Source organism: Dipodomys merriami, unplaced genomic scaffold (genome assembly GCF_024711535.1).
Source record: "Dipodomys merriami isolate MVZ:Mamm:240054 unplaced genomic scaffold, mDipMer1.0.p SCAF_2, whole genome shotgun sequence".
Classification (NCBI taxonomy): Eukaryota; Metazoa; Chordata; class Mammalia; order Rodentia; family Heteromyidae; genus Dipodomys; species Dipodomys merriami.
Genome location: NW_027203381.1, coordinates 6,644,122 through 6,932,479, shown reverse-complemented (window position 1 = coordinate 6,932,479; position 288,358 = coordinate 6,644,122). Strand labels below are relative to the sequence as shown.

At 36.5% G+C, this 288,358-nt stretch overlaps 1 protein-coding gene across 3 annotated transcripts; it reads left to right on the top strand.

Moving 5' to 3' along the window:
• The first annotated feature begins 106,238 nt into the window (after positions 1-106,238).
• Cdh7 (cadherin 7) lies at positions 106,239-215,436 on the top strand. Of its 3 annotated transcripts, none has more exons than XM_070028986.1 (12): positions 106,239-106,642; positions 118,910-119,317; positions 159,290-159,584; positions 161,618-161,737; positions 171,455-171,622; positions 174,481-174,668; positions 187,148-187,401; positions 197,749-197,885; positions 199,223-199,344; positions 199,997-200,114; positions 202,770-203,021; positions 213,175-215,436. In XM_070028986.1, the coding sequence occupies exons 1-12, from the start codon at positions 106,556-106,558 to the stop codon at positions 213,666-213,668; spliced, it is 2,643 nt and encodes an 880-aa protein (XP_069885087.1). In that variant the 5' UTR covers positions 106,239-106,555; the 3' UTR covers positions 213,669-215,436. The 3 variants fall into 3 exon arrangements, with proteins under 3 accessions (XP_069885087.1, XP_069885090.1, XP_069885088.1); XM_070028989.1 differs by lacking the exon at positions 106,239-106,642 and adding an exon at positions 107,594-107,641; XM_070028987.1 differs by lacking the exon at positions 106,239-106,642 and adding an exon at positions 108,407-108,483.
• The last annotated feature ends 72,922 nt before the right edge of the window (positions 215,437-288,358 follow it).

Genomic DNA, 288,358 nt, shown 5'->3' with positions numbered 1-288,358 from the left:
GTTATGGTATGGTGTGTGTGTGTGTGTGTGTGTGTGTGTGTGTGTGTGTGTGTGTGTGTGTGTGTGTGTGTGTGTGTGTGTGTGTGTTGATTGATCTATTTATCCATTCTAGGGCTGTTTCCATAATTTAGCTATTGTAAATAGTCCTGTAATATCATGGTGTGCTGGTGTCTTTCTGCTCTCTTTCATGCAGAACAGTTGGACACTCAAACATCTAGCAGTGTTTATCACTGGATCATAGAGTAAGTCTATGTTTAGCTTTGTGAGGCATCTCAATTCTGATTACCAACGTGGTTTGCTTTGTGTAAGCATGTGTTACGTGATTGGCAGTTACATCCTCCCACTGTGATATTATTTGGAGGTAGCATCTTTGGAAATTAATAATGTTTAAATTTGTTTATAAAGGTAGAAGCAGAAGAGAAAGAGATGCATGTATTCACAAGAATTTACTACACGAAGGCTATAAGAAGACATGAAGGGAAGGCAGGCATCTGTAGAGCAAGAGTGAGAGTATCCCTGCCAAGACTGATGTCCCATGGATCTGAGACTTGCTGGCCACAACTTACCAGGCTGTGAGGGAGGAAACATCTACTATTTAAATGAGTGTATAGAATTCTGTTATCCTATGCTGATCTAAGACAAGCTGCTACAACTAAGTTTTTTGTTTAAATTAGGTTTACTATACATGAAGCATTGTTGGGTGTCATTTTTTAAATCATTTAACTGCTATAGATTCTTCCATTTCAAATGACAATGATTACGAACATAGTGTCATTAATTCTTAGTATGTTTGTGTTGTTGTTTATTCAGGCTGTTTGGCTTCTTTCTTCTCCTTTCTGCTTTTTCCTATCAGAAGTACATCTAATATTCAAAATAAATTACATTTTGAAAAACAGAGGCAGATATTCTAGAATATGCAATGCACATTATCTTTTGATACTATGTAGTACCCCTTTAAACATAGTACAAACTATACATGAATTCTTCAATTTTCTTCTTATTCTTCTATAGAATTGTTTACTTATCTATAAGCTTTAACCAGATATAGCTATAAACCATTATATATAGTTTCCTTGAAACATACATTTTTAATAATTTTCCTTATATATAGAATCTAATCCATATAATCTTCTCTTTTGTTAAAGAATTTATTACGTACTTTACTGAACAATAGTAAAGAAATCTATTTTGTACAAAGTACTATTTTTTCTTTATGTTAAAGTTTTGTTTTTCCATCCCAGGGCTTTAACGCTGGGCCTGTGTCACTGAGCTTTGGTACCTAAGGTTAGGGCTCCACCATTTGAGCCACAGATCCATTTTTGGCTTTCTGTATTAAATGAAAGATAAGAGTATCACAGATTTTCCTGCCTGGGCTGGCTTTGAACCATGAACCATGAGATATTAGTCTTATGAGTAACTAGGATTACAAGCATGAACCACTAGCACCAGGCTCAATGAATGCTTTTTTCTAGATGTGAAATTCAACATCAACAAACATTTCATTCAATATATTAAATATTCACTTCAGTTTTTTCTTACCTGTGCAGCTTTTGATGGGAAATCTTATAGAATTCACTTATATTCTTCACTCTTAATTAACATTCCTCACTCTGCTCAGTTTCATTCAATTCTCCTGCCTTTGCTTTTCCTGCAGTATGAATATGATATGCCTCGTTGTTCATCTCTTCAGTTCTGTGCTTGACATATACATTGTTTAATTATCTTAGTACTTAAGGGTTCAAGAAGAGTTGCTCAGTATTTATTCCTTTTGTTCTTGTTGCTAGAATCAGAGTGGCTACATCTAAACTCTTATGCCATAGGATATTTTCTTTAAATAGCCAGAAAGATGAGGACTGGAGCTGTGTTCAGGTCTCCCAGGCCCCAGAGCTTCTTCACAGAGAAGGGGCATGCCACAAATGAAGTGATCCCTGTAACTCCATAACTGACACTTTAACTTGATATTTTTAAATCACAGAATAGTATGCTCTTTGAAACAGCTTGTTATGATATGAGCACACATAAAAAAATTGAAATGTATCCAGGTGTTGGTAGATTATTTTGTAATCCTAGCTACTCAGGAGGACGAAATCTGAGGATTGAAGCTAGTCTGGACTGGAAACTCCATGAAACCTTTGCATCCAATTAACCACTAGAAAGTCAGAAGTGGATCTATGATTCAAGTGGTAGAATGCTAGCCTTGAGCCAAATAGCTCAGGTCCTGAGTTCAAGCCCCAGAACCAGCAAAATAACAAATAAATACATAAATATGACACTATTCTGAAATAAAACTGCAGTTTTAAAACATTCTTCTGAAATAAAAAGTGCAATTTTGTAAATAAAATTTCCATAAAAGCAATTTAAACCAATATTGCATACTTACACACTTAGGAAAGATCTTCAGTGTTTAGTTTTCAAGAATTCTTTCATGTGGTATGGTTTAGTGTATGGCAAAGACAGTGTTTACTTTCTTCCATATGCTAAGCAACTTGTATTATAAAATTATTAAAATTCTATAATACTAAATACTAATAATATTAATAGCCATGATTCAAGTCTCTATACTAATCCAATTTCTTTTGCCTCCATACTATGTAAAAAATGTCATCTGTTTGCCTGACTTAGCTAAATATAAGCCTTGGGAATTTTACAAATACCTATTCAGATACATGAATTGTGAGCTTTGAAGATACAATTTAATAAACTTTAATTGAAAACAATAGCATTATCCTAAATGGTTTGTCTATTGTTTTCCTTGACAACTTACAAAATGCTACAGATATGCCTGCGATTTTATATGGCCACTCACATATTCAAAGTGAGAGATAAAATATGGAATTCGTACCCCTCCTCCTCTTCCTTTGTGTCTTCTTCCTTCTCCTTTTAGATTTTCTGCAAATTCCAGGGCTGGAACTCAGTGTCCACACTTTTTCTCAGTTGTTTTTCAGTGAGTCATTGGTGTCTGACTATCTGCATCATTTTATGTACTGTATCATATACTGGAAAATAAATCTTCACGCTATATGTATTCAGTGTGATGTGTAAGTTAGAAAGTAAAAACAGAATCAGAAATTGATGAGAAATTTTTTTCCAAATTGTATTGCAAATTATCCACACAATACCAGGGCTTAGTTTTGCTAAAATGATAGTTTTATCTAATTAAGATATCAGAGTTTGCTCAAAAATAACCAACTGCTAATTAGGTGATTTTCTTCCTTTATGGAACTACACTAAGCTGTGATTTTCATTTTGTTCACTAACATGTTCAATGCTAGAAGAAATTTCAAACCAAAGAAATTTCCAATTGCTAAAACCATTTCACCATGAGGCACTCTTTAATCTGATTTGGAAGTATGCAGGATCTAATGTTAAAACTATGAAATACATACTGTGTGTGCTATTTAGAGCAAAACTGTGGGCTGAAAAAAATGACCAAAATATGAGGGAAAAAAGTGGTTATTTTAATTTTGTATGCTTAAGGACTTTTGTGGCTTTTCTCTATTTTTATTTTTGCCAATGGCAGTCTATCTCTTGTTCCATGACCATTTTAGACATGAAAGAAATCTTTCAGGGTTTTCTCTATCGCAAATCTCTTGATAAAGGCAAGAAAACAAAGAGGAAAATCAAAATATGCCCCCTTTCCACAGAATGAAAAGGAAAAGGAAATGTACAGTCCTATCTCTATTCTCACTTGTTCATTCCTTTGGAAAAAGTTATAGTCATCGCTCCTCAGCACCAAGAACACAGATATTCTCTCCATCTCTTTACTTTCAAAATAGAAACTGAATTTCCTAATGCAGAAGAAAAAGAAAAGATATTTTAATATATCTCATTGTTTATGTAACTTTTTGGCAATATTCTGGATGTCTTCCATAGCAGGACTGTATTCTCTATGAGCATTCACTTCAATGGAAAGCAGTACAAGGTGCGCTTACAGTTGTATCCCCACTTCCCTAGGAAAGAATTTGAGAATTGTGTACATGTTTGTTGGTTATCACACGGATGTGCTATAACATTCTGTAGCTTGTTATTGATTGTAAGTCATGTCAAATGGGGATAATTTCATCGTGGTAGTTATACTTCCTTCAGGGCTTATGAAAGAAATCCTCAACAAGGTAAAACAGGAATCTTAGAGCAGTTATCTTTTCGGTGACTGAAGTTCATTGGAATTTTAAGGAAAAGGGACTCCAGACATGGTGAATCTTTCCTGCATTCTTAGGTATTCTGAGACACATTGAGGAAGTTCACCCAGTGAGACCACTGGGACAAATGGTGAGATCATCAACTCCTCCACGAGCTGGGCATAGCAATTCAAGCCTGCTATTCCAGCTATTGTTATTATTATTCAAAGCATAATTCAGGTTATCAATCAACTTAATGACAAACATGTATTTGAAGGGCAAATTAATCCTTCCTGATAAGTGTATGTGCACTTTTTTTTGAGGCCAGGCTGTTAAGAGGTATTTAGGTTATAGATTAACATTTTAATATCAAACTCAAAGAGTCAATTATAGGTGGATCAAAGTATTTAGAGCTATACAAGCACAGACCTTTCTTCAAAAATAATCTTTATTTTGTTTTCAGCTATGATGGGAGCTGAAGGAGTTAAAAGTAAGTAAAAAAAACATTGAAACGTGGTTTGCAATACTGATTTTCACTCTCTTGAGGATGCCCATAGGCACTAGCCTACTGGGATGAGTGTTTATGAGATTGCCTTTCTGAGCATTGTTGAGGAAAGATAAGCCACGGTCAACAGAGCTTGCTGTGGAACAGAACAACAGCATGGCACCTGCCCAGACATCAGGTGTGTCTGCAGTCACATGACCACACTCTAAGCTTCTTGTGGTGAGGCTGCTGGTCCAGATGCTTAACAGACAAAAAGAAGAAAGAAAGAAATGGCAGCCCAGCAATTTATTCTGTCAAACATTTGCTCTATGAAAATGTGCTGAAGTTCTCAGGTGGCTTTCAGTCAACTTGACAAAGAAAAAGGAAATACACCCAAGTGAATCTGTAGGAATGAGGAGGAGCAAAAAAAAAGTAAAAAGAAAAACCTACATTCTATTTTCTGCCTCATCTCCTAACACAGCTGAGTGGGAAGCGTGTGTTCTTACATTCCTACTGGCCTATCCTCCTCTAATATCTAAGGACAAAGTAACTTCTATATGCACAAATTATACAATGTGGGGGAATAGAAAGATTCTGTCAGATACAAAGTGACAGGAACTAAATAATTCAGAGACTAGTGCCTTTTCTTTCCTCTCCTTGTAAAGTGGTTTTGGCATGTGATTGATAGATATTGTGTTAAAACCAGGATGAAAAGTTCCAGTTAAAAACTTCAATGTAAACTCTTATCTCCCTCTTCATACCCCAAATGTCACACAAGTAAAAGCGATGAAGTCTCAAGGTTATCCTGGCTCACGGTACTGAACGCCATGGCCTTCAAGGCGCCTGTGGCTGAATACTCTAGGAATTGCCATAAGTCCCTTGTAGAAATCTGTGTGAAGGCTGAAGCCATGGCTTTCAATTTCAATATTTTCAAGCCATTTGCGTTTTCTCTGTAGACTTGTTAATGTTGTAACCCTGGCCTCGGATTGAAACGGCTAAGATTAGAAATACTGTATCAAACACATAGTGATTTATTTGGTTTCAGTTTTTGTATTACTTAAAATTTCACTTTATATTTTAAAAACATCCATTTTCCTCGTTACACAAAATCACATATTAAGTGTGCCCAGAAAACAATACTAATGAATAAATTGACCTGTTGATATGGAATTAATGTAGTGTTCTAATTTCAATGTCCCTTTTAGTAGATAATACTGATAAAAGAGCCAAGAAAATGTTAACCTGCAGAAACTATAACCAAGTACTTTTTTCATTACTTGGTCTTTGAGAATGAAGGACAGAATGACATTGAACAGAAGCATTACAGTCATGACTTACTCAACTGCACCCCTTGGTACGATTACTAAATAATAACAATGTATAAACACATGAAACAAATAAATAAAGACATAACACAAATCATATCCAGAACATAACAGATCTTGACTATCGTTACACATATTTACATTCTTATTTTGCATAAAATAATTACTACAAGCCAGGTGCTGGGGATCACGCCTATAATCCTAGCTATTCAGGAGGCTGAGATCTGAGGATCATGGTTCAAAGCCAGCCTGGGCAGGAAAGTCAACGAGACTTTTATCTCCAATAAACCACTAGAAACTGGAAGTGGCGCTGTGGCTCAAACAGTAGAGTGCTCGCCTTGAACTGAAGAGCTGAGGAATAACACCCAAGCCCAGAGTTCAAGCCCCATGACTGACAAAAAAATAATAATAATTACTACAAAAACTGTTAAATGTTTGTTACCATTAATGGCTTTCACGCTAGGTAGAGTAGAAGGTATTGAGAAAAAAATATTGTTGGGTTTTACGATGAATGTGGGTGGGTATTTTTTTTCCAATTGGTCCTTTATATAAACATTATCATCTTCTTGATCACTTTTTTGCCATAAAAGCTTTGACTAATACAATATTTCTTTGTGTTTTCCTTCTACCAATTACTGTCTATCAAATTGTAACTATTTCTCAATATTTGCTGATGATTCAGTACTAAATTAATGAGTAAATATCAAATATATTATTTAAACAACATTCTCAATAGGACATTAGTTTATAGAAAGGCTTGAGGAAATTCATAAATGTGTCTGTTTACTGCCTTGGCATTGTTTTCTGGCTGGCATAGTCTTGCCAAAGGTTTTTTTCTGTTATGAGATATGAGGGACAAGATCCTTGCACCTCTGTTACTGCTTCATACCCTCACCGACTCTTTCTGAGTTTTTTCTTTCTCCTGAAGTTCTGGGATGTAACTATCGTAGCTACACATTGTCCTGACATACATCAGGTGCTGACAATACTAGATTTGATGCATTCTCCCACACCTGAATTGCCCAATATACCATGGTTCAGAGATAAAATTGAGCTATTAGGGCTCTTTGAACATATCCATCCAGAATATTTTTAATTATGCACGAAACTTGATTGTGTGCTTTTTTTGTATTTTCCCTTCCTTTATGTCCTCAAACCTTTTTCATCCTCATCTCTAGGGCCCACACCCCTAGCAATGTTTTGATAGCTCAGAAACTTTCACATCAGGCACACTTTTTTATGGTACCAAGATAAAACATTTTTAGTGGAAAGATTTACCTTAGAAACAATAGGATCAGGATAAAATTTTGGAACATCCCAAGAAATAATAAGACAGCATGCACATAAATAAATCCTATCTTCAGAATTGCTGGTGCTTCAGCTGTGACTTATTATGATAAAAGAAAGACGACCTGTGATCTGTAAAAGGGAATGATTTTTCCTTCCAGACCAATATCTAGAGTGGATGTAAGACCTAGAACTAGGGGGAAAAATCTCAAGACATGCTGTGGGAAAATAAACATACACACACACTGTGTGTGTGTGTGTGTGTGTGTGTGTGTGTGTGTGCGCGCGCGTGTGTGTGCATGTGCATGTATAAGCGTGTGTGTGGTAACATGCATGTATTATAATATATGTTATCTAAATTGTCTTTACCTATTGCCTAGTATTAGATAATGGGAAGAAACTGAAGCTGAGTAGAATTATATTAATTAATAAGGGATAGTTCCACAAAATTTTTAAATAAGTTTTTTATTGTGAAAATACTGTACAGAAGGGTTACAAATATATGAGCAAGGTAATGAGTACATTTCTAATCAAGCATTTTTGCTTCCTCCTTTGTTTTTCCCCTACCATCCGTGCCTTCCCATCTCCACGACTATACTCCCCCCTCCGGCTGCCAAAGTTGTAAAGTTCGTTTTTTGACATAGCGTCTTGTACATCTCATTGTTGTAATGGGTCCACCTGTATTCTTATTTAAACAATTTGTTTTTTCCCTTCCCCTCCCCAAATTATAGCATCACCAAATACAGTGAAAACAGGCATTATACCATGGGAGAGGGACATGGAAAGCAACAAAAAAACTCACGTGGTACCTTACAAATATGTTAGAAACAATAGCAATAGCAAGAAAGAAATTACCACATGTGTCCTTTTCTTGAGGTTCATTTCGCCTAACATCATCTTATATGACCATTTCTACTTGTCTCAGACATATACTAGTTATTATAAATAAGGGAAACCACGGGACCTATGTTTCTTTGGGCCTGGCCTACTTCACTTAATATGATTTTTTCCAAATCTTTCTATTTCCTAACAAATGGGGCAATGCCATTCTTTCTGATGGAGGCATAGAATTCCATTGTGTATATATATACTTAATAAATAAGTAGGCTAATGACTTACAGAGAAACTTCTCTGAAGAGGAAAGAAGGATGGCCAATAGACACATGAAGAAATGTTCAACCTCTCTAGCCATAAAAGAAATATTCCCAAAACCTGATTAAACATTCTGGCAAAGATAGAAATGATCAGTTCTATTGATCTAAAGCACTAGTGTGTTGAATTTTGAATATGAAGATGGCCTTCAGAGAATTAAGTGATGATAGAGAATCTTCTTGTTCAGAAATAGAGACAAAGTCTCAATCCATAAAAATATGTGAATCAACTTACCTAATAGCTGGGATATTGCTCATGATTTATGGGAGAGCATATGATTTTTCTTAGTATGAAAGCAGAATGAAATGCCCAGATAAGAATGTTATAAAATTATTCAAGGAGCTATGTGGTGATATCTTAGTATCTTAGTAAAGTAAAAATCTTAGTAAAAATAGCATATTTGTAAAGATACTATTATAAATAAAAGAGCTTCTAATGGAATTGGCTTATATAAATTGGAATAATACTCATCAGGGATGTCACAAGTTGATCCTAGCACTTTCTACAAACAAAGTGAATATAATTACTCCAATGGATATAACCAACTGGACATAAATACTTTTTAAACTATCAACTGCCATTAGATCAGTTACCATAGTGGGCTAAAGAGATGAGCAGCCACTAACGGTGGCCTCTATCCATGTAATCAGCACAAATAATTGAGTTTTAAAACTCCTAGCAACACCAGTACAAAGTATTGAACTGCTTCTAAGTTTCCAGGCTTGAAGTTGGTTCATGTGTCCACAATGCATCAACTGAGGGTGACACAGGGCCTTTTGAAAGTGATCTCACACAATGTCCTAAGCATATCTGGCCACCAATCCCTTGAGTATGTCACGCAGCTCCTACAGCCTTGTGCACTGAAAGAAGTTTGGGATTTTGAAGACATTTTGATACAATGCTTGAAATGCAATCCAGGCTGGCCAAACAGCATCAGAGTCCTCAAATAAGGGAGTGTAGAGATTAAGAAATGAATCATGTGTTCCAAATCCATCTCAAAGTGACACAGTCATTGTATGGGACCTAGCTGTGTTTATGAATGTACTTTTCCATTAACTGAATTTAATGGAATAGACCTAGCAGCTGGAAAAAGTTCCATATTGTTTCTCTCACCTGTAAAATTAGGGCCATTATTGCAGAAGTGGAAAACTGGATGTTCTCAAGAAACAGCCCACATCATACTCCCATCCAGGTGTTCAAATCAAAAGGAATATCTCATCTGAGGAGAAATTTGAAAAATTAATGCCAGCATCAAATATTTGAAATATGTAGGAGTGGGAGGCTCCAATATTTCCTTTTAATCTTTCAATTCACAGGCTTCAGATCATCTTTTTTTTGAAGATAGTGACTGATAGGTGGTCACTCTTAATGAATCTGATTTTCAATCTCTAGCTGCTGTCAGGAGCCACTGGAATTCAGCCTTGAAACTTGAGGTTCAATGGCTGACCTTGGTATAAGCTCTTGATCTTGAAAAGGAGACTTTTCCAGTTGTATTTAAAAGGACTTAGTCAAGTCACAAAGTATACTTGTGACTCTATCAATATTCCTGTCTTCTATTGTCGATAGTCTGTATAGGTTCCAATCATTTTGCCCCTCCTTGTATATCACCTATTTCAATACACTTGAATATCTTTTTCTGCCCCATTTTGTTGTAAAGATTTTCTTCAACAGAGATCATACAGTGCAGGATGGTAAGGAAACCTTCTCTGAGAAGGTGGTATTTCAATTGATACAGAAATGATATGAAGAAATGACAGCACATCTGGAACATCGGTGGTGATAGTCAAGGTGGAGGAGAAAGTAGATATTCTATAACCAAGACTTGACTTGCTTTCTGGTAGCAGGAGCAAAGACCCAATGAAGCAAAAGCTGGCTGAGAAGTGACTATGAGATGTGATGTAAACCGTCAATGAAGACAGATGTGGAGCACAGGCATGGCCATATCCAAGGACCATGTCTTTTCTAGTAATCTCTCAAAAGTGATTTTCACCAAGACAATGGCATAATCAGATCTCTCCACAAAAGATCTCTCTGAATCTCGGGTGACAAAAGGAGGAGAGGAAGAATGCAGGCACACAGAACATTGAGCAAGTTATTCTGTGATAGCTCTGGAGGAATGATAGCACAGTATGAGATTTGGACAGGAGAACATGGTCAGATTGGGCTCTAATATAGGGATAAATGTGATAAAAATTATTAAAGATAGTATGTACAACAGGAAATGGTCTAAGTAATGATTATCTTTTGACATAGGAAGTTGAAAAAGTAGTAAAGAAAGATTAGAGAGACAGCACTCTTTTGAGAAAAGGAGTAGAGTATTGCAAGTATTATTTGGATAATTTCCATCAAAGATGCCCATTTAATATTCAAGTGGAAACTCCAGTTAGAAGTCCTCTGTGGTTTAGAAATCCCTGAGGGATCATGGTGTGTCTATGAATATGATTTCCTTGACTCCAGGATTTTCCAACATTTGGAAGAGAGTTTGTATTTAGAGATAGGCAGTAAATGACACAATGGGCCACAATGAAAACAAACCATTGAAGCAGATTACCAAGATTTTAGGATTTTATTTATTAGGATAACATGAATATCAATATTAAATGTGTAACCTGTATGGCATTAGTTCCACAAATAAATTGTGCATGTGTTAAAAAATCCCTGGTAAACATTTATATGATTTACATCTCCTCTAAGTCAAATATTTATTCTATTTTTCTACCAAACTTGACCTTTTATTCCTTTGATTTCTTCATAAATGAAAAACAGACATATTTGGGCATTAATGGCTCCTCAAGTCAAGATACTTTAAATTACTCTGAGTATATGAAGTGAACAATGGAAATTTTCAGAATCAATCCAAAGAAAGATAAACATTTCTGGTAACAGATGTTATGTCTCCAATTATTTAACATTTCTGAAATTTGCACAGTCAAAATTATTTCCTTGTATAAATAAAGCACATCACTGTGAATTGATTATCTTATAAAGATGTCACAGAAAATGTTCTTCCTTTAAAAATATTAACAAATATTAGCTAATAATTCACTCTCATGATTTAGAATATTTATAAGAATAAGCTGTAAATATGTTTTGGAAAACATTCACTTACATCAAATTGTCAATAATGTACATGTAGGCTATCATGATTGACAGTCATTCTGATATGTTTACTTTTTCATCCATCCAAATTGTATAGGAGAAATGAATAGAGAGAAATCACAGCCTTCATGAGGTTTAAAATAATGTAACAGAGTAACTGTCTAACCTGCTGCACTAAGTCTTACGTTGCCTGTGTACTGTCTATCAGGAGTCTTCCATATCAGCTTACGATCCAGAAATGCTTGATAGAAATTCTGAGTTCTGCAATGTACTGTTTATACCTTCTCAGAGAAAGCCTAAGTGAATGTGACAGTTCATAGTAATAATTAACCTTGCTGTGAACCAGTAATGAAGGGATGTCTCCTGTATGGGGAACTTACGGGAAGCATGCCTCCTCATGCTCACTGATCCTTCTCATTCTTCATGCCCTAAGCTGACATTGTTTAAGCTCATGGTGATTTCTTGTCAGAGCTAAAAATTTAAATCATTAGGTTGAACATTACTGTCTTTACACCCAGTATAATTTGCAAGCATTTTTTTGTTGTATATTTTACCTCCCAAGGAGGGGTGTGTGAAATACAAAAAGAACAACAACAAAAACCCAAGTTTTACAATTCTGTGCATAAAACTATTTGGCTGATTTCTGAAATGTGTTGGTAAAGTGAAAGCACATGTGTGCTTTGCTTGCGGTCTTTCAAAATGTTAGAGTGATACCTATTTTCATAGGCATCAATGTATGTATTGGCAAAGCTAAACTTCATGCATCACAGGAAGTCACAGAAAGGGATGAAAAGGAAAACTTGGTCTGATTGTCAATGGCTCTCTTTATAATAGTAAAGAAGATGATTAAACACAGGATTTCTTAAGTGAAGAAGAATTGTTTCATTGTGAATATTTGATATAAGCCTATTGCAAGGTAAAACTTGATTAAACTTATGAACAATAAATTTTTGTCAATGATCTTGAGATACTAAACAGCCACAAATATGACTAATAATATCATCCATTTCTTCTGAAAACCCATTAGAACCAAAATACTACCACACATTGATTTATTGATACATTTAGTATTTATATGTCCAGCCCAGCCTATGAAACTACAAAATTTATTTTGTTTCTAACAAGTAGAATTGCTATATTTTGTAAAAATAAAGGAAAAAGAGAAAAAAAAAAAGAAGGTAAATTTGAAATTCAAATAAGATTTTGTTTATTGTAGGCACGATTCATGGCATGTTTTGGGACAACTTTTATAAAGTTATTTCCTTTTTAGGTAGAGTATTTATTTTCTTTAAAAAGTTCCAAATTAATGTGGATTTTTAAATTTTTAAATGTTTACTTCATAGAAGTATATACATACATACATACATATTAAACATACATATTTTACATGCATAATATAACATATGTGCTATATTCTTTTTTTGTCAGTCATGGGGCTTGAACTCTGGGCTTGGGTGCTATCACTGCACTCTTCAGTTCAAGGCTGAGCACTCTACCACTTGAGCCACAGCTCCACTTCTGGCTTTCTAGTGGTTTATTGGAGATAAGAGTCTCATGGAGTTTCCTGCACGGGCTGGCTTTGAATCCTGATCCTCAGATCTCAGCCTCCTGAGTAGCTAGGATGACAGGCGTGAAGCACTGGCTACCCGCATGTGCTATATTATATATAACATATATGCTTGTATTAATACTTTAGTACTCTCTCCTATTATCACATCCCACATTCCTACTAATTCCCCAAAAGAAAGTCTGATGGCAGAAAACTAACTTGATCAATTTGTATGATTTTGTAATAAGGTATCAAATTTTTGGAGAATTTTTTAATATGCTACTAAATGATTGAGAATATTTGCAAAATAATGTATCTGTTTTCTTTTTTATTGTGAAAATACTGTACAGAGGGGTTACAATTAGATGGGAAAGATAATGAGTACATTTCTTATCAAGCACTGTAGCCTCCTCCTTTGTTTCCCCTCTCCATCCCTTCCCAGCCTTCCGACCCCCCCCATCCCTTCCCCCCACCAAAGTTGTAAAGTTCGTTTTCTACATGACAATTTGTACTTCTCATTGTTGCAACAGGTCCACCTGTATCCTTATTTAAACGACTTGTTTTTTCCCTTCCCCTCCACAAATTATACCAACATCATATACAGTGAAAGCAGGGGTTATACTGTGGGGGAGGGACATACAAAGCAACAAAGAAATAATCTTATAAATGCATTAGAAACAAATGCATGAAAGAAAAAAAATTTGAATACATATCTTAGGGTTTGTATCTGTTTTCTTAAAGAGACTTGTTTGTAATTCTCTTTTTCTGTTTGTTCAGAAAAAGTCCTTCCTTTTATTCATTGAAGGAATATTAGTATTAATTTTTCCTTACGCTTGTGGTAAAATTATGTGAGAAACCTATAGGATCCAGGGCTTTTAAATTTTTTATGGAGGGAACTCAATCATTTTCTCAGTTCATTGCTTGCTATAGACCTATTTAGATCATTTTTTGTTCAATTTTGGCTGATCTTATGCATCTATGTTAATCTATTTCTTATAGATTTTTCCAGTTTATTTATATAAGTTTTAGTATATTCTCACATGATCTCTTGGATTTCATTTTTATTTGCTGTAAGGGGGATCTACTTTTATATCTCTAAATTGAATAGGGCAAGATTTTTTCCTCTAACTTTTACTAAGATTGGCATAGAACGTATTAACTTCACTTATATTTTCAAAGAACAATATTTCAACTCTTATTCTCTTATATTTTATTTTCTTTTTAAATAAGTTTTTTTTTATTGTGAAAATACTGTAGAGAGGGGTTACAGTTACATGAGCAAGGTAATGAGTACATTTCTTATCCAGCATTGTTGCCTCCTCCTTTTTTGTTTCCCTACCATCCCATCCCTCCCACCTTCTCAACTACACACCCCACACCCACCTCCCCCACAAATTGTAAAGTTCGTTTTTAGACATAGCATCTTGTACATCTTATTGTTGCAATAGGTCAATCTGTATCCCCATTTAAAAAAAATAGGAATACAGGTTGACCCATAGGGATATCATCTCAAAGTTTTAGGTATTTCAGACACTTTGTTGCATGGTTATTTATCTTTTGAGGTGTCATCTTACTTAGAATGTTTATTTTGTGTTCTTAAATTGAGGTTTTGCTCATGAGCATTGAATTTGTTTTAGAAGGCTCTTTCTTAAAGTGTTTTTCTTGACTTGTTCTCTGTGTTCTGGATGACCGTAGTGGCAATGTTCCCATACCATTCTCACCACTGACCTGAAAGAAAGCTTAGCAACAACAAATTCACCAATTCAATACGAATGAAGATACTTGCATAAAATAAGATGCCTTTGGCATCATGAGTTATAAAATCAGTTATGCTCAATGTGCATTCAAGTAGCAATCTTACATTGTACACTAGAGGGTACGGTGTAGGAATTAACAATGAGGTCATAAAAATAAATACATTGAAGGAGGAAATATAAGAGAAGGTCACTGAGCAGAAAATGAGTGAAATCTGAAGGACACAGGAAAAAAAAATACTAATGAGTAGAAATACAGTTTGATTACATGGGGAAGGGATATAAGAGCTATAAAGACTATAAATGAGAAGTAGATGAAAACACGAGTAGACAAAGAAAAAGGACACAGTGATCGCAGGTAAAACAAAAAAGGAATTCCAAGAAAATATTGTTGAAGTCAGCCTTTATTCCTTGGTGAGGCTTCTCTGATAGAGTGGAAGCCCGGTCGAGTCCTCGGTGTCTGTCTGAAATTCCCCTTGTGTCCCCGTGGTTCTGGATTGACAGAATCTACTCCTCCATGATCAGACGAGCTGTGGACTCTGGGCAGATGTTTGGGTGAGATACAGCATGGCCTCTGTACCATTAGCAACTCCCAAGGTTTGGACAACTCCCCTGCATCTGGGTGGGGTTGGCCTGGGCATGGGTGGGAGATGAGGTCTCTAAGTATAACCGCAGTGTCCTGTCCGCAAGTACTCTTCCATTTTCGAAGCCTTTGTTTCCCCCTTCTAGGGGAACTCGGTCGGTGGTGAAGAGTCTCTGGTTCCGTGTGTCATTTGGAGACTAAAGGGAGAATATCTCCTGTCACTATTGCAGGTATAAACACTGCTGGCTTAAGTCGTATGTTTTGGAGTTAGTCATCCAGTGGGTTGTTCCTGTGTCCTTCCTGGTGTGGAGGCAGAGATTCAGATGCTGAGCAAAAGTCTGTCCCCATCCATATTCAGTGTGTTCAGTGTTGGCCTCAGCTGGCATGTGATCCTCCCATTTTGGGCGTACTTCCTTGTCTTGAGGTAGACACTCAGATGATGTTAATTGGCTTTGTCCAACCAGGAATCCACTTGGGTTGGGATGTAGTGGGCGTAGGTTGGTTACTCAGCACACTTATCCAGAGGTTTTCTCAAGGGTAACAGTTATTCATGCCTGCATGCTAGGCTGGGCTGGGCTGGCTGCAGCCCTCAGGCCAACACTGGTTATAGGGGTAGATGGCCGGTGTCACTCAAGTTCTGATCCTAGGCTGCAAAGGAGAGCCTTTGATTATAGCATTTCAGGAAATATTTTCCCGGTGATAAGTATTTCAATACCCACACTGGTCTGGCTTGTACAGTGGACCTGGGGACTGAGGCTGATTAAAACTCACTAATAGTCTGGATAGTGCATGGCTACCTGCAACCAACCCTTCCCTGCTATTATTCTTTTTTTAGAATGTCCACACAGGTGGCCCTTGCTGCAGTAGAACAAAGTATTTTTTTTTAATAATAAAGGCTTTGATCTAGGCTGGTCATAGGGACATGAGATAGAGCACATTTCTCCAAGCGATTTCTGCCCCTCTTGTCTTTAAGAGTTCACTATATTATTTTTATTTTCTCTTACCATTTGTCCTTCTATTGGTGCCCTTCTAGCTTACCGCTGCACCCATCTCTCCTTATAGCCCCACACCTGAAAGTTAATTTCCAGTTCATTGTCACAGGAGAGTGGTACTTGCCAACAATCTGTTCTTGAAAATCTCCCTGGAAGTTCCTTATTTTGTCTTGCAACATCACCAATAGGGCTTAAGGCTGCCTAGAAAGAAATAAAAATTAAAATAAACTAGAAAATGTAAACTCTGGAAATTAAGCAACACTTAAGTACACATATTTGGTAGCCAGGGCTTTCTAGTAAAAGTAAATATACAAAGAGTAACATTGTGGTGAACAGCAAGTGACTGAAGGAGGTTTAGGAAGCTGATAGGAAAGGGAGAGTAGGTCGAGGTATAGAAAGGAAAGTAAGGGCCACATTTTATGTTCTTTTATTCTTATTTATTATTGCTACTATTATTATATTTAAGTAGTTTACAAAGGAGTTACCCATTCAGCAAAGTAGTTTATGAATAAAATCCATCTTGATCAATATCACCCCTTTCACCATCCCCCCTTATCCATTCCTTCCCTCATTCTTAATTTTGTAGGCTATGCATTGAATTTTATGACTGTATTATCCCCTCCCCTTCCTATCTTCATTCATCTTGACAAGATGTAGGAGGACAAAGTGACTCCTGTCTCCTATTCAGGCCATAGAAGTTAGACTAATGATTCTGTTGTATATCTGACATTAGCAGGCATTTTGATGTATAGTTTATAAAATCTTTGACTTCCATTTCCCTGGCTGTGCTTCTGTCTTTCAGTCCAGAGCCTGTGAACTGAGGAACCAAGACCTCTGTGCAGTCAGCAGTGGGAATTTGAAACTTAGGAAGCCACGTGAGTGAACTTGGATGAAACTGTCTTCCATTAAGACTTCAAATGACTGGAGTTCAACTGTAGCACTCAATGACCCTCAGCTGCAGCCTTGACCCACAGAGGCGACCAAGGGTAATAAATGTGTTTTCTTTCAATGTTCTGGATATCATGTTAATTAGTTTCACTGAATTTAGATAATAGATCTCTGATACCGTTGTTTTAAAGTTTATAACTGGAAGAGTAGGAAGCCACTGATATAAAGTAACTGATTCAGATTCCAGGATTTTAACTGCAGTGTGAAAAACTTATATGGAAAGAGGAACTGCCAGGATGGATACAGATACCTATCAGGAGAAAATGACAGAAGTGTAGGTGAAAATGGAACTTGATTTATCGACTTAATGGTGTTAAAGATGAAAAAAGAGGAAGCAATCATATATCTAAGCTGAAATCGTCAGGATAGAATGACTTGGAAAATGAAGGGATCAAGTCCAGGTTACTTCTGGCAAGTGAAGCTAGTGTTGTTTACTGAGAATCTGGAAGGCACCAGAGGTTGGAGTCAGCTAGCTTCTTGTAGCACTGTTAACAGTGACGTTCACACCACATCAATGATGCAGGGACATAGATATTCTTCACTACTGTTGCTCCATGAGCAGATCTCCTCACACATGCATTTGGTCAATGTTGGCATGTCATACATACCAGAGATCTCTCAGGGGACATCGCTCCTGGTTGCAGTACTCAAATCCGAACTGACAACAATACTGTAGATTCATGTCACCAATTCAAGACATGGCAGTCTTACAATTTATTATTTTTTTAATTGGACTATCCAGGTAATTATTGTCTTACTAAGCAAACCTATGCCATCTAAAAATGAGAAATAAGATAGTGTAAGCATCCTGACAAAATTCAGAGAAGAATTATATATATGCATATATATATATATATGTATCTCCACATGCTTTCTATGTAATTGTTTCCCATCTTTATTTTTTTCCAACTATGATCATTCTGTATATATTTTAGGGATTGATTGTTCTTCACTAACTGCCTTTTACCGCTGAAATAAATAATTAAAAATAAATATTTTCACTCTTTTGTAGTAATGTTTTGTATGGTAGCACATAAAAATAAATTTCGTGTTCCTTGTAGTAGGAAAAAATATGTTCATCACAATACATATATATTAAACGAGCATTTCTGGTAGCTGTAAAAATAAAAAAAAGCTATATATATTCTATATAGAAATTTCATGAACAAGTTTTTATTATTTAAAACATCTGATGTTGCTTCTAGGATACAAATTCATTACTGTGATCAGGGGACTGTTACCATCTGAAGAGTAATTTAAATGTTCTGCAATGAAACATTTGCTTGATGAGGCGGGTGACGTTATATTTCATGAATTATGTCAGTCAGTCCCCCTCCTGCAGTAAGTTTGTAAGTTTGTCACACGTGCTTCCATGTGAAGCAAACTTTAGAAACCAAGTTAAAAAAAAAAATCTAAGGGAGTACCGGGAAGATGGCGGAGGAGAAGCTGGATGGCTAAAGAAGCTCTCGAATAGAAAGCAGTTTTAGTGTTCCAGTGAACAGTCCTAGGCCAGAGAATTTCACCAAGTGTGCCAACCCAGTACAGAGAGCTAGACCAGAGAGGGAAAATCCAGGCAAGGAGACAGATCTGAGCACTTGCCGGTAGCCATGGCTGCGTCTGTAGCTGCCATACCTACAACATAGAGAGTTCAGGACAAAGGCACCAGACGCAGCTGGCCAGCAGATTCTACTCAACACCAGCAAGAACTGACAAGGAGCAGACATCTTCATCCTACAGATTGCAGACCAGAGATTACCCAGGAACCAAGACACCAGCAGGAGTGGAACCCTGACACCCTCACTACTTCTCAGGGAGCAGAGGAGGGAAGGCCATCCCTTTGCCCTCCCCCCACTACCGGAGATCTCCATCTTTGATACTGACAAAGGCCTGGCTGAGCTATTAGCTCCAACTCAGGTCTTGGGAGAAAAGAAAAGAGTCATTTAGCAGGTCACAGGAACCTGACCTGACCTGCCAGGCTCAACTCCACCCAGGAAAAAATCACCCAGCCCAGGCAGAGGAAAAGTCTGCTTCCTAGGACTGGCTTTCATCACTGGGTAAACAGAGCCAGAAGCTGTCCCTTCCTACAACAGCCTAGACAATCAATTGAAATTCAGTAAACATAAACCCTGAGAAAGGCTCCAGGCTGGGCTCTGTGAGTGTCTCAGAAGCTAGCCCCTCAGGGAAAAGCTACTGTTTGCTGAAAGGCCTCAATTCTACCCAGAACCTAGCCTCATCACAGCATCTCCAAACTAGAGGAAAAAGCCATGTCCCTCTTTTATGATCCTCAAAGCAAATTTCCCTCCCACTGAACTAGCCTGGGAGGAGGATCACAAAATCCTGGGTAAGCAGAGCATTTTTCTGCCTGCTCAAACAAACTGACTTAAGTAACTAATCAAGACACAGGAAAACCAGACACCACAAGCAGACCAGAGACTCCACTAAGAGACTAGTTATGGACACAAGGGAGATACAGGATTTTCCCATTCCCCGCCCCCCCTCCAAAAAAATTAAAGGATTTTTTGTACCTTTTTTAAATTTTTGTAATTTTTTTGTATTTTTGGGGGGGAGGGGTCCGGTCGTGGGGCCTGAACTCTGGGCCTGGGCGCTGTCCCTCAGCTCTTCAGCTCAAGGCTAGCGCTCTACCACTTGAGCCACAGTGCCACTTCCGGCTTTTTTCTTTTTGCTTATGTGGTGCTGAGGAATCGATCCCAGGGCCTCAGGCATGCAAGGCAAGCGCTCTACCACTGAGCCACCTTCCCAGCCAATTTTTGTAATTTTTAATTTAAAAAATTGTTTTCTATTTTTTTCTTTTCTTTCTCGTATAATTATTATTTTAGGCGTATACCTGTGTGTTCTTTTTTTAAATCTCTACTCACCTTTTGATCCTTTTTTCTTTCTTACTTTCTTTCTCATTCTTTTACTTTTTCTTCTCTTTGTTCTTTTTTGCGTGACATAATTGCTGTTCTGCTCATCCTCAGATATACCCATTGTCGATTATTAGACCTTACCCCACATTGTGTGCACACTTAATCCAGAAATTTATTACTCAATTCAAAAACTCTTAGACTTAAATTACTTAATAGCAGTATTACCACTTTATACCCATATAATATTTTAAACATTTTTATGTTTTAGTTTTTCATGTCTCCTTTCTATCCCTCCACTCCGTTCATTCCATCCCCATTCTTATCTGAATTTAATTCTTTGAACTTGCATAATTTTTAAGTGCTTCACTTTAAATTTAAAATTTTTGTTTTTCTATTTATTCTTCTCTTTTTTTTCTTCTTTTTTTTTCTCTCTCTGCTATAATTCTGTCCAATCCATTTCCCTCTTTGAGATTAGGACTTGGTTAATTTCACTGTCCCTTTACCTTTCTACATCCCTCTAATCCTATTGTTCCCCACATTCTCCCTAAACCTAATAATGTCTGGTTTGCGAAATTCTTCTTTGCTGTTGTTAGGCCATTTAAATATAATTGTTTGATTCTGAATAGATTGTATCTCTTGAACTAGATTGTATCTTCAGATTTTGACTGTGCAACTACAGACTTTGGTTGATGCTTCCCTTAAAATAGTGTTCTAGCACAAAACTGGTGTTACTTTCATCCTAAATGGGCAGAGTAAGCCAGAAAAACACAAGAAAAATGGCAAGTCCGAGTATCTCAACTCCCACTCATAATAATCAGGGGACAGAAGAGATAATGAATAATCCAGAGGAGAGTTCCCAAAAAGCTCTACAAACACTACAGGTAAACATGGTAAATGAAAAGAGTGAAAGCCTGCAAAGGTCTCAGTGTGAGTGTGATAGGGAGAGAGATGAGGCAAACCAAAGATCAGTATAGGAATCTCATGAGCGTGAGGAAGCTACTCAAAGATTGGTACAGGAATTGCATGAGCAGATTGAGAACACTCAAAGAGAAATAAAGGAATGGCGTGAGCAGGCTGAGATCAGTCAAAGACATAGACAGGAATTGTGGGAGCTGGCTGAGAACAGACAAGTAGGAAGTCAGGAATGGTGTGAGAAGGCTGAGAACACTCAAAGAGAACTACAGGAATTGTGTGAACGGGAGGAAGCTAATGAAAGAGTAATACAGGAATTGAAAGAGCAGGATGAGAATAGACAAAGATTAATAGAGGCATTCATGAAATCCACAAACAGAGTGCTGAAAGAAGTCAGGGAGACCACAAAGGGAATGCTGAATGGAGCCCACCAGAAGGAATGGCAATCCAAGGAAACTATAACCAATCAACTAAGTGATTTGAGAATAAACACTGAACACCAAATTAAGGAAGTAAAAAAGTTCATACAGATCTACAACAATGCTCCAACAAAGAATTTGAAGCCATCAAAGCCGAACAATTAGAAGGAAAAGAAATAAAAAACAAAGTAGAAAGTCTTGACAATAGGTTAGACCATGCAGAAGATCAAATCTCGGGGACTGAAGACAGCCTAGATATTATAGAGAAAGAACATACAACCATCCAAGACAAATCGAAGGAATATGATAGAGCTATACAAAACTTGGAAGACACCATCAGAAGGCCTAATCTGAGGATAATGGGTGTAGAGGAGCACCTAGAAACAGAAGTTAATGGTCTAGGAAATTTGTTTAACAGGATTCTAGCAAAGAATTTCCCAAACATGCAAAAAGATAGGCCTATTCAGATACAAGAAGCCTTTAGAATACCAAATAGACCAGACCAGAATAGGACATCCCACCGTCACATTATAATCCACACAGGATCAATTCAGACCAAGGAAAAGATCCTTAAAGCTGTCAAGGAGAAAAGATCAATCACCTATAAAGGGAAACCAATTAAAATCTCCTCAGATTTCTCAACAGAGACAATCAAAGCAAGAAGAGCCTGGAATGATGTATGCCATGCCTTAAAGACAAACAACTATCAACCAAGAATACTGTACCCAGCTAAACTCTCCTTCATAACTGAAGGCCAAATAAAAATCTTCCATAGGAAAGAAAAATTGAAACAATATATCTCGACCAAATCAGCCCTACAAAACATTCTTAAAGATGTCCTACACATAGAAAACCAACATAAAGGCCAAAAAACCACACCCAAACTGAGAATCCAAGAACCATAGGAAGAACCCAGCTGCTGCAGCCCCCAGAAGGTAGATAAAATGTCAGTAATTCCCAAAAAATCTCTCAGTCCTATCTCTCACCATTAATGGACTTAACTCTCCAATTAAGAGACATAGACTGTCTAGTTGGATTAAAAAGCAAGATCCTTCTATGTGCTGCCTTCAGGAGTCACATCTTGCCCATAAAACCAAACACATTTTCAATGTGAAAGGCTGGAACAAAATCTACCAAGCAAATGTCCCCCATAAACAGGTGGGAATTGCAATCCTAATATCAGATAAAATAGACCTCAAATTTAAATTCATGAGAAGAGATAAAGGTCACTACATACTAGATAAGGGGTCTCTCCTTCAGGAGGATATTACAATTCTAAGTAGCTATTCACCAAACAACAGAGCACCCAAATTTATCCAAGAAACACTACTCTCCTCAAATCCCACATAGATCCAAAGACATTAATAGTTGGGGATTTTAACATACCACTTCCCCCACTAGATAGATCAACTCGGCAAAAACTCAACAGAGAAACCGGGGATCTAAACAACTGCATAGATCAACTAGATTTAACAGACATCTACCGACTATTTCACCCAGCAGCAGCAGATAACACGTTTTTCTCAGCAGCACATGGATCATTTTCCAAAATATACCACATTTTAGGTCACAAAGCAAACTTGTCCGAATTCAGAAACACTAAAGTTATGCCTTGCATTCTCTCAGACCACAAGGGAATAAAATTAGAACACCAAAAGCCACCAAAGAAAGTCCTGTAACACCAGTGGCTGAACAACACACTGTTGAACCACCAGTGGGCCATGGAAGAGATTTGAAACAAAATTAAAGTGTTCATGATATTCAACAAAAATGAACGCACAGCTCTTCAGGGACAAAGCAAAGAGAGTACTTAGAGGCAAGTTTACAACTGAGTTCCTACATCAACAAATTGGAGAGATCTGAAACCAACAATTTAATAAGGCATCTGAGCGTCCTTGAAAAAGAGCAGCAAGATAAACCCCAATGCAGGAGATGGAAAGAAATAATCAACATTAAATCAGAATTAAAAGAATTAGAATCCCAAAAAACCAGAAAGAATCAACAAAACAAAGAGTTGGTTCTTTGAAAAAATTAACAAAATAGACAGACCCTTAGCAAATCTTATCAGAAAAAGAAGAGAACACACCCAAAGAAATAAACTCAGAGATGAGAATGGAAACATCACCACAGAAACCACAAAGATTCAGAACATTATAAGGGAATACTTCTCAAACCTTTATGCTAATAAGTTTGAGAACTTGGCAGAAATGGACCTTTTCCTAGCAAATGTCGACATGTTGAAATTAAACCAAGATTAGTTAAACCATCTTAACAGGCCCATATTAAGCACTGAAATAGAAACAGCAATAAGAGACATCCATCTAAGAAAAGCCCAGGACCAGATGGTTTTACAGTAGAATTCTACAAGGCCTTCAAAGCAGAGTTCACACCAATACTCCTTCAACTCTTCAATGAAATTGAAAGAGAAAGTTCACTAGTATACTCATTCTATGAAGCCATAATAACCCTCATCCCCAAACCAGGCAGTGACTCATCAAAGAAAGAGAACTATAGACCCATTTCTTTGATGAACATTGCTGCAAAACTTCTCAACAAAATTTTGGCCAATCGACTTCAACAATCCATCCAAAAAATCATGCGATCAAACAGGATTCATTTCAGGAATGCAAAGCTGGTTCAATATATGCAAATCAATATAATTCATCACATCAACAAGAGCAAGGATAAGAACCACATGTTTATCACAATAGATGCAGAAAAAACATTTGACAAGTTCCAACGCCCCTTTATGATGAAGGTACTGGAAAAAAATAGGAATCCAGGGAACATTCCTCAATACAATAAAATCTGTATATGACAAACCTACAGCCAGCATTATACTTAATGGTGAAAAACTAAAGCCATTTCCTCTTAACTCAGGAATGAGACAAGGATGTCCACTCTCTCTACTTCTTTTCAATTTGGTATTAGAATGCCTAGCTACAGCAATAAGACAAGATGCAAATATAAAAGGGATCCAAATAGGGAAAGAAGAAATAAAACTTTCCCTCTTGCAGATGACATGATCTTGTATTTAAAGAATCCCACAGATTCCATTCCCAAATTACTCAAGCTGATTCAAAACTTTGGCAAAGTAGCAGGGTATAAAATTAACCCCCTAAAATCAATGGTTTTTCTGTATGCCAACAATAAGAAATGCGTGGCTGAAATCAGGAAAGCAACTCCATTTGTAATAGCCTCACAAAAAATAAAATACCTAGGAATTAACTTAACCAAAGAAGTGAAGGACCGCTATGATGAAAACTATAAAAACGAGAAAAGGAAATCAAAACAGAACTTAGAAAGTGGCAAAACCTCCCAGGCTCCTGGATTGGAAAGATCAACATAGTGAAAATGGCAATATTTCCCAAGGCTATCTACAAATTCAATGTGATACCTGTCAATATTCCAACCTCATTCTTCAAGGAAATAGAAGAGGCAATCCAAAAATTCATATGGAATAATAAAAGACCCCGAATAGCAAAAATGATTCTCAACAGAAAGAACAGTGCTGGAGGAATACCAATACCAAATTTCAAACTCTACTACAAAGCCATAGTAATCAAAACAGCTTGGTACTGGAACAGGAACAGACCTCAGGACCAATGAAATAGAATTGAAAACCCAGAAATGAACCTAAAGACCTACAGCCATCTAATCTTTGATAAGGGAGCTAAATAATAGAATGGAAGAAAGACAGCCTCTTCAGTAAATGGTGCTGGCAAAATTGGTTAACTACTTGTAGAAAACTGAAGCTAGATCCTTATATATCACCCTGTACCAGAATCAACTCCAAATGGATCAAAGACCTTGGTGTCAAAGCAGACACCCTGAAAACATTACAGGATGGAATAGGAGAAACCCTAGGTCTCCTTGGCACAGGCTGAAATTTTCTTAACAGAGACCCGGAAACACAACAAATCAAAGAAAGGTTGGACAAATGGGATTGCATGAAATTGCAGAGCTTCTGCATGGCAAAGGACATAGCTAGTAAGATCAATAGAAAGCCCACAGATTGGGAGAAGATCTTCTACAATGGTCAAGGGTCTCATATCTAAAATATACCTGGAAATAAAAAAATTAAATCCCCCAAAGACAAATCTTCAAGAAACAGCTGTCCAATAAATAAGTGGGCTAAAGTCTTACAGAGAAACTTCTCTGAAGAAGAAAGAAGGATGGCCAATAGACACATGAAGAAATGCTCAACCTATCTAGCCATAAAACAAATGCAAATCAAAACAACATTAAGATTAGAATGGCTATAATCAAGACCTCTAAGGACAACAGGTGCTGGAGGGGATGTGGACAGAAGGGAACCTTGCTGACTTGCTGGTGGGAGTGTAAACTTGTTCAACTACTTTGGAAAGCAGTATGGAGGTTGCTCAAAAGACTCCACATAGAGCTCCCCTGTGACCCAGCAATCCCACTTTTGGACAGTTACACAAATGATCACAAACAAGACCACACTAAAGCTACCAGCATGACTATGTTTATTGCAGCATTATTTATCATAGCTAACATATGGATCCAACCCAAATGCCCCTCAGTAGATGAATGGATCAAGAAAATGTGGTATATATACACAATGGAATTCTATGACTCCATCAGAAAGAATGACATTGCCCTATTTGTTAGTAAATGGACAGACTTGGAAAAAATTATATTAAGTGAAGTAAGCCAGGCCCAAAGAAAGACGGGTCCCATGGTTTCTCTTTTTTGCAATAACTGGTATATGTCTGAGACAAACAGAAAAGGTAAGATAAGTTGATGTTAGGGGAATGAACCCCAAGATAAGTATTCAAATGTTTTTTTCTTTCATGCGATTGTTTCTAACATATTTATAAGATGATTTCTTTGTTGCTTTGTATGTCCCTCCCCCATGGTATATAACCCCTGCTTTCACTGTATTTGATGTTGGTATCATTTGTGGAGGGAAAGGGCAAAAACAAATCGTTTAACTATAGATACGGGTGGACCCATTGCAACAATGAGATGTTATGTCGAAAAATTAACTTTACAACTTTGGTGGGGGGAGGGGGATCAGGTAGGGTGAGGTGGGGGGAATATGGGAAGGGATGGGAAGGGGAAACAAAGGAAGAAGCAACAATGCCTGATAAGAAATGCACTTGTTATCTTTTCCATGTAATTGTAACTCCTCTGTATGGTATTCGCAAAAACAAAACAACAACAACAACAAAAACAATCTGAGGCAGTAGGTCTTCATTATTACTAGCCTGTTATTATTTTAAAATATACTATTTAAATATTATATCTTTAATGAATACTTCATTAGAATATATGCTATGTATCTTCTCACCAGTGTCCTCTCTATGAGTTTAGAAAATGAGCAGAGACTCTGCTGTGACATTCTTTCCATCTGTTTTAGTCGTATTTTTATGGCTGGGGTAGAATATCTGAAATAAGCAATTTTATGTAGGAAAGATGTCTTTGAGTCCATGTTACAGATCTGAATGGTAAATGGGCTAGCCAAGCAAATACCACGAAAGGCCTGGTGTGAGCTGCATGGTTATAGGTGCCTTGTCTGTCATAGACCTCAGCTCTCTGGAAATTCTAGTGCCAAAGAAAAGTCCAAATGGAGACCAGGAATCATGAAATCTGACATTAGCAATGACAAATGAAATCCTCCCACCTAAAAAAAATAACAGTTTGTTTCTGAAAAAGAAAAAACTCAAATTCTTAAGTCTACCCTAAACTTTATAGAAATATAAAAGATGATACTCTTCATATATGTGTCTAAATGACGTAGGCCATATGTGGATATGTGTGTAAATGATGGAGCAAGTCTGTTACAATAAAGCAAACTTTGTAGATTTGTTCACTCAACACATACTGCTTGGGTGATGTCTGATTGTGAAAAACATTGTAGGGCACGAATGTGACTGATGAAGGAAGCAACAATAAAGCTACCATATAATTTGTGACAGAGGTCGATAAAAAACAACTCCTGAAGTTCTTTAAATTAAATATTCCTTTGTGTGAAGAAACTTGAAGCAAGGTCTCATGAATTCACAATATTGTGTAAGCTACACTGATCAGTTCATTTTTGGCATGTTCTAGGACCCAAAGGAGATGAAGAACAAATATAAACAACTTAGTTTTGACATCCAGATTATAGCTGTTCATGGGAGATTACCCAGCATAAAGCCCCAAGGTATCAACCACAAATGGAACCAAGAGCACCATGATTTCAGTGAAGATGTCTATGGGAAAAAGAAGCTGCTATTTTTTTCTGATAGCCTTTGCTCTCTGCTATCTATAACTTTATTCATAAAGAATAGACATGTAAGCCAGGCACTGGTGACCCACACCTGTAATCCTAGCTACTCAGGAGGCTGAGATCTGAGGATCACAGTTCAAAGCCAGCCCAGGCAGGAAACTCTGTGAGATTCTTATCTCCAATAAACGACTAAAAATCTGAAAGTGGCTCAAGCAGTAGAGCGCTCGCCTTGAACTGAAGAGCGCAGGGACAATGCCCAGGTCCAGAGTTCAAGCTCCATGATTGACCAAAAAGAAAAAAAAGAATAGAAATGTAGCATCCTGTAATTTTTAAAAGCAACTACCAACACTTGAATATAACACTGCAATGCTAGTTTTATATAATTATTTCACATACTACCAAGACATATACTTTCTCATACAGATGGTCATTAAAATAAGCTAGTTTTCAGACTACCATTACAATGACTAATTGACAAAAGCATTTCAAATATTAGAAACAAACCTGTTTGTAGAGGCTAAAAATAGTTATTGTTACAAAAACCTATGTAGCTATTTGAACTTGATATAGCCAAACTGTAGTAACCTTATTTACTTTACAAAATCACAATGCTCAGTCTTACAGGTTCTGAGTCAAGAACAGTCAGGGTTAAATCTCTTTAAGCAATAGATTTTATTATAAAATAGGAACAAGATAATCAATTTTCTATGATTGGAATCAGATCCTCAATAAGACATTCATTATGCATGTGATCTACTCATATGGTCCACAAAAACACAGGACTGAGGAACAAAAAGATTTTTGAGGCCAAAATATTTCCACATTAGGAATGTGAATTGGTAGGTGGGAAAATCTCAGTCAGCCAAAACTTATTTTATATAATATTACCTTGCATGCCAGAAATGACTCATACCAAGAAGTTTCCTAAAACTTCTTAACTTAATCTTTTCCCATCAAACATATTGATGTTGCAGGGAATATTAAAATTGTCTATCAGCTATCTATGTATAACTTATAGTGAATTTTGTAAAAATACATATAATCCTCAAATTATGAGATGTATATATAACTAGCGTATGAGACAAAAACGTATATATAAATATATATATATATTCTCTGGAGCAGTGCAAAAGTTATTCCTTGAGGTACTTTTACTTCTTTTCATAAGTTATTCCCTATGTTCTCAAAGGAAATGAAGTTGACTGTATTATGAGCCAAACCTGTGTGCCAGTTCAGAATAATTTCCTTCTCTAGACCCTTTAAAATTTACTGTGGTGGAACTTGACCACATCTATCTAGGATGTAAAGGAAGTGAGTTGAACTTGTCTTGGTGAAATTCAGGGAAGAGCCATCAATTCAAAAACTTGTTATTGATACTTAGGCACTAAGGTATAGCTCAGAAATGTGCTTTCTTTAGATATAAAAGGTTTTTGTGGAATTCATAGTGCTTATTGGCAACCAGAGTTCAAGTGGGGAAACACAAATAACAGAGAATAGAGAGAATCCAAACCAAGAATTGGCTAACACAAAAGTGGTTGCTCTGTAGACTGGCCCAAGGTCTTAAGTCAGAAAATTAGACAGGAAGTAAGGATCCTGGGCAGAAAGGATCCAGCACAGATCTGGTCCACCCAGAGTCTATGCTCATTCTCTCCACACAAAAGATAAGTGATCACTAAATACAGCACCCATAACCATGCAGGGGTAATGTACTTGTGTGTAATTTTCAGGATAAATATGAAATTGCTAAATCGAATATTTATTCAGTTTCCAGGTTGATTTTCAGTAAAAAAATGACTATACTAAAAACAATTCTCCAGGAGGAGAATTATGTCTGGTAAAACAATTATTTTTTTCCATTTTTGGAAATTATGGAGCCATAAGGCCCAAAAACACTTCAATTTGACTTCTATAGAATTTAGGAACCATAAGGATTACTGTGGTTGTCTGAAAGTCTATTCTATTGGCATTATACATAGAGGAATCAGAGGATGCTTTTCTTTTCTTAAAACAACAATTTTTAAAATTACTTAAGAAATTTAGCCACTGCAGTACAAGAAGCAAAGGTCAGCAAAGTGGAGATAAATGTGACCAGCCTTTCGTAAGTGTTACCATCTTCATATGTGTGAATGTGTGTGTGTGCATTCACATGTACACATGTACAAAGCCACATGACCTGAGGCTTGAACTCAGGACCTGGATGTTATCCGTGACTTTTCCTACACAAGGTTAGTGTTCTACCACTTGATCCAGAGCTCCATTTCCATTTCCTTTAATTTTTTTCTGGTTAATTGCTACTAAGTGTCTCTCAGAATTTCCTGCCTGGGATGGTTTTGAACTGAGATTCTCAGCTCTCAGCCTTCTGAATAGCTGGGCTTACAGGTGTGAGTCCCTAGTAGCCCATTTTAAGTGTTACCTGTGGTAAAACAGTGTCTATAAAAGACAAGCATGGAACATACCCTCTGAATAGTTAGTGTCTGCAGCCATTACCCAATCTCCCATTCTGCTGCCCTTACCTTCATCTTCTATTTTACTAACAAATGTAGCAAAACAAGGCCTAGAAAATGTTGCCGCTTCCCTCTTCTATTTTCTATATTTATAAGAAGCTTTCACGAGCAAGTAGAAGCAGATGGTAATTTTTTTTTCCTCAAGGATAGACCAAAATGCATAAAATTTCAGTCTATGATGCTAATTTTTCAGGTATATGAGCCTTAGTTGACAGTATTCATTGTTATTATCATATTCCCAGGTCTCTGCTTTTTCCATTACTGAAAGCAATGAAGATTCAGCCTTAAACATTACCTTAGTCTTTCTTTGAAGAAAAATGCATTAGAAGAGATTCTAGGAAATAGATATGCTAATTCGTAAAGAAATACCCTTTCCCCTTCTTAATTTCATTTCTGGTTTTGATAGCTATATGTCTATTCTATTATTGGTTAAAAATACTATCAAAGTTTATCTTGCAAAAATCTTTAAATATAAACAATCTTTGTAACAGATTTTTAAACCTACTTGAACTTAACTATATTCAGTATCAATGAAGATAGTAATCAATGAACAACACAGTCACCCTTTGTAAACCTCATCGTGATATATTTTGTCCTGAATTTCTTGAATGGATTTCTTGAATGTTTTTGTACTCATCTGTTATCAACCAAGTAGTTATTTACCTGCACCCTTATCATTATCATATATTAGGAGATCAGCAATAATGATAATCTTTGGTTTGTAGGAAGATTAGACATATGATTTGCATGTCCGGGTAATCATCAAGAAGAACAAGCAAATGGAATGACAACAACTAAAAGGCCCACAGAAAAATCTTTGCAGCAGGCGCTGGTAGCTCATACCTGTAATCCTAGCTACTCAGGAGTCTGAGATCTGAGGATCGCGGTTCAAAGCCAGCCCAGGCAGGAAAGTCTGTGAGACTCTTATCTCCAATAAACAAGTAGAAAACTAGAATTGGCAAGTGGCTCAAGTGGTAGAGCACTAGCTTTGAGCTGAAGAGCTCAGGGACAGCGCCCAGGCTCAGAGTTCAAGCCCCATGACTGACCAAAAAAAAAAAACAAAAAACTTTGCACTTCTTTTTGGAAATACATGTGGTACAGTTATTTGGCCTATGGAAATTCTCATTTAAATTCATCTGATCTACCTCATTTCTCTCCTGAGGAAAAAGGAGCCATATACCATGCTTTCAATCATTACCTATGACACACAAAATGTGTGATTGTAATGAAACATAGTGGTCCATGCTTACAGCTACTCTAGAGTTCCAAACAAGAGGATACTCAGCCTGAGACTGTAAAAGAAGCCTAGAAAATGCAACAAAACCACATCTTTAAATAAATAGACATATAAATAAATAAACCAGAGAAACATCATTTCTCTTATTTTATTTATTTCTCTTATTGAACTTTTAATTGTATTTCTATCATTTCAATTGTTTAATTTCAAATATCATACCATTCAGAGGTTTTTATTGTTACATGCTTCAAAGTTCTATGACGTCTAAAATGTTGAGCTAAGCTCATTTATACTTCTATATAGTGTCAAATGATCCTTATATCGGAAATTAGACTAAGTTAATTTCAAACCTCTGTTGTTCTTTGTCATCCTCAATAGATAGGTTCCAATTTTTTCAGAAGTTTGTATATATAACACACAGAATTTAGTTGACATGACTGGGAAGTGTGGGAAAACACAACTTCATGAAGGAACAAGGCGTATGAACAATAAGCAAAACAGCCCAGTAGAAACAGAGTTGCAAGAATGCCATATGAAAATTGGAGTGTGAATGACAGACTTGCACCATTCTTAATATGAACCAGGAAATAAAATTCAGGATTAAAAAATGAATTAGATAAGAGAAAGTCCTCCAAGAATGAGGAGATGCAAGACTAAGAAGATTATGAAAAATAGTACAGACCAAAGAACTAGGAGGAAGCCTAAGAAATAGCTATGTTTGAAAGCCACACCAAAAAATTTAAAAAAGGGTATGCATGTCAAAGCCAGGAGTTAGAGAAGACATTTTAACACTGAATATCAGATTTTAAAAGTGGAGGTGATTCTTGACAAGAACTGTTTAGACGCTGCAATTGGAAAGGTTTTTGTTGTTGTTGTTGTTGTTGTTGGTTGGTTGGTTGGTTGGATGGGGCACTCTGGTCCTGAGCACTGTTCCTGCACTCTTCAGCTAAAGGCAAGCACTCTACCACTTGAGCCTCAGCACCACTTCTGGTTTTCTAGTTTATTGGAGATAAGAGTCTCACGGAGTTTCCTACCCAGGCTGGCTTTGAACCATGATTTGCAGATCTCAGCCTCCTGAGTAGCTAGGATTATCGGTGTGAGCCACTGGAACCCTGCAATTGGAAAGTTTTTAAGAATGAAAATCAGCCATGATGCTATTCCATGGCATTTCATTTCGAAGTCAACATATGTTTACAATCATAGAAATAAGATCTAAAGTGAATTCTGACAGTTCTAGAAATGGGAGAGGAGTTGCAGGAGTCCATTCTGTGGGTAGTGAAGGGATTAGAATTAAGTTGATAGGAATTCTGGTGTTTGCTAGAAGCACTGAGGGTTCAGCCCAATTTTAAGGACCAAGCATTGATTTCTTCAGCATGATTTCAGAGAAGTGCTAAGATATTGTTGTCTTGGAAGCTTGTGGAGTTTGTGCTCTGTTCCTTTCCCCAGGGAAAGCTAAGCCATCAAATGGGAATAAGGCATTTAAACATTACAGAAGAGGATATTCATAGAAGAGGAGACACCATGGGAATGTCTTCTAGCCAGAGGTGCATCTGAAGAAGCAAGTGAACCATGTGCTTGCAAGGGAATATCAAAGAGAGACTTGACAATAAGGAGATTCTTGATTAAGACCAGTCAGCCAGTGAACCAACTTTGTGTCTAACAGGTTGGTTTCAAGCAAAGATGCAATGTAGGTGACTAAACAAGCTACTGACTAAACAAGGTCACAGCAAGAGAAGTGGGAGATATCTGAAAAGTGGGGTTGTGTCTCATAAGAACCAGACATTAAACTGCAGGGAAAGAAGCAGGAAATGAAGGGATCAAAGTGAAAGAATCCATTTGTAAATCCTAAATGATGGTAATATCTGAACTCAAGTGATATTAAAACTGAGACAAATGTCCAGGATGGAATCTACGGGTGATTGAAGATGATATTATAAAATGAGATACTAGAGGAGTTGTAGTTTCTGATAATGACAAGATCCAAGCTATGACCTGGGTTGAGAGATTACACTTCAGTGTAAGAAAAAATTTCTAAACAAAAGGAACTTAGAGGCTTAATTGTCCCCAGGATTTTGAACTCTACCATAAGGTGGTAAATCTCAGCTAATAGTATTTTTTGAGGTTCCTCACTGATCTTTTATTTATTTATTTTTAATTTTTTATTGTGAAAATAGCATACAGAGGGGTTAACATTAAATAGGCAGAATTCATATGTAAAGTTCAATGTGTTCATATATAAAATTGAATGTGTTACATTAAGATAACCTAAACATTTGAATTAGTAAACAAAGTAGATGCTGATCATAGTTAAAAAGTGCTACAGTCATTTTTACATGTTAACTTATGAGAGTTATTTACTGTCCTGATAATTATTGAAACATTATCTCTGGATTTTGCTAAGAATGTTTGCAGAACAGGAAACTGGTGGAAAAATCCCCCTGACCAGTGTTCTTGATTCGGCATTGTGCAATTCCTTGGGATCCTGGATAGAAGAAAAAGGAGAGAAAACTTGGATTCCTGATATCTTGTGTCTGATAATCTTGAGCTAAAATCTCGATATTCCCTGGCTCTAAAGATGGCAGATGGCAGACTGTGTCAGTTCTCAACATCTAGGATCACAGGAGCCAACCATTTATAATTTATAATATCTTCTTTGCAATATCGTTCTACAAGGATGCTATATAATGCTGTCTATATTACATCCTCCCTAAAAAAATCCTAACATTTTGTAAAACCTCCAGTAAGTAATGCAGCTTTACTTTCTGGAATTATCTGAAGCCATATACAGTAGGGAAAAAATTAAAAGATTTAATATTTTATACAATCACTCATAGGAACTGAAGGACTAGAGCACTTGCAGAGTTCTGTAATATACCTGTAATGTGAGTATTATGCCCTTTACTTCTTGTTGATAAGTGGAGTCATAGAGAAATAAAATGGTTATTTAACATAAACTAACCCAATATGTGCTTAGGATCATATAAAATGGATGCTTGCAAATGAATTTCAACAAATGAAAACAAGAGTTTTTTATTTTACTTTTTGCCGTTCTATTTTTTCTGACTTTCCCCCTTTTGTCACTGTTTTTGATTTCTGTACCTTTTATCTTTTACATACATTTATCTGATTGGACACAGCTTGGGGGAGGGAAGTCAGGAAGGAAAATACTAGGAGAAACTGAGGGAGGGGATGATACTGTTCAAAGAAAGGTACTAAGCACCTGACATGTAACTAACACCTCTGTACATCATCTTTACAATTAAAACGGGGAAATAAATAGAGTCAGTGGAAAGACTGGTGTTTAGTGCCCATCCAGCTGACTGTAGGAACTCCACAGCCAGTAAAAAGTGTCTACTGATAAAGTGTTCTCAGACTATTATTCTCACTATGTGTTTTTCTCTTTAAATTTTTATTGCTTTTTTTTTTTTAGATTCATTCCATCCTTCCAAGTGCTATCCTTTATTTGCCTGTCCTTACAGGAAATTGTTGCATAGGATATATTATCAATTATGAAGGTGATGGATTGCTGAATTCCTTTCCAAAGAGCAGTTTCAGCAAGCTGTCAAGTACAGCATTTCTCAAGAAAGCACAAAGGTCGTGATTTGTCACCAAACAGACCTAACAAGGCCTCTCATTTCACCACAGATACAATGGCATGCCAGGTCTCTCCACAGGTTGCGTCTGCATAATTAGATTGAGATAAAATATTGACATTACAGATGAGGTTCCTTTGCCCAGGATTTTAATGCCTTGCTTTGGAGACTAAGCAACTTGTGCCCAGAGATGGGAAAACTGGAAAGCAGGCTTTCTTCAACCGCATTGAAGAATCATTCAAAAAGAATATGACAGGGATAGGGCAAACATTATAAAATCTGTTTATTTAAAAATGTAATAAGGAAAGAGGTGGTCAGGACATGAACAACTGAATAGAAAATGTAAGAGCCCCAGTATTTTTTTTTGCATGACTCTGTATTTATTGTTTCCTACTTATGAATTTCTTCCTAGGATATTTTATATGTCTTTTGTTCAGATATAATAGTTAATTCATGTTTTTTTTTTTTTTGGCGGGGGGAGTTCTCACCTGATGTCACCTAGGATAGTATTCAATTTCTCCCATTGAGCTCCACTGAAAAGCTACAGTCAATTCCCTTTTATTATGAGAATTAATAAATATATTTTCTTTGCTTTCCTGCCAAACTCCATTTAAAGAAGGGATCTAACAGATAGATACCACTGAGAATTACATTTAGAGGCTCCTGAAATTTGATGTCAAAAATCTGAATCTATTTTGGTTTGCTGATAGTTTATAACGCAATTTTTAAAACAATAATTGACAGATGTAGCTCTTTTCCAACAGAAAAAAAATCCTGTACGTATTTTTAAAATATCATTTAGCAAATCAACTCCTATTTGAATCATAATTCTTTTGTGGAAATCCCAAAAGTCTTTTTGAAAATATCTCATCTAGTTTAAAGCAAAAGTGAAGTTTTGCACATTTACATTTTCTAACTGAATTCTTCTTGGTTTTCAGTATGTTCAGTTAAGCCTGAAAAATAGGAAAAACAAGTGCGGATACAGTTATGTGGACACTGAAGCTTGTATCTATTCAAGGATGATATAATTATCTTAATAAAAAGAGAATAGAAATTATAAATGTGAATGCAGTATAAAATGAGCAGTAATGCATATTGTAAAATTCTAAAGCATCATAGTAAGACTGAATGCTAGAAATATTATGAAGTGCATAAAATTCATAAAACATATTTGTATTAACTAGCTATCTGCCAGGTTTTATGACACTTACTCTATCAAATATGCCAGCTATTTTTGAGTCCTTCTGATTTGACAAGATGAATTTATTTATTTAATATGCAAGACTGGGGTTAAACTCAGGGCCTTGGTTTACACTCAGAGAGCTTAAAACTCATGTAGCATTGAACTTGGTTTTGTATTTTGTGCTATCTTTCTTCATATCATTATTTTATGTGACAATGGCAAGAAATTTAAATATTTTCCAACATGTTTATATGATTCACTTCACTTCATTAACTAGACTAGGCAAGAACACAAAGTTATTCATTACTTGTATTCAAAATTTATCTTTCCTTTACATGAGTTACTGCTTTGGTGTGATCTGAAATCATTTGTCATTATAATTAACATCTGAGTGTCAGAATTTTTTCAATTTATTATTGTACAGCTTTGAGACTCCATTAATTGTGTCTACAGTTTCAATCAGATCTTTACAAAATAAACTTAATGTTCATATGTATTTTCATTTTAGGAGTTTTTAGTTCCTAATGTTATTTGTAAATTTCTGCAGCTGAAGTTTCCAGTTTGTAGGTTTACCTGCCTAATATCCATCCTATAATAGTGATGTCCATTCAATTCCAAAATAAGAACAGTATAGGAGAGCAAAACCATAGTGGAGAGAGACAGCAATCTTAACTGTTTCTCAGTTGAAATATGGAATTTTTAATAAATTCATATGACCATTTGAATACACATATCACTGAAGATACTGAAAAGGGGGTAAGGGGGAAATGTAGTTGTAGAGATGGGAGGGAAGAAATGGTAGGGGAAAAACAAACGAGGAGGCAACAATGCTTGATAAGAAATGTACTCATTACCTTGCTCATGTGATTGTAACTGCTCTGTACAGTATTTTCACAATAAAAAACTTACTTAAAGAAAACCTGAAATTTTATTACTTCTAAGGCATGTCTGTTTCAGATAAAAGCAAAACCAGAATCTCCCCCAGAAACTGTGTTTGATGGACAGGTATACACTTTCTTTGTTAATATCCAGGGAAGATAAGAAACTCATTATTTTTCATCTTAAATGCTTTATAAACAAATTAGATGGAAACTTCCCTGTAACTATTAAAAATAATTCTCCTTTCTTAAAATAGGCTTAAGATTGTCTTGCAACTTGTATGTTGAAAATATACACAGCATGAAGAGCAATAAACCATATTTAACTAAGCTAGAAAAAAATTTAGAGTAGATTATAAACCACTTTCACTTGTTTTCTATTCTCAAAGCCCTGTATGAAATATATGTGACTGAATAGAAATGAATATATAAATGCATGCATGGCTACAAGAAAACTGAAGACTGCAAATCCAAGATTTTACAAGAAATGATTAAGCAGACAACACAGACAAAAGAAAATATTCTCCAAGTTAAGAAAATTGTAATGAGAAACATGGTATCTGTCTGTACATCTATGATTAATTCTTCGTGAAATGGTGTTTTCTGATTCAAGAAGGAAAATGGTACAGAGCATTGTACATTGAATGGCAGAGGGACTCCATCCTGGGGAAGGGTAATCAGAACAAGAACCAGGACTAATCTGTTATCAAAAGACTGCTTAACTACCTAACGAGAGACTAAACCTTACCAGTGTCATTAGTAAAGTGAGGAATCTCAACAGAACGAGGATTTATGTATTTCCAGTGTCTGTGTTTCTTTTCTTTTATATGAGCACACATAATTTATGAGCATCTTGTCAAATTACTTTTCAACTAAATGTGCTATTTGCATCTTCCTATTCGGTCTTGAAGACAAGGTCATGATCACTTTTAAACTGTAATTTCCTGTGTAGATTGAATTTTTTTCTATGTGGTTTCTTCTCTCCAAAATATATGTATATGCCACCACATTTGCCTTGGGCATGCTAGAAAACTGAGCTGTCACCAGACTTTTTATATGTTATTGTTATTATTAATAATAATTACAATAGTGTCTTATTCACTTTGACTTACCTTGTCTCTCTTACTATTCTGCCTTTGACCCATGATTAGCTTGGATTACAGGTAGATAGTATGATGCCTGGCTATAGTCATGGCTCTCTAAACTGTGTATATGTGTGCCTATAGGTCCTCTTATAGTCAGGAAGGGTCTGGATTTCAGACAGAATCCTTCTCTGTCTCTATCATACTCTAATGTCTCAGAGACGGAAGAAATAAAGAAAAGGAAAAATTAAAAACATACTTGTCTTATATATAGCACATCAAAACAATTTCTTCATGTGTGATCTAACTGCTTCAGTGGTTATTGTAAGAGGACGCTTTTGGTAACTAGTGACAAGATAAAACTAAACATAGGAGCAACAGTCAGTTTAGTCTAGAAAACAACAACAGACTAGCTACAAAATTCACACATTTATATGATTGCTTTTATCAAGTTTGATTCTTAGAGTGTGAGATAAAACACATGTAAAAATCAACAAAGACCAATAGGAATATACAAGTGCAGGCCACATTGGTAATTTTATATATTTTAGTAACCATTTTGAAACTCAGTAGAAAGGAGAAAGAAAAGGTAAAGAGGAAAGAGAAGTTAAAGGCAGATTCTATTAATCCAGTTATCAAAATCATATAATTCTAATATGTAACTAATATAAAATATTTTGTACTTCTGTCATGCTAAATAATTTAATACTAGTGTATGTTTTATACATATTTTAGTTCAGATTAGTCTCACATTATTTTTTCAACAGACCACAGCTAGCCTTATCAGAGAATAGGTCTAGGTAAATACTGAGTATGAAATAGCTTTGCTTTCAAATGAAAAAAAAAGTAGTCTAGAGGAAACTGAGTACAAAAACAACACAGTTGTTGAATAGATATACCATGAACCAGTTGGGTGAGCACAAGGAAAGGGTTAGGGTTGATTCGGGTTGAGAACAAATTCAATGTGATTAAGTGGAATAAGACATCTGAAAGAATACGAGGACTGCACAAAATACGACATGGAATGAAGATATCCGTGCCACACAATGCAATGAAGCAGCAAAGGTGGTCTGACATCCTGACCGCCAGTGCTGTGGACAGATCTAACCACCAAAGACTTAACCAAAGTGATGGACCCTTAGAGCAATACAGGAGCCCAGCAGAGCCCGGACAGAGACTTGGAGACCAGGATACACAAAGTAGAAGATTTTAACAGCAAAGTAAAATGATTAATCTCTTAAAGCAGTTATATTATTCCCTTGAAACTGTGGGCACTAGAGATGCACCAGGATATTGATCTCAAAGAGGAAGGGAGGGTGATTAGCCAGAAGACAAAAAGTAACAGAAGGAAATGGAATGGAATATGGGCAGTAAAGGCAAATGGAAGAGCCGAGCACCCTGGTGCATTAAATCAGCTCAACCAGAGGTTGTGACTCTTCAATCACACATTAATAAGGGATTTGTCTGGGATTTTGTGAAGGAGAGTTTCTCCTCGAGAGAATTGGCACTGACACAGTACCCAAATCTTCTAACTTAAGATAGTTCTTCCCAAGGGCAGAAGTAACTCTTGGATAATAGCTTTTAGATAGCCAAGATGAACTGCTCCAGTCTAGGAAGCTCTAGCAAGCCACTCTTCCTCAGAATTCACAGTGTATTTATAACCTTTGATGTCACCTTTTATATTACTAACTTCAACAAGTACCTCTACAGAGGCAAAGCAAGAAGGTAATGAAGGCTGGGCTGAGTCTGGGGTCTCTGAAGAGTTTAGAAATGAGCCTTGGTTTTTAAAACTCTGTGACCAGAAAGGAGGAAAATCAGCATTTATAGGGAACATTTTATTTATTTTTCCTATAGAACTGTAACGTTTGCACAACCTTCAACAATGCTCCAGATCTCACTGGTATTCAGTATTGATTTAAGAAACACTGTTAATTTTAGCCATTGGCCAGATAGGCTATGTATTTTTGGAGAAACAAACTTGATGAAAAAATAATCATCTCTCTCAACAAGAGGCTACCATTTAACTTAGAAACGATTACAGAGTATAAAGGAGCATTAGCAGGTTCTCCTGCTTGGTGGATGTGTGGTTAGTGGATATAAAGCATTGTCTGAATCAAGGTACAGCCAACTCTTGAGTATCAAAGTTTGCAAAGTTCAGAGAACCATCACAGAAAAGCCATGTGATGCGTGGATACAGTGAAACCACCTAACATTCCTTCAGCTACCTCCCATACAGGCATCTCAGAATCCAAGCATTCACAACTGCTATAAACTACAAGAGTCGTTCTCAGACATGGCTGCATATTAAAATCAGCTACAATACTAAGAAGACCTTTGCCCAGCTCCAAACCCAGAATTTCTGCGTTTGTGTGCAGAGGGCTGTGGCTATCTGGACACCACTATGTTTTACAGGTTCCCAGTGGGTCTAAGAAGGAGGTAAGTTTGAGCATCCGTACCCCAGAACTTTTGGGAAACTCGCAAATAGTCATGAATTCAAAACATGGCTTCTTCTGTCTCCTCCATGACTACACAAAGGGCGACACATGGAAGACAGTTGGGGGAAGATCTCCATGCAATTATGTAAGAAAGAAAATTGTACAGTCTTCACCATGGACAGATCAAACACCATCCTATAGATTCTGGCTTGGTTGGGAAATTTCTGATTATCGAGTGATACATTATTGCTGGAGGCAGGCTAGGATGATAAGACATGAACAGTTGTTAGAGCCAGCAATGAGGGATTTGGGGGTAAATTGAACAATGTTGTTTTTTGAACTGGATTCCACATAGACAGAGCAGGTAGCCCAGATAGAAGACATCCCTGTATTTGAACATTGGACAAGGTCAAAAGGACACAATTAACTCCAAGGAAAACCATTCATTCCAAACCTGATATTCAAATTCAGACAATATGAACCCTGCAGTACTCTGTACTTTGAATGAGATTATATGTATGCCATAGACACTCACACCATGCTCTTTTTAAAAAGAGAGTTTTGAATGTTCCTTCCTAAGTTCTACTGTATGGGGACTTGAAACATGAGCAAAATAAGAATCATTATTATTGTATAAGTGAACAGGTTTGAATAAGTACAGTCTCTCCATTAGGGGTGTACTCATTTGGCTAATAGTTTCCTCAGATAGTCTCACACTATAATTTTGTGTACTATTTTTTAGTACATAATGTCTTAAAATATTCCCAGATGCCTTACAAGTTTCCCAATTTACATTGTCTTTATACAACTCTAACCAGAAGAGTTGTAAAAATAAAGGCCCTCTTGATTTTCTATCTATTTAGTATTTTCATACCACAGCATAAATGAAGGCTAGGGGTCTGGTTTTAACAAACAGTGTGTGCGTCATAACTTGTCATTACTTGCCTGTGGTTAGAAATCAAATGTGGTTAGAAATGGCAGACTTAGAGTTCTTTGCCTTTGTTAACCGGCATAAAGTGTGCTCCAAGAAGACAAATGACAGGATTACATTTTGGTTATTAAACCGGGGTTTATTATGCTGTTCAACAAAAGTCCGTTTAATAGCATTTTCATTATATTTAAATCATATCCAGAGTTACACATTTAAAAAGTAAATGAAGTGTTACTCCTGTAGAGAATTACTCCTGTGTGAATTCAGGCAAAGTAAGAATAGTATATTATTCTTAATAGAAAATCACAAATACATATTTGAGCTATAAATACATGTACAGATGAATGATATGCTTTCCACGAGTATTGTACAATGAAGTCAAAGGTAGTTAAGGCAAAGAAGTCATACAGAACTTAAAAACATTCTGGAGGAATGTGAGGGACATGGTGTTCAGTTTCCACAGTTCTTATTCAGTCTATTCCCTACACTTGCTCCTTGTACTGCAGGAATTCCGGATTGTGTGGTACTTGTTGCTCACAAACTGAGTCATATTGTTTGTTATGGTTTCATTAAGAGATATAGTCCATTTCATTGTCACAGATAGTTTCGTGTGTGTGTGTGTGTGTGTGTGTGTGTGTGTGTGTGTTGTGCATGCACACATAAGAACATATGTAAAGTATTTGTGCTCTAATTACTTGCCATTATCCACTGAATTAAATAAAAATATATTTCCATGAAACTGTCTCCTAACTAGTGTAGGACAGAGACAGTTTAATGTAAAAAATCAAAGGTAATCAAAGAGAAAATTAATGATATTTGTTTTAATGTCTCAATCACATAAATCATTCTATGTATCAGCAAAAGATGCAGAGGAAATGTAAGACTGATATATATATATATATATACATATATATGTTTAGTTATGATTGAAAGCAATGCTAAATTTATGAATAACACATTTTTTCAGCTTAAAAACATCACTGTTATTTATAATTACAGCCAAGGACTTAGGAAACCATTTCTATTTGTATAGTTCTGCTTCCCCACAGAGTAGGCTGCTTTTTACCATCATTGCAATTCTAGTTGGAGCTGCAACAGCATATCTGTAGGTACACTTAAAATCATAAATGGTTTGATACCTTGAAATTTTTCATTCGCGCTTTCTGCTCTAGACCCATAAACTTCTATTTATGTATAATGTAGAAGAAATTAGATCAGGTCAAATAGAAGTAAAGGTGTTGACCAGCAAGTAAACAGAAAAACAATTGAAAACATGACCCCAACATTGCTCTTTCCATCAGCCTGGCCTCTGGCACTGGCTGTTCACAACTGTGATGCAACAGTTCTGAAAATATGTTTCCAGAATGAGCCTCTCAGAAAGCTCATTGTATTCTTTTATTTTCAAAACAACTACTGTTGTGCTGGGTATCATCTATATTGTGTTAAACACATCGATGTTTGAAAGCATTATAATATGGATGTGACATTTTTCAGTATTATCAAAAACCATTAAAATTCAGTTGAGCTTTTAAGTTAAAAGTTAAAAGCAGTTAAAATACTTGACAAACAAATCATGCAAATAATCTTGGGAGCATGCTAAGTTTTAGTTTTGGAAAAAACTGGATGAATTAAATAATATGTATATATATGTTGATGAAGTCTGAATTTTTAAGCATTAGTAATCACTATTAATCATAATATTTTTAATCAATTTTAATCATAATAATTTAAATATTATTTTGGCATTATCATTATTTTTTACTATTTATTGTTCCATTTTCTGTGAAAAAAGATGGGAATAATTTAAAGAAATATAAACAACTATTACCTCAAATTAACAATTCTTTAAAGCTAAGTAGAAGTATATATTAACAATAAATTCTAGAATTTTAACAAAAAGCCTGGAAATTTTTGGCAGTCAAATTTGTTTTAAAGTAATCTTACTAATATTTGATTTTAATATTAGTATGAAATTTATTTCTAAGGTGATTTATACCAGAAACTTTAAAGGCTTCTTCAGAATTAAAAAAATAATATGATCATATAAAAATATATTCATGTTATCATTCATACTATAAAGCAAAAATAATATATTATTTGCTGTATTATCAAGTTATGAATTTTATATGGGGGTTGGTGCACAACAATAAAGTCTACTTTTTATATCTAGGCATAATTGATTCTTGATATATTTTTGTAGAAAACCTCTCCATAGAAAAGAAAATATTACCTTAATATTCACTGATTCTCTCTGATTAGTTTTATGACACTATCATTGCATTCTGTATTATATAATACTGTCAAATTTTGATGTCTTGTTTACAAGATCTAAAAGACAACATACTAACTCTCAGTGGAGCATTAATTTATCAACATATTTTATGAAAACTTAAAACATATTATCTAAAAGATATAGCACTATATGAATATAAAGTGATGGCAATTACCAAAATGATACTGTATGTAACATTGTCTACTACAGTGAATAATTTGTGTCCTTGTACATATAACATTTGAATTGTAAGTGCATATATGTTTTTGATTGTCTACTTTAAAACTAAAGAATCTCTCCATTGAATCAGACCAGCAATCTTGACTTTTCCTCTGCCCCAATTTATTGGGATGGAACAAATGTGGTATTTTAAAACTTTGGCCAATATATTTAGTCCACCAAGAATAAATACATTATTTGTATAAGGTAAGCCTAATTCCCTAGCTTTGTGAAAATGTTAATTGTCTTTATAAAATGCCTAAATTCATAGAGCATAATTTATGTGCTTGGAACATCCAGTCAAATAAAAATTTAGTTTTCTTATTATTTATCTGTAATGTTACTGTTCTAATAAATGAATACCTAATAAATAGAAGGTAATAGTTTATGATATTTTACTTATCATTGTTTATCCAGTCTAGGATGTGGCATCTGGCTTGGAATTTATTCTGCATGCTTTGGAAAGAGGGAAAGATGGAATACAAATCAAGTAATTTGGAAAATCAGCTGAAATTTTCCATGGGAAACTGTTCAAGCTGTCAGTCTACCCCAGAACTTTTTCATTAGAACATCTCAGCATTCAGGAATTGTCATTTTGCCTGGGATCTGTGGTTGATTCCCATTGTTCATGTTTTACAAAAGTCCTTTTGCAATGCTATTAGATAATTCTTCTCATGACATTTGTGATTTCTCCTACAATGCCAGCTGTCTTCATGTATTATATTTCTTTTTCTCTTGGTTCATGATATTTTTCTTTATGTTTCAGTAATAGGAAAGGTTAAAAGATACATGTCTGGAAAAAATGCTCTAATTAGAAGTTATGTAGACAGGAGATATTATGTAAAAATACTAATAATATGTATATCTTTTACCTTATTTTAATATATAAGTCCTAGATTTTTTCCTTCATGCTTTGTTTAATTTCTTTATTTCCCAGCATTAGGAAATCTATGCATTAATTTTTAAAATTAATTTGCTTTTCAAAAATTGACCATATGTGGTCTTCAATTCTTATCTACTTATTGTCCAAATTAGTTACCCTGGAATTTAAAAATACCTAATATTTTTGAGAAAGATAGTTTCATTTCTTGCTAGTGTTACTATAGAATACTTAACAGTGTATATTTTAAAGTGAATGTTTCACTATCCATATCTATAGATGTCTTACCTATAGATAGGTATAGGTATGTATGCATATATACAATATGTATAGACATAAATATACATTGTAAATGATTGGGACCACCACTGCCTTGTATGGTGACAATATAGTTTTGTTTGTAAGAAGAGGACACTGAAGACTAGTTATAGGAAATTTTCAAGTACACAGTGTGGAATTACTAATTAAATGCACTGGGCTGCAGAGTCAATCTCTTAAAGTTACTCGTCTTGTGTAACTGAACCTTTGTGCCTTCAATCCATCTTTGTTCCTGGCTGCAAGTGAAGATAATTTTAATTTTAATAGGTTCATCATGGTTTTTCAGGAACTTTCATAATCAACTTGTGCTTTACTTCTTTCTGACCATAAACCCTAACCTCCTGAACAGTATTCATTTTACAAAAGTTGTGACTGTGGATGCTTTCCTTTTCTACTGTAAGTAAATCTTCTACAATCACACTGCTTCTGAAGAACTGAGGAGCCTTTCTTTGAGATACATCATGTAATGAGACTGGACGCTTGTCTCTGTCTCTGTGGGAAGTAGGTGACTGTTATAAACAAGAAATAGTTGACAGGGTCTGGGAAGGTGGCTTGCCTTGCATGCATGAGGCCCAGGGTTCGATTTCTCAGCACCACATAAGCAGAAAAAGCCTGGAAGTGGTGCTGTGGCTCAAGTGGTAGAGTGCTAGCCTTGAGCTGAAGAGATGAGGGACAGCGCCCAGGCCCAGAGTTCAGGCCTCACAACCAACAATAAAAAACAAAAATAAAAAAGACAGATACAGGTGGTCTAATCATTTTCACCATTCTAGTGTGATCTTTTAGTCTATAGAAACATACTATTTTTAAAACCTGTTATTGTAAAAACTATGATTTATAGATTACATTTCTTGAAGCCAAACGTAATGAATGACTGAAAAGGCAAAGGAAAAATTTAAAAGGAAAAAGGAGAGAAGAGGGGTGGATTCTAATATGATTTTTCATAGGATAATGTAGAAATAAGGTAGTTCATTAAATGATGAGGACCAATTTAATGTGAGCATAGCCTTGTAAGGTGACAAACTGTGTCCTGTTGGACTCGGAGGTGGGGCATGTGAGGAACCATGCTAAAACTTGTGCAAAAAAAAAACACATTTTATCGAGCTTTAATCAGAAATGACATTAACAATGTACTTCCTCTTTTTATGTCCTTCCCCTTCCCTCCTCCTCCTCCCTTGCCACACACATAATCAGCTCCAGGTCAAGATTTTCTAGTCACTACATGAGTAAATGTAGACAAATCACGTATGCCCACCCATACCTAATTTATTACATTAGGTAAAGAGGGTGATATACATCTATCTCTTGAGCCCCCTCAAGTTCTAAAATTAAAATATAATATGATGATATGATGAGCGTGATTGATGGAAAGATGGTCATGTAATGGAGAAGTAGGAATTTTGAGCTAGAAATTTAGTTACATGCCTGCTAGGGTTTCAGCCATGTTTATGGTAGATTTCCCTCAGATTTAAGAAGTGTCCTTCTGCTGTATGTTGCTGAGGATATATATGATTATGAATATAATAAGTTTCAGTAAATAAAATTTTTCATCTTAGGGTTAATTTATACTTCTAGTATAACAAGATATAATGTTTCCTAATGTCTAGTTTATTCCATATTCTAACTGGGGTAAACTCTATGTGATCATCATTTTAAGGTGCATTTTCTTGGCTTTGGTTTAATATTCATTTTACAATTTGTATATTCAAGTAAATTCAAGAGATCAAAATACAATGGTTCTTCTACTGTGCTTTATACAAGCTTTATAAAAGTTTTATATTGTAAATAGTAAATGTGTATGCATGTGTGCCTTCAGAATAATTTCCAACATGGTGATAATGTGTTTTTTGAAGGCTCATATCACCTATTTGTTTTCTCTATACTATTGAAGTGGTTTATTGGGTTTATAACAGTTTTAATGGTTCTAAGTGCATTACAGCTTTTTAAATTTATTTTTGAGTCATTGTTCCTAAGTATTGTGTTTAATAAGCTATTTGTGGTGAACTCTCTGTTTCAAGTTTTTATCACCTAAAGTATAAAGGTACTTCTAGAATGCATTCGTAGATCTAAATAATTTCTATGCCTATATGTATGTGTTTGTGTGATTATTCATTCATGTCTTTTTAACATGAATTTTGTTAATGCTTTATAAGTTATTTAACAGTTTGTTCATTTCCATCATTTTACAGACTTTAAAAATAACTGAATTTTCCCAATGGAACAACAACCATTAGTAAAGTAGATGTGAATTGGAGACTATACATATTCACAGTATTCAACTTTGCATATTGACTTTGTCATTAGTCTGAAAGAGCCTTGTCATCTGGGACTAACAGAGGTCCCTTGGCTTCTATAATAGGGTTACAGCTTGTTGTGTGTCTCTCCAACTCCTTCTCCTGGTGAGGAGGTAATTTCTGGTGATATCCCCTATTTCCTGACAAGCATAATTTGTATGGAAAAGCTAGATCTTATTTTTCACACAAGACTTAGCATACATTTTCAATTTACAAAATACTTTGTGTTGCTCTGACTACTGGTGAGATGACCCTTGACTTTCCAATGTAGCAAAATATTTTAATATTAATTTGTATTTATTCACATTACTAAGATTTTCTTGGGACACATTTAGTGTTATAGATATAAGACAGAATAGATAAGATCAGAGTGACTTTAATACAGAATTCGCTGGAATTTAATCATGGAAATTAAATTCCAAGAATAAATGTAATTACAGATTCGAAAATAGCCTCTGTCAATCTTATGGACATTAAGAACAAGGGATAACAAAACAAAATTTCTGTAGATGCGAAATATTTTTTAAAAATAAAAAAGTGTAGATTCAAACACACATGGAATTTGAGTACCTATGATGAAGAAATAGCATTATTGTGGCATAAACTATTCTTTGAAATCTCTAGCAGTATAATTGTAGAGTTATTAACTATAAAATGTGTTTTCCTGCAGTGTGCAACACTCACATATCCACAAAAGATGTAAATAATGGCACATTGGAAGGGTTGAATGAATGCGTGGTCCCTTAGAGGTTTATTTTCTTGAAAAGATGCTTTTCTGGCATGGTCTTGACTACAGGTTCCTAACACAATTCCCACCATCAGTATTTGAAATCACACTGACAATGCAGGGTGAATAAAGTGCCTTTTCTCTTGTAACAAATATGAAGTTAGCTCAACTTCAGCATAGCTGTGCTGTGCACATGCATTATAGAACATAGGCCTAATTGCTTCTGTGTTTCAGCCCTCCAAGCAGTGCAGATGTTCTGCAAATGGTTTAGTGCTTGTATTCAGAAAGAAAACCGTTGTGGTAAATTTTGCAAGGGTTTCTTTGTTGTTGTTTCCTTTTTGTATTTGCCCCAAACTTTTGTAAAATTGTTGCTAGTTACAGTGGAAGTTCATTATCTTAAACAAAAAACTTGGAGCTACACACAGAACAATCAGTATTAGCTCCGCAATTTGATGAAACATATTATTGTCATCCACAGAAAATGAATATTCATCAGGTATATCGCCAATAAAGCAAAAATAATTATATTTATTTACATGAAACGTCCTTAGTAACCATTTACTATGTTCATAGTTTGTGTTTATTTTGTGTCAAGAACAAAGATGAATTCAGAAAAACACTTGAGGGTAGGGATCTCAGAACAGGGGAAGGGGTGACATTGTTCTAATTACATTTAACAATATGCACTATACTCATAACCCAACTTATGGAATTGTAACCTCTTTGTATAACTACTTAATAATACCATATTTAAATGGTATGTAATCATCCCAAATACCTCCAGTGGACAAATGGATCAAGAAAATGTTGTATATATACAGAATGGAATTTTGCCATTAGAAGAAATGGAACAATCTGGGAATAAAATTAAGTGAAGTTGTCAGTCAGGCCTAGAGAGACAAAGGATGCATCTTTCCCCTATATGTGGAAACTAGATTTAGCATATAAACTTATAAGCAAATACATTGGGCAGTATGGAAATGTATGCATACATTTTAACTAAAATATGACATGTACAAGGGAGAATGCAAGTAGTGTAATTCCTTAGGTAAAGTCAAAGTTCAACAAAACAAGCACCAGGAAACTGTCACTCAAAGGGTTGGGGTGGGGGTCTAGGGGAAAAAGTTAGACACACAAGGGGAAGAGGAGGAGAAAGCAGTCAAGAATTCAAGGTATAACCTATAAAATTAAAAAGAGTGAAGGATGGGATGGGGGTGGGAGGGTGGATGAGAATCGTGCAAGAGTGACACTAATCACGCGGCACTGTATTGGTAAACTGCTTTGTTAAATGCCAACTCTTTTGTACAACTACTTAGAGACAATAAAAATAACATGCTATGAATAATAAATAGCACAAATGATTATTTGAAAAATTAGTCACTAATTTCTCATATTTGCAAATGTCTGATCCATGTGGCTTAGATATCTAAATCTTAATAATGTATAAGAACTTCCATTATAGGAAAGCAGAGGATAGATCAATCTTGGCCACATGAATTTGTCAGAGAATGTGCATTTATTGTTTATTGTTGTGGTAACAAATTGCCACAATTTTAGAGTTTTAAAACCATACAAATGCATTATTTTACAAATCTGTAAGTGAAATGTTTTCCAAATCAGTATAGGAAGGCTTCTGTGGCCCATCCAGCGGCTTGAGGAAGAATCTGTCACATTGTCTTTCTGGATTCTAGGAAAAGTTTCTTCTCTATTTTCAAAGTCAGAGGCATAGCAGCTTTGAATCACTTTCATACGCTTTCTCTGTTCCCTCCTTTCCCCTTTGTACACATTGTATGTCCTGTGTATTCACTTCTTTATGAAGCTCTTTGTGATTGGACTGAACACATTCACCTAACCTACATTTATCTCTCCATCAGCATGAGGCTTAAGTTAATTATGTCAATAACATCTCTTTAGCCATGTTTCATGGGTTGAATATTACCTCTGGAGACATATTCCTTGGAAACTCAGAGTATGATCTTATTCAAAATGAAGAGCTTTAAAGATGATGTCAAGGTCCCAGGAAGAAATCATTATGAATTAAAATGGACCAAAATCTAATGAGGCCTATACTTGTAAGAGAAAGCAATGATTAGGCACTAATTCACAGCAGGAGACATGAATGGCTCTCCCTCAGAGCCTTCAGAAGGAAATGATCCTGTCAAAACTTGATTTCACATGGTGGCCTTCATAAATATGGAGAATACAGTTTTGTTCTTTTTTAGCCAACCAGAACTTTGATTTGCAGTCTAAACAGGTGTTCCACCACTAAAGTTACGCTCTCAGTACCACTTCTATTTGAACAGGGAGTTAAATGTACCAAAAACAGAGTTGGATATTCTATTCACAATTACACTTTATCAATGATTTTTCTGCCAATTTTAATGATAATTGTACCATTATTATGGTGTTGTACAGAAGGTTTATCATTTCCTAAGTCAGGTAATGAGTACAATTATTTTATAATATGTGCATTGAGCTTTTCTATTCTTTATATAAATATTATTTTCTATTCAATAGAAGAGTTGGTGTGATTTCAAATGAATAGAACAAACAGATGCATCTTTAAAAATGGGTTGAATGTGAAATGTTCAAAATCAATAATAACAAAGCAATATCCTTGGTAGAAATACTTAAACACTGATTTATTCAGTTTGATGACATTTCACAACAGGAGGTTCCAAACTGAATGTGCATCTTTTCACAACCACCAGTTAGGTGCTCTGTGAAGTTTTACAAATAATGATGGAAACTTGGATTTTCTTGTGCCTTCATGTCTGCAGACTCTTTGAGCAGTAATATCAAAGCACAGGAAAAAGAGGAAGGCTTTGCAGAAAATGCAAGTAAAGCAGACAGATATTTGAGTGTAGTCATACAGGTTTCACAGACAGAGGGCATAAGGACTAAGTATTTTATGCATATGACTATCATTTCTTCCTGCTTTAAATTCCTTCTCAGACAAGAAACATATTACAAAGATCTGTTTAGATTCCGTTTCTAGTTACCTGATTAAGAGAACATATGGGATATTATGACTCATGGAGCTTAATTGAATTGCAATAGGCTCATCATTTCTCAGAAATGCTATTACATTTTCATTAAGCAGTAATATATAACAGCCAAGAGCATGAGAGAAGTGTTCTGATACCACTTTATGTTGTCTACGTTTCAAATAATACAACATTTTGCAAGTAGAGGTCATCATGAGTTTGAAGAGTAAATTTGTACAATACTGGAGTATTTTTGAACTGCTAGAAAGATGGATGTTGAGATAAATTTGATCATGCTATGATTTTAGAGATGATTACTAGAAATATAGAACTTTTAATATGTTCTACACCATCAATGGTCATTGCAGTGATTTCATTAAAAGTCACAAGAATTAAATATAGTGCCAAGAACATCATTAGACCACTCTAGCCATTAATGTTTTGACATGTTCATGAAATACTGAACTTACTAGGTACCCATAAAATAAAGTAGCACATGATAATTGATGCTAAATATGCTCTTGAAGCTGCATTGTTATTCTAATACCTGATGGCATAATTTTCCTTGATTGAAATAAAGTGTTTCTAATTACATACCAATTTCTTAAAAGCACATCTCAAGGTATGCATCTTTTAAACTAATGAAAGTAATCAGCAAAAAAGCTTATCCACGCTTAACTAATATACTTATTAATAAGTTCAAAGTAGGTGTGAATAATACACAAACCTATTTCTTTTCTGAAATGCAGAGCAAGAAATGTGAATTTATACAAAATTTAAATTGTGTAGAATTACTTTTTGAGGCCCATATTTTTTCTTTATAGAAGAATTAATTGAACAAAGGTTTTTTTAAATAAGTTTTTTATTGTGAAAATAGCATACACAGGAGTTACAATGAGTACATTGTAAGGAGCAAAGAAATGAACACATTTCTTATCAAGCATGGTTGCCTCCTCCTTTGTTTCCCCTTACCATCCTTGCCCATCCCTCCCCCAACCCCTACCAGCCAATGTTGTAAAGTTCATTTTTTCACATAAGGTCTTGAACATCTCATTGATGCAATGGGTCCACCTGTGTCCCTATTTAAACAATTTGTTTTTCCCCTTCCCCTCCACAAATTATACCAACATCAAATACAGTGAAAACAGGAGTTATAATGTGGGGGAGGGACATACAAATCCATAAAGAAATCATCTTATAAATATGTTTGAAACAAGAGCAAGAAAGAAAAACAATTTGAGCTCTTATCTTGGGGCTCACCTAACATCACCTTGGAGTTTTGCTGTGAGATTTTTCAACGGGGATACACTGAGGTTTGATCAAATGCGCCACATCCATCACCTCTTGGCAATTCTTGTCCACAGATCACTCCTCAGCAGTGGGTGTTCATTCATATACATACACATACATCGAATGTTACCTTATATTTTTTAGAATATTTTCCTAAAACAAGATCTTAGCTAGCTAGCTCTATTTTATTTATTTATTTATTTATTTATTTATTTATTTATTTATTTATTTATTTATTTATTTATTTATTTATGTCATGGGGCTTGAACTCTGGGCCTGGGCACTGTCCCTCAGCTCTTCAGCTCCAGGCTAGTGCTCTTCCACATGAGTGACAGCACCACTTTTGTTTTTCTGGTTTATTGGAGATAAGAGTCCACAGACTTTCCTGCCTGGTCTGGCTTTGAAAGGCAATCCTCAGATCTCAACCTTGTGAGTAGCTAGGTTTACAAGTGTGAGTCACCAACGCCTGCTTATTTTTAATTTTTTTAACAAACATCCATATTTCCATATTGAGTACACCGTTTATTTGTCCTGAATCCTCTCCAATGTTTGCTGTTTTCTTGATAATTGTTATTCTGACTGGAGTGAAGAATCTCCACGTCATGTTGGATTTTATTTGCTTTATGAATATAAATATTCAACAGTTCTTTATGCACTTATCTTTTATTTTACTTCATATTTTGAGAATTTTCCTATCAATTAGGGAGATTATTTATCATTTGTTGTTCATTTTGAGGTGTTTTCATATTCTGGATATTCGTTCTTTGCTGAATAGCTTGTAATCTTTTTCTTCTACTGGGGGGGGGGGTTGGATCTTCACCTTGATTATTCGCTATGCAGAAGTTTTTAATTCAGTGCAGCCATTTGTCCATTCTTGTTCTTATTTCCTGACCAACTAGAATCTTATTCAGAAAACCATTGCTTATTCCTGATTTTTCTATTGTATTTTATTTTCTCCTTGTAGTCGTTTTACAGTTTGAAGTCTTAGACTGAATATTTTAAAATAGTTTGAGATGTATGGGTCTAGTTTAAACCCTTAATATATGAATGTTAGACTTTGTAAACTATTTGTTACAGAGTCTATTATTTTACCAACTTACTTTTTTGACTTCTTAGTCAAAAATCAGTTGTCTCTAGCTTGGAGAATTTATTTCTTATTCTATACTTTGCTTCATTCTTGCTTGTCTTTTTTTAGTGTTATTATTTTTTAAGGCACTGCCATTTTGTCAAGGAAAATTTTGGAAAGTTTGGAGAAATAGATGTGTGGATACAACAATGTCCATGAAGAAGCAAAGGGGAAATTGAGAAGAACTGAAGAAAGGAAAGTGAATGATAGCTTAGTTAACATGAAACATTACAAAGAAATCCACAGTGGTGGCTCACCATATGCCCTTGTGTCACAGACCAACTCTCAGGCTGATCAGGTGAAATACACTGCTTCCTGCCTTTTCTGCCTCCAGTCTTAGTTCTGTTCCTCTCATTGTTTTGATAATTTTATCTGTTACAAGCAGTATCCACAATACATGAACTAATGCAACTTCTTGAGATTTCCATGCTAGGCCAACTGAACAAAAAATCTAGAAGCATTTTCATACATACATACATATATATATATATATACATGTATATGTGTGTGTGTGTATATATATATATATATATATATATATATATATATATTGATTCTCTTCTTTTTAATGCCTTTCTTTTTTAACTTAGGGTACCTTTCAGAAGATGCCATGTACACTAAAAGCTACAATTCTAACCCAAACAACAACGGACACTTCTTCAATCATTCGTGTTCATCAGTTTGCATTCAAAGAAATCAAACTGTTCCAAAGGCAAATAGAATATGTGATCATTGACAGTGTCCAATTCCTGTCTCTCACCCCTGCCTAGACAACGTGGAGATATCAATGAACATTACTAAAGAGTAGTGTATTCGTATGTTTTCAATCAATACATTTTAAGAAAAGTGTAACAAGCAATTTAAAAATAAAATATTTCATTTAATATGTTCAGTATGAACATGGGACATATTGCAAAACTCTCTCCTTTCTTTGTATCTCTCTTTTCCTTGCTTTATATCTCAGTCCAAAATGACAATAAGATACCTAGTCTTAGAAAAGTGTAGCTATAAGTTTAGGTATTCCTGCTGACTTCAAAGGACTGATTTGCTATTCCAGTTTCTACAATTCTTTTGTCTTTCTCATTATTTCCAACCTTATCTCTGCTCTGTGTTTTCCAATTCAATACTTCTTACAAGAATTTGCACTGTTTTCCCTAAACTCCTTGGTCTTTCTAAGTCTGTGACTTGAAATTTCTATGACATGTCATTCAGTCATGTTTTGTTGTGTTCTTATTTGAAGCTACCACAATTCTATTGGAGTTCTTCTCTCTCCCGAAGTGCTAGCAGTTCTGTCCTTGTATATTTTATCCTCTCCCTTTTACTTGATTATTTGCATACTCACAATTTATCTGCATGAATTATTTGTAAGCTGAATCAGAGAGATCATTCTTGTGACATTTTCATTTTAGTAATATTTCAGATGTCCTCACACCTACATTTCCACCATTCATCCATCTCTGCATAATTTTAAACATTTTCCTTCTTTTGTATTGTTTTATTAGTTTATTAGTGTGGTCATAAGAGCCCCTGAACTTGAATGACTTAAGCAGTAGATACTTTTTTGCTCATACCTCTCCGGGATGCAAGGCTGCTGGTAAAGTTTGCATGCTTGCCCCCTCCAGAGAGTCAGGGAGGATAATCCCTTCCCAGCCTTCCTCCTCTTTGGCTTCAAGAGCATTGTTCTTCCTGCTTCTTCAGCTGGTTTAGTTTCTGTGGTTTGCTTCTCTTAGTGTCTGTGTTCTACTTTTTTTCCTCTTTAGGATTCATCCAAGCCCAGTTGTAGATCACCCTAATGAATTTAACTTTAATTTAATCTCCTTCCTGAAGACTTTAAAAAAAAGTTTCATCTTGTGATGCTTAGGGTTAAGTACTCTTATACCAATTATATGGGAGACAAAATTCAACCCATATACTACTATCCCTTAAATCATGTAGAATAGAATACACAAATTATATACAATATACAAAAGTAGACAAAGTCTAAGAGACAAAATTCAGCCTATATACTGCTCCTTAGATCACGTAGAATAGAATAGTTCATAATAACATGGATGAGGAATAAAATTAATTGCTTAACTTGTTTAAGGGCAAAAATTGGTCTAATGGTTAATTAAGACCATTATATTCAACCTACAAAGTCTACAACAGTTAAAAAATTATACAGTATACTTAAAAATAATTTCTGTATCTCACAGATTTCTCTTTCTGTTTAGTTGGAAGCCATGAGAAATATATAGAATAGAATCAGATTTATATATTTATTCTTAAACAAAATGCCTTCCTAGGATTCTGCCTTTAGCAAATTATTGCTGAGCAGTGGTTCTGCTAGCACTGAAAAAAATTAATCTATTTCTGCTATATTCAATTGCAAAGGAGAAAAATTTCATTCCTGAATAAGCTTACTTGAAAAGAATTCCATCACTTTTAATAGTCTTATTGTTCAGCATTTTTTACTACAAAGAATTAATCTGGACTGAATAAACCACATGTGAAGATTTTTTATGATACTTCCTATTTTCACTTATGGTTAGAGTTGCAAACATATAAGAAAATACATGGTGCTTTAAAATAATTGCCTACCTTCTGATATACAGAGAAAACAACAAAGTATTTTTTAACTCACAGGAATATCTTATACGTGTTAATTACTTTACATATTTTCTCTCTCTGATTAGAAAATAAAATAATATTAGATCCTTTAACTAAGAATGAATCATTTTAATAGATCCATGAGAATAGTTTTAATTTATGTAAAATTAGCAGAAAAATTATATTTGCTTAAAACAACCATTTAAACTTTGTTATAAATCTGCTATTTTTCAAATTTTATAAACCATAAATATAAAGTAACTGACACAAAAATTAGAGAATCATAAAATTTCAGGAAGGTGGAAAATTGAGAAATCATTTATTTTAACCAACATTTTTTATCAAAAGAAGAATGCAAGCTTTATGGAAGTTTGACTCCTAGGTCTTCAACAAGCTAGAGGTGTATGTGACATAAACAAAGAAAATAACATAATTATAACTCCTAGGAAATTGTAAACTATGCATTAGAAAGGTATAACTGCATGAAAAATAAATAAAACAATTCTAATCATAGAAAGATGTCACATAATTAAGCTTTTTCTAATATTCTTTCAATTTATATGAGCACAAATGACAATCATGAACAACAATTTTCCTGAACATAACTAAATCTGATTATTAAGTGTGGCAGTGACAGGTATTAACACAGTAAAGAATATTTTTCATAAGTGACTTAGTTATTAAAGAGTAAAAGATTTCATCGTGTGCTTCATTCTTTCATTTTAATATATTGGTTCATCTGGCCATAATAAACAATTAGAATGATGGTATCTGTCAGGTGTGGAAGACAACATTCAGTCAGGTAGTCAACACCCAGCCCATCAACCTGCTCATGACAAGGTTTGATGTAGGTGACATAAAACTGAACTATTTGTCTTCTTAAAGAATGCTTTCCTATGGGTTATTACAAATTACTTTACTTCTTAAAGAATGCTTTCCTATGGGTTATTACAAATTACTTTACTTCCTCAAAAAATGCTTTCAGAATCTCTAAAATAATCTCTATCTGTCCACTTGACTCATTTTTTTGAAAATTTCCCCAAACTTGATGAAGTCCTTGTTCATGCAAAGGAAATAGTTCAATGGTAAAGCCCACAGTAGGCTGATGGAATCCTATCTCAGCTTGCCCAATGAGAAGCTTCAGTCTTACACTTCTGTTTGTACCTTACTATTCCATGGAATCTTCATGCCTATTTTTAAAGAGTACAATAAACACAAAGTCCTAAGATCAAAGTGATGTGGGGGGGGGGGGGGTAGGGAGGGTGTGCGCCAGTCCTGGGGCTTGAACTCAGGACTTTGGCTTTCCTGAGATTTATTGCTCAAGATGAGCAATCTACCCCTTGAGCCACAGCTCTAGTTATGACTTTTGTTGGAGGAGGGGTGTAGTTGATTGGAGATCAGAGTCTCTTTAACTTTCCTGCTTGGGATGACTTTGAACCATCATCCTCAAATCTCATCCTCCTGAGTAGCTATGATTACAGACTTGAGCCCTCGATGCCCTGCCAGCTTTGTGTAACATTTTGAAATACTAGTGAACAGAAGCTTAGGAAGTGAGAGTGTGAATGGACACATCTAGGATCTTCTTAAAGTCACCTGCAATGCAACTGCCTCTGGAGACAGAAGGGAGGAATAAAAAGGGACAGAACCAAGAGGTGGTGTGGACGGCACTTCACTGCATTTCACTGGAAGTTGGGCTGGCTTAGGAGGTTTAAGCATCTGTGTTGGTGTCACTTGAATAAGGGACATGAGGTGGCTTATGTAGAAGTGACACTTCCATGAGCATTCCTCGCTTTGTCCTCCATTTGCTTTCATTGTTATTATCAAGGTGATGGTGTACATAGGGGTTACACTTATATAGGTCAGGTAAAGCATATATTTCTTTTTGAGCAATGTCAGCCCTTGTCTCGCTCTCTCCCAGTTTTTTCCCTCTTATCCTCATTCCTTTTTTTTTTCAAAATATTTTCTTATTGTACAGCTGTACAGAGGGGTTACAGTAACATGAGTAACGTAATGAGTACATTTCCTATGGAGCATTGTTACCTCCTTCTTTGTTTGTCCCCTACCATCCCTTCCCTCTCCACCTACCCTACCATCCTTTCCCTCTCCACCTCTCCAATCCCTCCCTAACCTCCCCCCTAAAGTTGTAAAGTTGGTCTTCAGCATAGTGTCTTATAAATTTCATTGTCCTCATTCTTAATGGTAGAAATTGGCTACAATTCTTGAAGTCAGAGGCTTACAGCTTCTGGCTACAAAAAGGAATTTGCAAGGTAAATGTTCTAATCATCTAATTTAACAAAGTAGCACCATTTTGGAAATAAATGGAACTTCTACATTTTCTGATAATATTTGAAAGTTAAAAAAAGTGCAGGATGTATTGGAACTTTAAGTGTATAAAAATACTCAGCTTGATCTGGAATAGAGATTAAAAAAGATAAAAGTTAAATCTAAGCTTTTTCCATATCACTCTGATGCCTCCAGGGTCTTTTCAATAAATGGCGAAAGTACACTGTCTATTTAGCATTCAAATACTAAAGGCCAAGAAATAAAGGAGGTTATTTAACTTTGAGGGAACTTACAATGCAAGAAGAAAAAGAATCTGACAAATAGCATTCTTTGATTATAGGCAATCCTTCTAAGATCTATTTGTTTATTGTAAGGTTGCTGACTGATGTGATTCAACTGTGCCTCAACCTCCCTGACCAATGAAGACCTGGGGGTGCTGATGAATGAAGACAATACAGGATACAGGGGCTGGGAAGGTGGCTCAGTGGTAGAGCGCTTGCCTTACATGCATGGGCCCTGGGTTCGATTCCTCAGCACCACATAAGCAGAAAATAAAAGCCAGAAGTGGCGCTGTGGCTCAAGTGGTAGAGCACTAGCCTGGAGCTGAAGAGCTGAGGGACAGCGCCCAGGCCCAGAGTTCAGGCCCTACAACCGGACCAAAAAAAAAAAAAGGATCCAGAAGGCAGCCAGGTTTGAAAACAGGAAAGTATCACTGCAAAAATCAGAGAATGAGAGAAACTGTTTTTTGTTTTCTTTTTGCCATTTTGTTTCTGTTTTCCAAGGTGTTTGTAATCTGTCTGATCACCTCATTCTTATATAATTAAATACATGGTAGATCTTCCAGACAGATGAGGAGTTTGTGATAATGCAGGCCTTAATCCTACTGCATTCATTTATCTGCTTATCATTGATCAGAGGAATCAATCTAAGCAGCAATAGAATGCCAAAAAAAATTGTTTGACATTTTAGGGTATGTAAAAGAAAAAAAAAAGGTCTGGCTAATACGAATATATATAATCTTGCTTTGAACATATGCATCACACTGACACTCTGCACCAACAGGTCAGTCTTGAGCATCAGGAGTCTTGCGCTGCTGGCAAGGTACAGCCCAGCTTGTTTCTTTCTTGAGTGTGGAGTGGAAGAGCGTGCAGCACTGGGACCCGGCTCCTTCCCTGGAGTGTACATTCCCTTTCCACACATCGCATGCCCACTCTGGCCAGAATCTCTCATCCTCTTCCTCGTCAACACTTCATTCTGACTGGTTCTCTTTGATGAAAAGGAGCTTGATGGAGGTACATGATTTCTTTTGTCCAGGTAAAAATGTCAATAGTGTACACTCACAGATGACATTGTTCTTTGCAGTCTGGTTGAACCCAGACTCAGGCTTGCTAGGCAAGACCTGTAGTACTTTAGCTAGCTCCCTTGCTAACGTTGCCCCAGCTAGACTCCACCTGCCTTGGCCCCTCTAGTGCATGGGGGTGGCCACCTCCGCATTTGCACAGTCTGAATTCAAAATGACATGTTACAAAGGGTTTTCATTGTATTATTTGTGGCTCTCACTCTCTCTGCCTCTCCTTCTTTATTTCTTCTTCTCCTTCCTCCTCCTCCTCCTCTTCTTCTTCTTTGGTTTCATTCCTTTTTGTCCCTGTTTTTAGATTTCTGTGCCCTTTCTTGTATATAGGTTTATCTGGTTGGGGGAGGGAAGGGGAAGCACAGAAATGGTTAGACAAAGGGTGAACTAACGCAGCAGTGATAGTCACTAGACACTATGTTGGAAATGAACTGTACAACTTGGGGGAGGGGAGAAAAGGGAGAAAATGAGGGAGGGGGTGACACTGTTCAAAAAGACATATACACATTACCTGACTTATGTTACCATAACCACCCTGTACTTCATGTTTACAATAAGAATATGACGTCATAGCATACATTTCTTGTAGTTCACAAACGTAAGAATCTGTACTGTATGGTATGTATAATCTTATTCTCTTTATCCAGAAATGAAAAGAAGAAAGTAAATAATTGAATGAAATTCATTCATTGGTTAAGTAATTATGGGTTTTGCTTTAAAATTACTCAGTGAATTTTTTATATTGGTATTTTAATGTGTTTTAAGATACATGAAGAAATTTGTAATTTTGTATGGAGTTGAAAGTCCTCATTTCTTTATACAATTAAGTAAATGTGTATAAATTCCTACCAACTAAAAATTCATTTTCTAATTGTTATTGCATTTATAAACTGCTTTTTTTGTTTTTTTTTTGTTTTTTTTTTTTTTTTTTTTTTTGTCAGTTGTGAGAATTGAACTCTGGACCTGGGCACTGTCCCTGAGCAATCCATCTTAAGGATAGCGCTCTACTACTTGAACCACAGTGCCACTTCCAGTTTTCTGGTGGTTAACTGGAGATAAGAGTCTCACAGTCTTTCCTGCCAGGTCTGGCTTTGAACCATGATCCTCAGATCTCAGCCTCCTAGTAGCTAGGAAGACAGGTGTGAACCACTGATGCCAGGCTATAAACAATTTTAAGTGCTTTTTTAAATGGCAACTCTTTGTACAACTACTTAAAGACAGAAAGGAGGAGGAGGAGGTAGGAAGAAGGAGCAGGAAGAGAAGGAGAAGGAGGAGGAGGAGGAGAGTTGATTAGATTCTGATAATAATCACTGAACTAGCATGTGATCAGGAGGTAAATAACAGACATTAGAAGAAAATATTATTTATCATAACTGGATTTGTTTTATTTAGGGGAAAAACGTTCATTAGAAAAGAAAATCCAATCCTTCATTCAAAAATCTCTGTATCTGTCAACAAATAGAAATGAAATTGCTGGTCTGCATCCTTACTTAGTATGAAGGGTGTGTTGTGTTCATATAAACTGGAATTAGAGCCATGTTTGTCTTGGTCTGATTTGCCGTATGTGCTATTTTTTAAAATTTTATTTGCAAAAGCAGAAAAGTGAAGTGTATTGATCTCAGGGGGAGGGGGAGAGTTTTGTTTTTAATCTGGCATAGATGAACACCTCGACCTGTATGTCTGACAGGAGACTGAGCAGAATTGTTATAAAAAAAAAAGTAAGATATTATCAAGGTTAGCGTGATTAAATGCCTATACTGTGCTGACATAGCTTTCATTTAAGTGCACAGAATAAATGAAGAAATCTCTTCTGCAGCTCCGATTCAGCTGGGCTTTTATTTGATCATCTTGTTGCCTGTAATAAACCAGGGCTTATTCAAATGAGTGAGCTAGCTCTTCTCTTTTGAAAGCTGAATTAGGCGTCGTTTTAATGTCGTTTTAACAGGGGGTGTGATCACGAGGATTTCAGTGAGACTGCACTCCCTCCATTGCTGGGAGAAATCCGGTGCCAGCTGAGGACATGGAGAAGGGAGAGCTGGCGAACTTGGCTCAGGAACAGTCATCACTCTTCTTGAAATGAGCAGTGGTACTTGGCATTATACAGTAAAAATCATTTCTGATATTAGCTCCAGTTTTATATCTCACAAAGGAACACTGTTACTCAACGCAGCCATACAAACTGGTTGACTTTGACCAAGTGACTCCTTTATCAGACCTTAGCCATCATGGCTGTCATCCATGCTACATCTTTTCTGATGACTTCTAGTAGGATGTAAAGGATATATATGTAAGTGCCAGCACCATAGTTCACTCTCTTGGACTTTTATACAGATCCCTTACTTAGAGTTTCCTGGTGCTTTTAACGCTAAACATCTCATAAATCATCAAGGTTGATAAATCAATGATAAAAAGAAGTTAATAATATAGGCCCTTCCAGTGGGGTTCTATTTTCTCTCCTCTGCATTCAGTTGTAGGTAAGCAATCATCTACTTTCACCCTGAAACCTACAAAGCTAAGTCAACTGTGCACCTTGCTTGGTGTGTCTCTTCTCTGTTAGCTAGGAGATCAGATTGTGATTATAGCAGAACCCAGAGGCCAAAGGCTCTCATATTGCTTCGGGACAAGGTGAATGTTTGAGCCTCTTGATCATCAGATTCTTGTCTTGGACTTGCTTATCAAGAACATCCTTGTCCTCCTATTAATGGGATTGTTGCAGTTCTTCCTTCCTAGTTAATTTGGTGGGTCAAAAGAGTTCAGAACGTTGATTTCTAAATACATAATCCTCTGATGTCACTTTGTAGTTAATACATTTACCAAAGAAACATGACATTTGCTGTTGTTTTTAGAATGATGCATATTTGTCTCTGGTAGGTGATACTGCTGTACCTTATTCCAGAAAATTAGCTTTACCTTGTGTAAGTCATCTCCTAGAGAATAGAAACAAATTTTAAACAGTATCCTTTCCCAACACAGACACTTCAATGTCAGGTCAATGTATCCATGTTCTAGAAGTACTATCCAGTCTTTTGCCATGGGTTCTAAGTTTGTAAACAGTACGTTTTGTTAACAGCCTTGCTTGTATACCCTAAGTTTTGTGAATCAGATCTTTAAACCACATATGCGGCACGTGATACCTTCTGAACCACAAAAGGCCTTTCAAACATGTTTCCTTCTTAGAGCTAAAAATTCTGAGGTGTAGTTACCACTGTTAAGTCTTGAAGTTTCTGTAGCATTTTATCAGCTTCCCTGGAGTATAAGCCTAGCCCTCAACATACTTTCCAATAGATGTTTGTTCACTTGAATAATAGGATGTTTGTCATGGATCTGGTGAACCAATATTCTTAGAAATGTGCAAAGGACAAAGAAAAGCAAAGCCTCTACAGCACTAAAAATGTGGATCTTGTCTGTTACAGATAATGCAAACTGCTTTGATTCTTATCTGTGAAGAAAGGAAATAATTAACCAGATCAAAGACTGACAAATGCTGGAGACTTTTTTGCATCTGATGTATCAATTATGCTACATTGGCAGGACAGATAAAATTGGGGCTACTATTGCTTCTGTTTGTGAGGGTTAAGTATTATTTGCCTGTATCATTCTGTATTCTCTAGGGACCACTTTTGTAAATGAAATAGAGACAGAAGTGCTATGACCCTCAATGGAGATGTTTAGCTCTTTAATTTTTGAGGATTGTACTAATATCTGCCCTTCTTACAATGCCATGGGGTTTTTAGTGTTTCTTTGTGTTTATTTATTTTTTTTTTTGGTTTTGACGTGGGAGGAGAGAATGTAATTTTCAGATATTTTGACAGCATTTTTCCATTAAAATAGACAAAAATAGTCTATCTGTAATGGGACCGAATAAACTTATTTTGATTAAAGCCATTCTTTTTGTTGATTTTTTATGAATATTCTGGTAGTCCAGTGTGATGCATTCAAGACTTCTGGATGAATAGCTAGGAGTAAAAGCAAAACAGAATTGTATTTGCAAGTGTTTAAGAATAACACCACTATGTTTACAAAATGCTATCATTTGCATTCTCATTAAGTGTTTGAACAAAATACACTTATCAGTATGCATGCTTCTGTTCTGCCCCAACGTGACTCAGAAATGTCAAAATGTAGTATGCGATCTTCTGCTCCTGTGGGGAGTGGGGCAAAGCTTCACATGTCTCAAGCTTGTTTCTCCTCCTTGCTCGTTGGCCTTGCCTGTCTCCAGTGAAACTTCCTTGGGATCATTTGTTCCTAAGAGAGAGGGCTGGTCATGGGACTTTTTTCCTGTTTTTTCCCTTGTTATTCTCACAAAGGAAAGAGACATACTTCTCTTAAGGCATCTGCTGTATCTTAGTGAATTTAGGAACAATTCTCAATGGTATTTGGCCGCTCTTTCATCCTAAGTACCAATTGCCCATTTTCCTCTCTCCAGTAGATGCGGAGGAGTTGAGGATGCATGCATTATTTCAGCTCTTCTATGTTTACTATGAAAATGGAAGCTGGCCATCTTCAGGCTGCGGGAGATGATGCTGTCTTCCCCATTGCAAAGGAGGCCTCTAGCTTTCATATCGTGATATGCATTCATGATTCACCATCATGAATTACTCAGTACTTCCTTTTTTTAAATAAGTCTTAAAAATCAATGTGATGATGGTGGTGGTGGTGGTGGTGGTGGTGGTGGTAATGATCATGATCATGATGATGATGGTGGTGGTGGTGGTGGTGGTGGTGGTGGTGGTAATGATCATGATGATGATGATGATGGTGGTGGTGGTGGTGGTGATGATGATGATGATGATGATGATGATGATGATGATGATGGTGGTGGTGGTGGTGATGATGATTATGATTATAAGGAGGAGGATTATGATTATGATTATGATTATAAGGAGACCCTTGGTCTCAGCCTTCTGAGTACCTAGGATTCTTACAGGTGACACCCTGCTCAGTTTGACATTTTTTTTTCTATTTTGGTGCTGGTCCTAGGGCTTGAATTCATGGTCTGTGCACTGTCCCTGAGTTTTTCTTTTCTTTTGTTTTCTTTTATTTTCTGTTTGTTTTTTTAAAAAAAAAAAAAGACTAGCACTTTACTACTTGAGCCACAGCTTTACTTCTGACTTGTTGGTGTTTTTATTTTATTTTATTGAAAAGATCCTGTACAGGAGTTTACAGTTACATGAGTAGGTAATGAGTGACTTTCTTGTTGAACATTGGTACCCGCTCCTTTGTTTTTCTCTTTGTTGTGTTTCTGTGTGGAGATAAGCATCACATGGACTTCTCTGCCCAGCTGACATCAAACCGTGATCCTCAGAATTACAGGCATGAGCCACCAGTGCCTGACTTAATTTGACATTCTTAAACAAGTTGTTACTCTGTGACTCTCAAGTTGCGTTGATACTGAATCTTGTAGAATGTCCTTCACCAGAATTCTATTCAAGTGGAATACTGGCAGGAATTTTAGCTACTACATTGGTATAATACAAAATATGCTACTACACTCTTCCTATTGTACCTATTAGGTATGATAGTGGCTGGCAGGACTCCTGTGCAGTTAGTGATTTATTCTCTAAACCCCAACTTAGAATTTGTAACTGACACTTCCTGGCCCCACCTGTCCGAGCATGGAACGTACTTGTAGATAAATTCTAAGACACAAGATTGTACATAGGACCTTTGCTGATTAATGCTCTTAGAACCTACATCTGGAAGGATACATGGAAGGCAGAAATGGGCAACAGTAAAAAGCTGACCTACAGATAGCATGCAAATGACACTTCATTCAGCTTCATCCTCAATACAAAGCTGATTATGTCATTCAGACTTGTCCCTAAATGAACTTTCATATTATCATGTCAAGCAATCAATGACTATTGTAGGAAGGAAGCAAAATTGCTTTCAGGACCTTAGCTTGATCTAAAGGAAGTCATCATTGAGAAGAGCTGTGAACTGCGACCAGCTGAAACTCCCAGCTGTTCAGAGGAATGCAGGAGGCATGAAGAAATCTGGACATTAAATTAGAATTATACTTTGTTTAGCATATCTTCATTGGCTAGGTATGTATGTTCTCTTCCTCTGAATGTCTTTCTCTATGTCTATGTCTGTCTCTCCTTCTCTGTGTGTCTGCATGTACATGTGTGTTCATGTGTGTTTGTGCATATGTGTGGCCTCTCTGTATGTGTGTACATCTGTGTGTGTGTGTGTGTGTGTGTGTGTGTGTGTGTGTGTGTGTGTGTGTGTGTGTGTGTGTGTGTACTGGGGCTTCATCTCAGGGTTTCACGCTTTTGCTTGGTTTTATCTCAATTCTGGGACTTTATCACTTGAGATATACTTGTATTTCCCATTTTTTTAAACTAGTTAATTGAAGATAAGAGTCTCATAGACTTTTCTGCACAGGCTGGCTTTGAACAACAATCCTCAGATCTCAGCCCCCTGAATAGTTAAGTTTACTAAATGAGTTTTTAATAATATTAATTGCTCATTTGTTTATGTAGATGAGTCTATTTATCTACCTAGCATCTTTCATCTTTCTATTCCAGCTAGTTCTTACGATATGCCAAAGGTAGATAGACTGACAGAATCTATCTATCTTCTTCTTGTGCCAAGGTTTATCTCCTTACCTTCTGGTTTATAAGAAGTACTGTTTTGAAGTAACAATAATTATTTTTGCTCATGATTCTTTGATTCCTTAGCCTCTTTCTAGTTCAACTAGTACTATAGGAAAAGTATTTCTCTCCTGTATCAAAGGTTCTGAGTTCAGTTGGGCACAAGAGCTCACACTCGTGATTTCAGTTTCTTAAGAGGCAAAGATGGAAGGGTCGTGGTTTATGACTCAAGGCCAGCCCAGACTAAACGTAAACTGACCCCAGTGCTACCCTAAGAATAAACGATTTCAGCAAGGTGCTGGTCAGTCATGTCTGTAATCCATACCCACTCAGGAGGCTGAGATTTGAGAATTTTGGTTCAAATCAGCCAGGGAAAGGAAGTCCCTGAGAATCCTATTTCAAAAAAAATGCAAAAAAGCAGGAAGTGGAGCCGTGGCTCAAGGAATAGAGTGCTAATGTTGACCAAAAGAAGCTCAGGAACAGTGCTCAGGCCCTGGATCAAGTTCCAGGGCAGGCATAATTAAAAAGAAAAAGTAAACCAATAGTTTCAGGTTTAGGTTCATATTTTAGAAACATCTCAAGGGTCCTGTCTGTTCTCTGTTTCAGGTAGGGTGTCCTAGTGACCCTTTGCATAATAATCTCATCGTTCCAAATGTAAGAGAGGGTAAGCCCTAAAGTGTAAACATTTGAGTCCCATTTGCCATTTTACATTACATGTCAAGGTGACTTTTGACTTATCACAGAAAAAACATACAAACTCACATTACAGTATGTATAACAATGAGAAACATAATGCAGCTCTTTTACATCCTCTTCCTCTACTTACCTAAAGTAAAAAAGTGAAAAATACACAAGCACCTTTTTTAACTATTTGATTCACAGATACATTATTCCATCAAATAGCTAAATACACATCTTTTGTTTTGTGTACTTGCCATTCACCAAGAATGGAACAGAACCAGTAGTACAGACAGTCACAGTTAGAATATTTTCTTATTATGTCCTTCTGATAGAATTTGACAAATTGTTCTTTTGTAAATTTTCAATAAAACAATCAAAGCAGGCTTGTTCTGTTACAAGAATAGCATTTTGCAAGAACAACTTAACAAGTAAGTTCTGTTATTTCATCCTGAGGATACATAATAGTGAATCACTATTTAGTCAGTTAGTGTCTAGGATCACATTTTATCAGAGATGTACAATACATGTGTGTCACTAAATTATTCCTTTTAATTCAAGCAATAAAAACTTCTCTCTTTAGGATATTTAATAACACATGGATGCCTTTTTTCTATGTCAATACCCCAATGAATGTTTATTATTTTTCACTTACTGTTTTCAAAACAATGAATTGGTCCCTGATTGCTTCCCAGTTGATCACTGTCTTATATTTAGAATAAATTAAAGCATTTCAATGTATTAAAATTAGTCAAAATATAGAAATGTTCAAGATAAGAAATCACTATGGAGCAGAGCAGACCTTGAACTGGCAGTCTGTCCTCTAGATAAATTTTCTCTCATGTGGGTTTTCTCTCATTTGTGGATGTTAACAGAATATTAAAAAAAAAAACAAAAGCAAGGCCAGGAAAATAGAAGGGGGACCACAAGGGATGGAACAGACAAGGATATCTAGGCAGAGAAAAGTGAGCAAATAAAAAGAAATTAATATAATCATTTGTACATTTATACCCTTACTATGTACAATGCTATGTACAATATCATTCCTATTACTATGTGCCATGTGCAATTTTATTCCTATTGTACAATTACTATGTATTCCTGTGTACAACTACTATGTAGACTAACCTACTTGTATTCTAACCTACTTGTAAAACTTTTTATGCCTTTTTGATTAGTTCTTATAATGTTATCTCCTAGGTACTTTCCTCATCTGTTTATATAATTTTCAATGTTTGGGTTTTTTTTTAAGTTGACACTGAATCAACATTATATGGACCTTCAATCAGCAACAGCACCATTCTTTGCTTCTTGTGATTATTTTATATATTTCATGAGTAGCGTCTAGAAAACCACGTACAGGTATTCTTCCTCCAGCAGGAGCCATTTTGACAGGGTTTAATCAGTGCCACAGTACACCTCACTGTTGTTTCCAGGGCATCAGCTGTGCAGGGAGGTCAAGAAGAGGCCACACCTGGAGGCTGGAGACCCCTGGCTACCTCAGTTCCACAGCCCAGCTTAAAAGTGATGATGGCCTAGAAACAGATGCAAAGAGAACCGGGCACCTCACGTATGAGACACTGAAGAACGGTGATGCCTGGCTAAGTGAAAGTCTGGGAGGAAGTGGGTGAGATGTGGCTTGAGAGCTAGGCTCCAGGCAGCGAAGGTGCCATCCCAGAACAAGGTCAGATGAACAACGAGGCCTTAGAGAAGTTCAACTTGAACCTACTTAGATTAGAAGCTGATGAGAAAAGTGCGACTTATTTATGTGAGGGGTATGGTTAATTTAATCTATAAATTACTTAAAACGACCCAGAAGAGCAAGAAAAGGAAACATAGAGTGTTCAAGAACGCTAGAGCTTATAACATGAACAGAAAAAATGCAGGAAAACCCAATTTGAAAGGATAGCACCTTTCATTCTGCACTATTTGGATCGGTCAAATAATTTGAAAACTTTCACATAACTATGGTTAAGACCTCAGGGCTATTGCATTTTCTAAGACTCAGCAGAAGGACTTAGAAAGTTCAAGTTAATACATTTAAGGTAACACAACCAGAAACTCAACAGATATAATTTTAGCCAGGGTAATTTTCTTCCTCAATCTCAAATGTTACCATGTAATAGAAAAGGAAAAGGAAAACAAGTGAACCAAAATCTGAGTTAAAATAGTAATTGGTACTTATTGATTCCCATGTTGGTTAGAATTTTCTAAATTTGAATTCACTAGTAGGACACAGGGAAGATATTTCATGATAAATAGTATAATGATTCATATGTAAGAGCACTGAAAGGAGACTTCAAGACATACCTTTTAAGTGAAGAATTTGTGGCTGTAACTTTTAATGACAACTTTATTGAGTTTCTACCAATTTTCCTTTAAGCCACAGAAGATGACAGGGAAATGCTAAATCTCATCTGAACGCAGAAAAAGCTTTCATATATTGTAATAACCTGAAAAGAAGTACAAAACCTATGGGGCAGGGTTGAGAATTACAATTGGCAGCTGACAAGAGCGTTGCCAATTGGAGCAGATGGTATGGATCTGCTTTGGTTTTCTGCCACAACTTCCCCCTGGTGAGAGACCGAATCGGTGCCAACAGCTAGGATAGTTGGGAAATTCTCTCCTGTTCTCATAAATAGGAGATTTTGAGAAGCTCACAGTATATGACTGCTTTCCTGTTGCTATACTGCTGTCAAGAATCTTCTCAAATCCATAACTTTAGATTTTTTTTCTTTAAGATGCAAATGGCTTTTGATACGTTGCACACTGCAAGATATTCCCCAACCCTATTTCATTTTAGCTGAGCTCCTGGATCAGAGCTACCAAAGCATACAGGATCTTTGCTTGTTTGTTTATTGAGATCATTCTACTTCAATCAGAGAGAGTTCTATTGCATAAATACTTCCCTGTGGCATAAAATGATGAAAAGAACTCTATTATTAAACTAACATGTAAAAAAATTAAGTGGGGTTCATTTGTCTTTATATTTCTTTCTCCTAAACAAACTGATCTTTGAACCTGTTGGTTTGGGAAAAAATCCATCTATAAAGTGATTTATGATAAGATGGTCTCATCTCATGAGCTTGAATCACACAAAACTGGGCCTAGCTGGGCACCGGTGACTCACACCTGTCATCCTAGCTACTCAGGAGGCTGAGATCTGAGGATCACGGTTCGAAGTAAGCCCGGGCATGCAAGTCCATGAGACTCTCATCTCTAATATAAACCACTTGAAAACTGTAAGTGGCACTGTGGCTCAAGTGGTAGAGCTCTATCCTTGAACTGAATAGCTGAGGGACAGCGCCCACGTCCAGAGTTCAAGCCCCACAACTAACAAACACAAAAACAAAACAAAACTGGGCCAGTCTGTTGCTCGTATATGGCAGCATGCTGCTCCAGTGTGGGTGCCAAAATGAGCAAGCAAGGCACGGCAGACACGGAGAAACCACGTTTGTGGTATAGCATTCTCTTTCTAGACTCAATGACATCTCTTTGGCATGAGTCTTCAGAGGAATGGGGAAAAGCAGTACAGAACAATGAGTAAAGGGAAGAGCAACTTTTAAGATTTAGAGAAAGATTTTTGTTCCAAGTGTGAATTCTCTAAATTCACCAACTCCAAACTCTCCTTTAGGCACAAGATGAAGGTCTCCTATCTCGGCTTTCCTCCCAGTGCCTCTGCTCTGGGGGTCCACATCACTGAGACTTCTAATCCCAGATTTTCTCCATTCGTCCCTCAGCCTCCACGGAGACTTTCTATTCAGAACAGAATCCAGGGTTTTTTCCACCAATGCGGCCTTGGGAATATTCTTCCATTTTCCAATCTAGTTCATCTTAATCCTAGCCACTTTACTGGACTATGCGAAATAGCGACCATCAAATGAGAATACATTGCGTTTTCTATAACTGGCCCTACACAACATAAATCACAGTTCCAGCCCAGTATTTTGCTGATAATATTGGAGATAGAGAATGGATTTAGCTGCCCAGGCCAGCTTCAAAAGATATTCTTCAAATCCCAGTTACCACAGGAGCTGGTGTCACAGCTGTGCTGGCACCTGACTTGATTATCGTTCTACAGGAAAAGATTGTTGAAGAAAAGATATTCAATAGGAATGACACCAAACCTCTGAGTGTTTGTACATTTTAGAGGGTGACTGTCAATTGCTATGGTTGATGTTACTGACATCAAGTTTGCAGAGACTCATGAAACTAGCTCTGCATTGCTCAACAAGTCAGCCTCGTTGAATACGCCTCTTCTCTTCATGTGACTGTCAAATATCTTCAGATCCAAATATGTTTGGATCCAAAGAGCTGAGAAACATCTGCTGATAATTACATCCGTGTAGAAGTGAAGAATGCAGTTGTGGTTCAGATGAAGAGAATTACGTTTTAGATGCGCTTAATAAAAGGGAAGTTCCAAAAACGCAGCTAGTGAGAAAATTAAGAGAAAATTTAGCATATGTTCTTCAAAGTTCAACTAAAAATTGTTTAGCAACTTCTAGTCTTTCATCACAAATACAGTGTTAGAAAATAATGCAGGTGGGTGCTGGGAAGGTGGCTTAGTGGAAGAGTGCTTGCCTTGCATGCATGAGGCCCTGGGTTCGATTCCTCAGCACCACATAAGTAGAAAAAGCCAGAAGTGATGCTGTGGCTCAAGTGGTAGAGTGCTAGCCTTAAGCTGATGAGCTGAGGCCCAGAATTCAGGTCCCATGACCAGAAAAAAAAGGAAGAAAATAATGCCGGTGCTCTTAAAAATGAGGAAAATCTTAGAGACATTCAGAATTTCAGAAAGACTGGTAGGTTCTGTTAAGAAGGAATTTTGGACTTGAAGGAAGTGATAGATTGCTCTTTATTAAGAAAGGGAGGCCGTGCGATGTAACTTCAGATGTGCAAACCCTGAAATGCATAAACAATTACAGTTGAAATCACACTTGTTTCTTGTACAGTCCGTAGTGTAATCTTGGTGTGAAAATGCCCATTATCTTTATAGTTATATTATTATCTTTATACTTATGTCAGATTTCTCTGCAAACACTGAATTGTTTAAATTAAATGAAACTCTGGCAGCCACATAAATGTGACCCTAAAATTATGAAGCAATTTAAATTCTTTAATGAAAACTTTGCAAACTTGAAATAAACAAAAAAGATAAATCATAGCTGCAGTCTACAAAGTGATTTAAAGAGAACCAAGTATCTATAAAGAAGCTTTTTAAAATTAAAATGATAAAGAAGCTAGATAAGCTTTTAATCTCTTCTCTTACATGATTTTACTTAATCAGAAATTTAAATTATATTTTAAGTTGAATTTTATACATTTTATACATTTTTAGGCACATTTGACATTTTCATTCATCTATTGAGATTGTTTTTGCCATTCTAACATTTCTATTAAAACAGAAATGGACACCTACTCATAATTTAAATCCAAGATATTTGAAAATTGGGGAAAAAGGAAGTTCTAATTCTACCCTGATAAAGATTGAATTTCAGATATGCAGCTAATTGACAGGGTGTAGTATGAATTCGTGACATAAGAATTAAGAAGTTCCCTTGGCCTTGAAATCTTAGAAAGAAGGAGAAGAGCCATCTGGTTAAGAGAAGATTGCTTTTTATCCATCCGTTAAATGTTTGTAAGCAATGTACAAAAATCTAAAAAAAAAAAGGGTCTGTGCTTCTTAAAGTAAATGTCATTTATAAAATCAAATATAAATATTCACAAATGCAAAGTGTGGTGTATATAATGCCGAAATTGTTTTCTGAGTAAGACTTCCATCAAGCAAGAGAATTGTTGAGAGAAAAGCAAAATCCAAAATGAAGAAACAATTAATTGTCTAGCACACAATGTGCCAAAGGAGGGGTTACCAATTTAAATATTGTCTTTTATCATTGCTACAGAAATATTTTAGTTATACAATTATGCTAAAATCATGTGAGTATTAGAAATTCTTGGAGATATTTTAATTGATGTCTTTTGGGGGCAAAATGTTTTCTTAAATACAGCATAAACTGATCTATTTGTAACTGAACTGAACTTGATTATTTACTCACTGAAATCAAAAATTTTTTTTCAGAACATAAATATTTATTAAGTGATTTGAGTACATGGAAATTTCACTGTAATTCCTACCCAGAGATTTGACAGTATGTATTATCTAGCAATTTATTTCTAATGTTTGTTTACTTTTCATGATGTATCATTTTCCAAAGTATTTTCATGACATTAATATTGCTAAAATTATACATTTACACTATTATATACATAATAGACATTATGCTTAAGCATACTTTACACATTCACATAATGCATTACATACAATATTTATAGCATACAATATATTAAAACCTATAGAATGTCATAAACATTCATATTTTAATAGTGTCCAATCTGCATATCTATAACTATTTTCCTGTATCTTTTTTCTTGATAAATTATTCTTTAATCATGCAGGTTTAGTTACTGGTTGTAAAATGCTTTTAGTCCCTTAGTCAACTTAATCCTGTTTTTTTAGTTCACACATGCACAATCCTTTTTGTAAGATCCTTTGCATATATAAAGATAATTAATGACATATGCTGACGTCAACACCGAAAGCCAAGTGTCTTGCAACTGGACAGATGCTTTAAGAAGACACTGGTGGAAACGTTCAGCTAATTGTATGGTTTGTGCTAAGTAGAATCACAGTCTGAAATGAATACTCCCATGTCAACTGGAAGAAGCTGAGACTGTTTTCTGGTGAACTCAGCTAAAATAGTTAACTCCAACTCTTTCACTTATCAATTCCTTCTTTTCTCTTAATGAGTTAGACATTTGAGGTGTGATTATAGATGTATAAGATGATGTAAGGACTTTGAAGAATAGGATTTAAAACACATAAGTCTGGATATACATGAGGTCATGTTTACTGTACTTTTAAAGATTTTTTTAAATTAATTGTAATTACGCTGCATATAATTAATGCCTGTCACTTTGTAGAAATCACCAAACATTTATTTATCATTTCTGAAGTCATGGTGAGGTGAAGTGTTTTGAATAAAGGTCTTAGTAAACCCTTTGAATGCAATATGTAAATGAGATAACTTGACTGTATTTCAGTTCTCTGTAGCTATAATATGCATGGCTCTAAAATAGTTGGTATATACAAAACACATATACAATGAATGCATGCACAAATTATTAAAACTTGAGACTTCTATGAGTGGATATATCTCAAATTGGGACAACATATTTAGAAATTGGGTTTAAATATAAAATATTTGTTTATGGACTAAAAATTTATTATATTCTAAAATTTTTGTCAAAGAGAATAACTTTGATCAAGTCACCTACTTTTTACTTCACAGGAAAGATCTTTCTGGCTGTTTTATGTACCACAGAATTTTCCTTTATCTCCATAACAGAGAGTTTAAGAGCAATTTTATGAATTGGTGCTAAAAAGAAACTGGTCATTTCCAAAATGAATGAAGCGGCGTGTAAAAAGTATCATATTGCAAGATGGTTTATTCCTAACTTTGCTTAATTCCAAGGAATTTTTTTATTGTGTATTTTGTTTTATTGTGAAAATACCATACAGAGGGGTTACAATGACATGGGCAAGATAACAAGTACATTTCTTATCAAGCATTGTTGCTTCCTCCTTTGTTTCCCCTTCCCATCTCTTCCCATACCCCCACTCCTCCTACCCGATCCTCCCCCCGCCCTCCACCCAAGTTGTAATGTTCGTTTTTCAACATAACGACTTGAACATCTCATTGTTGCAATGGGTCCAGAGTTGCTGGTTTCGGAGACTGATACACTAGTTCATTGCACATATCCTTTCGAAGTATGGGAAGTTTATAATGGTTCCATAAGTCCCCATACCATCCAAGTGTTCTCAGGCATTGGGCTTAATGTAATTCTAGTGGGCAGAAGTGTTGGCCAAAAGTGTGCATCTAAGTGTCTAACGGTGCCTTAGTCAGAATCACCCCTTTCTATCATTTCCCCTCATTCCCTCCTTTCCCTCCCAACAGACATAACTCATGTCTTCCACATCTTTTATCTCCTATGTAGTTGAGTATTCTTGTTTTATCTGTCCCCTCCTCCCTTTTCATCCATCCATCCCCCTTTCCACACTACCCCATTTCAGCTTCCTGACTTTCATTTTGTTAAATTGTTGATCAAGAGGCTGACTCGATGGAGAGTCATTCTTGCATACACTATACTTTAGTCAACCGAGTCTTGTATTTGGGTTTAGGGCTCTGTGTGTGTTTGTATGGAAGGCTGTATTTCGGTTGTAAGATTCATATATGAGAGAAAGAGGGGGAGGAGGAAGGGATGAGGGGGAGAGGTTATGGGAGGGGGAGGAGAAAGTGCTGCAGGAGCAAAAGCTACACTAAACAGAAAAGAAAACAGGATGGAGTGGCGATCTCGTTGACACAGTATTTGGAGAGAAGTAGAAAGATATTGAATGACGTTTTAAAAAATAAGCAAATATTTGCTTATATTGTTCCCAGGGTTTTGCCCCAATTGCCTTAATTGGTATGTGGTTTCTGCAATGATATTCCTGCTCCTGTTTGACTTCTTGGTGGAAATGGATGAGTGAAAGTACAGGAATGGGCCGCAGATGCTAGTCGGTGGGAGGCCTCAGATCCCAAGTGGCTGGGCTCAGCGCTACCCAAGACTCACAGACCCTGATCTAATGTTTGCTTCCTTCTATAGCGAGTTGACCTTGAATGTTTACAGATGAACACACACCCACCAGTTCAAGTTCATTGTTCTGTTTGGCTAGAGAGCTTTCCCTCCAGAAACTTGAAAGACTTCAATTCCAAATATAATTTTTAAATGTTAACTATTTTTAAACTACATTTGCTTGGTACAAAATGATAGTAGATTTGGGGGGAATTATGCTAATGTTTTATATAATAAATTTATTTAGGGAGAAATGCAAGTATGCGTGTTTATGTAACAAAAAAGAAAAAAATCAATTAAATATATACTGCATTGTTAGACACAAAGTTGAGATTTTTTTCACTGCTATTTACAAGTTGGGTACTCAGCTAAAATGTTTTCATGAGCTTTCAATGAATACAATCAATTAATATGATTAATCAATTTTTAGAAATACATCTGAAGAAAATCCCTACTAGAAAAATACCTGCCAAGTTAATTCATTCATTCATATTTTGTCAGAAGCATTATTCTAGCAATTGGGTTGCATTTATTAACAAATTTAGTAAAATATTTGTAAGGTGGAATTAAAATCACACTTGTAAAAGAAAGCTGAAAGATAATGGTATCACCTAAATAGAAAATGATTTTTATGTCCACAAAGCTCAAGATTACCCACATGATTTAAATATTGGCTCAGCCCTTAAGTCATTTAGAAGAGGGCTTTAATATTTAAAACAAACCAAAAAAATTTTATATACTAAAAATATCAAGGAAGGACTTAAAGTTTTGGTATAAAATATAACATTTTAATATTGATCACAATTTGTGATATTTGAAGATCATGAAGTATCCAATAGATTTGAGAAGATGTAGAATAAAATGATTACCTAATTTTCCTCCTAAATAGATGGTGATTATGGTTAACCATTGAAATCTAGAGAAAAAAAGGCATAAAATAATTCAATATTTGGAAAATCATTGATTTAATAAATAATATACAGTTAATAGCCTAAGCTTTGCATTAATGTTTTACCTATTTAACAGCATGCAAGTAAATAAAAAACAAATTTATTTTAAATAGAAAATTTATTTGGCAATATTTAAATTTCCAAGCCGGGCACCGGTGGCTCACACCTGTAATCCTAGCTACTCAGGAGGCTGAGATCTGAGGATCACGGTTCAAAGCCAGCCCTGGCAGGAAAGTCTGTGAGACTCCTATCTCCAATAAACCACTAGAAAACTGGAAGTGGCGCTGAAGCTCAAGCAGTAGAGCGTTTGCCTTGAGCTGAAAAAGCGCAGGGATAGCGCCCAGGCCCAGAGTTCAAGCCCCACAACTGACAAAATAAATAAAAATAAATAAATAAATTTCCATCATATTAATAATTCAGTAAAGTTGACTATATAATAATGAGGTGATATTGAAAATGGGCATGGCATTATATATAATAGATAATAAACTATGAAAGTATACTTCAGGACAAATTCAGTTTTAAAACCTGAGAGTATAAAATGATAAGGCAATTAGCACTGTAGATTCTGTTCTCAGAAAATTTCTGAGTGCCTGAGGTTTTCTACTTTTTCTATATTTTTTTGCAAATTAAGCATATTGTTATAAAATCTATGGCATGAAACATACCCTTGTAATGATAAATTGTGATAACAAGAGTTTGGGTTGTACCTTGTGGTGAAGTGCTCTCCGTTTGAAACACACTGGCATAATTTTAGAATTTTTAAGCCTAATTTCCATGGAAACCACAAACAAGGATTTCTAATGCTCATGGTGATGGTGGCGAATGTACGATTTCGCTTTCCTTTTATGAAAATAGAATAATGAGATTCATTAAAACTGTATAAGAAGATGGCAGGGGAACAAATGAGGAGTATTTGGAGGGAATATGATCAAAGGACATTCATTATACAGAAATATTCCCAATCAAACTCCTATAAGAAATAGAAATGTAAAGTTGAAAAAGACACAAAAGAAAATGCATGAAGGAAATTCAACTCATAAGAAGACAGGCGATGACAGCCACAAGTGGGAGGGAGGGGGATACTGGAAGGCAAGCAGAAGAAAATTATAAGCCCAGTTAATTTCTGAGTTGCCTGTGATGGTGGAATTCTCTAATCCCAGTACCCGGGAAGTCAAGGCAGGAGACTTGCAAGGTTGAAGTCAACTGCACACTAAGAATTAAATTTAAAAAAGAAAAATGATTAATTTTGCAGTTTTTAAAAGCAATGAATAGATATTAAAATACCCACCTTCAAATTAGACTACAGAGCCCTAGTCATGAAAACAGTATGGTACTGGAACAAAAATAATCATATAGACCAGAGAAGTGGAAGACCCCGCAATTAATCCTCATAACTCCAGCCATTTTCCTGACACATGAAAGGTCCTGAGTTCAGATTCCAGTGTTGCCAAAAAAATAAGATAAAATAAATAAAAGGTTAGCCTGATTCATTGTGATGTGCACAAAAATATTTACACAATACACAGATATCAAACAAAATCAATTTTAATGCTTTCACTCACCAAAATACAAGCACATAAAACAATAATATCAACAAAGCAGTAAATCAGAAATTTCATGCCAGAGCAATAGGAAAATTTTGATTTATTGATACATGATAACAAGTGATTTCAATAAGCATATATATATATATATATATATATATATATATATATATATATATATATATATATATATACCATTCATCTATTGAGGGGCATCTGGGTTGGTTCCATATTTTAGCTATGGTAAATAATGCTGCAATTATCATGGATGTGCTGGTAGCTTTAGTATGGCGTCGTTTGTGATCATTTAGGTAAATGCCCAAAAGTGGCATTGCTGGGTCATAGGGGATCTCTATGTTTAGTATTTTGAGGAACCTCCACACTACTTTCCAGAGTGGTTGAACCAGTTTACATACCCAACAACAGTAGCAGTGTAGTAATAGTGTAGTAGTGTTCTCTGTTGGCCACATCCCACTAGCAACAGTTATTGTTTGTTTTCTTGATAATGGCCATTCTAACTGGGGTGAGGTGGACTCTATGTTATTTTGATTTGCATTTCATTTATAGACAGTGATGTTGAACTTTTCTTCATGTGTCTATTGGCTGTTCTTATTTCCTGTCTAGATAAGCCTCTTTTTAACTCTTTAGCGCACCTATTAATGGGGTTGGTTATTTGAGGACTTTGTATTGGGAGGCTTAATTTTTCAGCTCTCTCTCTCTCTCTCTCTCTCTCTCTCTCTCTCTATATATATATATATATATATATATATATATATATATATATATATATATATATATATAAATTGTTTTATTGTTCTTTGTGGGGCTTGAACTCTGGGCTTGGGCACTATCCCTGAGCTCTTCAGCTCAAGGAGAGCACTCTACCGCTGGAGCCACAGAGCCACTTCCAGTTTCCTAGTGGTTTATTGGAGATAAGACTCTCAGGAACTTTCCTGCCTGGGCTGGCTTTGAACTGTGATCCTCAGATCCAGCCTCCTGAGTAGTGAGGATTACAGGTGTGAGCCACCGGTGCCTTGCTCTAGGTATATTTTTGATATGATGCCCTTTTCTGTTATATGGGTAGTGAAGATCTCCTCCCAATCTCTGGGCTTTCTACTGATTTTGCTAGCTATGTCCTTTGCCATGAAGAAGCTCTGCAGTTTAATGTGATACCATTTATCAAGTTGTTCTTTGATTTGTTGTATTTCTGTATCTTTCTTTAAGAAGTTTTGACTTGTGCCAAGAAGCCCTAGCATATCCCGTCTCTTCCTGTGATATTTTCAAGGTATCTGCTTTTACGTCAATGTCTTTGATCTATTTGGATCCAAGGCTGGCTTTCTTCCATCTGATAATTTTGCATATATGACCATATAAAATGACGCTAATTGAAATGAACTCCAAGATATGGAAACAAGAGGGTTTTTTTTTATCTTTTCATGCACTATGTGAAGTTATTTTTTATTTTTCATTTTTGCCCTTTGGCTTATCCTCTGTTGTCACTGTTTTGTTTATTATTTTGGTACCCTGTGTTATGTATATGCACTTACCTGATTTGGGAAAGAGAAGGGGAGTCACAAGATGGTGAGACAAAGGACAAAGGATGAACCAATGCAACAACTGGGTGGAGGGAAGTTGGAGGAGGGAGAAACTAGGGAAGAGGTAGCAAAGCTTGACAAGAAATGTACTCATTAACTTACGCATGTAACTGTAACCCCTGTGACATCCCCCATACAGTAAAATTAAAGCAAATAAAAAGTAATTAACAGTTATTTTCATTTAATATTTAATATTTCCACTTCATATTCATTTTGCAGATTAAGTAAAACCAAAAATGACTTTCATAAAATTCTGAGTTGACAATGATCCTTCAGTGTATTAATAAAATAAGCTTGTGTATGATTAAGACATTTATAGTAAATAATGAACTCCTGGGGACACAATATTTTGTGTAAAACAATATCTTTGTGCACAAAAGATTTAGCAACATGTGCCTTGGTTTTATACCGCAGTCATCTAATATCTACCTTAAGAAGAAAGAGTGTCATTCTCATGTTTGCCTATGCATTTAGTTTGCTAAGATATGTTGACTTTTTGAGAGCTATAAATAAAATGCCATGTTACAAATGTATGGAGTCAGAAAATAATGTTCTCAAAGAGCCTTTTCAAACACTGAAAACCCAAGAGACAGCTTGTGGGTTTTTTTGAGAACTAAGTCACCAAAGTGGTATCACTTATAAATACATGGACTCTAGCTAGAGGAACGGCTTGTTTGCCAGGGCTCATAGGAGTGATGCGTTTCTCCAACACATTCACTGCCATGCCTATTTATGGACACATCCTTCTCTCCTGTTTCCCTGCATCCCTTTGATTCCTGCACCTCGCATTCCCTTGTCTGTGTTCTGTGTCACCTGAGGCCAGCAGCCCTCATCGGATGCCAGAATGTGTGTTCCAGGCAAACCAAGGCACGAGCCATGGTAACACAAATCAATCTCTTCAAAAAATATTCAGATCATTACTTAAAGAAATGGAGAAAACACTGAAAATTCTGTTTACTGCTATCGCTTCTTGTTAAGTCTTGGACATAGCAAAAGCACTCATTCTGTAGAGGACTCGGCAAAGCTAGCAAGTGAGAAACTGCCATTCATTCATTCATTCATTCACACGAGCTCCTGAGTGTCAGAGAACTGGGTATCAGCGGCCCCTCTGCAGCTCACTCTTGATGCTCAAGAAGTCGAGTCCTTCCTTTGTGTTCCTCTTCGGTTGATTTTAATTGCTGACTTCCCCCCCCCCCAATGGAACCTTCTATTCTTCTACTAATACTGGTAGTTAGAATCTGAAAATAAATTGATAAAATCCATCTACGTATTTGTTTTCCTAGTCAAGATACTATCATGGGAACAAGAAAATACAAGTCCTCTCAAAATAAGAAAGAAAAATCTCTGTCGTTACCCATCAAACCATCTTGCAGTATGATTTTTTTTTAACAGAAAGCCTTAATTCCTGACTGGGATGAGGCTGGGCTGGGGGAGTATCACCGCAGGTTACTTATTGTTTACTTCCCTGTGGCTTTATACTGACTTTCATATTAGGTGTCTGAATATATGAACATATATGCCTGCATGCCAGAAACTCCAGAAGAATGGTTTAGGACGTGTAGAACACAGATACACATTTTTTGGACTTAGAATTTTGTGGAGATTTTTACCTATGCCAGTTTCTCTACTTTAGACAAGTATGGCTATTTCTCCCTCTTACGGTAGTGTATGAGCAAGGAAAATGAATTCTATATAACAACTCATACTTTAAATGGATAAAAACTGACATTAAGTCACTATCACAAACTCAAGCCGTTCACGCCGGGTGGAAACGTACACATTTGCCCAGGTTTTCGCTTCATTGTCTCTTTCCTCTTGAGTTCACCAACCCAGTGTCACACCCTCCCTGGGCGCCTCGTCTTCCTTCTGATACTGGAGAGACAGCCACAGTTGACTTTGCGGTCTTCCTGCACCAGGGAGCAGGTGGCCGCCCCGAAGCTGCTGGCAATCTGAGCATTTGCACCCAGCTCAGGGCAGATGGCAGCATGATCGCTGCAGACAATAGCCGCATGTACCAACGTGAGCCACAGGGACAGCTTCTGCCCTTGTGTATGGAGTACAAATCTAAGCCAGGGAGGGTTTATTTTACTCAGGGGAACAGTGGCTATTCATGAGACTGCCACTGGGTGGGGCCAAAGAGCACACTTCAAAGGAGACCGGGAACCCCATTGGCAAGTATCCATAAAGATTAGGAACAAGTTTGTGGGGGAACTTTTCTGAAGACCAAGCTGAAGGTCGAGTTGAAACGCTAAGATCTGAGTTTCGTATTATCTACCCATCTCTGTAATATGTTAGCAATTGCATATGCTTTTCTATATATTAAGGGAATTTCTTGTCTCTTTTTGTCTGTCTCTGTCTATACCTCTGTCTCTGTCTCTGTCTGTCTCTCTGTCTCTGTCTCTGTCTCGCTCTCTCTCTCTCCCTCCCCCCTCACACACACACAGAGCCTAAGAACTAAACACAATTATTCATTTGAAAAATAATGAATATGAACAGTGGTGATCAGCTGCAATCCCAGCACTTCAGGGGCTGAGGAAAAAGACTCAGGAGTTCAAGGCCTGTTTGGGATTCAAAGTAAGACCCTGACTCAAAAAGAACAAGAAAACAAAAGGTAAAATACCAAATTATTGTAATTTATAATACCATTTTTTCCTCTCCAACAGTTCTTATCAACTGGGCATTTTTTGTCTTTCTGAGCATGTATGTTATAATTTTGCTTCAGTGTGGCAATTTAAAAAAATGATAGTTTATCACATTTTTCTTCTTAGTTCTATTGCTTTGTGATTGTTGTAGTTACACTCATCAAACTCCATATTCATATGCAGCAGCATAATTGTGGTCGTTTGGTGTCTATAATCACTGACAGAGAATGAGTGGGAATTAGCCTTTTGCTGGAGAGCTTAAAGAGGGAAAGAGCAAACGTTCGTGTTTAAAAACAGACAAACCATTTTCTACCTCCAGATTTCTTGCAGAATTTATGCCTCGTCTGATTTTCCTTAGAATGGGAAAAGTGCTGCTATCTATGAAGAATGTAAATCAGTACATTATATAGATATTATACTCAAGAGGAATAAACACTTTTTAAGTGACTTGGAGCCTGAGAGTTGAACTGTAGCGATAAAATTCATACCTTTAGATTTCAATGATTTATAAACACGAGGCTTCTTTTATAAGTGTTTGTATAACATGTGGAAGCAATGCCAAAGAGAATAATACTATAAATACATCAGTGTTGAGTTGAAATTAAAACATTTAATGGTATTTCTAGATTGTTTTCCTTTGTCAAAGAAACATGATTCTCCTTTACTTATGAAGAGAGTGGTGTAGGTGTATTGGCACAAACAATGCTAAAAAAGAACCAGAGCCAATGTTGAATGATACTTTTCTTTTCCTTTTCAATTTTGCTTCTCATTTGTCTGTTGCCAGGAAGATCATTTATAGCCAAGACATCTCCTTAGTGTTTATCATCAACTTTAAGATGAAGTATTTCAAAAAAAAAAAAAAACACTTTTCCTTCTTTTTGGTTTTGGATAGTAGAGTGGCTCATGCACACAAAACACTCAGCTTTGCTGTATACAATCCCATTTTGTGAGGTTATTAGAAATGGTTGGGAAAGAGCTGAAAACTGTCTTCAGTAGTAAAATGGGCTGTGTTCAATGTTGCCACTAATGCGACATTCCTAAAGCAACATATGAACATGCCCGCGGTTCTGTTTTATTTGTAAATGATGATACATCCATGAGCAAAGATGTTGTAATTATAAACTGTGAGCGTGAGGGCCCTCCTGACGGGCAGTGGAGGTGAGAGGAGCACCAAGAGATATGGACCGAGGCTCCAAGGAAAGAGCCAGGGCAGCAGGGGTGACGGTGAGAGGGATGCCAGCCAATGGCGATGCTCATGCATTGTAGTGTTAATGCCAATAGGACTGTTGAAGCACAAACCCCATCGTCTATCAAGATATAACCATGTCTAATTCTTTTATTTCAATACTTATAGTTTGGAAATGGAGGGTTTTATTTTGTTTTACTTTGATTTTATTTTTTTTTGCAATGTATAGCAGCAAAAGCAAATTTACGGTGGCTCACGCCTGTAATCCTAGCTACTCAGGAGGCTGAGATCTGAGGGTCGCGGTTCAAAGCCAGCCCAGGCAGGAGAGACCGTGAGACTCCTATCTCCAATAAACCACCAGAAAACCGGAAGTGGCGCTGTAGCTCAAGTGGTAGAGCGCTCGCCTTGAGCTGAAGAGCTGAGGGACAGTGCCCAGGCCCAGAGTTCAAGCCCCACGACCGACAAAAAAAAAAAAAAAAAAAAAAAAAAAAGCAAATTTACCCAGGATGCCATGAACTGAATGGCTGAATGGGAAGGGGAGCCATGATTTATTCATTAGAACTATGAAATGAAAAGTCAGGGGACGACGAGAGTTGCTGGGCTTGCTCACTGCTATACAGTTTACTAAGTGCCTTCCTCCAAGTGCTGGACGGCGAGGAAAATGAAGGAGCTGCAACCCCTGCTCTTTATTCCTGTGGTACAGATCACTGAATAGATAATTATAATAATTATCATAATCATGTGCTTGAGAAAACAAACAGGCTCATGTGGAAAATCAGTTCCATGCTTTACAATCATACCAGCTCACCTAGAAAATGGATTAAAAGTAAATATAGATAGATGGCAGGTAGATAGGCAGATAAACAGATCTGTTGAGTAAAGGTACATACATATCTAGTGGACAATTTAGATAAGGATATACAAATTTTTCTATCTCTCTTGGCTCCTCATGTTACTACCAGTATATACACAGGGTCACTTGGGTCATTATTTGAGGAAATAAAGGGGACTGAGGCCATGTTGTGTCCCAGCATGGGGCTGTGGGAGTGAAATCGCCAGGTATTCACGAGGCAATGAGTGATGACGGAATGTGCTCTGCGCTTGAAGGTACCTGGCCTGGGTTCCAGTCGCTAACGGACTGAAAGGTCTTGGTGTCTGTCCTTTAGCCTCTTAGAAGCTTATTTTCTCCACTTGCAAAATGAGTGTAGTGAACTGTAAGACGTATTAGTGGATCACCAGTGCGAAATGTTATGGTTCCATGAGTCTGATTACACTCAAAAAGGTGAAGACTTGGGTGATTCTGAGCTTCTTTCTGAATGGATTAAAAGAAACACAGTGATGGATTGGTCATTATTATTATTATTAATCATTCATTTGCATGACTGGGATTTGAACTCATGGTGTCCTACTTTCTACTTCGTCTTATATTCTATCACTTGAGTAATGCCTCCAGCCTTTTTTTGCTTTCATTTCTTTTTCCAAAATGGTTTATCACTTTTCTGGGTCAACATGTGACTGAAATCCAATTATCTCTCTTTATTGTATTGTGGAGGTATAAACCTACACTGACTTTAAGGTCTTGCTAAATTTTTCCACATTGTGACACTGAACCACAAATCTGTTACCTCCTATCCCAAATAGCTGAGACAGAACACAGACAGCAATAGGATTTCTAGAACTACAAACATAATTTTTTTTCCCCAAAATTCATCTCAATCAGTGCATTCTCATGGATGACTTTTTGAATATTTGATGGAGAAATGTTGGCCCTAGAAGCATTTATATACTAAAATATATATCACTTTATTATAATTTAATATAGTTCCCTCATTTTCTTTTTCTTGGCTTGCATATTCTCTTTGTAAAGTATTCATATTATCTTTATGTAGTTATACAAAGGAGTTGCCATTTAACGAAGCTGTTTATGACATCAATATACCTTCATCAACATCACCTCTTTCAACAGTTGCACTCACCCTCTCAGCCCAAGTCTTCCCTCATTTTATTTTGTAAGATCTGTGTTTTCCTTTTACCATTTAATAAAGAAGTTTATGAATACAATGCATCTTGATCTGTGTCACTACCTTCAATGTTTTTACTACCTTCTACCCACTTCTTCCCTCATTTTTCTTAATTTTGTGGAATATACACTGAACCCTTACTGCATTCTTCCCCCTTCCTCCTTGAATTAATCTCCCTTTCTCTCTTTGGCTCTACCCTCGCTCTTACAAGTAACCATTCCCTGATGCTTATTGAACTTGCCTTAAAGTCCATTACACTTCAGTTAATTCATTTGTAACCACTTGCATAACACCTAGTGTGTTTACTTATAGATTTATAAGTACATTCTAACTACCACAAATGAGGGAAAACATACAACTTTTGTTTCTCTAAGTCTGGCTTACTTTGCTTAATATAATTTTTTCCATGTCTTTCCATTTCCTTACAAATTGTACAATATCATTCTTCCTAATAGGTGGCTAGAATTCCTGATCCATTGAGACTGGTTCTGTTTCTTGGTTAGGTAAACAATGCTTCAATGAACATGGTTGTGGTGGTGGCTTTAGTGTGGCCTTGTTTGTGTTCTATTGGATAAATGCCCAGAAGTTTAATTGGTGAGTAATAGGGTAGTTGTGTGTATAGTTTTGTGGCTTTCAAAAGTGGTTGAGCAAGTTTACATACCACCAATGTTGTATCAGAGGTTCCCTGTGGCAGCATCCTCCCCAGAATTTGTTTTGGTTTGTGTTTTTGATGATGGCTATTCTCAACTGCAGTGAGGTGGAATGTCAGTGTTGATTGGTTTGACATTCCTTTGTGGTCAGTGACTTTGAACATACCATCGTGTGTATTTCTCATCTCCTTAATTTTTTCTTTTTTCTAATCTTTCTCCTTTATTTTTTTCTAATTTTTCCAAAGACCAAGTCATGCTACATAGCCACGCTAGTCTCCAACTCTTGATCTTCCTCCCTTCATCTCCTATGTGCTGGGATTACAGGTGTGCACTGCCATACCAAGCTCTCACTTATTTTCTGTGAAGATGTACTACTGACAATATGTAATTATTGTGAATTTAGTATCTGTCAATTCCATTTCGAATACTAAATAACCATTATGAAATACCCTTGATGAGAGAAATCATTGAATATTTTGGCATATTTCCTATTGGCACAAAATTAGACTCATTATTGACTAGACATCTTTTGTTGTGGAGGTTGGAGAAACAAGGTTTCACATTGCTACAATATTTTTCCCTCTCCCTCCCCCTCTCCATAACAACATGTAAGCATTTCTGTGCTTACCAGGATTGGAATAGTTTGTTATATCTTATATAATCCCATATTGCTTAGAAGCATATAGCATATAGCAAACAATAAAATGAAAATGCAAAACTAATATTGCTACCTCACTAAACTGTCTGATAATCTGCAGAGGTAACATTCGCTATCCACACACACACACACTGTGGACAGCTGCTTGTCAAAACATGGAGCTGAGAAGACACCATCACAATCTTTAGGACATCTTGTTTCTTGTTGGCAAACTTTGGAGAGGCATCAAGCATTAGGCCCAAGCTCTGTGGAATTGCACTGAGAGAGACAATTCTTACAAGGATGATCAGAGAATGCTTAACTACACAAATAACATTTGAAGAGGAGCTTGAAGGTTGAATGGGCATTAATATTGTAGGAGAATAAACAATGTAAGCAAAGTTAATTGGCATAAAAAATTGTCTATGCTCAGAATAATAAATACCTAATCCGAGGTGTACTTCCTGCCAGAGCTGAAAACCATCCTGTGGGCAGAACGTGGATGCAGTCCTAAGGAATGCCGGTTTGACTTCCTCGGTGATAAAGGGACACTGAAGTTTTGAGGGGAAGGCACAGAGGGACTCAACTAGTTCAGGAGAATGATAGTTGGAAATGTAAAAGATAAATGTGAGGGAAGGCAAGACACCTATGCAAGGAGTAAGGCTAATTTGGATCTTCCTTCAAAGTCTAACAATGGGATGACAACACAAGACTATAGCTAAGTACTAATTGCAAAAGTGAGGGAGACAGGAAAGGAGAACGTGACATTTGCTGTCAATGAGAAAGGACTAAGGAAGATCAAAGGGGATAAGGTGATGTAAGAGGCTCCCTGGGCTGGTGATACCAGGAGCAATGGAAGGCAAGTTCAGTCTGCTGGCAAATTGTTAGAGTAGATAATGAACTCACTGGGAATACTAGTAATACACTTTTCTCACAATAAGAATCATCAATGTTAGGAGAAATGGATACTATTTGTGGATATCAGCTGTCATGATGGTACAACAATGTCTGAGTTCGGAAGTGCTTCAAAAGTCCATCTTGGTTTTGGAAGAAGTAATTGAATCCTGGAGGTATCAAGATCAAAGTAAACTTCATCTGTAGACAGAAAAATGTTGCCAAAAGAAAGCTATAATTTTTAAAGTGTCTCATGTCTATGCCATGTCAATTCAATCCAGCTGTTTATACCACCCAGTGTGGGTGAAGATACAGTTTCATGTGATACGGTTCACAAAAGAGATGCACAATAGAGCACATTTATATGTATATCTCAGATCAGTGCTAAGAAGGCACTTGTTCCTACATAGTCTTAGGACAATCATCTCTCCTAAAATCTTTCCTATTACTAAATGCCTATAGTGTTTTCCTATGATTTTTGTCTTGTTCAAGATATATGCACTCATTAATAAAGTTGCTCCTACATGACAGCCTAATTCTAATATACGGTAAAAGTAAGTTACTGTAATCATTGAGGTGTTGTGTGTGTGTGTGCTGGTCATGTTTTATTTGTCCTTTTCCTTCAAACAGGATAACCAAAGAAACAATAGAAAGATAAAATAGATGGAACCAACTCTAAGACTGTGCTGTCCCATGCTGCATTTAACCTAGTTTATCATGCTTCCCTCGGGGATGAGGAATAATAGATCATTCAGCAAAAACAACGAATGTCTACTGTGTACAACTGGGAAACTACAATAATGATGTACCTTAATTACTTCCATGCACAAATCTAATGTTACAGGCTTTAAAAAATAAACACAATCAAGGCTTCTAGGAACAGTTTATAATAAACTAATTCCTAAATTTTCTTTGTAGCTAGATCAAGCACCTCCAAAATACAAATTCCTATACACAGTGAGTACTTACTTCAAGGAACAGGTAGTAGTGGTGAAGCAGGTGGCCGCTGTCGGATGAGCTGACCTCGTGGGTTCAGCTAGGTAGGCAACAAACCAGAGTCCAGGTGGACAAAGTGTAGTTGCAAATAAAGGTTTTGAACGAGTTGGTGTTTATGATTAAATACAGAAAATAGGTTGATTTGTTAAAATAAGCAAGAAGACCTGATCCACCATTTTGCCAGCTGACAATTACAGTGCCATGTTTCCCCTCAGCATTCTCACACTGCTGTGGCTGGAGTCTGGAGGAGAAAGCAGGACATTACCAGTGGCTCCACAGCTCACTTGAAGAATCCACTAGCTAGAGGGAAATAGAATGGACAATGGGTCTCTGATAAGATAGAAACTTGGGTACAATAAATAGCATAATAAACAAGCAAACAAACAAGCAAAAACACCTGATTCATATTCCCAGAGGAATGAAGAAAGAAAAGTTGGAAAGAAACTTGAAAGCACTAGTGAATAATAAGCCATGTGGCTAGATGCTTGGGAGCCTGCTTTAGCCTGATGTTTTTATACATTTAAATCACATAACTCACAAAGCGCCTTGTGACTTCATGCTCACTGAGTATCAGCCTGATGGCAGGGCGGCTGTCCACGTGACATGCCTGCAGGTGGAGTGTCTGTTTCCCTCTCCAATTAGATTGCTCATTATAAATTGATAAACCGGTGTGCATTGTTCTTTTGGAGCCAGTCTTGCTCGAGACCACTCCTGCTTCTGCTCCGTTGATAAATCAGGTCTCTAAGCTTCCTAGACTTTGAGCCAACCCTTGAACTATGATGAATCTGCAGGTGCCATTCTATGACACTTTTTGGGAGATGGATAGAATTTCTTCCTTCCAGGCTTCCAACATCTCATTGATTGCAGCTTTTATGAATTACGTCACAGTAATTGCCACCATTGGCAGAGTGAAGGTCAGGAGGAGATAAAGTACACGGAGGGTGTGTTTGGCTCAGTACTGTCATCCTGCCAAGGTGAGCTTATAATTCAGAGTTCAATACCAGATCATATTGGTGAGAGAAATGCACAGCTCACAAAATTTGAGAGCAGGAGGTATAACCAACACGGTCCCTGGGAAGCTAGGGAGTAGTCACTCTATCCATAACCCAGAGGATGGGCCTGCCTTCACACTGGCCTGGGGTTTCCCTGATGGTCCTTTTATAAATCTAGGAAGAGCCAGAAGCACCACAGGTCCTGTTTCTCCTCAGTCAGGTAAGTGCAGATGTTCCTGGAAATGATGGCAGAGCTCCCTGGGGTACTCAGGACACCCGCTGCTGTTTGGGGCGAACATATATATATATATATATATATATATATATATATATATATATATATATATATATATATATATATAATGATTGGTTACCTGAGATGTGTTTTTTTATCTTGTCAGCAGTTGCTGTGAATTATTTAAGGATGTGTACCATGCATTATTCTCTGTACTATTTACATTTTCTTACCTTCATTTGATAATCTTTTTAAGAGAACCATTTTTATAAAATTCTTTCAAGCTGGGCACTGGTGGCTCACGCCTGTCATTCTAGCTACTCAGGAGGCTGAGATCTGAGGATTTTGGTTCAGAGCCAGCTGGGGCAGGAAAGTGGAAAATCTCTGAGACTCTTCTCCAAGTAACCACCAGAAAGCCGGAAGTGGAGCTGTGGCTCCAAGTGGAAGAGCACTAACCTGAGCAAACAAGCTCGGGGATAGGGCCCAAGGCCTGAATTCAAGCCCCATGACTGACAAAAAGAAAAAGGAAAAATCTTCCAGACTTGATAGATCTTGCAATAAAGACTACAATCAGAAGCCCATAAACCCAAAGCAGACAGAAATACTGTGCTGGTGAGCATCACCAGTACTGACATCCGTGGTGGAGGGGAAGTTATACGTGGAATGTAATAGTTTCATATGAATCCCCATATAAATGTGGGTGTGCTCGCATCATCGGGGTCGCTGCTTCCTGCCGCGTTGTTTCTCGCCTGGCTTCTCTTTCTCTCCTGACTGTTCTTTGCTGAGTTTTATTACTGATGTCCCGGTGGCATGCAAAGTGAGATGTTGGGCCCAGGTTTCATTTGCTGAGAGAATCCCTCGGGAACCCTTTCCAGAAGGAGACAGCTGCTATAAATCTTGTGAAACTAAACGGTATATTTCAAGTGTCTGAAAATTAAAACATACACAAGTGAGGGAATAAAGAAAAAAAAAACAAGCATTCTAAACTCAAGAACGAATTCCCCTGGCTTAAAATCACCTCCCAGTTTGAAGCTGCTTTCAGCTGCAGTATCAGTATCTGTGTAAGGTGGACCAAGAGAGGCTGTTACAAAGAGGTGGCATTACCCACAGGAGTTAAATCCAGGGAGTGAGAAGTGGTCTGTAAGCCATCTTGGCTTGAATTATACATAACATTTCCTTCTGAATGGGGAAGGTGTTGTCTTCCAATCTATTGTCAGACAAGTTAATCATATTTAAAGGGTAGCATGGTCTAGTGGATACAATATGTATAACTTTGCCTACCACATGATTATTTTTGTTGCTGTGTATGTCCCTCCCCCATGGTATAACCCCTGTTCTCATGGTATTTGATATTGGTATAATTTGGGGAGGAGAAGGGAAAAAACAAAATGTTTTAACAGGGATACAGGTGGACCCATTGCAACAATGAGATGTACAAGTCCTTATGTTGAAAAATGAACTTTACAATTTAGGTGGGGGGTTGGGAGGGAGTGTAGTTGTGGAGATGGGAGGGAAGGGATGGCAGGGGGGAAACAAAGGCAACAATGCTTGATAAGAAATGTACTCATTACCTTGCTCATGTAACTGTAACCCTTCCTCTGCACAGTATCCTCCAATAAAAAAATTTATATAAAATAAAGAAACAAACAAAAGATCGTGTGTGCGTGTGTGTGTGTGTGTGTGTGTGTGTGTGTGTGTGTGTGTGTGTGTACCATTCCTGGGGCTCAAACTCAGGGCTGGGGTACTGTTCCTAAGCTATTTCACTCTGGGCTGTTTTTCTACCACTTGTGCCACAGATCCACTTCCAGCTTTTTGGTGTTAACTTGAGGTAAGAATCTCACAGACTTTCCTAAACAGGCTTACAACTCTAATGCTCAAATCTCAGCCTCCTGACCAGCTAGGATTACAGGTGTGAGCCACCAGCACACAGCAGGTACAGGATTTTTAAATGATAAAAATAAATTCATGAGGGGCTGGGAAGGTGGCTCAGTGGTAGAGTGCTTGTCTTGCATGCATGAGGCCCTGGCTTCAATTCCTTAGCACCCCATAAGCAGAAAAAGCCTGAAGTGGTGCTGTGGCTCAAGTGGTAGAGTGCTAGCCTCGAGCTGAAGAGCTGAGAGACAGCACACAGGCCCAGAGTTCAGGCGCCACAACTGACAAAAATAAATAAATAAATAAATAAAAAAGCAAAAACTTTGGTTACACCATGGGGTTGCTATTTGCCATATAACACTTCCACATATAATCTAGTCAGAAGTCAGAAAGAGGGACCAGGATGAATGAGCGACTTCCAGTCAGAAGAATGAAGAGGTAAGAGATTCATTTATGTACAGTTTCATTTGAGGAAATGCAAATGCAAAATGCATATCCAGTAGCACATTCTTCTACACACTTTTATTTCAATTTCTCCAGGGTACTAACAATGCATAAGCTGCTCTAAAGAAATTATTGCTAGGACTTTTTTTTCTGTGTATAGAAATCACTTCTAGCTTGGAATGACAAAAGAATGGAATCAAATCTTGAAGTGATGGCATTTGTGGAGTGTACACCACACAGCCGAGATTCCCAAAGACCTCTCCCTATGTGACATCATATGTAGGTGGATGGCACAAGCCTATAATTGTCTCCATTATGCTAATGAGAAAACTGATGACCGATGAGTTTCTCAAATGAATATTGCTAGTAGATGGTATCACCCGAATCCTTAGTGGAGAAATCAGTTTTCAAAATCATCACCTTTGTAGGCACACTAAATACATGAAGGTACGGAGAACTGCTACATCATTACGGCATGTCAGCCTTCGTGTTGAACATTAACTAATATTCATGAGTGCAGGAATGCTATATAAAACATTCTAGGTATTGCGACTTAATATGCTTTGTATTAAGTTTAGGTGCTGAAATTTTAAAAGAAGTAGTTTCACTTAGAGTATTGAGAGCTCCTGGCCATTCCTTTTTGCCTTTGTGTTTTTAGATTCTGAGTTCTTTATGGAGGTTTTGTAGGGTATTCATTGACTCCTCCACTGCTTTTCCCCTCCCAGTCCCTTCTCTTCTTCGTCCATCTAAACGTCTCCTCTTGGTCCCACCCTACCTCTTGCAAGTACCTTATTTCTTGGCACTTATGTTGCTGGGCTTTAACTTTTTTCCCCAAGGAATTATCCTGAGTTCTCCCTTGAATCTACCATATTTTAGTTAATACATTTTTAACCACTGGCAAGGCATCCAGCCTGTTTATGTGTATAGATTTTTAGGTTCATCACAGCTTCCATATGCAACCTTATTCTCTCTGGGCAGAAATTATTTAACTTCATATATTTTTTTTCAAACAAGCTGCTTTGTAAATGGCAACTTCTTTGGACAAGTAAATATATGTGTGTGTGTGTGTGTGTGTGTGTGTGTGTGTGTGTGTGTGTACATATATATATATATATATATATATATTTAAATGCAAGCCATAGAAAGGGAGAAAATATTTGCAAACCTATTTGTAAGAAATCTGCAAACACTTGGATCACTTAATCACAAAAAGTTACATGTGGTAGCTTAAAACAAGAAATGGGAGACTATTTGGAAAGGGAAATGGTTGGTGCGGGCTGTGATGATTGAGAATCCAGAGTCATTTGTCCTTGGAGTGTGAAGGAGATAGTAAGCAGGCCCTGGATATCCCAGGCACTTCAGTGAGCGAGGCCGGCAGAGGCTCTGCCATATCTCCCATGTAATCTCACTGCAATTCTGGATGTGGGCTTTGCAGACTCTCAGTGCAGGGAGCATCAGAAAATGGAGGAGTACAGAGCTTGTACAAAGCGTCCTGTCCACATCACACCCGTGGATATGGATGCCCAGTTCAAATATGTCTGAAAAACACATTCTATTCAGAGAAACATCAATATCAATGTAGAGATGCCAGTTTTAATCACTTAGGCAATATGCACATTTCTTTAAATAGATTACTAAGGAATAATAAAAACCAGTAAGAATTGGAATTGATAATCAGGCAATTCTTCTTTTCCCTCCCACACTTTGGGAGTTCTGTGCAAACTCAAGAATTTCTAACTGAATCGTTGGACATTGCATGAAAGTAAAGGTCATATTCTTTCCATTGGTACTGGGAACTCTTTGTGGGAATGATAGGGGTTATTTACCACTCTGGAACGGACAGAGGGTAGATCTAGTGTGGTAGCCAGTGCCAGATGTCTCACTAAGAGGAATAACCCTCCCTTCACACACTTAATTTCACAATCCCAGGCCCCAGGGGCGACTGTCTCCGGACCCATCTGGAGAACAGCTTCTGCCCCATGCATGAAGATTGATCATTGGTGCAACTCTACCCCAGCCAGCATACCAGAACTGCAGATGCTCGCATTCCTCTTGTGAAGGGATAATTATCTGCAGGATTCTTTTCTCTCACTCACATCCCGTTGCTTAGAGTTACATGGGTTAAACATTTTGCAAACCTTGAAGTATTATTCTAAAACAAAACAAAAACAACAGGTTTAATACACTGTTCTTTTTTAGTAGCTACAGGGCAGTTTTCTTTGATAAACTATTACACCCCCAACAGGTGGATGCTGTCTCAAAAATAAAATCATCAGTTCCATCCTCCTGTGCCAAATATCTGGTTGTTTCCCATGATAAGTAACAGTCCCAAACAACTTACCTCAAATAAATTTCACTGTAATTTTCATTGTGTCTCCATCCACCCTCTTGATTGTAATATTGCACATCAATACACTGAATTTATGTTTGTAAGGTGCTATTCATAGCAGTGTTAGCAGTGTAATTAACTTCCAAACGGAGATATTATGCTCTATCATCATTATTAATGTGTATGTATTTTGCAGAGCTACTTCTACTTGTATCTTGTGTGGATAAATTCCAAAGTCAATATGAACTCTACCATATGCATGAATGACCTCTAGACATAGAACACTTTTTAGAATGTACTACTAGCAAAGAAGCACATTGAAAAATATTTAAATATCCCATCATGCAAAGAGCTACATATAGCAAAAATAAAAGTGGCATATAGATAGAGATTTCATCTCTAAAGACTAGAGATAATTGATGACATCATCCTTGTAGAAACCTTGGGGCCATACTTCATTCAGTAGCCATGGAACTGAGGTAAAGCTCAGGTTTTGCTTAATAAAATAAAGTCCAATTGAGATACCTTTGACAAAACTATTTCCCCGTTGTTATCGACACATATATTGTGTGCTTAATGAGACTTGGAAAAAATGTGCAATAAATAGAAAATGTATACATATATATTTATAGTGTCATTATACTCAGTGGGGTATCACTTAAACAAAATTTATTTGTCTGTTGGGATCCATGCTCTGTAAGACTTTACTAAGCCATAATCACACTGACAAGAAATGTCAGGGGCAGCAGTTTTACATATACATAGGACAAATCATCACTATGCAGAACTGAGATACATGGGTTTCTGGGAATCATTTTCCTGAACTTTAACACCATGGTGATGGGTAGAGACTGAACACTACAAGATGGATGCTCTTTTCTTAAGAAATATAATACCATTAAAGAAGAGAAGGAACCTCGCCTGAATTTCAATAATATTCCCAATATTCTTATCCAATAAAGTATCCGGAGTGTTTTATCTTAATCGTCAATATGAGGTTGTTAAGTCAGGAGTGTTTACACGTCTTCATTTAATCCTATCAAAAGACCTGATTGGAAAACAAAAATGTCATATAAGTGAACTTGTATTACTTCCCATTTAATTCCTTTTTGTTACTATTTGGACACAGGTTTTCTACCATTTTGCTTTTGATATAAGTCTGAATTGCTTGTTTTAAACTTCTCATGCAGGTCTATGCTGATATCAAGAGACACTGTATCAGGCTTTGCCTAACTCTCACTGATGAAAACAACTTCCTGCTAAGTGGATATTTTCTCTTCTTTCCCGCCAGGCTTTCTCTATGTGCCCTCTGCACCTAAACAGTTATATATGGAGAATCCAATGAGAGTTATTTAGGAAGATACCAACCTACAAGGCATTTGGTAGTTAAGTGTAACTTAATAAATGTCAAGTCCTGAAATTTTAGTTATTTATATAACTATCTTGTAGTTTCTGATATCATTAGGGCCTACTTTTCAATAAGGCCATTTCTTAATATTGAGTGTATCAAATCTAATCCTATGGTCTATTGTAGGCAGCCCCAGTGGGTCTGTTCTAAGCTTTTTACCTTTCTTCAAAGTGAATGGAAGCTATACTTACGCCCTGCTGGTGGCTTGAATCACCTCAATTTGTTCTGGCAATCAGAGGCAGCTGCTTCATGAGAAAGTCCTGAGGACCACTGAACATGACATTAGGACTGACCTCAAGCCGAACGTAAAATCGTCAGCCCTTTCTGCCAGGCCAGCAGAGCATGTGCAAACAGATTTGTTGAAGTGTAAAATGGTCCAGTGATTTAAAGCAAAGCTTGGTCTCTCATTCTTCCCTCCCCCAACCATTCCCTTCTTTTCTTTCTTGGTTTTCTTCCTTTAAAAATGAAACAGGATATAACATAGGCTGGAATCATCTTAACAATATCTGTTGGCTTTCACAAGGACCATGGCTGAGGACAGTAACTTTTCAAAAAGGGGCTGACGTCTTTTTGAAACAGGTGAAGGAAATGATCTCCACTAAAGGGAGTAGGGTCATGTGGACTCACAAACACTTGAGTTTTTTTGAGAATTATATCAAAATACACACACACACACACACACTAAAAGGTTTTTTTTCTCCTTTTTTAAAATTTCTGATGAAACATCAAAAAATAAGTCCCCAATTAGTGTTCAGTGGACTTAATTGCAAAAAAATTACATATCACTTACATTTCCTTGTAGTGTATAGATCTCAGACTCAGTGTATCAGTGTGTGGTGGGCAAAGGAATTTATGCCCAACGGTTTTTCGTATCTGTTATTATGACCTTTCTCACTCAAATAACTTATTTTTAGTATGCTCAGATTAAAATCAAGTATTAGCATCTTTCTAGGAATTTTTTCCACATTTTAAAACAAAATTTCTCCTGGAATGTGTTCTGTTTATTTTACCCTGTTCATGTATTTATATTTATATTGAATTATCTTTTTGGATTTTTTGCATGGTGGGTGTATTATATGAGTAGTTTTCCATTTCAATCCTTGTATTTTCTCATGTAAATAAGAAAATATGTGGCTTATGTATGTGATTTCTTACTCTCTTTGTTTCTTTTTTTGTTTTGGTTTTTCTCCCCAGAGCTGAAGACAGAACTCAAGACCTTGCAAGGCAAGTTCTCTTCCACTGCACTAAATCCCAGCCCCATCTTTGTGTCTTAAAAGGATACCAATAAAAAAAAATTTTTAATACCCATGTACTTATTGATTATAGGAAAGAGATTTCTGTTCACCTACACATCACAGACAATTTCCACTCATTAGAATAAGAATATATAATTGTTTTCATAGTTAAATGGACAGCACAGGACATCTTTAGTAGTTGTTTATTTCTGTATCTTACCTTTAACATTTGGTATACTGACACGCCTGTCACTGTTCAACATTTAATGCAAACTCCCAATCCAATATGGAGTGAATAAACTTTCTGGAGAATTAATTAGAAAATTATAAATAGATTTATGTGTAAATCTATAGGGAAAAGATTGTATGATAAAGAATAACAGCCATCTTATAAGACATCATAGAACAACATTGCTATGAAATAACCAGTGTGCATACTTATTTACAGTAATTGTTTAATGCTGAGGTGGAAACAACTTGGTATTTTGTACAAAAAGAGGCTGACTTAGTACTCAGTATGGATTCTGAAACCAAATGACTCTATTGGTGTAACATATTTTTCTTTTTAGTTCTTCAAAATATACTGAAGAGACTCTTTCCATTCATATTCTCCTAAGAATAAGGATTGTGATTTACCTTAGGATTTAAATAAAATGTTAAAGCATAATGAATCACGTCTATAGAATGATCATGTATCTAATTTTTCAATTATAAATTCACAGTAGAATAAGCCATGAAATATAACATTAAAATGAGGAAGTATATAATTACATTCCTATTCCAAACTTTAGAACAGTTAGGAAATGTAAACAAAAGGTCTCCTTAGTATTTAAAATGCAAAATATACATATAATCTTCAAATAGTGAGATCTGGATATGTTGGTCTGTGGGAATGTTGGTTTGTTGATTCCCATCTGCTCATTTGAAATTTGTCATGAGATTAGGAATCAATCCCTTTACCTTTCTGAATTTTAGTTTAATCACTGATAATATGAGATCATGCTTAAATGTCTTCAAAGATGTATTATATAGGTCATTCCATGTATAAGGTCCAGAGCCCAATTATCTACCATGTCTGTGCCTCCCTGGTAATTTACTTGCTTAATGAGGCTCTTTACTTCTATTCACAATTATATACAGAAGGAAATCTGTACATGACACCCTAGCATATGCTTCTGTAGATGATAAATGTGAAAAGTATTAACTAAATAAACATGCCATAATGATTATTAATTTCCACCAAAACCTATTCTCACACAAACACAGAAATAAGTTGGGATGTATTCATATCATACTTTGCTTTGTTCATAAGGTCTGTGTGTGTGTGAATGTGTGTGTGTGTGTGTGTGTGTGTGTTGTTTCTAGTATATGAAAACTAAAACTTTCATTATCCCTCAATTTTGGGTTTCAGAGTAACATTCTGCAATCTAGGTGTGGTGTCAAAGAAGATGCCTGTGATGTTTCCTTTCAGTTGTTCAGATTTAAGAGTGGAAGGTGGATTTACTTTGCAATTTTCAGAGATAATGACTGCTTCAGAATTCACCCTTGTGTGTGAAGTAGTTCAAGTTCATAAAAAAGACTACCTTCCTTCATCAAGATGAGTGTTTTCTAGGAAAGTACTGTTTCAATATTTTATTAAGCACACTTGCCTTCCCAAAGTTCACCTTCAAAGGAACGGACGCATTTCATCAAAGCCTTCTTTCTAAGGTGTCTAGCTTCCTCTCACATTTTTCCCGTCTGGATTTTCCTTTTAAATATGAGGTTAGCCTCCAAGTCTCATACCCCAGAGCTCTGCACTCTTCTGGCTCCATCTGGCTGTTGGAAGGAGGGTCATTACTCCGCACACACTCGATGTGTGCTAGGAGAGAACCAAATATAATTGAGTGGCACCAACTATAAACCGTGTGGGACCCAGGCCAAGCCAACTCCATGCCGAGACCAGTCAAGTTAGGGCTGCTGAAGAAAAAAACACAGTTAGGTGGAGAAGAATTAGGGGAACCCCTGCCCCAGATACAAATACAAGTGGAACCAATGGAGCATGCATGCAGCCTCCTCATTCTATGCACAAGAGGAGGAGTTGTAGAGGAGAACCTCATTTCATCTACACAAAAATCCCTTCAATCCTTTTTCTTCTTGAATATGAAATTTTTCAATTATTTCCCTGATTTTCTTCTTCCTCGTCCTTTTCTATACTTGTCTCAAGATATACATGAAATACCTGTCATAATGAGTTATGCTATTAGGACACTTCCAAAGCATGCATATCTACTTATTCCAAATGCTGCCTGATAATCTCACATTCAGTGTAATTTTATAATTCTTTCTATGTACTCCGCACATGCAAGCACTTCTCAGGGTCCTGGAAGCTTCCTGTGTAACTACTGTGATTTCTGTCATTATAGCAGATATATAGCACACACACACACACACACACACACACACACACACACACACGCACACACATGCACACACATGTGCATGCGCACACACACACTTAATGAGCACTTGCTACATAAGATGTATTATCATAAAACTATCATGTTTTCCCAAAAGATAAAGTCCTCTGGATTATGACAGAGTCCTATATAGTACCATATGCAGAAGAAATTTGCATTATGTTCTTTCTCAGGTTTTTATAGAGCAACTGTAATCCAAGAAGCAAAATAGGCCTTGCTTTATTATTTCTGATAACTTTGATTTGAGCTGCTTTAAAAAAAAATTGTGTTCTATATATTCTGAGTTGAGAGAGATACGACTGCCTATCATTAGTATCATTTTCTAGTTACATAAGTAAGTACCCTCTTGGCATTAGATACTAAGTCCAAATGAAATGTTTATCCATTTGAGTTTGTTAAAAATGTCGAGAAATTTGGCTTGTAACAGCAGAAATTAAATTCTACTTTTAGACTATGACCAATGACCCTCAATATCTTAAAATGGTATTCACAAGCCCAAAGAAGAAACCAGGGATAAATGGATAAATTGAAATAATAAGAAATACTTCATTTGCTGTAAGTAGCACTGAAACATATCCCTCACCTCTGCTTTCTAACTCAACCTGAGTTTTATTCTTTAATTTTTTTCATTTTATTCTTGTTTCTTTATTTCCTTTCCTTCTTTTTGGTTCTGCCACTGGGTTGTAAATTCAGGAACTTGTTTATTTGCTTGGCTTTATTCCTCAAAGCTGATGCTCTACACTGGTTAATTGGAGGTAAGAACCTCATAGACATTTCTGTCCAGGCTGGTTTGGAAATGAGATACTTAGATCTCAACCTCCTGAGTATCTAGAATTACAGGCATGAGCCACTAGTGCCCAGACTTGTTTTACTCCTGTTGGATATATTTAAGGGTCTCAGATTAATCAAACATTAACTGCATCTTTGCATTACAGGCTGAAATTTTCAGAAAGTTTATCCCTGAGGACTTTTATTTTTCTCATTCTTGACTACAGAGTTTAGTACGCTCTTAATGACGGAGGTTCAGTAAAGGCAAATTAACCTTCTACTTGCAGGAGGAAGTTCCTCAAAGTAACTTTCAGGAAAATATTTCTCTGACTTTATTAGACCTCATGAAACATCCTTGCATCTTCAAACACTCCGGCAGTGTCTAAGCAGGTTATTTGTTCTCGCCATGTTTTCAAGATGTGTTATTTCAGGAGTGATAACTCTGAGAGGATTATTTTCTTCTTTTTACAGAGGTTGAGTTTTAGGATAATGAAAGAGGAACTCTTGAGGACATCAAGTGAGGCAAAACTGTATTAGCTCACATTTTTTATTCTTGTTTAGTATTCTAGGAGAGATCATGTTCACCAGTGAGATGCTCCCGAGATTACATTCTGTGATGCTACAATGATAGTTCTGTGCGGGCAATATTTAAATTTCTTGTATTTTTTGAATACATGCATAAGATTTAAAAAAATTACCAATATCACAGTGATAGTTTTGGCCAAACTTTTTCTTAACTGGGTTTCTGCAACATGCTAAACACTTCTTTTTCATTTTTCATCCAAAGCAGAATTAAGGTTGATAGGGATTTCAGCTTAGTGTGTGTGTGTGTGTGTGTGTGTGTGTGTGTGTGTGTGTGTGTGTGTGTGTGTGTTATGTTTGTCTGTCTGTCCTGGGTTTGTTTGATTTCCAGGCCTCTACTCACCAGGCCTTATTCCGTCGCTCCGCTTTTTGTTTTTGTTTTGTTTTCAGCTCTACCACTTGAGCCACACCTTTATGTGCAGCTTTTTGCTGAATAATTGGAAATAAGAGTAGTCCAGACCGGGCTCCAGTGGCTCATGCCTGTAATCCTAGCTACTCAGGAGGCTGAGATTCAAAACCAGCCCAGGCAGGAAAGTCTGTGAGACTCTTATCTCCAAATAACCATCAGAAAACCAGAAGTGGCGCTGTGGCTCCAGTGGTAAAGCTCTAGCCTTGAGCTGAAGAGCTGAGGGACAGTGCCCAGTCCGACAGCGCCCTGGCCAAGTTCAAGCCCCACAACTGACAAAAAAGAAAAAAAATGTCCAGGCTGGGTTTGAATCTCCATGTTCTCCTATCTCAGTCTTACAAATAGTGATATGATTCAACAAGTTCCAGGCTTGTATGCCTTCCTCTATTATAAATCTGATCCTCATGTCCCCCTGTAAAAACTTAGTGGAAACCCATTGTCCATCTCAAGGATTTTAAACCCTTTGTCTTCAACAAGGCTTTTTATCCCTTTAATGTGCTCCCACACTTGGCATTGCTTATCACCTGGTGTGAAATATACATCCTATACACACATGTATATGTATATATGCATATATATACATCCTATACACACATGTAAATGTATATATGCATATATATACATCCTAATACACACATATATGTATATATGCACATATATACATCCTATACACACATATATGTATATATGCATATATACATATATATATATATATATATTTGTACAAAAGATTAGAAGAGTCCTGAAGATACAGCTTTCATCTCATGTATTCTTACATTTCCATCCCCTCATCTAGAATTCCTGCAGGAGAGTTCAGAAAAAATGCTTAGTAAACTACTGAATGACTATACAAGCTAAGATCTCTAATTCTAAATCTTGTACTTTCTAGGAAGGAAAAATATTTTATTACATGAAAAAAAGAAAGCATATAGGCATGCCAGAAAATTCATAAATATTATATAATAAAATATATGTTATTATGAATTATATTTTATGAATGATATGAATAATGACATATGAACATGTTAAAAGAGATAGTCAAAATAAAACATAAATGGCCTAATTTTTAAATAACTTGCCTTATGGAAGGGATTTTTACCTTTATTCACTTCTAAGTTCTTCTCCAATATTTCTTCAGAATTTTTTAACTTATTTTTCAATGACAATAGCTTTCTGTCTTCAGCTCTCAGATATACCAATTGTGTCATTTAGTTATTACCAATGAAATCAATGTTAACGTAAACTAATACATCTTCTTCTTTGGATCAAATCTACTTAGGAAATGCAACATCTATGGAAGTACTCCCCATGTGGACAGAATGAATCCTAAGCTTCTTTTATGTTGTCTGAGTCCGCCCTCTTTGAAAAATAGTATTAGTTTAGGTAACTTTAATTAATTTAATTGGGTAATACATTGACTTCATACATTGAAAAGAATTCTTTAGCATAGAATGGTGGGGCTAATGAAGTAATATTACACAGGACACTGGCGAAATTGAACTTTGAAGCCAACACTTGTGGCTCACTCTCTGAAAAGGATGAGAATGAGAGGAAAGTTCACAGCAGCCTAGGCAGAAAAGCTTCTACCCCTTCTCAACAAGTCTGTCATTCCAAGCTGCACAGGAGCTTCATGTTTCCAAGACAGCACAGGCAGGAAAGTCCAAAGATCAGTATCCAAAGAAGGGAAGCCAGACATTGAGTGCCAGACCAAAGACCGACTGCAATCCCAGTGGCTATGTGAAATCTAAAAGGACACTGATTGTGGTCCAAGCATCTGCTAAGGCAGGAAATGAGACCCTACCCTAAACAAAACAGTGGAAAATCAGGTTCAAGGCATGGCTGTGCTGTATCCCTCAGCCTGGCAAACTTCAGGCCCTCAGTTCAAACCCCCACCCAAAAAGGTGTGTGTGTGTGTGTGTGTGTGTGTGTGTGTGTGTGTGTGTGTGTGTGTGTGTGTGTGTGACCTGATATTTACTTGGAAGCACTTTATGAAGTTCCACATATAGTTATGTAATTCCAAACATAGTGATGGCTTTTTTTTTTTTTAATTTCATTGGATTGCAAACAGTTGTTAACTCTTGTACTTCTTGGAATACTGGATTTTCTGATCAGCCAGTAATCATGGAGAAAGAAGAGAAATAACCCAATAAACCAAATCTTTGCCTTAAGCATAGACCATACTTTGTATCAGAGAGCTCTCACTGTTTTTTTTTTCTTTTATTTTTGTCGGTCGTGGGGCTTGAACTCTGGACCTGGGTGCTGTCCCTCAGCTCTTCAGCTCAAGGTGCCACAGTGCCGCCTCTGGTTTGCTGAATGGTTTATTGGAGATAAGAGAGAGTCTCATGAACATTCCTGCCTAGGGTGGCTTTGAACCATGATCCTCAGATATCAGCCTCCTGAACAGCTAGTATTACAGGCATGAGCCACTGGCACCTGGCTTACTGGTTCTTCTTAATGTTTGGCTTCTTCTAAGAACAATAACAAGAAGACCCTGAAGGGTCTTGCCTATGGCATTCACCATATCCCTTGTGATCCTCAGTTTGGCTAGATATTTACACTTCTCACAGATACCCAACACACTCCTTCTGCAAATTCCACTCTTCTTTATTCAGCAGAAATCATTCTTCCTTCAGATCTTTGCAAAGCATACTCATTTCCATCATTCTAACTCAACAGAAGTGCCACCTCCTTAGAGAGGCATGGTGAATGTTAATATTGATCGTCAACCTGCTTGGATTGACAAATAACTAGGTTAGTAAAACCTAGGTAGGACTGTGAGGCCATTCCCAGAGACAAGTAGATTGGGTGAGCTCTGAGCTCATATAGAATGGTATATGCCATTGGTGGATTCAAATTTTGAATACACTATGGGAAGTGGTGGAACATTGGAAGGTAGTACCAGGGAAAAGCCAATTGCCAACTGGTGGATTATCCTTGCTCTGTCCACTTCCTGTTACTACGTGGCTATGTTTCCTGTCTGTCACCAGTGAAGAACCCCCTCTGCCACATTTTCTAGCCACTATGTTGTTCTGCTTTATCATTGGTCCAGGAATGCAAGGAGCCAAGTGATTATGAACCGAACTCCTCTCTGAAATGGTGAACTCAAACTTTGGCCCTTTAGTGTTGTATGTCAGGTACTAGGGCATGGGAACAAAATGCCTGACCTTGGTAGGTGAAAGGAGGCCTCCATTAGTGACTGTTATCATCCTGATGTCTGACCTTTATCCTCCAGGGATGTGCTTTTAGTGAAGAGGAACCTAGATTTTCTCCAGTATGAGCAGTTGGATGCACAGAGATGGTGTGAACTGGTAAACGGAACTGTCTTTGCTCCTTTCTCAATCTCTGTAGCAGGTGTGCCTTACAGAAATTGCTGAAGAGAAATGCAGGTAGTATGGGAGACACTGAGTTCTATGTGAAAGCCTGAATTATGATTCACCCTTACACAGAGGTACAATATAAATAGACACACAAACTATGGGAAAAGAGAAAAGTATCACTAGAGTAACTTATTTGAACAGTTAGCAAACATTTTCGTGCCCTTTGTGATATTCTTTGACTAAAAGAAACTAGATAATGAGATTAGCAATGCACGCAGCTTTTAATCACAATATCATCTTTTCCAGTTGACTTTATAATTTATAATTTGCCTGGCATGCTCAGGGTTAAATGCCACTTGAGTTATACACATTCAACTCTTTATTCACAAACAATTTACTGCTGACAAGACATGTGCTGTGTGTTTTCTTCATACAGTATGCTACCTCCTGAAGCATTTAATGTGGAACAATGGTAAGAAAATGTTCATGCCAGAAATCCCTCCATTAGGTAAAGCTAGACTATTTCATGTAAGGGTATAAGAAGAAATTTTAGATTGCATGATACCAGTCTGAGAAACTGAGGATGCTTCATCTATGAAAAAACACTGCAAACATTGATCAGGATGCATTGTTGAATAGCAACTCCTTTGCACAACAATCTAAAGATGACAGGATTTTTTTTTGAAGAGGGAGGGGTAGAGAATGAGGAAGGGGCGGGAGGGAGGAGTTGACTGGGATACATTGTATGCATGGGTAGAAACGTCACGTCACAATGAACCTTCGTTTTGCTACTAATATATGCTAATAAAAATCCTTTTCAAAAGTTTTCTTTTTCAAAGAAACAGGTCAAAGAGTTTAAAATTAAGCCACTTTTTAAATACGTGGGTATCTGGAAACGGAGTGTTTCTCACCGAGAAATCTTTATTGGAGAAAATCAAGGTGGGATCTAGAAAGATATAAAGGTCTTTTGGTCTGAGGCAATTGAGTCTGGGTGATCTCTGACGGTTGAGCGGAAACAGATCCTTAGATGAACCCTCAAATGCGTCAGGAGCAGGGAAGACTTCGTGTTTGGCGTTGTACATTGCTAAGGGACGGTAGCAGAGATGTAGGACGAATTTCAGCTTTGCCTCTTGGAAGGATTCGCTGAGAAATCTGTTTAAGTATAGAAAGTGGCGGGGTAGGGGGCGGGGAGGGACAGGTCAGGGGTGGGTGGACGGGTGAACAACAAATCTGCTAGAGTGAACAAGAAATGCGAGGCGCTGGCAGGGAGGAGCGCCTGTCCACCGAGCCAGTGCGCTAAGAATCCGCGCTGAAGATGCGTCAGTGAGGGGAAAAGGCCAAATGTCCTCCACCGAGGGGGGAGAGGGGAGCTAGAGCCAGAGGACGGCCTCCTCGCCCTCTCTGCCCCGGTCACAGCACACCTAGTCACCCGCTGGAATGGAGCACCGGAGCGGAGGACGGCCAACCGCGCTCCGGTCAGGTCAGCTGGCGGCGGCGACGTGTACCTAACAGACGAACCGCTCTCCTGCTCCTGCTCCGTCCCGAGATGGTCTCCGGTTCCACCCTGCGTGGAAATCACACACCGCGGAAGTTTGGCCTTGGAGAGCTCAGCAGGGGAGCAGCCCTTCTTCAAGTACGCAGAGTAGAACTGGGGCAGTCGGAGGAGCTCAACTATCCAACGAGCCCACGGCGAGTTCTGATTACTTTTACGACTTGCTCTTCCGGCCTCCGGAGCTCCGTTGATCCGCAGCTTCCAGGGAGGGCTGAGGAGGTGGGGGCTGCTCGGGGTGAGGGTGAGGAGGGGGTCGGGGGGTGGGACGCAGTCTCCGAACTCTCCCCGCTTCGGGGGTGGGGGGTGGGGACTGGAGGCTTTTGGATGCAAACACTTCGTGCGGAGCTCCTGGCGAGGGCTGCAGGCAGCCGTTCCTATCCTCAACCCTTTATTTTCCTGCGAAGGAATCCATCCGCACAGATCTGTCGGGAGGGAGTTGGAGGAGGGTGCGCGTGTAAGCCAGTGTGTGCGTGTGTGCGTGTGTGTGTGCGTGTGTGTCTGTGCACGGGGGTGGGGGAGCGCGCTCCCGCGCGCGTGCCTGCCAAGCGGTTCCCTCTTTAGATCCTTTGCCAAAAAGCCCTCTCCGGGTCTCTCCAGGAGCTTCCGTAGTGTCCCCGGCTTGCGAGGCCGCCTAGGACCTCTCTAAGCTGGGGTACGGGCGGGAATCAGCGCCTCTGGGTGGTCTTCGGGCTGCGCGCCCGACCTGTCGCCCTCTCTCGGGACGCGCGCTCGCGGTGGCCCCGGACCTGGTGTGTGCGCTGCCAGCAGGTGCCCAGGGGCGCGAGTGGGGCGCCGATCCTCACCTGGAGGAGGAGGCAGAGGGGACCCGGACTCCCCCTGGCTGGGCAGGGTGCCCACGCCCCGCGGAGTGAGCTGTGATTGGAGGCAGCGGCAGCGCCGGAGCCCGCGGGGGGCCCCGCAGGTGCGGCGGGGGCGCCTCCAGCCCGAGGTGCGCACCGGGCTGCCAGCTCAGGGTCTCCAAGAGCCCCGGGGCGCCGCGAGGCTGGGTGCGCTTGCAGTCGGATGCAAACACCACGATTCCGGGCATCTGAAGCCTCCCCGAAGGCAGCGAGGCCCCAGGTGAGTGAGTGAGTGAGTGTGTGTGTGCGTGTGTGTGCGTGAGTGTGTGCCAGGGGCTGGGAACGGGGGAGGGGGGATGCTGGCGCGTCTCTGCCGTGCGCCTTTGCCCGCAGGACCGCGGCTGAGCGGAGCGGGCGGGGCCGGCGTGGAGTTCCCTTGGCGTTTCCAAGTTGCTGCGTGCTGCCTGGAACCCTGGTCCTGCCCAGGCAGGGCGGGCGGGCGAGCGGACCGCGCTGGGGGGCGCGTGGCCCAGGAGCGGTGTTGACACACGCCGGCCGTGACGCGGGCAGGAGTGGTAGACCAGCAAATCCCAGCTCTCTCCAGATGCAGCCAGAAGCACGGGCGTTCGGCAGGGCTGCGCTTCAGCAGGGCCACCAGCGGGCTCTCTCTCCCCTGACCTCCTGACTGCTTGGGGGACATCTCTGGGTTGCCCAGGGTTCTTCAGGGCAGAAAGGAAGGCTGACAGGGAGTAGGCGCCTTGGGTGCGCACGAGTCGGTGGAGCCTTCTGCGCTGGAGTCTCTTGCCCTGCGTGAACTCACCTAAGGCTGCTCAGCTTCTTGAGGTGATTAGTATTCTGCGGCGGTGGTGTGGCGCATCTGCAGGGTTCGTCTTTGCTCCGTGTCCTGTTGTCCCGCCGACGGAGTGTACCTCGGGGGTGCTCTGGGAAAAGGGCGCCCGAGGCTCCGCATGCATGGTGGACTTCCCGTGGGTTCGCGTGATCCAAGTCTAGTGGCTGCTATTCAGCCTTCCCGTGTGGATTTGATGCACAAGGAACTTTGTTCCGAATGCCTTCGTGGTTTAGATGCTTAACCCTCCGGATTTCTTAAATGGCAACGTTGAGGTGAGTAAGGTCTGGCCAGGAGTTCACCCAGTCCTGGGCTAGGGCAAACTGTTCAGAAAACGGACTAGGACTGTGGGTCTCAAGACTTTGGAGAAGTGCAAATTGAACCACGAATATCCTTAAAACAGGTTTACCTTTGCAAGAAATATTGTATCTTTATTACGTTATTTAGTAAATGAACTAGCTATGAGTAAGACTTACCTTTCTGAACAGCTGTAACCACACAGATGTTCAGGACGTTATTCATGTAATGGTATATAAAGAGCAATGGAACTTTTCAGTATATGGGCTTTGGAAAGTAACAGTTAGCAGCCTTTTTAAAGGAAAGTGTTCATTAGATACAGTGCCAGTAGCATCTAAATAGCTTTTATAGGATCTATGTAAAGAAAGGTTGTTAAGGAGTAAAAAAGAAAGAGCTAAGAAAAAACACAAAGAAGTTGTGCTTGAACCTTTTAGAAACTTGCAAATTTTACTGCTTTTATAAAGAACCAAGAAGACTTTCTGGATGCAAGTTCTTTTCTGATCTCTCTGTGCAATAGAGACATATTCTGTTGTTGTTTTTTAAAAACATCATTTTTTAAAATTATAGGATTATTTGGAAAAGTATGAATTCAAATGCAAAAGCATGAAGACACATAGTGCAACTTGGTGGATGTCTTGGGAATGAATTGCTGTTTGATAGGAAGTGGGTAAGTGCAGGAGTTAGGCTGCATTTGGTGTTAATATTTTGTTCTGGTAAAGCTAGCTGAGAGTCAGTGGAAGGAAAAATAACAAAAACCAGTCATTGGTATATAGCCTATCACTTGACTAAAGGCTATAAAGGCTTTGCAGCTTTAATAACAGGGCATGGTACACGTAAAATGTGAGGTACTATTGCAATTAAGGGCTGCAATAGGTCATTAGAATTGTGTTAACCGTCAGCTGACAGATCCACAAGTCTTCTTAAGACTACTTTTATTGATTTCAAAGCACTAAGCTTTTCTCTTTCTTATAAAAGGGTTCTCCTTGTAAAGCATCTATATTACTGCAATTTACCCTTGAATTGACTCTGGATTTTAGTACCCAATGAGGAAGATAGAGAGGAGAGCACATTTGCTTGGCCAGGGTTCAGTCTTTCTTGGTGTAAAAATCAAACTACTGTCTCTTTTCGAGCAGGATTTCTCTGCCAGTCTCACTATTATTCTGCATTTCTCCCGTTCATTTCAGTGGCAAAGCTGATATATAAACTGCTCAGAAGGCATTCAACTATGAAGTAGCAAATGGATCTTTGTGTCACGTTAAATAGTTTCTTTGTCAAAAATTTCAGAAATTCTTTATAAAGTGATAAACCCCAACATTGTTCTTTGTTTTGAATACTTACTGCCGAGTGATTTTAATCTTCTCGAATTTTATGAGGATTTTTAAATATCCATTGCGTTCACAGTTTGCATCACATCCTAGTTTCCTCACACACTAGAGAGAGAAAAAAAGTGTGTGTGAAAAAACTATGATTGGGAAGCTTCAAAGCCTCATCTTCAATTGGGAGTTCCAGAAACTTCTAAAATAACTAACTTGCATCTGTTCCTTGCAAAGAGTCTGTGATGGAAGCTCCCTTCCCCCCACCCCTTGGGTGAAGGAATCAGATGTTCTTTGGTGCCTAGAGAAAGGGAAGCTGAGGACAAGGATAAAAGGCATGTGGTCAGAGTCCTGTGTGTGACCACGTTGCCAGCATCTGACAAGCAGAGCGAACTAGCAGCAGGCAGTGATACACTAGTGCCTCCTCTGGGAATGTGCTGGTCTTGCAGAGAGATGCCCTGGGAGCATTTCCCCCATGGCATTCTGCAAGGCTCCTCACTGATAAAATTACCAGTGCAGATGAATGTGCAGTCATCTGTCCATACCTTCATTGCAGCATGTAGTAGGATTTCCACCCTGGTACAGTTCATTTTGCTCTCAGTTTTTGCATACTGCTCATTGAAAAGTGATGCTTTTTTTTTTATTGGATTCACATAAATCATACCTGGCTCAAGGTAAATACAAGGGCAGATTAAAATTTAAAATAGATACAGATGAGATTTCTTACAAGAGTGAATAATAAGGATAAAAAAAACCCTTAAGCTAGTAAGTTATTACCAAAGCAGTTCAGAAAGACTGGGATTTGTGACTTTGTTTACATTTAGATTGACCTAAGTCTCTTCTGGTTAATTATGCACCAGTGTTCTTTTTTCCTCTTTTCACTCATGGTGGAAGTAGTTTGTGCTTTGTTGCAATGGACTCTGCAATCCACTTACTAAAGTTTTCTTTCTGAGTTTGATAGCCAGATGTGCACTAGAAGCTATGTGGTTCATTTCCAGGGCCCCTGCCTGCATATTTAGGCCAGTTAACGGCAGGAGGTTGTGGTCTGTGGTTGTGCTGTTATCTGGCCCAGGGAGCTAATGGATTTGATCACAGTTGCTTTCAGTGAGAAGTCACATATCACAGAGAATACCAACTTTACTCATTGAAATGTGCATATATATGTATATATGTATATCTTTATATATATGATATATAAGATGTGTGTATGATATATATATCTTAGGTACAAAGGAAAGAGTTCTTTTACCGGCATACAAATTATAGAATCAAATGATAAATCTTAAGTAGTACAAAGATGCCAGTGTACTCAAGGGTAATATATTACTATACTAGACACTGAAGATTGCAAAACTAAATCTACAATAATTATAGTGAGAATATTATGAGAAAATCATCTTTACAAGGTAGTACTTAGAGTAACAATCAAGAATGTACAACTTATATTACTTAGTTTGCCAAGCAAAACTTTCTTATATATACACACACATGTTATATTCTGAAGCATATTTTTTACTTGATGCCTTATTTCTAAAACTTTCAATGGTATATATCAATTTTTAGAGGAAATAGCTAACATCTTGCTACAACAATTCAGTAGGAAGTTATTTTTGGTCACAGTGGCTAATTAGAAATGCAGTTTTCAAGTTGGACAATGCTTGTTTTCAATTTTTATACCTAAAACACACAGAGAGAGGACTCTAGAGACTCCCAGGCCTTTGTCTTACCTGCACTTGTCTTCCTGAATGTTAATCATGTGATGACCCTCTACTTTGACTCTCATGGTCATATACAGATTTGATTCTGATCAAATCTGCTTTTCTTTGCTTTGGAAAATGATGGTAAATTCTAAGACCGTTCATTTGTAAAAGTATTCACTATCAGAATGACCAATTTTAAGCATTTTAAAATATTGGTGATATTAGTTAGGTCCAGCTCCCTTTGGTGACTAAGGATTTCATTGAGAATTTTTTGTTGTTGTTTCTAAAGGCAGAATGGCATTGGTGTAGTTTATATAAAGTTTAGTTCAGGTCAAGCATGTCTGTGGTTCTACCACTTCAGAAATCTTCAAACAGCAGTAGTAGCAGCAGAGCTGGAAGGCGTGTATGTGTGTGTGTGTGTATGTATGTGTGTGTGTGTTCCTCTCACAGGATGTCTCATAAAAATTCAAGTATTTTATTTTTCTGTGTTGAAGTAACATTCCTTTCTCTTAGAAGGCATGAGTATTGTGTACATTAGCTTATCTTGTAATGTTATGTTTGGGAATAAAGTGTGGTTAACTCTCAACTCTCTTGCGAAGTTGTTTGTCCTGTTGTATTCTCCATAGTGTTGAGTTCTGCCAATTGCTCCAATATGAGTGAGGAAATCAGAGTACATCTTTTCCCTTTGCGTATTTTTTAAAAAGCATGGATTATATCATTCTACTTTAAAAATAGTTATAATCGATTGGTTTTTGTTACTTCTTCTTTACTTGCTTATATTAAGCAAACTAACTTCGTGGACAGAGATAAATCACAGGACAGACCGCAGGTGTCAGAAGGGGCCACCATCTAGGAAGAGGACAAAACAAAAGAAGGAAAACATTGACAGTATCTTCCTTGAGGGTCAACAAAACCACTTCATGACTAGAGAATGTATAACTGGACCATGTTTTTCTTTCTCCCAAATGAAACCAAAAATCTAGGAAGTAGAGAGTTGTTCTTAAAGAAATGACAATAGTTTTCATGGTGTCTCTCACCATTGTGGCGTGAGTGGCAACCTTTCCCCTTTTCAACAAGGGAATTTGTCACCCCCCCATCATACAGCTTCTCCCATTGTAGCTTATCTTTAAGCTGTCTTGATAAATTTTGTTTCCTCTCAACAGGCCAAGAAAATGAATTATTTCTTCATTTTTTGGCACACCCATGACTTCTTGTACTATTACAATTTTTGGATGAAACAGCAAAGTATCCAAGAGAATATCAGTTACATTCTGGGGTCTTACTCAACTGTTAAGGGTAACCTAGATGCTCATTGAATGTTCTGTTAAATCCCCTGAGAGTATCAAAAATACCATTGGGATAATTGCTTTCCAAGAAAAACTCAATGATTCAATTTACTTTCAGATAATTGCGTCCTAATCTATACTCATCCCATTATATTATTTTAAGATTTTGTTGAGGAATAACTTCTTATAATAAATATTGTGAATTGAATATAATTTCTGTGTCAGTGTGGCTTGAGGTAATTTTATATTTTCAGGTATCTATCTGATACAGACTCTAGACAAGATGAATAATTGCTTCCTGACATCTGGGTGTGTAATATGACTGTGATTAGCCATTTTTTTAATTTGTAGTGCACTAAAATAAGCACCTTCCCATTTAACTACAATTGCCACAAAATCTAAACAGGTAATACATTTCTTTTCAGTATAATTTATAATCCTTGAGGGGCACAAATTATTTGTAGATAACATATGGAACTCTGTTCAGATGTGAATGTGTAGTAACTGAAGGTGATATATTTTATTCTATTGTCATTCTATTAGCATGCTCACTTTAATTCAAGTGGGACAGAGTTACAAAAATTTATATTTATTAATAATTGGTATGCCTATGCATAAAACATTTTTTCGTTAGCAATAAACGTTTAGTCATTGTGTCTAAGGAGAAACAAAACATTTAATTAAGAGCATGATCTAAATTGATCTCATTTTAAAAGTAGTTTTGCAGAGACGCTAAGTGAACCCAAACATCCAGGAAATTTTTGTAATCATGAATTCATTTTGGTAAGATAATATTAGCTTTTCATCTTAAATGAATGAAAAACAATCCATTTTGAAATAATTATTTGACACTTAGTTGAACACAAAATAATTGAGGCAAAATGATAGCATGACAAAGTGATTTCAGTTCAAATAAATGATTTAGTTTAGTGCTGGGCCTTGAACTATCATAGGAAAAAATGTTCTAGGGACTGGGAAGGTGGCTCACTGGCAGAGTGCTTGCCTTGCATGCCTCAGGCTCTGGGTTTGATTCCCCAGCACTACATAAGCAGAAGTGGCACTGTGGCTCAAGTGGTAGAGCGCTAGCCTTGAACTGAAGAGCTGAAGGACAGTGCCTAGGCCCAGAGTTCAAGGCCCAGGACCAACAAAAAAAAAGTTCTAGATCTTCAAATCCACCTTTTTGTTTGACCCCTCTGAGTCTTCTGCTCAGATATAATCTATTCCTTTCATATTCTTCTCAGAGATTTCACACTTACAACCATCCAGAGGTGAGCCTAGTTGAACAGGAGTTATCTCAATTGGATGCACTTTATTCTGAGCCAACCATAGTAAAGAGGTTGCCAGTCTTGCCTGTGTGTCATTCTCAAAGCTTTCTCATAAGGTCAAGATATACAGTGCACAGCATGATCAAGAGTTCTCTGCCTATACCTCATGTGACCCCCCGTTATTAGCTGCTGCATGTGCAGCTCCAACAGAAGAGAGAGACAATGAGCCATGCAGACATGCCGGGGAGGAGGTACAGAGCTTGCTTCAGAGGGACAATATTTTGCTTTGTGAGTTTTTGTTCCATCAGTCCATAGTTAGCTCATTGTGAAAAACTGGCAACTGTAATTTGTGCCTGTTTAGAGAGGCTAAAAAATATAAGAGAAAGTTTCCGTCCAATTCAAGCTTCATCTTCGGTTTAACAACGACACACACCAAAATGTTAAGGTTTTTATGACTCTCCAGAGTCCTTTCCTGGATGATAAATCAGTTCAGACCAGGATGTGTTAGGTAGAACATTGGTCTGATATTGCAAAACAAGGGATTGGAGAAGGCTGGTGAATAATAGAGACAGCTAACCTGCTTCAGAAAATTCTCCTTGGCTCTCTTGGAACATGTCCCTCATAGAGTTCGTAACTACTGAAAATACCGTTCACTGTGACTTGATTGTGCTCATTTCAGATTAGTTGCACTGACAGCATTTTATTCTTTTTCAAGTGCACTCCACAAAAGGTATTATCAACAATATACAGAAATCAGTTAAAATATTCTGGTGTAGTATTATAGATTCTAATGTATATTATTTTTAAAAAGCTCAACATTCAGACAAATTCTCCAAACAGTGCAGAAAAATATAATAGAATTGTTTACAAAAAGGCTGTGATTCATAAACATGCTAAAATGACTAAAGATTTTGCTAATGTATTATGTGTATATTGTTCCATATTGAAAATGCAATTCATCACAATGTGAGTATTATGGAAAGATGATTTGAATGTTGATTCTATACTTACCCCCTAGTCTAGACCCCATAGCTAGAAATGTAGAGTGGGTTGACACTGTTCTCCAAAGTATTGGTTCACTCTGTCTTCTGTGAGAACCCTTAGATTCAATGGGAAAAGTGAAACAAAATTCTTAGGTGTCTTTCCCTCATATCCAGGATTCCAGAGTTGTCACCTATGTCATCTCTTGTATTGTCCTTCTATATGCTTTGATAAAACCTCTGGTCTTGTATGAAAGAAAAGTAATTTACAAGAGGATGGATGAGCCAGTTAAAGCGTAGCAACTCCATGTAGAGAACATACTGCATTTCATAAGCAAACTAAATGCTTCTTTAATATTCTGTCCACATTCTTAAAATTTCCTATTCTTTATATTCAATTATTGGACATATGCTCTTCATCACAGCTTTAAAATGCCAAGAAAAAAATCCATTTTATATAATTAGCAAAAGCTTTTAGTCCATATTAATGAGAAGTCTGGTATCCGTTGTTGTGAATCCCGTAGACTCTTGATCAACACCTTGACTGCTCCTCAATCCTGTGCTCAGATATAACCTAATTCTCTTGTTTTACTTCTCAAGGTTATAATGCTTCACATATATTTTATTAAAATGAACTCAGATATATAGAAGTTAGCTTTTATTTCTCCATGGTTTACTTTAATAAAACAAGACTTGGTATTACATGTTACTCCAACTCTCCTTTTGTAAATGTGGAAAATAAAATCCCAGAGGATCCAAGGTCATACAGCAAGGTTGTGTATCCAGAGAGCCCAGTGATGTTGGTGCTAGTTTAAATTGTGGGGTTTGCTCCTTATCCATGGACACCAAGTGAACTCAAGCAAACTTCTGTCATTTGAACAGCAGTAACCATAAGTTACAGAGGGAAGGCATTTAGGAAATAATTATGTTGCTTTTACTGAAGTATTTTGATGCTTCTGTGTCTATCTAGATTTCTTGACTCATAAACATAATTTTTATTTTCTGGCATGCCCTAGAACCATCATGACTATTTTCATTTAGAATGATTGTCTAAGATGTCATGACATTGGTAACATTAGAACGAAAAGTAATTTCACTTCACAACTTAACTTTCCTTTTATCATCACCAGTTTCAAACTCAAAAATATCACTATCATAATCTTAGCATCTATGTTCAATTTGCTTTTGGATGTGACAAATACTATCTTAGCATTGTGTTACTTCCTCCCTTGATAATGTATAATAGTTACCACTATTTTAATTTACATTTTTGAGAGGTTGAACTGTTGTGCTAGAACTTCTTATAGCTGCAGTTACTCAAACCCTCACTTCTGGCAAGAGGGTGCAATTCACACATAATGGATCCAATTGGACTCTTGGTTTAATGCAAAAGTCCAGTCTTAGCCCATATACAATTATACAAATGCCTTAGGTTTGGGATTCCTAAAGCCCATCCTCTCTTGCTTCTATTAGAAGTGAGACCCATGATCACACTGAAATCCTGTTACCAACTGCACTCCATCCATAAAAAGCCTAGAAAATATATTTTGACTCTATTGCACTTAAAAATTATCTTTATGAAATAAAGTACTTTGCTACTTTTAAAGGGGATTTCATTCTCTCTGGAGAAATGGATAAGGTCTGGAGCTGATTTTGACTCTCAGGTTCCCATGCTTATCTCAGTCCTCTGACCATAAATCCAAGCATCTCTCCCCCAACACACCGACTCAGTCTGCCACTAAATGAAGCCAACCGTGGCCTTGGCCATGTGACTATGGCCACTCTCATGGTATTTGCTCTCCTGGCTTTAATCCATATCCAGTGCTTCATTTTCTCCTTTACGCACCTGAATCTCTCATGTATCTCTCCATTCCCCTGCAGAACTCCCATGATCCCAAGGAATTTTCCACGTAACTGAGAGACCTGCAATGGATGTTCAGGACATGACACCCAAATACATTTAAGACAGCTAGTCCTCAAGGGTGATTTCTAAATGGGAAAAGTTGTGTTTCCTCACCCTTTAATATGATTTTAATCAATACGCAAGAGTTTCAAATATTGTGTGGTACCTTGAGATATTTAGACACCTGTGTCCATTAGGTAATGATCAAATCAGGGCAATTCTAATGTATTCGCCACCTGAAATGCTTGTAATTTGTTCAGGTTTTGAAAATAAAACCCATCTCTTTTAGTTAATTTTGAAATATGAATGGAATTACTGTTACTATGTCATTTTACTGTGTTATTGAACATTATGAGCTCATGTAGCCATCAAGCTGAAGTGGTATATCTTTAACCAAATCACTCTGTTACCTTCAACACTGCCTCTGGTCACAGGATTTGGGGAGAACATACTCAATCAGTTAATAGGATCTATTAGTAATCACTTATTTGATGGTTCTCAGTATGCATGAATATTGTGATAGTGGATCATTCTGAAATGCCCCTTGGAATATCAAAACTTAATAGTTAGTTAGTATGTATATGCATATACATAAATGAAGATCAAAGTCAGTTTCGTCTAATAATATGTGTACTATTTAAACTAAATTTTTATTAATATTTCTAATATCTAATAAAATAGTATTCTGCTATGTGCAATTTTTTTCCTAAACACTTTGACTGTCAAAACCTTTTGTCCTGTGAGTAACAGACATTTTTACCATATGGAAAGTACAAACATTCAAAGCTCAGAATATTCCATTTCTCCTCTAGTTGGGAGTAATCTTATGGTTTTATTTTCCTCACACACACACACACACACACACACACACACACACACACACACACACACACATACACACACACACATACACATACACATCTGATGATCCCTTTCCTTCATTATCTATCTCATTGAATTATTTATAGGAGATAAATTGAACTCACAAGCAAAGTGAAACAGTGATTGAAATGAGCAACTTATTATTAACTCTACTCTGTTTCCTCTGTGTTTTGGGGTTGTGACTGAAAGTTTGTTTTGTAACTTTCTACACCTCTTTCAGCATCACAACTCTGTGACTTCTGCACAAACATATTTGAATGAAAAGATATTTCTATGTGGTCACTAAGCAGTCCCTCCTGGGTACCGGCAAGCCCCAATGGGGCTGAGGAATAAAGTTGTTTCCCCACTCAGCTATTGATCAATGTTAGTTTGATTCCATTTAGAAGAAGGCCCTACTATGCACAAGGCAAGCTAAAAATATTCAGAAAATATTTGTAGAGGAAAAAATGACATGCTGCACAGTGTTCACGACAATACGTTTGAAGGGTGGGAAGTGAAAAGTACTGAGCTTTTTATCGCATCCCAATCAAATCAGAACACATCAAAACAGCTGGTGTTCTGTGACTCAGAATCAATCAAATCATTCTGAATCACCTCCTACTTTACTTCTCTTCACAGTTCCACAGAGGACATTTTAAAACCAGCCTGTGTCCTGGCTATCCGGTGAAATCCCTACTTTGAGCTGCTAGGTTTTCACATTCCGTGCCAATGAGTAAAATGAACTGGTATGCATATAAATGCATAGAGGGTGATGTGAAAATGGTGTTTATAATAATGCTACTTCATTTGTGTGAGATAAACCATATGCTCAAATAAAACGCTCTGGAAGTAAAATGAAGTTTTAAGGCTGTGCGATGGAATGAAGATTACAATACATCAAGGCTATTGTACATCACATATGTATGTGTAATTTAAAATTATGGCAATGATCACTATCTTTTAGAGTATATCCCTAATATATTTATGATTATCCAAATAATGACATCATGACAATTCAAGATAAGTTAGCAAATGAAAGCACGATGTTCTTCTGTGTTCTGTTTGGTGACATGAACTCTTCTCTTTGTTCTGATAGGTACTTCTTACACCATTCTTTGGCAAAAACTATTCTGCACCGGTGACCCCTTCCAATCCACCACTCTACAAATTATTATCTCTGGACTTGCAGTTGACACCCTGCCGGAGGCAAAAGCTACTAAGCCAACTGGAACTGTGCCTTTTCCTTTGTCAAGGTTTTTTTCTTACACAGGAAAAAGAAAGAGAAAAAAAAGAGATGAAGTTGGGCAAAGTGGAGTTCTGCCATTTTCTGCAGCTGATAGCTCTTTTCCTGTGCTTTTCTGGGATGAGTCAAGGAGAGCTCTCAAGGTCCAGATCGAAGCCGTATTTCCAGTCGGGACGCTCCCGGACCAAGCGCAGCTGGGTGTGGAACCAGTTCTTTGTGCTGGAAGAATACATGGGCTCTGACCCCCTCTATGTAGGCAAGGTAGGCTTTCGGCCTTTCAGCCCCGCCATTGCTGATGGTCGGCATGTGGTTGCATGAAGAATGAACCACTTTTGCTTTAGGGATGGAAAACAGAAAATGAAGGAGTGTATAAAGTGTTTTGTCATTGGCTACTGTGGCTTTGTATTCAAAATATCATCTGGTTCAGTGTTGAGAAGCCATCATTTAGGAAGTGGCGTTTTTACTCTTAGAACAGGTGAGGTGTCCCAGAGGCCTGATTTTTTTTCTCAATATACACAGATTGAAAAACTATTGGTAGCAAAATTGGAATATTTTTCAATAAATGAGGAATAATGGGCTACTACAATAGTTGACATTCCACAAGTTTCTTTTTGAGATACAGTACTGTGTAAAATATTTATGTTTATGTTATATGTAAGCATATTATGTATTTATTATATATACATGTGATAGACCTTAGAAACAGAAAGTGAAATATATCTGTATATACTATCTATCTATCTATCTATCTATCTATCTATCTATCTATCTATCTATTTATCTATCTATGGACCTATCTACTTACCTACCTATCTATCTAATACAGCTTAGAAACAATATGAAATGATTGTTTCCAAATTATGAGCAATTCAAACCTATGTTTGTGAATCATCTTATGTTTATATATCTCTGGGTTTTGTTTGTCATCCTCTTTAATTCTCCTTTTAGTTATAGTTAATGTGAACAGAACGCATCAGAATGACATTACATAAATGATGAGCAGTTGTGGCATATTTGTTTCATGATCTAGTGGCGATTATTTTTCCTCATGTGTATTTGGACAAGAGAACTGGCTGAAGGAAGGGTTTTTCCTTCCTTTGCAATCTATATTAGATAGTATTTGCAGTTCCTCCCTTTTTAAGATCTGTAATGGTTTTCTGAATTTCTCAGATTGGTGTTTAGTATAGTGAAAGTTTCCAAGGCATGGCATATTCTGGAGAAATCCATACATTTATATTTCTGTTCTGATGAATTTATCCATAAATCAATTTTTCAATGCAAAGATCCAAGGAGAATCTTGGCTTTATTATTCTGTGGGCCAGATTTTCATTTGAACACAGTTTAAAATATTTTTGTGGATGGGAATCTACCTAACCTAAGTAATTTTTTATTATATTTATTATTGTCTTTTCTTTCTTTCTTTCTTTCTTTTTTTTTGGTCAGTCGTGGGCCTTGAACTCTGGGCTTGGGCACTATCCCTCAGCTCTTCAGCTAAAGGCAAGCTCTCTACCACTTGAGCTACAGCGCCACTTCCAGTTTTCTGGTGGTTTATTGGACACAAGAGTTTCACAGACTTTCCTGCCCAGGCTGACTTGGAACCGTGATACTCAGATCTCAGCCTCCTAAGTAGCTAGGATTACAGGTGTGAGCCACCTGCATCTGGCTATTGTCTTTTCTTATAGTACCTGTGTATTCTATAAATAGTGACTGGTACTACATAATAAACAGAAGATTTAATAAATTCATTTGTCTATATAGATTATTTTTGGATTTATGCTAAATAGCATTTTTTTCCTTAAGAAAGCATACATAAAACACACACATTCTAATTTATTCTAATGTTTTCTTAAGTTGTTATCTTGTAAAAAAAAAACAAAAACAAAAACAAAAACTGAGAAATACTGTAATTCAGTCTCTCGACCAAGAATCTATCTCTTTATCCCATTCATTTCAATGGATATACTATTCATTCAATGGATCATAATATACAATAATATACAATTAGTTCTTTTTTTTTTTTGTCAGTCCTGGGGCCTGAACTCTGGGCCTGGGTGCTGTCCCTCAGCTCTTCAGCTCAAGGCTAGTGCTCTACCACTTGAGCCACGGTACCACTTCCAGCTTTTTCTGTTATGTGGTGCTGAGGAATTGAACCCAGGGCCTCATGCACGCAAGGCAAGCACTCTACCACTGAGCCACCTTCCTAGCCCATAAAGTGGTATTGGCTATTAGGTGATACCAAGTTCTTGTGAAAATATAATCTTTTGTTGTTGTTGTTGTTGTTGTTGTTGTTGTCGTCGCCGTCGTCGTCACTGGCTGTAGGGCTTGAACTAAGGGCCTGGGCACTGTCCCTGAGCCTCTTTGTGCTCAAGGTTAGACTACCACTTTGAGACACAGCACTACTTCCTGTTTTTGAGTGGTTAATTGGAAAGAAGAATCTCCTAGGGACCTTTCTGCCTGGGCTGGCTTTATACCCAGATCCTCAGATCTCAGGCTCCTCAGTAGTTGGATTACAGACATGAGCCACCAACACCTGGCTAAACATTTTTTAAACAATAAAAAATATTCACATTAATTTATTTTCAGAGTTGCTTGGGCTAGTTTGATGTTTTAAATATCAGTACAGTTACGCAATTTTTGACTGTGCTTTCAATTATATTCAAGTAATAATTCAGAATGTTCACTCATCAATAATCTCTAATGTCTATTTAAAAGTCTGAAATTTGATAACCTTAACGTTATTTAAATTCCAAATGTGTAGGATGTGATTGGACAACACTGTTTTGTTTTTTCAAGAAGTTGAATGCTTCCTTCATTATCTTAGTAAAATCTATACAAGAAGACTATAAGTTTGTATCTATTTGTCTTTGCATGCTGTATATTCAGGTTTGACACAGAGGTTCTCTAGGAAATATTCAGGATGGAAATGAATTTTTAAAATTTCCTAATGACAAAATATATAAAAGATCAAACTAATAATCTGAGAAGGTGGAAGGTGTTAAGATTTATAGACCAAAACATTTAAAAGTACCAGGTATTCCACTATCATTTTATGATTCTTTAGAACGAGGTGACAGACTGGAAAAGGTGAGATTAAGGACATGAGCTGATGATGTAATCGTGTGTGTGTGTGTGTGTGTGTGTGTGTGTGTGTGTGTGTGTGTGTGTTGTTGTTGTTGTTGTTGTTGTTGTTGTTTTGAATAAGCATCCCTTTGACTTTAGCACATTTCTGATTTCATTTTTATGAGAGTACTGGGGTTTAAGTCAGGGCCTAGGTGTTGTTCTTAGCTTTTTTGCTTAAGGTTGGTGTTCTATCACTTGAGCCACAGCTCTATTTCTGGATTTTGGTGATTACTTGGAGATAAAAGACTCCTGGACTTTCCTGTTTGAGCTGGCTTTGAACAGTGATCCCTAGATTTCAGCTTCCTTAGTAGATAGGATTACACGTATGAGTCAACAGTGCCTGGCTTTCAGTACATATTTTGTTCCTTTGATATGTAAAATAAATGTATATTCTGTGACTATTTATTTAGTTAAAGGATCTGGCACCTAGAGAAAAAAAAGACAGAAAATGGAAGATTGTAAACAATGCTTTGGAGGAGTAGTGATGCAGTTGAACACAAGACAGGACTTTAGACAATGGACACTAATCTTTGTGTCCAATAGATTTTCAACTGTTAGTCATGCAGACATAGCCTAGCTTCTTAGATAAATTTTCAAGTGTAGATGAAGAATTTGATACATATTATTGCTTATTTTGATCAAGTAATGGAGAACATAATGTATGTCAATTATTTCAGCTTTATTTCTGGCTCTACCACAGCATTACTGGTTGTATAACTTAGGGTAAATTGCCTAAATATGATTATGCTTTAGTCTTCACCCATAAATTTGGCATAAGATATTTATCATCTTATTCTGCTACTTAATAAGTGTTATCAAAATATTTGTAGTATGCATCTGACTAATTTAGACATATTTTCTACTTCATTACACATTATTTATAAATTGAGAATACAGACAATCCACTATATTTATATGTGAATTGCTGTATGTGTGATGGATCAGATTACAGTGGGCAGTATTTTATACACTGAATAGTATTTGTATCTATCCCAATTAACTAGGAGACTGATATGTTGTGAGTATATGAAGAAATTGAGAAATTGTATCTCTAAATTTTTGCAGGCTTTTAAATTTGGAATCGGTATTAAAGGCTTTTGCCCAACAAGATCAATTAAATGACTGGGGGCTGAATAAAATTTGGTCATTAACACACTGAGGATAATGAGGCAACAATATGTCTTTCAGCCATATTATCTGAGCTAATTTACTGAGATTGCCTGACATATCATAACCCAAGGCAGAATTAGGAAAGTCTGTTGAACAGGCAGAGATTTCTGTACTGCTGGAGACAATGGTAATCTGATTTTTACCACTGGGTTTCTATTCTTTTCTTGTCACAAAATTTGGTGTTCTTTTGCTCCTAAATGTGTAAATTTAAGGAAAGTGTTTAGATCTTATACTGGCTGAGTCCAAGAATCAGAGCTGTATTTCATAGTGGATAGCACTTATATTGACTTGGGATAGAATTTGATCAGGTGCTTATCTTCAATGTGTAAGACTTAAGGACAGAAATTACATTGACTGATCTCTAATTCAAAGAATAATAGCCCCCTTTCATATTTTATTAATGATTGGCACACCCTTTTTATAGCCCTTCTTTGGCAGTACAAAGTGGAAAACCCTCTCTTCTCACCTTCTATTCTGTTGTTTCTTTCAAAAATATTAACCGCAAGTAGTTGTATGAAGGTTTTTCAATTTGCCATGTCAACCCATACATATAAGCATCTTGATCAATGCCACCCTTCCATCATTCTACCCCATCCATTCCTTCACATCTGCACTTTGAGCATCCTGACTGTTCGCTCACCTTTCCTCTCGTGCTCTTCAGTGTACACAGGAATTCACAATTTCTTCCCATTCCATTGGTTCATAGTGAAATTTCCAGCCAATCTTTCCCTCACCTTCCTGTTGTTCATTTAAATTCCCCTAACCATTTGACCAAAAAAACACCCAAAATAAGTCTATCAAACCACCCAGCCTCTGTTCCAGGCAGTAAATGGTTTTCTTCTTTCCTAACTGTAATGTGTTGCCCATGTATGGCTGTGCCCAAGGCTGCTACTTTTACTGAGATGTGTGCTTGCTCTCTTCCTTGCTGTAATATCACCCCTGCCTTGCTTTTCTCTGGCCATTCAAGGATAATGTATACCTATTTCTCAGTCAGAAATGTAACACATAGAAACCCACCTTTGAGGATGCGCTTTCCTCTAACACGAAGCTTGATGAACTGTTAGAGAGCAATGCCATGTGCTTTCTAACATCTCCAAGGTGTCTCATCCAGGAGACTCTCATCTTCCGTAGACAAAGCTGCATCCAGTGGTCTAGAACTGTAAACCTCCCCATGAAAAGAAGTTGCCTTAAATGAATACACTGGAAATTAGAATTCCGAGCTGAAAGATTTCACTTTAGGTTCACAAAAAGAAAATAATGAGTTTCAAAATTTAATTACTTAAGAGAAGAATGTATTCAGTGGAGGAAAATCTACATTGTTTATATTCTAGAGAAAAACAAACAAAAAATATGTATTTTTTTCCTCAAGTCAGATTAAGTTTTAGGAGAACACAAAGCCAGGTTTTTTTTCTTTCTTTAGTGACTGTCTAGAAGCATAGAAAGTTTATAATCAGAATCTGGCTGTGAAAGCCCTGTTCTTATGTACTAGGAAGCCTGCTGATGAAAGTATGGGGCCCCGCTGGCTTCAAAAGGCATCTGGACATAGATCAGCTCTGTGGGAGGCAAATAAGTTCAGATTTTTAGAAATTGCCCCTGGCAGTCATTTTTAGCTCTTATAATAATCCAGTACTTCTGTAAGGTATTAAGTGCATTTTCTCCACACAAAATCAATAATTCACAATTTTTGTTCTTTTCTTTTAACCTTACAGAAAATAGAATGTGTGACATTGTGACACCGAGATACAGAAGACAAGATTATATAAACAGAATGGGGCTTGATATGTTCAGTGTTATCTTCAGTACAAGTGAAGATAATTGCCAAAGGCTCTAGCAAATGGAGCTATGTAGATAAAAGTTGGAGGAAGTAGGGAAGTTTTCATTATTTCCCTAATTGTAGCCACACTAGGTAGTCTCGATTAAGCCTCAGAGTTGCTCTCCTGTGATTATCAAAACCATCTATAATTCTGTCTGCCTTATTTGCTGTGTATGTTTATATACATTCAACTTGATACCTGTTAAGTGACGAGAGGCTACACCTGAACTTTTACATTGCATTTATGATATTTTGAGTATAAAAGCAAGACATAAATTGACAGTTGGGTGGTTCTGTACAAAGTATATTATAATGGTTTTGGAGAGGATGTTTGTGCCAGGCCGGTAGAACGAACTGGTGAATCTGCCATGGTCTCTGAGATTAAGCAGAACTAGATAACTGGACAGTGCCCCAGCCTTCGCTGGTGTGTGGGTGAGAAAGCTAATTAGTATAATGCACTGACCTTGGCTTGATCCTGTTGTATGACTTCTACTGACGGTCTTAAGTTGACTGCCAGGAAGCAGCTAGTGTTATGCTTAACATAGTATCCGAAATAATTCTCCTTCAGGTGCTGTTGAATCCGCTTCCTTCTTCCCTTTTTCCTTTCTGCTTCACCCACTTACCAAATCCTTACTTTGTGGCAGACTTTGTACTTGACTGAAAAGTTAAAATTAAAGCAACTGTTTGATAAAAATCACAATCGGCTTGACAAGCCAAGCAGGTAACCAGATGGCAAAGAGAGGCAGTCAATTTTGAGGAGAAACTCCAGCTGTGGGAGTGAATCAAACAGAAAGGGAAAGCAGGGATCCATGAACAAATGCTTGCATGAAGGATGTAACTTACCTGCATCTTTTTTAAAAAATTATTTTTATGTAATCCTCAAATAAAATAAAGAAATGTGTTTTTCTCAAAACTAGGGCAGAGTCTTCTAAAACTCTACTAGGAGAAGCTTTCTGTAGAAAGGAGATGGAGTAGGGAGATACAATCCTTAAGATTAGAGTTGCAGGTCTCTGAAACAATGCATTTTGATTTTTTTCTCATTTATTCAATTGAGATCACATAGATTTTTGTTTGTTTGTTTGTTTTTGTTTGTTTTTGGTTTTGTTTGCAAGTCCTGGGGCTTGAACTCAGGGCCTGGGTGCTGTCCCTGAGCATCTTTTGCTCAAGGCTAGCACTCTGCCACTTAAGCCACAGCACCATTTCTGGCTTTTTTCAGTTTATGTGGTACTGAGGAATCAAACCCAGGGCTTCATGCATGCTAGGCAAGCATTCTACCGTGAAGCCACATTCCCAGCCCAAATTTTAAATCCTTTTATTCCAGTTTAATCATTATTTTTATTTATTTAGTACTAGTGTTTATGTGTACAGCCTTCTACCTGCTAAGTAAATCCTCTGACTAATCCATAGCTTTTTCGTTTTTTCTTTCTTTTTTTTAAGGTAGGGTCTCACTAACATTGCCTGGTCTACACTCAAACAGAATCTCCCTGTCTCCATCTGCTGAATCGCTGGGATTATAGTTATGTACCACCATACCCAGATAAAACCTACTTTGAAGTGATCTTGGACTCAGCAATGATTTGTAAATTTTGATCCTTAAACACAAGAGCCCATCCCACATTTTACTATCTACTGTGACTACAGTACTGATTTAAAGCAGGAATACCAATCACTGCAAGGGGTTCAAGTTTTGCTGACCAACCCAACAAAACACTTCTTTGGGAAAAATCTAGTATTTTACACTGTCTATCCTCCTGCTTGCTTTGGTTTTGTGATCGGGAAATACATGTTAGAGCATCTCACTATGTGAACCTGATCCCAGTATGAACCTTTCAAAATCTTTTCTCACTGCTGAGGTTTGGCCCCATGGTTTTATGGCTCCTTGGCAGGACAGTTACCACTTTAGCCATTTCCCCATCTTTTTTACTTGAGTTACTTTTGAGACAGAGGGTGTACTGTTTATGTCCAGGCTGACCTGGACAGATACTTTCCTAATAAGGCTGAGATCAAAGCCATCTGCTACTTCAGCCAGTTAAACTTTGTGATATGAGTCTTGCTAAACTTTTATCTGTCTTAACCTGGTGCTGCAATCCTTCTGATCTTGACCTCCTAAGTATCTGAGAATACAGACCCGAGGCAACGTGTCCTGTTATCGTTCTCTTGAGTGAGCACATTCAAGAGTCATCTTTTGGCTAGAACACTACAGCAGTTACGTTTTTCATCCTCACTGATTCGTAGGACGAGGTGCTGGATAATGGCATATTTTATTCCCAGTGATGCTCACTTTGATTTGCTTGTTTAAGGGGGCATCTTCCCATTTTTCTTTGCTGGAAAATATGGCATCAAGAGGTTTAGAATTTTTGAAAGAAACAGTAATAATTATCCATGCTATTGGATAGATAATGATCCACGGCATTACCGATTACAACAAATGCACTGACTGATGACTCGGAGACCAGCACAGCCTTCAGTGAGGCTGAGGCCTGAGCTCATCTGAAAGCTGTGCAACACCTAAATCTATAAGGAGAGTGCGTAATTCTATGTAGCAATTGACTGGGGTTTTCAGAAATATATCATTTTAGCGTGTCTAGGCAAAATTGATTGCATTTTTTCTTTCTGAAACTTTCAATAACACTGTTTATAGTTTAGGGTTCAAAGGCACTGTTCTACTGATCTAAAGTTAAAAACAAAAGCTCCTATTCAGTTACTTATAAAATAAAATGAGCTATTTTACACTGTAAGGATAAGAACTAAATAGTTAGCTTTTTAATAATAAAGCACGATTTCAAAATGAAGGACAGAATCGATAAGTTAAAAAAATTGACAGAAAAATTCAATCTAATATCATTAATACTTTATACTTGAATCTATTCAGACATGAAATATAAACAGGGAATATAATTATATTTAATATTGAATAGATTTAGTAGTAATGACAGTTCCTTGTAATTATTCTTCTTTAATCTATGAGATTATGTTTGAAAATCATTACTGAGTAAATCTTCAAACGCCTTAGAAGTCAGAAAGCATATCCTTTTATGTTAGAGAAGAAGTAATAAGTACATTTGAAAATAAAATATGTGCATTTGAAAGGAAGTGAGAAAATTAGAAACAGATATTAGAACTGACACCGAGAAAAGCTGGAATGCCTACCAGTGGATGTGTGGATGATATAACCCCTTTCCCTTTCAATTCTAAAAGCGTTGAATAATTCAAACTAAAATTACCACTAGTTTTTTTTTTTTTTTTATTGAGCAAACTAGTGACACTTTGAAAGGTTGTATCATGTGTTGGTCTCTGTAAGCTTCCTTAATGGAATGGGTGGCTGGAACAACAGGAGTCAACAGGAGTCAAGTTCTTACCATTTGCAGGAGGTAAAGTCCAAGATCAAAGGGCCTGCAGCCAGATTCTGCACAGCCTCTACCTTGCTTGTGGAATGCTGGAAGGCAGCTTATATCCTCAGATGGCTCCAGAGACAGGGTTGTTTCCCTCCTGTCAGGCTACCTTTGTTATGGGTTTAGTTTTCCAAACTTAAGACCCTATTCACCCTTAACTGCCCTGTGTACAAACTCCATCCATCAGAAGCAAGAGCTTCAGCATATGAATTTTAGAGAGTTGTAAGTCAGCGCACTTACCTAAACTTTTAATGACTCATAAAAAGAGTCGTTTTTATCAGCAGTTCATTCTCCACCTCCCTCCCCGCCCCCCTATCTACTTAGCTATGGGTCAGAAATATTTGGGGAAAAAATTGTCTGCACTAAAGACCTTCCATGTCATGACTCCCTAATAATATAGCAATTACTTTCATAACGTTTATGTTTTATCACTTATGGCAAGTAATGTAGAGGTGGCATAATAGATGGGAACTCTTTGTAAATTATATGCAAATTCTCTGCTGATTTGAGAGACTTGATCATCCAGGTATTCTTGTATCCAAAATGGTTTTGAGCATGAATTCCCCCTAAATACTATTTTTTGACTTCTGAAATTATCTTTATGTAATTGTACAAAGGGGTTGCATTTATCAAAAGAGTTAAGAATACAATGTATCTCGATCAATGTCTCCTCTTTCCACATTCTCACCCACTCCTGACCTACCCATCCCTTCCCTCATTCTTCTTGACTGCATTGTCCACTCTTCTTCACTGGTCTATCACTCTCCCCTGAACCCCACTCCACCCCCTTTGATTGCCTACTTCCTGGTGTTTCATTGATCTGAACTTTGACTCTGCTTTTCTAATGAATTAGACTAGTTGAGTGTTTCCTTAATCCACCCTTGTTGTACATTTGGTGTAGTATACTATTTAATTAGAATAAGATTCCTTTATTATTGAGACAATTGTGTATTTAAAGTTCGATTGTCATCCAAAGTTCACATAACACTTGAAAAATTTTATTGGAAGAGTGGTTTCACTAGAGGGTTTATAAATATCACTCCTGTTTGCCTGAGAGTAAGTTGGGTGAGAATTACCCTTGGACTCTCTTCCGTCCAGTTGCCATGGAAAGGCAACTGGAGAAAGCCATAAGTTATGGGTTGGGGGTGGGAGGCACAAGCAAAAGAATATGATTCAGCCTTGTCTGCTTTTAAACTGGGCTCCCATCCTTGTCTTCTGTGAGAAAAATGCAGAAGGGTAATTTCTCAGGATGTGGCTCTTTTACTGGAACAGTAATTAAAGCACCACAACCAGAAAGATTAGCATCATCCCAGCAAGTTGTGTGTGTAAACAGTGTGCAATTATCTGATAAGAATGCTTCCCTTAGAATCTTTATTTATCTCTACAGTTAAAATGCTGACATGTTTTAAGGTATTTAGCCCAAAACATACAAACGAAATTTGGCCAACACATACATAATGTTCAACAGATGTGAGTTTGAAAGGTTTATGATGATCACTAGTGAAATTAGTCAAACCATGCTTAAATTAGATTTTTTTTTCTGATTTGTGAGTCATTTAGGGTCCACACTGGAGCTGATTGTGCAGAGTGGGAGAGATTTCACATTCTATACTGGGTTCTTTGGAATGAAGATGAAATAAGAGAAAGATTGGCATTTTCTTTCCCGTAGCATATGTAAGAAACTCCGTTCTGTGTACCACATCTTCTCTAGCCCTGACATAGTTTACATAATTTTCTGAACTGAAGCATAACAGAACTGATTTTAGGTAGTTAACTATTCTGTCTTAGTTGCTCAGAAGAAAGCAAATACTGGTACATTCTAGCAACCGAGATTTTATTTGATTAGACTTGTGCAAGTACAGCCTATACAAAGATCTACAATTTTTTTCACTAATTAAAATGATTATTGAAAAAATAGATAAGAATGATCCCACTGTGTTAGCACATCATACAGACTTCTTTGAAAAGCTTAAACCTTGCGTGGAATTTATGAAGAAAATTTCTAAAATAGAAAGCAAATCTGCACATACGACCTTGTAAAGGTAATTTTACAAGGAAAGTGTTGATTATGAACTTCACATTGAAATGGAGACACGTCTTTAATACAGTGAAGAAGTTATCCTTTTGGCAGATTTTTTTTTCTTCTTTTGTCGGTCATAGGATTTGAACTCTGGCTTGGGCACTTTCCCTGAGCTCTTCAGCTCAAGGTGTGCACTCTACCACTAGAGCCACAGTGCCACTTCCTGTTTTCTGAGTGGTTTATTGGAGATAAGAGTCTCATGGACTTTCCTGCCCGGTCTGGCTTTGAACTGCAATCCTCAGATCTCAGACTCCTGAGTAGCTAGGATGACAAGGCATGAGCCGTGGGCACCTGACCGGCAGATTGTTTTAACACTTGAAAATAATCATTTACTTGTGGCCAAGCAGCTATGTGCAGTGAGTTTGGTGGAGCATTGGTGACAAGCAATGATCTGAAACGAGATTGCCTTTGCCCATTGATTAGATCTTTTTGATTAGGAATTCTGAGCACTATTGATGATAGAAAATAGACACAAGGAAGGCAGGAATCAGGGTGAGCTTTGAGGAGGACATCACTCTACTGCAGACCTAATGAAGAAGTTGCAAGAATGCATGAATTCTCAAGCAATACTGAAGAGCGATCTTGTGTGATAATTATATTAGTGGTCCTTCCTTCATGCCCTACTTTTGATTTTTTGATTAAAGCTTGTTTTCTCTATGAATTTTGAGTGCACTGATGGCGATCAACAAGTTACAACACTTCCTTTTCAACTTTCTGCCCTCACAGAACACAGGCACACGTCAGAGACAGAGAAATCTCACAGAGTACAGAGCTTATCACATTCCAGAAGCTTCAACTGCTGTATAACAGATTATTATTATTAATACTTTTCCAAGCAATGAGTTATCTTGGAATTTAGTAAAACATAAAATGCATATTACCTATTTTGGTTTTGGGACACATATATGTCACACACACATACATACTGATTTTTATCAAATTACATGTTTTCTTAATATTTCCAAATAGGTATTAATATCAACTATTTTCCTCATAAAGAAAAATAGTATACTCTTCCTTTTAAAAGCTTTAATATTAGAACAGCTTGAGGCTTTAAATTTTATTTACTGTCATTTCCCTGAACTCGAGAATCTTTGCATAACATGCCTGGTGGTGATCCAGCAGGCTCAGCTCTGATTCTTGGTGGGTACAGGGGTTGTCCTGGAAACACACACTGCAGAATTATAGGATCTGAGTTTGCCTATCGGCACCACATAGAAATGGTGCAATTTCAAGCAAATAACCTATTTTCTCATTTTATTCACTTGTAAAATAGCTATAACAATGCTAACCTCAAAAGACAGTGTAAACACAGAAAGGAATACAGAAAGAATATGAAAGCACCGAAGGAAGTATGAATAAGAGAGAGTAGATTTCCCAAAGCTGGTAAGCCTCCTGAGGAGAATGACCATGTTCAGCGCAAGCAAAGTAACCCAATACCCAAGGGTTCATCGTGTTTGCATGGGAAAACCACAAAATTGTGAGACACTTTTCAGAATAGCTTCCATCTTGAGAAATGTAAATTATACCCAGCTATTAATATATTAGAAGCAAGTAAGTTTTACCCCTAGTCCCTTCCAATTTCAAATGACTACTTGAAAAGTTTAAATAATTCTTGATCTCAAGCAATTCATATATTATGACTTTCAGAACTGTTCCTTTCTCTCTCTGCATTTCTCTTTCTTTGTTTCTTCTCTCCCCTTCCTTTCTCCCTTCCTTCCTTTTCTCCCTCCCTCCTTCTTCCCTCCCTCCCTCCCTTCCTTCCTTTCTCCCTCCCTCCCTTCCTCCCTCCCTCCCTTCCTTTCTTCTTGAGAATCTACAATAGAGCCATCAGAATTCAATTTCTATAATCTATAATAATCCACAACCATTTCAACAAACAAAAATAAAGACTTTTTTCTTTTGAAAAAATATGGATATAAATTCTCCCTTCTCTTAAAACCCTAAGCCATAATTACATTAAGCATTATTTTATCCTTAGTTTCATAATTTTAAAGACAACAACATAAAATTAGGGTTAAAGATTCACTGTATGCAGTGAAAAATAAACCAGTTAAAAAGGAATGTATGGTGAAATGAAATACTATCTGAAAGTCAAAATCTGTCTCTCCAAGACTTCTCCACAGAACAGTGTGAAAGCATGAGTGAAGGATCTCTTCTTCCATGAAATTGGAAGCTGTTGCTTGTTTCTTTCAGGTCTTTCAGCCAAGTCCTTTTTCTCCACCATGTTGAAACCACTGTTTTCATTCACTGTCGAGTTTCTCCTCCAGGCAGCACCAGGCTATTTGCAGGGTTTTTGCATTTTTTGGCTGTGGGCTAGGGCGCTGCCTTCCATGTTACTGAGTCTCTTGTGGCCAATTGGGAATTCTGACCTCAGGATTGCTATTGTAGGTATGGTCTCTGGCCATGTTGAGGGTGGAGTAGGATCTGGGCAATGGTTCTACCAACTTGACAATATTAATTCACATTTTTGTGTGTGTGTGTCGGTCATGGGGCTTGAACTCCGGACCTGTGTACTATTCCTCAATGCTTCAGCTCAAAGCAAGCGCTCTACCACTTGAGTGACAGTGCCACTTACAGTTTTAGGTTAATTGGACATCAGTGTCTCACAGACTTGCCTGCCTGGGCTGGCTTTGAACCTCAATCATCAGATCTCAGCCTCCTAAGTTGCTAGGATTACAGTTGTGAGCCACTAGCACCCAGCTTAATTCACAAATTTTTTCATCCTCAAAATTCATTACATAGTCTTGACTCCTTTCCAAAATTTCCCACACAAGAAGCAGAAATAAACAAAAGGACACAAGGTAGTTGGAGAAAGACCTAAGTATTCTTGTAGCTGTCAGGAAAGTTCAATGCAAGCAGCACACATTTTCAACTGGTTTTCTGAGCAGTGTAGAAAATAGCAGGAAGTGGAAATTACATGTAAAGAATTAAGACTTTCAACATTTTGTTGTTTAAGATCTTAATCTTGTTTTATTTTCTTGTAGAGAATGGGAAGTGATCTTTGGAGGGAATGAGCAATAATGCATTAGTAGATGTTGCCAGTGTTTCATTTTAAAGAGATAGTCTTGATGCTAACTGCATGAATCAAGGAGACCTGAACATGTTTCAACTGAATCATTCAACCAACATGACCCAGCTCTTTTGGAAGATGGGTTTAAATAAGGATACTACAGTGCAGTGTTTCCTTGAACTAGGCTATGTGTAAATCATTGCAGATTTACTAATATAGTATGTACTAAATTAGGGATTTGTTGTTGTTAATAATAGTGGTACTTATTTTACTCTGTGTTTGATGACTATTTATGTATTACTGACACGATTCCACTGTTTTTGGAAAGGGTATTTTAAACACCATGTGCAGTCTAAAGAGAAAACAAGGAGAGGTCCAAACAAGATTCATCACAAGTTTATAACTTCCTGTCCTTTAAATCTCCTGCTCTCCTTCTCTCAGACATCACACAGGGCCAAGAATACCAGCCCTCCCTCCTCCAGAACTTGCAGTCAAATCTCAATCCGATAGCCTCCGTTAAAGTGCTTTATAATGCACACAGTGTTAACTGTTACATGAAGAGTATTGTTCTTTGAAAGAGCATGCACACTGATAAAACATTAAGACAGAAACATAATTTGGAGCCCAATTTTATGGCAATTATTAATGAATAACACTTGGACAGCATCTTTTGTTTATTTCAGATGAGCAGGACTCCTACATAAAAATGTGTTAAAAATTTGGCTGTTGATTTTACAGCTTATGTGTTCAGAATCAAATCAGATTTAAAATTACTTAGGACAGCTTTCTAAACCACAACTTTGTAATAAAGTATGGATATATGCACCAGCTCTGGAGATGGTTGCAATTTCAAGTATCTTTTAAATCTTGAAAGAGAGTGCTATTTTTGTGAGTTTTCCAAGGAGAGGGGTGGGGGCAGAGATTCTAGAGCCATCAAGATTCAACTGTCGTTAAGTGTAAGACTCTTAACGAAACTAGAAAAATGAGATTGTGCTGTCGTCTCTCCACCTCTCAGTCCATTTTCTTTCTTCCCCCTTTTTGTTTTGTTCAAGATCATGCCTTAGGTCAGAACCTCATTTAGTATGAAGTCTGACTCAAATCTGTTGTTAGGGTTTCCAATGTTTCACGTCATTGAATTCTGAATTCAGAAATCGAGTTTTGAGTAGCTCATTACTTTCTTCCAAAAATGGTAACATTTAAGCATCTTTGACTTATGTATTCAGAGAATATTGATGGCATAATATTGTGGAAGTAGTGAAGTTTTGACATGTATAGAGGAAAAGAAAGTAAGGATCTTGATTATAATGTAAATACTGGCATAAATAGGAATTGTTTTCTGTACATATTTTTTTGAAGTTAAGCATAGAAACATTCTTTTTTTCTTTTTGGAATTGATGCTGGGGACTGGAGGAAGTAGAGGTTCATATTGCAAGTCTTCAATGAATTGCCACTGCAAAAGGATAGATTTGAATGTGTAGATAGTACTTTGTATAATTAATGAAAACTAAGGAAAACAAAGACCAGACACTGTTTTAAAATGTGCCCTCTACCTTAAGTAAAATGAATTTATCATCTAAACAAAAGTGTTTAAGGATTCCTTGAAATAGTATTCTATAGAATAAAAATGAAGATTTTATGATTCATGCAGAAAAACATAAGACGCAAAAAGTATAAATAATAGCCCTAGGATAAACTCTATACATGAGAATCATAACTGGCCCTTGATGAAATGAATGCTAGCCCCTATCAACTCCTCAGAGAATATTTGTGATATGTTGTCTGCTCCCATGCTAGCCTACAGGGTTGGAACATGACTCTTTAACCATATTTAAATTTTATCCAGTTAAGTTTATAAATTTGTCATTTATCTATCTATAGAGCCATCTAGTTGAGCGTACAGAATGCATTTCTAGGCATCATAAATTCAATGGAAAATATGGAATCCTGTCCATTCCCCTTTATTCTCTGGGATCCATGAAACCAATCCATGAGAATTGTAGAATACATGCTCTTCTACTACACAGAGCATGAGCATAACTAGCATTCTAAGATTGTAAGTATTCTATTTCTTTCTAAAATATATACACAACAATTGCAAGTCTTGGCTTTGTAATAATGTCTGCTTAAAGGAGGTAATTTCTGGACTCAATTTGTTGCACACTTGATGATAGCTCTTTGAAAGATTTCATCAGTCTTTTTGGTAACTTTAATGTTTTCCAGGTGGTCAATGAATTTTCCTCTGTTTGTACTTCATGCAGATCTGCAACATTTCAAGCATTTCTAAGTGACTATCATCATCATTTCTTATCTGGAACGAGTGGCCCAGTATTTTCTTAAGCATAAAATCCTGAATTCCAACAGAACTAAGTGAAATGAGGAGCTATTTTACAAAGCCTAAGTGTGCTCACACACACTCACAACACACACACAAACACTTGCACAAAGGGAATTTATTTCACTTATATTATCAGAATTCTGCACCCTGATTCATTCTATCTACCATCAGAATTACATGAACCTGGAGACGAGCATCTGTTTAATTCTTGACATTTCCTCTTCAGAAAGTTTTAACTTTCAGGGAAATACAAGGAAAGTCAAGATTGAGTCGCTCACATTTTGGTTCTTTTTAATACTGGTACATAAGAGGCTGTTTCCACTCAGACCTTTGACACAGATTACGTTGTGATAGCTATGGTCACATTTGTACATTACTACTCTGCAAGTCAACGAAATCCTAAAAGTACTCGCTAAGATGGTGCCAGAATGGGAAGAAATGTTACTCTCTTTCAGCATTTTTGAAGAGACAACTGGCTGATCTTGAACATTTATTTATGGGTTGACAAATAATAACTTATACAGGGTGGATTTCAGAACAGAAATCACTGAAGTACATAGTAAAGAAATGTTTTCTCAAAGGCTGGGAGGGTAGACGGGATGTGGAGATGGCTTCATAGGTACAAAGACAGTGATAGCTAGAAGGCCTCATTTCTCATGCTCTGTTACACAGAAGGATGAGTTTTTGTTAATGATAGATCAGATTTTTTTCTTAATAATGATAAGATTTTGACTTTCATTTTATTTCATTGCTAGATAATGGCCAGTATATCAAAGAATTGACACTGAACACTCAGAAAGATACATTTGATGCAATTGCTTAGGGCCCATTAATTAAATTGGCTCTATTTCACCTTTCATCTTACTCCACATGTTTCAGATATATTCAAGTGTGTGTCACCTACATTGAGAGGTGATAAAACATGACTGACAAAGGAAGCATTGATGCAATAAGAAATCCGTTGGCACTGAGATTTTATACTTTACACAGGGTCATTGTAACCTGAACATCCGTATTCAAGTGTAGATAACTAGTTCTATTGGAAGCATAGTACATAGTAAAGTCTGAATTTTACTGTAAATCTGGAATTATTTTGAGATTCATAAGACTTTCAGATTCATGGCATTTCTTATCCTGAGGGAAAAGATTGTGGGTTTACAAGTCAACAGACATTTTAAAGATGATGTCAGAATGAAAGGAATGCAAATACAATGTATGAAATTCACTCTCTTTTCCCACTCTCATTCCTCTGCTGTTGATATTCTATTTTTTCTTGCCATTCTATCACATTTCAATACCCACTTATTAAAGATATATTAGGGGTAGCTGTTGTTCTTAAATAAGGAAAAGGACCTTACATTGTTAGTTGATTTCTACTTGTAGATATTACTGGAATTTGTAGAGTAATGCTGGTGTTAAATTGAACCAATTTTTTGTTAGAGAATGGATTATGTAGATTTGACACTCATTGTATATGACAAAGCCACTGAGAACTCTAGTGGCCAATACTGACCGCTGGCCTCAGGGAAATCCAGTTAAAACCTCATGAGACTTAGCACTAGGGTACAGAAACAGTAAGTGGTTGATCACTAGCAAATGTGAAATTATGTACCATTCTCTCCTGTAAAGGATTTTAGGAGTTTCTAGCTCCACTGTGTGCTTCTATTATTCAGTGCTTAACTTTTCTTTTAACTGTATTTTTTTTGTCTTTTCTTTTTTGGTACTGGGGATCGAACCCAGGACGTTGCACTTGCTAGGCAAGCGCTTTGCCACTGAGCTACATCCCAGCCCTGCTTAACTTTTCTTTATGTTTATTTCCACTTAACATATCTGACTGGGTACAGATGATGGGTTCATTAACATTGAGTTCACCCACAGTATACCATGATTCATCCCAAGCAAAAGCTGAGTTAAAAGTAAAAACACACTAATGCCTTGATCACTTACATCACAGTCTTTTTTTGCCTAAAGACACTAGACATCATTTTACACTTGGGGATCATTTTAAACATGAAACTCATGAACAAAATTACACATGTCCACAATTAGCCATAAAAAATGATTTATAATATAAGAACTCACGGGATACTGGGGCTTTGTTGGACCTCAGTTGACTATATGTACAGCAGAAGATTAAATATTTATGCTGCATGTTTGTGTGTGTGTGTACACATGTGTGTGTATGTGTGTGTGTATACACACACTCATGTGTGTGCTGGTACTGGAACTTGAACAGAAGGTTTCAAGCTCTTACTTGCTTTAAGCTCATGGCTGGTGTTCTACCCTTTGTGTCAAACTTCCACTTCTGGTTTTTTGGTTATTGGTTAATTGCAATTAAGAGTCTTCCCAGACAATTCTTCCCAGTCTGGGAAGATCTTAGATCTCAGCCTTCTGAGTAGTTAGGATCACAGACATGAGTCACAGATGCCTGGCTGAGAAGTTATCATTTCTTTATAAGGGTGATGAACTTCACTGAAAGTACTGTCTCAACAAAGCAAATAGGACATTGGAGGAAGAAAATGTAGACGCTAGGAGGGACAAATAGAACCCTAACCAGGAAAGAGAAGCTTGGGCAGGATTGCCTGGTTACATTGGGAATTGAACGATAAGGCTCAGATCAGCTGGTTTGGGTGAGGGATGGATGAGAAGAGAAGGAAAGAGGGGGTCACTTTGCATAGTGACCCATGGCACTATTCCTTTAAGATAAGTGCTCTTTTCTGTAATGCCATTGAGCTGCAGTTATAACACGCTACAAGTACACAAAGTACTAGAAAACACATCGAGGTGCCTGCTGAGTAGATGTCACCATGACCGATTTCATTCTATTCCATGGAAGCACTTTTATAGATTTCTTGGGAAAAGCTATTAGCTAGTCTTACTAACAAGAATCATTACGTTTAATATCAGCGTCCACATTTCAAATCTCTATGCTTCCTTCTTTCATTTTTTTATTATTATTATTTTTTTACCAGAATGCTTAGAACTTTATTTACTACCCATCCCTATCAATACATGTCAGGAAGTTCACTACATATTCTTCAAGCCTCTGTCTAGATTTTCCAAGCTAATGCATCCTTGTTTTGCTGGCAAACAATAGTTACTAATCTTATGACTCACCATCCTATCTGGGAACAATATTTTCAATAGAAAAAAAGTTGAAAATATAGAACAGACCCCATAGATGTGGAGCTTGGTCTCTTTTATGACATTCATATCAGCTATAATTCTGCTGGTAGAATTTGATTTGCTTTCAGTTCGTTAGGACTTGGTTAGTTAAAGCAATATGTTTACACTATGATCTCAGACTCCAGTAATGGCAGCTGAGGTAATGTTTATGGAAGTTATTATTAGAGATCACATTTTATCTAAAGTAATCATAAATGGGAGATATACTAATATATATATATATATTCTATTAATTTACATTTGCTACTAATGTATTTTATTTTTCTATTAGATAAAGGAAACACATATAACATATTTATTATATAGCATAAAAATAGATTCTTGGATAATATTTGGTCGAGATGAATATATTTTGTATTAACTGCAATTTAGCAAAAGCATTTCTGATTACAATTGTAGCACAATTTTCACTCCATAACAGCTATGGCAAATTTTTATTTAACAACTACATTTTAAAATTTAGAGCATTTATTAGAAGATAATAAATTCTTAGTACTCCAAGAGAGTTCCCCATAATATAATAGAAAAGTAAAGAATTTTAACGGTAAGAAAATGAAAAATATGGGGAAAAATCTAATGTTGCTTAGGAAACAACATCTAATCACCTTCTCAGTAAGATTAGTTTCAGGGTTCATTATGGAGGGGATTTTATTACTTTATCGGGCTTATATATTTTCTAGGAAAGAGCACAAACATATTGTTTGAAAACATTTTCACTTAGAAAACTGCCTTCTAAACAGAAAAATTAAAAGTATAATAAAATTACACTGTTGGACATAAGAACCAAAATGTGTAATTATACCCCAATAGCTATAATTTTAAATAATCATTAGCATTTAATAGTTTTCCAAAGTAAGCCCCTTTGTGCTGACGTTTAAGCGCATGCATATACATTTGCTATGGCCGCATTTACCCAGTCATTTCTCCGCTCTGTCCTCCTCCTCTACCTTCCGCAGTCCTAACAGGCCCTTTTATTTTCATGTTGTCTCATGTTTTTTGTTTTGTTTTGTTTTTTCTTTTTTCCCTAAGTTCTATGAATAACAACTTCAGTTCTTGGCTTTATGAATATAGCTTATTTCACTTAAGATGATGATATGTACCTCCATTTAATTTCCAGCCAATGACTTAATTTCATGTGTGTGTGTGTGTGTGTGTGTGTGTGTGTGTGTGTGTGTGTGTGTATGTGCACACCCACACATACATCTTCTTTATTTTTGTGGATGGGTATCTGGTCTGGTGAGTGACAATTTTTTAAGCAACATATTATCCTAAAAAACTAAATATTCTATTTGAAACGTGAATTTGTAGTGTCTATATTACTCACGTGTGTGTGTGTGTGTGTGTGTGTGTGTGTGTGTGTGTGTGTGCACGCGCACGTTCTAAGTGGCAATGAGACTTTACTTGATAGTCAGGTGCAGTATCACTTGAGCTATGTCTTGGTTCCAGCATTTTACTTGGCTGGAGATGAATTCTGCTTGGATTGGCTTTAAACCTCACCACCCCTGGTCTCAGCCTTCCAAGGAGCTATGATTATAAATGTGAGCCACTGGCACCCAGCATTTTCATTGCTTTCAAATAGTGTCTTTTGCTTTTTGGATGGAGCAGCCCTGGAACTCCATCCCTAGATTGTTTTTAAGATTGGATCCCATCAACTTTTTGCCCAGGGTGGCCTTAAACTGTGATCCTATCTCTACCTTTCAAATAACTGATTACAGGCATGAACCACCATGCCCACAGGTACACATGTTACCTGTAATCTTAATTAACAGGAATGGATGAACTGACATGTAATATGGATTGCTGTTTGGAGTGTTTGGTTCTGTCAGTGTGCAATATTACATGGATTTAAAAACAGGATGAGAGTTCAACTAAGTTGAAACTGCCCTTTAATGTGAGTGGTAGCATGAGTCACCCTCTGTCCCTTTAGTGATAACATTCATCATATTTTCAGCCATGACTGCATCATGGAGCCCATGAGGAAATGTTTTTTCCTTTCAGCAGTTTCTCTGATGTGTGATTTCAGAAACTATCTAACATATACAGTGATAGCTGGGGCCTGGTCAGAGCTTTGTGCATTCTCACACCAGCATAAACATGTGCATTCTGTACCTCCAGTAATGTAAAAACTTACAAGATTTTACAAAGCCCTATCTTTGTGGCTTGTCCTGTAGTTCCTGTGAAAGAGGAAGTCTGTAAGTCATTAAATGTATTAGAAAAACATATATCTGGGTTGAAAATGTTTAATTGAATAGATTGATAGAATAGCTGCAAAGGGATCAAGTTCCTGATTAAAACAATGGTGGCAAAGGACAGTTTTAGGGAAAGACAGCACACTCAGGGTGAGGTAATCTTACATCCATCCACATCAATGCTAACATTATTTCTCACCCAAGATCACCACATCTTTGTGTGCATTTGCACCAAAACAAGTTAAAGATTGTTATCACTTGCAATCTTTCTTGGCATAGGCTAGGTGAAAGTCATACTTGAAACACATTACAAAATGTATAAAAATGTTTTTGAGGATTCGCATAGAGATTCAATGAGTACAGGAGGGGTTGTGGTTTCAGCACAGATGGGACTGGCCATCGGGGCTTTGGAATGACTCCTTTCCTGGCTGCTACTGTTGATACCAGAGCATCTGGCTCGGTCTTCGAGGGGACTGCGCACCCATCCTGTTTAATCTCAGAAGAATGCATTGACTAAAATACACCACAAGGGATGACTCTGCAGCATGAGGGTGGAGATTAATTATCAGTAAATGAACAATATGTTAAGGAATTCTTAATCTTCATCTTAGAAGATTTTGGGAGAATCATTAGTGTAGGGAGCAAAGGAATGAACTCAGTGCAGCTTTGCATTCTGTGTCATGAGGGAGCCCCTGAGCTCCCACCTTATCAATGTCAGGATGAGCAGTGTGTTAAGATAAAGCAGGTACCACCTAACTACTGCACCTTGGCACTTGTGCTGAGGGAGGGAGGCATTACCCTCCAGTTTTGTATCCTTGCTTCCTAGACGATGATCTAAGTACTTTTAATACACACAACATAGCTAAGAATAGCTAAACAGCTATATTTCTAAACAGGCCAGAGAATTCAGCAATTGTAGATGGGTAATATAGGAAGGGAAGGGAAAGGAATGGAGGGAAAGAGAAAGGGAAGGGAGGGGATAGAAAAGAGGGAAAACAAGGGAGGAGGAAGAAAGGAAGGAATGGAAAGAGGAAGAAGACAAGGAAGGAGTGGGGAGGGAAGCAAGGGATGGAGGCAAGGACAAGGCGGGGAAGAATTCATGTTTGTCACGTTATTTGTAGTGTTCACGTTCGTGGCATCAGGTTTGCTGCGGATGCAAGCAGGTATATTCATTGACAATCACTTGGAGTATAGATATCATAGGGACCATCTGCTGGTTTGCTCCACTAACACAGATGCTTGGGTCTCTGGTGGCTCACAGCCTTTTGAAATCTCCATCTCATTGACCAGATAGACCTTCCTGATGAGGTCATTTTCCAGACATCTGTCCAATTCAGAAAATACAACAGTGAAAGCTCCTTGTATTTATCTTTGGAGGAAGAAAATAGATTTAAGGTTTCACCTGCTTTCTTGGTAAGACAGAAGGCCCCAGATTATTTTTTAAGTAGTGTGTCAATATTTTCAGGAAGAACTTATTCTGGTTAGTTCTCTCATCCTTAGTATTTAGTTGCTTTGAATGAGTCATCTCTAACATAGCTCGTCTTATTGAAAATCTTAATAGTGGATTAAGAGAATACAAAAAGCAACGCACTTAGTCTGTTACCGACCTTTTGTGTATTGTTGTTATTAAGTAGTTGTACAAAGTAGTTACAATCCCATAAATCAGGTTAAGAGTATAATCCTTCTTTGTCAGTGTCATCACTTTCTTCATTCTCTCCCATTTCCTCCTTCCAGTTCCCTACTCTCAAATTATTTTGCTCCATGTCTGCATAATGTAAACTGCATATAAGGGTTGCATTTGTTCACCCCTCCTCCCACTCTCTTGAGCCCCTGCCTTTGCCTATTTCCCCAAACATGTTTTCACTTCTTGGTGTTGATAAACAGCCATTGTTTTTTTTAGAGAAGTTCTACCTGTGGGTTCCTTCCCTTCATGTACCCTCCTTTAGTCAGTTTGTTACATTTAAGTGCTATTCGTATTTGAGCAGTTATAATATCATGAATATCTTTCCAGCTCATTCCATTCCATTAATTTATTCTTTGAACCAATAGTCATGGTTACATGTGTGACGGTGTAGTGAGGAGGTGAATATGCAGCTAGGCGTGTGTTTCCTGTAAGTTGGAAAGCCATGAGAATACAGACAATCTGATAGAGAAGTTGTCAAATGTTCATGGAAGGTTGAGGAAAGAGTAATCAAAATCAACCTGAAACTATCAGGCACAGCATGGAAAAGGAAGAAATATTTCATGTGAATGGTGAAGGATAGAAAGGGGTAAAGACAACATATAGGATAGTTGGGAAAGGAGGAAAAAAAATTGTCCCAAAGCAGCATATGTAAAGACTTGCAGGCATGTAATAAATAAATTTTGCCTCTAGGCCTAGACTAGCTAGACAATGAAAGAAAGCCCAAAAAAGGATCAGAGGCTGACAGAGAGTACCTATCATGAAGATGAATATCCTTTTGTTTTATCATTTACTTTGTTTAATGTGGGGTATGTTTCCTGTAATAATTCAGAAAAGCTGATTCTAGTAGAGTCAAGAAATGTTGAAGGAAACATTGCTAGAAACAGAAAGTAATTTTACAATCAAGAGATTGTAAGCAAGAGATGGTAATGCTTGTAATATGGTAATGGAATAAGATAAAAATGCTGGGGAATGGAATAGTTTTGAGATGCTTTAACAGTCAACCATTGTTATGTTGGGAGGAAATGTGGAAAGAAAGGAGGTTGCAATGACTGGATCTTCAACAACAGCCAATCTGTCCTTCATGTGGTAAATGCTGACAAAGAAGCAAATATGAGACGAGGCTGTAATTTGGACATATTAGATTTGATATTCTTACTGAGCCCATTTAAATCCTTAAACACAGAAGGCTTCTTTGGGGAAAGCAACTAACTGAAGCTTTTCGTTAGAGACCCTTGCAATTTGTAGTGCCTCCCAGTGAAGAATCAGCTATTTTAGCGTGGTTATTGACAGGATCTCTTGAGAATAAAAAGGAGCACAAAGTACTGTACAACACATTCAATTTTATATAATCTTTTCTCTTCTCTCTCTGTTACTATTCAATGAAGTAGTCAGAAGTACTTGTTAAAAACACTGTAGTATACTATTACGAGTCTTTGTCAAAAAGCCTTTGTTGTGGTCTATTTATGAGAGTTCATCAATTAGTTCAAAGTTTTCCCAAGAGAGTATGAACTAGATAGAAGTCAATGTGTCTGTATTAGTACATTATTTAGGCACTTCGAAGAGCAGAAAAGTCATTGCAAAAAGTCATTCAAACACTGTTTTTTAATGAGAGCTTTCATTAATACTTTTGTTTACTTAGAGAACAACTATCCTATACATTTTTAAAACTATTTTAAGAAACATAGAATCCAAATGTTCAGAATGGCATTTCTATCTTTTAAGCTCTGTGCTTATCATCTCGCTTGAAACAGGAAAGATCTGAGTACACTTACACATATGGGTTTTATATGTGTACATATGCATATATGTTAATGCTACAAATCAAATTATCCTACTCTTTGCATATATTTATCTATCCTAATTTAGTAAAATGAGTCTGATCTGAAAGCTGTCTTTTCTATATGATATTCTTAATTAGTAGCACAGGCATTATGAAGTCAGATCTTCATCCTGTGTCCTTCATAAAGTCTTGCATAAGTCTTTATCAAGACCCTGTATATCTTATAAAGATTCTAACAAGATAGCAGATGGATGAAGCATTATTGTCACTAATCTCTTACTCTATATAAGAAAAATAAAGCTAAGAGAAACTTTTCGACATTAGTAACAAGCAGTAGAACCACTGGGACCAGCCACTCTCTTCCCAGCATTCCACCGGAAGCCACTGTGTGTTTGAACTATTGGCTCAAATCCCACATAAACCCAATGCAGCAATGTTATAGTACAGCCAGGAGCAGCATCTCCTTTACAAAGATGGAGAATGTCTTATTAAAGATTGGAAAGGAGCTGTGTGCCTTGGCATAGTATATGTGGTAGCTTTATCAGTCTGGAATCCATTCAGGAAACTCTGTCACTAGTTTATCATTTATTTAGAATAGGACAGAATTACTGGGGAAACCACTCAACTTGATCAGCTAGGATTTTTCTGGGCTAATGTCTATATACATTTTCCTAACTACCTTAGCCATTTGTTTCTCTTTTTAAGTTGTCATCTCAGTCTTGTAATTTGACTAAAGAAGCTTGCTACGCTTGGTATACTTTGTTTACACTGTACTTGGATATTAAGTTTTGAAATAGTATTATTATTTCTTATAATGATATCTCAGATATTTTTTTCATAGAGCCCCTTGAGGATGACAATCTGTAGAGTAAAACAACCCACAGAAGTTCTAAATAAACCTCATAGAACCCCAGGATGGCTTGAGGCCAGTCTGTTCACAAGAGGAGTAAAATATGTAGAAGGCATCTTAAGGAATTTCGTTGAGAGAATAAGAAAATGGACAGTTACTCTTCTTTCCCCTCCCCCCTCCATTTTTTCTGCCCATCCTCGCCTCTTTCCCTCCTTCCTTACCTCTTGGTACCCTACTTCATCCTAACCTTTCCTCCTTCCTATATCATTATCTTCCATTTCCTTCCTCTTCATATCTTCTTTGTCTCCTGAAAGTTTCCTCAGTCCTCCTTAAATTAAACATTTATGTGGAGATTATTGGTGTCTCAATCTCCATCCCCAAAAGTTCATAAGCCATTTCTTCAACAGAAGTCTACATATGAGAAATCACAAGTATGCACTCTTTCCATTTAAGTAAAAATCAGAACTATTCCTCATAGTATTAAAAACACAATTATCTACAGAGCAGTCTGTAGAATCATGTTTAATAATTAAGAAATATTTTGGTTGATGTTATGGATGGATGGATGGTTTACACTATCTCATCATGTTGTACTTATCACTCTGTATGATGGAGATTGAGACAATTTTGCCAAGAAAATCAGATTATCTGAAAAAAAATCCTGTAGTAACAGAACTAAATAAAGCACTAGCATTTGTTGAAGTTGTTGTCATCATTTTTCTTCGGGTAACATACTTTTCTCTGTTTTATGTTCTCCTAACATGTTAAATGGCTTTTTAAAATTTTTGCTTTAGATAAATGCCAAATGTGGATAACTATTATGGAATCCAACAGATTTATTTGTAGGAACGTTCTGGGCCATGTCTTGTTGCTTTGCCAATTTCTTTTATTCTCAGGGCATACAGGGACATGTTTAGAACAGGCAGAAAGAGAGGTAGGAGGAAGACAATAAGAAGCAAAAATGAGTGTATACAAGTAATTATCAATCTCATATGTTTAAAAGTCAGGATCCAAGATGCCTGTTAGAATAAATGACATTTTAAGATGACCAAAGTTGTTGCTTTCCTTCCATGCTGCATTGCCACCAATAAGCTGTGTTGCATTGGACACAACACTGCCCACTGAGCTGACCTTCACTTTTGAGAGCGGTGATGAGGGTATTTAAAGTTTTGAGCTAGACAGACATAATGTTTCTCTGTTTGAAAAAGAAGTGTATATAAATTATGTAATGCTAGAATGATAATAGGCCAGTTCAAACTGTTTGCTAAGATTTGTGTGTGGGTGTATATGTTTGTGTCCTCATGTGTGTGTGTGTGTGTGTGCATGTGCACACAAGTGGGCAAAGATCTCATTGCTGTATTGTTAAATCTTTGTTATGAAGAAATGCTGATTCTGAGAGTAAATCTTGATTCCTAATGAGAAGTGACATGGACAGAAAGATAAACAGAATCTGAGGACAGTGGAGATAGAATTTTGAGAGCTGCCAATTGGCTTGGAGTGCGGCCCAAAGAGCGAGGAGAGGTCAGAGATTAAAAACCTGAAAATTCAGTTGGTCTAAATCCAACAGTAATGGTTGGACTTGTTCCCCAGTTCCTCAAGATCATTGCTTGTGAGAGGAGATGAGCCGGGGAGGGACAGAACACAACTAGAGCAATAGAGTGGGTAGGAATACTGCACCCTGTAATTCCAAAGTCTGAGATTCAAGACTTTTAGGCTATTGCATGACCTTTGGAATGCTGACATCATAATATTCTTGTGTAAAACTTTAGAGCAACAATGCTTACTATAGAAGAATTTCACTAGAAGACTTTAAAGCTCTTTCAATTTCACATGTATTTACACTCAGTAAATATTAGCTGCTACCATTAGCCATTGCTGTTATTACAGAATAAAAGAGATAGAAACAACATGGGAAACAGCGGGTGTAAAGGTTGAGGTTGAAAAGGCAGTGAAAAAGGACATTTTTTATCATCAGCAATAGCTTTTCTTTCTCTACTGGGTCGAACATGCACAGAAATTTGGCATTATTTTACTGTTATTAGAACTGTCCATTTGACATGGTATTGCAAATCCAGGGTCAAGCAGTTCAATGAATAATAATTTTTTCATATCTAATATATTACCATGTGTGCCCACTGAGGTTTATTTTTTAAATCATCAGTGGTGCAAAAAATGGTTTAGTTAGTATTTTTTTCCTTCACAGCAAAAGAGTTTAAGCAAATGGAAACAGCATTTGTAATTGCAATGAACTCACCCCAAATCACAGCCTCCGGCAACGTTTTTCCGTGTTAGTACTTTTCTGTAGCACTCTCTACCAGGAAATCATTATCCTCATCACACTGCTGCAAGGAGTTTTGAGTAGTTTGAATCGAAATAGAATAATACATCTGAACCATGTATCTATAATGTGACAGAGTGGCGTATAGAGAGAATAGACGGCGTTGTAAATCTCCAACAATGAAAGAGCCAAATGGGCTTCCTGAGTGTGTATAAATTTGTTAGTGATCCTAATTGGAATTGTGCACAAGATATCAGATAAATTACAAGAACTATTCATAGCATGCCCTTTTAAGTAAGTGTACTTCTCCTGAGAATTGTATGTTTGGGCTGCATATTATATTGACACAGGCTTTCAAGATACTTTGTGTATGTTCTTGACATAGATTTTTAAATCATAAGCCAATTTCTTCTGTAGAAGGATTTTAAACAAATTGCATATTGGTATACATAAGCAAACACAAATTCTCATCTCCAAATGCTCAGAAATAAATCTTTTATTATCTTCCTCTCATAAAGCCATTTGTAAGACATTGGGAATTAGGGAAGGAGAATCTTGGAAAATTAGAACTTTGTGGCTGTGAGGGGGAATGTTCTGCACATATTCTAAAATATTCCTGATTTTGCTGGTATGTTAAAATTCCAAACATTCGATATTATAATTTTTATTTTTAATGAAGTCAATCTCACACATCAAAAACTCACCCCTCCCCAGTGTTTCATGCACTCCTTACTCTACTTGGTACATTTTTTGCTGACTCTATATTTATTGACTAGATGGATGCTTACGATTCACCGGTGTTTGTGTTCTGGATAGTCTTCGATGGTCTAGCATTAAGAAAACATCAGGTATTGCATGCTATCCCTTGATGCTCATTTTATGCCTTGTTGCATGAGACAGATAGGAGTTGATTTCAATACTACTATGGTTCTCTCTAGTGATTGGGACCAGGACACTGCGTGTGTGGATTAACGGACCAAAGAATAGAGTTCTAATATTGGTTAAACATTTCATAAAAAAGAGATCAAGTGTCCTACAATGAAATCAACGTGGCTGATAAGGAATCAGAGAGCCAATTACCTTTTTGGTCTGTGACAGATCATTATCACGTTGAAGACTACATGCCATTGTGAAGACTCAGTCATAATCCAGCCAGAGGATTATTCATCCTCCCTCGTGCTGTTCCTCCGTACTGTGGTGGGACCGAGTTGCTCAGAAAGCCAATTTGCAAAGACAGAAAACCTCAAACCATTCTCTCCAAAGAAAATTAGAGAAGTCTTTCCTTGTGAGAAGGCCCTGTGTCAACCTAATAATTCAGTATTATGATCGTTTCTGCCAGTCCCTTCTGTGTCAGTCTCACCTCCCATCATGATTTTCCCAATTGCCTGGGAAAGCTCATTAGATTGCTTAGGTATGTTTAGATCATCGGATGCTGGGATCCAAATTGTTAGAATGTAGGAAAACAACAGCGTGAAGGTGGTATAGTGGCAGAAACGGAGGGTCAGAAGGCTCCAGAGAGATCTTGGATTTTGGATTCATTTATTTTCTCTCTCTCTCTCTCTCTCTCTCTCTCTCTCTCTCTCTCTCTCTCTCTGTGTTGCCTGTCCTGAGGCTTGAACTCAGAGCCTAGGCACTATTCCTTACTTGCTTTGTGTTCAAGGCTAGTGCTCTACCTCTTGAGCCACAGCACCACTTGTGGCTTTTTTTCTGAGTAGTTTATTGGAGATAAGTCTGAGTCTCATGGACTTTTCTGTCTTAGCTGACGTTGCACCACAATGCTCAGATCTCAGCCTCCTGAGTAGCTAGGCGCCCAGCTTCTCTATGTTATTTATTTGGGGGGATATAGTACTTTTTGTGTCTCCCTAAGTCAACTGAGTCAGAGTAGAGTCCTATGTATCCTAACACCTGCTTTGTTTTTTGATGAAATAATTACATACCCCACTGAAAATCCTGTCATGTGAAACAGGTTAATATACTTTTTATTTAGGAAATATTACTGTGTTAGAGTCATGTTTTTTAAAAAATATTTTGAAGTATGCTTTTCAAAATTTGCATGTATTCAGCAAAAGATAGCCCCAATTTTTCACCCGTCTTCTTTTTTACCTTATCCATAATCGTTAAGTCTCTTTTGTCTTTGAAAGTAATATCAGTGAAATGGAAAAAAAAGTATTTTCTTTCCATAGCTTCTCTTTTCCTTTCTTCATGTTAGGCCCATGGTGCTTACTTTGGGTATAACATAGTTTGACCCAGAAAGGTTTGACAAAGGAAATACAACCTGGCCTGTAGATAAATATTCTGGTTGGATTATTGTGCTTCGGCCTCTGTGCCTCATGCTACCTGAGTGACCATAAGATGCTCACCGTGGGGTGCAGAATTGGGGAGGAAGATATACAGGTGGGGCCCCTGCATTCACTCAGCTAAGGCAAGTTTGCTTCTTGCATGCTTCCAGGAGGAAAACCCCACTGTAACCCTCCCCTCCCCTCATTCTGTGGACGGTTTCATCCAGTGTGAACTTTCTATACAACAGAACATTTGGGAGCATGCAAAAGTTAGAAGACATCAGGTGTCTATTGAAAGACGAGCAGGCACTCTGTGGGGGTTTTGACTTGTATGAGTCTTGCCACACTACGGCGTCTCTTGCAGCTGTTGTTTCTCATCCACCATCTCTCACCGGGTTCTGTAAATGTTGCCATCAGGTGCTGTCCTCAGAAGGAGAGGGCATGGAGCGTGTGAGCACACATGTGCACAGGTGTCTGCCACTCAGAAGTGATTGTGTGGGACTGCGTATGCAGTCAGGATCCCAGGAAGCTCACTTTGAGACAGGGCTTTGCCAATGACATTGGCATGTATGTTATTGAAATAAACACCCTTGATTGAGAAAAAGAGACGTAGGAAGGAGTTAGGCGGGCCAGCGTATGACATGCAGAGCCCGTGAGGAGCGAAGGCCTTCAGACCCTTCCATTTACTGAGCTCTTTCTAATAAGCATAATTATTGCTTGGTCCAGTCGACCTCCTTTCCTCTTGGGCTTGTTCCTTTTGCATTTGCCAGCTTTGTGTTTTCTCTAGCATTGGGTCTGCACATATCTTTTCTCGCATCCTGACGTCTGCCAGGTTGCTTTGGACACATGTTACCTTTCTATTAGAATCAACAAGATACTTTCCTGAGTAGCTCAATGTTTTCCCAGATATAGACTCTAAAATTACATTTCCATTATGTTCACCTTGACTATTTCAGTTTTCTAATACCTGAGACAGTACAATGCAGGCAACTTTTAAACAGTTATTGTAAACACACTGTACTGTTTTCCTATGACATGGGTGAAGGTCCTCTAAAAGGACAAGGTGTGAACTATCTGTGCAAGTCTTAAAAATGATTTTGCATATTCATTTCTCCACACCCGCTGCTCCATTGGATTGAATGTCTTCTCTAACATTAGGGCAGGAAAATAGCATTAGAGGTTTGCTGCAGACAAGTGTTCAAAAAACTCTTCAAAGAAGGGCTTGATCCATTGGTCCAATAATTCCAAGTGATCTGAGAAAAAGGGTCAAGTTTTTTATTGTTGTTGAAGTGTTTTGGCATACTTATTTGATTTTTAATAACACAGAACACACTGTATTTTGACGTCCTAATAATTTTGTAAAATGCAATGGAAGTGAATTGCTTAAATTAAAAACAATCGATCTCCATTATTTCCATTGTGACATTTGGGCTCAGAAGCATGGATTCTGTGAAATTGCTGCAACAGTTGCTAAGCTGCTTGGCTCTTTAACTGTATTTGCAAAGCTGGACCTTGTTCTCAGTCAACAATTTCAGTGGGCGCTGCTCCACCTTCACAAAGTGTGTTGTGTCATCAAGCAGTCCTTTATTAAAAACAAAGCCATCCACTTTCTGAGCAAGAATGGGTAGCATTTCCAGGGTCTTTGCCTTTACAGCTTCTGGCTCATTGGTGGTGCTCGCAGCTAAGTGATCAGATTGCTGTCCTACCTGTAAGCCAGCAGGAGAGCATATAACAATGAGGTCCTATTTAGTCCTCAGGACTGGACCTTGACCCTATGTTGATTTCTCAGGGATGTGAAAGTGTTAGATCTGAATTAGTGGTAGCAGTTAGAGATAGTGTAAGATCAGTGCTGTGGAGTTTTCTGCAGGATGCATGGGAGAGGACAGAGAGGGTGAGATCCTCTGAGATGTTGTCTCTTGATCTGTGGTTTAAAAAGAGCTGTGGCTATGAATGCGTAGCTCATAGTTACCACATGATAGGCGCAGATGCACACACTTGCTGAACAAAAGCAAAATGTCTTTCTCTAAGGAACATGGTAATCGGCCGTGGCAATATATGCAAGCTTGTAAATTTGAATAAAAAGTTTCATTTTAAAAATTTCTTCCAGAGAAGAAATTTTCTTTAACCTTCAAGCCCAAGTGTGCATGTGCAAGATATGAATAAACTGAGATCTAAGAATAAATAAGACATTACAGATAGAGGCGCGAAGAGATCCAGTATCATACCCACAGCTCTTTCTTCCTGACCTTGAGGTGGTGGCATTCCACTCAAAATATAAGTGAGGACTCCACATTGAATGTTTATCACAGCTGAAAGATTTTGAGAATAAAAAACTGAGTTATCCTGTCCTTTATTTGTTGTTGGTTAAATAAAGAAATGAGATATGCTTACCAAGTTGAATATTACCTATGCATTTCCTAAATTATACCTTTTTATTACTCTATGTATAGTAATTAATATCTAAACCTCTTAAACCAAACATCTTAATCAAAGATGCTTCACAAGAAAATTGTGTTCCATTATCCTAGACCACAATGATAATTATAAATTAGGAACACTTCAACCAGAAAGAAATGACTCAGACATTTGTTTTCCTTTGCAATATTTCTTCAGCAGCTTGATAATTACAAGTTATCTAGTGGCATGTGGAAAATATTTATTAGAAGACATAATGAAAAAAGAGATTTTGTATGTAACGTGTATATTTAAGCAGTTTCATTTGTGTTTACCCTCTATGTTTATGACTTTAACCTTGTAATAATCTGAATTATACCCTCTATATTTATGATTTAAAACTTGCAATAATATGGAATATGCTCTTAAACTTTAAAAGTCAGGAATCTATAAAAAGTAAATTAACATTAGGGTGTATGTTGTGATTATCCTTTTTTATGTAAATCACGCTCAGGTTGATAAACACACTTTGCAGATGACTACATCTATTTTTGTTTTCTTTTTATAATGCAAAGGGGCTTTGCTCTGCTAGTGGCATGCGTGCTCACAGTGTACAGTGAACAGTTCACTTGCTCCTCTGTACCTCCTTCCTCCCGTCACCATGCCCCACATTTTCAAAAAGTCTTTTGTTCGTTTTGTTATACTTGAATACTCTTAACCCTCAGTAACCTTTCCTTTCAAGTCCCCTTACGATGGGGCCACCCTCACAGTCTTATTTTTACACTTTTGTTGTCTACAATGGTGACATCACATCATCTTCATCATTGCCATCATTATCGATCATTTTGGGCCTGCTTATACAAATGAACAAGAGCAAGAGGCATTCAGCCTTTTGAGCTTGAATTAAATCAACATGATGATCTCCAGTTCCATTAATTTTCTTGCACATGACTATGATTTCATTTTTTTCGATGACTGAGTAATATTTCATGGGGGCATGTGACTGTTTGTAGGGGAATATTTTCTTTATCTGCTCATCAGTTGTTGGGTACCGTGTCCAATTCCAAGCTTTGGCTATTGTGGGTAAAGTTGGAATAAATGTAAGTATACAGATAGCTGAGTTGGATATTGATTTGCACTCCAAGGAATATATTCTTTTCTTAGGTTTTAATTAATTGTTTGCATTTGTTCCATTGGTTTTTATGCTTGAACTCAGTGCCTTGCCCTCTTTGCCTGGTTGCTTTCTTTTGGAAAGTGCTCAACCACTTGACCCACGCATCCAAATTGGCATTTTGCTGTTTAATTGAAGATGGAGTTTTGTTGGCTTTTGTGTAGTTTGTAAAATCAAAGTCACTTTGATATTCATCCTACTTCAGAGTGATAAAATAATGACTTTCTGTTCGGGTGCCAGTAGCTCACAAATGTAATCTTGTCTACTCATAAGGTGGAGATCTGAGGATTTGTGGTTCAAAGCCAGCCTAGGCAGGAAAATCTGTGAGATTCTTATCTCCAATTAATCACCAGAAAACTAGAAATGAGGCTATGGCTCCTAGTGGTAGAGAGCTAAACTTAAGCAGAAAAGCTCAGGGTCCAGGCCCTGAGTTCAAGCACCATGACCAAACAAAAAAGAGAAACAAAACAAAACAACCAAAAACATGGCTTTCTGAGTTTACAGAATACTGTGTGTCCCTCTCTAATGATTTTTCTACCTTATGAGTAAGGAGACTCAACTAAGAATTCTGTATCAAATATTGTGCATATTTGGGGAAAAATACTTTAATATAATGCAGATATTTACTTTGGATACATAACACAGGCTTTGAAAGTCAACTGATGAAAGTGCATTTTATGTCATGATTAATGAATTGTCTGGGGTTTTGAATTAATATTTAGACTATTCTCAGGATCACACTTTAAAAGGATGTTTGGATGTGAAATAGACATATCATCTTTTTTTTGCCCATTTTTTATTGTGAAAATACCATACAGAGAGGTTACAATTATATGGGCAAGATAATGAGTATATTTCTTATCAAGCATTGTTGCCTCCTCCTTTGTTTCCCCTTACCATCCCTTTCCAACAACCCCCTTGCCCTGCCCCAAAGTTGTAAAGTTCCTTTTCGACATAATGTCTTGTACATCTCATTGTTGCAATGGGTCCACATGTATCCCTATTTGTTTTTTCCCTTCCCCTCCACAAATTATACCAACATCAAATACAGTGAAAACAGGGATTATACTGTGGGGGAGGGACATGCAAAGCAACAAAGAAATATCTTATAAATATCTGAAATATACCTGAATCTCAAAAAATTAAATCCCCCCAACAACAAATCCTCAAAGAAACAACTGCCCAATAAATAAGTGGGCTAAAGACTTAAAGGAAACTTCTCTGAAGAGAAAAGAAGGATGGCCAATAGACACATGAAGAAATGCTCAACCTTTCTAGCCATAAAAGAAATGCAAATGAAAACAACATTGAGATACTACCTCACCCCAGTTAGAATGGCTATAATCAAGAATTCTAATGACAACAGATGCTGGAGGGGATATGGACAGAAGGGAACCTTACTGCATTTTTGGTAGGAGTGTAAACTTATTCACCCACTTTGGAAAATAGTATGGAGGTTCCTCAAACGACTCCACATAGAGCTCCCCTATGACCCAGCAATCCCACTTTTGGGCATTTACCCAAATGATCACAAACAAGGTTATACTAAAGCTACCAGCACAACTATGTTTATTGCCGCATTATTTACCATAGCTAAGATATGGAACCAACCCAGATGCTCCTCAGTAGATGAATGGATCAAGAAAATGTGGTATAATACACAATGGAATTCTATGCCTCCATCAGAAAGAATGACATTGCCCCATTTGTTAGGAAATGGAAAGGCTTGGAAAAAATTATATTAAGTGAAGTAAGCCAGGCCCAAAGAAACATAGGTCCCATGGTTTCCCTTATTTTCAATAACTAGTATATGTCTGAGACAAACAGAAAAGGTCAAATAAGTTGATGTTAGGTGAAATGAACCCCAAGATAAGGATTCTAATGCTTTTTCTTTCTTGCTATTGTTTTTAACATATTTATAAGACATATCATTGAAAGTTCCATTCTTCCTTAAATAGAGTACAGATAGTTTGTATTTGATTTATGTTATTTGTTTATTCCTTTATCACTATTGTAGGGGCATAAAGGTAGTTTTCCTGGGCTTGGGTTTCCATTTTGGGGAGAAACAATTCTGTTTGTAATATCTAGGTATTTACAAAGCTCTCTCTCTCTCTCTCTCTCTCTCTCTCTCTCTCTCTCTCTCTCTCTCTCTCTCTCTCTGTATGTGTGTGTGTGTGTGTGTGTGTGTGTGTGTGTGTGTAGCTACACAGACATGTGAAATGAAGAATGTCATTAGCTATTTCTAAATTGTAGTACTTTTGTTCTTCAGAGGATTCATTTTCAACAGGGAAACAGCAGTTTTTCATTAGCAGTACGGATTTCCTACACCAACAAAGATAAGTATAACTCACATAGTCCCAGATTTTGAACTTCTGAAAGTGTCTGAAAATTCTCAATCCATCTTACCACCCTAAAGATGGTTATTGCTTTTAACCACAGATGCTTACAATAACCTTGCAAGGACACAGAGTTTAGGCTCCAAGTAATTTTCTGCTTGTGAATTTTTGGCAGTGATCGCCAGACTATTGATGGTACCAGGTAGAAGAAAAAACACTGTCAGTGATAGGACAGATTGCAAACTGCAAGAATCTTGAAAGAGTATGCATAAAGTATATATGTATATACACATACATATGTATGTATGTGCATGTGTATGTATATATGTATGTATGTATTCAAAGAAGGCAAGTAGTAAAATAAATTCCTCTGAATGGAGAATCAAATAGTGTGATTGTATCCTTAATCTCTTAAACAGTCAATAATGAAAAAAAATAAAAACCTCTAATACCACCACAACAGAATATATCAGAAAATACAGTATCAGAGATCAGGAGTTCAGTCATGGCTTAATATGTACTTTATACTGAAAAGAAGTGTACAGCATTTTTTACATCCATACCACAAGGACTTTGTACCACAACACTACACAAACAGAAATCAGTGGATGAGATTAGTTAAATGAATCTTAAGTCTGGGATCTACATTTCTGACTCCTGCATGTGATTGAAATAGAAAGAGCTGTGATTAAAACCACATCCCATGCTTCCCAACCATCCCAATGGTCATCTGCATGACCCCACATCCCATGCTTCCCAACCATCCCAATGGTCATCTGCATGACCCCACATCCCATGCTTCCAACCATCCCAATGGTCATCTGCATGACCCTACATCCCATGCTTCCCAACCATCCAATGGTCATCTGCATGACCCCACATCCCATGCTTCCAACCATCCAATGGTCATCTGCGTGACCCCACATCCCATGCTTCCCAACCATCCCAATGGTCATCTGCATGACCCCCTGGGTTTTACACTTGTCATCCGGGTCTGTGGCCTCCTTGGCACAGAAGCTGCTCTATCAAGACAAAGATGAAGGCAGCATTGGAAGAGTGGTATTGAAAACAGAGTTGAGGGTCAGTGAGTGGCTGCTTAAAAGTAGCTGATTGATGTCTATTATCTACATTTGTCTCATGACTCCAGTGTTTTGATTTATGTTGCTGGACATGGTACAGCTTTTTATGAGGTAGTGGCAAGGAAAGACTGTTCTGGAATGTTCTAGAGAACATTGATAGATAGCACTGATCTAGCTGTGGGGTGTGAGAATGTGGAGGTTGGTTCCCAGCCTCCGTATTCGGCTGTCCACCTTTGCGGTGACTCTTAGAGTCTTTGTTCACACAAGCCAGTGGCTTCTACCACAGAAGCAGGATCTCACTGCAGGGCGTGTGGATGTGTGGATAGGAGTCTCACCCCAGTCGGACAAGTTTTCAAACCTTGGTGCTGCCAAAGAGCCAGTCACGTGGAGCGATTCAGGCAGAACACTTACACTTCCTCTACCTCATTTTTTTTCATCTATTGGTAGGATTCATGAATGCACTCCTGAAAATTAAGTGAGATAGAGCGAACATTAAATAAACCAGGAACTTCTCCGTAATTCAACCCCTAATATTCACAAATTCTAAATTCCTAAATGAAGAGACATACATGTGTTTGTAAGCCTGAGAGTGAGTCAAGAAAATAAGGTCAAAGGCCATGTTGCCGACTCCACGTTCACCTACATGTGCGCGGTAGGCGCAAGCCACCAGTGATCCACTGCATTATGGTATGTTGAAGTCACTCACAAGGTGTGCCTGAATACAAAGCTCTGTTAGTGCACAGGGCGAATCTCTTACACAGACTCATGGGGCAAAATTCTATACCCTCCAGGGCCTACAGAAAAAGATGAGGACGTTCTGTGCATAGTCTTTCATAGGGGTTTTCTCTTTTTAATACTTTCAGTACCTTGTCTTTTGAAAAAGCAAATATACCTCTGTAGGGCAGTGAAAAGCCCAGCAATTTGGTAAAATGAGTTTTTACATTCACCTTAACCAAAGTCCAGAAGGATGGCATTTATAGAGGATGAAAGATTGTTGGAAATGATGGATTGACTAGCGTGTTTCCTGGGTTATGTAGTTCAGGAAAATGTGTAATTATTTCTGAGTTCCCCATGGCTCCTCTGTTGAACATAATGTTCTGACATGCAGCAGGGAGAGTTCCACATAGGAAATGCAAATCCGCAGGTGCCCGCCCCGCTGTGGAGGCCAGGTTAATCATGCAAATCTAATGCGGTTCTTGATATTTCAAGAAAGGGTTTAGTTGAAGTCCCATGCCCATACTGATTTGAAATTCCTACTTTTGACAGCAGTGTCGTCTCATCTTTTCAGCCTCGAAATTTAAAATACAGAACAGAACGGAAAAGACAGGTTTAAAGAATGGACATCCATCCACTTTGCTTAATCATAGAGAGGAGTGGAAGTGGGCTGGTAGGGGCGGAAGGATACAAGGGACTTCAAGAAGGTGAGAATGGCTGGGCCCTGGGGCCTCGTACCTGTAACCCTAGCTACTCCGGAGGCTGAGATCTGAGCTTCACCGTTCAAAGACAGCCCAGGCATGACAGCAAAAGGCCAAAAGAAAAAGGCTCCGGAGTTGAAATGTCAGAATTGAGGGGGAAAGCTGGAGACACAGCCCGATGTCTGAGTTCAAGCCCAAGTAATAGCTCAAAATAAACAAACAAACAAGAAGGTGGATAATTAATGGTAAATCAAGTATTACAAGAAAACACAATTTGCAAAAGGTCTATTAAAAAAAACCCTTAGAATTGAATAAAAAATTAAGTAGTTATGCATGTTTACGGAACATTGGCTTAGTTCAAAGTAGATGGCTGAATCTGGCAACAGTAGAACAAATCAAAAGCCACAACACCAATTTTCTAACTTTGGGGAGAACATAAAATACCTCTGGGAATAAGGCCGTTTACCAGAAGCAATGGAATCATTTGTCCTCCAGGGGATGATGGCATGTTGTAATAGCCTTTCTGCTTTGCACAATAAGCCTTCAGCTTACCTTTCCAAAAACAATAACGTTTCTTGTCCGGTTGCCTGACCTAAGAGTTATTTTTACACATGGGCACATAGCCGACCCTCTTCTAAGTTGGTCTCCTCTGTCTACACTTCCCACCAGCTGCACTCTGATGTGGATAAAGGAGATGGCTCCATCAAATACATCTTGTCAGGAGAAGGGGCCGGCTCGGTGTTCATTATTGATGAGAACACGGGTGACATCCATGCTACCAAGAGGCTGGACCGCGAGGAGCAGGCCTACTACACCCTGCGGGCGCAGGCACTGGACAGGCTCACCAACAAACCTGTGGAGCCCGAGTCGGAGTTTGTCATCAAAATTCAAGATATCAACGACAACGAACCCAAGTTTTTGGATGGTCCCTACACTGCGGGAGTTCCGGAGATGTCTCCTGTGGGTAAGTCAAAAGTGTGCTGCGTAGCTAATCTTAGATGGTAGCTAATCTTAGATGGCCAGTGATCCCGAGAAAAGTCACAGGAGCACAGGGCTGTCATGCGGTCAGTGAGCAAGAACAAAGCCATGGCAGCATGATGGTCACCTGAACTCACACTCAATACATTACTGTATTGACATGGTACATTAGAAAATCTGGTGTCCAGGTGGTTTAAGGACATTAAGAAGTTAAGTGTGAGTTATGTTTTCTATGTAATGTTTGTTTTCTCCTTAGACATATTGTTATAATGATGCCTAAGATATAACGCTCAGGCCTGGTAGACACAGCCTGGCGATGGTCTCTCCCCCAGCTTTGAACATCAGGATAAAGATTTACTCAACTTTGTTTCCCACCCTCTCCAAAGCACACACAGGCATGCAATGGCTTTCCAGGCTCTTTACTTACCTGTGTTTCGGCTCACAAATATCCAGCGTACATGTGTCATCCTTCTGTTATTTTTTTTCCCAAGTGAAAATCCAATAGTGAATTGTGTATAATAATGGCAAACCCATACTCGATTTGGAATATGTAAGAGAATAAAGAAGGCTGTTTTACTCAAAGCTTTTTTTTTAAATTTCCCCATTACTAGAAAAAATAGTAAGTAATGTGCTTTTCATGTATACTTTATCCCAAACACTATAAAGTCTTATGTTTAAAATATAGATTTTCAAGTACTGTTAGAGTGGTTTACAGCCAATATGTACTTTAAAAGTGAGGATTTTATAAAACAACAGAAGAAATAAGAATGGAAGCTAGTTAATTTGTATATTTGTTTTGTTTCACTGTATTGATGGAAAAAAGTTTACTTAAAATATGAAGAGAAAATTTCTCATAGCACATAGGAATTCTAGCCAATATGATTTAATTTGTTTAAAATAAAGGTGGTTTCATTTGTTCAATTGTCCAATAACATTTTCCACATGAAGAATAGAATTCTAAGATGTATGTCTTTAAATAGGTGAGAATTTGTGTGTCACACATATACACACAAACTTGCATGAAGTAGTTAATATATTTAGAAATATATTATATTATATAATATATTATATCTAGATTAAGACTTTAAAGAATCCATGAATGAATGTGATTTTTGCCATCAGATAATGAGTACTGTATTCATATAATTATATGTGTATAAATATATAATCTAAACAAATATCATTTGATACTTAATAGATTTGCACTCAAAATGGAAGTAAAAATAGTAGATCTTAGTTAATGCTGTCTATATTCAATGAGCAGAAATATGTAACATACAATACAGGAAAACCATTAGCTATTCCCCTTTTAATTTGTCGTATTTTTCTCCTTTGGGAAGGTGTGGTTCATAGTTTTATTTCATAGTTTATCAATTAGTGAAAGTAAATAACATAATGACTAAGGAGATACAGAGCCTTTTTTATCCTGCTAAAATTCCTTGCTCAATGAATGAAATACCAGTTTCTGTCTGATTCTGTTTAAACTACAAAAAGGAGGGTTCCTGAATGACGTTTGTGTTCAGCCTGCTATTGCATGGCAGGTTCCTTCAGGAGAGCAACGAAAATCTGTTACCTGACATTGGTGAACAGACGCCTATTCCTAGAATTTCAGTTCCTTTTTTCTTTTGGTTGGTCATGGTGCTTGAACTCTGGGCCTGACTGCTGCCCCCAGCTCTTCAGCTCACAGCTAGGGGTGTACCACTTGAGCCACAGCGCTGCTTCCATTTCAGCTCCTTTAAGTACTGATTTTGTCCCCCCAAATATAAGCATTAATAAATCGTGGTGAGTGGAATATTTATATTACCCCTTATGTCAAGTGCTCTCGTATTGTTTATTTCTTTGGAGTCATCTTAAGTAAAAAACAAAAACAAAAACATCAAGAACCACGTTTCAGATATATGGAATGAAGATAAAATTAATTTAGAATATAGCCCAAATGTAGCATTGGCTGTAGTTTGGCAGTTCTGAATTACTGGGTTTGGAAGGCGTTCATTGACAAAGCTTTGGATTGTTGTCTAGGGACTTCAGTGGTCCAAGTGACAGCCACAGATGCAGATGACCCAACCTATGGCAACAGCGCCCGAGTGGTCTACAGCATTCTCCAGGGCCAGCCCTACTTCTCAGTGGAGCCAAAGACAGGTAATGTGCAAATGAGGATGCTCCTTATACTTGTCTCATACTTTGGCTTAGAAATAGAATCAGTTGACAACAGATACTGTATTATCTTTAGTATGTGTCTCTGATCATGTCGACTTCCTTCAGTTTTTGTTTATTTTTAGTGTATTCATATACAGAATTATAGGAGGTAAAAATTTAAACACTGGCAGAAGTCTCTCTACTACAGGATAGAATAGAATGTCAGTTCAATTTATAAGATGATGGGTTTGTTATTTTCAGAAAAAAAGCTCACCAAAACGATGATGTTGATCTAGTAAAAGAAAATAATTACGTTTTAATCAGTTTGAAAGAAATGTTTATTAGCTAAAAACCTGAGTAGAATATGCATATCATGTGGTTCATTTGGTTTGCTTTTGCTTTTAACCTGAAACTGTTTACCCATTATTTAATCATATTGTGAAACATTATTGTTTTTATTACTGATAACACATTCGACTTTTCTGGTTATTGCTGTGCAGAATAGGTAGGTGCTTGAAAATATCTTGGAGTATGTGCTGCTAATATTTTCTCACTGAAAATACAAAACATTTCTAACTGAATATAATTCTGTCTTTATCAGAGAACAGCTTTCTTTTAAGTACACACATATATGATTATGAATATTTCGTAGTACCTGAGATCTTAACTGAATAATGGCTTGGGTTTGTTTTCTATATTTATCAAAAAAGGTAACATCAGTTTGTTCTCAGATCATTGCAGGAATAAATATTTCCAGTGCTTTTTGAACTCAATAGATGTTGGGTTGCATAAATACAGACGTATGTAGCTCATTCATTCAGAGTTTCAGAGTTTGCAATGACTTTTTTGGGGGGAGAGGGTGGTTCTAGGACTGGTGTTAGACTCGAGGGACTTGGGTACTCTCCCTGAGCTTTTATTTTTCTCCCAAAGCTGGAGCTGTACCAATGAGCCACAGTGCCACTTCTGGATTTATGATAGTTGTTTGGAGATAAGAGTCTCACAGAATTTTCTGCCCACACTGCCTTTGAGCCCAAATCCTCAGATCGCAGCCTCCTGACTAGCTAGGTTTACAGATGTAAGCCACTGAAGCCAGACTTTGCAATGAAGATATTACATCAAGGTAAAGATCTTAGAAAGCACCTGGAGAATCTAGAGAAGCAAAGTCACATTGGAAGAGAAGTAATGAAAGTTCTTGAATGTAGAAGTCCTGTGAATGTAGAAAATCTGCTCCTGTTCTGTTCGACTTAATTTAGACACCCACCCTTTTTCTTATATATCTGTTTTTTTTAAGACTAGAAAGACATTGACAAGTTTCTGACAATTTGCTCAGAAGTTACACATTCTGCATTATGTAACCTATCCAAAAATATCTTGTACTCATTTCAAGGGTTAAATATTTTACTGCTGCTAATGAGTGGTTTGTGATTTTAGTCTTGCAGTAAGATAATGGAATTTTCTATGAACTTGTGAAGGCAAATCTGTAATTGAATGACTGGATCAGATTATTAGTTAAATACATAAACTGAATTTTAGGTAAGCTCTGTACCTCTTGTCTTGTGATCATTTTAAGGACAGTTTATAAATAAACTTTGCTCAAACTAAGATGGCCTTGAGCTATAAATTGTGCTGTCTCTGCCTCTAAAGTAGCTGAGATTTCAGGCATGGGCCACCACGGTCAGCTTAAGTAGATGTAGTTTTAATTTTGGAATCTAAAGGATCATTTACAATTAAATAGTTTGGTTTGTTGATACTGTAGCCATGACAGTTATTGGGAGTTCTCCCTCCACGTTTTTTTCTTGCAGAGACTGTATAAACATTTTTGTTCTCTCAGCTAATTCGAAATACAGAAAATGCACTTCCTGAAAGTAAAAAAATAAATTGTATTTTTTCCAGACAAAAGTGGAGTTTTAGGCCCTCCGGGGCACAGGGAGCTGAAAATCAAGTTTCATTTAGTCCTCTTTACTGGGTGACTGCAAGATTTGTATCTATAGAGAAATAACATTACTTTCCACATCTCCAAAATCTAGAGGCTTTAAAGCAAGATTGTGCAGGGAAAAATGTTGACAATATGCTAAATAAATAGTAGTAAAAAATAGGTTGAATCAGTCATTGTAAGGTACATTTGTAGAAAAGTTTGTTTAACTAAGAATGTAGTGTGGTTGAAACCTCAGAGAACGCATTTCACTATAGCCCTGTTTACAGACCACATAACCAGAGGGTAAATCTAATTCCTCCTTTAATTTCTCCTTCCAAAAAAGCAGAATAAGAGCTTTCCTAAAAGCCAAGATTGACAATGTACTCTCACAAGGAAATAAAATGACAGTAGAAAACATTAAAAAAAAGACCTAGAACATTCTCACCCTTTTTAATGTCCACAGAATTACAGGGAGATAGGTCATTACTAGGTTTGTTGGTAAACTCTGTAACCTATGAGAAAATAAGATTCCATTTATAGTTCTATTTGGTAAATGACAAGGCTACTCAAACAATTTAGAGTTCAAAGTATGCAGCAGAGCCCTTAAAAAATGCCAAGGATTTATAATGTAATCAGTGGAACTTTAAAACAATCGAGGGATCAGTGTGAACAAAGAAATTCTACTGGCATCACACTAGCTCAGGATAATGGATCCGTTGTAGAGATCACTTTCCTTTAGGATAACTTTCTTGAAGGTAGAGAAGTGGTGTCTGCATTCCAGGTGGCATGTGGAATTTCTTCATTATAATTTTATGTACATTTCACCCTCTTCAAATAGGGGTCTCACTCACATTCTGGTCTAATTCTATGTCCTGGAACATGGCAGCTTAGAGAAGGACTTTGTCAAACCAAAGAGGATCCCTGCCCCTAAACCCAAGGCCAGAAGACAGGAGGAGGTCTTTCCTCAGAGGCTTTTTATTTTCTGACAGCTCTGGGATCCTTTGGTGCTCTAGAAACTTCCAGATTCACAACTGTTGGGTTTTCAACATTGTTGGGTTTCTCTGTGTACACACACACACACACACACACACACACACACATGCACACACATATTCCTCTTATTATCCTGAAGTAGTTGTACAAAGGAGTTGCCACTTCATAAAACAGTTTATGAATACAATATGTCTTGATCAGTGTCACCCTTTTGAAAAATTTCATACATCCCTCCCCTACCCATTCCTTTCCTCTTTTTAATTTTGTAGGCTATACATTAGATTCTTGTCTGCATTCTATACATTTCTATTATATGCTACCATTCCAAGAAGACTAAGTAATACCATTCTTGCACTAAAAAATCGAGGGGAGAAAAATCACACTTATTCAGAAGAGATTATCCAATATTTTGGCAAATTTTTATTCCCAAAACTTTTTTTAGATAAGGAGGAACCTTCTCTGAAGAGTAAATATTGTGCTTGCTCTGCGTATTTGATGAAGAGGCCTAATGAATAACAATGATAAAAGTACCATACTTAATTTTTTGCCTATTTTAAATGAAATCATAATTTTTATTCTAGTATTGAACTTATTATACTCAAAGAAATTTCTTTTAAAGTGGCCCGTACACCTTTAATATTTATGCTCATTCAAGTTTCTCTATTCCTTTGACATGTAACTTTCAAGATTCATGAATACTTATTTTTCTTAAAAGTTAAGGCTGCTCTGTTCAAGATCTATTTCATCATGCCCCAGTTTCTCTATTTGTGAAAAAAGACTGTGGTTTGATCCTCATCTGTATTATTTCTGCAAATCTGAATATATAACCCAATAGATCACAAAGCATTGAACCTAATATCTCTTTTATAAAGTCTAATATATTTATTTTCTCAGTGTCACTTAAGTCTCAGAGGTATATTCACCTAGAGTGCCTATTGCATTTTCCACTTGCTTTCTATTTATTTTCTAATTATATCTTTGTACTTTAAGTTTTAGGATTTTAAAATTCTTACCCAATTTCCATGATTATCAGTATATTTCATCCCAGAGTGAGTTGATGGGTTTTCTATGCTTGATGAAACATTGAAGAGGGGTAGAGTGGCTTTTAGGACTCTGAATTGACAAGAGTGACCATTGTCACCTAATGACAATTAGGACTGATCAAATCCTCTCAAAATGCAGGTGTGTCCTTAAGAGCAGTGTTTAGCATTGCAATTCTTTCTTGAATATGCACTATACTCATAACATTAGCTAACATTCCACATATTAAGGTAATGTAAAACTGAAAATTTTCATTTTGGTAGGAAGCACCATTGAGTAACTTAAAATATTAATTATGCATATTTTTACAAACTGAATACTGTGTATAAAAACTTAGTCTGCTACATGCAAAGTTATTTTGCAGGTATATTCATTTGTAGATTCGTATATTCACATAAACTATCATTTTTAACATTGTTACCAACAGAGCTGATAGAATGCCCAAGTGAAAAAAAAAACAGCATGGATTATTCATCAAATTTTTACTTCTGGACAAAGACTATTTTCTACTGGTGGTGTCTGTCAAAACTCAATTGCTACTCCGCCCCCCCCCCCAAAAAAAAAAAAAAACCTGCAGCAAGCAGCTGTTGCTCATTCATGGTCTCTCCTCTGACATGTGTTATCAAGTAGATAGGAGCCAGGAGCAAGCAAGTGTCTGTCATGTCTAATTCTGTGGTCTTAGAGAACTCTTTCTGTTCCCTCTGGAAGAGAAAGGCTGAATGGAAAGAGCGTTAGTGGTTTGGAAACTTAGTGAATGCAGGTAACAGTTGTTATTTCTAGTTAAAAAGTAAAGTATTTCCTCATTTGATTAGATCCTAAAGAAAGCTAGGGTTTTTTTTGTTTTGTTTTCTTCATTAATGGAACATTAATTGGCTCAAAGTGCTGTCAAAACTGTTGACTTCATTGTAAGGATGCAAAATCTCAGTAAGTTCAACATTCAAGGTGGAGTGGAGTGTTCTCCTCCCGATGGGCTCCAGTGATTACCGGGGACCGTTAAATCAAAGTTGGATACACAGAAGCAAGGCTTCAACAGGGGCTTCCTACACTGTGGTAACTTCAGAAATGATTCTTATCTGTCGGAGATAGCTCAAAATTATAATAAGATGCCATGACAACCAAATATGCTCTAAAACAACAAAAAACCAGAAACACACACACACACACACACACACACACACACAAAGGAAAACAGTTGTCAGATGTGATGACTGTACTACCTACTCAGGAGGCTGGGGTCCGAGGGTCAAAGTCCAAAGACAGGAAGGGCAAGTACATTTGGGGGACTCTTATTTCCAATTAACCATCAAAAAGCTGGAAGTGAAGCTGTGTGTTAAGAGGTAAAATGGGAGCCTTTAGGGAAAAACAACAACGACAGCAACAGAAACAACAACAAAACACTGAAAGATAGCACTCAGGCTCTGAATTCAAGCCTCGGGATAAGCACAAGAAAAAAAATCAGCACTTGCTGAAACATTCAAGAATTGTCAGGTTGTTTTCCTAGACTAAAAAGCGTACAATTTTTATTTTATTTTATTTTATTTTATTTGTGAACATACTGTACAGAGGAGTTACAATAATGCGGGCAGGATAATGCTTACATTTCTTACCAAGCATTGCAGCCTCCTCCTTTGTTTACCCTTCACATCCCTTCCCAGCCTCCCCCTCCCCCTCCCCCCCCCCCCCGAATCCCAATCCTTCTCCTTCCCCCCTTCCCCCCCCCCGACGTTGTAAACCTCCTTTTGGACATGACAACTTGTACTTCTCATTGTTGCAACAGGTCCACCTGTATCCTTAAACAACTGGTTTTTCCCCATCTCCTCCACAAGTTATACTGACATCAAATATAGTGAAAGCAGGGGCTATACTGTGGGGGAGGGACATACAAAGCAACAAAGAGATAATCTTATAAATGCGTTAGAAACACATGCATGAAAGAAAAAAACATTAAAATACACATCTAAGGGTTCATTTTCCTGACATCACATTATCTGACCTTTTCCGCTTGACTCATACATCTACTAGATATTACAAATAAGGGAAACCATGGGACCTATGTTTCTTTGGGCCTGGCTTACTTCACTTAATATAATTTTTTCCAAGTTTTTCCATTTCCTAACAAATGGGGCAATGTCATTCTTTCTGATGGAGGCATAGAATTCCATTGTGTATATATACCACATTTTCTTGATCCATTCATCTACTGAGGGGCATCTGGGTTGGTTCCATATCTTAGCTATGGTAAACAATGCTGCAATAAACATAGTTGTGCTGGTAGCTTTAGTGTGGTCTTGTTTGTAAACATTTGGGTAAATGCCCAAAAGTGGGATTACTGGGTCATAGGGGAGTTCTATGTGAAGTCTTTTGAGGAACGTCCATACTGCTTTCCAAAGTGGTTGAACAAGTTTACATTCCCACCAACAATGAAGTAAGGTTCCTTTCTGTCCACATCCCCTCCAGCATCTGTTGTTGTTAGAGTTCTTGATTTTTGCCATTCTAACTGGAGTGAGGTGATATCTCAATGTTGTTTTGATTTGCATTTCTTTTATGGCTAGGGATGTTGAACATTTCTTCATGTGTCTATTTGCCATCCTTCTTTCTTCTTCAGAGAAGTTTCTCTTTAAGTCTTTCGCCCACTTATTTATTGGGCATTTGTTTCTTTGAGGATTTGTTGTTGGGGGGTTTAATTTTTTGAGTTCCAAGTATATTTTATATATGAGACCCTTGTCCGTTGTATGGCTAGTAAAGATCTTCTCCCAATCTGTGGGCTTTCTATTGATCTTGCTAGCTATGTCATTTGCCCTGCAGAAGCTCTGCAACTTTATGCAATCCCATTTGTCCAACCTTTCTTTGATTTGTTGTGTTTCCGGGTCTCTATTCAGAAAATTTCGGCCTGAGCCAAGGAGACCTAGGGTTTCTCCTATTCCATCCTGTAATGTTTTCAGAGTGTCTGCTTTGAGTTCCAGGTCTTTGATCCATTTGGAGTTGATTCTGGTGCAGGGTGATATATAAGCATCTAGCTTAAGTTTTCTACATGTAGTTAATCAATTTTGCCAGCACCATTTACTGAAGAGTTTGTCTTTCTTCCATTCTATTGTTTTAGCTCCCTTATCGAAGATTAGATGGCTATAGGTCTATAGGTTCATTTCTGGGTTTTCAATTCTATTCCATTGGTCCTGAGGTCTGTTCTTATGCCAATACCAAGCTGTTTTGATTACTATGGCTTTATAGTAGAGTTTGAAGTTTGGTATTGATATTCCTCCTGCAGTGTTCTTTCCATTGAGGAGCGTTTTTGCTATTCGGGGTCTTTTATTGTTCCATATGAATTTTTGGAAAGCGTACAATTTTTGAACAAGAGCAGCACACATAACAATATTTTTTGTAGCCATGGATTATACATAAACGGAAAGTTCTGACTGATAGGGTGAATAAATTACATCTATAAAAAGCTCTTCTGAGTACTACTTTCATCTGTAGGTAGAAAATACTCAGAAATCCTAATACCTGAAACAATATCTTCTCTAAAAATCTAATACACTGGGCTAGGAAGGTGGCTCAGTGGTAGAGTGCTTGCCTTGCATGCATGAGGTCCTGGGTTCGATTCCTTAGCACCACAAAAGCAGAAAAACCCAAAAGTTGCTCTGTGGCTCAAGTGGTAGAGTGTTAGTCTTGAGCTGAAGAGCTCAGGGACATGCCCACACCCAGAGTCCAGGCCCCATGACCAGCATAAAACAAAACAAAACAAAATCTAATACACATGTTTATCTTATTATGAAAATAGTAATTTATATTTCATGAAAATCTCGTAAAGTGTAGAATTTCAGTTACATGACATTGGCCTTACCAGTTCAGAGGCATTATGTCCACACTGCATTCTGGGATTACATGTGCCCCTGTGACTATAGATCTATCTAATAAATGAGAATAAATTGTGATGTCTCAGAAGTCTTCCCCAAAATTTATGATTTACATTTAAATGTAAAAATAGTACCATCCACAGATTGCTAATCTCCTAATCTAATCCTTCCTTCCTTCCCTCCCTCCCTCCCACCTTCCTTCCTTCCTTTTCTCCCTCCCCCCTCCCTCTGTCCCTCCTTCCCTTTTTGTCTCTCTCTCTTTATTTTCTTTCTTTTTTGTGAGGGTTTTGGGGTTTGAATTTAGGGCCTCAGCACTGTGTTTTATATATATATATATATATATATATATATATATATATATATATATATATATATATAACTTTTTCATTGTGAAAATACTGTACAGAGGGTTTACAGTTATGTGAGCAAGGTAGTGAGTACATTTCTTATCCAGCATTGTTGCCTCCTCCTTTGTTTTTCCCCTACCCTTCCTTTCGTCCCAGCTCTACAACAACACTTTTTGAGCTAGGGTTAGTTCTCTTACACATAATTCACAGCTTTACTCCCAACTTTTTGGTGATTGTTTGTAGATGTGAATTGCATGTATTTTCCTGCCTAGGCTGACATTGAACTAGAATCCTCCAATCTCAGCCTCCTGAAGAACTAGGATGACAGGTGTAAACCATCAGCACAAAGCTAGAATGCTAATCTTACTGAAATTTCTTAATCTAAATTCAATTTTTACTGTTATTCCATTTGGAATGTGTTCAGTAGTTGTAGGACTTGAAAATTATCTTTGCCACGTGCAATCACTCACAAACTTTGTGATGATTTTTAATTTTGGAGAAGTGTTACTTATTAAATTCCTTTTTATACATGTAGTTAGAAATGTGATAACCAAGAAATAGAATTATGCTCTCTTTGCTTAAGTACCCTATTAGAAAACACTATGAGGTTTTCTGCCCTTCTGCTCCCCTGGGGTGTCTTAGACCTCTTATGATCAGAGTCAATTTGAAAAAAATCATACTTGTTTGGCATTTATTGATATAAGGAAGAAAAATAAAAGATGACTAGATATTTAATGTTGAAACAATGAGCAGACATGTTAAAAATCCATACTTTTAATATTCCATATAGATACAATATTTAATGGTCTAATGCTTAATTATGAGTGCTTAATCAAAATAGTTACACAGATAACATTAAGAGTAAATAAGCAAAGAAACACAACTCATCTCTTAGAAAATTTTAAAAAGTCAGGGGGAATATGGGAGAGAAAGTTGAGAATATTCAAACGTTGACGGTGTCTAAGATGCATAGTATTCATAAACTACTCGTATGAATGACAATTTCTTTATACAACTATTTAAAGATAATTTCTAAAAACAGAAAAGAAAGAAAGAACAGCAAAAGACAGACATGTAAGCTGTAAGACTCTCAGATAAACATTGTGAGTTTGGAGACACTATTCATAAACTCAAGCATTGTGGTGGAGCAAACTAGGATTGGACACTAAAGGAGGAATATGAAAATTCATAGAACAGTATGACAAGAATATTAATATTAAGACAAGAATACTTGTGTTGTAGACACTAATCAACTGAACTTTGTGCATATATAACTTTTGCAGTTTTCCCTGTAACATTGCAATGATCAGTTACAACCCACAGATAGGCAGGAAAATGAAGTCAGTAAAATGAAAGATCATTTTGTTGCTTTCAGTCTGAAGAAGGCTGCATGTTCTCTGTCCTTCAATGCTGTGTGTCATGACCATATATGGTTGATTTTTACATGTTCATCAAAATGGTTAGACATAAAGAAACCAAACGAGAAAAGGCAGCCACTTGTATCAGTGTTCATTGTTAGTGTCAACGCAGTGATTCATGATGCATTTTACTGGGATTTGAAATCTTACAGGAGTCATCAAGACTGCCCTCCCAAACATGGATAGAGAGGCTAAAGACCAGTATTTGCTTGTCATTCAGGCAAAGGATATGGTTGGCCAAAATGGCGGGCTGTCAGGAACCACCTCGGTCACCGTGACACTAACTGACGTCAACGACAACCCACCCCGCTTCCCGCGAAGTAAGTGTCCTTTGCTTCAAGAACTCTCTTTTCCTGCCTCAGGAAACATTCTAGAGCATTTTTTAAAATAGTTGCTAAGCAGAGAATTTTCTTACTGCATTCTCCCACAATTGCATTGCCTGAGGGCCATGATCTTAAGTACGTAACAGGCAATCATCAGGTTACCAAGAAGCACGAAGCCAAATGTCTCCAAAGGAAGATGATTTTTTTTCTTTAATCATATATTGAACACGGGCAAATATTCATGGTATTTATTGATGTGTCTTTTTGCATCACAGACTTATTTGTGTTTGGTGTGTTAGGAAGATGATGGTAATTACTGTAACAATTCTTCACCCTCAGAATATTGCCTTGTCCTTAAAGACTAAATCAAACTTATACTTCATTGGATAAAGTAATTGTTGACACATATAATCTGTAGAATGTAGATTCCTTTAGTATTTTCATAGATATACATTTTGTATATTATTATTAGTTTGTCCCTATGGCACATTCTGTTTCAAATGAAATGTTTCAAAAGAAATCAATTGAAAGCAACAGTACAATACATTGCCTCCACCTCAATTCTATCTTGACCGAAGTAGGTTTGGATTTACTGAAGCAAAAGTCAAAACACTCCCAATTCTCTGTAGAGGTGTCTTGTTTAGGACATTTCATCATGATTTTTTTTCAGTTGCCCTATATATTGTTTTTGGCATGGTTCTTTAACTTTTTGTTACAGTGAGAAAAAAATCACTTTCTCATGCCACTGGTTCTCAAATTCTTGTCTAATAAAAGTGGGGAACTAAACTTTCTATAATAATACATGCCAAAAAAGGAAGCTGTGTGAACAACCATGAAATCCACTTCTTCCTTCAAATAGTCTTTCCTTAGATATTTCGTTTTACTTTTCTCCTATTTTTCATTATTTATATTATTATGCAACAAAAATAAGAGTACCCCTGGTCAACATATCTCAAAAAGAAAGGCACAAGGCCTTTGAGCATCTATCCATCCAAAATAATATTTATTGAAATGAACTCCAGGAAATGAAATCAAAGTCTCCCCGCCCCCCCCCCCGTTTTTGTTTTCTTGCCTTTTTGCTCTGTTTGTTCATGTATGTGTCTTTGGTATTATAAGTGAAGGCACAGAAATGAAGGGTCAAAGGGTGAACAAATGCAACAATGGTACTCACTGGATCCTATGTCGAAAATGAACTTTACAACTTGTGTGTGGGATGGGAAGGGAAAACTGGGAGAGATCAAGGGAAGGGGTGACATTGTCCAAAAGAAATGTACTCTATACTTGACTCATGTAACTGTAGCCCCTCTGTATATCACCTTTATAATAACAATAATTTTGTTAAAATTTATCTCAAGATTATTTTTATAGAAAGCAAACTGCTAATCTTCAGCGTGTTCATGATGGCCTGTCATGATGAAGTAGAAGTTTTTGTAAGAGTAATAATTTAATTATCTTGGGCTTGTAATAAAATTAACTGCCTGATGCTTCTTTAAACCCCAGATGACAAGAATTGGTCCTTACAGTTCTTGTGGCTTCAGTTGTCCTGCTTTACTGGGACATACACAGCATTTCTAGCTTATTAGACACTCTCTGTGCACTAAAGGGAAGGGAGCCAAGGGTATTCCATTGACGTGTGTTCCCCTTTTTCTTTGGATTTTCTCCACAATTTAATTACCATTCTAACTTTGAAAGTTTCAAGTTGGACAAAGGACGTTCCCTTATGTGTGGAAATAATAACCATCTACCGCAATCACTCTTTAAAAACACAGGAAATATTCACAATTTTTAGGAAGCACAAACAAGTCTGAGCCTAAAACTATAAGTGATTCTTCAGCCAGAACACTGCCTACCCCCTGTCAAAAAAATCCGTTCTGTCTTCATAAGAAAGCACCAGTGCACCACACTTTAACAGATTTGCTAACGGGAAATGGAGAAAAGGCCCAGGAGGCCTGAAAGGAAATGATCATGAACACAAAACAGTGAAGAGGGGCATTGTTCTGTGGCAGGTTGTTTTCCCCTCTTCATCTTACTCTGAAATGCTATTTTGTGTTTTTTTTATTTATTTAAAAAAATTTTTAGTTACAGTATGGTGAAAGAAATTATTTTGAAAAAGATATAAACAAATGAATTTTGAAAGTTGTCTGCTCATTTTCTTTATTCCTGCTTTAAAAAAAATCTCCTGCATTTTCGAACTATTGTGAATCAAATCAGCTCTTTAAAAATCCCAACAAGATAATTTTGCTCCTTGGTAAATTTATAAAGTAAAAAAAGAAAAAAAAGATGAATTTGGCCACTCACACTTCCTTGCCTAGTTTACTGAAAAATTCTTAACAAAAGATACTCAGTAAGATGGGTGGTATGGCTCATAGCAAGAGTCCTGGCTACTCTAGAGAGTGAGACCCACAGTAGTTTTGATGCCAGCCAAGCAAGAACACGAAGCCCTGAGCTAAATTAACAGCATTAACTTGTCAGAGATATTTAGGCTTGTTCTTGACCACCTGAGACCAAATCTATATTTTTTGTTAATATTTATAGTGTCCCTTATATACATTTTAGACATTTTAATTATGTTGAATTTATTTATTTTTTATCATAAATGACAGTACATTTATTGCCACTAGCAGTAGAGAATGAGAGCCTCTTGCCTTGTTTCTCTTCAGGTTATTTCTCTACTGAACCCTTATAACCAATCTCTTGATGTTTTGTGAATTTTGTTTCTCTTAGCCCTTACATATTGAAAAATGAAAATAAATAAATAAACCAGACAAAAATGCTGTCTTAAAATCTCCAAATAATTAAGCATGGTGGTTGGCTTGGTATATGGTACTGTTCATGGCTTATTTTGAACTTCACAGGGTCTTACCAGTACAATGTCCCAGAATCCTTGCCGGCAGCCTCAGTTGTGGCCAGAATCAAAGCTGCGGACGCAGATATAGGAACTAATGCAGAAATGGAATACAAAATTGTAGACGGCGATGGCCTGGGGATTTTCAAAATATCTGTCGACAAAGACACGCAGGAAGGAATCATTACCATACAGAAGGTAATATCTGCTGCGTCCTTGTTTTTATTTTCATTTCTATAAGAAAAGCACCACAGAGTACACTGCTGTTGGTTGAGGGAAAATGTGAGAGACAAACGGAATGGTCAGAGGGAATCATTGGCATTTTAACTTTAAAATAATAATTTATTTTTAGGTCTCAGTCATTGGGAAACTTCAGTGGCATTTGTAATAATTTTCATCAGTTCTACTGTCTGAATAGACCTATATCCTTTTCTGCAACACCAAAACAATTAGACACTCTCAACTAAACTATTTGAAAAATGTACTTGAACAGAGACATGTTTTGTTTCTTGGCCAGTCCACTAATGAAGACCTATGTTCAACTTGAAGACATTTCATGTAAAGTAGACACAAACATGTATAGATGGACAGAATATAGGCAAAAATAGAAGTAGAGGCTACATACAGACTTGTTAAATTAGCAATTATCACTGCATAAAACTTCATTAGATAATTCATACCTGTTTCATATAGAAATTCTCAAATTACTCAAATGGAAATAAAAAAGAAAAAAATCCAGTACAAGTGACAAAAATGTATGTCTGCCACAGTAAATTTAACTATATCCCCATAACTGATGAAATAACAGATACATTTTATTACCTCTTCAATGTATATAATGATATTTGTTTTAAATAAAGAAGTCAAAGATACTATGTAGTATTATAGGGAATTTGATATATTCCAAATATTTAAATCCTTAATATTATAAGACTCTAACATCTTGAAGACTGAAATATGTATCAGCATGGAAAACCAGGTATATAACTGTAATTAACACTCACTGATAATTAGCATATCAATACAGAAAGTTTTATTTTAGTTGTTATACTAAAACATGTGTTTGATTTCAGGCCAATAGACAAAACACTGCTGTAATTATTTCCAGTGGACAGCTGCTATTTGAGCTCAGCTGGTAATAATCTTTGTATGTAAGTTTTAATAAGTAGGATAGGCAAACTGTTGGCAAAATGTTTTATTTTGTGGTCTAAGATAAAAAGAATATTATAAGAGCTCAAATATTTCAAAGATGTGTGAATTCAACTTGCTAAAATATTTTTAATATAATTTGAAAATATTTTTACTGATTCTTTATGTATGTTATATAAGACGATGGCAAGAATCATGTATATATGCATATATAAGTAATATGTATATTATATTATATTATAAACATGCTATATGTTATATATGTGATAAAATGGAATATACATTTAAAAAAATTTTTGGCATGTAAAATTTTGGAATAGACATTGTTGTGGTTGTTGATAGCATCCCGACCCAAACCAAGAAACTCAGAAATAAGATAAAGGAAGTTTCCTGGAATCATTCTTAGCATATTTTCAGATTTTCCCTGTGATATGCAGAATACTGTGAGTAGGATACCAACTTGAATTATTTGGGAGTACATCTTTCAGTCTCTCTGATATATCAGAATACTTTTATAAGAAAATTGATAGTTGTTGACAAGATTAAGATTAAGGTAAATAATTATTTGTTTTGATGGCTCCAAATATGTAAATATCACTTTTATTCATAGTTATTTAATAATCATTTGTATAGAAATTTGTACTTATCTCTAGTGCATTCATGATATCACCTGGACTTAGTTATTTTATATTATAAAAAAATCTTTGCATATTTTCTCATGAATAATGTGTTCCTATAGAAAAATACATTTTTCCAGTTTTGAGAAATTATTGTAATATTCTCAAATATTTACATATATTATAACTAATGCAATGTATTAAGTATGATACATACATACACACACACACACATACATATATATGTATATACACAGACAAATGTCTTATATAAGTGTCTTATCTGAGCAGCAGGGAAAACAGAAATGCTATTCTTCATTGACATAAAGGGCTGTAGATTTTTTAAGGGCATTGTGAGAGATTACTCTTAAATATGTGTTTCTCCAGTGCTAGATAAAATGGATAATGTGATAAAATAAGCATAATAAATGAAACAATATTTCTGTGGAGGTTCATATAAAGTACAATTTAATCATCCCTCCTCTACTGAAATAAACATCACAATTTAGTCTAAGTTATAAAGGCTGCGAAAAGAATAGTATTAACCAGTTAGAACAATGTGCATGCTACTTCTTGGGTATTTACAAATGATTGTGTGGGGATGTTTACAAGCAGTGACATAGGGATTGTAAATTCACAAAGTGAATTTTACTTGAGTAAAATCTGTGGTTTTCATCCCACCTAGAATTCCTCTCTTACATATTTTCATACTTGAATTTATGACTTAGGACCTTGAGTAAGGTTTTTTCTCCTCCATGGAGACATGTCAATTCTTCCTTTAATGTAGTTTTGTTTTCTACATAAATCCTCAGTTGGAATTAAACATGGAATTTTTCTTCAATATAGCACATTACTAGAGCTAGAGCACAGTGAAACATAAGCATTTTCAAGATGCATTTCCTTTGAAGGATAAATACACACTCCCAGCGTCTGGCACCTAAATAAGTTGCTTTGTGGCTCACATTGTCACACATCTAAGAAGATAAAACATGGGTCTCCTGAGGACAAATCTACTGTGGGATCTCCATAATCTCCTCTTGTCCACACCTACAGGAGGCTAAATGAAGTCAACGAATAAATACTACCATGTAGACGTTGATGGTGCTGGTTTCCTCCAAGTGCACTGAGGGTGTTAGGTAGGGGGTCCCTCCCGGATTCAGCTGCACACATTTGGGATATGTGAAGTCAGTTTTCGTAACTACTACTTGCAATAAAGAGGAGCTGAGTCTAAAGCTACATGTGTTTTCTCACTACTTCTTCAATGTATCCCTGACGTGTGGTGAAGAAAAATCACACTGGTGGCATTTCCATTTTATTTATTTCTTTCTTCTCATTAAATTTTTCCTTGGGAGATTTTACTCAATTAATTCAGCTGCCAAGTATAGGCAGTTCACAGCATGTATCTCAAAGACACTGACCCCATTTTGCCAGGAAAGGAATACATTTTTGATTATTTTAGTAAAGAGACTGAAATTTTAAAAGACTAACATAATGGTGCTGATTTAGTGGACTATTGAATTTCAGGCAATATTTTTTCCCATTCCATTATTTGTAAGTCTATGTGCTTACAAGTAAGAATATTTTTACAGCATTATGCACATGAGTTCAATCTGCTTATCACAGTGTGATATTAGCTGTGATTGAGTAATCAGGATCAGAGATTAACAACAAGTTTCACCAAGAAAGGAAAGAGTAGGACAATATTAGCTGAATGATGATATTAATCTAAATGTCAGGGCATGACAGATATGATCAAAACAGGACAAAAGGCAGTACACTTGCACATATGCTGAAAACTCAGCATATGTGTGAGTCTAAGATATCTTCTAATAAGTACATCCTGAAATGGAAATGTCTAAATAAAAGTAAAATATGCCTTACTTCTGTATTTTTATGTGGTATGTAGATTCATAAATGGGCTGCAAAAAGCAGAATTCAAGAAAGAGAAGTTTAAGAAATAGGTATGTTATAATTTAGTCATTATATCAAGAGGGTAAAAGGGAATCCTCCAGGACAAGGAAAATATTTCAAATTTGAGTAAATGTTAGTGTTACTATGACGTCCTCTGAAATAAGAATGGGGGGATGGTCTGGAATATGTTATGTTTGATGTGCGCACATACATACATGTATTATACAGGTAGATATGCTTATGTGGTTGTAAATAAAGATGTGAAACTCAAGGAAAAGGTCTGGATTAATTTAGAAAGAGGTTTCACATGCACAAACGTGGCAATCAAAATTAAAGGGGTAATAGTATCTTTGAAAACCATATACTCAAACTGAGCCGGACCATTTTTGTTTTCATGAAATGGGAAAATTCTGAAAACAAAAATCAGTCATAAAGTAGTAATTTCCAGGATGAACATATGTTAGAGGGTTTAAAAACCATGAATTGGAAAACATCCTAAGAAACAAGATTTAATATTCATATACAGGAAAAGGAACTGAATATCAAAATAATAATTTGGAGGGAAAATTTGAGGGCTCTTAGATTAGAAGAGTCAAGAGACAGGAAATCATGTCCATGTGTAGACATAACCTCTTCCTCAGAATTCAGTTTGGTCATTCAAGTCTCGTATTGTAGTCCATTTTCCTACGCAATGCTTCCATGCCATGTCAGCATCTGAAGCTATCTCTTCTCACCCCTTTCCTCTCTGTAATTGTATCTGTAATTTATTGCTGCCTAACAACAATCTGAGGTTAGTATTTTAAAAGCAAATTAAGGCTTTTGAAGGTTATCCCAGTCTGGGCTGTTTTCTGCTCGTCGTCCCTGGACCCACACAGGCATCCATGGTCAGCTAACTGGCCACTCCTGGAGTGTGCAGCTACAGAGATAGTTGCCTATTTGATTGTGCACCAGGAAGGTGGATGTGCATCTGCCAGGAGTTACTCAAAAACCTAGGCTAGTGGGCTGTGAAGGTGGCTCAGTGGTAGAGTGCTTGCCTTGCATGCATGAGGCCCTGGGTTCAATTCCTCAGCACCACATAAGTAGAAAAAGCCAGAAGTGGTGCTATGGCTCAAGTGGTAGAGTGCTAGCCTTGAGCTGAAGAGCTGAGGGACAGCGCGCAGGCCCAGAGCTCAGGCCCCACAACCGAAAAACAAAACAAAACAAGACAAACAAACAAAAACCTAGGCTTGTGCCTAAGACAGATACTAGGTAGTCTCTGAATGCTGCTATTTAGTAGTGAAACAATAGGATGCTGGCGCATCATCTTGACAAAATTTAGAAACAGAAAAATCCAGATTTGAGTAAGGAATGAAGGAGGAAAGAAGAGAGAAAATAACAGCGATTTTACACTCAGGAATAGAAGAAACATACCTTGAGTCTCAACTCTTCTGAAGAGAAACTAAATAACTTTAACCACTGATGATCATACTGTCAGGAAATGGCATTTTAGTTCCCTAAACACCTGAAAAGCAAAATGAAATAAAACAGAAAAATCTTCAGGGAGAAAGGATGTCTCTGATACCCAGGTCCAGAGGCGCCAATCGTTTGATCCATTCCTGGGGGTCTGCAGGAAGTCAGAGCTGGCATCACCACAGAGAGGTTTGCGCAGATCTGATGCTCTGATGGGAGCCCGGAAGCAAAGGGAAAGAGCAAGGTGCCTGGGGTGTGGAGCAGCGCCTAGCACACGCCCCACCGAGCGCCACCTCTGGTAGCTTAGCAAACTTCCCAATAGTACTCTACAAACGTAAATTTGTCAACAGATAAGGTTAAAGCCCTCCTGATTGGTTCAGCATCTAGATTCACCACCAATGGCTACAACTGATAAGCTTTTGTACGGCCATTCCATATTCAAACAATAAAAAGAAATGGCAAAAGTAAGATAGTATCTCCGTTTTGCTACATTCCACCACTATTTTCTCTCCTCAGATCAAACAGGGGCTGGGAAGGTGGCTCAATGGTAGAGCGCTTGCCTTGCATGCATGAGGCCCTGGGTTCGATTCCTCAGCACCATATAAGCAAAAAAGAAAAAAAAAGATCAAGAAATATTTGCCACTGTTTGATGGCAATCTCTAGCAAAATATAGGCTGAAGTATCACTGGATTGTGCTCTGGATTCAAACTTTCTATAGAATGATTGACAGTGCCAGTATGGCTTGTGGAGAAATACATACATCAACATGGTAAATGAATACCACTCAGGTTTTGTATTTGGCTAGAAAAATAGACATTTGTAAATGTAGTCATATAGGGTTTTATTTTCGTGTGTATGACTGGGTGTTTTGTTGTTGTTATTGTACTTTTTGCTTGAAAAACCATAAAAGATCACGTATACTCCCAGTAGTAGGTTCTGTTAGATAAGACAGGACCATTCCCAAAGAGACACATGGAACCTGTGAATATGTCACCTCACGTGACCAATGGAAATGTGCTGGTGTGGGTCCATTAAAGAGCCTTTTAAAATGTTAGATTATTCTAGACCCTATAATATTGTTCAATACAAGCACAAAGATGCTTGTAAGAGGACCACAGGGTAAAGGAGGGTTAAAAAAGACAGATGCATATAAAAAGATTAAATGCTAAGCTTTAAAGATGGAGCAAAGGGCTGGGAGCCAAGAATACTTGTCTTTAGAAATTGGATGAATTCCCCCATGGGTCCTCTAGGAGGAATGAAGCCCATTAATATCCTAATTTTTTTTCCAACTTATGACATTCAAACCTATAAAGTAATAAACGTGTTAACTGATTATATTTGCAGCATGTTTTTTTTTATCATAGCAGAAGGAAATTAATACAAAGTCTAATGGGACATTTCAGGAGGGTGAAAGCTAATCAAAACAACAGAGCACAATGAGGAGGCATCATGGCTTAGGTAAGGGTCTGTGGTGGCTGAGTTAGGCCTTCTGCACTCAGTGGACCATCATGTGTAAATACCCTAGATAGCTTGGTGACAGAAGCTCTCATTTGGTCTTTGTCTCTTTGAGCTCACCATTCCATTACACCTGGTTGTTTACTGTATCATATTTATACATTTTTTCCTATGTCTTCCAGAGTCAGCCCATCTATTTCTTTCTTTTTTTTTTTTTAGTTAAATGATCTGCTTCATGTTTCCCACTCACTCTCATTGTTGTTATGAGTCAGTGGGAAGACAGCTCTCGAACTGCACAGACAAGGTTGCTAGCATGTGATCGTCAGCAAGAAATACACACGTGCTTGACTCCACTGCCAGATCTTTCCAAAGCCTCTGTGTAGCTCAGGTGATCTCTTAAGTCGAGCTGATAGCTAGTGAACAGTGAACAGTTAATGGATTCATGTTATGAAATTCCTACAACCGCTCTGACATGCTGAGGACTATAAAATCTGCAGTGTTAATGCAAAAGCATTTAAAGATTTATGAGGCTGTCTTTGTATGTGTGTGTGTGCGTGTGTGTGTGTGTGTGTGTGTGCGTGTGTGTGTGTGTGTGTATGTGTGTGTGTGTTCATCTGAGAATCAGAAACAGGCTATGTATTATATACGTGGTCACAGATTTGGGAAATCATATATGTATATATGCATATGTATGCATATACATATAACACATACACACACATATATCATATGGTATATATATCTAATGGTACCAGAAAATAGATAGGCAGATAAGAACTCTATAACTTGGGAATCCCATTTTGTATTTTGTGTATTTTTCAAAATAGTTCTTACCTTTTAGCCAGGTCATAGATTGCTATCTTCCTAACTACATCTCCCATGTAGCTGGTTTTAATAGGATGAAGCACCACATCCAATTTACTTTTTGAGATGGGAACTTTCTTTTTTCCAGGCTTGCTTTGAACTATTATTTTTGTGATAGGATTATAGGTGTGAGACACTATACTCAGTGGGGATATTATGTTTTGAATACTTTGGAAATAATATCCATAGCTTGTTATAGTTAAAATGTTAATTTAAATATTTTTGTTAGTCTAAATGCTAATTTTATAATTATAAAATATTGATTAAAATACTGATCTGGAGACTAGCCCCTATAGAAGTAATCTTTTAATATGTTGACATAATTTAATGTTTTGGTTCACAACAATCCTCTAATTGTTCATAACACTGGTAAGTTAGGGAGACCAAAGAAAAAGGAATTATTCTGAATAACCTGGTCTGAGTCACAATAGTCAAATAATCAGAAATGTTCTTCCAAGAGGACTACAAGTTATGTGAGGGTGAGGAACTCTCTAAGCATTATTACTAATCTGTTCCCAAAAGTTGAATGTGTTCATCTACTGTGCTGAGAGTCAACTATGATAAACTAAAATTATTGTTGTTGTTATTGTTATTTGTGAGCCTGAGATTGCATCCAAGGCCTTGCACCTGCTAGGCTCACTTTCCAGTACTTGAACTGCACTAAGCCCTTTTGTGGACTTTTGCTGGTTCTTGCTCTCCCTGATAACTTTGCCTAGACTTGACTCACTCATGGCTCCCATTCTACCTCTCAAATAGCTTGGATTATGGTCATGAGTCAACCATGCCCATCTTAAATTTTAATTCTTAAAAATATTTAAAAAAATAACTCATAGGAATCTAAAATGAAAATGGACACACCCAGTAATTATTTCCACCTATTCTCAATTTTCCTATATTTGTTTTGTTATTTTTTACACATTTCCTTTGGTTTTATGTACTAGTTGTCATTCAACGTTCACTGAATCAAAATGTTTTAAAGACATCTACTGTAGATATGCAAACTTACTAGCTTGGAAGACTTGTCTGAAATACAAGTCCACTGAATCCGGTGTAATAAAGCAGAGAGGAAACAGTTAAATTCCTCAAAAGGAACCCACAGAGAACAAACAGACCACACCAACCCCACCCACAATCCCCTCCCTGTCCAGCCACCCCTCCAAGCTATATGCCTCTAAGACTTCACAGGTAATGTCCATTCAAATAGAATGAGTTCAGATAACTTAGAATTATGTGTGATTAGAGAGAAATATTTCTACTGAGAAAACTTACTGAAAGCTGCAGATCACTTTCAGGCTTCTGAGGGGATATGTTTTTTTAGAGTAAAATTATCTTAAAGGAGAGTTATAATACATAATTATTATCTTCATTACTAAAACACATTGCAATTGTCAGAGCAAAAAAATGCACTGGACAAGATTAAACAATTAAAGAACATTTTATTCAGAGCTATTGACACAGGGGACAAAGAAAAATTTAGACTCAGGCTTAAAAAAATGTACTTTGCTAGCATGAAAGGGCTGGAGATACTTTAAGAGTTGATATTGGAAAGGGGACCACAATCTGTATTTGATAATCTCCTTTACCCCAGTAGCCAGTGTTTTCATGAGAAGAGGTACTTGTGCAGGGTGGAATAAGGTTCCTTTAAAGGTAAGCATAAATCTTTTGTAGAACTTGAGGTACAGGCTCCATCTTCTCTGATGGTACAACACTGTTTAAAAAATATTTACACCTTAAAGGGAGACGAGAAAGGACAGATATGACTAATTTTCTAAAGTAAATGCTCTAAGAAAAGGGAGGTCTAAACATACCTAAGCTGAGAGAAACATTGACATTTTTGGTCACAACCCAGGGAAGGAAAGAAAAAGAAAAGTAGCAGTTCAGTTGTACATAATAAAAATATGTTTTGCTTTTAGAAAGTAATTGCTGATGACATTAGAGCTCTTATTATTGTATGTAAATGTAGATAAATAATTCTTGTAGGTTGGTTTTAAGGTTCTGAGGAATTGTTTTATTCAGAGAAAAAAATACCTTAACAAAAATGTTGAAATACATACTTGTTTATTCTATAAGCTTATGTGAGCCCTGTATTTGGGGGAAATGTAAGATTTGTGTTTATTTGGTTGAGAAATAGGGAGAATATTAAACACTACAGAATGGACTAGATCTAATAGAGAAATGGATTCTCCAGACTGGAAGGAGATGCAGAGAGCCTTAGTATGAATGCATCATCAACTATAATATATTTAATATATAGACATGCACACAAACATATATACCGGTGGGCATAGAATATTACCAGTAGATGATAGCATATTATGATAGCAACTCCAGGATGAAGAATTTCCAGGCAGATTTCACGTGGATCAGTCTCCAAAACATCATTTTTCAAAGGCAAAAAGCTGAAAGTAAGTCAGTGTGTTTAATGAGCGTATATTGGGCTGGACCCTAAGCCAAACTTTTGGAAACAAAAAAAATAGGGTCAGTATTTTATTGAATGGATGTAATGTTATATTTTTTATTGTGAGTTAGTACTGAAAAAACTAAAAAATGGCAAGAGGAAAATTTGAGATTTTACTAGTTGTTAGAGTCTCTCTGTTAAAAATGAATATTATAATCTGACTTGTTCAAATATAGACCTAAGTGCTGGAGAAGGAATAAAATATGAGCCAGTTACATTTACTTGAAAAATAACTTTGTCTTTTGGTTTTACAATTTGATTTGGGTTATGATTTATAATATTCAGAAAAAGGGAGCAATATTACTCACCCATGATTTAGTCCTCATTTTCTGTTTTTCTATGATTAGCTAAAATAATTTTAACCTATCATAATAGAATATCCAGAAGAATGTATTAAGGCACATGGAAATTCTATAGAATTTAAGTTTCCCTGTCTGTCTGTGAAGAATTATAGACACACAACTGCATTCATTCCTTTATATGTAGCCCTCAAAGCCTTAAGCTAACTATACAACTCTTATAGGAACTTGGCAGATCTCTGTCTTAGACATTTATTTCAACATTAAACTTTATCACCCTTGGTGACAATGTTATGAAGAACCCTCTTTCATAGTTTGAGTACAAACTGCTGCTTCTATGACATTGATGTCACTTGACAGATGAGCAAGCATGTCTGAGAAGTCCCACAAAGGCTCCATGACTTCTCTCGCTTGTATCTAAGTGACATATATCCCATGTCTGTACTTTAGCCATCCTATTTGTTATTTGTTGTATGGACTACAGGGTAACACAACTTGAGATTTAATTTCCATATATATATATATATATATATATATATATATATATATATATGTTTCCAATAACTTATAGTTTCAAAGATTTAAGAGAATCAGGTTCAATAGTACTTTCTTCTTTTTTTCCTATTTGGATTATCTCAGTTATCATTTCCAGTTTACCAATTTTAATCTTCATAATGAAATCTAACAGTTGTGTGATGAACCTCTCATGTGAAAATCAATAATGACAAACAGAATCAGAAATTAAAATATTCTTGCACATTCTCTCCCATTTGTCTTAATCATCTTTTCCATCATTCCACTATAGTTTTGAAAAGCAGATGTTTAGCTTATTGTGATATGGTCTGGAAATACTTTTATGTAGCAATCCCTTTTGTCTGTGATCTTGATTCATAGCTTTTCATCTGGATTATTTTATTGCTCTGCTTTCATAATAAGTTTTAGGCAACCAATCATCATAGAACGTTGTATTTCAACTTGACTTCGTGGTTCCAGATGTTGATGCCGCATGCACCTGCCTTTCAGATATGCTTAAACATAACTTGGTACAAAATAATTACATTTACTTCTGTAGGAATTTTAAAGCATTCTGTTTTGAGAAAAAATTTTACCTGAGAACAGAAATGTGTGATTTTTCTTTTTGTAATATAAATAATTTGTATGGCTTTTTCAAACATAGTTGTGGATTTGCATTCATTTGAAAAGAGATGAAAATGAATTTTTGACACATGATTTATATGTGTGTATGCATGTGACATTATATATATGATCACACTTTATGTAAAATAGAGTATATATCACATATGCTTCAGTAGATGTCATATATATAATATAGCATATATACCTTGTATTCTATTTATTTATCTATATTTTAAAATTTATTTTCATTGACACCTGGATTGAGTTGGTATGCATGTACACCTGTGTCTATGCCCAATCATATTCTCATACACATACTTGGTACATTTGCATTGTAATTGCTTTGATGTTAATATGTAGAAGTCAGTAAAACATGCTTACTATTTCACACCATTTATTTCAAGTTATTTATTGATTTCAGTAAATTTTGTTTTCTCAGTGGTCACAGTGAGATTGGAAAGCATGAAAAACATGCAACTCTGGGTCTGTTAGATAAAGGGGATAATACTACAGTCACAAATATCTCTACATGTTATGTATATAATTACTACTGATGTTCACAGATGATGCTTCAGTAGGCCACATTTAACTGTCTTTGGATTGATTTTTGTCAGTTTCTTTATGGTTTCATCCAGTCACTATGTGTGAGGAAAACTTTAGCATGGCTAATCCTCTCTGAAAATTAGTATAAAGTAGATTCTAGACTACAAGTTCCAAACATCTAATATAAGCATACAGTGTGTGTGTGTGTGTGTGTGTGTGTGTGTGTGTGTGTGTGTGTGTGTGTGTGTGTGTGTGTGTTGATTGGAGAATAAAGAAGGCAGGCTTGATGATGCTTTATGGAGAATGGCTGTTTTCAGTCTGGACAATCTCAGTGTGCCTGACACTGAAACTACAGTTTGAATGCTTGAAAGTTCACCCTCTTCATGTAGGCCCCAAGCCAAGGAGCTTCTTAGTGCGAAATCGAATGGAAAGTGATGTTTCTCTTCTTTTTGCTTGTGAACTCTTGAGTAATGCACTTGCGTGATGTGGTTGAAGGATATGCATATGAATGTCTTGTTGCAAAATATTTTTAAATCCGGTGTCTCTCAAAAAAAAAATGTACATCTGTCCAACAGAGCGAGCGGTGGAAGTTACCTCCATAGCGCTTACCATATTCTTTGAGCCAGAAGAGCAGCAAGGTCCTGATTGGCATAACCACTTATTAGCTTTGAATGCTGATGGTGCACTTTCACGGCGGAGACCTTCCTATGCCTATTGACATTCATAAACGATAAGGCTGTGCTCTGCTGACTGTCTAATTGGCAATTTAATTTTCCTAATAACTGTCCTTTACAGGAACTGGATTTCGAAGCCAAAACAAGTTACACGCTCCGCATCGAAGCTGCGAACAAGGATGCCGACCCTCGCTTTCAGAGCCTGGGGCCTTTCAGTGACACAACCACGGTGAAGATCATTGTGGAGGATGTGGACGAGCCCCCCGTGTTTTCTTCCCTCCTGTACCCCATGGAGGTGTCAGAAGCAACTCAAGTTGGCAACATCATTGGCACTGTAGCGGCTCACGACCCAGATTCTTCCAACAGCCCTGTGAGGTAAAACCTTGATCTCCTCTTCTATTGTTTTTGCCTCCACATACCGGTACTCACTACTCCTGGAGCCATGAGGATGCTCTATAGTGATTCTTCATTCATAACAAAGGTAAAAACCCACTTATGCTCCTACAGAAGCATCTCATTTCCTTATGAAATCATCTTAGCAGAAAGGAAACAGGATCAAAGCAATGTAAGATTTTACTAACTTCAAAAGGTTCTCCAAGGGCATCATTGTTGAGAGCCCTATTTTTAAGTACTAATGTCATATCAGGTACTAATCACCTGATCTGATTAAATTAGGAATTGGTTAACTCACTTTTATAGTGATCTGTTTGGAAAGTATGCATTTTTTACTTTGTTTTTATCTATAAAAATAAAATAATTCCTTATATATTTATAAGGATACTTACAAAGATACTTTAAAAATACTTAAAATTCCCATTAGGCAGACTTATAGTTAGATTAGACATATTTTATGGTCAAATAATTTCATTGATCTAATATAGTTGTTTAAACTTTTTTCTAATATGCCAACTTTCAAGTGTGTTCTGTTAGCCATCAGTTTAGAATCTAAGGTATGCCTGGGACCATATGTGTACACATGTGTGTTTATATGCACACGTGTAAGTGATACATCATCACTTCAATTAATTTTATGAATGAAAGGAAGTTGGAAAATATGAACAATGAATTAGACAATTTGAGCTTTTAAGTGCGAGAATGTAATCTTTAAACTGAAATTATGAGATAAAAATCAGATTGTTATATCGAATATGTTCAATTCAGATTCTTAGATTTAATATTTTAGAATGAAATCTTGGCATTGTTTGAAAAGTGTCAGGCAAAGTATACATAATTCTTCTGTTAGTCTTTCCTTTCCTTCTTTTCTTCCCTAGCTCTAGCAGGACTTAGCAGAATTCCTATGAACTCATACTGCTTAGGGTTTCCCCATCTCTACAAAATGAGGAGGATATTCTCTTAATAGGATAACAATATATATAGTCTGTGTGCTAGAATGATTGTGAGCCCAAAGTACACTTTCTCTTTCACTGTAATAAAGTAGATTCCTTTGTCTAAGATACTTCTCTATTTTCAACTTAGCCTAATTGGCCTGTGTACACTGACTTGGACAATCGTCATTTGTGTTTTATTTTGGCCTTCCATGTTCTGTACGAATATCCAAGTCTCCTGCCCTCATGAACACTCAAAACCAGCCATGTTGTAGGCATGGATGCTGTGTGCTCTCATCCCTGTGCAGGCTGGCCACTGCTCTTCCCAGCATGACCTGAGATGTTACGAATGTCTTATGATTTCCTATGAGCCAGCAAAAAGAAAAGTCAGTGCTGCATACTTCATTCCAGGAGCTTTGTGGAGTGTTTTTTTAATTATTATATAAGAAAGGAAATGTAGATGATGCATTAAATTATGGGCTTTGACAAATACTATCCATTGTTGCTATTATATATTTTGATTATATATTATAAGTATTGGGGTTTTGAATGCCATTGTATTCCAAGATCAATGAAGTCAATGAAAGGAGACATATTTTATTTATAGTGAAGAATACTGTGCATACATTAAAGAATAGATAATAGTAAATAATGTATATGAGTAAACATATATTTTCACTGCCATCAACTAAATTTCAAAATTATACTTCCTTTAGTGTTAAGCATGGTAGGTAAAATGTCCAGTTTTCTGAGGCACCATGAATCCTGAGTCCCCAGACTGAGATGTAGCAGTTCTCTTGAAGCTTTAAGCTTTGTGCTTCTATACATTTAGAACTTTGTATTTCTTTGATGATTGAAAAAGCGGTATTGGTTTTACTCTAATCGTTTTAAATTAGGCCAATAGTACCAGATCTGCAAAAAAAGAAAAGGCACTGCAACTGGATAAAATTTAACCATCTTGTTATATAATACTGAAGTATAGAATATGACGCTTTATGTAGGAAATACTTACTGTTATGTGGAGCAAGAGATTGGAATTCTCGAAAGACATATGCTTCTGTCCCTTCAGCAAGAAAAGAGAAAGAAGCTCTCTCTACCTGATCCTTAGTTGGTACAGCACTGGATTTTTTTTTTTACCTTCTTCCCTAAAGTGAAAATCAAAGGCTAAGTGTAGCTCCTCTGTGAACATCTGCTCTTTCCTGAAAAGAAACTGGGCCAATCTCATGACCATCAGAACACTGACATTTTAACAGTTTATGACTATAGTATTTATAGTTGAAGGGATTAAATGAATCTAGAGGCCAGAACATAACAATATTAGGACATCTGATACTTTTGTATAGGTTTTCATTTCCCCCATTCAGATAGTTCATGTAGATCTAGATCACTATTTCATGAATATTTTGACTTCCTTTTTCCCATATAGAAATAAACAGTATGGTCACCTAGAAAGGCAAAACCTAAAATTACTTTTAACACTTTAAAGCAAAATTAGTGATTGAAAGCAAGCATGTTTCTACTTTTTTTTAAACTAATTTATGTTGATTTTGGCTCATAGTACCAAATATCAAATATCTGTGGAACATGGAAGGGTGGACATTGCGCAACTGATTCTGCCATTTCTTTGAATGGTAGACACTTCACTTCTGAGTTTCTCATCAAAAACATTAAGAGCAACCTGAGGAGCCTAGGGACCCAAGAACTCCACACTCGTTCATTATGCCACCCATGTAGACTGATCAATGCAATATGCATTTATTAAGAATTTGGGGAGGAGAAGGGAAAAAACTATTTGTTTAAATAAGGATACAGATTGAGCCATTGCAACATTGAGATGTACAAGTTGCTATGTCGAAAAATGAACTTTACAATTTAGGTGGAGCAGGGGGCTGTAGCTGAGTAGGTGGGAGGGAAGGAATGGTAGGGGGAAAAAAGGAGGAGGCAACAATGCTGGATGAGAAATGTGCTCATTATCTTGCTCATGTAACTGTAACCCCTCTGTAGAGTATTTTCACAATAAAGAAACTTAATTAACAGAAAAGAATTTGCTCTGAGCAAGGCATTGGAGAAAATGTTCTATATGAAACAAAGCTGAATAAAATATTTCCTCTGAACTCTAGGAGCAACCAAGCTCAATGAAGTAACGGGATCCCATAAAAGTTAAAAAAAATATGAGGAGGAAAAAAATAGTAATGCAGTAACAGGACAAAGTGGGAGAGAAATCCTAAGCACACTGAGTCCACTGGGCACAGGGCTTCATTTGAATGAGTGATAGCATATGCATGGCAGGAGCTGGGTAAGCCAAGGAAGTATGATGCCAAATATGTCTATGTTTTATTTAGGTGTAGGAGAAGAGCCTAGTGCTGAATTAGGAAATCAGCAGATTCATTTCCGTAGGCTACAGAGCAATCCCAAAGATCCAATGTTAAAAATAACCAGTGACTTGAAACATGATTGCATCACAAAGGAGATGGCTTATTAAGAAAGGAATATACATTCTTTTCTGGATTTCTATCCATTTAAACAGAGAACTATAGTCATACTCATGTTCAAAGATAGGTAGACAGAGTTTACTAACCTGAGAGCCTGTTAGCATTGCTTTTATTGTATGTTCTCAAATGGAAAGTCATAAAACGGGCTCAGAAGTGACATTATCCAGTGGACCTAGTATGAACATATTTGGGAGATGTGAATAATTCAGCATGTGTTTTTCAATGCCTTGCATACATTCACACATTTTGTACACTATTCTAAATCGCTTAGAAATATCTAGCTTTTATAAAAACACATAGTGAACTAGGAACACAGAAAATGGTATTACCAACAAAGCTGGGTTATCTACAAAGTAGCAGAAATCATTTCTGTGCAGAGAATATGAGCTGTGCTTTCTTTTAAAATGTTGCTCATTTTAGCATAATTACCACTAAAAAATGTAAAAGGAAAGTGAAAACAAAGACATGTGCATTGTCAGACTAGAATATTTATTATGTTTAGATCATTTTCAAAGCCTGTAAAATAAGAAATGTGTACTTTATTTTCTTTTGTGAATTATATTGTTTTAGAATTAGAGTGGTGCTCCCATCAAAGATCTGAGTTAGTTTTCTCAAACACCTCAAATCAGATGAACTTTATTCAAAATTTCATGTTTCCTAATTCACCCCCCATTTTCTCTAAAACTATTGAAATATTAGATTAATAAAGCAACACAATATTCTATAATCTTTTTCATGTAAGTGAGGGAGAATTATTCATGGGATTGGAAGATTAGAAGTAGCTACTTACCCTACTTCTATTGTCTTATTAACAACCTTTAATTATAATCAACAGAAATTAGCTAAGATAATTAATAGAAAGTTGGAATTTTCTTAAATAATTGCATCAAACTCAGACAAAAAAGAAAGAGAAAAGTTGAATCACATGTCTTCAGAAGAGAGAGAAGTAAAGTCCACTTATAAGTAAGAATAGCAAAAACAGAGTCTTTTTCAGGATGGAGCTGCTTAGGATAAATCATACCTAACCCCCTTTTTATGGACTTGAGATCAGGATTCAAAATTTTTGAAGAGGTTTTGGTTTATTGTGAAGTATGGGTCATTTCTAACCCAGCATGCGCTGAAAACCTACTCTAGTGCCAGCACTGCGTGAGCCTGAGAAGGTTTGAATTCGCAAAAAGATCTGGTTTGCTTTTATCAGAATAAGGCAGAGAGACAGAGTGGCAAACAGGGTATCTTCTGTCATGATGCAGGGAATTCTACAGTTTTTGGAAGTAATTTTGTTTTCACTAAATAATACCAAGAAAGGCATTTTTGTTTCTACATTACGAATAAATGTGCCTATGCTCCCAGGGTTGACAAATATGCTGGTAAAGAATTCTACCTGTATAGTAAAGTATTGTGCATAAATGAATGTGCTTGCACACGTGTACACCTCCACCCACACCACAAGTGTTCAAATGGCTTCATTGTTTCTATTGTTAAGATTTGACCACTCTTTCTTATTCCATTATTCCTTGCCACATTTGAAGTACTGATAATATATTTGTGCTCACCTAGACCCACCTACATGTTCATATTGTGAACAAATGATCACTGGTGACTTCAAAGGAAAACATTCTAATTACTCTCAATGCATTCACATCAGTGGAAAAAAAATCATTTACTCATAATTAATCTTGTAACAGATGTGAGAAACACTTAAGAAACACAGAGACATAACTTACTCAACACCCCTCCTGCTCTTGAGAAGGAAGAAATATAGGGCTGCCAACATGAGAAAGGCACAGAAATTAGGAATCATTTGCTATTTTCAGTCATCTATGAATATATCAGTTTGGACTGATGAGAAGCCTACAGATCATAGGGTATGGGGGAGGGAAGAGACAGTAAATCATAAAATTTTAGGTATCAGAGATCAAAAGCTCACTGATATTTATGAGGAACACTGGAAAGATGGATCAGACATACACATTTTGAATCATACTTTCACTCATTAACAGGGGTGAGATTCAAAATCCAGTACTGAAATAGAACAATAATGATGCTTGCTTCCATTGGTGAGAAATTGTGTTATAGTAGTAACAAAACATAACCCGATGACATACTAGGAAGTCTGTAGGTATAATCTCAAGTGTTGAATAATTCAGCAGCTAAATGCCAATGAGGGACTTTGCTTTATTAACCAAGCATATTTAGCCCATACTTTCAGGATTGCTTCTGAATCTCTTGTTACTGTATTTTTGTCTCTGGTGAAAGAGACAAGAAGGAGGAGAAAGCCAATATTATCTCCACTCTTGTTTTTCAGTGAGGTTCTACCAAACAAATTTACATCTTATCATCTAAATCATGGCCATAAAGATGCCATATCCACAAGAGAAGTTAGGTAATGTACTTTTTCAGTTGGGCACATAACATCCTTTTTGTAAAGAGCATTTAGTCCAATAACATATTAGACACACAAATAAGAGTCTCTGTTCCACATGACCTTATGCGTTTGTTGAGAATGAGGGGAAGAAATCTAAACCATGTTTTACACATTTAGTACACTGTGAAAGTGAGAAGACTTAAAAGGAAAGACTATTTTTGGGGAAGGCTGGCGAGTCTGCTCTCGAGTGGATGAAGCATGAACAGAGGATGATGCAGGCTGGTGGAGTAGATGCACACTCTTAGCAACAGGTTTGATGAGGAACCTTTCTCTATAGGGCTGTCTGCAAAACCAGTGGACGGCTCAGCTGCATTGCAAAGAAACAGAAGTGGTCCTTCTAACTGCTCTCTGTAACATTCACTGACACAGGCCAGACTCAATTTGCAGGAGTAAGTAGCTTCCTTGTGGGTCCACACACCACCGTGAGCAGCATCAGAAATTGCATGGAAGGAAATGATCACTCAAGACTGAGAAAGCTCTTAAGAAAGCCTTTATGGGGGGGTGGGGAGGGAAGAAAGCCTTTAACTTCTCACTACCAGTTCAGCTTCCAATTAACCAGCCAACAGCAGCTCTCAGGCTCCAGGAAAGGAGATTCAGAGCAACAAGAAGTGTAGTCCTCCAAACTTGGGGGACATGTGTTCTTCTCTTTTGGTTCACTCTGCCTTTGTACTACTATACAATGGACATTCGTATACATTTCATTCTCAAAAAAGTTTCTATTTTATTTATATTTCCTATCTAATGACGTTTTGTCATTGTGATAGGTTAGCTAACTTCATACAGCATCTTCAATATTTTTCCATGTCCACAGGGTCTGATAAACACAATGGCAGATCCTTTGAATACTGTTGGTCAGCAAGTCCTGCTATGAAGGAGCTTTGAAGCAAATCCTGGGTGATTTGCTTCGTTTCTCAAGCTCATTCTTTTCCCCAGCTCCCTTAATATTCCCCACTCTATTCTACCACACAAATTAAATGGGTTCATCCTAAGACTTTATCATTTAGGTGATCATTTAAACATTATTTATCTATGTAAGAATTCCTAAAAAAGTGTCTTTTTCTGACACTGAGAAGTAAGCATTTAATGTATGAAGGAATGAAATAAAGACATGAGATAAGCACCCATGATAAAACATAAATTACCCTATATATATGCAAAGATATATATATATATATACATATATATATATATGAATGCAAGGATAGATACATATGATCATATTCTACAGTGAAAGATAAAAAAGGATTATAGCTCTGTAGAGATACATGACATTATTGTCTGGGCTGATGTACTTATGATATAGAAATTATAAATACTTGATGATAGAAATTTCAAAACAGAGAGGCCTAGTTATTTCTAGATACCAAATGAAAAGTAATCTTTCTCTACAGTGAAGAGTGACTGAAAACATTTATCATATTAAATGAATTCTCAAGTAAAATGTCTTTTATTCTATGCTGCAATCTTTGAGGCTACTGATAATAGAATCAAATTATTTATGGCTTTAGCTCTTTAGGAAATTATATGAGCACATTTTTAAAGAAACATGTCAAATTCAATAACTTTGTATTGAAGAATCTACATGCCTATTCTTCTAGGAATATATTCTTATTATATTAGTAATTAACTTAGCCATTTGAGAAAATGAACACCTGAATGTTGTAGTATTGGCTCAACTTCTAAAAAAGAACATAGGCTTTGAATTAGTACCATCTTACTGAATATGAATGCCGATTTTTGTTGGGTAAATATGTAGAAAACATATATATTTATGAATATATACTTACATACATGATTATGTATATGCAGAAATATGTATATACTTATAGTCAAAGTATGCATATAGTTACAGATACAAAAAGAATCTGGGAAGACACACTCCTCTAACACCAAATACCACTGAGTATTAAAAATCAATAGATACTTAAATTCAAAAATTAAAATATAAGGGTGGGCTCAGAAGTTGGACGAGTCTGTCTTACAACAAGAAAGCAAAGTTATCTTCAGTAGCTTACATTCTGTAAGACTTTTTTTAGAAAACAGTCTCAACAAGTTTGAACTGTAATGGTGGAGAACAGAGCAGTATTTGCCATGCTTGCTTTTGAGAGAGTTTGTAATACAAAGAGTGTTGCTGTGAACAACCAGTTCCACTTTTTGATTTCAGTGATGATTATATGACCAACACATATGTTGAAATTTGAAGAATCTTATGACAGCAAGTAAAATCTGTTATTTAATATCAGTAATATAATTTAAAATTGGGAGTTATCTTTTCCATTAGAATTATTTTCAGGGAAGTGTAAATTCATTATTATAGCCATCCTAACAAGAATGCATATCAGAAAGAGATTCTTCAGTTGGCCTATACTTTGAATTCTCTTTATGCTAAAAATTATTTCAGAAATTCCAGGATGAATAGCCTCATTACATCATTAATAGCATTATACATCATTATACATCATTAATCATTAATACATCATTTAATTTTTGAGAAAGTGTTAAAGCTACTGTCCAGCATATCACTGACTGTGTAGTATAATCTAATAAATAGTGTATTCTCCTCAACTTACAAGTTCACTGTGACCTCTGTGAGTGAAGAACCATGAAAGAAACAATGATGTGTTACTTACCAGGCTCTGTCATGAGGTTTACAATCTCTACACACTTGTACTATGCTTAGATTGCTTGTTCTAGCAGCAACTGTCATTATTTAACACAGTCAGTGTCATGGAAGGAACCATACTTTCCAGTACCAGTTTGTTACCCTGGTCCTTCCCATGTCATCTGTGAAAAGAAGATACTTTGGAAATGGATGCCCTGCTTTCATTCAGGTCATCAAATCCTATAGCCCCAATCACCATTTATCTGCAACCTCTTGAGCATCAAGACCTAAACCTGACACTACAGGTACACTCACAAATTACCAACCCAAAACATGCCAGATAATTGATTTAAGCCAAAGATTCTATGTTGCACTAGGCATATAGACAAGGAGATATAGTTATGAGAGCCACAATATACAAATTGTCAAGAATAAGTAAAAATATGAAAGCAGGCACACTGACACAGGAAGATGTTTGATGTATCAGTAGATCATAGATTCAGGAAAGAGAATTCCTGGAAGGAGAGGAAAAGAGGAAAGCCAGCTTGTTTTCCAAAGCTTGTGTTATGCATGTTTGAAAAGTAGAAGGCTGAGTGCATATTCATAAAAAATAATATTAACAAAATATAATCAAACGTGAAATGTCTGAATTGACACCAAAGCTCTCATAGAGTCAATGTGGCCTAGAGATTGAGGCCAGTATCTTCTATGTTCATGAGGTAGTTGAGTCAGCTTCTCATCATCAGGTCTAACTGGATAGCTGTAGAGTTTTTGATTTTTCTTCAGTTATCTCTTTTGTTTGTTTTTAATTATTTGTTCCTAAAATAAAGCCTTTCTCTGACCCACCCAACCTGGAAAATAATGAGAGGAAAGCAAAAAATAGAAACTTTCAAGAGTGGAAAAAAAGAAATCATGTGGAATAATTTTTTAGTAACATTTGTACTCCAGGTATTTTAGGTATTTTCCTTTCGAAGGAAAGATTTACATGCCAAACTAGCCATACAATCTTTTTTGTTTGGGGGCGGGGGTTGGAGTTGGTCATGGGGCTTGACCTCTGGGCCTGGGTGCTGTCCCTCAGTGCTTCAGCTCAAGGCTAGCAGTCTACCACTTGAGCCACAGCGCCACTTCCGGTTTTCTGGTGATTTATTGGAGATACAAAGACATGTATTTTTCTGCTTTTCCTGGCTTTGAACCATGATCCTCAGATCTCAGGCTGCTGAGTAGCAAGGATTACAGGCATGAGCCACTGGCTTTTGGCTAGCCATGCAAACTTTAAGAGCTCTCTATTGTAACAGGTCTTGGAATTCTGGCCAAGTACCTTCAGGGAAAGACTCAAAATAGAAAGGTATTAAAAACCAGATTGATATTATCAAAACAAAATATGGTAATATCATAAAATATATAATAGCATAACTATACAATACAGTAAATTATACACATATATATTAGTATAAGTATATGAAAATAACAGGCTATCTGAATGTTTGATTTTAGAATGACCCATAAACATGAATAGGACTAATATCCACTGTAAATGCTTTTAGGAATAACAAAACAGTAATGATTGCCATTTTATATTATTATAATGCTATTAATTGATATATTTACAATGCCATTTTAAATATAACAGCATATTCAAATCCACAGTGAACATACGATGCATTAGAATTCATTTTGAAACATCTGCCAGTAAAGCAAAGATATTACTTTGAATATGAATCAACAGCTATGCAGAAAAATTAAACAAGGCTTGCATTTCTATTCCTAATCTAACAAATCTCATGGTCAGCAGGATTTGGTGATTAGCTATGCAATTAACAAAATAATTTTAACAAAACATAATCAAACATGAAAGCTAAACTTTTAATTTTCAATTAGGTATTCAATTGACAGAAACACAGACTTGGAGAGATATTTCAATATCGATGCCAACAGTGGAGTGATTACAACTGCCAAGTCTTTGGACCGGGAGACAAATGCTGTTCATAACATCACAGTCCTTGCGATGGAAAGCCGTAAGTCGCGAGGGTCAGAATTGCACAAGGGCAGAGGGGAGTGAGAGTGCAGACAGAGTTTTGTGAGATTTGAAGTCAGTGTGGCTTGCATTAGTTACATGACTGAATTGATCCAAAAAGAGTCCCAAATCACAGAGCTACAAAGTAGTTATATTCACGAGATTTACTTGCTAATGTTGACAATGTTACTGAAAAGAGAAGACTAAAATAATGGTTCTTAAGCATCTTCTGAAGATTCCTTTTGTTCCAGTCAAATTTCTTAAATAAGGGTACAGGTGGACCCATTGCAAAAATGAGATGTTCAAGACACTATATCGAAAAATGAGCTTTACAATTTAGGCTGAAGGGATGCGGCGAGGGGAGGGGGAGAGTGTAGTTGTGGAGATAGGAGGGAAAGGAGGGGAAAAACCAAGGAGGAGGCACCAATGTTTGATAAGAAATGTACTCATTACCTTGCTCATGTGATTGTAACCCCTCTGTACAGTATTTTCATAATAAAAAACGTAGTAAAAAAAGAAAAAATGAAATAAAATGCATAATGAAAGCCTAAAAATTCTTATATTGAGTTGATGCTGATAAAGGAGTGGGCATAATATTTTATAAGAAGGCATGGTAGGGGGAAACAAAGGAGGAGGCAACAATGCTTGACAAGAAATGTACTCATTATCTTGCCCATGTAATTGTAACCCCTCTGTACGGTATTTTCACAGTAAAAAAAAAAAAGAATTAGTAAATTAACCTCGACCAAGGTATCTAGGTTAGAATATTATGATATTGAAGGACTTTTAGTCCCTGGTGAGAAAACAATTGAAAAGAAGAATTAATTTTTTTCAGTTTGTGCACTATGTATTAGATAATGCATCACCTATATAATGCTTGTGTATATGATACATAGTTATGTTCATATAGATATGAGATATTAGCTGAAAAATATTGATCTTGCATGGTGTACTGTTCATTCTCTATTCAAGAATTTTCTTATCAGGGACTAAGCATACACACATCTACATGCCACATATGCATAAACTAAATATATTTATGTGTACATATAGATATACATATACATAGACTATATTCACATGCACAAACACCCCATGTGTATATGTGTAACATATATTACGTACGAAAAATTATGTACTTAGATCTGACTATCGGTCTGTTTAAATAACACTCTGTCATGACTTTTGATTTGAAGTCCTGTGACACGGGACCTATTTGCCTGACTTTCAATATAAGTTGCTATGCTTGTGTTGTTCATATAAATTTTCTTAGCAAAAGAGCAGCCGTGTAACAGCTTTTCTAATGGAAAACGCGAATGCGATTGTTTAATTTCACAGAGAATCCATCTCAGGTGGGAAGAGGCTACGTGGCCATTACCATTCTCGACATTAATGACAATGCGCCGGAATTTGCCATGGACTATGAGGCCACTGTCTGTGAGAATACCCAGGCCGGGCAGGTAGGAGCCCTTGCCACATTGCTCTCTTTGGTTTGTATTTTCTTTAAATTATCCAGCAGCAATACCTTTGAAATCTCCCGGCTTTAAGTGAGCCTACAATCAACTTGTTTCAGCAAAGCTAATACTTTGATGTGTTGCACAAACTAATATTAAAGGAACTTTCCATTTCTGGTTTAATTGAGTGATGAAAATTCCCGAGGAAGAGAAGACAGATATAATTTAAGCCCTATTAACTGGCTCGGGGCATGGATTTCTTTAAGTAGAAATATAGCATAGTAAATGTGGTTGTTTCCCACATTCCGTAAAAGAGGTTAGGTACCTTGAAGTTCTAAGAATTGAGCACTTTGCATCTGCTTGGCTTGTTCATCTATATTGCATAGTGTCTGTGATGTTTAGTGGGATGTCTAATCAATTGGTGCAGCTTGTTTTTGAGGTTCACAAAAGTAAGTTCACCCACGTATGTGGAAAAGGCCATTGTTTGTTTATCTCAGCCCTTTTGTAGATTGGGTTCACATCAGTACACCTGATTCATTTCCTCTACTCACTCAAGAAGATGACCTTTATGATGAGCTGTAAAACCATTCTCTCCTGCCTCAGAGATTTTAGCAGAGTGCACCAATGTGCCTTCCTGTTTTCCGCTCCCTATTCCCAGGTAATCCAGAAAATCAGTGCCGTAGATAAGGATGAGCCATCCAATGGGCACCAGTTCTACTTCAGCCTAACAACAGATGCAACAAATAACCACAACTTCTCACTGAAAGATAACAAAGGTACGGTATTGTGCCACAAGTGTACAACAAATGCAGAAGACTCTGTAAGCAAGGACTGTATCTCCCTTGGGAATAATGATTATGGATTTATTTTTAAGAAACAGCAAGGACATTCATGAAAGGGCAATGAGCCCCTTAAAGAAATTTTATTTATAGATTTTTCTGTCATGAAGGAGAAGCTACTATTAAACCATCAAAGGCTCAAAGCCAAATGAGAACTTAGATCTATTACCCGCTTTTATTTGCGCCTCCTTATTGGTTCACCATTTCTTTTCCAGTGATCTAATATGTTGAGTAAGCGATGTGAGATATAAGCAGAACTTGAAACATGAGAAAAAGAATGGAGCATCACACATTTCAGATTAAATCAACCATGATGTAAATGTACAAAAGTAGCATCAATTATTTCTTTTTTCATGAAAATAACAATGACCCATGTGAACAATAATAATAGTAAAACATTAATGTGGCTGAAATAGAGAGAATTAAAGAAATCATACTTACTTGCTTCAAAGTTAACCACTCTTCGCAATATCCTAACCTGTTTTATAGAAATATTTTACAAAGGCTGATAAATCAATTCCGGTTTTGCTCATTAATATATACTGATAGTTACAAGGACTTTAAAATAATGTATTCATTAAAAGAATCTGTTCTTTTTGTTTACCAGGCCATTTTGAGATTCAAATTCCAGGGACAAATGAATAGTTTTCTTAGCCACATTCTGTCAGAAGATAGAGGTTATGAAATTATTGGCCTGAAGCCATTCTTTAGGGCCTCTCAATAGGGCAAAAAATGCCAAATTTGCATAAAAATTCCATATGGAAGAAGCAATTTCTCCATGACGGCCTTCTCCTTTCACAAGACCACACTGTTGTCTCTTTAGTTATGGAAAAGAGAGAGCATTCCCTGTGTGAGGAATCTCAGACTCTAACTTAATCATACATGGAAAACATCATTCTTGATTCTTGGACCTATCCCATACAAACACAGATCAGGACACATGACCTCCATGGGAGGAATGTGATATATCCCTTAACGGTCCTAATCCAATGCCACTATGGTGGCGGATTGCTGTATGTGTGTGCGAAAATGCCTGGATGTTCAGGACATCCATAGTGACCTCGCCTCAGATGAGTCTGGCCGAGGGCCTCAGCCCGTACCCTAAAGGGAGCAAGGCTCTCTTCTGTCTCGGGGAGCAAAGGCAGAGTGTAGTGAATTGCATTACCAAGTTCCTGAAGAGATGAAATAACTGCTCTCTTCTCACACACTGGGCCCTTCAGCTTGTACTTGATCATACTCTTCCCTTCACTGAGTGTGCATATAAGTGAGCACACACACACGTGCCTGTGCACACTTTTTTGATGTCTCGTTATGTGACAGGCAACATTAAAAATAAGCAATTTCTAGATCTTTTTGTACCAGATCATAGATACTTACAGCATTTAAACCAGTGGAAGGAAAGACATCACCCTGTGTATTTTATTATCAGTAAAAGTGTATACTAAGATTGTGACCACCAACAGTTCCATGTTGAATTTTTCAGTGAGTATCTTTTCAAGTTCAGTGTATTTCAAAACAATAAGATTCTTTCACATACAAATCCATCAGAAGAAATCTGGAAATTAATTTTTTTATTCGTGTCTCATCCATTACTATAATTGGTTCTTTTTTAACAGTCTACCCTTAGCTCCCTGTGTTGTCTTGTTTGAGACAGAAATGAAGTTTGCCTCCTGTCTTTCTACAGTACCATAAATTAGTTCAAGCTAACTTGGATAAGTATCATTTTGACTGGCAAGAGGAATATATAACTAAAGCATACTGAGTGGCATTATGGATCCTGAGATGCCCTTTTTGCTTTATGTCCTCATTAATCTAAGAATACCATACATTTCCTAATTATTTAACTATGACAATGAGCTAATAAGACTTCACATTTATAAAAAAAAATCTATTTCTGACCTGGAAATCACAGTTACAGGATTCACTTTGTATATCTTTGTAACTAATGTAGCTGTGCTTTATGAAATCAAAGTTAATTATTGAATATAATGGCCTGCTTTATTATTGACAAAATGTTTAAAAACTTGCTGCTAGGGAAAGAATAAATATAGATATATAATTTCTAAAAATTTTACAATAATTCCTGTCCTACACACCCATGTACAATAACTTTCTGCATGTTAACAATTCTATCACTGAAGTGATGTTGAACTCACAGATGTGTGTTACCTGAGGAGATCACTTAGGTTTTAATTTTGGTCATAACAATGAGATTGACTGACACATTTCCTAGAATATACTCTCTAAGCAAAGCATGAGTGCATATTCAATTTCAGTTATGGTTTGAAGTGTAAGGTGCGTAAAACGGTACACAGTAGATAATTTTTTTTTATAAAGTTGCATTAACAAGCCAAATGGCATGCAAAAGTTTTCACGCTCCATTTAGAGTTGTTCCTCGGGCTGTGTGCAGTAGAACATACATATCCCACTCTGTATGACATCCCCAGAATAGCATGCCGTCCAGAAGATCCCGGGCAGAGCAGGTGATGAGCTCTCCCTACTTCATGAGTCAGAGGCCACAGAGGGGCTGAAAGTGTGGAAAGACGGATGTCATCAGGCCTGGTGTCATACCTGCATTCTGTTTCATCCTAGACAACACAGCCTCGATACTCACCCGGAGGAACGGCTTCCGCAGACAGGAGCAATCCGTGTACTACCTGCCCGTCTTCATCGTGGACAGCGGCTCGCCCTCGCTCAGCAGCACCAACACGCTCACCATCCGCGTGTGTGACTGCGATGCCGACGGGGTGGCCCAGACCTGCAACGCCGAGGCCTACGTCCTGCCGGCCGGGCTCAGCACCGGCGCCCTCATCGCCATTCTGGCCTGCGTGCTGACCTTGCTGGGTAGGTGCTAGGTTGTCTCTGTCCAGGCGGGGAGGTGGGCTACTTACAAAAATCACCACGATCGCAGGGTTCCTATTTTCTTCTCTAGTGCTTTATGATATCTCTCTGTGAAGACGTGAGAAACCCTCCTGTATAGATTTGTGGTCCCGTGGAAAGCCACACTTTTCTGGCCATGGAGTCCAATACTGTGTAAAGGCTGACACAGAATGCAAAGTGAATCCTAAGGGCTGAGGAGGTGGCTCAGTGGTAGAGCGCTTGCCTAGCATGCATGAAGCCCTGGGATCGATTCCCCAGCAGCACATACACAGAAAAAGCTGGAGGTGGCGTGGCTCCAGTGGTAGAATGCTAGCCTTGAGCACAGAGAGGCTCACGGACAGAGCCCAGGCCCTGAGTTCAAACCCCAGGACTGGAAAAAAAAAGTGAAGCATAGAATAGAATCATATCAAATAACAGTGCAGAGGCTTTGAACTGATTGTTTTGTTGTTGTTTGTTTGTTTGTTTTTATTTGCTTTACCTGAATTTATTTGCTTTAGACTACTTAAATCTAGGTACCCTAGATTAGAAAGAATGTTTTATAGTGTTTCCATTATTTTCTTATTTTAGGCACTATGGTTTTATCGTCAACTTTTTCAGGAAATATTTAAAGCAGATTTCTTACATTTGATTACAAATTGTAAAACCCTGTAATCACAGCATTGCTGCTACAGATCCTTAAGAACTGGTAACAAAGCTACTTCCCAGGATTATTTTGTCATCTGGTTGAACATGATTTATGACATATTAGATTGCAGTTGCTTAAGAGATTATACTGCATCCTCTTAAAACTGGAGAAACATGAATCTGGCCATCCTGTGATAGGTTTATTCCAAAAGCCTTTTTCCTTCATGCTGCAGCTCAGCTAGCTGGGACAAGGAATAAGTCATATTGTACCCAAGATTGTTTTCTTAGGATTTAATGGAATTAATGAATCCATTTATAACCTATTTTAACAAAAGTAGCCTTTACAACTGAAGTTAACTGTTGTGTGATATTTAAAAACTGGATTTGTGCTGGGCAATGGGGGCTGGTCTGAGATCAGAGTTCAAATACAACCAGGACAGAAAATTCTATTGGTCTCTTATCTCTAATTAACCATCAAAAAGTCATAAATGGAGGTATAACTCAAGTGGTTGTGTGCCCACCTTGAGCAAAAAAGCCAAGTGTAAATGATAGATAATAAGTTGAAGCTCAGTACTAATACACTGAAAACTTAAATTTATGGAGCTGAGTAAACCACTATTCCTATCTCCACCATATGCTAGGTCTACACAGAGGGAATCACCACTTAGTTGTCCTAAAAATGCAAATAACAGAACAAGAATCCATAAGGCTGCTGTGAGAATTAAATGAGATAATTCATAAAGGACTGGGTGTCTAACACATCTTAAACATTCAATCTACTTTAAGTCATATTGATGAAGCCATGTCCTTATTCTGTCAACCAGGCTAAGACCTAGCTAGGAGAACATTGTAAATAGTCTCATAAACATAGAAGTTATCTTCAATAACTCAGCTGAACAAATGTATCTAGATTAATATAATTAATCTGTTTTTCCACTCACAGAACTTCACACAGGTGATAGAAACCTCAGAAATTCATTAAAAATGATGAGTAATTCCAAGTTAAAGCCTGATTAGAATATAAGTGGTCAGAATAATTTGAAGAAAAAAAAGGAAAGAAAGGAAAGATCTAAGCCAGGTGCCAATGGCTCATGCCTGTAATTCTAGCTACTCATGCTGCTGAGATCTGAGGATTGAGGTTGGAAGCCAGCCCTAGCATCAAAGTCCCTGTAAGACTCTTATCTCCAATAAAGAACTCAGAAAAAGCTGGAAGTGATGTTGTGGCTCAAGTGATAGAGCACCCAGGCCCTGAGTTCAATCCCCAGGACCAGAAAAAAAAGACTCCATTGTGAAGAACTTTTCATTGATCTCCTGGCCTCCACAAGATAATAATAAGCATGAAAATCACATATATTCACTTTATAGAGCATAGTAAGCTACATAAGATTTTTTAATTCCCTTCATATTTAATATGAGCAGTCTTTAGATTTCAAAATGAGTGAGTTGAAGGCAGTGGCATTGATAAGATGCCTTGTATTCACAAACTGCTTTGTTAAATGATTCTTCCATTGTACAACTACTTAAAGATAATTAAAAAAATTGAAATAGGCAAATAGTGAGAAGAGACTAAGAAGGTAGACTGAACATTTTCAAAACATCACCACAGCTGGGCACTGGTGGCTCACACCTGTAATCCTAGCTACTCAGGAGGCTGAGATCTGATGATAGCAGTTCAAAGCCAGCCCAGGCAGGAAAGTCCAAGAGACTCTTATCTCCAATAAAAACCACTAGAAAACCGGAAGTGGCGCTGTGGCTCAGGCCATAGAGTGCTTGCCTTGAGCTGAAGAGCTCAGGGACAGCACCCAAACCCAAAGTTCAAGCCTCAAGAACAACAGAAAAAAAATACTCAGAACGTTACCACTTTATCAGGAGCAACATCTATTAGAAGAGAATTAAAAGACATGCTGCCCACATTTCTTTATGTAAAGAATGAATTGATTTTGAATTTTGATTCCTATATGTCTGTTGAATAGTTATTCTGTCACCTATGATTTCAGGGTTCTTTGCGATCGTGGCTCTTTGAATATTCTTTTAATCATCACCTAGTTAATAATCACCTAGTTGGAAAGGGTGACACTGATTAACATACATTGTATTCATAAATTGATGTGCTGAATTTAAACTTTGTACATTTATTTAAATAAAAAATCATCATCATCATCATCATTATCATCATCATCATCATCATCATCATCATCATCCTCCAAATGTCAACAAAAGCCACTTAAATAGAATTTACTACAGTCCATTCTTCTTTATAATAATTTGAGTCCATATTTTAGTATATTTAATTTCAATAGGCTTGAAAAAGTCTGTCAACCATCAGATAAGTGTGACTCTTGTTTCTATTAAACTCAAACATTTTTGTTTAAATATTTACCAATTAGAAATGTTTCATTTGACTTCTAAGGAACACATATTATTCCTTGTGTTTTATTCATTTTTGAAAGTTCTTACAAGTCTCCATAACCACAAGTGAAAACACAGCCAAAAGACCAAAGACAGTTTTGAAGTAGAGACTTCTGCTTCCATTTCTACACTGATGCTACGCAATTACCAGCATGCCTCCATTTCAGCTTAGAGTGGTGATCCCTATGTTTTATTTCCTATCCTATCATGTTGGTAACAGTTGAATGTGACTTTTTGCACTCAGAGTGTCTGCCTTTACTATTACAGACTGGGTTTTCACATGGTAGGTGCAGAAGATAGTATACAGTAGTATGTAGATAAGAGTTCTGATCATGGTATGTGGCCTGATTTTTTGTTAATAACAGCTCACTCTTTTGACACTTCTTGTCTCTAGATACCAAGTAGGAGAATTTTAACTCAAATACTTTATAAGTTTCCATACAAATACTGCAAGGAAACAAATAAGGAGAGGTGTTGGACATGGTAAGGAAGAATTTGAAATCCAAGTTCAAGTAAGGCTGCTATAGATTTTGGAGTCTTATAAAAGGAAAACACATTGCTACATGACAAGTTGGTGTTCCAGTTATGTGACACATTGAAGTGTCTTCTAACTTGACAGAAAGTGATTCACTGATGATCCCAGAATGTTAACACTGGAAGGCATCCCAAAAATCAGCCCTACCCTAAAACTGGCACTCAAGGAGGAACAGACAGATACAGTTAGGTTTGGCAGTTTCAAGAGTTCATTCAAGTTCGAGGCCACAGGAGGATAAGATGCATGGCTTTTTTATTCAAAATCAATGACTTTGGAACAAGCCAAACAGCAAGTGAATGTTCGGTGTTATTAACCCATGTAAGTTGCTCTTCCTCTGGACTAAAAATCATTAGATCTGCAGGTGGACTTGATGTCGGTCCTTTTCTAGCATCTGTCCATTTCTACCTGTACAGATGATTTTCCTTTTCTAATTTCTCCCACATTCTGTTGCTCTTTAAAATTCATTTACTCCTGAATCCTCTAAATGGAAGGGATGATCAAAAAAATAGAATGAGGATTTCCTCTGTTTACATGGAATGCAGCTTGAATGACAGAATCGCATGAATTTTTTTGTGTAGAAAATTTCATTCATCTACTGCAAGATGTCCTAATATTGTAAATTGAGAATAAAAAATTAGTTTCAAGTGGAAAATAATAACATTGATTTCATGAGGTATTTTATAATAATTAAATACATATTTGTTAACATATATAGTCATTTTTTTCCTATAGGCAAACAATAATTTGTGAATTACTGACACATTAAATTACAACTTTAGGAGATTTTTTTTAAAGAAAGTGATAGAAATAATTTCAGCTTCAATATTAAAAATGTACCTCCAGAAAAAAGTGAAGAAGAACATAACTTACACTGATACAGAATTGAAAAGATGGAATGAATGGGTGTATTTAAGGAGTAAGATCTAATTTTGGCATTCTATTATAAAAGGGATATTCTCAAGAATAGTGTTCTTAAAGCCATATAGTAGATGTACAAGTAAATTCTAATCTTCAAGGAACTGTATTAAATAGAAGGAACATTTTAATCATGGGAGTAACCCTGAGATTAAAGTATTGTTAATATTTTTGGTGGTAAATTAAGCCATAAAACTTGTTTTTAAGATTAATAAACTCATATAAAGTTGCACAAAAAAGTACATGTTTTTGTAGATGATCATGGGCAGATGCTGCCATAATGCATGGAAAAGCTTTTTTTTTGCCTACTGAAACTACCACAGCATTTGCTAAATTAATTTTTTGTTTCCTATTTGGATTTCTTTCTAGTAATTAAAGTCCTGTGACATTCCTTCCACCTCTTTGCTCTTCACACATAATTGGGATTCCTCTGACCCAGTTTCATAAACTTGGGTTTAACAAGGTACTTATATACTGAGCATAACTGTAGCTCTTCCAAAGTGCCTGGGATGTGTCGGCTGGCATTTAGCTGTCCTATGACTTTTCATTTTGCTTCCTGGAAGTACCAGGTCTAAAGTCTATTTGGCTTTGTGTTACCGTGGCTGCTTAAAATTGTATTCAACAGAAAAATGTGTTCCTGGTTTCATAATGATAGCAAAATTTCTGATGTATAAAAGCACACAAAATGGTGAGACAAAAGATAAACAGTGAACCAATGCAATCGTGATATTCACAAGACACTATGTTGAAAATAAACTTTACAATTTGCAGGAAGGGGAGGAAGAGTAGGGGGGAGGAAAAGGGGAGAAAATGAGGGAGGGGTAACAATGCCTAAAGAAATATACTAATTCCCAATTAAGGTAATGTAACTCTAACCCCCTGTACATCACCCTTACAATACTATAAAATAAAATTTTAAAAGCACACTAATTTGCTCAGAAAATAATGGCAGCTCTGTATTAAAAAACAAACAAAACAAAAACATAACAAACAGTCCTAATTGTGATCTATGATGAGAAAAATTCACTTGGTAGAACACGTAGTAGACATAGATAAAATGATAGGCTACAGTTAGCTAATGTGTGGAACAACTGATGTCCTCTTCCACACAACCATGAAACAGAATGTATGGAAAATGAATCATAGTTCATGATCACATACTATGAGCTGGACATTGCTTATCATAAATGTGTTAAGTTTCTTAGATGACCACTGCTATCTGTACTTTTTCTGTGAAAAAAAAAGATGAATATATTTATATATATAAAATTTCAAGGATACATATATTTATATATATAAATAAATATATGCACTTATATTTGTTTATATATATTTATAGATATATAAACTTTCAAGGAAGTACACAATTCTCTGTGAATGAGTATCAGAGTCAGACACAGGCAAGACTTGCATGAGAACATTCTTGCCGTATTTCCATTTGTGTTTTCCAATTTGATGGTCCCCTATGTCCTGAAAATGCTAAAGGTTCTCTGTCTGCTGCCACATTAGAGACAACTATGTCTTTGATCTGTTTCACATAGCAACTTTATCATTTATTTCGTTAATTCTCTGTGTCTGCTTTAGAATATGCTCCAATTAATTCTGACCTTGTGAAAACACACTAGAAATTATATTTGTTAACTTCGAGCACAAATTTTAATTGAAAACAGAATATAACCTACAAACGTTATTCAAGTAATATTCATTGGTCCTAATTCTTAATCTTACTACAGATTTAAACAAAATAATTCTATTGTTTACTTAATTGCTTGTATGCTTATATTAGTTGCCTTTTGAGTGCTAGGATTGCAGGAGTGCACCTCCAGACCTGGCTTCTTATGGAATCATTCTAAGCCACACATTGAAAAGAGGGAACTTTTTATGATATTTGTTTTGAGGAAAGAATAATTTCATTAAACTTATAATTTAATTCTTACATCTGAAAACATGGAGATGATTATGTTTTATGTGCTTTATAAATCTGTAGTTCACCTTCTCTTCTTCCTCTTCCTCCTCTTCTTCCTCCTCCTCTTCCTCTTCTTCTTCTTCCTCCTCCTCTTCTTCTTCTTCTTCTTCTTCTTCCTCCTCCTCCTCCTCCTCCTCCTCCTCCTCCTCCTTCTTCTTCTTGTTTAACTTTGTATAGTCTTTGTTCTGTCTGATAGCTGAAATTAGAAACATCGTTAAAAATACCAAAACCCAAACAATGTTCCTTCTTCTGATTTCTGTTCCTGAGTTAGTCCCTACTCATTTTGTCTCCCTGATTTTTTGTCTGTGTGTAATGTGTCCATGGCTTTTCTCTTTTCTAAGTTTCATCTTTCATAACAAATCATGTTTCACTTTCTTAGTAAAGTAATAAAGTACTTTATAAAAGTAAAAGTAAGCCGGGTGACAGTGGCTCATGCCTGTCATCCTAGCTACTCAAGAGGCTGAGATCTGAGGATTGCGGTTCAAAGCCAGCCCAGGCAGGAAAGTCTGTGAGACTCTTTTTTTTTTTTTGCCAGTTGTGCAGCCTGAACTCTGGACCTGGACGCTGTCCCTCAGCTCTTCAGCTCAAGGCGAGCACTCTACCACTTGAGCCACAGCACCACTTTCAGCTTTTTCTGCTTGTGGGTGCTGAGGAATTGAACCTAGGGCTCATGCATGCAAGGCAAGCACTCTACCACTGAGCCACCCTCCCAGCCCGTGTGAGACTCTTATCTTCAATAAAGCACCAGAAAATTGGAAGTGGTGCTGTGGCTCAAGTGGTCAGTCACGAACCTTGAGATGAAGAGCTGAGGGACAGCATGCAGGCCCACAGTTCAAGCCCTGTGACCAACAAAAACAACAAAAAAGTAAAAGTAATGTATTACCTTATTAACAAAGTAAATAAATTGAAGAAATCTACTCTAAACTCTTTGATGCTTCAGCAGAATTTTTTTCTTAACACAAGGAATTATCTCCAGGGTCTCTCTAATGAGCAGTTAAGAGCTGTTCTACCTATTCAATTTTAAACTTTATTTTTATATGTGCACACACAGAAATAATCTCATTTAAATATTAAATTACCTAACAATTCCTAACATTAAGTTTTCTTAGCTCTGAACAACATGAGAAATGAGGAATATCCATAAGATATTAATATTCTTATATATCATATTACATTTCTTATTAACTATCATGACTGGCTTTTAGAAGCTTGATATATATATATATATATGTATGTATGTATATGTATATTTGTGTGTGTACATATGAGTGTTATACATCATTGCAATTCTACAGAAGAATGGAGAATTTTGAAATATTTGCTTAGACATTGACTTCCATGTAAAGAGCACCTAGTTAACAAAAAAAGAGCACCTAGTTATTATTCAACTTACACTTTCTTCATAAATTCCCTCATGCTCATGCATACAAAAGCATGAATTTGTAACATCTTTTGTTCTCCACTGAATATTCCTTCCCCGCTCTTGCTTCTTTCCCTGTCTCCTCTTGGTGGCCCAATACTAGTCCCTCTCACATTTAACTCTCTTTAACCTATGTGCTTTTTTTAAAAAAAGAATCTGTGCTATGTTTCACTTTTAGTTATAATTAATTTTTCTGAAGGTGCTCTATCCAAAGTCATGACAACTAAAATTGGCCTATAATTAAGTAAAATGTGATTTTATCCATAAGTCTTGTTATTCGGTCATGTCTTCCTCGGAGTGAGCAGTTACAGCTATCGGTACCCTCAGTCTTGTAGTCCTTGTTACCTAATTACTTTCTAGAAGGTACTGAGTTGGTAGTATCACCGAATATTCAGAAGTCTTGAAATAAGCCAAGGTCGAGTTTGAATCATCGTTAGTTATTGCATTTAATCACATTGTCTACAGGTAGCATTTCCTGCAGGGAAAACATCTAGCCTAGAGAATTGTCATAGGTCCAGTCGTATGTGCTGTAGAAAGATGTTTGTTTCCCCCTTAGCAATAGTACTATCTTTCATTGAGAAATTATTGTTTTACCTCCTGCTTTCCTTATTATCTAATCTTCTTTGTTTTCCATAATTAAAATGAAACAGTCTGTGGAGGTTGAACAGACCAGATGATAACAGTGAGTCCTGATGTGTTGTAAACTTATAAGTATCTGAAATGCTGCTACTTTTGTTTATATTCTTTACAAGTCTGTTCATCTCTTTAATCTACCCTACCATTGGAGGATTTTGGCCTGATCTTTAGAAATGATCAGTCTTGGGAACATGTAAATATAGAAAATGGGGCAAAGCAGCATAGGCCTGTGTCATGGCATCACTCAGACACTGTTGAGTTTGGTGGACTGGGGATGAAACTCAGAGGCTCATTCCTACTAAGCAAGCACCGTGAGCTCTACACACAGACCTCCATGCACTTCTAAAAGATACGCTGCTGCTAACATGTCCATAACAATCATCCATGCACTGTGTACTTTGACCTTTCCGGGTTTTCACAAAAGAACTTAGAAGAATGCGATACAAAAATTTAAATGTATTTTTATCTTGCAGAGTTAATTGAAATAACTCCTGACTTTTATGTGTTTTTTTTCATTTATAAAATTCAAGGATAGTTTTTTTATCTACATCCTTTTAGCTCAGTCATGGGACTGGTAAAATTTAATATACTCTCAATGCAAGAATTACATACCACCAGAGACAGTGTCTACCTTACTGGTATATTTAAATGTGTCTTGTTATTATTATGGTGATATGCATAGGTCAGGGAATGAGTATTTTTTTCACTGTCTCCCAGCTTCTCCCTCCCACCCCACTCACAAGTTGAATAGTACATTTTCAACATAGGATCTACTGAATATTGCTGCTGCTTTTTAAAATTAAAAATATAGCAAACTAAGTTTATTTAATACCAAAGAAGAGCCAGCTAGGTTGCTCTCTTTTGGTGTTCAAAGCCCGCACAAACTTCATAATCCACTGTTAATGTTGCTATATGAGGGAACTTCCTCATGCTAACCTTGTGATGTATTTCTCAAATCCATCTTTAGCTGCTGCTAGCAGTCCCGACACCTGGATTTTATGTGTAATACATAATGACCGGGTTCAAGATTTTTCATACATAAAAGTAGGATTCCATTTATTCCAGACAAACTTTTCATCTTTGTCTATGGCCCCGACATCTCGGTTCTGTTTAACAGCTGAAGTTCATAGAGAAGGAGCAGACATTTCTTCAAAGAACAGGACCAAATGCCTGTAATCCTTTTCCTTTAGAATCTGCCGCTTGTTAAATTAGACACAAAACATTTATGAACACATCTCTCTCTTTTTTTTTCCTTTCCAGCAATTAAGGAGTTCAAAAAGAGCTCTTTGTGTGGCATGGCTTTGAAATGATTATACTGAAACCGAACTGGCCTTTCAATTTGCTCTGTCAAACAATTTCAAGGGTAAAGCAAGACATCAGTCTTGAATAGGTGCAGAGAACGGCTTCTTGAGGTATCAAAGTGTTCTATTTTTAAAGCATTTATTTTATTTTATTTATGCAATTTTAGCACACCTACCGCTGTGAGCTCTCCAGTAAGTAGGAGGCCGATTCACTTCCCTGTCTATATCAACATCTAGGGCCTAATGCCACCTTTCTGCATCCAGGCTGCGAGTTTTCCTGACCTCTTCCCTTTGCTGTCTCGTTGTTCCAGTGCTGATCCTCCTCATCGTCACCATGAGAAGAAGGAAGAAGGAGCCCCTCATCTTCGACGAAGAGAGAGACATCAGGGAAAACATCGTGCGCTACGACGACGAGGGCGGAGGCGAGGAAGACACTGAGGCGTTCGACATGGCCGCGCTGAGAAACCTCAACGCCATTCGAGACACAAAGACCAGGAGGGATGTGACTCCCGAGATTCAGTTTTTGAGTCGGCCGACTTTTAAGAGCATCCCAGATAATGTCATTTTTAGGGAGTTTATTTGGGAGAGACTGAAAGAAGCCGACGTGGACCCCGGCGCTCCGCCCTACGACTCCTTGCAGACCTACGCCTTCGAGGGGAATGGCTCAGTGGCAGAATCCCTGAGCTCCCTGGACTCCATCAGTTCGAACTCTGACCAGAATTATGACTATCTCAGTGACTGGGGGCCTCGCTTCAAACGACTCGCGGACATGTATGGAACCGGCCAGGAGAGCTTGTGTTCTTAGCCTTGGGACCTTGCTTTGACATGTACTGAAGAAAAAGAAAGGAAAATAAAAAATAAAAAAAAGAAAGTAGCAGCAAAAGAAAAAGGAAAAACAAAATATAAGAAAACCTATCCTGTGTTGAAAACAAGAACTCCACTTGCTGGAGAGAACTGGTTGTACATAGTTCTCCATTTGTAAACTGTTTAGGTTTCTGCCTTGGTGTGGACTGTCTGCGTTAGACTTATCCAAGGGACTCCACTGGGCATTTGCAGAGTTTTGTTTGGTTTTGTTTTTAGGTAAAAGGAACTCTGCAATGGTTGGTGAATAGATAGCAACTCTCATCTACCTGCAAAGGTACCTGACCTCCAGGCTGGGAGGAGGCCCAGAACGTGCCTTCATGGTACTGTCCATGAGCAGAACAGAACAGGATGTGCCACTGGAAATCCTGAACGTCTTACATATCCAAACTAGGGGCAAATTTAATTTACAGTGATGCTTTTAGCTTATACTATATGATAGAATTCAGCAGAATTTTATTGCTGTGGGTTAGCAAAGATATTTTATTTATCAACATATGAATTCTTGGACTATCTTCCTCAGATGCAAACCCTCCAATTAAAGCCAGTGAGATTTGATGGAAGGCAACAGAAACCATTGTATTGCCAATAAATTATACAAGGTGTTTCAAAGAGAAGAAAATGGTACATAATTCTTCAAGTTTGGGATTGCTTGGAGATGCTTGTGTGGGTATGATAAGAAACAAGTTGCTGTCTATTTGTTGATTTTATAAAATTATCTCTTCTGATTTCTACAGGAGACTATTTTTATTTTTCTGTTTTATTTGACACACAGTGTTATATTTATTTTAGAGCACCAGTCTCTACTCAGTTCAGATATCATCTTAATGCCTAATAGCACACTAAAGTCATTGGAACATGCTGGTCCTTCTCCAGCTTGAGCTAAATTAAAAGGATAAACATGGAACTGGAGACTCTATAGTAGACTAATGGAACCCAATTGCAGTTTACATCTCAGCAAGGAGCATAGATTCAGGACACATACATTATTCTACTGAGCCATTAAAATCACACAACCACTGGAAGAAAATATTTGTATTTCAGAAAGACTTCAAAAGGCAATGCCTATTTTTTTTAATGCACAATTTATTTTCCAAGGTCATGTATTCCCTATGCTCCAAACACTGTCAAGATTCAGTCCCAACCATTTTCTGGGAGTAGATATGTTGAGTAATAAAAGACTGAAAGTGAAAATCTATTTTAAAGTTTTAATATAATCAATTTCCAACCCATCTTTCCATCAAGATGTGCACACGTCCCACAAGAACCAAGTGATGTGTAATTTTCGCGGTGGTTTAAATGTGCCAAAGTGAAGAGGGTCGTTGCTAGTACCCACATGTATTCAAGATAGAGGAATATCTCAGAATAATAAGATTTTTTAACAAAAATACTATTTCTACTTATTTTTCCTAGATTATTACTAGTTTAATGTGCATATACTTGAGTAAGAATGGTTTTATTTTTCCTTTACTTTCTTCTTTGAAAAATATTTTATTGTTGGGCTCCTAAGAAATCTACAGCTAGTGAACATGGTATAGGAAATTGTGTTCTAAATGTGCTTCTTTATGAGAGCAGACACTGGAATGAAAATATTAAAGTGTTGATTACCTGAAGAGAAACTATGTAGGAATCTGTAAATGTGCAGTCCACCTTTAGAAAGTATGTGAAAGTGGCCTTCAGCTTCATAAAAATAAATGATTTAATGAATTTGACTATCTGCATACAGTCCTTTAATCTGAATGGAACTTTTTAGCTATTTTATGACAAGATAGATATGATTCTTGCTATATTATCATACATATGTATAACAATTTTATAACAGAGTTCAAGATTTTGTTTATAACTTTGACTCCCACATGAAGCATCTCCAATAAAATAACCATAATATCTTTACCCAGTTCAATAAAATTAATATGTGATGGGGAAATTATATAAATACTATATCAACAAGGTGTTGAGAAAACAGGCATGTGATAATCTCCTAGATTTCTGGAGGAAGATATAATAGTTTAGCACATATAGATTATGATGTCAAAATGGCTGGTTGTGGTATGCCACATATCTCTAAATCAAAGTTTGGTTATGTTTTAGAAAACAAGCATAAGGTCATGCATTATGCTTTTTCACGTTTTAATACATACATGTATATATATACATAAGTACACACATATATTCTTTTTCCATATTTGACAGTAATGGATTTGGAAAACACAGACCTAAATTTATCTAGTGACCTAAAATTCTTTCATATGTTCAATTTATATTTATAGAGAAAAGACTATATCAATACAGAATTGAATATATAGGATGTACTATAATGTTGGTTTTTGTGGGTCATGATTATTTTCCATTTATTTTTCCTTCTAAAGTCTAATGCAATATTTGATTATGAAACACAACACTTGATAAGATTTTTTTTAATGAAGAGATTGGACCAGGTGATTGAGAAATTCAATCTTAAAATTGGTTAAAATATTCTCCACAAGTCATTAACATGGGGCAGAGGTATGGCTCAAATGTTAAGAGCATCAGCTAAGCAAATAAGCCAGATGAGGGCAAGGTTCTGAGATTAAATTCCAGCACAGGTAAAAAGCATTGAAACAAATCTCTATTGTTTAGTGATGTAAAGTACCAAAACCAGTCAAAATCATCATACAAGATTCAATATTTTAGTAAATTTTTAACTATGGTAGGAATATTTAGTCCACAATGTAACCAGCAAGTTCTATTCTTTCTTTTCTAGATATCCAGTTTTTAACATTTAGTAACACTCGTTGATATTTTATTACAAGAGATCTTGTGACTATAGATACACTACGAGTGAATAGACTATCAAATATTGAGAAGAATGGAATTTCTGCTATGTCCTACTGTTATAGATGTGTGATGAAGTGATTGTACATTTGAAATCCTTGGAACTACATGCAAGAAATAAGAGAACCCAAAGCATTATGGGAAGCACTGGCATCACAATTTTAAGCTCAAGTACTATTTCAAGAAGTCAGGAAATTCATGTCATCATCATTTATTCAAATTAGGAAACAAAAACGGTTAACAAATCTCAGTGTGCAAATTAAGTTTGTTGGGAAAATTTTAATTCCTTATAAGCAATTTCTGAATAACTTCCACTTAGCTTACTATACAAAAATAGAGCCTTATCATGAATGAAGCTAAAATCACCATCTTGGAATAACAGATCTTTGTGTCTTTTAAGGCAATAGTCTAGGATATCCATAGACAAAACCAGGAAGGATACAATAGCAAAAATTAGACACATGGAAGCAATTTGTAGCTAATTCTTTAAATAATGGATAAATGGGACTGGCAAAACTTTTTCTCCACCGTACAACATTGCTGAGAGTGCAGTTGAATTTAGATGACAAATATGTACAAGGAGTCAATGTGTTTAGCTGCTTTTGCATCCTGTCCTCTCTGAATATTTAAATTATTTTAACTTTTTCACAATTATATCTACTACTTGGATGATAAGCAGACATAGACAATTACTCTTACCTAAAGGGCATAGGTGTGTAAAATGTCAAAGAAATGTATTTTCTTGTGATAGAATGTTATTAGCATTTATATTCAAATACAAAATCTAAAGGAGCTTAAAATAAGCTACATGATTAATGTACAGCCAATTTGTTTTGAACAACTTACAGTCTCTAAGCATTCTATGTACTATTAAACTTCAATTTTTACTTTTAACTAATTTGACTTCTATTGACTTACAAACTGTTTTAATTACTCTATTTCCTTAAATCACCATTCAAAGGTTTATTTACAATTGATATGACTAACCTTAACTACTTTTTTACTCTTTTGGATCAAAGGTAGCTGTAGGCAGGTGAATTATTTGTGATAGTTAATAAGAGGATCAGTTCATTTTTCTGTTAATGTACTTGTTTATTTGATCTTGCATATAAAGTCAATTATTTTAAAATAAAAAACATATATGATGGTACACTGATGTTTGGCAAAAAAGCTAACACTATCATGTTAGATAAGATTAACAACATTTGAATTTTGGTTTCAATTGATTTAATTTTTTTAAATGGTATAAACTTTTAAAAAGATAAGCAGATGGGTAGCAGTGTTTGAGCATGAATTTTAAGGTATAATCCTGGGAAAAAGGTTTGTACTAAGAGAAAGCACTATGTAAGACAAGATGACTCTGTTATTAGTTATTCAGAATTTAACAAGAAAATGGCTGTGCTTGCTTGATTGGGAATTATTGAGAAGTATATCTAATGTAATCAGAAATGTGTGAGTTCAATATCACCCTGCTGATGCTAGTGTATAAACTCACTTGCTAAATGCCTGAGTGAGGATAGAAATATGTTACATTTATAACAATGTAATGGAAGGATATTAGTAGCTAAGGAGAGAGCATTCCACTAAATTATTTCTATAATTGTTTTACTACTGTTGTTTAGATGTAATCACATTGTCAACACACACAAAAAAGCTTTGGCTTTTGAGTATCAGTAAGAATCCTAAGGAAAAATCTAGAAGCTCAATTCAAGAACGTTCTGCTGAGTCTTGCATTCCGTTCTAATTCTCTGAATTTGTATGCATTCATGGTTTAAATGGAGTCAATGACAGCCTTGCCTACTTCAGAAACTTGTGGGATGATTGAATGAAAGTACAGTGTTCACTGTGAAACACTGGAATGTAAGGTTATATATGGAAAATTGATAGAAACTATATACAAAGGTTGATTATTTTTATTGTTTTATAGTAAATTAAACAGAGTAAAGCCTGTTTAGGTAAATGGGCATTAAGCAAAACACATGTAATTAGAACCCTAAACCAGGAAAGAAAAGAGGCAATTTACATGCAGTATGCAGTATGCAATATGATATTCTGAAAAATAATGTAATGAGAACTTCAAAGCTTAGAATCTAATTAATTTGATAATTCGTAAGAGTTCAATATATTAAAATAGACAAGGAATAACAGAGAACACCATCCACGATGAACCTGAGTGGAAGAGCAAGGGTTATAAATTATCTTGACCTCACCAAAGAACACAAATGCATTCACCTAGGGAAGATTATCTTTAAAAAAATAAGTAAGTTGTATGTGAACTTAAAATGATGGAGGTCCTACCTAACAAGTACAAAACTCTCAGTTAAAAACTATAGTAAATAAACAAATAAGAAATTAGATGGTCACACAGCCATTCAGAAAAGATAAAATAAACTACAGCAAATTCAGTGATTTTTGCAAGTCATAATGACATTTATGTAATCATTAATTGATAAGTTCAAGAAATTAGAGTTGAATAATATTGACCTAACATAAAATCATCATGAATTAAATTGAGTCTCATTCCAATTACTCAATAACCTTTCCAACATAGTGCTGTAAAATACCATATTCTTGTATAAATGAAGAAATGGAACCAGGCTCTAGTGGATCATGCCTGACATCTTAGCTACTCAGAAGGCTGAGATTTGAGGAGGCTGGTTCAAAGCTAGCCTAGGCAGGTAAGTCAGTGAGACTTATTACCTCTAATAAAATACTCAGAAAAGGCCAGAAGTGGTGCTGTAGCTAAAGTGGTAGAGCACTAGCCTTAAAGAAGCTCAGGAACATGACTCAGATCCTAACCCTGAATTCAAGCCTTAGAGTCAGCAGAAAAAGAAAAAGAAAAAAGAAAGAAAAGGAGAAAGAATATGTATATATATATATATTAGTCATATATATACGACTGTCAGTGATGTTCAGACTAAAGAATGATTGTTGATCAGCTCATATTCAACTATTAGTATTAGTTGCCCATTTCAAGAGACACCATAAGCAAATACATTGATAACTACATAATAAATAAAAAATGTTGAAAAACAGACATATTAGAATCCATTTATTTGTGGGTTTTTTCCATTTATTAATATAAGGCTAAAATTACACAGCTTCATAATCAGGGTAAGTTATATGATTCACTCTCCTATCATTTCCTAGTGCATTTTTCTGAGTATAAACACATTCATATGGCAAGATTAAGAGTGTGTTGTATCTTTTGTATGACTATTTTTTTCAAAGCTGTAAATCATGTAAGTATATGATAACTGCAAATATGTGTGTAAGCACATATAAACATACACATAAACAGACAGAGAGAAGACAGAGCATGCACATACATATACAAGTTGAGGACACATGTTAAATTGAAGTAAATGTTTTTAAATACCTTATTTTTAGTGTTTAAGTTAAATAGGGTTATAAGCTCCAGACTCCACAGTCAAATTATGTGAAAATACTGATGGAACCGCTGTACATTTGAGGACCTTCTCTACTGCAGATTTTATATTTTATTTACACAATGAACAGGAATGAAAAATCCATATGATGATAAAATATAAAGTTTAACTTTCAATGAAACTATTACTGGATACTTATGAAATGCATCTACAACTACATTAAAAGAACCAAATATATTTCTACATTTTTTTTGCTTATGAGTTGCAAAAGAATCTCAAAAATGCTAATTCCATTGACCACAGAATTGATCCTGAAACCCAGTTCCTTGGAAATACGATATTGGGTATAAAGCTGGTATTTGAATATATGTCACAATATGGAGATGCAATACTGTCAGGGACTGAGTATTTGAGACTTTATTTAGCAGATGGAGGAAGTAACTCATAGCCGAATAACAACAGAATGCAGAATGTACATAATTTATGCAATGAACTCGAGTTATTAGTAGGAAAACAAGTGGTCATAGCATGAGAGTCCAGCGTGTTGTTATGATTTCTTCATATGGCTTTTGCTCCATTAAAAAAAAAGAGAAAGAAGAAAAAAATCATAAACTAAGAGATAGAAGAAAATACTTCCAACATTTCCTGATATCTAAGACCTGAGTTACAACTTGTCACTACTCTAAACTGATGCTTTGAATTTATACCTCCTGACATCTTGGTATACAAAATGGGTATTGCAATGAATGTCTGATATTTAATTCTAAGTACATAATTTATACACAATTAGCAAAATAAAAGTTTTCTGTATACATGTCATGGTAGCTCCATACATTCCTACTGTTCCATTAAGGTTTTCACAAACCTATAAAGTACACAAGTTAGGCACTGATTTAAAAAAAATAGGCATACCTAGTTAGTGGAGAAAAACTGGACTACTGAATAATTACAAAGTATCCAAGAGAGCATAAAATAAATCATACAGATGAAAGGAGAAAAAAATCATCAGAAATTCTTAAGACATTTTGCTCATTAACTTTCCTATTATCATAGACTTTCAAGTAATAATGTTCTGGTTTGGGTAGATAAGAGAATTGAAACTCATTTCAAAATTGGACTCTCCAATTTAATTTCGCTTCAGGTTTTCACAAAGTCTACTCGACATTTTTATTTATTCTTTTGAAAATATCTCAATTTTGAAAATGATGCGTTCTAAGTTTCAAAGAATTGCGATAATGGAAGCATTTATATTGTCTATCACTTTTTACTATCATGATTATCCTGTTCCTACTATCCATTTAAGTTGGTATATCATCCAAAGAATGGAAAATATTGCAGCAATATGTCAGAAAACATATTTGAGGTTGGGCCATCGCCAGACATAGACACATTCTGAATTCATTCTTCCTAAGGAAGAAGATAAAAGAATCCCCAACAAGCCATCTGCCTTTGTGAAATTAATGGATCATTAATTAATTAATTAAAATGAAGGAAGATAAAATAGAAAATGATAAACCTGAATCATGTGAAATGGATGTTTCAAGCCTCAGAGCTGCTTCAGGTGATCTGAGGCCAGGTCTAACCCACAGCCTGGAGGACACCGGAAGAGACTTGCATAAACTTAGGAGTGATGGTTTCCATAACCTGCCATTTTCAATTATTTTCATACAAATACAAATGAATAATCAAAGCTTACCAAGCATATAATAGAACCTACTATGTAGAGACAGGGTGTTAAAAAAAAACATTCTGAAGAACATCAAATGTTGCAATTGTCAAAGCACAAAAGACAATATATAAAATGTTTGAAGAAACAAAGTAACAGATTAAAACAGGAGAAATAATAAGGTGGTCAATGTTAGGATATATTTACACAGGAACTAAACCTTGTGTTTACCAGAGCAAAAATCAATGGTAGATGTCACAAACACAACAAAGTGTATCCACTGGCAGGAAGAAAAGATGACTTGAAATTTTCTAGAATGCCCAATGAAAACACAGAGGCAATCCACAAGAAAGTAAGGTGAAATAGTGAATGTGCAGTCTGATATGTGTGAACTCTGGGCCTCTTGCTCTATTCAGCTTTTTCAGTTATTCAGATGCTCCATCACTTGAGCCACACTTCTACTTTTCTTTTCTTTTTTTTTCATTTTGATGGTTAATTGCACATAAGACCAATCTCCTGGATTTGTCTGCCAAGGTTGGCTTTAAGCTGCATTCTCAGATCCCAGCATTCTGAGTAGCTAGGATGAACCAGAGTGAGTAGATCTAATGTGCTTTACCTGTCTTTCACTGCCTTCCATTTCTCTTATCTCTTAATGGTGGATACATTTGTTTTAATTCCTGAGAAATCTCCAACTTTACAGCAAACTAGGCTAAGTCTACTGTACACTATACAATTTCATTTATTCAGCTTAATGATGCCTTTTACAAAAGGCATCATTGTAAAAGGCATATTGTAAGTGTATGAACTTTTACTTTTCACTAAAATAAGAGTATACAATCTTCTGCCACACCTATGAGACATGAATATGACTCCCCGATCAATTTGAACCAAAGTGAAGAGAAGAAAATATAGGCTCTGTGCTTTATCTTTTGTCTCTATTGTGTTGTGCATAAAATTTTTCTTTCTATATTGAAAATCAAAGAAGTCTATTTTTCCTCTAACAGAAAAGAGATTTCTTTAGAGAGAACAAGTGCTGACCATAAAATTAGGGGCATAATGTAAAGGGCATAGATGATGGAGTGCATCTTTTTTGTTTGGTTATATTTTTGTTTATTTCCCTAGAAAGTGCTCTCTTCTTATTTTCTGAATTCCTCAAAAAGTACGCCTCTGATTTGCTTTGTATCAGAAAGTCACTAAGTCATCAGGTTAATTCTTCAACTTTCAAGTGACATATTCCATATTCTTTTGATTTTAGTTCAAGGTAAATATTGCTATTTTGGTTTTGTTCTGTTCTGTTTTGTTTTGCTTTTTTCTGTCTTCTTTTTGGCAGAAGAAAAAAGGCCCAGGTAAGGATGGTGAAGATGTTAGTAGCCACAGTTCTGTGAGTGAAACAAATCATTTGAACTTAAAAGCATTTGTTTGTTTTTTTTTCTCATTCATTGGAGGTGAATTGAATAAAATTCTCTCTCCTAGTTCATGGTTAGTTGGGAGAGCTTGCTAGGATTTCCAGCAGATCAACAGAACCCAAGAAAAGAATTGGCATGCGAGGAACAATAATTAAAAGCAACTTATCTTTCTTCCCATGTTTTGAAAATTAGCTTTCAAAATAAGCTAACTAGCAAAATAGAGATTTTTTTCTTAAATGAGTATATTTCTTAATCTTACATTCTGTTATACATTATGACTTACATTTTATCTATATTTTTATCACAAAATGCTTAATTCACATAAACATGCCTTACAGGAAATTTAAGAAAACTACTCAGATTAAGTCATTTCATCATCCATGATCATATATTTTCTGAAGAAATATATTATTACACTGTTGATCAAAGGTAGAGATTTGTGAAAAACAGCTGTTCGAATTAGTGAACATTCATGTTAAAAATCCTTCTTCCTACTCAGTTTAGCTTATTCAAGTTCATGCATTCATTCACTTATTGCAAACATCTTTTTAACCAACTCTCTAGTTTGTAAAAAGTGCTGGTCACACAAAACTGAGATAGGAACACATCTTCACACCACAATGACCAGACAGTTTTCTTTGAGGTTTTGGTCCCTAGATTTTCTTTGTTTCGTAGTAATATTTAATCACCAAGGACAATCATGTTAGGGAAGCACATTCCTATAAGATTTGGACTGTGCATTCCGGTTGAGTTTTTTGAAGTGGGAAGCTATCCATTTCAAGGAGTCCTCTTCTGATCACCAGCACTAACTATAGGACTGTGCTAACAGGGATGTCTGTCAGATTTCCTGACATGGGAAATTATTTGTATGTTGATGCTGATGGAATAAAGTGATCTGACTTTTCACTCTATTGGTGAAGAAACTATGTTTAATTTTCAACTATTTAAGGAAAAAAACATTTTTGAGACAATTTCCAGTTGTCTTTTGCAGTTTGCTCATGAAAATATGTAGAGTCATATGTATTGATAAGATCTCAATCCACACTGGTAAAAAGGAATAAAAACTTAAATTATGGATCATGAAAAGTACTTTTTTTGTAGGAGCTTGCTACTTAATGTATACTGGAGAGAAAACGAAGCGGAAAGATATCAAAGGATATTGAAATTTATGTATAACATTAGTGATAATTATTTACAGATAATTACAGTTTCTTCCCACAACATACTTACTAATTATAGGAGGAAAAAGAGACGCAGTAGCAAAATCAGGCAGACACTGAGTTAACACAGTAATTAGCTGCTCATTAAGATTAGAAAATAGTGTTGTCCAGTGTCCCCTAAAAAGTTGCATTGAGAAAGAATAATCACTTCCGTGTTATTCTCTACAGATACGTGTAACTTATTTCTAATCAGGAAGACATACTGGAAGCCCAAACTGAGGAACACTAGACAAAATAATCAGCCTGCATTTTATTTTAGAAAATGTCAACATAAAGAGATAAAAAGAAAAGCTAAAGAATAACCCATAGACAAGCAAAAAAAAGAGATAAATAGAATGCAACCATATCTACAGTTTGAAGGTAAATTTTAGGATATATTTGTGTAACTGAAACCTGAAGATTAAATTGAACTCAAGAAGAAATCCTCTTTTTGGGGAGGAGGGTAACTTATGACTAACAAATGAAATCTTTAATTATGAAAGAAATAGGATAATGCAGTCATTACGATAAATCGATAAGCTAAATCGACATAGGTAATTAAATAAAATCTAGTATAGGACTGTCCCATGGCTATGCTGATGTACACAATGGAGACTTGGAAATAGTTTCTATGGTGATTACTAAAGAGCTGTTAGTCTTTTTCCCATGTGACAATAGTTTATTGAGGTAATTGGTAAGGTATACATTTTCTACAATAAAATATCAGGTGAGTGATTGTAACTAATCTTATAAACCAAATCATTTTGAAGGAAATTTCTATGAAATTTATATCAAGGATTATAATTTTTCCTATGATGAGAATAACATCAAAATAACATATGTATCCACCTTGCAAAAGCCTGTGTAGTAACTTCATTTTTACACTTATATACCTCTAGAAATATGGCTTATTTAACAATCATTGTAAAGCATTTAAGTCGTCTATTTATCATTCCTATACAAAACTAGTAAATGACCTATTGATGTGATCCATTGATAAGTGTTCAAATATTTAGCGTCAAAAAACTCTAAAATGATGAAATGTAATAGAGTAAATTTACATGAATTACCTAAAAATCTAAATGTTTATAAATAAGCAAGTTGGAAATGATGGTACATGCTTTAGTGAAATGTACTAAATTAAGGCAAAAGTCTTACCTTATGTGCTTAAAGGCTGGGAAAAGACAAGATATAATTAAAATTTTATATGTAATTAATATCATTGATAACATTGCATATCTTTTACTGGAAGAGCTTAAATTATCATGTTTAAGTTATCAATGGCAATACCATCCCTTCATTCTGACTTCTAAAATATACTTAGGATATTCAAAGCAAGTCATACTCACTTCCTGGCAGCTTCTAGTAATTTCAGTCCTAAATGATACTTTCTGGAGCCTCTCCCCAAATCCTTTAAGGTAAGTTCTAATAAGATATGCATTTATTTGTAAGATCTTCTTACAGAGGTACCTAACAATTCTCTCTGTGTGTGTGTTTTCCTCCAATGAGAAGTTAAACTCTGCATTGATGAACTCTGGGTGTCTGGCTGGAGGTTCAGAGTTGCAGATCTTGACAGTGAAGAAGCTGAGGGTAAGAGGAGTATCTGGAACAGGGGGCATTTCCATGAGACAAAGGCACAGCATTTCTATAAGATATAGGTTGGAGAAAATTTCAAGTCTCAGTAACTGTAAAGAAATCAGGTTTGGAGACATTTATTTTATGGGTGAAAATTTCCTCATGTTTACTTAATCTCACTATATGAGAAGAAGAGAAAGATTCAAAGACACTATTTTCTAATAACTTTCTTTATCACTAACAATTGAAAAAACAAAAGAAAACAAAACTTCTTAGAAGTAGAAAATCTTATTGTAAATGTGCCCATTTAACTACTAAGCCAACCAAGGATTATTGGAAGATGTCACAATCTTAAGGTGAAAATCTAAATGACCACTCACTGTTAATTCTATTGCTCTGCTGTTATGAAGAGGTTCACATAACACTTTCCATGATTAAATATGTAATTTATACTGGGAAAGATTTGTGAGTCATTAAAATTCACCGATTTATAAAATTCTCTGAAAAGATCAGGTATTTTCACATGAAAATTCTTCCCTAAATCTATAAAAATTCCAGGAATGTGATTTCTAAGAGAAAGACATTCTGTTATTGTTCTTATATTCTAAATATCTATAACTTCCTGAACTGATTTTTTTAAAAGATACATGACAATTAAATAAGCACAGTAACTTATGAGAAAGAAACAATTTAAAGTCACCCAAATCCACCTTCTTTGATAGAAGGTGAACATTTTCAGAATGCAATGCCTAAGAACTGCCTAAAAGCTTCATGGAGGAGCTGAAATCTGCCCAGGAGAAATGAATTTCTATTAAAACAGAGCAGAGAGTATTTAACGGTACTGATTGTCTACTCTCCTTGGAGATAACTTCTTTTCAAGTAGTAGTAATGGAGTTCTTTTCACTTGAAAAAAGCTTTACTTTTGCTCCTCAAAGTACTTTTCCTTGTTTTACAGCAGTATCCACGGAGAAATAAAAGATGCTTTGTATGATATTACATTGAATTTGGCATTCAAGGGCACTGTGACAATTTGTGAATTATAAAAATTAAAACTTTTTTTCCTAGGCAAAATAGAAAGCTTGAACAATTTCTGTGTTTCTATTCTTTGTACAATTTCCTTCAAGGTTAGAAATGACAGCAAAAAGATTAAGGAAACATACTCTAAACTTCTGAGTTCTAAATCATTCATTTATTTGTACTAGAAAATAAATTTAGAATAATAAGTTTACTAAATTGAAACATGTGAATACAAATCTTTAATACATTTAAAACACTTGAAAATATAGGAGCTGGGGGTATTATCTGGAATAAAAAATGTTTTCTCAACTATAAAAACTACATATAAAAAACTATGTTAAAAATAAATAGAAAATATCACTTAAAATAAGAGACAACTTAAGATAGATCAGATGTTAAAAGGAAACATACCATTTTTACATATTCAAATAATGAAAACCAGAAAGCATTGCTAAGTTTCTTGATGAATTAAAAACCCAAGAAAAAATAAATCAAGGAAAAAAGCTGGATGGAAAACACTTCTGCACTTATGAACATGTATGCATGTCCATATATATGAGATCACAATACAATGTATGCATGCATGGTATATAAACTTTACTATGATACTGGGGTCCAAGAGTCAAACATAACACAAGTAGCTTGTATTTCATATTTTCAGTTGCCAAATCATTAAATAGAATCCTTGGAAAATTCACTTTTCTATCTCAGAGATAAAACACATTTATCGATAGCTGTAGACATGTTTCCTTTGAAATATAAAGCTAAAATAGCAAGTAATTTGAAATTTAGCAGAGCATGAGATGATTACTCCCTTCCTGTTTTCTGGGAGTGTGCTTTGCTTTCTTAGAGTTCAAGAAAAAATGAATGGCCCCTTTTATTTAAAATAGTGACTTTAAGTTTATAGGAATTTATGTAATTAAAGTGTGTACAAAAGCCCATAAATGGGCTTAATTTTGTCAATACTTTATTTATTGCCAAACATTCTATTACATTCCAGAAAACCATTTCATGCATGTGTGTTTCTGGTGTTTTCTGCCTTTAATATTAAGAGATTCCTCTGTTTTCTTTTCAGGAGCTTCTTTGAAGTTGTGGTGATTGTGGTTCTTTCTGACATGCATGCTCTCTTTCATACTGAATTTATAGCCCTTTTTTGTGAGTCCATATTGTATCATTCAGGATTCCTTATTACAAAGATTATTGAAGATGTACTGGTGGGTTTCTTTGAGCATTTCCACAGGTATCTTTGCACCCTTACTTTAAAAGTACCCCCATAGTTTTGTCTGTTCATTTTCATTTTGTTTTATGTTTTGTTTTTGTGGAAAAGAGTAGTCATATGTATCTATCTCAGACCAGCCTGAAACTTGCTGTACAGTCAGGCTGGCCTTTGCAAACTATTAAGATTATTACTGCTATAGCACTGAAAAAATGGTTTTTTTCAAACTTCATGTTTAATGATAGGGTAACATGAAATGAAATTATTTTCTTTTTAATTAAACATAATTTCAAGGCAACAGAAATGCATGTGAATATATTTGTGATAGCCATGAAGTTAGCATCTAAAGCATAAGTGTGTGTGTGTGTGTGTGTATGTGTGTGTGTGTGTGTATGTTTGTGCGCATGTCTGTACTCACATGTGCACTCAAAACTTCTGAATAGCTCAGGATCCAAATGTGGTATTCATGGCATAAAATGTGTGAAAGACAAACTTAGTTTAATGAATCATGTGAACTATATACCAGGAACTGCGTTGTAAGGACTTGCCTTCTTGTAACAGCACAAATGGTTAGATCACCATACCACCAAATACTATGAGAAGAATAATTCAGAATTTCTCAAATATTCTTTTTAAGAAAAGAAAATTATTGTATTGATGTTGTATATTTAAATGTTGGATAACTCATACTTACTTTTTCATATACATGATTTATTTCTTGAAATCAACATGTAACAGAATTTAACTAACCAGATACGGTGTAAATTATGTCTACATCATGAATTCACTAAGTGATTTTATTATTTTTATCAAGATAATTCTAACAGACCAATAAATACATTCAACAGACAACACAAGAGAAATTGTACATATCTACCCTAATATCCATACCATTCATATGATATACCCAGCCATATATTCCATACATGTGTCCTACATGTGAGTTTATGATCTACACTACAAAAATATTTTGCCTATATAAAGTATATTTTGTATGCAAATATACTAATGATAGCATAAAAGCACAAAGAAGCCAGATGTTTGATATATGTTATTTCTGCATCACTGCCATCAACTGGAAAGACCAACTTGAAGAAGGAAAGATTTGGCTCCTGACTTCAGAGTGCTCAACTTGCAGTTGCTTGGTCCCAGTTTTGGGTAGAACATTACAGCAGTGGAAGCATGTTTATCTCATTATGAACAGGAAGGAAGGTCGTGGCATGCCCTATACAGGCGTCCCCTCTGAGAACCACCTGTTGTATATAGGTTCTACCTCCTAATGTTGCCACGGTTTCCTAACTGTACCACTACCGGTAGGGAAGCAAACATGTAACACATGAGCCGAAGGAGATTCTTAATATTCACACTCTAACATTCTGCAGTTATCCCCATGGAAAGCCATCACTACCTCATAAGGCAAAGCAGGACTTCAGGAGTCCTCAAAGATTCAACAGTCCCGATATGAATCGAGTCCAAATGTAAAGCCTCTTGATTCTCATGGCAAACTCTTAAGCTGTGAGCTCCTATAAACCAAAAGGAAATCCATGTGCTTCTGAGAAACAATGACAGACAAAAATTCCATTCTACAGAGGGAGGAATTGGAATGGAAACGGATATGCCCAAACGAGTCAGAAACTCAGTGAGACAACATCGTATCCAGTGGCTTCATTTCAGCAAGCAGGGCAAGCGGGGTATGTGGGCAACGTGAGGTAAGGTTCAGCGTGCTTGGGCAAGTCTCTTCCTGTGGCCCTGGAATCGAAGCCCAGGTGGCCCCTTTCTGTTGCCAGTAGCTTCTGTATCCTCAGTAGCTAACTTACTGCTGCATCCATCACATGTTCAGGTATCCATCCGGGCTTAGTGTTCAGCCTCATAATGTCACACACCATCCTCGAAGAAGATTCCAGCAAGGACTCCGAGCCTGGTATGCACTGATCCATCTACCAGGTTTTTCCTCTGGAACATGGGTGGGGGCTGCCATGGTCCTGTCATTCTAGCTTTCTTCATACTTGTGAAACCAGCATGCTAGGACAGAACCAAAGTGCTACCAGCTCAAGCCAGGCCTCCCAGAGCCATGGGTACAGCCACATCAGATGTCACATCTGACGGCTGAACAAGGTAAAGATGAATCCTGGTGAGACAATTTCCTCTGCTTTCCTGAGCAAGCAAGCTGCCTCAGAGGTGCTAGTCTCAAAAGAACATCTTTCCAATGGGTTTCCTTTTTCATGCTGTGTGATGGTGGGATCTGTCTTATTTCTGAGCTGTTCATATTGCCTCAAAAGTGGTAACTGGTTCTACATCACTTCATAAACCAGGTCTAGGCCAACTCCGTAACTCTGACCTCCAGCCCTACCTTCCTGAGACCCAACTTCAGAGCGGCCTTTCTGAACACTGAGGTTTTCCAAATATTTCTACAATGGCTTTTTGCTACCAAGTCTCAGTGTAAAACTAAAAGCAGCCAGCAAGAATCATGAAGCAGCCTGAATGCTGGTCTGACTTGTAACTACTCCATGTTATCTGTAATTCCATCACCTCTTTACATTCATTTTCAGAAAGGTCTCAGGAAATGGACAACTTGTAAACACGTTCTTTGCCAGATGTGACTTGAATGGCATCTACTACAATTCCCGGTGGAGTCCTCGTTTCTGTCTGAAGTCCCTGGAGCCTGGACTTCATTTTCACCCTTTCTATTAGCATTCTGATCTGAGCTTGCATGAGAATTGCGCTCATAAAATGTTTCAGGAATTTTCTCACATTGTAGATGTTTCTCAAACTCCTCTCGAAAAGTTTCTGAAGCCTTTCGTCACGTAGAAGTACAGGGATAGCCCACTTTTACTTACATTTGTCTGTGTTTGTTACTTTTGTGTGGGTTTATGACCAAATGCTGGAGAGGACAACTTACAGAGGAAATATGTATTGTCTGTCATTTCACGGAGCCTAGGTGGCTAGGTGGGCCTGTGTGTGTGAGTGAACCGTCATGGTGGTGGACTCAGCTAGAAGAACTTCTACAAAGAAAGAGACCAGAAGGGATGGAAACACACGCAGCTCGCAAAGCCTCACCCCACAGGAACTGCTTCCTCAGCTGCGGACTCAGATGTCCACAGCCTCAGTACCGCAGCGCCACCAGCCAAGAACAACACACAGGCCTTTGGGGGTGATATTATAAGGTCTTGTGAAGGTGCTGGCACCTCTATTGTAGTTTAGTTGTGTGTGTGTGTGTGTGTGTGTGTGCGTGTGCATGCGCACACGCATGTGAGTGTGTATCTGGCTTTGAAATTCAAACCTCTGCCCTTACTAAGCAGATACGCTACCATTTGAGCCTTACTTCCCATGCTTTTGGCTTGAGGTAATTTTTTCAATAGAAGCTTATGTTTTTGACAAAAGCCAGCTGTAGACACTGCTCCTTTTGCTCATGTTTTCTGCACTGCTGGAGTTCCATGCAGGTAACCCTACCTTGCTTTCTGTTTCAGGTAAAGTTTCACGAACATTTTTTCCTCTAGGCTGGTACTCTTGATATGTCTTCTGAATAACTGCGATTACAGATGTGTTACAATGTAGGCAGTCATAAAAAGCAGGTTTTTTTGTACTTTTTTATTGTAAAAATGCTGTACAGAGGGGTTACAAGTACATGAGCAAGGTAATGAGTACATTTCCTAGTGAGCATTGTTGCCTCCTCCACTGTTTTCCCCCTACCATCCCTTCCCTCCCACCTCCACAACTCCCCACCCCCTCCCCCAACTGAAGTTGTAAAGTTGGTTTTCAACATAGTGTCTTGTCCATCTCATTGTTACAATGGGTCAACCTGTATCCTTATTTAAGCATTTTGTTTTGTCCCTTTCCCTCCCCAAATTAGAGAAGTGATTTTTTTGTTGCTTTGTATGTTCTTCCTCCATGGTATAACCCTTATTTTCACTGTATTTGATATTGGTGCCCTTCATCTTATAAAAGCAATTTTTAATATACCCTTTATTTAGATTTTTAAAAATTTTATTTTATTTTATTTGTGAACATACTATACAGAGGGGTTACAATTACATGGGCAAGATAATGGGTACATTTCTTACCAACAATGTGTCCAAACTTTAATTAGTTTAACTTGTGGCATTTGAGAGTGTAGCTTAAGTTTGGAAGCATGGTTCAGGTGAGGAATTCTCAGGGTAGCAAACAAGACCTTACGCTGTAACTCCAATACTGCCAAAAGGAAAAAGAAAAAATGAGTTGAAGCTAATAGAAACTAATTTTACTTAGAATGGGAAAAGACAGTGTAATCAAAGCTAAAATCCTAAACAATATGACCAATAAATCTATACATTCAATGGCAGGTTAAAAACATTTGAAGTTAGTTAAACATATTTGTCCAAGTCAATTACAGGGAAGCTTTTTGAGTCAAGAGAAAATGTGTTCTCTAGTATTTTCTTCCACTAAATGAATGTGAAGTCTTGCTTGTAAGTTGCATATAGCATATGCTTAAATTATTTTCAGTTGAAAATCTAGAGGCAATGGAGGTGAAACTTTTAACCTAATTTGAATAGCATAGCTTTGAGCAACTGCTTATTGAGCCATTCACTTATGAGGATCAAGCACATAAAGTCAGACCTAGAATAAAAATCATGGTAGAGGAAAACAAGACATGCAGACAAGTTTAAGCAGTGTAGTAATAATTGTTAATTTTTCTTAATGCTATAACACTAGTTAATGAAATCATATGAGAACTTTTCTCTCCTATTATTGTGGAACTGTTAGTCTTCCTGAAGATTGTTGTATACATTATGGATATACATATTGGATATATATATATATATATATATATATATATATATATACATTGTTTATATATGTGTATATGTATATATACATGCATATATTCAAATATTCACAATATACCTCTATTTTTAATATATACTCTCGCTATATATATATATATATATATATATATATATATATATATATAGAGAGAGAGAGAGAGAGAGAGACAGGTATGTGTACTGTATAAAAAGATTAAATTCAGAATTCAGCAATCCCTTACAAATCCTGCCAAACTCAGCTTTGCTAATAGCTGGGATTATCCTTATGACTCACCAGCACAGATTTAAATAGTGATTTTTTAACAATTAATACATTAGTAATAAACATTAACCTCAATTAAATCACAACCATAAAAATTACACCTATAGAAGGATCACACTCAACAACTTAAAAACATATAATTCTTTACCTTCATGTTTAATGTTCAGCTTGAGGATGTTTGATGGTTAAAGAAAGCCAAATTCTGGTGTCCTCGCTCACTAAAATAACTTCAAATTAGGAATTTAGAGAGAATATTCAGAACAGTCCTGGGATTGTATATCTTATTATTATTGTTGGATATCTTACTATTACCATTATTGCTATTGCTGCAAGCTATCATTGTTATTGTCGGATATCTTATTATTTCTTAGATCTTACTATTATGGATATTAAAGATAAGAGAATACCTTAAGTGTAAGTGATAATGACAAAACAATATTTTTATTAGGTTCAGCTAGAGAAGTATGTGCAGATAAAATTATCTATTTAGGTCTCAGTTATAACTAAAATCACTTCTTCCTCCTCCCTGTGTTCCTTTCAGGAAGCCATTGTTCTTCCTGTCTCATACGTTAGTTTATAGTTTCTTGACTTCAGAAATGGTATGATACTATTCAGTCGATTTTTTAACTCTGTCTTCTTTCCATCAGCAGAATGATTGTGATATTTGTCATTGTGGATGAATTCAGTAGTTATTCTTTTTGTTATAGACTATTATCCAGGTACAGTTATCCTACTATTTGTTTATCTATTCATCTCTCTATGGACTTTGGACATACTTCCAATTTGGGGTTAATATTTATAAAACAACGATGATTATTTGTTTATAAGAATGTGTGAGCATGGTCTAAAACTCATGTCTTATTTTTCCAATTAGTGCAAAGTTCATATCGACCAAAGTTCATAGATATCACATCCTGCCTCACACTGAAACAATCACAAACTCACACCATACATACTTGGGGAAGTTCCTTACCCCCTATCTGGAATAGTGGTACTCATACTTCTTCAAGTAAACCATATTCCCTTCTATTCTACCTTCTGTGATCCTCAGCACAGAGCTTACTTATTGTGCATTCTCAAATAACAACTTATAAATTAGATGATAAGAAACCTGAAGTCATTTCTTGCATGAATTTACATTTAGTCAATGTAAATCACTCTCCTAATGTTCAATGTACTTCCTATATTTGAGGCATAAAAATATCTTCTCCTTTGTGATGTAAATTACACAGCATTTCTTGTTTGGGTTTTATAATGCCCTTCTTTGAAAGAAAAGCAACAATATTATGCCGAGAGCACACTGCTCCCTTAAAAAATACTGGCATATGAGAGGAAAAGCCTAGAGCTTTCTTTGTCCCCAAACACTCCAGAGTATGCTCTGCTTCTTCTTCATAAATAAAATCTGATCCCCGTTCGGCTCTGGTGTTCCCGCTGAAACAGAGCCGGCAATATCCTGCCCAGTAGGGGAGTTGCGTGAGTGGATTTCATGTATGCAAAGGGCTTAATATTTCCAGTAATAGGAGGGAAAGAACCACAGAACATAGTTCTGTAACGCTTAAGTCACTCTTTCCACAGAAACTTTTCCTACTCAATTACAAGCTAAGCGGAAGATGTAGTTCAAGTAAATACTAATTTGAAGTACTAATCATAGGCAAACTTGTAATTATGAAAAAAGTATTGTTGAAGCAACCATCAGACTGACAGTTAAAGAAGCAAGAAAGACCATGTTCAAGGCTACCAGCAATGGAGGAGAGAAGCCAGATTCCGGCTTGGCTGAACAGTCCACCAAAAATAAAGGACCAGAGGGTTTGAGGATGGCTGGGAGATGGGGTGGGAGGGTTTGATTTGGCTGATTTTCTTCGCAGGAGAAGAAGTTTCTCCTATCAGGACAGGCGGTGCAATTTCACATCATGGGCAAAGTACCAGTGATGGACAAAGGGGGAGGAACTGGGCTTCCCTTCCCGACAATGGCTCCTAGGACTTTGAGAAAAATACGGAGTGGTAGAACTGACAAGAGCCCTTTAAAAACCTAGATCTCCAAGGGGACAGAGAAAGGATTAAAGAAGGCAAGCTTTCCACAGTAAAAGTTCTAAGAAAATGAGGTCAGAGGTCTATAGTCAGGACAATGCCCTTCTAAAAAGTAGTCACATGGAGAGAAGCTAGAAGGCCCTCTTAGTAAAGGGTTATAAAATAATCATAGAGCGTTCAACACAAAATGCTATACCTCCAGGGAAATGCATTTTTAAGGATTAAAAAACAAGAAGAAGAATCTTCTTAAAGGAGTCCAGAGAGTCTTATCTAAGAAGAAAATGGGATTAAAATTCCAGGCATGAAAGAAATAGAGAAAAAACAGTCAAAAGAAAGATTAGAAGTTAACTCTTGAGCTTGTTGACTGACTGCCTGGCACATTTAAAGACCCAGAGTTTCTATTTAGCAAACACGCATTCCGATGAAAACCAATGCATTAATATATTTAAAACACTAACAGACCATAATTGGCATGTTGATAGCCTTCTATTACAATTAACTTTTTTATTCTGAATATCTCTTCTCTATCCACACCTTCCTAAAACCATGCCCTAGGAGCTCTTGCTCTTGGCTTTGGAACCTAATGAATTAGAAATGAAAAGGATTTTGTAGACTAAGGAGATAGGGTACATCTCAAATCCTTGCACTGGCCCTGAAGAAACATTCTTTCATCCAAGAAATATAGAAAGGTCACAGTTATAGAAGAGTTTATATTTTTAAATTGAATTCTGCAAGTGAGGTTTTGATAGTCTCATTTCTTGTGTACCAGCTCGTGTCTTGTGGTGTCTGGGCCTTCCATTTGCCCAGCAGGTTCACCATAGCTAGAATATATTCCCCCAGCTTTTTGTTAGTTATTTGTTCAAATAAGGTCTCTCTTCATGCCCAGGCATACCTAGATTTGAGTCCTCCTCTTTATGCTCCTGCTTAACCAAGAGAACAGGTAAATACAACAACACCCAGATTTTTATTGGTTGAGATGGGGTCTTGTGAACTATTTGAAAGGCTGGACTTAAAGTGCATTAGGCCAGATAATGTTATAATCATTGGTTGTAAATAACTACAAGGCAAGAAACGTCCTGGCACTGAAAAAACTTTAATAATTTAATATTATTGTGGAGAGAAATAGCCTGTTATTACTGTTAACATTTATCAAGTCAACTAATGAAAATACATTCTTTTGAGGCAGTGATAATAGTGTTTGAAGTTCAAACAAGTTTTATAAAACTATCAACTGTTTGATGGGACTTTGAATATATTTTTTTTCTTTGACGGTTAAATATACCCCTTGGGAGAAGACTGTCAAAATGGACACTTTGTCCATTTTGAAGTTTTCCAGAAGAGAGAAAATATTACTTTAAGGTCCAAATTGTGACTAATTCTAGTAATTGTGTAAGTCAGATTAAAGTTATTTGTAAATTGATATGATTTCAAAAGTATTTAAATGACCTTCTTTGTTACTGTGGTTACATATTAAGAAAGAAATTCTTTTAAGTATTTCTTTTAAAAGTATTCTATAAGGAAAAAGATGATTATATAAAGTAGGGCTTTATATTTTTACCAGAACTAATGAATCTGAAGCTGGACACATTTAAATAACCTTGAACTGAACTAAAACTTGTATGTCCACATTTGGTGAGTCCAGGGGGTGTGTTATGGGCTGTGCTCTTGTTGTTGATGTAAAACTTCCTTTTCTCTCTATAGGCAAACTTGTATTTTGAAATTCCTTCAAATTTTTCTGTTATCTCTTGTCAAAAGTCTAACTGGAAAACTTTTCTAACCAATAGTTTTAATTGTAAGCAGAAACACCAGGATTGTAATAATCATAATAATGGCATAGGTCCCACTCTTCCTACTAGCGTTGCTAAGAATAAGTTCATTAAAAAATATGACTTGATCCTAAATACCATCCAAAGAAAATTGATCAAGTATACTAAACTACCACTCAAAATGTAAGCAATTAAATTTAATTAAAACTACTTAGCTTTTAAGTAAATTCCCATTTTCTTTTCCCTCAGCATTATTAGCTGATTATAAAATACATTGTAAGTCTCTCAATTAGTGCCAGGAGAGTGAGGTGTCATACTGTTATGTGAAACCTATTGCCATTAACTTTAATTTTTCAGTTTTCCTTCCACTCTGTTGGCCCTAAGCCAGTGTAGTTTAGTGAAAATGGTGTGAAATCACCTTTGTGCAGATTGCATCTGGCAAACAAGCCTCTCTTCCCTCTTACTGATAAATAAGTAGATGTGAACAAAGCAAGGTATATTGCCTTCATTTATCACTGGTAAGAAGTAAGATTTACTGCTTAAATCTGTGTTTTCCTCATCCATCCTTTCCTCTCTCTCTTCCTCTCTCTCCTCTTTCTTTCTTTCTTTCTTTCTTTCTTTCTTTCTTTCTTTTCTTTCTTTTCCTTGTTTCTTTCTTCTTTCTTCCTTCTTTTCTTTCTTTCTTTCTTCTTTTCTTTCATTTTATTTGAACATGTCACTCTTCTTTAAATACAGGAGTCCATCTGGATTCAAACTGTTCTAGTCCTGTCAGATATTAGTGAAATCTATGTCTATAAAGCAGAATCTAATTTGGTGTACTTATTAGCTCTGATATATCTTCTTCTTCTTCTTCTTCTTCTTCTTCTTCTTCTTCTTCTTCTTCTTCTTCTTCTTCTTCTTCTTCTTCTTCTTCTTCTCCTCCTCCTCCTCCTCCTCCTCCTCCTCCTCCTCCTCCTCCTCCTCCTCCTCCTCCTCCTCCTCCTCCTCCTCCTCTTCTTCTTCTTCCTCTTTTTTTCTTGGTCGTTGGGGCCTGAACTCTGGGTCTGGGTGCTATCCCTCAGCTCTTCAGCTCAAGGCCAGCACACTACCACTTAACCCCAATGCCACTTCCAGCTTTTTCAGCTTATGTGGTGTTGAGGAATCGAACACAGGGCTTCATGCATGCAAGTCTCTTCCCAGCCTATTATCAGAAATTTTAAGTTCCATGTGACACTAGCCTTTAAAGAGTTAAAAAGGAAAAACAACATGAGTGTGATCCACACTACTCAGAAAGCAGAATTTGAGAAAAGTTAACAAGACCTTGAGTAAGCTGAGTGTCATTGGAATATGACTGTAATTTCATCCAGGTGGGAACCCTAGGCAACAAGATCATTGTTTGAGGAAGATGGAAATGAAAGTGTGAGACATTATCTGGAAAAAAAATAACCTGAAGCAAACAGGGCAACAGGCATGTCCTACCTAGCAAGGACAAAGCCCTGAATTCAAATCCCAATGCCACCAAAAAAAATGAAAAAAAAAAAAACCCCAGTACCACAGAACAATGCCAAAACAAAGAATAAGGAATGTCTATCCTAGCAAAAACATATTTATCACATTTCCTGATTTTATTTTTATGTTATTTCTTTGTCAAAAAATTTAGAAAAACATGATATATTTGATATGATTATAAAATGAAAGACTATTTTTTGAAACACCAAAGAGATGTCTAAATTTTCGCTCATGTGAGATGTAGAAAAGTTTTTGGAATTTAGAATCATTACGGCTGGACTATGCAGGTTGGATACCATCATTATTTCCTTAATATACATTAAAATAATTATAGGGTTTATCTTTGAAAGGGAAGTTCTAATGAGAAGTCAGTAACTTGGTAAGATGAGATTTTTTAAAATCTGACTCTAATTGTCATTGTTATCTTTGCTAAAATTTCATTTCCATCATTTGTGTGTTCTATTAAATCCTTAAGCCACCAATTGGAGTAGTAGCAAAACTGCTTGTTGAATGAAAACTGTAGTGATTATAGCAAAACAATAACTAAAACCTAAAATTATATTAATGAAAATAATTAAGGCCTAGTGACAATATATAATGTGTGCACTTGGACAATTAATTTCATGAAAGTATTAATTGATTCCAGCCCCAAAAGGCATATGCTGAGAATGTGGTGAATAGCATTATTCACTTTTCATGGGGGAGGTATGAAGAGGGGATTTTGTAATTTTTACAGCCTCTGGCTTCCATGGGTATACACAAAACAAAATTTTATCAAATTAGAGTCTGAATCATCAATGCGTTCCTGTAATTTAAATGAACCCTTTCCTCATGGAATTGGGTGATTTATCATAACATTTAGAAAAGTGGGCAGAATTACAAAGGCACACACAATTAAAAATGCTGTGTTTCACAGAAAGAACGACTATAGAAAACACATTAAACAAACAGAAATGAAGAACAATGTAAATGGTGCTCATACATTACACTTATAAAGTAGAATGACCATTTTTAAAAATATTTTATTGTGAAAATACTGTACAGATGGGTTACAATTATGTGGGTAAGATAACGAGTACATTTCTTATCAAGTGTTGTAGCCTCCTGCTTTGTTTCCCCTTCCTGTCCTTTCGTATCCTCCCCCCCCATCCTCTCCCACCAAAGTTGTAGAGTTTGTTTTTCGACATAACGACTTGTATATCTCATTGTTGCAATGGGTCCTCCTGTATCCCTGTTTTTACAATTTGTTTTTTCCCTTCCCCTCCATATATACCAACATCATATATAGTGAAAGCAGGGTTTATACCGTGGGATAGGGACATACAAGGCAACAAAGACATAATCTTATAAATATGTTAGAAACAATAGGATGACCATTTTTAACACAGATGAAAGTTCCAGTGTGGAATCTGAATTCTTGCATGGTCTGGGTGTAGAATTTCTGTACAAGAGAAAAGAATGCCCACAGTATCTGTATTCACTGTGAAGCCTTTATGACCTGGGTGACAAGGAAGAATACATTTAGGATAAATACCCACAAAGATCAGCAAAGAGATCATTTTCATACAAAAAGGAGAGCATGCACAATTCTTGAAAAGATAGAGAAGGAAGTTAATATGGACCTACAAATTGGACTCCAAAGTTAAAGGAATTACTGATAATTTCGAACAAGATCCAGAATTGGCCATCAATTGTTCTTTAGCTCAGACTGCAATCTGAAAAGCTCAGGTCTGAGTAGTTCTAATTTTTCTACTCTACAATCCATAGATTTGAATAACGATATCCAGGGAAATAATTGAGCCAAGATTAAGAGGTTGCTTCTTTGCCACATTTTTGCATTCTTAGTTAATTATTCCATAAGAGATGCAAGGAAAATTCTATGCACAATAGGGTCTTGGAGTTTTATTTGCATAGTTATGTCCACAATCATTAAGAAATATTAAGGTTGGAACAATATTAATAGTGATAAGTGGAAATGATGCCTCTGTCTTGGGAAGGCTACAAGAGAGAGGTTGGCCTACAGTTTTCCTCCACTAATTCAAATTGATCTCTGATCTTCTCATATTCTCTTCTCTAGACTGATTGATCACTAATTTCCTTCCCATTCTCTTCATCTGTAAACTAACGAAACAATACTTGAAATGACTACTGTGTGATCTAATGTTAGCATTGCTTTCTTCCTGCCTATGACACTCAGCACCTCCTCTGGTGATTTTTATGTGGCTTTCAATAAAACCACTTCACTGGCAAGGCTGAAGTCAATATATTTTCTTTAGACATGGTTTCCTTCAAGACAATGCTTTTAAATTCTGGTACTTTTACTTTGCTATTCCTACAATTCTGCAGTTTTAATAAGTTTTTGCTTTTTCCTTTAATGCTCTCCCCATAGAACAGAGCTAACTTTTCACATCCCCTCAGTATTAAATATTTAATGATGTTTGAATTCTAACTTCTTAAGGAGGCTTTAAATCATTCTGTAAATACACTAGTACAAATCATAGAGGTTTAGACCTCTGCTAGACTCTGAAAAAAATATAGGCAAGGAATTAAATCCACTACAAGCTAAGCACAGTTAGTTGCACATCAGATTTTTTAAGACAGGAAAGGCAAATAATGCATTTTTATTAATTTCCCTAGAGTAAGAAAGTTTTTCTACTAATAAACACATAAAACACATGGAAACTATATAAGTGCTGTATGTACTCCTATAATGATAGAACCTCCATGACTCTTTCAAATTATATAATCACTTAGCAGCATGTGAAAAACCTTTTGCTAATTGTTTCTCATGGTCATTTATTTGCAGGTTGACTGTTTGCATCCTGAAAGAAAATTACTCACTTTCTCTTAGCTCTCACCCTAACGCTAACCCACGCCCTCTGCTTTGCATACTTGACTCTGACTCGAATCATCTCTTAACCAACAAAGGACATCTGTTCCTTCAATGGTGATACTTATGTAGTGCCCCATGGATTCTTCCCTTGCTTTAAAAATTCAGATTTTTGTAAGTTAAGTTGAATGTTTAAACTTCTAGTATCTTAATCATGTATTTGCATATTTATCTTCATACACATCTGGTTCTAGCTAACTGCCATTTTTCCAGCCCTCCTTCTTTTAATGACCCAAGTTGGTTTGGCAGACCTTTTGAAATCCTGCTGCAGACAGAGAAAACGATGAGTTAAAGTTTCTATAGACTTTGGAGGAGGCAAAAATAAATGCCAGGCATAGCTCCCAATACTTGTCTTTCTACTTTGGAATAGAATGGAAGTTATGAACACATAACTTTTTTTTTTTGCAGATATAGATGCTCAAATTAGCTGCTATTTGTGCTTAACTTCTACCCTCACATGCACACATTCCCTTGGTTTGCAATTCTGTGAACAGTGGAGCAGCTGATTAATCACTGAGCAGAGGCAATAGAAATGGAGTAGTCAGGCGTGTGTGAATGAATGTGTATGGTTTATTGTCCTTTAGGTTTGCTTCCTTTTGTATGCTTAGGTGAGGGCTCTACCACTGAGCCAAAGCTCCTACTGATAGTTGATATGTAGTTACCAAATACCATATATGGCATGGGATAAAAGATGCTTGCTAGAATATATGTTTATGATTTCTGAATCACATTGTGTAAATTAATGTATTTATCAGCTCCATACAAACTTTTTAAGGCTAAATATTACTGATGCTTAATGCTTACTTGAAAAGTGATTTGACATTGAAATTTGTTTCTTAAAAATTATATAATTGCCTGCATCCTTGTAATTTAGCACTTTAGATTAACATTTAACTGTTCTCTGAAACAAATGCCAAAACAAATGAGAATGTATCTTAAACAAGGAGTATATAACTCATATACATGTCCCTCCATGTCCATGGGCATCACATCTTTATTAAATAGAAGATACTTTAAAAAAAGACTGGTGTGTACTGAATATGACTGTTTTATTTCACTCCATTTTTCTCTTAGTAGTACAGTGTCATACCTATATAAAGTATTTGGACTCTATTAGATATTCTGCATGATTTAGGTGTGGCTTAAATTTATGGGAGGCTCTGCTCAATTACATGTCATTTTTAAGGATTTTGATATTGGCTAGCAACGGAACTATGTCCTAGAAGCCACAGCACCCATGTCACTGGGAAAATATTGTTATCACTCAGCACAATTCAAGAGTTTGCCCTCCGTTATGGTAAACTGTGGTTTAAAATGAAAAGGGTTGACACCGCATGAGCCATAATCTCCATAGTTCTAAAGCACATCTCACTAAGACATCTTCCACACTAAGGAAGACCATACCCTACAGTTCCCTTTGGACTCACAACTGACTACTACAAGAATCCTGGATGTGTGCTTCCAAACTTGACACAACCTTTTTGTTTTCCATTATTCTATTTCTTTGTGGTGCTAAGCCTTGTGCATGATTATATCAGTGCACTATCACTGAGCCTCTGCTACTAACATAGATTTAGGACTACATTCTGGGTATCATAACCCAGAGAAGAATAAAATAACATTTAGGAAATGAGTTTGAGGGGATGGGGTCTTCTAGAAGGTGGAGAATAGCCTCACAAACAGGACAGGATGATGCAATGATGACTGTGAGATGATCTGACCCTATCCTGATAAGATAATGAGCTGAGTGAAGGTGGGTCCTGCACCTGGCACTGTACCATGTGATTTACCTCATTTGATCCTTAGAACCATTCTCTGCTGTAGGAAGTTTTATGAAAGGTTAAAAAGTGTATTTATTCGGAAGTTGGCATGTGGTTAACAATCTAAGGAAGGTATAGCTCTAAATTCAGGAAGCTCATGATAAGGTGGCAGTTCTGTCTTCTCAAAATAATTGACTTCGGTTAGATAGCAACGCATATCCCAACTGTTGTTCTTGAATCTCAGGATACAGCAATCATGAATACAGAAAGCTGATTGTAGTTGATCTATATTTGTATTAAACTATTCTTACTTGGGTGATATAGACAACATTACACATCAGTGGCTATTTGGGTTTTTTTGTTTACTGGGAAAATGCCATACAGAGGGGTTACAATTACATGGGCAAGGTAATGAGTACATTTCTTATCAAGCATTGTTGCCCCCTCCTTTGTTTCCCCTTCCCATCCCTTCCCAGCTCCCCCTCCCACCCCCGCTCCTCCCAAACCCCCTCACCACTCCCTGTCCCCAGCCCCCTGCCAAATTGTAAAGTTCGATTTCAACATAAGTCTTGTATGTCTCATTGTTGCACTGATTCCACCAGTAGCTCTATTTAAACAATTTGTTTTTTCCCTTCCCCTCCACAAATTATACCAACATAAAATACAGTAAAAACGGGGGTTATACTGTGGGAAAGGAACATACAAAGCAACAAAGAAATCATCTTAAAAATATGTTAGAAACAATAGCAAGCAAGAAAAAAAAACACTTGAGTCCTTACCTTGGATTCATTTTGCCTAACATCAACTCATCTGACCGTTTGTGCTTGACTCAGACATGCACTAGTAATTGCAAATAAAGGAAACCATGGGACCTATGTTTTTTTGGGCTTGGCTTACTTCACGTAATATAATTTTTTCCAAGCCTTTCCATTTTCCAAACAATGTCATTCCTTCTGATGGAGGCATAGAATTCCACTGTGTATATATACCACATTTTCTTGATCCATTCATCTATGGAGGGGCATCTGGGTTGGTTCCATATCTTAGCTATGGTAAATAATGCTGCAATAAACAAAGTTGTGTTGGTAGCTTTATATGGTCTTGTTTGTGATCATTTGGATAAATGCCCAAAAGTGGGATTGCTGGGTCATAGGGGAGCTCTATGTGGAGTCTTTTGAGGAATCTCCATACTGCTTTCCAAAGTGGTTGAAAAAGTTTACACTCCCACCAACAATGCAGTAAGGTTCCCTTTTGTCCACATCCCCTCCAGCATCTGTTGTTATTAGAGTTCTTGATTATAGCTATTTTAACTGGGGTGAGGTGGATCTCAATGTTGTCTTGATCTGCATTTCTTTTATGGCTAGGGAGGTTGAGCATTTCTTCATATGCCTATTGGCCATCCTTCTTTCCTCTTCAGAGAAGTTTCTCTTAAGTCTTTAGCCCACTTATTTATTGGGCACTTGTTTCTTTGAGGATTTGTTGTTGGAGGATTTAATTTGTTGAGTTCCAGGTATGTTTTAGATATGAGACCCTTGTCCATTGTATGACTAGAGAAGATCTTCTCCCAATCTGTGGGCTTTCTCTTGATCTTGCTAGCTATGTCCTTTGCCATGCAGAAGCTCTGCAATTTTATGCAATCCCATTTGTCCAACCTTTCTTTGATTTGTTGTGTTTCTGGGTCTCTATTAAGAAAATTTCAGCCTGTGCCAAGGAGACCTATGGTTTCTCCTATTCCATCCTATAATGTTTTCAGAGTGTCTGCTTTGACTCTGATGTCTTTGATCCATTTGGAGTTGATTCTGGTGCAGGGTGATATATAAGGATCTAGCTTTAGTTTTCTACAAGTAGTTAACCAAATTTGCCAGCAACATTTACTCAAGAGGCTGTCTTTCTTCCATTCTATTTTTTTTGCTCCCTTATCAAAGATTAGATGGCTATAGGACTGTGGGTTCATTTCTGGTTTTCAATGCTATTCCTTTGCTCCTGAGGTCTGTTCTTGTGCCAGTACCAAGCTGTTTTGATTACTATGACTTTTTAGTACTACTAGGTATGTGAAAAACAGGGTCTCTGAATCTACTTGGCATTACATTGGACCACATGGACACTTTATATAGTAATCTAATGGCCCTTAATCAACGTATTTTTCACTTCCCATTTCTTCCTGGTAGTAGAATTATATGTTTACACCTTTGTTTCCTGATACCAAGGTGGCTTCCAGTAGATAGCAGGAATATATATGACTTAATCTGTTGTCTGAGTCTTTTGTCATGTGCTTCAATTTAGAAAGCAATATAACTAGACTGAATTCAGGCAAAGTGTACCAATAGACTTGAACAGTGTAAACTGACTTCTTCCTTTCGTTAAATCAGGCCAGAGCAGAACATGTTCCATCATAACTGCACACATGCTGAATCTAGACACTCTCCACCACAAAAGAAAAGAATCAAGAGCTACCAGAACTTTTCCTTTCACTTACCAGTCTGCATGACACCATGCCATTCTGTGGTAAGATCTGTAATATGTTTGCTTATTTGTTTTCATTACCATGAATGATAACTCATTTTGGGTTCATACCTATTTTTCATATTATAGCTGTAGTCGTGCTTACAGCTCTCTACTATCTTTCTAAATATCTCATCTCATTAAATTCTGCTAAAAATCCATATTGATTTTCCAAAAATGGCATTTGATTACAAAATATTACTTGAATATAATCTTTCAAATTAATTTTATTTAAAAATTGACATGTTTTCTCCTATATGTATGGGGCTAATACACTGAACTACATTTATAAGATCTTATCTACCAGTGTTTAATTACAGAAACTGATATTCTCTAAATAAAAACATAAAAAAAAAACTCATTCAATTCACAAGGGGATACTTTGTTCATTTTCATGATCTTTGAGGAAAATTCTACAAATAAATCAGGAGCTTCAGATATTTCAAATCATGATTTTTATTTATCTAAAATTCTCTGGTGTTATTTCTTTGCTTGATTTCTAGCTATTCCGTAAGATTTAGATGAAAATAATTTCTTTGTGTAAACCTGTGTTGATGGTGGATACCATAACTATCTACACCTGCTGAAGACATTCTCCTGTCATCTTGACTTTACCTTCTCTCTTATTGGATTTGATTGTTCCTTAGTTTGTGTCTCTTTTCAATGAACATTTTGGCCATGCCAAAGGCTACAAAGCTGAGGTCTGCAAAAAATACTCATTCACAGATTGTGATTAAAACACATTTACAACACAAAAAAATCCTAATACACACTACTGTTAATCTATGGGATGAGATCACAAAAAGAGACATATGAAAAAAATGAAGCTAAAAAATTAAAAACTAACAACAACCCGGTGTTGTGTTATTGTGACTGGCTCAATGCTCCAAACCAAATACTGACAGCATTATGCTGCTAAACCTTAATTTTTACACCGATAACATAGAATTACTTGTCCTAGTAATTGTCCCTCAAATTATAGGATTTTTAATCAGAACTAAATGGCATATGGTATTTAACATGGTGTTCATAGATTCCAAGTGTTCTAAGAGGCTACTATTATGACTCCTAGTTCAATGAATCAGTTTCTGTTCAAATACAGGAATCAAATCAATATTAAGAAAATTGCTTGGTATCTTAAACTCTACTTCTGTTTTGAGGCTCAAGAATCAAATAGAGTATAGAACACTATTTACAATCTATATAACTTGGCACATGTATTATTACAACTATGACTATAATCCATATAATGATGGTTTATAAAGTTAGTACACACACACACACACACACACACAAATATTGTAATTGCTGCTACAATTAGGATTTAAAAAAATTATAAGGACTCAGTGAAAGTCCATCCCGGCTCAAGTAAAGTATGTTTATTTGGTCATAGGTCTTGAACTCAGGATCTGGGCACTGTCCCTGAACTCTTTCGCTCAAAGTTAGTGCTAGACCACCTTGAGCCACAGCATCACTTATAGTTTTCTGGTGGTTGACTGGAGATACAAATCTTGCAGACTTTCCTGCCCACGCTTGCATTCAATCATGATCCTCAGATGTCGGCGTCCTGAGTAGCTAAGATTGTAGGCGTGAGCCACTGGCACCCAGCTTTCAAGAAAAGTATCTTTGAAAGGCTTCACCAAAAAATGTCAAAGGAGAAATTAATCTAGATCCATAGAATTAAACTTTAGAAAAAATACAATATAATTTACCAGCCTTTAACAACACAAGTAATTCTTTGTACTATAACTGTTAGACTTATTTTATTTCCAGTTTGTATGATATTATAATCACATTATACGATGGAGCTCATGCAATAAATAAGGATCATTTAAGACTTAAACAACACTTTAATACATGTCACATCTTCACCTTTAGGTGTGAAACTGCCGTCTGCTCTCAAGAAATTACAAAATTTAATGAAATAAACGATCTGAACATTGTTTTGAAACAAAATAACATGCATCTTTCTGAGTGTTTATAGGAATGATGATCTTAGAAATGCTTAACATAATTTGGATTCATTTGTTTTTTCATAACTATATATACGTATATATGTAAATATATGTATATATTTATGTATGTATGTATATATATGGTACAATGTAAATATTTTGTCTTGCTAAGTGTAATTTCTCTATATTTTAGAACAATCCTTTAAAGTATGTAGCTTCATGCAAGGTAGTTAAAGAATGCCATTTTTGCATTTCTTCTTTCTTTCCAAGTGTGGGTATTAAAATTCATTGTTAAGCTGAAGCATTTGTAAAACAAGTATATATGGTGGTATTTCATTAAACTCATAATGTCCTGAAGAATACATCTGTGATAGGTTTATAAGGGAACAGAATCTATATTTAGCTAGAAAAGATAAATAACTGAAAATAATGATAATATTTTTGGGGGGTCCGGTCGTGGGGCCTGAACTCTGGGCCTGGGCACTGTCCCTCATCTCTTCAGCTCAAGGCGAGCACTCTATCTCTTGAGCCACAGTGCCACTTCCAGCTTTTTTTTTCTGCTTATGTGGTGCTGAGGAATTGAACCCAGGGCCTCATGCATGCAAGGCAAGCGCTCTACCACTGAGCCACCTTCCCAGCCCTCTTTTTATTATTTAAAAAAATCATCCACAACAGTAAACTCTTTACTAGGTTTAAAATAAATTATTTTCAAACCTACGGAACCAGATATTCATAACTTTAAAATGATTTCTTGAAAGATTGCTTTCCTTTCACTATAAGCATAATTTATTGATTTATTATCAGTTGTGGGGCTTGAACTCAAGGCTCTGATTCTATCACACATTGATTTCTCCAAGTCTAGTGCTCAATCACTTTGAACCAGAGTGTCACTTCCAGTTTTCTGGAAGTTAATTGGAGATAAGGTTCTCAAGCACTTCCCTGCTTGAGTTAGCTTTGACATGTGATCCCCAGATCTTAGCCTCCTGAGTAGCTAAGATTACAGATGTGAGCCACTGGCACCTAGCTTATAAGCAGACTTTTAACACTTCCATTAAAGTATTTTATTTTTTGATTTGTGCTTTGTAAGTTAACACTAGTTCAACATAATTATTAAATTTTTATTTCTTTATGGTCATTGGCTAATTACTTAATGTGTTATAATTCATATATATATATATGTATCAGTAGCACTTTAAACTTACATTTAAGGTGTTATTTTGTTTTATATATAATTGTAAATTAGTTGTTAAAGTTGATGGTTTAGGTACAAATAAATAAAAATCATCTATATTTAGATGGACAGCTTGATATTTTGATCTATGTCCACTGTGGTATAATCAAATGGAGCAATATAAGCCATAGGGCAGAGAGGTTCACTTATGCATGATAACAGATTATTAGATTTTTTTGCATATGTGCATTGAAACTCACATAGATACTTTATTTCAAATTATTGCACATATAATTATTCCACCCTGAATGTAATGTATAAATTAGCATTAATACTGATTTTATCCTCCACTACACAGTCAGAAAGGGTTGTTGCTACTCTGAAACATCTCCATGGCTCTTCCTGAGAGAGAGAAAGATGAAATAGCTCCAGGCATATGGAACGATCACTGTACATCTGATGACTCAGTGTTCAGACAGCAATGATTTAAAATAACTTTACCTGGAATTACAAGCACAGAAATCTCAGGAGAATTATTCAATTCTAATCTGTCTAATTTTGTTCAATTTGTTCAATTTTTACCTGACTAATTGTGATTCTTTTTTTAATGAAATATATTCATAGAGTTCATGAATTGATAAATGTCTGTTCTATGAATCTCAAGTGAGGAAGCTGTGCTAGAAAACTTAAGATACATTTTAAAGAGGATACTATTATAACAAAAGACATAAACAAAGTGAGTCAAAATGTGAAGTGATGATTACAGGGGCAGGATTGAACTACAACAGATTTCAGTAAACTTTAATTTTGTTATGCTTTTCCTTTGAATACATTGGTTTGACAACAGGTAATTATCCACAATAACAATCATAAAATCATACAAGATCACTATCAAAAGCAAAACTAGAAAATTATATTAGGCAAGACAGTGGTCTCCCAAAGATGACCATGTCCAAATATAAATATGTGAGATTATATGACAAAGGAGATTTAGATAGCAGGTGGAATTAAATTGCTAACTGAACTGGAGCTGAAGACAGGAAGGATACTATGGATTATGGCTGGTGTTTAATGCAATCCTTCAGTATGGGAGGGGGCAGCAGAAAGGTCAGCGTAGGTGATACAGGTTCAGAGGACACATTTCACAGCCCATTGCTGGCTTCTGGGAGAGAGGAGGAGCTGTACTCACCTACACAGGCTGTCCAAGCAAAACAGAGGGATTACTCCCTCCCAAGCCCAGAAAAGTGGTATGTCCTTGTTAAAAACGCAGGTTTTGCTCAGAAGTATGTATTTCACCGTTCTCACCTCCTGGACTGCATGCTAAGTTACTACTACTTTATGGAGTTCAGTCATCAGGTTATGGTTGCTTGTTTTACCAGCAATAGAATATCAATACAGGTTGGAACCTAGCACAATGAGGTATGTTGGATTTCTATTGGTTTCATAATTTGACTTCAAGGTTTGTCTTCTTCAGTTAGAAAACAAAGAGGAAGACGACTCCATTACTTCAGACATGGTACGGTGCTGGGATGACACAGAAGTCTGAATTGTCATCAAGACATTTGAGATGTCTGTCTTCAAGTTTCAATGACTTCCAGAGTGCAAGGCAGAACTTCCCACAGCGGCAGGTGGCAGTGGTCCAGCAGGGGTAATGTGTGCACCCAGGGCACCGGAGACATGACAGAAAAGATATTGTGTTCAGAAACGACATGATCTTTAAAATTGGATGTAGGAATGCTCACACTTGTCCCAGTATATTCTAATTAAAAGAAATAGAATTGTATGGTGTTGTTTGTGATCATTTGGGTAAATACCCAAAAGTGGGATTGCTGGGTTATAGGGGAGCTCTAAGCTACCAGCACAACTATGTTTATTGCAGCATTATTTACCATAGCTAAGATATGGAACCAACCCAGATGCCCCTCAGTAGATGAATGGATCAAGAAAATGTGGTATATATACACAATGGAATTCTATACCTCCATCAGAAAGAATGACATTGCCCCATTTGTTAGGAAATGGAAAGACTTGGAAAAAATTATATTAAGTGAAGTAAGCCAGGCCCAAAGAAACTTAGGTCCCATGGTTTCCCTTATTTGCAATATCTAGTATATGTCTGAGACAAGCAGAAAAGGTCAGATAAGTTGATGTTAGGAAAATTAATTCCAAGATAAGTTCACAAGTGTTTTTTTGCCATTGTTTCTAACATATTTATAAGGTAACTGTTTCTTTGTATGTCCCTCCCCCATGGTATAACCCCTGTTTTCACTGTATTTGGTGTTGGTATAATTTGAGGAGGGGAAGGGAAAAAACAAATTTTTTAAATAGGGATACAGGTGGACCCATTGCAACAATGAGAGGTACAAAATACAATGTTGAAAAATGAACTTTACAACTTTCATGGGAGGGAGTGTAGTTGTAGAGATGGGAGGGCAGAGATGGAAGGAGAAAAACAAAAGAGGAGGCAACAATGCTTGATAAGAAATGTACTCATTACCTTGCTCATGTAATTGTAACCCCTCTACGGTATTTTCACAATTAAAAAAAAAACTTATTAAAAAGAAAAAAAGAAAGAAAAGTATTGTGTGTTTGGAGGTAGAGAAAAAAATAATACAATATTGGTCATACACATATAACTTTAGTTTCTTAAATTCAGTGACAGAAATAACCTGCTAAGGACTGAGTAACTATTGTCAGCTAGTCTACTGATTTTTTTTTTTTATCCAACTATCATTAAATCAAACAGAGCAATCACCAAATATTTTCTCTGGATTCCTGCCGCACTGAATATGTGAAAAATTCATGGTTTTTACAGCTCTGATAAATCACAAAGAAGGCCCATAATTAAAGCTATTCTGAAAACACACAAAACGGTTTGAAAGTTTGAATTTCATCAATTTATTTTTAAAATTCAGAACAAAAATATTGTCAACTATAAGTTACGTAGCCCTCACTGCATAGATCGACCCCCTGAAGGTCTTTATGTCTTATTCCCAGGACAGTGAATACATCATCCTCTAAATTAAAAAGGAAATTTGCATAGGTAAGGACCAGGTTTGATCTTAGTTGACAACATTTTCTTGATACTCACTGGGTTCTTAATAGCAGATAGCTTTCTGTGGCTGAGTCAGAGAGATGTGGAAGAAGGTAAGTCCAGAGAGATTTGTTAGCTAAGATCTTACTTCCTAAGGCTCCAGGGAGCCAAGGGAAGGCGTGAGGTCTGTGAAGCAGTCTGCAGGAGAGGGGCAGGCACTGGCTGACACCCATCAGTGGTGACCATGAACCTCAGATCTTCAGGAGATGAACTAATCCAATCTACCACTTGAATACTTTTGGCAAGGCTTCTTCCTTCACCAATGAGGAGCACAGCCATGTCAACCACTTGAAGCATAGAACTGCCCAGTGGAGCAGAATTCTAACGCATGAATCTATGAGGTGGTAAATGTCCACGTGAGAAGTGCATAGACCCTTTACTATTTACCTTCAGTGGGGCCATGAACAAACGCTAGAGTAGTATATGTAGCAAATCATGGCTGAGAGGATGGATATGAGTAGTAGAGAAAGTGAGATCTCTCCCCTTGGGCCCAGCCTACCCTCTGTTCAAGGGTTAATTAAGGGAAGGAGAAAGCAGGCAAGAATGATTGTATAGACCATAGAACTGAGAAGTAAAGGGAAAAGGTGAGTCAAAGGGAGGTAAAGATTCTGAAGTGATGACAGAGAGCAAGGTGCATTGTACACATAACTGCTTTGTTAAAAGACCAATTAATCTAAATGCCTGGCCTAAAATTAAGATAAGTAAGGGAAGGAATGGGTTAGGAGGCATGGTTTAGAATGTTGAAAGGGGCAAGGGAGATCAAGATGTAGTATATTCATGAGTTGTTTTGGTGACTGTCAACCCTTTTGTACAACTACTTAAAGAGAATAAAAATGCTTTAAGAGATAGGAGTTCTTTAGCATATTCAGTTCAAGTACATTCATTGGCACTGAATTTCTGGTGACATTGAAACCATGACAAAGCTAAAGATGAAATCAGTTAGAAACACTTAGTTCCGGCTAGAAGTATGTCCTGTGTTTTTAATTCATCTCCCATCCTCCTTCTGTCACCTGGTGTGGCCTGAACCTGGGCTGAGATATTCTCAATTTTCTGTGTCCCTGAAATATGGGAAAGGGAAGGTGGCAACATTATTTGTTTTAATGCTGCCAAGCTTCTGACGATTTGCATTCCAACTTGGATGCCAGGAAGGAGCTGCTCCCTTAACAGGATTCCTTTTGTTATTCTAAGTGACTTAGATTTCATTTGTGCAAATATTGGAGGAAGTCTCATACATTTCAATTACAATGTTTCTTGTCAAATACCTGTAAAACTTTATTACTGACTTGAAGGTTTTTATTAGATTTTTTTAAACATGTGTTAAATCTGAAACCTCAACAACTATGTGACTAGTTTCCTAAGTTACAGGAAAGATGCTTCCTTGTTCTTGCCTTTGCCTTTAATAATTTCCTCTTAATCTCCCATTGGTCCCTGCGGATGATTTCCTTCTCCTCCATTGTTTTCAGTTACCAGTTCACATTTACATAAAACTTACCTGTCCTTGTCATTAAAGATACCTTGTCCTAAGAATTTAAAGACCTCCAAATAGAAAATCAGAAAGGTTAATGGCAAATGAAATGGTGCATTTCCATGTTGCGCAGACTTCATTAAAATTTAGTACTCATTATGGACCTTTTCGGAGACCCCCAGTTCCCTTGCATCCTATGGCTCTCTCCTTATAGTTCCATTAGAATTCAAAAACTTTATTTAAAGCATTTTTTTTTTTTTGGTCTGCATCACGCTTGTGACTAAACACCACTAAACACCAGAGAAAGGGACATCTGATAGGGGTGAGAAATATCCATCTAGAAAAATTCTGTCTCTTGAAAATTCTGTCCCTTTTCTATCCAGGGAGCCTGTACTGAAGGTATGCTTCCTTTAGTATAAGGATTTAAGATGTTCCTATGATATCATCATTTACTATAATTAATATGTGTCAGTGTGGTAAAACTCCTCCGTACAATAAACACATATTCAAAAATAAAAAAAAAAGAATGACAAGAAAGTAAAACAGGGCATCTTGGAGGTCAGGAACCACCTGGAGGGGAGCACCAATTGAAAAGGGTGAATTAAGGTGAACAGAGTTGAAGTCATTAATATGCCTATATAACAAAGGAACAGTAAGCTATTGAAATCAGTTTATTAAGGAGGGTAAAATTGATTGGCATGATGAAACACATTCTTGTACAACCAATATACACTAAAATACCTTTTTAAGCAAAAAAAAAACATTTGTAGTGCAAAAAAATAAGAATAGAAATTAAAAAGCATGATTTATGTATTTTACTGCAAAATAAATTTCTAGCTTCATTTTGAATTATTTGCATTTACTGTATCTCTAATAGATAACAAACCAGAGCAACATTATATCTGTAATAATTGCACATCACTAGTTGAGTTATTTCCACATATATGAATATACATATATTATATTTTATTGCTTAACAGTACATCCTATGCATTTTTGTTTTGTCTTAGTCATGCATATTGACATTTGTAATAACTATCACTGGAATTAGCACAATTCATTTAAATATTTATTATTCAGTTTACCATCATCCAAGATACAGTATTCCCATTAAAAATAACATAAAATATGAATTCGTTACGTGACTATCAGAAATTTCTTCTACAGGCTGCTGGAAACAATCGGGAGGTATTTATACCTAGAGTGTCCTTTTGCAGATTTGTAAATAGAATGTCAGGATTCCTTAATATGGATAAGTAAAAAGTATATCGTTATATAAAAAAAACCTCAAAATAACCTTAAGGTAATCCCAATACCTGACAAACATGGCTCTGTTCTACAAATAATTCATGCAGCTTTCCATACTGGTTTACAGTTGCTTCAGCTATCTCAATGTTGTATTGATGTTTGCCTTTACAAGGATGGTTTTTTAATGTTACTCACTTTCATCATTTAACCTGTTTCAACGAATCTCTTATATGTCTTCTCTAGAGTTAGGTTTCATTAAAACAGCTTAATATATGTATTTAAGCAGATTTATTAATAATATCATCTATTTTATGTTGCACACTTAAAATTATTACTCAGAGAAGGGACCCCTGTATTCTTCCTGGGTAGGAGATTGAAACAAAGCCTGCTAAGAGCCTCTGCACTGTCTTAACAAGAAGTGACATAGAAGATTTAGGATTCTGTAGTCCAATTTTATTTCTGTGTGGGGTACAGAGCAAAACGATGAGGAAGGAAGGTGAAATCAGGAAGCCATTACTGTAACTTAGTTTAGGAGAATGGATATAAAGATATAGGAGTTGGTCTGATTGTCATTCCAGAACATGTCTAGACTAAACAGGACTCAAGATCTCCTCCTGAAAAACAAACAAACAAAAACAGTGAAAAACAAAGTCAGAGGCACGTGATTCATTGGTTGTGTCTTCAGGGCATGTAAGCGCAAAGACAAAAAGAAAAAGGAAGGAAGAGAATGTTTTAGAGTTGTACAACTTCTTGCAGCACTAACTTTTTTCAGCTAATAGGTTGTATTTGTTACACAAGGGACAGGGACAAAATAACTGATGGCTGTAGAGACAAACAGGGCTCATATTCACTTAACAAATGCAGACATCAAGTGCTTTCCTGCTATAGATAGATAGTGTGCTTTGTTAAGTCTTGTAAGTGTGAAGAATATGTCATTAGTGGGAACAATGATATATGATGAGAAGCCCTGCATACATATGATAGAGTAAACATTTCAGGTTTTATTCTGCTATCTCATTCAAGCTGAAGATACAAACAATAATGGTCTTTTAATCAGTCTTGTCCATTACTCTATTGACAAATGATACATTATAACAAGAATACAAAATTGTTTTCTTTAGCTTGGGAAAACATTGGGTTTAAGAGTTGCCACATTTTTTTCTATTTTCTAATCAGACTCATTATTTTCATATTTGAGATAAGAGAAATGAGAGAAGTTGGTACCTCAGTTAATTTTTTCAGATGATTTTACATTAAAAAATGGAAAAGTCTTTTGAATCTGAAGTGTTAAGCTCAGTATTTTGAGATTTTTGTGTTAGGTTACATGTGATAGTGCTAGCTTTTCAAAAGGAGATGTTAACAGTCTGTTTTGAAGCTGCTCTATTTTTGATGGCCAATTTAAGCAAATTTAAATTTGACCAAGGAGATAATAAAATAAGTTATAAGAGAGAATGATTGATACCTCTCCATATCATAAACTTGTTGAAATGATGACATTGTTGTGGGAGCAAAATTATTTCTTTGCTAATATTGTAACATGGCACTAACTATCCCTGCAGGAATGGAGACAGTATTATCCTATATTCTGGGTAATATGTGAGAAGGTGATTGGTTAACACAAGGGATAAAGATCAAATCACTAAACCATCAGGGGGAAGAACTCTTAACCTATGCACACATCAGCTGACTACATCAGACCTTTACATCTTCTTCAGTCCATGTTTGTATTTGTTATTTCTTTTGCCATGAGTATATATTGACCCCAAGTACACATCTTCATCAATATTCAAGTAACTATCTAACCAGGAATTTCCAAGAATCCCAGACAACACATCTAGATCACAGATACACACACACACACACACACACACACACTCACACACACATACACATATACATGTAATATTTATTATATATTATAAAGTGTACATATTTATATATAATATACAAATAAATATATTTCAATAGATACAACTATAGAAATAGGTATTTCAATATTGTGTTGCATGTGACAAGTGGATACATTTTCTCTATAATGTTTTTAAAGTAAAAGAAAGGATAAAAGAGATACAGAAAGGAAAGCTGTCAGAAGGAAAGAGCAAAGGAAGGAAGGGAGGAGGGGAGAAGAAATGAGAGAGGGAAGGAAGGAAGGTAGGAAGAAAGGAAGAAAAGAAGGAAGGAAGGAAGGAAGGAAGGAAGGAAGGAAGAAAGAAAGAAAGAAAGAAAGAAAGGAAGGAAGGAAGAACTAGTTTGCATTAATATATGGAGCATGAAGCTTTTGGCTTGTTGCTTTAATGATTCTTTCCTTGTTTGGTACACTTACTATTTTTATTATAATATGATATGTGGAAATTCTCCTGTTTAGAATTCTAAAGACTCTGGTTAAATTTTTTCTAATGATTTAGAAAATTTCTGCTACTATTTTATTGATAGTTTTTTTTCTGTGCATTTAGCTTACAAATCTTCTGTGCTCATGATGCATACATTTGGTCTTTCGATGGTAACTCAGAAATTTTTAATATCTCTTCATAACTTATTTTTTTCTTTTTTATGTGTTTTTATTGTAAACATACTGTATAGAGGAGTTACAGTTACCTGAGCAAGGTAATGAGTACATTTCCTCTTCCTTTGTTTTTCCCCTACCATCCCTTCCCTCCCACCTCCACAACTACACTCTCTCCTCTAACCTAAATTGCACATCCCATTGTTACAATGGGTCAACCTGTATCCCTATTTAGGCATTTTGTTTTTCCCTTCTCCTCCCCAAATTAGAGAACTGTATATACAAGATGCAGGGCTGGAACAAACAGAAAAGGTCAAGAGCTATGTACATATGACCAGATAAGATGATATTAAGTGAAAGGAGCCTCAAGATAGGGTCACAAGTGGTTTTTCTTTCTTGCTATTGTTTCTAACATATTTATAATGCACCAGGTGATTTTTTTTTGTTTCTTTGTATGTTCCTCACCTGTATCACCCCTATTCTCGCTGTATTTGATGTCCGTGCCCTGCAACTTATTTTTTCTTAAATGTTCTAATTCATGCACTTCTTCTTAAGCTCTGATATTCTCTCTTCAACCTGGTCCAGTCTATCAATGTGGCATTCAACTGAGTTTTAAATTTCTGTTTTTGAGTTTTTCCATTTCATAATCATAATTTTTGAGCCTTTTATGTTGCTGTTAAATTCCTCTTTCATGTTCTGAATTGGCTTCCTTATTTAATGCATCTGTTTCTTTATATTTTATTTGAATTAATTCAGGAATTTATTTGTGTCCTGTTAAATTATGTCTATCATTCTTATTATTGTTCTTTGCCATTCTTTTTGTGACATTTCCCCTAATTCATGATTATTCTAACTCTTTACAAGAGGAGTCCTAATGCCTTCTTCTTTCAAATTTCCAATGTTTCTGCTTTGACTGTGTGCACCTGTGGTCAGGTTATTACTATGAAGCTTTAGCCAACTGTTGGGCCCTCCAGTTAGAATTTTCCAAATGTTCAGCCCAGATGGGGTTATGTCAGATATCATGTGCAGGTTTATTATGTCAGGTTTATTATGTACAGTCACTGAAATGGCTAGAGTAGCTTATCAGTAACAAAACCATCAATTATATAACAAATCAGATATTTAGAGGAAAAATTATCAAGTATAAAGCAAAAAAATAGAATGTAAATATCCTCACCTACATTAAATTTATATACAAAGAACTAAGGTTTTCATAGGGTGTACCTGGAACTAGAAGTCATTAAATTTAGAGGAATTAAAACTCAATTTAAACAAAAAGAAGTGATTGAAGAAAATATGGAAATAAAAATGGAGAAGAGTATGAATTAATAATCATTGCAAGTAAATAAAATAATCATATTGTAAAATGTTGTATAAAGTGTGTAGTGATAAGACAGCATAGTCAGGGAATAAAAAAGAAAAAATAAAACAAGAAAAATTAAAAAAGAAACTTTTTAAGGAGAAGAGTGTATGCCAGCTGAGCTCCATTGACACAGAGGTGGTCTCTACTCATTTCTGACCATCTGAATTAAAGTGGATTGCAAGTTTTAATCTGCACAGGAAACTCAATTCAATAACCAGACAATTCACAGTAAGTTTGTCCATAGTCTACTGGGTTGGCATTGAGGCTGCAAAAATGCCTCAGTTCCTGAAGAGTTCTTGTCACACAAACATATGAGGCTGTGATTCTAGGGATGGGTGGAGTTAGGTCCCATTCTGCTGAGTTTCTCCTGTTTCTGTGACTGGCCTGGCTAGCTCCAGAAGAGGGAAATGAATAGGCCATGGCACTCTAGTTGCCACCAAGTGAAATTTTCTCTTCCTTTGTTTGTATCTCTCAAACCATATGCACATTTTTATTTACCCAGGAATCCTTCTATTCTTTTATTCTCCTTCAGCTTTCAAAGTGTTCCAACTATCTACTTTGCCATGTACCCAAAGTATTATTTTCAGGTTGATGGATGTGAAAAAATATGGCAGCTGTCTGTAGCCTTATATCTTGACTTTCATTTCATTTACTTTTCTTTTTCTTGAAATGGGGTTTTTACCACTAAGAAAAATTTAAGAGTTCTGGGGAAATCATTTTCAATTATATCATGTAACCTTATACATACACACACTCATACATACATTAGGTAATTATGTATGTGTATATATGTGTACATGTATATAGGTCTGTCTGAACACATGATATATACACACACACACATATATATGTGTGTGTATATACATATACATTTATATGTGTTTGTGGGGAGGTAGTGCTAAGTATCAAATCAAAGAACTACATGGCAAGCATGAATTCTATAAGTAAGGGGGCTGGTAAGGTAGCTCAGTGGTAGAGTGTTTGCCTTGCATGCCTGAGGCCCTGGATTTGATTCCTCAGCACCACATAAGCGGAAAAGGCTGGAAATGGTGCTGTGACTCAAATGGTAGAGAGCTGACCTTGACTTGAAGAGCTGAGGGACAGCACCTTGGCCAAGAGTTCAGGCCCTACTACTGACAAAAAAAAAAAAAAAGAGTTCTATAAGTAAGGGTCTTGTTTTACTAGCAGGATCTCATCCAGTAGCTCAACATGACTGTGAAAGCATTATAAAACCTGGGATGATCTTGAACTCTTCATCCTCCTGCAGGGTACCAATATAAAAAGCCCCTTTCTAAAGCAGGTGTATTGTTTTATGTATTCATTTTCTCATATAATTGTGACATCATTTGATGTATGAATTTGCCAGTACCCTTTTTATTTTCTTTATGGCAAGTGTTAGTTTTTGTAGCCAACATGCAAGAAACTCTCCACTTTATTTAATAGCTGTCCAGAGAAGAAAGAATTTTATTCTCAATTGTCTATTAGAATGTCAAGAATTCTATATTTTCTGGAATTTAATTGGATTATCTGTGAAAGAATAGATTCAAGGTAATGCATCAGAATTTGTGGGGTTTTTTTTAGTGACTTAAAATTGTTACTTATAGTCTCTTGAACTTATTATGAATACAAAATACTACAGGGGTCAGCTTGGTAGAAAAACTGAGTAGTACAGTGTAGTAGTGCTTTATTTATTTTTTATTTTTTATTTTTTGGGTCCAGTCGTGGGGCCTGAACTCTGGGCCTGGGCGCTGTCCCTCAGCTCTTCAGCTCAAGGCTAGTGCTCTACCACTTGAGCCACAGCGCCACTTCCGGCTTTTTTTCTTTTTGCTTATGTGGTGCTGAGGAATCGAGCCCAGGGCCTCAGGCTTGCAAGGCAAGCGCTCTACCACTGAGCCACCTTCCCAGCCCCCTACTGCTTTATTTCTTTGGGCCCTCGGTTTACTAACTCCACAGTTGGGACATTTAAAATTTTCATTTGTGACATTTTTAAGCTTTTGTTGGCATTCCCCAGAGGCAAATGGCTGAGAAGGTGTTTTATTTCAATAAGAGATTAACTATTTTGCTATATGAGTTGGATGAGGGATGTTGAGTTGACTTAGATGAGGGAAGTCCTCCATAGCTGGCGAGAAAATATAAAGAATTTTAAGCAATAGATTTAGGTTTCATTGAAACTTGAATAAGACTGATGAATGTTCCACTGTCTATTTTTCAAAGAAAAGCTAAGGGAAGAACTTTCCTAAAGGTAGAAAAAAGAATCAAGCAAAAGCTAGACAACTCCTTATATGTCTTCTTTTGAGATACATATATATATTTCTCACAACTATGAAAAACACAAATCCAAAGCTTATCTTTAAATAATTCCCTTTAAAACTCCTTGATAATTAAACCCAAGATATGTCCAGGTATTTTATTTAGTATCACCTTGGTTTCATTGGAATAAAAAATAACAAAGTTCTTACTTGCTTGCATAATAGTCTCTAGAATTTCCCCAGAGCATTTTTTATATATTCTTAACAAGAAAAAAAGAAATGTTCTGAAAAACTTGGAATAATTAACAAAAAAATCATTTTCTTCTTTAGGCCACCTTGTGTTCTTACTTTATCAATGGAGAAATATTCATAGAGTGTACTTTATTTTAGCAAACATTTATTTGACATTGACTAGGCATAGAGAACTAGGTAGAGAGTCACATTTTGAGTTCTCTGAGAATCTGAAGAAATTGCCTTTATCTAAGCTCTTATGTTACATTATGCAAGATGAATGATAATCAGGAACTATTTGAAAGTTAAATAAATAATTAGTGACATAATTCCAACAGTTGTGATTTTCAGTGGTCCTTTACACATATAAATATTACCAGTTAGGAGATTAATCTAACCTCCCTGATTTCAGCCAAGACTCTAGTATTTTCATATGAAATTCTTTATGATCTTTACATATAGATGCTTATTTGCTTTGCTAATGATAAAATAAAATTTTCAGTGCCAATTGAAATACTTTATCAAACGACCATAAAATACCTATTATCAGTGTTAACCTACACTTTGAATTTTAGGTAAATTAAATTTTTGTTTCAAGCCTTTGTTTACAAGAGGGGGAAATTATATATATATATATCTATATATATAATTATATACACACACATATATAGAGAGAGATAGATCAATATAGATATAGATAGATATAGATCGAACTCTAACTGTAGATTGATCTATAGCTCAGGGAAAGACACATATGACAGTCGTGCCGAAAATGTACCACACTAAGGAGCTGTGATTTACCATGCCTATGAATACATTTCCTAGCATGCTATGTGTGGGTTGACTTTTATTGGGTAATTATGTTGAATCTTTTCCTAAACCTTTTGTTCCCCGGGCAGTACCATCTTTTACGTGAAACACCATCAGTATGCTTTGCCCATACATCATGCTTGTGACAGCTTCAATGGTGTGCTGAAGCAACAGCTCATCAGAGCAGCAGTGCACTGTGATGATTTATCATAGTAACATATCATCAGAAAGAGGCAGCAGACTGATATATGGCCAGAAGCATTCAGGAGTGCTAGGAAGGAGAATATTTAGATTTGCCTGAAGATTCAAGGAAACTTGAAGAGCTCACTTTAACAGGCCTCTGTACAAACCCGGATGTGGTGGTACTAGTGAGTGAAAGCAATTTATCCACTCTGAATGGGATTGGACACCTGCCTGTAGTGCCTGGATGGACTATTTTGATTAAATTCCTATAGAAATTTTACACACAGTTCCGATTATGTCTTTGTAAGAAATTGTGTGGTTATTAAGAGTGACACAACATGGAAGATATTGTCTTGTATAAGAGACACTTTGGAGATTGCTGTTATTATTCATTTTTCTAGAGGGGTGTGCAGCTTTTTGAAATAAATTACTCACTTTAGGAAATTGCTTCTTATAAGGAAGAGATTCATGTGAGAGTCTCTTTAACAAGTGGTGAATATATTTCATCTAATAAATTAATGCCACGCCAAAAAATCCAATAATTTTAATCAATTGAATGTTGACAAAACGCAAATATTAAAGGAAAGTTCTCTTTTTTGTTTTCATCTTTACTGGTTAAAAATGACAACAATAGTGGAACAACAACAAGAAAAGGATTGGGGTCACAATGATCAACAAGTAATGAACTCATTGCCTTACTCATGCAACCCTAACTCCCCTGTACAGCATCTTTACAATAAAATTAAAAAATGACAGCAATGCAGGCTAATTGTTTGCAAATATTCTGGTAAAATTTTCTATATTTCTAGGAGCTGTGTGATATAAACCAAATTACTGGCCTGATTTATATTTTTCATAAAGTCCAACATTTTATTTTCATGGAAGAATTTATTCTTGAGATTTTAATAACAATGCAACATCTGTACTGAGTATGCCAACTTCATTTATCTTGTATATCATTCCATTTGCTTTATGTTTCCATTCATAATTTCTGTGCATAATGTCTGATAAGGCTCTGTCAGATGGGAGAGGACTAGCTGGTAATTAAAATGATCCAGTTTTGTAAGTCAGCACTAACTTCTTACATTGGGTTCTGCTTCTGGAAGGACAGAGAACGTTCTTGCAGATTTGGGTGGGTCCACATTTCCTGCTTCTTGAAGATTCTGTTATACTTCTTGCTCTTCAGAAAGATCTCTTGGCAAATCTTCCAACACAGCATTTGTCAAGATTTTGTCAATCCTTAGTCCCAGTTGGATGAAAAATAATTCCTGAGTGAATTATTTCTTCTCCATTCAATGCAAGGTTGTTGTTACCCATTTTATTGTGTAGTAAAGATGACACTAAATCATATATTGTGCTGCCAGCTTATAAGTTTGATACCCTCAATATTCAGTCCCTTATTTTATGAGTTCAGATACAACATTTTCCTAACTCCTTCCTATCCAAACTGAGCTCCCATATTTTTTATTTTTGCCTGACTTTGAAAGCACTTATCCTTATGCAATATATCATTTTAATGTATCTGTTTACTAGTATGTCTGCCTCAGGAGGCTTTGTGCTTTATGAGGACAAGAATTATGTCTTCTCAATCTAGGTATATTCTCAAGGGTGGTTCATGACAAAGACCAAATCAATACAGGGTGGCATCATTTGTTCTCATTTCCATGTCTTATATATTTGAATTAATATTCACCGGAATGAACTTCTATTGATATGGAAATTATTTTTTGTTTATTCTTACCATAATGTCTTTCTTATAGTTGGTTGTTAATATATTAATTAGATTTAATTTCCCAGGGTTTCCTTTATCACTCTGATGAGGGAAGGGCATGGTGACATAAACATAAGCATTCAATGTATGTTGTTTCCAAATTATAAACCATAATAGCCTCAGTAACAAGAATGCTATTGATATGAACTATTGAAGTATTATATAAGGAAAGAGAAAAACAATTACTCTTTTTACATCAGGAACAACTGGAAGACGCCTGGTGAAATCAGATTGCCAATCCCCACCTAGAATTCTCCTTTCCTAGACTTTTTATGCTAATAGAGATGGATAGAGAAGTCTCTGAGTGGAGCACTTAGAACATACTGCACTAGATTATCCATGATTCCAGAGATTAATGGCAGGGACACCAATTAGGATATGCAATAGGAGCACAGAAGGGAATAATCTTTTTCTAATATTTACATAATATTTTCAACAGTGAGAAAGGAACTGCATTCAAGTTTGGAAAAAATATAATGAGGTCTGCTATGATTCTCAGAATTTTATGTTGGGTGATAGTATTAATAGAACTAAGAAGGAAGGAGAAAGAGTAGAATGTTGTGTTCCTCTTGTTTTCTGGTTTGTGTGTGGTTGAGTGCCTCTGTCTTATCCAATCTGGTTTCACATTCCTGCACTCAGGGATACATACACTTGTACTTTTTATTGGAGAAGCTCTTATTCGACACCATCTTTTGAAGAATACACACACACTAGACAGTAGCTATGTGTGACCCCAAAACATCCTTCAAGCATAGAGAATCTATTTTCCTGGTTGGGATAATCATATCTTTGGTGGAGATGGCACAGATTCCTCCATTTCCTGGAAGAGCAGAGTTTTCTGAGGTCATCGGTGCTCATCTGTGTCTCATATCAGGCCACTCCATATCACTGATGGGGCTCATTGCAGAACAGAAGGTCCTGAGACCGTGTGAACCTGAGTTGTCCGCTGTGCAGTGGAGCAAGACCATTGTCTTCTGCCTAACAGTGGCAGAATTCCTGAAACTGAGAGAGAGGCGACCTCAGCTTTCAGGGAGCAATTCTACCCATTTTGCTGTTCTAGAAGACATGCCTATGGGGACATATGTGAACAAGTAGATATTACAAAGAAGGTAAATGAGGTTTTGATGCCCAAGAAATCAGTGATATTTAAGGAAACAATTTTGTCAGTCTTCAACATGTAAGCAAACAGAATATTGGGGTTTGCAAATATCACCCTATGGAGATCATAGCATGTTGGTGAACAGTTGGGTCAAGACAAAAATGAAATGTAAATTTTTCTCTTAAGATAATGGAAGTGAAGTCTTGTCATGCAAGGAATAGCCCTGTGGCCTTTAGCAACAGATCGGGGAGGAAGTGGGGGCTAAAGTCACTAATACTTTCTTTGCAGCTGAAACCAAAGCTTTGGATTTAAAATCAGTAATATCCTTTATTTTAGAAGCACATGTTCAGGTTTGTTTTAAAATATCAAATGGACTTTGGTAGTACATGGAAAATTAAAACCACTCGAATGACTAAAGTACTGATGCATGAAATAAATTCGTCTCAGAAACGTGTTGTTACAGAAACTGCACACTCTTTAGTTTTACTTATATGTTGAGGTAGTGATGGCAGACATTTGAGCAGTTTTGAATAACCTGAGAATGGGTATTTATGGCAAAGAGCTGAATACAAACCTTGTGGAATGTTCTGGTCCCCACACACTTAGGTTGGTCAAATCACTGAGCACTGGGTGCCAGTGGCTCACACCTATAATCCTAGCTACTCAGGAGGCTGAGACCCGAGGATCATGGTTCAAAGCCAACCCAGGCAGGAAAGTCCATGAGAATCTTATCTCCAAAAAAACCCACAAGAAAACCGGAAGTGTCACTGTGGCTCAAGTGGTAGAGTGTTCACCTGGAGCTGAAGAGCTGAGGGACAGTGCCTAGGCCCAGAGTTCAAGCCCCACGACCAACGACAACTGGTCAAGTCATGCTCCTTAAAATTAATTAATTTCATTTTGTATAAATTACACCTCAAAATGATTTACCAAGTACATCAAACTTTTTTTTCCCTCAGAGAAATATGTGAATACTATCTTCTTTGTTAAGGCATTATCTGTTACAATTTCAACATGATGCTGCCTCTCAGTTAGATATCATTGTTCAAATAGTCTTTTCAATCTAATCCACATATTGTTAGTACTTTCACTTTGTATGAAAAATGATTGTGTGATCTTTGTTTTTTTTTTGGGTCCGGTCGTGGGGTCTGTACTCTGGGCCTGGGCGCTGTCCCTGAGCTCTTCAGCTCAAGGCTAGCGCTCTACCACTTGAGCCACAGCACCACTTCTAGCTTTTTTCTTTTTGCTTATGTGGTGCTGAGGAATCGAACCCAGGGCCTCAGGCATGCAAGGCAAGCGCTCTACCACTGAGCCACCTTCCCAGCCCCTGATTGTGTGATCTTAACATCATGTAGATGGACTTATCATGTTCCTTAGCTTTTCTGACTTCAACTAAAACTTCCAAAGGTTCTGTACTCCATGTTGTTATGTGTTTTGACGTAGGATTATTTCAATCTCCTTGGATTATCACTTCAACAAGCTATTCAGATTTTACAGTCTAATGGAAATTTGAGCTGAGAGATCTTAAAATTACATGATCTCAGTTGAGCCCCTGTGGCTCACGCCTATAATCGTAGCTACTCAGGCAGCTGCAAACTGAGGTCATGGTTTAAAGCTAGCCTGCTCAGGAAAGTCTGCAAGACTGTTATTTCCAATAAACTACCCAGAAAAAGTCCCAAGTGGTGCTGTGGTTCAATTGGTAGAGAGCCAGCCTTGAGCACAAAGAGACTCAGGGACAGCAGCCAGGCCTTGAGGTCAAGCACCAGAATACACCCTCCCCACCCATTCCCCAGTGACAGGATCTTGATAATTTTCTGAAAATAAATGAAAGGAAATGGGTAGTATACTGAAAAGCATAGAAATCTCCATGTCAACAGTTGAGTCAGGCTATTTCATAAATACTCATCTAGTTGAAAGCTGTAACTTTTCTAATAAGAAAATCCCATAAGTACAAAATATATGAAAGTAATGTTATCTTTGGCTATGGAAGTTAGCAGCTCAACCATCGTTTATCTTCAAAGCCAATATAATTACTGTTAAATCCTCATATCATGTTACTATGCCTAAGAAGTAAGGCAATTTTTAGAAATGCAATAACAGCATACATGTTGCTTTGGTAAATGTTTGATAATAACATGTGGCGAATAATCAGGATTTCAGTTAGTTACTGAAACTCCTTCTCTGTCTCCAATATCACGAAGACTCCAAATATCTGATCTTACAGTGCATTAATTTATTTGTTCAATCATACAAAAATTTCTTATCTGGTTCTATTAGAGTTATGTCAGCTACTGTGACAGAGGCTGGGTATACATTGTTAAGCAGAACAAATCCAATCTGCCTTCTTATATTGCTGATAGTCTTGTGAAAGGTGGACATCAATCAAGTCATCATTCTGATAAATGCCCAATTACAAGATGAAATAAGTTCTCAGATGGAGAAAAGCATAGTTCTGTGACAGCACATATTGCTAGAATCTAATCTCTACTGGAAGTAAGAGGGGAGCAGGGCCAGGAGATTTTCCTGGGGACTTGATCTTGGCCTTTGATAAGAGTGTGTAGAGTTGTTAGAGTGCAGGAAATCAGTGAAAGAATATTTCTCACTGAGAGTCAAAGAGCCACAGTGATTCTCTAGCCAGCATAATAAATAGACTAGCTTCCCAAACTCTGTTAATCGATAGTGCCATGTAAAATGAGGAGATAAGGGGTGAAGGGCAACAATCAGTAGTGCACATAGGGTCTCTTCTGTTTTCTAGATCCTGGATATTCCATTCCTCTGCCTTCAAACCAGCAACATTTGAAATGTCTGATCAACTGTGGGCACATCTTTCTCTGACTGTCTTTCACTTGCAAGTATGCACAGAGGACCCAGTTACATAGTCCCTGATAGGTTCCCCATCCCATAAGTAGTGCTCTTAGCCTCATCTTCTAAGTTGCTTTTGCTGTGCAATGCAACATATTGACCTTTGTGCAATTAGCACCTAGCATCTTTGAGCGAGAGTATCATTCCTGCTATAATACTAAATCTCCAAGGTGCTTGCTATATGCCTTTCATTAAGATGTGATGTTGATTAGCACATGCAAAAATTAAATCAACAATTGTTTAGACAATTGTTATTGCTAAATACTATGCTAGTGCGTTGAAATGCTAGCATGGATATTACTTAACCAGAGTGAAATCCAAAGGCATATCAGGATTCAACTGGCCTAATATCATTATGTGGGCATTAAAGTCAAACCAAGGTAGAGGAATGAGGGGGCTCAGAATGGGTGTACCCAGAGTGACCCGTGAATTTTTCTTAGAGTAAGAGTTAGTTCATGAAAGCCCTCTTACGTTGGAAAGGATTCATTAAACAATTCAGTTAGTTCCTACACTTTTATAGTGTTAGAATTATAGGTCAGCAACAAGCCATCATTGCATTTTTTTATGTGAACAATGTGTCTTTACTTTCTGAACTTCAAAAGGTTATACAAAAGAGTTACAATTAAATGCATAGCACGAGTTGGTCTCAAACTCTTGACCCTCTGCCTCTTCCTCTGTATTAATCACCATTGTGACTGCTGCTTACCACTGCTACTTTCATGCTGTCAGTGGGGCTAGAGTGAGAAGAAATACCAGCAAGAAGAAATACCAGCACAAGTCTGCAGTGTGTGTGTGTGAGGGCGCTTGCAGAGACAATCACACCAAGGCAATTGATCTAATGAACGTTTTCATCCATTGATGGATTCAGATGTTTAAAGAATGGCTACTAGAATGTGACTGAGCTATGGAGGTAGAGTCTTATTAAAAGTAGTTGTCACTGGGAGCATGTCCTTCAGGCCTATGTGATGAAAAATGGTAATTAGGAAGTAGAGACTTTGTCACTTTTAAACAAATAATTATGAAAGATACAACAATGTAAATTTAATTTTCTAGTTTTATTTCATGTGCACTCTTTCTTTCTTTCTTTTGGATTCTCCATGCCTTTTAAAATTGATGCATAACACTCACTAAGGGCCCACTGACTGAAAATAATCTCATTAAAACACTAAGAAGCCATGCTCAAAAGATTCTCTCTGAATGCGTCTTTATTGCCTAAATTCTCCATCTTTCGCTGTTTCTGAGAACTCACAATGAGCACAGACAGACAGCTATGCAGTCTTTTAGGAAGCTTTACTTTAAGCGTTATGCAGCAAATGATTCTCTCATTGTAATTTCTAAGTGAGTTGTAAGATTCTAAATTTATTTATATATTTATTCATCTATTTACCTAGTTATTCTAACAGCAGCATTTAAATTCAGGCCTTTGAGCTTGTGTGGCTTGCTTTCTTGTTTGCTTGCTTGAACTCTATCTCTGGCTATTTTTGGAGATGGAGTTTCTGTGGGTTGGCTTTGAAGAGTGATTCTCTGAATTGAAGCATACTGAGAAGCAGCATTATGAGCATGAGCCACAGTGAATTCACAGATGTTGGTAGTGGGGGAAGGCACAATATCTCCTTCATTTCATAAATCCAGTACCTAGAAAAAGGTTATTTTCAAAGGACTGCTTTTCAGAATGCTCCACTTTTTTTAATACGACCAGGAGGTTCACTCAAACCTGCTTTAGTAGTGAGGAAGATGAAGTTTATAATAACTAATCATTCACAAAAAATCTCCATGTTAATTATTTCTAGAATGTGAGCTTTGCCATTTAATCCCTATATAACTTCTGCCCTGCTCAGTTTGCCAGATCTAAAGAGATGAATGAATGACTCCTCTCAAACACACAATCCTGGGCAAACAACCAACCTCTAGAATGAAGAATGAATTCTTCAACAAAGCAAGCACGTCGTAGAGAAGAACCCATTGTAAAAGGAAGAGTTCAGTGGTTGGAGAACATTCTGCTGTGGTGACAAATCTCACTCGCTCCGCAGGCCTTCTGCAGCGATGCTAGGGAAAGTTCACAGAGCTCTAGTCATTTACTGGGTTTTGTATTTCATACGTCTGAAAGTAACAGCACCAACCACAGAAAAAGTAAAACAACTGTACCAGTCACTAGTGTATAAATAATGTGTTTTATTTTGAATTAATTTTATTTACACACAAATACACACACACAAATCCTCTCATAGGTATCATTAATATTGAATAAAGGAAAAAAATGTATTGGAAAAACTTAGGAGGAGCAGGGAAATTAATTATTTCCAGTGTTTAGAAAGAGACAACAACAAAGCAGCCCTCACTGGAGAAAGGATGTGACGCGAAGGGCAGCTCTTGGGTTTTCTGTCACTCTGTTGTTACCTGGGCATGAAGGAAGCCGGGCATTTGCATTCCCAGTAGAATGCTCGCTTGGGTTTCTGAAGCAGCATGGATTCAAGAAATGGATTCATGAAAGTCAGGCTTTAATAGTCTTTGCAGAATGGGACATGTATGTATGAATGATATTCCCTTGTGTAATTAGCAGACCTTTCTAGGTTGGCCAAGGTACCTCAGTGTATTTATCAAAAACTTCCTAGTTATTCCAGAGACTTAGACTCCAGGGATGTCATGACTTTTTATGACCTAGAGAGAGAGAAAGACCTATCACCAGGATAAAGAATATAACTTGCATGGGAATTATATACTGTGTGATTGAAAGAGGAGACTTGATTTTTACAGCTTTTAATTGGAAAATGGAATTTGTGTCCCCAGGCCCTGCCTAGAAGATGATACAGATGAGTGGGAAGGTAAAAGGCAAGCTGGGGGCCTATCCTGTCACACCTGAGTTATTCATTACAATGGATGCAGAAAGAAAGGCAAACAGCTTACTCAGCTGACTGAGACATCTCATCGTAAATCTCAAATTCGACTGCTTTAAGCATTGGCTTTCTACCACTTGAGCTGCAGCTCATTTCCAGTGTTTTTGATGGTTAATTGAAGGTAAGCATCTCATGGAGATTCCTTTACAGATCCCATACACATATTTCAGCATCCTGAGTAGCTAGGATTACTTGAACCTCCCGCTATTTTCATCCTTTTTGAAAGCAAACTCCAGAGACTAGTGGTCTGGTTTGCACATCAATCACTGACCATTTGAATTGTTTATGCATTTTCAAGGAAACATCACAGCAAGAATGATCCTTTGGTTCTCATGACTGTTGCTTCCATTGTTGTAAGATAAAAAGTCACCTCCCGTATAAAAAACAAAAATCAACCTTGGAAATACTTCCAGAGGGCAGGATGTGACCTTCAAGTTTTCCAGCCACACCAGCAAGGATGTAATAATTGTGCTGCATCCTATGGCTGACCAGATGGGATTTCTTTTTTTTTGGCATCTCAGCACCAACCACGGTGCAGTGCATGGGGCCAATATGGAGGAATCTTTCCTTGCATGTCTCTTCATCAGCACAGGAATGGTTATACTTATTTCTGGACTTAGCAGATGGCTTCCAAAACAATCAAGTGTGTGTCTCTGTGAGACATTTTTGGGGGGAAGGCAATGAACATAGTTCACATGAAAGATCTTATTTTACAAAATTATTTTGGTTAAAATATGAGTTTGTTTTCCTGTCTTATACACTGTAAAGAAACGTATTTGGGCTCTCCATGCGTTCATTAGTCTTTCAATCAGAAAGAACTATTTATTATGAGTTATAACAAAAGACTGTGGCCAATGAAGGTGGATAGTAAAATTCTGTCCATTTAACTTTGTATGTCCCTTAGGTTTTTATTTTATCCATTTCTTTTTCATTTGAGAGTTTCCTTACTTCAAAATTCCAGTCTTTTTTACCCTTCTAAAATATTTTCCGGTAAGTTTAAACAGTATTTCTAGTTTGGAGACAGAGCAGCAGCCTTTAGATTCATGTATGAGTTCCTGAGTTTTACCTCATCCCTTCCATGCCTTGATCTTCTTCTCTTTTCTTTCTTTTGTTAATAGCATGAATGACAGTTAAAAATAAAACATTAAAATTCTCAAAAGGTGCCCAGGAGTTATTAAAGCATTTAAAATGCATTTTTAGACTTGGTTGATTCTTTATGCCCATGGCAGTCTTGGCTAATGAGACCATTTACATTCATGAAATAAAAGATGGTCTAAAGAAAGCCAAGAGATACATTTTACACATTTAAATATATTAGAGGCATCATCTGGATATTCAAATTATAAGGCCAGGCCCCTCAATTATACAACAAGCATAATTAAAATAGCCAAGTCCCACTTACAAAGAACATTAAAAAATTTTAAAGTTTATATTTCCATGATATCATTATAATAGGTGCTAACATATTATTCCTTCTTTAAAAATAGAACTGCACTAGTTCTTCTTGAAGTAGATCATTAAAGCTTACTTTCATTATTTTCAGTCACGGTGTTTATAATGTTCCCTGGTCTGGGTAATTTTAGCCATTTGAATTAGCTGTTTAGGATAGTAATGAATTACTTGGATAATTAAGGCAGAGAGTTGTTAGGAATACCTTAGATCTCCTTTTCAACAATCATGGCAGCTTGAGGCAAAGCTAAATTTAGTCACCTCCCATTGTACACAGTTGTCCCTCATACCCAAGGGGGATTTAGTTTGAAAACAATTTGCTAGCCCAATCTCTTTTCTATGAAAAGAAACACGATACTGATCTATAACTATCCATCATCCTGGGTACTTCAAAACATCTCTTAATTACCTGAAATACCTAATATCCTATAAAAGCCACATAAATAGTTACATACTGTGTTGTTAGGGGATAATGACAAGAAAAAGTGCTCTGTGCCTAAACAATTACAAACACATCTTTTCCCAGCTCTCTTCCCTGTGAGGTTGGTTGCATCCAGGAGAAAGATCATAGATCCAGAAGATGTACTGTGTATACTTTGTGCTTCCTACAATAAGCATTCAGTTAATATTAAATAGCTGGGTGAACTGACTCTTGCCTATACTCCAAGCTACTCAGAGACAGAGGTGGTATGATCTCGGTCTAAAGACAACCTATTGGTGACAAGACTGTACCTGGAAAACAATGGAGCACAAAGGATACTGGCATACCTCTGGCAGGCCTCAGCAGATGCCATGGTCTGAGTCTAAACCCAGCAACCCAGAACATGCAGTTTAAATCTTTTGGAGAAAAGTGTGGAAATAAGATTTCTAAGCACAGTAGTTCTATTTTTAGTATGTTGAAATATGTCTAGTTTTCCATGTGGCTGTACTAATTGACATTGTCACAGACAGCACACAACAATCCTTTCTTCTCCACAGGCTAGCCAATACTTATCTTCTTGATAAAAGGCAATCTGACATATCAAAGATACTATTTCATTGTGCTTTTTATTTGCATTTCCCTAGTGATTATCTATATTAGGACTTTTGGCATATAGTCTTTGGCCTCTTGTACATTATGTTTAGAGAAATTTATGCTCAGGTCCCAATCCTATTCTTATTTTTAATCCTTCACTATTCTGTTGTTTGAACTCCTTATATAATCTGCACATTTGGAAACTACATGTGTAGAGTAATGACTCCAAAGGCAAATTTTTCTAAAGTTTTCCCAACTTTCCTGTAGTATTACAAAGAATTAGTTATAAATATGTTAATAATAAGTTGTATGAAGCACTAACAAACAATTCTATTCTCTGTAATTTTCTAAGTGCTTAAATAAGTTTTACATATGTGCATGATTCATCAAATGCTTTTAATGCATAGAAAAAAACATTTAAAACTAAAAGAAAGACACACAGTTGAAGAGATTAGTATTGGAAAAGATTCATTATTGAATAAAAATAAAATAAAATTCACAGTTAAATGTAACCAAGATTGAGAGAAATGGAAAAATACATATTTCCAGATGCAGAAAACAAAACAGATTCCTTAATGTAAGTTATTAGTGGCAGTTTAATGGGAAAGTTTTAGAATTCTGTCACAGCATGAGTTTTATTATTAAGTAGTGGAGACTTATAGTGAAAAACAGACTTCAGTACCTTAACTGGGAAGAATGAACTAAATGATTTTAATCAACTTAAGAACTTCTGAGGGATCAATTAATTAAATAATATAATTTATTGAATATTAACTTTGAGACAGGCTTTATGTTTATTTTTAGAAACTATTTCCACAGTTAAAATACCTATTAACAGTAGAGGGTAGGCAAGAACAATATTATTCTTGTTGGAATACAAGAAAGCAACTTACATCATATGATAATATAAAGTGATGTTAAGTGAATTGAACTGCAAGATAGGGAAACAAATTGTTTTTTCTTTTTTACTATTTTTTTTTAATGTACTATGTGATTTTTTTTTGTTTTTCTTGTATGTTCTTCCCCCACAGCATAATCCCTGTTTTCACTGTTTTTGATGTTGGTGCCCTGCATCTTGTATATACATTTTTGTAATTTGGGGAGGGGAAGGGAAATAACAAAATGCTGAAATAAGGATAGAGGTTGACCCATTGTAACAATGAGATGTACAAGACACTGTGTTGAACTCGAACTTTACAACTTGGGGAGGCGAGGGGGGAGTTTGGGGAGGTGGGAAGGGAAGGGATGGTAGGGGAAAAACAAAGGAGGGGGTAACAATGCCCGATAGGAAATGTACTCATTACCTTACTCATGTAACTGTAACCCCTCTCTACACTATTTTTACGATTAAAAAAAAAACATAAAAAAGAGGGTTAAAAAAAGACTGTAACTTAGTCTGATCTAGCAAAATGGTTAATTTTCCCCTTTAAAAAAATACTTAGGATATCATGTAGGACTATTCAAATGACATTGAAAATGAGATAGAGAAATTTAAATGTAGCTGTATTCTAAGCTACATTTATATAAAGATCCTTGTCATATTTGTAGAGAACAGTTGGAATTAGAAATAGTTTATTTTTATTCTAATGGAAAGTCACATGATTAATACAAAAGATAATACAAAATATAATAAATATGTTCTAGTAATTTTAGCACATATTTAAATATCTACTAAACTGAAGGTCAATATGAATTTATGTGTCTTTAAAAATGAAAAGAGTAACTTACCAAGAGATAAAGGTTGAGAAGTAAGGAAATATGTTGTTTATGAATGTTATAAATTTATAATCTATAAATGCTATCATGATATCATTATAACTAAAACATCTAAATATATCTTATGAAAAATATATTTCTATGTCTGCCAAGTCTTAGTGTTTACATTGTATTTTCTTTAAATTATATGGCATTAATTTCTTTCTAGCACAGGAAAAATGTGATTATGTGAAGGCAATCTCTGTGTAAATCCTTATGTATGGCATTCTATTGGGAGTCCTTTTCTGATTTTAAATAAAGCATTACATTTCACTGTGTAAAGATTTTGAGTTATTCTTTTCTATTTAGATTACTGTAATTCTTACAAACAAATCACTTCAATTCACATATATATATATATATATAGAGAGAGAGAGAGAGAGAGAGAGAGGTATATATACATAGGTATCTATCTATCTATCTATCTATCTATCTATCTATCTATCTATCTATCTATCTATCTCAATAACACAAAAAAGACCTAATTATAAAACTGATAATGTAAACCAAATTGCTTATTGAATACTTATCATCATATTTTAGGCTGTAGCTGTGGACAGCTATATTTAGATTTAGATTTCAGCTCCACCGAGTCAACCCCAAGCAGAACTGGAGTCCAAATGAGTCCTGGAAAGGTACTCACCTGCATAAGAGGATCTAGTTGCCAGAGACTTTCATCATCAAATCATGTAATGATTTTTCTATTTACTCACCTAGTATATCAAAAAATAGATGCTAGAAAAATCAATAATATCAACATGGGACTTTTTTTTTTTTTGTTTTGTTTTGTTTTTGTCGGTCGTGGGGCTTGAACTCTGGGCCTGGGCGCTGTCCCTCAGCTCTTCAGCTCAAGGCAAGTGCTCTACCACTTGAGCTACAGCGCCACTTCCATCAACATGGGACTTTTAACAAAAAGAGTGTGTAAGTACATCATCCTCTAAGGAATTCAGTTTCTTTTACACTCATATACCTTATCTTTTTATTGGCCAACCAATGGTGATAATTATTAGCTTATTATTTTATGATATTTATTACACATTGCAATAATATCTGATATCTTATCATAACCAAATAGTATTGCATGTATTGCAAAAATGGAGGAATCACTTCATGATGCTATAGAGAATATAAGTCTGTATTGATTGTGTTACTAATGGTAAGAATTTAAGGAAATAATTTATGTAAAAACATTTTACTTTGCTCTTTAGAAAAAAAGGAAGGGTTTTGATTGAATTCTTCCTAATATATTTTTTTCCAATTTTCAGACTGATATTTTAGTGTCTACTAATTAAATTCAGGGAACCCTTTGACATAAAAAGTATAACCAAGATTCTACATGATAGGCCAGTTGAGAGGTGAAATTTTCATAAATGTGTCTAATTTTGCATATTAAGATGGTTATGTGATAAACTCATTCATATTCTAGATAAGTTATTCTATAATATATTTGAGTCAAGTGCCCAAAATTGCTCTCATTAGAGAAGGCCATGAGAGTTTCCACATCGTCCAATGGTCCAATGTACATAGTAGGACAATGGCTTGTTTGAAGTTTAGATATCAAATTGATTTATTTTGTTCATTGTTCTATAATAAAGCCAAAAGGATTCCTTTTTCTCTTCTCAGATAGTTAGTTCTATCAAGAACATTTGCACCAACCCTAATACATTCAGAGATGCACTTGGCAGCAAAATTTTATCTTCTTTTAAATAAGATGGTTCGTAAATATGAAATATCATGAATGCATACAACTGTACCTAATATTTGGAATTAAAGAAAATATACTAATACATATTTACAGATAATGAGAACATTTTGTTGATGTATTAAGATGTTAAGATGGTATCAGTGACTTGAAAAGCTCATTTGAATGTTTAAGTGCTTCTTAGCGATGTTTATTTTGAGTTACATTTGCACAAAAAAGACATATATTTTTGATATGTAGCTGTCTATTTAAATCTGCTTTAATTAGAAGTTGATCTAGGAAAATTAATACAGTTTTCTTCTTGATTTTCAGATCATTGGAGTACATCTTAGCAATAGTTCCAATTTAATATTTAACATTAATTACATGCATTCACCGATTTTCTTGTAAACACACTCAAGCACTTAAATACAATGGATTTCAGTGTTCATATTTAAACAACCATCTTTTTAGCAATCCCTGATAGTTCACTTACCGCAGGGAACAATAAAACTGTACAGATGGCTTAGCTTTATACACGAGTTTTAAATAAGCAATGTGTCTTTTCTTAAATCAGCTAGAATTTACTGATTTCTCACTGTGTGCCTAGGGGGTGAGACTTAACTGTTAGGTTGAGGAGAATGGAAGTGGGCGTCTTTCCTATGGAAGAATATATCTTCCTTTTGTACTCTGCAGCTCAGTTGTTACTGGAGATCAGGAAAACTTCCGTTAAAGCATTATAAAAAAGACTCAAAAGACTTCCCCTTTGTCCTGCCAAAAAAACCCAGAATATATCATTAGCATGGAAAATGAAGTTTTGGAATTGGTGATGTAGTCACTGGGTGTTGGATTCAAGGTGACGTTTAATATCTCTATTGTCTTTCATTTGGAATGCGTTATGTGGAGCCTATAGGAGTTCAGCATATTCCACTGTACATCCATTTCCCAAATTTGTTTTCTTGTGTGTGTATGTGTGAAAACAACTTTAGAATAGTATTATACTCAGCTGAGAATCAGGCTTACTGATTTACTTTACTGAACAAGTAGACAATTGGTGTTAAGGGAGGGGAAGAATCACTTATTTTCTATCAGAAGACTACACCATGTCCTTAGCAGACTCACTAGACAGTCATGCCATCTGGAAACTGTTCAATAAAAATGACAGACTATGGACCTATCCAGCCTCAAACTCCACGGCAGGACACTGTAGAACAGCTTCTCTGGCTGTCTTTGTAACATTATTAACATGAAAGTTTGGGTTGGAAAGTTGTTGTTCAGTGGAAAATATGAGAATGAACGCAATGTTGAATAGCTTGGCTAATCCAGATGTGAAAAGATTGTAAACTTCCAAATGTAAAAACATACTATTTTTATAAGCTTTGAAAAACAAAGGATGAGAAAAATTATTTAGTTATATGCATTCATGCAGGGAAAATAATAGAACACAATTAGAAAGCTGTGTCCTGCAAAATCATGCAGTTGAGTTAAATAATACAAACAACGTGAAGATTAGATCCTAACTCTTGGGATGTCTGAATTATTGCCACAGAAGGGAATCAATACAGTAAGGAAATGAAGCATATTCTAAAACTCCAACTGAAAATCATGCTTTGCATGTTATTTGGATATTGTTATTATCAAAAAAAAGCTGAATGACCTTATTTGATGAAAATCAAAGCTGACTTTGAATGCATTCTTTTTGCCAACGGTTACAACTTAGTACTTAGTAGTCCTCTGAAACTGATTTTATACATCCTTTAGTCTCTCATTCTTCCACTACCAAGAATAAGCCAAGAAAAGTGTGTAGCTCCCCCACAAGATATACGGAAGTGAACAAATATGGCCATTATATTTAATGTACAGAATGTAAAACAAATGAAATATACAACTTGAGCCCAGGGAAAATAGGAGAGATTAAAGGAGGGAATAACATCGACCAGGAAGCATTGTAATTATAAACCTGACTTATAGAATTGTAACACCTTTGTACAACTACTTCACAATAACAATAAAAAGGCAAAAATGTGACATGGTAATGTTCTATGGTAGAGCAGGGAGAGAGGGTCAACAATATTTTATCAGATATTCCAAAGTATTGATTAGAAATTACCCCATTTGTTAGGAAATGGAAAAACTTGGAAATAATTATATTAAGTGAAGTAAGGCAGGAACAAAAAAATAGGTCCGATGGTTTCCCTTATTTGCAATAACTAGTACATGTGTAGAACAAGTAGAAAAGGCCAAAAGCTATGCACATATGACCATATAAGATGATGTTAAGTGAAATGAACCCTAAGATACAGACACAAATATCTTGTTTCTTTCTTGCTATTGTTTCTAACATATTTATAATGTACCATGTGATTTTTTTGTTGTTTTGTATGTTCCTCCACCATGGTATAGCCCCTGTTTTCACTGTATTTGATGTTGGTGCCCTGCATCTTGTATATACACTTCTGTAATTTGGGGAGGGGAAGGGAAAAAAACAAAATGCTTAAATAAGGATACAGGCTGACCCATTGTAACAATGAAATATACAAAACACTATGTTGAGAACGAACTTTACAGCCTCGGTAGGCGGGGGACGTAGGGGGGAGTTGTGGAAGCTGGAGGGAAAGCATAGTAGGGGAAAAACAAAAGAGGAGGTAACAATGCTCAATTGGAAATATACTCATTACCTTCCTCATGTAACTGTAACCCCTCTGTACAAATTTTTACAATAAAAAGTACAAAAGAAAAGAAAAGATTTTTCAATGGCCCAACAGAAATAAGTAATTGAAGTATTGGACATGCAAACATTGTAATGTGGTCTTTAAATATTGTTTAACTGTATTGAAGTTTCTCATCACCTATGGCATACACGCATAATACTATGTTTCAATAAAAAGGAACAGTACATATGTTAAGTATTTTGTACATTTTTATTGTAAGAATACTGTACAGGGTGGTTGCAATTACATGAGCAAGGTAATGAGTACATTTTCTATGGAGCATTGTTGGCTCCTCCTTTGTTTTTCCCCTACTATCCAAGACATTCTCGATATCCACTTCCCCAAGTGCCACTGCAATGATAGCTGGAAGATCATTTGCAGAGGCAGAAGTAAATGCCACAAATGAAAACAAGACAAAAAATGAATAAGTACAGCAAGATTATTGCCAGTATCATTAAACCAACACAAAGAGGACACTTCTCAATGTATCACTTCTAGATTATGGTAATTAAAGTTTTATTCATATCTTGTATTCTCTGAAGCTGGGCTACACATCATTGATACATCCTGGACTTTGAGGAACATTCCTTCACAGGGAGTGACATTTTCTTTTATGACAACAAGATCAGATCATTGTTACTTGTCTTTACTTTGTTGAATGTTAAACACAGCATATTTTCTCTCCTGGAGAGAAATAGCTAGGCTTTTCCTATTAACTTTGCCTTACACTTTCCTCGGATTCTCTTGCAGTTGTCCATAAACCCGGGTTTGAGCCAGCACGATGCAAGAGGAAATAAAGTCAGATAGGTTCCAAGTCATTCTGTAGAATCCTCTGTCCCTTCTTCCTAGCCACAGCCTTGGTGGCATGCATATAATGCAGAGGTGGTCTGTCTACACATGCTAAATAAAGAAAGGAGCCCCAAATAACACTATTGATTTGCTCTAAAACAGTGTTAATTTTTGTTTATTATAGATATACTTTGTTGTTTTGAGATTATAAATTTGAACTCTTAAATTATGGAAAATAATTTCTTGGTTGGGACTATTTTTAAGATTTGTTTACATAGTTGTTCTTTCCTTTCATACATGATTGCAGTATTCATATGTGAGATTCCTGGTAAAATCAGAACAAAAAGTAAGTCCATAATACATCACCAATTCTCTTTCCTGTCTCTGCCCAAAATTAGTAAAGATTTTACTTTCTGATTTTTGATAAGTATATTAATTTCCTTCATATCTTTTCATCTTTAAGTAAACTTATTTATTCATATTTTAAATTATTCGTGTATTTTTGAACAAAAATATTCTAGATGTTTTATTTTTCTTTCAAATTACATGAATTTTCTTGATTTCTCAAGTTTTGCTTTAATATTTTTAATCAACTTCTTGATCATTTTGTTCTGTTCCCACCTAACCACAATAACTTTTGATTGAATACTAGATACTGACTTTAAGAAAACAGATACCTACAACATGAATATTAAGATATGATCATTTCTCCAGAGGGGAGGAAATGTTCACTTTCATCACATTTTTGTGAATGCTAACTGAGTCCCTTGCTGAATTTTAGGATTTTTGAGCCAGAAAATGTTACAAACCACTGGTTATTGTACACTTTTTCTTCCTTTCCTTTCTTTCTAGCAGGTGCCCCAACCTTTTCAAAGTTCAATCACAAGTGTAGGTGAGGTAACCTGTTAAGTTCCCTATGTGGAATGCTTGGTTAATAGTTATTTGATTTTTAAGTTCTTACAGCAGAAATATTGTGAACAAATTAGTGTCGCAAAACCAAGGAGGGAATGTAGCTAGGCTTAAAAGAGAAAACACATTTCTGTTCCTTTGCTTATTTCTTAGTTGATGAAATAAATACAATGTCATATCATTTCCAGACCACAAATATTTCTACACTGAATTAAAATTTTGTGTTTATATATATAAAGTCAAACAATTTTGAAGCGCAATTGTCATTTCCAAGTGTCTATCTGTTAAATCTAAAGGGCTAGTTTCTTGTGTATATCTTGTGTATATCTCTTTAACCCATTCATACTCCTGGGTACTGGAATGATTGAACCTAGCAGGTTGAGGTACACTCACTATGATGATGGCACATGAGAAGGCCAGATGCAGTTAGAAACACTGTGTTGACAAATCAAGGTTTATGTTATGGGACCCCTTTCAGCGTGACTTTATTTCTTTTCTCTGAGTTAGAAATAATATGTACAATGATGTTTTACTTTTTTAGCCCTCAGATTCCTCTTTCTTCTTTCTTAAAAGAGGTCATGTTTAGGAAAAGGAAATAATTATTAATCATAAAAAAGGTGGCAGATATCATGTAGTTTCCATTTACCACCGACAGAGAAACAAAAACCAAAAGCAAGAATGAGAGGTCACGTTGATAGGGTGGCTGTGGTCACAGAAACAGGAAGGTAAAAGTGTAAGCACTTCGTAAAAAAAAATCTGCATATTTTGAGGAAGCCTAATTTCATGTGACTGCCTATCTAAATATTCAGAATTTGGCTCCTAAAAATTTATTTTCATAAAAGGTCATAATTCCCAGCACAGAAACGAATTTAAAAAGTTTATAAAAATATATGATGTAAGGGGAAGGGAATCTATCTCATGATGATGATGATGATGATGATGATGATGATGATGATGATGATGATGATGATAGAAACAGTCTCCAACAAGAGACTGCTGATGTACCATTTTCTTCTAGAACTTATTTATGACAGATTTTAGCTCTCTTCTATGATTTTATATATATATATATATATATATATATATATATATTTTACTCTCCGAAGCATAATTTGAAATAGTGAAAATAATTGTCATTTTTGAAAGGTAAAAATGTTAACTTAGTGTCTAGAGGACGCTGCAGCTATGAAAATGTTGATGTAGCATCTGGCAAAGACAGCTAACAGGGGTTTGCATTTTCAATTCAAATGCACTGAAAGAAAATCCGAAAAGGATGTATGTTCCTAAGTTTTGTGAAAGCACAGAAACTATGTCCTGCCTGACAGGCACAATAATTTTAAAAGTCACGAGAAGTGTTAACCGAATGTAATGTCAAACTGTCAACAGCTGCTTTCAAAAAATAAATTACCTCTAATACCTGGTATATTTTTCACACCTTCTATTCCCCTGAAACCAATTAGTTAATACTTACCTTGACAGAGGGTTGATGATTCTCCATAATAGAAGGCTTCAGATGGAGTGTGAATAACTTGAATAATGCCCTTCCAGCAGGAAAATCTCTCACAATCCTTCACTATATCAAATCCTAATTTGGAGAAATGTAGCAAGAAACCACAAAATGCTCTTGAGTTAATGTGTGAATGTTTATTGAATTCTCATTTCTTGTCAGGTTCATGTTTCACTTATGTATCTAGCTTCTCCCAGGATCATAGTTCCTAAAGGAATTTACATTATTTTTTATTGATCACCATAGAAAATTAAAGTTATCTTCAGCAAGAATAACATACATCATCCTTGAATTACTAAAGAGTTTGTACTGTGGATCCACAAAAGGGACAGCTTTGCACAGGTGTAATCATGTTTCAGTGGCTCTGAAAGGAGTATTTACATGAAGACGTTGGGGGAATTACACAAGGGAATAATAAAAATTATATATTAGCAAAGTAAACATGCTAAAGAATATTCAGACTAAATAGCCCAGCAACTACATCTCCGGCAGTGTTGCATAAAAGTGCCAAGGTGATTCTAAGGGATCGAACTAGAGTCAAAATAAAATAGCTGTTTTCAGACTCAATCTTAGCAAAATTCCTAGTGAATTATATACTTGTGAGACTGAGGCAGGAATAGACTTTAATATCTGGACTACACAAGAAAGCATCTTGAAGGACAACAAACCAAAAACTTAACTCTGCCATACTTTCAGAAACCGAGGCTCACGAAAAAAGTATTCAGCTCTAGAATTGAACTTATGTCTTCCTCATCTTTATAATGACCACATTTATTAATGTCTTTATCATTAGGAATCTGTTGTTTAACAATTATTCTTGCATGCATTATATCCTTTGTTGGAACATAGATAGAACCGGAGACCATAATGTTAGGTGAAGAGAGCTGGAGTCAGGAAGTGGAGTGTGGCTCAAGCAGTGGTGTGCTCGTCTTGAGTGAAAAATCTCCAAGGACAATGCCAGGAAATGTGATTAAGCTCATATATCTGCTCTCATAGATGGATGCTAGACTTAAAGATGAACATATATGTAAACACACAATATCATTTATATGATACACATATAAAATCATGTTTATAATCCTGGGTCTGTGTAGGGATTTTCTCTTTTTTTTTTGTCAGTTGTGGGCCTAGAACTCTGGCCTTGGGTGCTGTCCCTCAGCTCTTCAGCTCAAGGCGAGCTCTGTGCCCCTTGAGCCACAGCACCACTTCCAGTTTGCTGGTGGTTTATTGGAGATAAGAGTCTCACAGACTTTCCTGCCCAGGCTGGCTTTGAACCGTGATCCTTAGATCTCAGCCTCCTGAGTAGCTCGGATTACAGGCGTGAGCCACCAATGCCCGGCTGTTTAGGGATTTTCAAGAGAGGAAATGGTGAGAGGATGGACAGCATCTAAGACTATCTTCTGTGAATGAAGATAGCAATGAGGCTGACTGAAAGTGGTTGAACTACAGGGAGTGGGGTGGCTCTGGGAAAAGTGAGAGCCAGCAGGGTCTAAGCTGACAGAAATAACACAGAGGCATGTGTGAAACACCACAGTGAATGTAATGTGCATGTACTAAATGAATGACGGGAAGATAAGACATGTCCTGGGTAGGGAAAGGTTCTAGAGGAGGGCGGAGGATGAACGTAGGGCAAAAGAAGATGAGAGTGGTCAGAATATTCTGGGTAGAGGTGTGAAAGGTAAAGAAATGTTAAGATTCATTTGGGACAAAGGCAGGAGACTAAAGGAGAGAGGCAGAGGGCCCGTCTGATTGAGGTAATCGAGTCGCTTTGTACGCATCTATGGACTTGTGAAAATAAATACAACCTTTACAACTAATTGATCCTAATAAAAATGTGGGGAAATCCCCAGTAAATTGCATATAGTAAATGGGGTTTCAGTTGTCCAAACCAAATTGTTTAAATGTTAGCTTTTATTATTCCCTTTAAATCTCACGTGTGTGTCTGTGTGTATGCACATGTGCACACATGTGTGCACAAGATGGTATGGTTTACTGTGAATGAAGTCAGAGTTCAGATTTTGTTATGCCATTGAGGTGTTAGGATACATCCAAAGATCCAGTGTGTAAAATCTAAAGTCTTTGCTCCTGTTCTTGCAGAAGAAACTAGAAACCATCATGATTTCTCAGCTACGTTGAAGAGTTGAGCTTATAGGGTTTTGAACTCAACTGTAGAGACAGGAATATCCCAGGATTAGAGCTCAGGAGAGCTGGCCTGGAGCAAATTCCAATGGGGCATAAATGATGAAGGATGTTTGGGTGAATTGCCTAATTACTGGAGGCTGTGTTAACGTGGAGTCTAAGAAAATTCTGGAATCTATACACTTATGTCTTATGGAAATTCCACATTTTATTGCTATTTATCTTAAGAAGGAGCACTGGATAAAATAGGTAAATAAGGAACCAACCACATGATTTTGTAGTTCACAAACACAAAATATGAAATGGCTTGAAGTAACATAGTGAAATTCTAAACAAAAGCTGACAACATGTAAGAACAGATGGGCGAGCATAGAGCAGAAAATTCTAAGAATCCAAAAAGAGTCCTTATAATTCAACACACAGGACCAAAAATGAAAGATGTACTTGATGCTTTCATCAAGTGATGCTATAGAGACAAGGAAAGCGAGTTTGAAAAAGAAAAATAAATGAAAGGAAAAAAAACTGTGAAAACAGAACTATAGAGTGACCAAAAATGAATAGAATAAAAATGAACAGAATATTCTAGAACTGTACAGCAATCTCAAATGATTCACACGAACAAATTTTAATAACAGAAGGAGAAGAAAAAGAGTGAAGGTAAAAAAATATTTGAAGTAATAGGGGCAGAAAATATTCCAAAATCAATGGCAGACATCAGATCATAGTTCCAGGAACTTTAGAGAACACAGAGAACTATTTTTTTTTTAATTTGCAAGTGAGCACATTAGATTCAGATTTTAGAAGACCAAAGGCAAAAGCCTGAAAGATTTCTGCCTGTGCAAGAGACTTCCTTATCTACACGAAGCCAATGACACAGGTTACAGTGACATTCAAAGCCCTGTGTTGCAGCAAGGAGGAAGTGAGGTATGTAAAGCTTTTCCTCGAATTCGTGCACATTTTTAAAAAATCCTTATTTTTGAGCTTTTTGTGCTTTCATATTTTGCCTAATGTGGTCCTATTTCAGCACTTCTTATTCATTCTTTGTTTACTGATCTGAATTCTGCCAGATTTAATTCCCTGAAGATATCAATGTTCTTATTAAGATACCAAAGCAAAAATGTCATACTCCTTCCATACTGGGCAAAGTTCTCTTCTTTGAATTTACACTTCTCCTTTCCTTCCTTCTGCTTTTTTTCCCTATCCTCCTTCACATAAAATTATCATTTTCTTATTATTTCAATCTCTCTATTCTATCTATATTTACAACATAAAGTATAGGATATAAGATTGATGCTCTTAGATTAATATTTTCAGAGATTATTGAAAGATGTTATGATTTTTGTCATGCATTGTATTTTACTATTTCAGAATGAATACAGAGTTAAAGTTCCATCATATGTTGACACCTATTGTTAGAAATTCCCCTAATGCCTTCTTGCAGAAAATCGATATATTAAAGTCTAGGTGAAAGATGTAGCTGCACACATGGACAGACATGTGTATGGTGTCATTTGCATAATTTTTAAAAGTCCAGGAATTGATACAAAGAAGGGAAGATGCACACTTTCTGCTTTCTCTGCATCTACCTTACTCCACCAGCTACACATTCTTTGTCTGATGATTAATAGAAACAATACTAACACACTTAATGTTCTTCACACTTGAGTAGTCATCTTATTTCCACATTATTTTTATTTTAAATGTTAACATTATTTTAATATTACAAACAAATGTAAAAGACAAAATAATGTGTGATTTTTTTGGGGGAGAAACCCTATAGCTTTCCATAATGAATCTTATATAACTCCAGCCATGATGTATAACAAAAAAAAATTCCTTTCCCTTTCTTTCATTTACCAGCAATGTTTGTGAGTGTTCACTCTTCCATTCCTTCCAATAATTGATGGAGACAGACTTTTTAATTTCTGCCAGAAAAGTGGGTGAGAAATGACATATTGATTCTGTTTAATTTACTTGGATTAAGAAGGATTTATTCACCCTTGCTATTTGTTTGTCTTTATGAATTGTGAAAACTGTTCTTTCTCACGTTTCTTCTTTGGTTGTTAATGTATTCTTCATTGATTTGCAGGCATTCTTTAAATATTCATAGATATTAATGCTTTCTCCAATGAATCGCACATATTCATCATTTTGCTTTTACTTCTTTATTTATAAAGGAAGTGTTATACTTGGATTCATTCAAATTAATTATTGTTTTGAATTTTTAATATATGCGGTCCTCCTTAAGAAAATTAGCCTTCCAAAAGTTCATAAGCATATTTCTTATTTAAATGTAGATAAGGTAATCATTAGGGCTGATCAGTTAGATAACACAGGCCCAGATCTGTTGAGTCTGGGACAGAAGCATCACAAGTACCAGGCCCATTGAAGTTGAACTATATAGCAAGATCTTATCTCAAAATCCAAACAGTAACTTGTTCAACCACTTTGGAAAGCAGTATGGAGGTTCCTCAAAAGACTTTACATAGATCTCCCCTATGATCCAGCAATCCCACTTTTGGGCATTTACCCAAATGTTTACAAACAAGACCACACTAAAGCTACCAGCACAACTATGTTTATTGCAGCATTATTTACCATAGCTAAGATATGGAACCAACCCAGATGCCCCTCAGTAGATGAATGGATCAAGAAAATGTGGTATATATACACAATGGAATTCTATGCCTCCATCAGAAAGAATGACATTGCCCCATTTGTTAGGAAATGGAAAGGTTTGGAAAAAATTATATTAAGTGAAGTAAGCCAGGCCCAAAGAAGCATAGGTCCCATGGTTTCCCTAATTTGCAATATCTAGTATAGGTATGAGTCAAGCGGAAAAGGTCAGATAATGTGATGTTAGGAAAATGAACCCTTAAATATGTATTTTAATGTTTTCGTTTCTTTCATGCATGTGTTTCTAACGCATTTATAAGATTATTTCTTTGTTGCTTTGTATGTCCCTCCCCCACCGTGTAACCCCTGCTTTCACTATATTTGATGTCAGTATAACATGTGGAGGAGATGGGGACAAACAAGTCTTTTAAGGATTCAGGTGGACCTGTTGCAACAATGAGAAGTACAAAATGTCATGTCAAAACCAACTTTACAATGTCGGTGTGGGGGGGGAGGGGGGTATAATTGGGTGGGGGGAGGAGGGAGGCTGGGAAGGGAGGTGAAGGGTAAACAAAGGAGGAGGCTGCAATGCTTGGTAAGAAATGTATGCATTATCCTGCCCATGTAATTGTAGTCCCTCTGTACAGTATGTTCTCAAATAAAATAAAATAAAATTAAAAAAAAATCCAAACAGTAACAGCAAAAACCATGACAAAAAATACGTATATGATGAGACATAAAATATTCTCTATATAGTTCTATACAGAAGAAAATTGATTTTCTTTTTTAAAAAAGCCATATGAAATTTGGAAAGGGTCCTTAGAATTCCGAGCAATGCACCCTTGTGTGCTGGTGCTTTTCAGGTTTCTGTCTTCAAGTAGCCACCAGATGGAGTGTTTGGGATTACAGAAGAGTCAGACTTTTATTCAAGTTTCCATTACTGGTATGGAGAGAGGAAGAAAGCTCATTCAAACAGATTTTGGCAGCTAGAGATTGGGGCAAGGCACAACTTGATTTTATTTCTCAGATACATGTTTATAAGATTGAACATTAATTCTTAGTTTACTAAGATTGTATCCAAGAATGGACATTTGGATGGTTTTTGAATTTTTTGATCACTTGAAATACATAAAATCTTTTCTTTTCTTTCCTTGGCTTTGCTTTTCTTCCTTTTATCTTTCTTTTTTTCCAATGTGAAAATTCACTGTGATTTTTTTTTAATGGCGATCTAAAGTTTTACTAAAATAAACTCAGCTTGACAGTGGTTTTTTTTTCTGTTTTAAAATGAAATTAGATTCATCTTCTCAGCTCCAACTTTCATTGTCATGTTATTTAGGTTTAGAATTTCCATTTAATGTTTGTAATAGCATAAATTTCTGCCTTGTTAT

What these genes read in the sequence shown, in the direction of transcription:
- Cdh7 (XM_070028986.1), top strand. Translation starts at nt 106,556, where the DNA reads ATGGTCTCCGGTTCCACCCTGCGTGGAAATCACACACCGCGGAAGTTT. An exon ending in TCTTCCAACAGCCCTGTGAG is followed by an intron (nt 187,402 to 197,748) that starts GTAAAACCTTGA and finishes ATTTTCAATTAG; the next exon opens with GTATTCAATTGACAGAAACA. An exon ending in CTGCGTGCTGACCTTGCTGG is followed by an intron (nt 203,022 to 213,174) that starts GTAGGTGCTAGG and finishes TCGTTGTTCCAG; the next exon opens with TGCTGATCCTCCTCATCGTC.